The following is a 288,358-nucleotide window of genomic DNA, read 5'->3' as shown; positions in this document are numbered from 1 at the left end:
GGTCGAGATTCTAAGGGGGTTGGAGCAGCTTTCAACTGTCTATCTGAAGCTGGATCTACACGCTGAAGCTGTGAATTTGGGATTCTCCCTGGACAAAGCATCTCTCAAGATGCCTGCCTTAGATTAACATCAAGAAAAGGTTGAGAGGAAGTTCCCCATTCATTCTGGTGGACAGTGATTTTGGAAGAGAATTTCTCCCTTTCCTGGATCTTCTAAGGACTTTACAACTGGATGTCTACAGTCTGACCCCCAAGGATTCTGTGTGAGAATCTGGGCTCCCTGTTTGGACTTATCCTTAGTTAACTTTTAGTTTAGTTTAGACAGCTTAAGCTTAGTATAGGAACTTTTTGGGTTAAGTATCTGGGTGGGTGATAGTCAGATGGTCAACCTTCCCCTTTCCTTCCCCATCATTCCCTTCCTTTATTAATAAACTTATTTATATAATTGTGTGTTTTCCCTTTCCCACAACCTTTCTCCCCTTCCCTTAAATTCCCTATAACAACATTCATAAGTTATTCTTCAAATATTAAATATGTAGTTGTCTATAATGTTCTTTTGGTTCTACTCATTTCACTCTTCATTATCTCATATAGTTCTTTCTAGGTTTTTAAATAAAATTAAAAATCTAAACCTTTACCTTCTATTTTAGAATCAACATTGTATTTGGGTCAAGGCAGAAAAGTGGTAAGGATTAAGCAATGGGGATTAAGTGACTCGCCTAGGGTCACACAGCTAGGGAGTGTATAAAGCCACATTTGAATCCAAAACTTCCTGTTTGTAGGACTGGCTGTCAGTTCACTGAGCCACCTAGCTGCCCCCATTTCCAAGTTGTTTTTTTTTTAATCTGCTCATCATTTCCTACTGGTACATATTCCTTTACTTCTTAGAAGTTTGTGTGCTCATCCTTTAGTGTTGCACAGTAATATTTTATTTGTTTACCTTAATTTGTGTAGCATTTCCCAATCAGCAACATCTATTTTGTTTCCAGTTCTTTGCTACCACAGAAAGTTCTATTATGAATATTTTTATATAAATGGGAACTTTTTTTTCTTGACTTCAATGAAATATATGACTATCTGAGCAAAGATAGAGAGTTAAAAATATTTTAAAGCATAATTCCAGATTGTTGTACAGAATGGTTAGATGGGTTCAGATTTCCACCAATGATGTCTAGATATGCCTTTCTTGCCACAACTCTCCCAACATTATTATTTCAATTTTTGTCATTTTTGCTACTTTGTTTACCCTAAAGTGAAATCTTAATCTTTCATATGTAAATATTTGAAAATTTTCTATTGAGTACTGATTACTCATATTCATTTATACAATGGAGGATGGTTCATGTTCTTATATATTTCTCTTATGTAATTCTTTTGTATTTTAGATATCAGACCATACTCAGAGATATTTGGTACAGAATTTTTCAAATGATGTTTTCTATACTTAGTTATATTGATTTTTTTCCTTTGAAAGCTTTGCTTTCATTTCACTGAAGTAATATATTTTAATCCTTCATGATTTTTTTTTTATCTCTTGTGTGGCTAATAGTTGACTAGTCATAGTCATGAAAAATACCTGATCTTGATCTTTTGATTTTTTTTCTTGCAGTGTGAACTTTTTTTTTAAACAATATTTTATTTGGTCATTTCAAAACATTATTCATTGGAGACAAAGATCATTTTCTTTTCCTCCCATAGCCGACATGCGATTCCACTGGGTTTCACATGTTTTCTTGATTTGAACCCATTTCCATGTTGTTGGTATTTGCATTTGCAGTGTGAACTTTTAAATTCAGGTTGCACATCCATTTTGATAATATTATAATTATATAGCACAAGATGTTTGTTTAAATCTTATTTCTGCCAAATGGCTTTCTAATTTCCCTAGCATTTAATGTCACATAGGGAATTCTTCCCTAAATAATTTGTTTTCAGATTTATTTAAGACTGATAATTGAATTTGTTTCTGATTCTTAGATTGTTCAATCAATCTGCTTTTGATGACTACTCTTTTATAATATAGTTTTAGATCTGGAAGTATTATTTACCCTTCATTCCCACTTTAATTATTTCTTTTGGGAGTTTATATCTCTTATTTTCCCTAACACTACTACTACTACTACTAATAATAATAATAATAAATTTATTTGGAAGGATTTTTGGAATGATTCCAGCTTTCACTGCTACTAAGTCACCATCTTGGCTCCACCTTATTATTTATCTAGATCTATAAAGGTTTTTTTTTTGGAAATTTGACTAGCATAGCACTAAATGTGTCAATTAGTTTAGGTAAGCATCATCATTTTTATTATATTGGCATTGCCCAACAATAAGCAGTGAATATCTCTCCAATTATTATTGATTGACTGGTTTTCTAGTTATTGGGAGCAACAAGGGAGTGCTGGGTCTGGAGTCAGGAAGACTCATCTTTCTGAGGTCAAATCTGGCCTCAGAAGTTTATACCTGTGTGATCGTGGGCAAGTCACTTACCTTGTTTGAATCAGTTTTTTCATTTGTAAAATAAGCTGGAGATGGAAATAGCAAACTACTCTAGTACCTTTGCTAAGAAAGCCTGAAATAGGTTAATCATTTGTTTTTAAAAGAGTGCTCTTTAATTATAATTACATATTTTGAATGTATAAAGGCTTATTTTTTAAAACTAATATTCTGTAATTTTGTGTGGTTGGGAGTCATGAAATACTACATTCTTAGAAGAACTGAAGTTGAAAATCACCCAAATAACAACTGAGTTGTGCATTGTGGTTGTGAGAAAACTGAAACATTAAAAATGAGCATTTAAATGGGACAAGTGGCATGAAAGAGGTCTTAAGTATTGCTAGAATAAAAAAAAAAAAGATATACTAGTACTGGAGAATGAGGCACAACTATTAGACAACCCACAGCACTCTCCAAAGATATTTTCACATTGTCAGGAAAATATGAGACAGGATCCTATAATTTTGAGTGGCTTCTTATGGCACATACTCCACTATGGAGGTATGGTACAACATATGGACATGAGGCACATAAGATGTAGGCATGAATGGCTTTGATCTGTATCATTGGAGGGAATACACTCATTAGTGAGACCACAAATACGTTGGAGTATTGAAGTATTATTCAGTTTAGATATGGTCAGTACCTTAAAAATCATGATCATATCACCTTCCTCCCAATTTGTCATAAGCATTAAATTGTGCATAAAAACAAAACAAAGCATTCTTCTCAGGTGTCCAAAAGACACAAAGGTCAATCTAATGAGGAATCATAGCAGAAGTTTTTTAGACACAGCCCAATTTAAAAATTAAAAAATTAAAAAAATTGAATAGAGCCATAAGAAGCTGCAAATGATATTTGAAAGAGATTAAACAATATACCATATTCAAGATGCAAAATCAGCTTTAATTGTTATACTTATGATTGAGTTATACAGTTATTGAGTTTTATAAATAAATACAGATCTAGAGAAAGAAAAAGGAAAATAGGAAAATATTTACATTTGAAAATACAGTGAATTAATTTAATGTATAAGACCAATATCATAATTGTTACTTCTGACAGATGGTATTTTACATTTTGATTTTTTAAAAAAAGATATATTCTTAATGATATATGTCAAGGAAAAGCCACCATATGTTGTTAAACACTTCCAATTTATCATTTAATTTGAAAAGCTCACTAGGATAGCACCACTAAATTCTTCATTGCTATGACCCAAAGTATCCTTAATACAGGATAAATTGTGACCCTTTCAGGCTATTGTCCAAACTAAAAAACATCTGAGGCATTATCCGCCAAGAAAGAGTTTTCTCAGTATAGATCCAATGAAGAAGTAAATACAGAATATGCTCTGTCTAGACTGTTAATTAAATATATATATTTTTAATAAATTTTCTGATATTTAACTCATACTTCTTCTCCAAGAAATAATAGTAATGCACATTTATATAACTCCTTAAAGTTGGCAATGAACTTTGTACATATTGTCTCAATTAATCCACACAACAGCTCAGGAAGGTAGGGATTTTTATTGCCTCTCTTTTGCAGATGAGGACACTTTCTTGCTAAATGAGACTTTAGTTGATTTGCCCAGAGTCACACTGTTAGTAAATATCTGGGGCCTAATTTAACCCAAGTATTCCTGAATTTAAGTTCAGCACTCTGTCCATTTTTCTACCAGGTGTGGTTTGATGTAAGAGAAACCTAAATGTGCAAGTTTATGTTTAAATAAAAGTAAATTAGGAAATGATTTACATTACAAAAAAATTTGCCACTCTAAAAATATTCCTTTAAATAGAAAACTTTCAAGAGATATAATAAATAACAACATTCTTATAACATCTATATGGAGAGGGGGAGGACTAAGGAAAGTTGATAACAGATGACTATTAAAACATGTTTTTTTTTAAATGTCTTTAAAATTCTGCCAGTATGAAGAAGTTTATCTGTTTAGATTTCATTAGTGGGTGAAAGCTAAACTAGAAGAGGAAAGAAAGTGGTTGATAAATTCTTAAAAGATATATATTTTCAGATTAGAATGGCTTGATTTGAAATTTTAAGATATTATGTACAAGGGCAAAGTTAACCTACAACCCCTCCCTATTATTTTAAGAACATCTTGAAAACAAAAAGAATAAATAATTTAGATTATTATCCTGATGATTATAAAGAAGTCATTTTTATTCACAACCTGAAAAGATGAGGATAAATCTTCTGGCTATCTATTTCAGTCTCTAAAGATGGTAGAGAACTTATTTATGGTCTAGTTTAACCTCTGTTTTACAGATGAAGACACTGAGACCCAGAAAGATGAAATTCCTTATCTATTATCAGTCAGGTAATTAATTGATTCAATCTATAGTCCTCTGACTCCAGATGTTTTCAGTCAATTAGATTACAATCTTTACTTTGCCATCATTGTGGTTATTTAGTCAAGTCTAACCCTTTCTGACCCCATTTGGGGTTTTCTTGGCAAAGATACTGAAGAGGTTTGCCATTTCCCTCTTCCAGTTTATTTTGCAGGTGAGGAAACTGAGGTAAACAGGATTAAAAGACTTGCCCAGGGTCACATAGCAAGGAAGTGTCCCAGGTTGGATTTGAATTCAGGTCTTCCTGATTCTAGGTCCAGTACTCTTTTCATTGCACCCCCTAGCAATTAAGTAGTAATTGACATTTATTTGGGAAAAACAAGTCACATTGAACCAACTATTATTCCCTTTTGTGATAAAATGCTGATGGCTTTGATGCAATAAATGAAATAATTTTTATTGGTTTTTTATTCTACCTTACTTGGTATCATCCTCTAGAAACTGAGCAAAGATTGCTTAATAGACTTTTTAAGAGAATTCAGAATTGACTGGAGATTTACATCTGTTAATGTCGATCTTAAATACTGAGAAGAATCACCAGTCCTAGAGCTACTGCCAAAATTGAAAGTCTGCTTATTAGATTTGTTAATGATACCAGTTCAGCATTTTTTTTAAACACTGTGGACATTAACATCTCATTCAAAATGACTTTGTAATTTGAGAAATAATCCATCAAAAACATAATAGAATTTAATAGAAATAAATGTTGAGGTTATATTAGAGTTTAAGCTGCATCCCACACTTAGGAACCACAAAAAATTAGGGCCACTACTTTAGTTTTAATTTTTTTTAATTTTATAATATTTTATTTGATCATTTCCAAGCATTATTCGTTAAAGACAAAGACCATTTTCTTTTCCTCCCTCCCACCCCCCATAGCCGACACGTGATTCCACTGGGTATCACATGTGTTCTTGATTCGAACCCATTGCCATATTGTTAATATTTGCATTAGAGTTTCGTTTAGAGTCTCTCCTCTGTCATGTCCCCTCAACCGCTGTAGTCAGGCAGTTGCTTTTCCTCGGTGTTTCTACTCCCACAGTTTATCCTCTGCTTATGAATAGTGTTTTTTCTCCTAGATCCCTGCAGATTGTTCAGGGACATTACACTGCCCCTAATGGAGAAGTCCATTACGTTCGATTATACCACAGTGTATTGGTCTCTGTGTACAATGTTCTCCTGGTTCTGCTCCTCTCGCTCTGCATCACTTCCTGGAGGTTGTTCACTGGAACATGGAATTCCTCCACTTTATTATTCCTTTTAGCACAATAGTATTCCATCACCAACATATACCACAATTTGCTCAGCCATTCCACAATTGATGGGCATCCCCTCGTTTTCCAATTTTTGGCCACCACAAAGAGCGCAGCTATGAATATTTTTGTACAAGTCTTTTTGTCCATTATCTCTTTGGGGTACAAACCCAGCAGTCCTATGGCTGGATCAAAGGGTAGACATTCTTTTGTCGCCCTTTGGGCATAGTTCCAAATTGCCCTTCAGAATGGTTGGATCGGTTCACAACTCCACCAGCAATGAATTAATGTCTCTACTTTTCCACATCCCCTTCAGCATTCATTACTTTCCTTTGCTATCATGTTAGCCAATCTGCTAGGTGTGAGGTGGTACCTCAGAGTTGTTTTGATTTGCATCTCTCTGATTATAAGAGATTTAGAAGACTTCTTCATGTGATTATTAATAGTTTTGATTTCTTTATCTGAGAACTGCCTATCCATGTCCCTTGCCCATTTATCAATTGGGGAATGGCTTGATTTTTTGTACAATTGATTTAGCTCTTTATAAATTTGGGCAATTAAACCTTTGTCAGAGGTTTCTATGAAGATTTTTTCCCCAATTTGTTGTTTCCCTTCTGATTTTAGTTACATTGGTTTTGTTTGTACAAAAGCTTTTTAATTTGATGTAGTCAAAATTATTTATTTTACTTTTTGTGATTCTTTCTATGTCTTGCTTGGTTTTAAAGTCTTTCCCCTCCCAAAGGTCTGACATGTATACTATTCTGTGTTTACCCAATTTACTTATGGTTTCCTTCTTTATGTTTAAGTCATTCACCCATTTTGAATTTATCTTGGTGTAGGGTGTGAGGTGTTGCTCTATTCCTAATCTCTCCCACACTGTCTTCCAATTTTCCCAGCAGTTTTATCGAATAGTGGATTTTTGTCCCAAAAGCTGGGATCTTTGGGTTTATCGTATACTGTCTTGCTGAGGTCGCTTGCCCCAAGTCTATTCCGCTGATCTTCCTTTCTGTTTCTTAGCCAGTACCAAATTGTTTTGATAACTGCTACTTTCTAATATAGTTTAAGGTCTGGGACTGCAAGGCCCCCATCATATGTGTTTTTTTTTTCATTATTTCCCTGGATATCCTTGATCTTTTGTTATTCCAGATGAATTTTGTTATGGTTTTTTCTAAATCAGTGAAGAAGTATTTTGGTAGTTCAATGGGTATGGCACTAAATAGATAAATAAGTTTGGGTAGAATGGTCATTTTTATTATATTGGCTCGTCCTATCCATGAGCAGTTAATGTTTTTCCAATTGCTCAAGTCTAGTTTTAGTTGTGTGGAGAGTGTTTTGTAGGGGCCACTACTTTAAATGGGAAATGAAAAGAAACTAGTAAAAAGTATAATTAAAAAATTTTTTTTAATTATTTTTTTCCTTCACGTTTATTTTTTTATCCATGTAAGCTGATCAATGTCAAGTAGTTATTTATGGAACTTCAACCAAAAGGTCAGAATTATTTGTAATTAGCCTTTCAGTTAATTTAAAGAGATTATTATGAAGTGATTAAACACCTTGAGATAGATGAAGCATTTTCTTTGAAATCTTGTTTACATTTTTTGTAGGTAATGCAAAAATAAATATCAGCCTTATATTTGAATAGTTACAAGTTTTGAGTTAATGAGTTCTAAATTAATGAAATTCTGTTGCACATATAGTTGAATATTGATTATTTGCTAATAATGATAACTCCTATTTTTGTTATCTTTTAAGGTTTGCAGTGTACCTCCTCAGCATCAAACCTAGGAAGTAGATAATGTAGTTATTATAGTCATCATTTTATAGATGAGAAAACTGAGATTCTTAAGACGGTAAGTGATTTGCCATTTGTCAGCAAAAGTCCATTCAATACATTATTTACACATAATAAATGTACCCATACAATCATCCATTTGCAGTAATAAAAGAAAATAATGGCACAGACAATCCCAAGCACATAGTATATTGTGAAACATTACAAGAAAGGATTCTAGAACTCATTTAGTCTAATCCTTTTTACAGAAAAAACTGAGGCCTTCTTAAATTAAGCAACTGGTCCCACTAGTTAAATGCAGAGTTAGGCTTAGAGGAAATACAGTGTTTGTTTTACAGTGACACCTCTAGTCAATATTGTTTTTATTTTTTACTTTGGAGTACATTTATATTTGAATTGGCTTGCTTGTGGATGAATATGTTAATTGATTGTCTTCTTGATTATGACATAGACAAATATTAAAACTAAACATATGCTAGCTGATTAAGTAGATGGCCAGTAATTATAATGTTGAGGAAGTCAGCCTAGAAATATTTTTTCCTAATATTTCTTGGTGAGAGAAATATCTACCTTGTAGACTATGCTTAAAGGAGAGAGAAAGAAGATGCTCTTGAGATACAAATGAACTGAAGAACTAAGACTTGAGTCATTGATTTGGCTTCTTGGTCATCTAACAACATAAATTAAGAAGTATTTCTTTCTTCCCATTTATTGTGCTAGGTGCTGAAGATACAAAAACAAAGAATGCAAGTTACAGTGAGTTTATATATTAATGGAGAGAAGTACATGAATTAACATATGTAAGACTGCAAATCTCAAAAAACCATGTAACTGGTAGGTATTATTATTATTATTATAAATATACCTCAAAGCACTATGTAAATGCTAACTACTATTATTATATGCATATAAACACATGAGACAAAAGAAACATAAAATTGTAAATACAAACAAGCAATCATAAGAGACTAAAAAAGAAAAAAAAAGCTATTTTCATTTTTATATGGGTAGATCATACTTACAGGCTTCCCATCTTCCAGAGGTCATTGAGATAGTTTGATAAGACAGAGCCTGGTAATGGGTTTAAGTTTTTTTTTTTTTTAATTATCTCAAAAGAAAAAAGGAACTGGAGAAGAAAAGGAGTATACCAGAGAGAGGAAGAATATGGGAAATTATTTGATATAATTTGGGTGAATCAATAAAAGACTAATTGGGTGACCCTTAAACTTGAGTTTCATCTGAACTGGCAAAAGGAGGAGGGAAGACTATATACTTATTTGGGTCCAGAAATATAATTCAGGCAACAATGAAACAGGAAAAGAAGGGGGAAAGGGAAAGAGGAAAATAAGAGGGGTTGTAGATAAAGGGAGAGCTGGATTGTCCTACACAAAAATAAACTCTAACCACAAAAGTGGAAAGGAGGTTCAGAAGGAAACAAAGAAAAGAAGAACAGCAAAGAGAACAGGGTTAGGGTAGGAGAAGGAAAATGCATGAAACCTCCAACATATTTTTTTACCTCCTTCTTTATAAAGAAGGGTACAGAAAACTAATCATTGTAAATAATGAACAACCATGATTCCATAGGACTAAAAAATTTTGATATCTACTTCCCAGCACATAAGCTACGGGCTTGCGGTGTTGAGACAATTTTTTTTTGGATGTGTCAAATGTGGAAATTAGTTTTGACTGATTGCATAGGTGACAAAATGGATGATTTCAGAACAACCTTAGATTGCAAATTAAAATCATCAGAACCAGGAGAACAATTTACATAGTGACAACAACATTGTAAAGACAATCAAAGGCAGTGAGGTGATGTAGTAGAGAGAGCACAGGTCCTGGTCTGTAAGACTCATCTTCCTGACTTCAAATCTGGCCTCAGACATGTACTAGCTATGTGACTCTGACAAGTCACTTAATCCTGGTTGCCTTAGTTTCCTCATCAGGAAAATGAACTGGAGAAGGAAATGGAAAACCAGTATCTTTGCCAAGAAAATCTCAAATGGAGTCATGAAGAGTCAGATACAGCTTAAATATACAGAACAACAAAAAAGACAAATAATTAAAAAAAAAACCCTTACCTTCTGTCTTACAATCAATGTTGTGTATTGGTTCCAAATCAGAAGAGTACAGGATGAGGCAGTGGGGGCTAAGTAACTTGCTCAGGGTCACATAGCTAGTGTCAACATGGAATTTAGGAATCCCAAACTTGTGGTCTAGTGGGATATGATGAACCCCAAGTTTCAGGACAAGCTTGTAGATTGGAGACCCCAAAGCTTGTCCTTGTTCCCTGTTCCCATGAGAATCTACCCTGAAGGGAATCCCAGGTTAGCAATTTCAGATTTGAGTGGGAGACTCTAAGGGGATTGACAATCCTAGTTAGGCAAGATAAGCATATACTAAGGACCCTCTTTATTTTAGGTAGTCTCCCCTATTGTTTTAGAACCTTTATCAAGAAGATCCACACCTGAGCAGGAACCATCCTTTAATCTATGGCAAGCAGCCTCTCCTCTTGCACCCTAGCCTCTAGCTAGGAGTCCCTTTCCAAGCTTGATTGTATCTTGTCAGTGTAGTTTGAACACTCCCATTTTCTTTGTAACTATAGTGATGTCAATCATCTTTCCCTGCCCCTGGATTCCCCAAATGGTATATAGGATCCCCAAATTCTTTTGCTCCTCTGAGTCCATCCTGAGTCGGTGGCACTCCTAGGGGTCAGAGACCAGGGCGTCCAGACTCTGTGCAGTCTCGGGGAGCAGAGGCCTTTAGCACTGAACCCCTTTAGCCCTTGATTAAAGAGTGATTTTGACTATTTAATAGTTCTGTGTTTTTTCTAGTTGACATAATGGAGGCCCCAGTGAGATCCAAAGTCCCAGATGTCTGAGCCCTCCTGCTAATGAGGACCCCGAGACTTGAGGTACCTCACACAACCTGTTTGGGGTTGGGTCAGGAGTCCAGTAGCAAGGGCCAGGTAAGTGGCTCTTGGAGGTAGGACTTGCATCTCATGTTTGGGAGTGACTCGCTCTTTAATTAAGGGATTGTTGGTTGGGTGTCTGTGGGGTACACAGAGCCGCATCGTCCATGGGCGCTATTGGACATGGGTAACAGCTTGCCTGTTGTCCCAAGGGAAGGTGGGGGCAGCCAGCAACCTGAAGAATCACCTAGAAGTGCAGCTGCAAGTTACATGATTTCTAAGTGTGGACCTGGATGCAAGTTAATATTTCCAAGTTAACACTAGGAAGTGTCTGAGGCCAGAAGGACAGTTTTGAAAAGATTTATGAATACTGATCAATGTAGTGACCAAACACAATTCCAGAAGACTGATGATAAGACTACCTACTTTTTCACAAAGACAATGGACTCAAGATATAGAATGAGACAGTTTTTTTACATGGCCAATAAAATAATTTGTTTGGTTTGACTATGCATGTTTTTTACAAGAGTTTTTGGTTTTCAGTAGAGGAAAGGTGAGGTGATAAAATCTTGTAAACTGAAAAAAATGAAATAAAAAATAAATGAGCCAGAATATTAAGGGGTTCTTTGGGGAAAAAAATAAACCTAGGGGTAACTGGTCTTCTGCTTCCAGAATTTAAAATATATTTCAAAGTAGTTTTCAATAAAACCAATCAATAAATCAGGAAGTATTTACTATTGGCTACTATTTGCCAAGTACTTTTCTACTTGCTGAAGATACAAATACAAAGAAAGAAACAATTCCTTCTTGCAAGAAGCTTACATTCTACATATTTGATTCTGAGGGAAAATAGAGATATAGCTCAATGAAATAGGATAGATAGAACAGAGAATTTATATGTACATATAAAAAAGAAAAGTGTGTATAAACCTACTAAGAAATAAAATTAGAGAAAACATTAATTATTTTTTAAAATAAAATGTATAGTTATCACTTATTTTTATATATCTTAAATCCCTCTGTTTCTCCCTTCCTTCCTTCCTTTCTCCTCTGAGACTAATCCCATATAACAAAAAAAAGTTTTAGAAAAAAGAAAAGGAATAAGATTAAAAGATAGGCAAAATCAATTAATATATATATATATATATTTAAACCCTTACCTTCCGTCTTGGAGTCAATACTGTGTATTGGCTCCAAGGCAGAAGAGTGGTAAGGGCTAGGCAATGGGGGTCAAGTGACTTGCCCAGGGTCACACAGCTAGGAAGTGGCTGAGGCCAGATTTGAACCTAGGACCTCCCGTCTCTAGGTCTGGATCTCAATTCACTGAGCTACCCAGCTGCCCCCAATTAATATATTTTTTAAAAAATCTGAAAATATATTAATTAGTCCACATTCTATCTCCCATCTCTATAAAGAAGAAGGAGGAAAGTATCTTCTCATATCTTTTCTTTGGGACCATGATTATTTACTGTAATTGTGCAAGAGTCAATGTCAATATTCTATGACTGTTCTTCCCACTTACATTGTTCTAGCATCATGTATATTTTTTTTAACTCTGCTTACTTTACTCTGGATCAGTTCATGTAAGACCTTCCACATTTCTTTAAATTCATCATATCTAGGTTGTTTTGTAAGCAAAGTATTATTCTTTTATGTTCAGGTGCCACAATTTGTTTAGCTTTTCAGCAATTGATGGAGTATATGCTTAGTAGTCAATCAACATTTATTAAGCACCTCCTTTGTACTTTATACTATGCTAAGCTGAGGATACAAAAAGAGGAAAAAGACAGAATTTTTCCTCAAGGAAATCATAATAGAAAGAAAGCGACAACAAGGAAACATGAACAAATAAGCCATATATAGGACAAACTGGAGATAATCAATAAAGGGAAGGCATTAAATTTAAGAGGTGTTCAGAAAGGCTTCCTATAAAAGATGGAATTTTAGTTGGAACTTAAAGGAACCCAAGGAAGCCAGTAGATGGAGAAGAAAAGAAAGAGCATTAAATGAATGGAAACAGCCAAAGAAAATGCCCAGAGCTGAGAGATACAGGATCTTACTTATGGAACAGCAAGCAAGTCAGTCTCTTAATCAAGGAATACATGAAGCACTCTTATATCTTAGGTGTAAAAGTAAGTTAGTATTCTTAGTAGTAGGTAGAATGAGTGTAACTTATGAAGGGCTCTGACAACCAGAGGATTTTGTAATTGATCTTGGAGGTAAAGGTATTGGAGGTTGACTAGGAGGCTCATATGATTAGACCTCTGCTTTAGGACCGAATCAATTTGGTGGCTTCAAGGAGAATGCATTGTATTAGGGATAGACTTGAGGCAGGCCTACATGTCAGCAGTTAACTGCAATTGTCCCGGTGTGAGCGGAGGAGAGCCTGTTCCATAGTGGTGGCAGTATCAAACGAGAAAAGCAGTATAAGAAAATCATTAGAGAAATGTTACAGAAGTGAAATTGATGTGTGTTGGAAAAAGATTGAAAATGGGGGATGAGTGAGGAGTTGAGGGTGACACTTTGCTCTCAGCAGTGATAGAGAAATTAATAGTTGGAAAGGGTATAGGGGAAAATATAAAGAGTTTGGTTTTGAATATATTGAGTTTAATATGTCTACTAGATATCCATTTTGAGATGTCTGAAAGGCAACTGGAGATGCAAGACTGGAAGTCAGCAGAGAAGATGGGTAGGTAGATTTGAGAACAGGGATAGTTTTATCTCTTTGTGTAACTTCAGACGTTTAATTTCTTTTTCTTGTTTTATTGCTATTGTTGATATTTCTAAAACTATGTCAAATAATAGCACTTATATTGTAATAAATGTGCTTGGGAAAAAAGGTTGGTAACTTTCCTCTGTTGTAGAAATGTAAGGTGTAGTCTATATATACTACCAGATAAGGTTGTTTGGTCCAATAACTTTACTTAATTCTCCTTTTTACAAGGGAACATTCATTAAGGAAGAAGGAAATATCTCTGGATATGACTGTGATATTAAAAAAAATAAAAAAACAATTAAACTTTTTAAAATGAAGAAAATTAGTTGGCAATTTGGCAAAAATTGATTCATGCTCTGTACTTATACCATGGTAAACATAAATTCCAGCTGTCTGACAGATTTAAACTCTTTAAAATAAGCAATAAAAAAGATTGAAGTGGGAAAATGTGCTTATCTAGTTAGAAAGGGTAGAATTATTTTTTCTATTCAACAAATCTAAGAATTTTTTTTAGGGACAAAGTAGATTGCTTGGATACATTACATTTCTATACATCAAAAACAACATAATTAAAAAGAAAATAGGCTGGGGAAACTAGAGTAAATGTGATGGCTAAAAGAGACTTCAAACAATATACAAAGAATTGTTACAATGTTTTAAATGACCGAGGATATGAATGGATAATTTCCAGAAAAGAAAGTACAAATTGATAATAAATACTTGAAAGAAGTTCAACTTTACTAAGAATCAAAAAGATGCAAAAAACAACTATGAAGTTCTAAAAAACAGTATAAAGCATTGACCCTCAATGCTGGTGGAACTGTGGAGAAATTGGTATCAGAATTACAAACCTCTAAAGTATTTTTGGAGAATAATCTAACAGTAAATGCTATATCCTCTGACCCAGGATTTCCTATAAAAGACTGTACCTTGAATGTGTTATTGAAAGCAACCAAAAAAGAGGCATTTTTTCAAATACTTTTATAGCATTATTGGTAAATTGCAAAAACTGGAAACAATTTGTTTTCAACAATAAGGAAAAAACAAATAAATGGTGTATACTAATGTGATAGAATATTATGATGCAATTAATTAAGTAGATGAAATAAATGAGGAATATAAAGTAATTTGGAAAGACATGAAATAATATGGAATAAAAAAGCAAAACTAGAACAGAGTACCTGTTAACTATGATCATATTACAAATAATAATGAGTGTATACAATAATAGCAATATTGTTTAATGATTATTTGTGAAAACTTGGCTACTCTTAGCAATGCAGTGATTTGGGACAACCCTGAAAGACTTATGATAGGGAATGCCATCCACCTCCAGAGAAAGAACTGTTGGAATTGTCTTTCACATAAGTGTATTTATGGTTTTATTTGGGGGGTTTAGTTATGTATGAGTTTGCGCTTACATCAGTAACCAATATGGAAGTGTGTTTTGCATGACAATAAAAATTTAAAAATTGTTTAAATTTAAAATTAAATTTAAAAATTAAAAAAAGAACAATATTGAATAATAACAGATAGACAAAGAATACTGAGGCAGCTAGGTGGTACAGTAGAAAGACAATTGGGCCTTGAGTCAGAAAAACCTGAGTTCGTATGCAGCCTCTGGGAAAGTCACTTAACTTCTATCTGCCCTAGTTTTCTCAGCAGTAAAATGGGAATGGTTGGGTAGTTATATGGTGCAGTGGATATAGTGCTGGACTGGTAATCAGGAAGACTCATCTTCATGAGTTCAAATATGATGACATCAGACATTAACTGTGTGACTCTCACCAAATCATTCAACTCTCTTTGTCTCAGTTTTCACATCTAAAAAATGAGCTAGAGAAGGAAATGACAAATGACAAAAGGAAATGCCAAAAAAATTCAAATGAGGTCACCAAGGGTTGGATATGATTGAAACCAATGAATTACAACAACAGAATGGGAATAATAATAGTACCTCCTTCACAGGTTTGTTGTGAGATCAATTAGATATTTTTAAAGCATTTAACACAGTGGCTGGCATTTAGCAGGCACTTTATACATGTTTGCTTCCTTCTTAAAGGAGTAACATAAAAGTTATGATATTTTATGAATTTAAAGCAATTAATTTACATGTAGGTTATTATTAAAGAAATGTAAATCTGTTTATTAATCTAAAAATAATTTTTTATCAATTGATGTAATTTTAAAAAATCTCATATGATCTTGACTTATTCTGTGCATAGTTCTTCTAAAAGATTTCTCAAAACTGAATGCCCACTTTTCATTTCACATCTTAAGGATCTATTGCTTACTTTTCTTTATAGCCATAGTATTAGTCTTTTTAAAAATTTATTCATCTCCTAGCTTTCCTTTCCTCACCAGATTTAAGGCACTGACACTATTGTTCTCATGTTGATTCTCAAAGCCCTAGTTGAGATTCATAAGGAAAATGAGAGATCATCTAGTCCAACCCACTCATTTTATATGAGATAGATACAAGAAGTGACTTTCCTTTAGTCATAGAGCTGGTAAGTGACAAAGGCCAGGATTTAAATCCAAGTCCTTTGATTTCAAATAATGTAACATATTTATTGCTATTTTATCTGCCACAATTCCTAGGCACTGTAATGTTGCACTGTACATCAATTTAAAGAAATTTGCTACTTCAAAGCAATTTACTGAACTTGGAATGTCTAATTTCTTTTTGACTCATCGATCCTTTCTGATTATCTTAAGAAAACAATCCTACAATTTAATCCAAGTATTTATAGTCACTCACTATGGGCAAGGAACTGTACTAGAGATAGGGATAGAAAAATGAAATGAAAAATAGTGCCTCTCCCAAGGAATCTGGATTCTATTGAGAAGATACAGGTGCACAGACAAACATTGATATATATATACATATATAAATATATATATATGATTATTTAAGGAGGAAGAAAGCAATAACAACTAAAGGGAAGGTCAAGGGGTATTGCTAGTCATCAGTTGGGTTTCCTTTTCCAAATGTCAGTTGCTGAGAGGCTAACTCTACTGTGCATAATGTTTTTGAAGCCAAATGTTCTATAAATAAATTGCTTTGGGAAATTCTCAAGTATTGCATGAACCCTAATGGTTTGAAAATAAATATTTTCTCATCTTCTTTTCCTAGAGGGCTCAACAAGTTTATAGAAACAATGAGTATTCTTCATTATTTAACAAAAGAAATTAAATTTAATTTAATAAAAATGATTATAATAGCTCATATTTATATAGCACATTAAGGTTTGTAAAGCACTTTATATGCATTATCTAATTTGCTCTTCACAACAATCCTGTGAGAGAGGAGCTACTATTATTCCCATTTTATAGGGCAATAATGATAATTATTTTTAAAAAACTTAGCATTTATGTAACACTTTGAGGTTTGCAATATACTTTATAGATATCTCATTTTATCTTCACAACAATCCTGGGAGGTAGGTGCTATTATTATCCTCATTTTACAGATGAAGAAATCGAGGCAGACAGAGATTAAGTGACTTTGCCTAGGTTCATAGAACTGGTAAATTTATGAAGTGAGATTTGAACTCTGGTCTTCCTGATTTTGGATATAGACCTCTAAATACTGTGCCACCTGGATGCAAATAAAGATACAAATGAAGAAACTGTTTTAGAAAGGTGAAGTCACAAAACTAGGGTTTATCCAAGGTCAAATAGGTATTGATTTTAGTAAGTACCTAGCTGCCAGGCACTGTTGAATGCTAGGGATAAAAAAACAAAATAATCCCCTTTACATGTTGGTCCTATTTTCATTTCATATCATTTTCCTGGACTGTATCCAAAGCTTAGAATATATTTACATTCACTTTCCACTACCCCACCCATGAAACACACTTAGACTTCCTATCATACAAGTTCCAAGACAATATAGACAAAATAGAAGTTTTTTGTTATCTAGAAGAGTCAGAAAGTAATTTCCCCACTATATTTAGCCACTGGTTGTCTCTGCACTTTAAAAGAAAATAGTCAAAGTATTTAAAGCATGAAACTTATGACCTATTAAGAAAAATAAAGCCTAGAAGAACAGTGATTAACTTGGAGAAGAAATATGGGCTCCTTTATTTAATTATCCTTAAGTATTTTTAGTATTTTTAAGAATAATACAAAGGAATTATTGTTCATTTATAAATTAGAAGAAATGATGAAAATTGCCTCAAGAAAGATTTTGATTAGATGCAAATATAGAATTTACTGATTAAAAACATAAGCATAATACTCCTAGAAGAGGTTATAAAGAAGGCTGCATATCTTTAATTCCTAGAAATTTTTTTGTTGTTTAGTTTTAAATGATTTTCAAAAATTATTAACTAGATAAACATTGAAAAACCGTATTTTGATATGTAGAAAGAAATGAAAAGGCAACATACAATAGCAGATGAAATGCCACATCTTCAACTACATATTACTTGCATTTCTTTTCAAAATTAATAATAAATTCTATATTTATTTCAAAGCTATCTATTTCCTTTATACCTGATTTTTTAAAAAGCTATGACCAAACTAAACAGAAAAATTGACATCGAAATACAAAAACCAAGAGAAACATGAAAAGGTAAATAAGAAAGAGAGAGTTCTTATTTTTTTTCCCTTCTTCTTCTTTAAGGGCCTCAATAAGGTCAATTTTTTAATATTCTTATAAGGAAAAATATTATTTGTAACTATCAAAAATTATATTCACTGTTATAGTAGTTAGAAGAATTTCCCATAGGTAGAAATTGGGGTACTAAGTGGTTTAAAATAATATATTAAAAAATAAGAAGAAAGAAAGGGTGAGAGAAGATGGCACCAAGAGAAACTTGAAGGAATAAGAAAATTAGGATAATCTATACTGCACAAAAAGACACACGGGAGTTGAAAGGGAAGAATACAACTATAATAAGGAGAGGAAGAGAGTGCTAAAAGGTAATACTCAAATCTTACTCTCAGAGGAATCAATTCCGAGAGGGAAGAGCATCTAGATCCACTGGGGTATTGAAGTCTATCTTACCCTATAGGGAAGTTGAGAGGGGAAAACTAAGGGAGGGAGTGGGGCAGGGAGTTAAGAAAAAAGGGGGGAGGGAAAGAGAAGGAGAAGGGGATTCAATACAATCTAAAAAAATAAAAGGGCAATAAAAAGGGAGGGAGTAGAAAAAGAGGGTGGGGAAGGAAGCAATACAAGGTGGGGAGACTATGTGGGGTAGCTTGAAAAGATCCCAAAAGAAAAATAAGAGAGGAATAAGAATGGGGGGGTGGGGGGGAGAAAGGAAAGTAAAATAAGGGTGGGGATTAGGAGGACTGATTAAAAACAGAACACTGGTGTAGAAGGAAATAATGAAAGAGGAAAGGGCAAGACAAGGAGAGAAAATCTAAATGTTGAGGAACACACAGGTAGTAATCATAAGTCTGAATGTGAATGGGATGAACTCACCCATAAAATGGAATCAAATATGAGAGTGAATTAGAAAACAAAATCCTACCATATGTTGTCTACAAGAAACACACATGAGGAAGGTACACATAGGGTAAAGGTAAGTGGATGGAGCAAAATTTATTGGGTATCAACTGAGAAAAATAAGGCAGGAGTCACAATCATGATATCTGACAAAGCCAAATTAAAAATAAATCTAGTCAAAAAAGAGAGGGAAGGTATCCTGATAAAAGGCAGCATAGACAACAAGGAAATATCAGTATTCAACATGTATGTACCAAATGGCATAGCATCCAAATTTCTAAAGGAGAAACTAGAGGAGCTCAAGGATGAAATAGACAGAAAAACTATACTAGTGGGAGATCTGAACCTTCCTCTATCCGAACTAGATAAATCAAACCAAAAAATAAATAAGGAAGAGGTAAGAGAAGTGAATGAAATCTTAAAAAATTAGAATTAGTAGATACATGGAGAAAAATAAATAGGGACAAAAATGAATATATCTTCTTTTCAGCAGCATATGGTACATTCACAAAGATTGACAACATATTAGGGCATAAAAACATTGCAAACAAATACAAAAGAGCATAAATAATAAATGCAACCTTTTTAGATCACAATGCAATAAAAATAATTAGTAAGGGTACATGGAGAGGCAAATAAATTAATTGGAAATTAAATAATACAATTCTCCAAAAGTGGTTAAAGAACAAATCATAGAAGCAATTAATAATTTCATTGAAGGAAATGACAATGATGAGACATCCTTTAAAATCTATGGGATTCAGCCAAAGCAGTACTTAGAGGGAAATTTATATCCTTGAGTTCATATATTTACAAATTAGAGAGGGCCAAGATCAATGAATTGGGCATACAAATTAAAAACTTAGTAAGTGAACAAATTAAAAATCCCCAACTGAAAACTAAATTAAAGCTCCTAAACATTAAAGGAGAAAGTAATAAAATTGAAAGTAAAAGAACTATTGAATTAATAAACAAGACTAGAAGTGGGTACTTTGGAAAAAAAACAAATAAAATAGACAAAGCACTGGTGAATCTAATTAAAAAAAAGGAAAGAAGAAAACCAAATCAACAGTATCAGAGATGAAAAAGGAGACCTCACCTCTAATGAAGAGGAAATTAAGGCAATAATTAAAAATGATTATGCCCAATTATATGACAATAATATGGCAATCTAGGTGATATGGATGAATATTTACAAAAATATAAATTGCCTAGATTAATAGAAGGAGAAATTGAATACTTAAATAACCCCATATTGGAAAAAGAAATTGAACAAGCCATCAAAGAATTCCCTAAGAAAAAATTCCCAGGGCCTGATGGATGCACAAGTGAATTCTATCAAACATTCAAAGAACAACTAATCCCAATACTATACAAACTGTTTGAAATAATAAGCAAAGAAGGAGTTCTACCAAATTCCTTTTATGACACAAATATGGTACTGATTCCAAAGCCAGGTAGATAAAAAACAGAGAAATAAAACTGTAGACCAATCTCCTAAATGAACATAGATGCAAAAAAATCTTAAATAGAATACTAGGAAAAAGACTCCAGCAAGTGATCACAAGGATTATTCATTATGATCAGGTAGGATTTATACCAAGAATGCAAGGATGGTTCAATATTAGGAAAACTATTCACATAATTGACCATATCAACAGGCAAACCAACAAAAATCACATGTTTATCTCAACAGATGCAGAAAAAGCCTTTGACAAAATACAACACCCATTCCTATTGAAAACACTAGAAAGCATAGGAATAAATTGTCCTTTTCTAAAAATAATAAACAGTATATATTTAAAACTATCAGCAAGCATCATCTGCAATGGGGATAAATTAGAAGCATTCCCACTAAGATCAGGAGTGAAACAAGGATGCCTATTATCACCTTTATTATTTAACATTGTACTAGAAACACTAGCAGTAGCAATTAGAGAAGAAAAAGAAATTGAAGGTATTAAAATAGGTAATGAAGAGACTAAGCTATCACTCTTTGCAGATGATATGATGGTCTACTTAAAGAATCCTAGAGAATCAACTAAAAAGCTAGTTGAAATAATCAACAACTTTAGCAAAGTTGCAGGATACAAAATAAACCCACATAAATCATCAGCATTTCTATATACTTCTAACTCATCCCAGCAGCAAGATTTAGAAAGAGAAATTCCATTTAAAATCACCCTAGACTACATAAAATACTTAGGAATCTATCTGCCAAGACAAACACAGGAACTATATGAAGACAACTACAAAACACTCTCCACACAATTAAAACTAGATCTATATAATTGGAAAAACATTGATTCCTCATGGGTGGGACAAGCTAACATAATAAAAATGACAATCCTATCCAAACTAATTTACTTATTTAGTGCCATACCTATTGAACTACCAAAAAACTTTTTTTACTGAATTTGAAAAAACCATAACAAAGTTCATTTGGAAGAACAAAAGATCAAGAATATTGAGGGAAATGATGAAAAAAATGCAAATGAAGGTGGCCTAGTAGTACCAGATCTTAAACTGTACTATAAAGCAGTGGTCATCAAGACAATTTGGTACTGACTAAGACAGAAGGGAGGATCAGTGGAATAGACTTGGGGTAAGTGACCTCTGTAAAAAAGTCTATGATAAGCCCAAAGATCCCAGTTTTGGGGACCCAAATCCACTATTTGACAAAAACTGTTGGGCAAATTGGAAAACAGTATGGGAAAGATTAGGTTTAAATCAACATCTCACACCCTACACCAAGATTAACTCAGAATGGGTAAATGACTTGAACATAAAGAAGGAAAAAATAAGTAAATTAGGTGAACACAGAATAGTATATATGTTATATCTTTGAGAAAGGAAAGATTTTAAGACCAAGCAAGAGTTAGAAAAAATTACAAAATGCAAAATAAATAATTTTGATTATTATAAATTAAAAATGTTTTATAGAAACAAAACCAATGCAATCAAAATTAGAAGGGAAGCAACAAATTGGGAAACAATCTTTATAACAAAATCTCTGACAAAGGTCTAATCACTCAAATTTATAAGGAACTAAATCAATTGTACAAAAAATCAATCCCCAATTGATAAATGGGCAAGGAACATGAATAGGGAATTTTCAGATAAAGAAATCAAAACTATTAATAAGCACATGAAAAAATGTTCTAAATCTCTTATAATCAAAGAAATGCAAATCAAAACAACTCTGAGGTATCACCACACATCTAGCAGATTGTCTAACATGACAGCAAAGGAAAGTAATGAATGCTGGAGGGGATGTGGCAAAGTTGGGACATTAATGCATTTTTGGTGGAGTTGTGAATTGATCCAACCATTCTGGAGGGCAATTTGGAACTATGTTCAAAGGACACTAAAAGACTGCCTGCCCTTTGATCTAGCCATAGCACTGCTGAGTTTGTACCCCAAAGAGATAATAAGGAAAAAGAATTATACAAGAATATTCATAGCTGTGCTTTTTGTGGTGGCAAAAAATTTGAAAATTGAGTGGATGCCCTCCAATTGGGGAATGGCTGAACAAATTGTGGTATATGTTGGTGATGGAATACTATTGTGCTCAAAGGAATAATAAACTGGAGGAATTCCATATGAACTGGAACAATCTTTAGTATTTGTTGCGGAGTGAAAGGAGCAGAATCAGGAGAACATTGTACACAGAGATTGATACACTGTGGTAAAATAAAATGTAATGGATTTCTCTACTAGTAGCAATGCAATGATCCAGAATTATTCAGAGGGACATATGAGAAAGAAAGCTATCCACATCCAGAGGAAGAACTGCGGGAAAAGAAACACAAAAGAAAAACAACTGCTTGATCACATTTGTTGATGGGGCTATGACTGAGAAAGTAGACTCTAAATGATCACCCTAGTACAAATATTAATAATATGGAAATGTGTCTTGATCAGTGACAAATATTAAACCCAGCGGAATTGTGCATTGAATATGGGAAGGGGATGAGGGGAGGGGAGGGAAAGAAAATGAGTCTTGTAACCATGGAAAATTATTCTAAATCATCTAAATAAAATTAAAAAAAATTTTTTTAATGAAAAAGCTATGACCACCTTCTCATGTTTATTTTTGGCATAACTATCACCATTATTTCCTTTTCCTATTGCAAATACCACCACCATCACTGTACCTCTCTCTGCACTTCCCCTAAAAAAACATATTTAGAATAAATAAGCAGAGTTTTATTTTATTATTCATTCATTCATTCATTCATTCATTACAAATAAGCAGAGTTAAACAAAACCAGTCCACACATTGATTGGCTTTTCCTGAAAATGTATGATCTGGTCTTCTCTTGAGATTCTGATTTCTTTGCCCAGCATTGAAGAGTGCTTTGTTTTTGGTTGTATGCCATCATGCACTAATCAGAGTTCTTAAAACTTTCAAAATTGCTTTTCTTTAGTGTTATTATTATACAATTTATTTTATTAGTTCTGTTCAGTTTACTCCACATTAATTCAAATAAGTCTTTCCAGCCTTTTCTGACTCCTTTTCATCATTTCTTATGCCACAATAATATATTCAATTTTTTAATTAAAATAATTTTTTTCAATTAGTAAGCATTTATTTTCAGTTCTTCAACCTCTCATGTTTATTTGGTGAGAAACTCATCTATACATAGTTGTGGAGCATATCCCTCTAATTTTTACTCCTTTCTTCATTCAGTTCTTGCTCCATTGTTACTTCTCTAATTTTTTTGCATTGGTCATGTATACATTTAAAACTTATTTTAGTGTAGATTTTTTGGCCAAATTTATAGTAAATTCACTATGCTTAAACTTAGCACACTAAATTTAGTATTTTAAAATTTAGCTTAACTTTTAGTTGGGATATTAACTCAATCAAATTTCTTTCAGACTGAATTCCAGTTTTGTCAGCAATTTTTATAAAAAGGTGAATTCTTACCCTAGTAGCTGGGGTCTTGGGATTTATCAAACATTAGGGTACTATGTTTCTTTGCTCCTGATTTTTCTGTAAATAATCTTTTTCTGACTGTTCTATTTTAAAAATTAGAATCAACTGGTATTAATGATTACTACCTTTTGTATAATTCCAGATCATATAGTCCCCAGCTTCCTTCCTTTCCACATTAAAAAAAATATATATTTCCCTTTAGATTTTTTACCTTTTATACTTCCAGTTGAATTTCAAATTCATTTTTATAGCTCTATAGAAAAAATCCTTTGGCATGACACTGAATAAGTAAAATATTTTAGGCACCATTGTCACTTTTATTATATTGTTACAGCCCAATCATGAACAATTAATATATCTCCAATTTTTAAAGTCTAAATTTGCTTCCCTAAAGAGTGTTTTGTAAATTTATTCATATAATTCCTAAACACATCCTGGTAAGGGGGCTCCTGAATATTTTATACATTTTAAAATCTACTTTAATGGGATTTTCCTCTGTAATTCTTTCTGCTGGCTTCTGTTAGTAAAAGATTGAAAAGGTAATGATATATGTGAGTTTATTTTATTTTCAATTATTTTGTTGAAATTATTCACTATTTTAGTTAATTTTAGTTCATTATTTAGGATTCTCTAATTAGAACTTCATATCATCAACAAAAAGCCATAATTTTGTTTCCTTGTTTCTATGTATTCCCTCAGTTTCTTTTTCTTTTCTTCTGTTATCTAGCATTTCTTTTTCTTTTTAAACCCTTACCTTCCATCTTAGAATCAATACTGTGTATGGGTTCCAAGGCAGAAGAATGGTAATGACTAGGCAATAGGGGTCAAGTGACTTGATTAAGTGACTCAGGGTCACACAACTAGGAAGTGTCTAAGGCCAAATTTGAACCAAGGACCACACTCAGTTGCCCCATATATAAAATGGGGTAGTTGGACTCAGTGAATTTCTTGCTCTAAATCTGTGATCTTATATTCTCCAACTGCCTATTGAATATTTCAACCTGGATGTCCCATAGGCATCCCAAATTCAACATGTTTAAAAAAGCCAAATTCATTATCTTTCCCCCCAAACTCAAATCTTCTGTATTTCTGTCAAAAGCACCACTCTCCTTCTAGAAATGCAAGTCCACAATTACAATGTCCTTGAAGTCTCATTCTTTCTCATTGCATAAATACATCAGTTGCCAGATCTTGACATTTCTACTTCCCTAACGTCTCTCACTTGGGTCCTCTCTCCCTATTCACAAAGCTACTACACTAGTGCAGGCCCCTATCACTTCTTACTTGAACTATTATAATAGCCTCCTAATTGATCCCTTCCTCAAATAATGTTGCATTTATTTTGTAAATATTCATATATCTATACATATCTTCTCCAATAGAATATCAACTCTTTGATCATTAGTAGTGATCATTTTATTTTTGTGATTAAGATTGGGGTAGTTTTATACAAAACATGCAAGATAAATTTTCATACTTTACTTCCCAACAATTTGCTTAAAGGATATATTCTTTCCACATGATCCAGAGAGAGGTTCTATTGACAGTAGTTTTTCATTTAAATAAAAATATCAGATTAGTTGACTAATAGTTACATGGAACCTCTGAACTATCACCAAAAAAGTCTTGATCCATTTACAAAAGTGAGGGTGAAATCAAAATGTGTTAAGTATCAGGAATATGTTGCTCTAGCTAGATGTCAAAAGCTTTCTCAGCCTCTAATGAGATCGCTAAAACCAGATTATCTTTGTTGGATGATATTAATTAAGTCCTATTATTGGAGTATAAATTTATAATGAATTTTTTTGATTTGAGTTGATTAGTACAGTATGAATCTTTCCTAATATTTATGTTAGAATTTTTGTTAGTATTTTGTAATCTTTGTGAATTAAAGAAGTTAAACAACAATCTTAACACTTATTAAAATGTCAGAGTAATGTGAATTTCCAAATAATTTTGGACAAAATGAACTTGTGTGGGAAAGGAGTTAATATTCATTCATTAAATAGAAAGTGAATAAAATATAGAGCTAATTCAATTTTAAATAAATGCTAGATATCAGGATTGGAAACAGTCATTCAGAAACTACAAATAACTAGAGTAGTTATAAAATTAAGGTTGATTTTTTAACCAAGGGGCTATTTTTCTAATTGCATATATTTCAGAATATTAAAGTGTTTCATAGCTAACAAATGTCAATATTAACTATTTGAACAAGCTCCACAAAGATAATATATTCTCAGTTATCAAATATATGGATATATACATCTATATGTAAATACATGTATGCATATGTGTGTGTATTAGAAAAAAAAGTGTCATAGCAGTTTTTGAAAGGAATCAATCATGGATCCAATCCTGTAAGGGAGGCCACTTTTTATTGAGATTCTTTCTCTCCTTAAGGAACAAAATCCTCATGGATAAATTAAAAAAAAAGATTCATAATGAATTCTACTCTATAAAGATAAGCATTACAGAGAAAGAAGTATATTTTTAATTCATGAAAAAATGTAAAATTGGACATATACATTACATTTTAATTTGCATCATTCTCAGAATATGTAACAGAGAAAGAAGACTTGGATCTAAATTTCTCTAGACCTCAAAAATATTATTGTTATTCATATAACCAATATATTGAATAAGTGAATGAATAAATCACAAGTGATATAAAAACAAAACTTGCAATATTAAAAGACATATAATTGTCAAGAATTATTAATGTAGAAAATTTTTCAGTATGTCTAGTCAGTTAAAAAATATATTTTATTTCAATAACTAGCCCAAATTTTTCTAAAAGGGAACCATGATATTGTGGAAAGAGCCTGAATTGTGAGAGTTAAATACAGATTTTAGACCTGGATTTGCTTTTTACAAAATTACTTTTTAAAATTGGCAAAAATCTCTTTCTCCCTTCTGTTCACTATTGCCTCAATTGTAAATGAAAAAAAAAAACGCCATTTTACATCTACATATAATCTTACAAAACAAATTTCTGCATTATCCATGCCTAGAAAAAAAATCTCATTCTTCCTTTTCAGTTTTTCATCTCTCTATAAGGAGGGGGTCAGCATATTTCTTCATCAGTTGTTTGGAATTATTGTTGATCATTACTCTGATCAGAATCCCTAAGTCTTTCAAAGTTTTTTTGTCTTTACATTATTGTTGTCATTATATAAGTTGTTCTTCTGATTCTTTTTATTTTATTCTGCATTGTTTCATCAAAATCTTCCCAGGTTTCTCTGATATCATTATAATTTTGTATAGCACCATAGTGTTCCATTATACTTATATACTATAACCTGTTCATCCATTCACCCCTCTTTTTTTAAAAGTTTGTTTATTTAATTAATTAATTTTGAATGTTTCCATGGTAACATGATTCATGTTCTTTTATTCCCCTCCTTCCACTCCCTCTGGTAGCCAACAACCAATTCCACTGGGTTTTACGTGTCATTGATCAAGACCAATTTCTATCTTATTAATATTCACACTTGGGTGGCACCCCTCTTTTGCCACCACTAAAAAAACCAACTGTGAGTATTTTTCTACATCTTCTTTTATAATTTTTTTTATTTTTTAAATTATTATTTATTTGTTTTTAATATTTACTTTTTAAAAAAGTTTTCAGATTTTAATTCTCTCTCCTGCCTGACCCTCCCCTATCCACTGAGAAGGCAAGAAATGTGATATCAATTATATATGTGAAATCATGCAAACTATATTTTTATACTAGCCATGTTGGCATAAAGAAAGGAAGAAAATGAAAAAAAATTATGCTTAAATCTGCATTCAAACTTCATCAGTTCTTTTTCTGGCTGTGTATGTCTTTTATCATCATAAGTACTTCAAAATTATCTTGGATCATTATATTGATCAGACTAGCTCAGTCTTTCAAAGTTGGTCTTTGTTATAGTATTGCTACTAGTAGTAGCAGTAGTCTCTCGGTAACCGAGGATGACGATTGTCTTTGTGCGTTTTCATCTATGGTGCATAGATGAGTGTGCACAAAGACACTTGTGCATGAAGGAGATTTAAGTGGAAAAACCGATGCACAGAGACAGTCCCACTCTCTCGGCATTGGAAGCCTGGGTCCATTGGCACGAAAAGTCATTACACCTGGAGACTTCCTCAGCTGCATTGGATGGCCATGTTGTCTTTTGTGCTCCAACACGCCCTAAGCACTCCACAGTGCTCTGCTGTGTCGCCTTCTCAGCCGTTGAACCTTCTTATTGGTTTCTTCCATCTGTTCTGTCGAAGCAGTCTTCACATGCTGGGTGAGCAAAGCCCTGGTTCACCAGGGGTCGACGACACGATGGCTACCCTCACAAGGTTTAGCCAGCCTGTCGAAGCCCTTGCCCGGGGTGTGGCTGCTGCCGCATGCTAGCAGCTACTAGGAGCCACAAGTGAGAGCTGGGTGTCAGGTGAGGGTCAGAGGCTGGAGAGCTGCCCTAGGAGGGCACGACAAGCCCTCCATACCAGAGATACTACCCCTCCCTGAAAACCCCATACACCCCAGTATTGCTACTATTGTGTGTAATATTCTCTTAGTTAAGCTCATTCCACTTTGCATCAGTTTGTTTAAGCTTCCAGTGGTTTTTTTTTCCTTTTTTTTCTCCATTTTTTGTTGTCATACAAACCACACTTCCATATTGGTCACTGTGGTAAGAGCAAAGTCATATGTAATTAAAACCCTAAAATAAAACCAAAGATACACTGATGTGAAAGACAACTCCAACAGTTTTTTGGAGGTAGATGGCATTCCCCATCCTAAGACTTTCAGGATTGTCCCAGATATCATAGATAATCACTGTCCTATATTGCTTTATTATGTACATTGTTCCTCCAGTTCTGCTTATTTCACTCTGCATCAATTCCCACAGATCTTTCCAGGTTTTTCTGAAACTTTCCTACTCAGCATTATTTTTATGACACAATAGTATTTTGTTATAATTAGATACCAAAGCTTGCTCAGCTATTCTCCATTTGATGGGCATGCCCTTAATTTCAAATTTTTTAACCACCACAGAAAGAGAAGTTACTATAAATATTTTTGTAAATATAGACACTTTTCTTTTATTTCTTTGGGATAAAGACTTAATAGTAGTATTGCTGGGACAAAGAGTGTGCAGTTTTATAGCCCTTTGGCAGTTCCAAATTGTTCTACAGGGTGATTGGACCAGTTTTACAACTCTACCAACAGTGCTTTAGTGTTTTAAATTTTTTTATGACCCCTCCAGTATTTGCCATTTTCTTTTTCTCTCATGTTAGCCAGTCTGAAAGGTAGGAACTGGTACCTGAAATTGTTTTAACTTGTATTTCCCTAATCCATAGTGATTGAGAGTATTTTTTAGGTTCCTACTGGATAGTTTTGATTTCTTCATCTGGAAACTGGCTGTTTATATCCTTTGATGATTTGTCAATTGAGAAATAGCTCTTATTTTTATAAATTTGATTTAGTTTCCATTATATTTGAGAAATGAAGCCTTTATCAAAGAAACTTGCTAAATAAATTTCCCTCATTTCATACTAATTTACTTCAAATATTGGCAGCATTGACTTGTTTGTCCAAAAGCTTTATTGTTTAATGTAATCATAATTATTGATTTTACTTCTTGTGATCCTCTCTGTCTCTTATTTGATCATAAATTAATCTGTGGATCTAACAAGTAAAATTTTTCATGCTCTCTTAATTTGCTTATGATATCACACTTTCTTTCTAAATCATATACTCATTTTGACCTTATCTAGAAATGTGACGAGATAGTTTTCCCAGCAATTTTTTCTTAAATAGTGAGTACATTCCCCCAAATCTTAAGTCATTAGGTTTATATAAAATACTAGATTCTATGGTCATTTACTACTGTGTATTGTGGACATAATCTATTCCACTGATTCACCACTGAATTTCTTAGCTACTACCAGATTATTCATGTTTCCCACTTTTGTAATACAATTTTAGATATGGTATTGCTAAACCTCCTTCCTTCACATTTCTTTTAATTTGTTCTCTTGATATTCTTGACATTCTGTTGTTACAGATTTTTTTCCTAGCTCTATAAAATAAATCTTCTGTAGTTTGATTGGTAAGGCAATGATTAAAGACATTAATTTAGGTAGAATTATCATTTTTATTATACAGTTTCTAGGTTTTTGATGGCAGGTATACTCCCAAGTATTTTATGCTGTCTGTACTCATTTTAAATGGAATTTTGCTTTCTGTTTCTTCCTACTGGACTTTTTTGGTAATATATAGAAATGATAATAGTTTATGTGGGTTCATTTTACATCCTTCCATGTTGCCAAAGCTGTTAGTTTTTTTAGTTGATTTCCTTGGATTCTCTAAGTATTCCATCATAGTGCCTGCAAAAGAGTGATGGCTTTGTTTCCTAATGACCTATTCTAATTCTTCATTTTTTTTCTTGTTTTATTGCTATAGCTATCATTTTAGTACAGTGTTGAAAAATAGTGGTAATAACAGACATCCTTGTGTCATCCCTGATCTTATCAGGGAAGGCTTCTAGCTTATTCTCACTATAGATAATGTTTCCTGGTGGTTTTAGATAGATGATACTTATCATTTTAAGGAAACGTCTATTTATTCCTTTCCTTTCCAGTGTTTTTATTTTATTTTATTTTTTTTTTAAACCCTTACCTTCCATCTTGGAATCAATATTGTGTATTGGTTCCAAGGCAGAAGAGTGATAAGGGTCAGGCAATGGGGGTCAAGTGACTTGCCCAGGGTCACACAGCTGGGAAGTATCTGAGGCCACATTTGAACCTAGGACCTCCTGTCTCTAGGCTTGGCTCTCAATCCACTGAGCTTCCCAGCTGCCCCCTCCAGTGTTTTTAGTAGGAATGAGTGTTGTAATTTGTCAGAAGGTTTTTCTACATCTATTGAGATAATCACCTGATTTTTATTGATTTTGTTATGGATATGGTAAATAATGCGGTTAGTTTCCCTAATACTGAATGAGCCCTGCACTCCTTGTATAAATTTCATCTGATTATAGCATATGATCTTTGTGAAATTTTGCTATACTCTCCTTCCTAGTATTTTATTTAAAATTCTTTTTTTCACTATCCATTAAAGAAACTGGCCTATAGTTTTCTTTCTCTGTTTTTGATCTTTCAGGTATAAAGGAACCCCAAATTCTGTCCCTCTTCAGAGTTGGCATCTAGCATAGTGTCTTCTCCTGGGGGGGAGCTGGCATTTTAGCATGGTGTCTGGTCTCAGGGCTAAGTCCCCAGAGACACCGTGTGTATGCCCTGTGTGGTATTTTGGTGCTGGGCTCTATGAGGTGGCCAATATTGGACCTTATCCCTATTCCTGATCAAAGACTAGGTTTTTCTGACTACTTTGGTAGTTCTGGATTATTAACAAGTTAACAATAGTTATTCTTTATTTTAAGCCCTTCACAGTTCTCTGCTCATTGTTAATGAGGGCTAATACATCATGTGTGATCCTAACTGTGGCCCCTCTGCACCTTCCCCCCTCCCCCTCCGACTGCTAGAAGTATATTTATTTTGGCATGGAAGTTCTGGATTTGGATTATAATGCTCTGATGAGTTTTCATTTCATTTCTTTTGAGAGGTTACTGGTATAGTCTTTCCATTTCTATTTTGCCCTCTGGTTCTTAGAGATCTGACCAATTTTATTTTATGATTTCTTGAACTATGCCTAGACTCCTTCTTTGGTTATGACTTTCGAACAGTCTAATGGTTCTTAAATTTTCTCCCCTTGATCTGTTTTCTAGGTAGTTTGCAATAAGAAATTTATATTTTCTTCTCTTTTTTTCAATCTTCTGACTTTTGAAAAAAAAACATTTCTTATCTCATAGAATCAATTGTTTCTATTTTTATTTATTTATTCTAATTTTAGAGAGTTTATTACTTGGGCAGAAATAATCAACACATCCTTTATAGATCACAATACAAGAAGAATATAAATTTGCTCATGGACTACAAACAAAAAACTACAAAAACAAATGGAGATTCAGCAATGAAATCTTAAAATGATTGGGCATTTGGGCAAAGTTTGCATGTCTTCTGTCAAACTGTTAATTTCATTTCCTAATCTTGCTTCCATCTCTCTCATTTCTTCTCTATTTTCCCCTCAGTTGCTCTCATTTCAATTAGAAAAAATTTTAAACTTTAACTCTTGATTCATCTTTTAAAGTATTTCAGTTGAATAATGTTATAAATTGACTAAATAAATAAATTAAAAAAAAATAAAGTATTTCAGTTGAATTTATATCAAAGATACATTTTTCTTTAAAGTATTATTTGAAGATGTTTCATAGTCATTTTCTTCTTCTGGTTTTGTGCCTTTAGTTTTTTTGAAGCCTTACCTTCTTAGAATTTGATACTAGGTATGTATTCTAAAGCAAAAGGGTTATAATGGCTAGGCAGTTGGGTTTAAAAGACTTGTCCAGTATCATAAGTGCCTGAGGTCAAATTTGAACTCAAGTCCTACTGACACCAGACCTGGTGCTTTTAGCCATTGATACTACCCAGCCCTCTAGATTTGTCTTGAGTATCTCTGTCTTAAGTATCATCGTAGTTTTTTTAGAGAGTGAAATATTTTTCTTTTAGCCTGTTTTAGCCTATGTCCTTTTAGCCTGTTTCCTGGCTGTGAATTTGAAGTCAGGGCTGGGTTTTGCACACTTCTGGCAGAAATTTCTGGAATCAGCCTGCTGCCGCCATTGGGGGTATATTGACTGCTATATTATACCAAAATATCAGGAATAGCTCAGGATGCATACCCATAAGCTTTCACTCCTCTCAATCTAAGGAAAAGTCATTGTTATCACTGTAATCTGAATTTTCTCTTGAGGATTTCAGTCCAAACAAAAAACTATGGACTAGTATCATTTAGAGTTTCAATAGACTTGTGCTATATGTAGTTATGAATTATTTCTATGATTTGTTCTTTGGTCCACTATTTATTTAAAATTTCATTATTAAGTCACCATTTGGATCTGTACCTTTTGTTTGTGGTCCATGAACAAAATTTTATTCTTATTAAATTATGGTCCTTAAAGGATGTATTGATTCTTTCTGATTTTTTGCATTTGTTTGCAATATATCTATGCTCTAGTATATAGTCAATTTTTGGTAAAGGTTCCACATCATGCAGAGAAATATGTATATTCTTTTGATGTCCTATTTAGAAGACACTATAAATCTTTTAACTCTAGTTTCTCTAGAAATTTATTCAGTTACATATTTTTCCTTTTAAAAATCTTTATTTTGAGGCAGATTCAAGATGGTGGCATAGAGGCAGTAAAAGTTCAGACCTCTGAAAACCCTTCCTTACCAGTTACAAACTAAATGCTCCCAGGGGACTGAAAATCAAACCTAACAAGACAAAGCCAAGGAACCCTCCTGCTGGATTCAATTTAAAAAGTACACCCCCCCAGGCAGAATTCAAGAACACTTGGGTTTAAGGGGAAGGGATAAGAAAGGTACCAGGACCACACCCCCATTACCACCTAGAGTGCTAAGCCTCCAGTGGCAGCTGGAACCTCTTGGAGGGAAAAGGTGCTGGTCTTGAAGGAGTACCTTGCAGGCAGGGCTAAGCCAGGCTCAGGGTGTCAAACACAGGTGGTGGGGAAGGAGTTGGAGAGGGAGTGCAGAGTGAGAAGCCTGGTTTCAGCAGCGGAGACCCTCCATATTATTCCCCCCTTCCAGGAGGTTTTGGCCGCAGAGCATATCCAGTCCATCCAAGCAGGACTTAATCCCATCAACAGTCTTCAGAGGGCAGGGAAGCTCAAGCTCCAATGCCCCTCCCTCACAGATTGCTGGACATTAATCCAATCTAAGCCTCCAGAGCACAGGGAAGCAAAAGCTCCAATATCCCTCCCCTACAGACTGCACTGAGAGACTTATGGAAAAAACTCCAAGAGGGAAGACTGACAGAAAAGCCCAAACTCACAGATCCAACACATAATGATAGGAGCAAGAGTGCAGGCAACTACAGGGGGTAAAGAAGGGGCAAATATGAGCAAACAACAGAAAAAGAAGAAAGAAATTACAATCGACAGCTTCTCTACAGGCAATGAACAAAGAGAAAATGGAACAGAGCAGAGGAAACACCAAGCAATAAAACAGAAATCCCAGCGAATTGGACAGAGACTTTGGAAGAACTCAAAATAAAATTCAAAACATAATTAAGAGAGGCTGAAGACAATTGGGAAAAGAACTTAAAAACTAAGATAAGTCATCTGGAAACAGAGGCACAGGAACTAAAATGAGAAAATTGTGTCTTGAAAGCAAAAATCAACCAGCTTGAAAATGAGGCAAAGGAGATGAAAGATGAAGTAAAGAGGATTAAACATGTCCCCCAAAGAAAATCATACCAGAAGGAGAAGGATGACCTAAAAACCGGGGATGAAATCCAGTCTTTAAGAACCAGAATACAACAACTAGAATCAAGTGACTTCACAAGGTAGCAGAACACTATAAAACAAAACCAAAAGACTGAAAAAAATTGAGGAAAATATGAAGCATCTCATTCACAAAACAGAAGATTTAGAAAATCATTCCAGGAGAGACAACTGAAGAATCATTGACCTACCAGAAGACCATGACAAAAGGAAAATCCTGGACATAAAACTATAGGAAATTATCCAGGAAAACTGCCCTGATATTCTAGAACAAGAGGGAAAAGTGGAGATTGAAAGAATCCACAGATCACCTCCTGTACTTAATGCCCAATGGACAACACTCAGGAATGTTATAGCCAAATTCAAAAACTATCATGCTGAGGAAAAAATATTACAAGCTGCTAAGAAGTCATTCAGATACCATGGTACCGCAGTGAGGATAACACAAGATCTGGCTGCATCTACACTGAAGGACTGAAAGGCATGGAATATGATATTCCTGAAAGCAAGGGAACTAGGTCTACAACCAAGAATCAACTACCCAGCAAAACTGACTATATTCTTATAGGAGAAAGTATGGTCATTCAACAAAATAGAAGAATTCCAAGCATTCATAAAGAAAAGACCAGACCTGAACAGAAAATTTGATGCCCAAACACAGAAGTCAAGAGAATCTTCAAAAGGTAATTAACAAAGAGGGAAAAAAGAAAAACAAAACAAAACAAACAAAAAAAACCCAACTTTTTTTTAAGAGACCCAATAAGTTAAAATGATGTGTATCCCTATAAGAAAAGAAGTCATTGGTAACTCTTAAAAGTTGTTATAATCACCTGGGAAGATAGAAGAATCACACATAGAGGGAACAATGACAAACTGTATAGAATTAAATGACAAGATATAGATATGTATATATATATATATATATACATATATATATGTATATATATATATATATACAACTAGAGCTAAAAAAGAGGTTAATACTAAAAGAAATGGGAAAAGAATCAAAAGGGGGTAAATTTATATGTCACAAAGAAGCTCATGGCGGGAAGGGAGAGAACATCAATATAGTGGAAGGGTAAAGAGGTTGGAAATAGGAAATACTCAACTCTTACATGCATTGAAATTGACCCAAAGAGGGAAGAACAATCCAATCCATTGGGGTAGAGAATAGATTTTCGCCCCATAGGGAACTAGAAGGGTAACAAACAGACTGGTGGGGAAGAAAGCAGTACAAGGAAAGGAGGGGGGGTGCAGTTTAAAAAGACTGCAAAGAAAATAAGGGGGGAACAAAAACGGAGGAGTAGAAAGGGAAGTAAAATAAGGGTGGGAACTAGGTGAACTGATTAAAAACAAACATTGGTGTGGAAGGAAATAGTGAAAGAAGAAAAGGCAGGACTAGGAGTAAAATCAAAATTCTGGGAAATACACAGCTGGCAATCATAACTCTGAATGTGAATGGAATTAATTCACCCATAAAATTCAAGCAAATAGCAGAGTGGATTAGAATCCAAACCCTACCATATGCTGTCTACAAGAAACACTCATGAGGAAGGTAGATATTCATTGGGTGAAAGTAAGAGGATGGAGCCAAATCTATTGGGCATCAACTGATAAAAAGAAGTCAGGAGTCACAATCATGATATCTGACAAAGCCAAATTAAAAATAAATCTAGTTAAAAGAGATAGGGAAGGTAATTACATCCTGCTAAAAGGCAATATAGACAATGAGGAAATATCCATACTCAACACGTATGCACCAAATGGCATAGCATCCAAATTTCTAAAGGAGAAACTAGAGGAGCTCAAGGATGAAATAGATAGAAAAACTATACTAGTGGGAGACCAGAACCTTCTTCTATCTGAACTAGATGAATCAAACCAAAAAATAAATAAGAAAGAGGTAAAAGAAGTGAATGAAATCTTAGAAAAATTAGAATTAGTAGATACATGGAGAAAAATAAATAGGGACAAAAAAGGAAGACACCTTCTTTTCAGCAGCACATGGTACATTCACAAAAATTGACCATATATTAGGGCATAAAAACATTGCAAACAAGTGCAAAAGAACAGAAATAATAAATGCGACATTCTCAGATCACAATGCAATGAAAATAATAATTAGTAAGGGTACATGGAGAGGTAAATAAAAAATTAATTGGAAATTAAACAATATTATTCTCCAAAACTGGTTAAAGAACAAATTGTAGAAACAATTAATAATTTCATTGAAGAAAATGACAATGAAGAGGCATTCTTTCAAAACCTATGGGATTCAGCCAAAGCAGTACTCAGGGAAAAATTATATCATTGAGATCATATATTACCAAACTAGAGAGGGCAGAGGTCAATGAACTGGGCATGCAAATTAAAAAACTAGAAAGTGAACAAATTAAAAATCCTCAGATGAAGACTAAATTAGAGATACTAAAAAATCAAAGGAGAAATTAATAAAATTGAAAGTTAAAGAACTATTGATTTAATAAATAAGACTAGAAGCTGGTACTTTGAAAAAAGAAATAAAATAGACAAAGTACTGGTCAATCTAATTTAAAAAAGGAAAGAAGAAAACCAAATTGACAGTTCCAAGATGAAAAGGGAGATCTCACCTCTAATGAAGAGGAAAATAAGGCAATCATTAAGAATCATTATGCCCAATTATATGGCAATAATATGGCAATGTAAGTGATAAGGATGAATATTTACAAAAATATAAGTTGCCTAGGGTAACTGAGGAAGAAATATATTGCCTAAACAAACCCATATCAGAAAAAGAAATTATACAAGCCATCAAAGAACTCCTTAAGAAAAAATCCCCAGGTCTAGACTGATTCACAAATGAATTCTATCAAACATTCAAAGAACAACTAATCCCAATATTATACAAATGATTTGACAGAATAAGCAAAGAAGGAGTTCTACCAAATTCATTTTACAACACAAATATGGTTCTGATTCCAAAGCCAGGCAGGTCAAAAACAGAGAAAGAAAACTATAGACCAATCTCCTTAATGAATATAGATGCAAAAATCTTAAATAGGATATCAGCAAAAAGACTCCAGAAAGTGATCAGAAGGATCATTCACTATGACCATGTAGGATTCATACCAGGAAGGCAAGGATGGTTCAATATTAGGAAAACCATCCACATAATTGACCATATCAACAAGCAAACCAACAAAAATCACATGATTATCTCAATAGATGCAGAAAAAGCCTTTGACAAAATACAACACCCATTCCTATTGAAAACACTAGAAAGTATAGGAATAGAAAGGCCTTTCCTAAATATACTAAACAGTATATATCTAAAACCATCAGCAAACATCATCTGCAATGGGGATAAACTAGAAGCCTTCCCAATAAGATCAGGAGTTAAACAAGGATGCCCATTATCACCTCTATTGTTTAACATTGTACTAGAAACACTAGCTGTAGCAATTAGAGAAGAAAAAGAAATTGAAGGTATTAAAATAGGCAAGGAGGAGACCAAGCTATCACTTTTTGCAGATGATATTATGGTCTACTTAAAGAATCCCAGAGAATCAACTAAAAAGCTAGTGGAAATAATCAACAACTTTAGCAAAATTGCAGGATGCAAAATAAGTCATCACCATTTCTATGTATCTCCAACCCATTGCAGCAGGAAGAATTAGAAAGAGAAATTCCATTTAAAACCACCCTAGACAATATAAAATACTTAGGAATCTATCTGCCAAGACAAACACAGGAACTATATGAAGACAACCACAAAACACTCTCAACACAATTAAAACTAGATCTAAACAATTGGAAAAACATTGATTGCTCATGGGTAGGATGAGTTAACATAATAAAAATGATAATTCTACCCAAATTAATTTACTTATTTAGTGCCATACCCATCGAACTACCAAAAAAACTTTTTTTACTGAATTAAAAAAAACCATAACAAAGTTCATTTGGAAGAATAAAAGATTAAGGATACCAAGGGAAATCATGAACATAAAAAAATGCAAAGAAAGGAGTTCTTGCAGTCCCAGATCTGAAACTATACTATAAAGCAGTGGTCATCAAAACAATTTGGTACTGGCTAAGAGACACAAAAGAGGATCAGTGGAATAGACTTGGGGTAAGTGACCTCAGCAAGACAGTCCATGATAAGTCCAACGATTTCAGCTTTTGGAACCAAAATCCACTATTTGATAAAAATTGCTGGGAAAATTGGAAGACTGTATGGGAGACGTCTGGTTTGGATCAACATCTTACACCGTACACCAAGATAAACTCAGAATGGGTGAATGACCTGAATAGAAAGAAGGAAACTATAAGCAAATTAGGCAAACACAGCATAGTATATTTGTCAGATCTTTAGGAAAGGAAAGACTTTAAAACCAAGCAAGGGCTAGGAAAAAACCACAAAATGTAAAATCAATAATTTTGATTACATCAAATTAAAGTTACAAACAAAACTAATTGCATCCAAAACTGAAAAACTAAAAATGCATCCAAAATTAGAAAGGAAGTTACAAATTTTGAAATAATCTTCATTACAAAAACATCTGAAAAAGGTCTAATTACTCAAATTAAAAAGATCCAAACCAGTTGTACAAAAAATCAAGCCATTCTCCAATTGATAAATGGGCAAGGGACATGAATAGGCAATTTTCAGTTAAAGAAATAAAAAATATGAATAAGCATATGAAAAAGTGCTCTATATCTCTTATAATCAGAGAAATGCAAATCAAAACAACTCTGAGGTATTACCTCACACCTAGCAGATTGGCTAACATGACAGCAAAGGAAAGTAATGAATGCTGGAGGGGATGTGGCAAAGTCTGGACATTAATGCATTTCTGGTGGAGTTGTGAATTGATCCAAATTCTGGATGGCAATTTGGAGCTATGTCCAAAGGGCGCTAAAAGACTGTCTGCCCTTTCATCCAGCCTTAGTACTGCTAGGTTTGTACCCCAAAGAGAGAATAAGGAAAAAGACATGTACAAGAATATTCATAGCTGAGCTCTTTGTGGTGGCAAAAAATTGGAAAATGAGGGGATGCCCTTCGATTGGATAATGGTTGAACAAATTGTGGTATATGTTGGTGATGGAATACTATTGTGCTCAAAGGAATAATAAAGAGGAGGAATTCCATGGGAACTGGAACAACCTCCAGGAATTGATGCAGAGTGAGAGAAGCAGAAGCAGGAGAACATTGTACACAGAGACTGATACACTGTGGTACAATCAAGTGTAATGGACTGCTCCATTAGTGGCAATTCAGTGATCCTGAACAACTTGGAGGAATCTACTAGAAAAACCACTATCCACATTCAGAGGAAAAACTGGGAGTGAAACTCAGAAGAAAAACAACTGCTTGAATAACATGGGTCAAGGGGATGTGGTTGGGGATGTAGACTCTAAATGAACATCCTAGTGCAAACATCAACAGCATGTAAATAGGTTCTGATCAAAGACACGAGTAATACCCAATGAAATTGTGCATTGGCTGAGCTAAGGGTGGGTGCAGGGGAGAGAGCGAAATATTGTGATTATTGTAACCAAGGAATAATGTTCTAAATTGAGTAAATAAATTAATTTTTAAAATGTTGTTATTGCTGTTGAGTTGTTTTTCAGTAACATTCAGCCTGGCAATGATACTGAAGTGGTTTGTTCTTTCCTTCCCTAGCTCATTTTATAGATGAGGAAACTGAGGCCAATAGGTTTAAGTAATTCGCCTTTAGAGCTGTTTAAAACTGATAGGATATTGAAGTCTCCTGTCCCTACTATGCTAATTACCTATATCTTCTTGAAACTCAGATATTTAATGAATTTCAATGTTAAGGCATTTGGAAGATATAAATTTATTACTGATATTGGTTTGTTGTCTGTACTTCCTTTCAGCATAAGATGGTTTCCTTGTTTATTCTTTTTTTAAATGTTTGTTTTTGCATTGTGTGAAAGTATGATGGCAACTCCTTCTTTTTTGGATTTACTTGATGCATAGGAAATTTTTTTCTATCCCCTCAGTTTTATTTTGTGTATGTCTTTATTTTTTAAATGTGTTTCTTGTAACCAGATTGTAAGATTTTATTTTCCTATCAAATCTGTCACTCTTTCTTTTTATTGGCTTGTTTAATCCATTCATATTTAACATTTTGAGTTAGATTTCTATTTTCCTCCATCTAGCTCTAAAATCACGTTTTTATCTAGTTATGTTTTTCTCCTTCTTCTGCTATAAACACAGTACTATATGTTGTTAGTTACTTTAATGTCCTTTTTAAAGCTGTCAGTGTTCTCACTGGCTCTTTCTCTCACCTCCCTTTTTTGTTACCCTTTTCACTTTAGGGTTTTGTTTATCAATTATTCTTTCCTGCTTTTATCTATTTATACATTTTTACCCCTTTTCTTTTTTTCTTTCAGTCAGGTATATTCCTCCTTTCTTTCCTTCCTTATATCTAGTCCTGTTCGTTAGGGTTTTAAAATTTTCTTTTTGTTTGGTAACCTTTTGAAAAAAATTTTTTTACTCTCTTCATTATCCATATTTTATTTTTGGTAGTCTAGACCCTCATTCTCTGGTTCATGACCCTTATAATAATTTGTTCTTTCATTTTTTTCTTTATATTCTTCATACAATCAAAGCTTCCAAATTATCCATTTTATCACTACCTTGTAGGATTTACATTTTGGATTTCCTTTTTCCATTGTGCCTCACTTTTAGAATTATGTCAATGATTACAGGTGTCAAAAAGGACACTGGCCCTTGGTAGGGAGCCTCCCTCCCCATTGATCCATAATCTTTTTTGTTGACATTTCTCTCCCCCACTCCTCTGCATTTACTTGGTAATCTGCTTCATGTTTTCATGCTCTCACACTCCTCCAGGTGTCAATTGCCCCAGGAGTTCCAAATCCCAACCCTCCCATCCCCAGGATAGACTTTATAAAAACCATATCTCTCACATGTCACTCAATGTAAGGTCCTTATTTACCTTCCCTTATATAAGTATTCATCAGCATAACTTGTAATATTTATTGGGAAAGGAAATGGGATTGGAAACATGGGAATAAATGGGAGGTTTGTAGCAGGGTATGGAGGAGAGAGGGAATATTGCTTGGTGAGGTGAGGGAGGGAGATGCCCCCTGCTGAGAGGAAACAGCAGGGGTCCAATAAGGATGGTTTGTCCTGGAATGACTGACCTGAAGTTCAGCTCCCTCTATGACCAGAAAAGATAGTCCACTTATCTGACTGTGAATTCAAATAATATAAAGTTTAATAACCAGTTGGAATTGGAGTTTTTCCTTAGCTTCAGAGTATAGGGCCAGGCCCCAGAGGCTGGCAGAGGGTTTTCCCACTTCTGTCTACTCTATATCAGTCCAGTTTTGCCTAATTCAGAATCTTAGCAGAAGATAGAAAGCAAACAAGAACAGGTCTAACTTTCAGAAGCCTGTGTCTTCGGGCTGAACCAAGAAGAGCATGCCACTCCAGACTGGGCTGAACAAGCTCCTCTCTCCTCCAACCCCAGGAAGCAAGTCCCAACCCAGCAGGAAGGAAGTGCTAGTCACCAGACCCAATTGCCACTCCCAGTTTGCCCCTACCCCCACAATCTGTCAGTCTTATTTCCTTTCCACAAACTCCCCCCCCTTTCAAAAGTAAAGCCTCCTTTCTTCCCTTTTTCATTTTTTTCCCTCTCCCTTATCACTCAGTCCCTTATAGGTTCATTTTCTGATGCCACTAATATCACCTTCCATTGATTATTATCCCTTAAATTGACTCTGGTGCATCACTCACTCCTTTATATCTGCGTTTCTTCCCTCCCGTACCAAAATGGTTCCAAATTTTTCCTTCTTATTGAACATTCATCTTTTGCTCTGGATGGTTAGAGTTAGATTTTCAGTTTAGGTTATCCTGAGGTGCATTCTGAACTCTAGTGTTCTTCATAAACCATTATTCCATTCCTTTTCCATTTTCCCAGTAAGTATGGAATAGTCATATTATTCAAATGCCACTTTCTTTAATACAAAGAGTATTTAATAAAAAAAAGTATTTAAAGGTATTTCTCTGATGACTTACAGAACTCATTGTTTCTTAAATGAATTGTCAAATTTAATTACTATATGTCTTGGAGTTTGCAGCCTTGGGTTTTTTGTTCTTATTGTTGCTATTGTTTGTTTCTAGAATTGATCTGTGATTTGACATTGTTTCAATTCCTTTGCTGTGTCTTTTTACAAGGAGATTTATTATATGGTTACTGTAATTGTTTCTTGGATAGTTACTGTACTTATTTCTTGGAGATAGAATTCAGAAAATTATGCATTCATTTGCAATAACATTGTTTCTTTCTGTAACTATGGTTGGCCAGCAGAGACTTCGTATAAAAATTATATAGAGGCTTTTTTCTTATGGGTGCTAGTCTTTAAAGGCATATTTTTTTATTTCTGTGTTGTTGGCTATATTTCTTACTGGAACTATAGTATTTACTTCAGGGGTTCTTTCCTGTTATCATTAGGCTTTCATTCACAAGGACTGTTTTTGATTTCTTCTTCTTGGGCTACTTGTGTTGCTGCTTATGACTAGGACTTTTTTTCTTTTTTCTGATGTCATTTGTAGGTATCTGCATTGGTAACATAGTCATATTGTTGTGTCTGTTGAGGTATCTGAAAATATGAAGTAATATCTTCATGGTATACCCTCTCTCTCTTCCTTCCCCCGGTAGAGACAGTTTTAGGATGAAGGTTGAGAGATATGGATAACCTGTTTCAGTTGTCATCTATAACTTGCTGTTAAAGTCTTTGATAACAAATTCAACCAATGTAAATCCATGCTACCATAAGCATTCTAGAAGTTTGTGCCTGTCTTAGTTATGAAGATGGAATTTTATGCTCCAAGTTTAGAAGTATTCTTGTTGTTGAATTACTTGTTCTTTTTTTTTTTTTTGCTAGAATAACTTATTTTCAATGCTACCCCAAGACTAGTCTTCATTCTCGTAAGGTTTTTTGAGTAGTATGATGCCCTATGGAACTAAAACTAATCTTGGTTTCACTGTTACAGCATGAATGGTACTTGTCATGTTTTTGAAGTTATAGAAGTAAAATTGTGTATCTATCTCTCCTCCTCCAGTTTTCAATATGTTCCTTGATATGTTCCTTCCCATTCAAAATCTGTATCTGTATAAGCCATGTAATTCAACTTCTCTATAAAATCATCTTCATTATCAACTCCTAAGCTTGCATAATTTTTTTTCCAATGGTATGCAACTTGTTCTGTGCCCAAAGAATAATTCCTCTTCAGTGTAAGAGTTTGTTTGCACTGGTTCTAGGTATTCTATCTTCTCACTAGTGTCCCACACATCCCCTTCTTCATCTACCTCTTCATAAAGCTTATAAAATTGGTAAGACATTTGTTCTAAATCATCTTCATTTATTATAATCTTAGAATAAACCTTCTGTCATTCCTTCAGATTCAGTATCTGAATCACTAAATCTATGTTCTTTGGATTTTGCTCAATTCATGTAAACTATTGTCAGATGTTGGTAACTCTGGCTTTGCATTGTGATCTGAGCCTATGTCACCAACTTCTGTGTTTCTCAAATCAGTTTCATTTTGTTTTTCATTACTAAGCTTTAGATTTTTCATTGTGAATTGGTAAACTTGGTGGTATGGGGTTAGTTTCTTCTTGCAGATCTTCTATAATGTTCATAATCATAGATCCTACTCTACCACTAGTCTGCGGTGTATGTTTTTCTTCATTCTCATTTGATTCTTTAGAGATAGGAATCTTTCCCTCTATTTCAGTATTTTGTTCTGGGAATAAGGTTTGTACTTCTGCATTTCCCCCTGTGTCAGTAATAGGGTGTGTGTCTTCAATCTGTCTGCCACTACAACATATCTCTGTTTCTGGCTTAGTAGCTAAGGTGTTCATAACCGCTGACTCAGTGTCCATGTCCTTGCTACTCTCTGCCAGTTGCATATGTAACCCAGCTAATTCTTTTTGATTTGATTCATTCCGTATGAAGTCTCCATTTGAGGTTATATTCCCTACTACATAGGAACACAAACCTAAATCACAGCAGTTGCTTTGGCCTGATACTCCTGTGCCCCTTAGAATGTTGGCTTCAAGCCTCTTTTGAATCCATGGTAGTTTTTCCAGTTGGTAAGAATTCCATTCCATACCCCTCTTCAAATTTAACTGTCACTTCACCTCCATTACTTTGAATAGGATAATTATTTTCAAATGCAATTTCAGCTTCATTTTCAGTTAATTTTTCCTTAACTATATCACTCATTGTTGGATGGAAAGTATCAGCTAGTGGATTCAAATTAGATGTATTTTCTATGGGTACCTGTGCCATAAAGCTATTTACAGAAATAACTGAGTTTGGTGGGATTTCATGATACAAATCTGTGAATGGTTTCAAAGCCTTTATATTTTCTTCTTTAGCAACAGTAACCTTTAGGGAATTGAAATAATGTGTCCCTGTATCTGTCACAAACTTTTGCTTGAGTTCTTGTGACTCTTTCTTTCTTTTTCTTTTGCATAATTCAATCCCATTATCCACTCTACACTGGAAAAAGTTCTCTAAGAAAGATTTTATTTCCTTAAGACATCTTTCCTGTGTGGTTACTATGCAATTTTTATCAAAGTCTCTTATCTCATTTGCAATTTCTGAAATAATTTCTTTTATTTCTATTTCTGTCTCTCTAATCTGTCTCTGCCTTTCTCTTGCTTTAATGCATGTACTATCATTCACAGATTCACTTTCTTGCACTGAATTTTCACTATTTCCCAACTTTTGTTTTGATTTGCATTTCTCTAATTGTGAGAGATTTAGGACATTTTTTCATGTGTTTATTGGAGTCTTCACCTTGATTGACAGATCAGGTTCTTTACTTTGGTTTTCATGCTTGGCTTGGCTTGTAAATCCTCTCTTCCTTCATGCCTCTTCCACACCCTGTAGTTCTACTTTATGCCCATTCGATTTTCAAAGATGACAAAAAGAAGAAAAGGCAGTTAACAATTCTTGGAAGAACTGTGGGAAGACAGGCATACTAATGTTGGTGAAACTGTGAATTGGTCCAACTATTCTGGAAAGCAATTTGGAACTACTTCCTCAAAGGTCTATAAACCGTGCATACCCTTTCACCAGTAGTACCACTTCTAGGCATGTTTGTAACATTAAATAACTATCATTTTCAAATTATCATTCTCAAATCTCATGAGCAGATTTTTATAATGAGAAAAAAATTAAAGCACCAGTATAGTTTTTAAAAACAGTTATTATTTGTCCCTCCTTTTTTGTGGGGCATGATCAAATTATTTTTTAAAAAATAATTAATTAATTTAGAATATTTTCCATGATTACATGATTCATGTTCTTTTCCTTCTCTCTTTTCTCCCCTCTCCCAGAGCTGACAAGCAGTTGCACTGGGTTATATATGTATCATGGTTCAAAATCTATTTCCATATTATTCATATTTGCTATAGAGTGATCTTTTAAAACCAAAACCCTAATCGTTTTCCCATTGAACCATATGATTGATTATATGTTTTTATTCTGAGTTTCTACTCCCACAGTTCTTTCTCTGGATGTGGATAGCATTCATTCTCATAAGTACTTCTGGATTGTCCTGGATCATTGCATTGCTGCTAGTAGAAAAGTCTTACATTCGATTGTGCCATTTTTGTACAAGTGTTTTACTTATATCTTTAGGGTACAAACCCAGCAGTGGTATAGCTGGATCAAAGGGTAGGCAGTCTTTTAAAGCCCTTTGGGCATAGCACCAAATTGCCCTCCAGAATGATTGGATCAATTCAAAACTCCACCAGTAATGCATTAGTGTCCCAATTTTGCCACATCCCCTCCTACATTCATCATTTTCTTTTTCTGTCATATTGGCCAGTCTGCTAGGTGCGAGGTGGTACCTCAGAGTTGTTTTGATTTGCATTTCTCTAATTGTGAGAGATTTAGGACATTTTTTCATGTGTTTATTGATAGTTGGATTTCTTTATCTGAAAGCTGCCTATTCATGTCCCTTGACCATTTAAACATTGGGGAATAGCTTGATTTTTTGTACAATTGACTTAACTCCTTATAAATTTGAGAAATTAGACCTTTGTCAGAGGTTTTTGTTATAAAGATTTTTTCCCAATTTATTGTTTCTCTTCTAATTTTGTTTGCATTGGTTTTGTTTGTACAAACTGTAGTAAATAATAATAAGGGACTACATTTGATTGGTAATTGATAACTAAAGATCAGGCAGTTATCTTCTTTCTTCTGTCTAATCCCTCCTCCCTCTTCTTCCCTTCAGCTTTCCCTCCCCCCTTCCTTATTCTTCTATCTAAATCACTCAGGGGTGAGTTTATGATGTTTCACATGAAATACTCTTTCTTTTCTTTATCTTAAGTATGGGGTTTATTTGGGGAAGACAGGAAAGGATAAAGAGTGGAGGTAAGAGGGTTGAGTATTTCCCTAATATTAGATTGGAGGATTTTGAAATATTGTTCACATTGAGAGGAATGTCTGATAGGTCTGGAAGTTCAGTCACTATCATCAACAGAGTAAGTCAGAGAGATAGCTGAACTATTGTTCTTCTTTCTTCTGCCTTCAAAATCACCAGGCCACCTCCAGCTTGAGTTTCCAAGGTTAAAAGAGAAAAAAATTCCTTCTTCCTTCCCTAATACAAGGCAAGAGGTAACCAGGGTTCAGCCAGCAGTTGGCTTTGCCTCCAATTGTTTCTCCCAGTAACATTCCGAATAGAACATTTGTTTGACTGACAGGTCATCAGCCTCCACTGCTTCTGTGTTTTGCATGCTTTCCAAATTTCTCTCTTTCACAAATCCTCCCTTTTCATCTTAGAAAAAATGCAACGAGCATTTTTAATGATACCTTATATATATATATATATATATATATATATATTTCTAACTATCTAATTCTTAACCTTGTACTATATTAAATATTCCTTTACCCTCCCAAAACAACAAATCCTAATGTATCTTAGCTATTCTGTTTATCTAATTCTATGCTAAGTTTGGGTATAGGAAAATTGTTTAGGTAAGCAAGGAATTTACATGAAATATGGTTTCTGAGCATAATAACTCATGTAACAATTTTAAACAATTCCAACAATTTCAACAGTATTTTGAATATGTAATGGTTTTATCTCTTAATGTCTATAAATTCAACTAAGTAAAAATTTCTATTACTAACAATTGCTAACATAAAATCATAATGTAATCGAACTTCTATACTTAAGTAGTTTTATGTCTCTCCCTTCTTCCTTAGACCTTGAACAACTTTTCTAAACTGTCCCTATTGTTAGTCATTAGAATATTAATAAATTATTCTAATATAGTTAGTTTGTTAGTACATTAATATTCACATATGTACATAAGTTGTATCTATACAGATTTACATATGTACAAATATAATACATTGTTCTTGATTTCTGTGCAAACTCATGCAGATAAGAAATGTCTTTGTTTGAATTTTCCACAGAAATTTATATCATTGTCAATTATGTGTTTTGCAACTAGGCATGTGTTGTATACTTACCCATTCTATGAGATTTCTTCCTACGTTTTATTTATGTGTAGCATGTGTATGTATTTATGTGGTGTTAGTATGTATGTCACATCCTTACATAATCTCATGATCACAAGTCCAAAATTTCATAGTCCTTCTTTTAATGTTGATTGTAGAAAACTATGTGACTTGATCTCTTTTTTCATCTGTTCTGCCATTTTTCATCTGTTGTCGTTCTTGTTTGTAGTCCTGTGTTCTTTAATATTCAGGAACATACTGGAAGAGTCAGGAACATACTGGAACAATCGGGAACATGCATGCATATAAAGATTTTACATGTGCATGTATGTAAGATTGAAATTTTCCATTGTTCCTGGAAGTAAGATATGAGTTCTTCATGAGTGCCTGTCAGAATTCATTAGTTATTCTTCATATGTGGAAGTAAGCATTATATATGATCATCTTCATGAGTGGGTGTATGCATAATGTATAATGTATAAGTTCTTAAAATTTTGTTAAGAATATGAATTTGAAGTTTTCTTGTCCTTTTATGTTTGAATTTTTCACAAGGGGATTTATTGTTTGCTGTCTTTAGCTATGTCTTGGAGATATTATTTGGGTTTAATGTAGTTTGTTTGGTCATGGAGTTATGTTTTCAATTGAAATAACTTTGTTACTTTCTTTGCTATTACTATGGTTGGCAGAGACTTTATATAGATCATGTAGAGACTTTTCTTTGGAGCTAAATTTTAAATGCATGTTTTTCTTTGTCTGTTTTACTGACTATATTTCATTCCAGAGCTGTTTTATTTGCTTTTGCAGAGCTTTTCTGTTATCATTTGTGAATTTTAAAACTATTCTACCCTACTCAGACTGTTCTTTAGAAGATTTGATTTAGCTATTTCCTGATTGTAACAATGGAGATACTTGATCAGGAATGTCTTGGGAACTCTATATTGCTCCACCCTACTTAGTCTAACAAGGTCATGAATGTCTGTACCCATACTTAAGGATTAAGTATCTAGGAGGATGGCCTTTGATAGGCATGTGTAGAAACAGCTGACAGACCCCTGGGCTGTCCTAAGTCAAGCTAAGCTATTATTAGTATAGTTAAGACGCAGGAAAGTGACCTAAAACCATCTATATAGCATGTGTTACTTCCTCTCTTCACTCTCTTTCCCCAGAGAGGTGGATCTGGCTGATCACTTCCTGTGAACAGTTGGGCGCCAGTTCCATCCTGGAACTCAGCCTGGAGGAGCTCACTCAGACAGCTTCCTTGAGATGGTCTCATTGTGAGTGATAAGACTGACTTCTTTTTCCCTTGAGCTCAGGGAGGACCCTTTGGTCAAGGCCTTTAATTCCTTCCTGGCTCAGCCTGAGCCGGAGCATTTTAAATTAACTCTTTCCTCTCCCTCTCTCTTCTCCTTAATTATGTCTCTCTATAGTAATTAAAATCATCATAATTTCCAGCTGACTTGGGTATTTTATTATTTGGGATATCCCATGGCAACCAATTAATTTAGATTTTAAGTCACAATGCTAAAATTATCCTTTACACATTTTAACATGTGCAATGCTCTCTTGTCTGTATTTTCTGTTGATACATACTCTCATGTGTGCTTTCCTTTGTTTTCCATTCATAGGCCTTCATTCACAAGCACTATTATTGAATTTTTTCCTAGGGCTATTCATGCTGCTGCTGTGAAATTTAGATTACTCCACCCTACTTAGATCTTACTTTATGGAGAAGATGAAATTGTAATCTCCTGATTGAACAATGAAGGTACTTAATTCTTTATAGTGAAGTTAGAACTTTAAGCTAAGTCTATTTTTAGAGCTTAATACAAAAAGGTATTAAGTAACTTTATAATAAATTAATCACAAAAGATTAAGTAACTAACAAAAGGTAAACTTAACAAGAAGTGTTAAGTAACTCAAAAGATATAATCTAATCAAAGAAGATGAGAACTAAAGAATGGGCATTCCTGGAGAAAAGCCTCTGATGTGATTGGTAGACATGAAAATTGAGAGGAGGGGACACAAGAGTAAAAGGTCTATATATTTCACATCACTTCCTCTCTCCAAGACCTTTGGCGATGGAGAGGTGGCTGGTGGCAGCGTGCTGGGCCTTTCGGCATCTTGGCATGGCTACAGCTATTGTCTGGTTTGGTGGTGAGTTTCTGGCTGAGTTTTCCCTCCTTTACTTTCCAAACTTTATCCTCTTAGAAGCCTCTAATCTCCTTCAGAGACCTAGTGGCAGAGATCTAGAACTCCCCCTGGCACAGGCCAAGTGGGAGAAATCCTATGCCCTCTTCCCTCTTTCTCCTTAAAATCCTTCCCTCTATATTAATTAAAATTACCATAAATTTCCAGACTGACTTGGGTATTTTATTTGGGATTTTTTCCCTGGTGACCAATTAATTTAGATTTTAAGTCACAACCCTAAAATTATCTCCATACTGCTTATGACTAGGGCTTCTTTTTTTATTATCAGATGTCATTTGCATGTATCTTCATTGATGACATGACCACATTGTTGTTTCTTGTGAGATATCTGAAACTATGAGGTAATATCTTCATGGTATACCCTCCCTCTTTTCCTTTCTCTGGTAGAGATTGTTTTAGGATGAAGGTTGAGAGATATGGATAACCTGTTTCAGTTCTCATCTATAATTTGTGTTAAAGTTTTTGATAAGAAATTCATCCAATGTGAATAGATGCTTCAATAGCATTCTAGGTGTTTCACATGTTGCATTACTGTGATGTTTGTCATAGTTATGAAGTTGGAGTTTTCTGCTAGAAGCTTAGGAGTTTTTTTCTTGTTGTGATTGAATTATTTAGTTGTTCTTTTGTCAGAATATATCTCTTTTTCTACCTAAGACTAGTCTTCATTCTCATAAGGTTTTGTGTGGTATGTTACCCTATGGAATTCTAACTAATTTTGGTTTCACTCTTACTGCATGAATGATATTTGTCCTGTTTTGAAGTTAGAAAATAGATGTGAAATTGTATATCTATCTCTCCTCCTCCAGTTCTTTAATATGTTCCTTGATATCCTCCTTCCCATACAAAATCATCATCTGTATAAGCCCTGTAATTCTATTTCTCTATAAGATCATCTTTATTATCAACTCCTAATCTTGCAAAAAGTTCTTCCAATGGTATACAATTTGTTCTGTGCCCAAAGATCATCTCATCATCATCATATTGATAAGATTTTGATTGTTCTGGTTTCAGGAATTCAATTTTCTCATTTGTGTCCCATGCATCCCCTTCTTTGTCTACCTTCTCATAAAGCTTATAAAATTGATAAGGTATTTGTTTTAAATCACAATCTTGGTCCATTATTATTACACCATCTGGTATTCCTTTTGACTCAGTTTCTGATTCTGAGTCACTGAATTCTGTATCCTTATGTTATTCATTGGATTTTATTCAGTGCCATGTAAACTTGTGTCAGATGTTGTTAACTCTGGCGTTGCGTGTTGGTCTTACCCTATGTCACCAGCTCTTATATTTCCTAAATCTGTTTCTGGTTGTTTCTCATTGCTAAGCTTTAGATTTTTGTTTTGAGGTGGGATATTTGATGGTATGGGGTTAGTTTCTTCTCGCAGATATTCAATGCTATTGCTACAATTTATAGGTTCTACTCTATCATCAGCCTGAAGGTTTTGTTCATCTTCACACTCTTTTGACTGTGTAGAGATAGAAGCCTTTCCTTCTATGATGTTATCTTCTGGGAATAAGTTTAGCAAATTTGCATCTTCCCCTGCATCATTAGTATGTGTGTCTTCATTCTTTCCCACAGAAAATACATATGTTTCTGGCTATGTAGCAAAGGTGTATATTGTTACTGAGTCACTGTTCATTTCTTTGCTACCCTCTGCCAGCTGTATGTTTGAATCAGCTAAATCTTCTTGATTTAAATAATTTCCTATGAGATCTTTATTTGAGATTGATTATACTATATCCTCTATTTCATTGTACAATGAATTCTAATCAAATCTGTGGTTAAGGTCATATAATGTTACTTGGTCAGACTCCCCTCTGCCACTTAGAATGTTGGTTTAATTCTGCCATTTGAATCCTTGGTTGTTCTTTCAATTACTAAGTCTTTCATTCCATTCATCTGTTCAAATTTAACTGTTAATTCACCTCCATTACTTTGAATATGATTATTATTTTCAAATGTAATGTCAGCTTCATTTTCATTAAATTTTATATTGTCTTAATCAATCATTGCAGGATAGAAAATTTCAGCTTCGAGATTCAGATTAGATGTTTTTTCTAAGGAGATCTGTCCCATATAACTATTTGAAGAATTAACTGAGTTTTGTGGGATCTTGTGCCAATCAATGAATGTTTCCAAAGTATTTACATCTCTAGTAACAGTGACCTCATTAGTAACAGTAAATTTGTGCTTTGATTTTCTGTTACAGTCATTTTGCTGTGCGGAATTGAAATTTTGTTTCTCTGTATTTCTCACTATCTCCTGCTTGAGTTTATGTGACTTTTTCTGACTTTTTCTTTTACAAAATTCAATCCCTGTGCCCAATCTGCACTGAAAAAAGTTCTCCAAGAATGTTTGGCTTGATTTGTATTTTTTTAATGTGTGGTTACGATACAGTTTTTCTCTGTCTCCTATCTCAGTTGTTATTTGAGAAATGAGGTTTTTAACTTCTGCATCAAGCTGTTTAACTTGTCTCTGCCTATCATCTGATCTTTTGCTTGGTTTGCATTTCTCATCACTCACAGATTTACTTTCTTTCACTAACTTTTCACTGTTTCTTATCTTTTTCCCTTTAATATTAACAGCCGTCACTCTTTCACCATTTTCTCCATCTCTACATACCAAACTACATACATTATAAGACTGGATTCATAATCCTTTCCTAACCATGTCTGAATATTTGGGTTTAGCTCCTGATTTTATAGCATCTTTAATTCCTTGCAAGTCAATTGCATGTTGTGTGGATTTCAGTATTCAATGCTCACAGCACCTAGGGTTTTGCTTATTGTATTTTACTTTTGTGCTTTTGTTGTTACTAACTTCATATTTCTTTTTTAGAAAACAGTCTTTGTTCAGGTGTCCTATCTTATGGCAGAAAAAACATTGCCTAGTTTCTCTCTGCACTATTCTTGGATTAAAAACAGGTTTTGTGTATGTCCTAACAGAATTCAACTTTTTAATTTTTTTAATCTCCTTATCTTTAAAAATTTTCTGTGATTCCTCTAATTTTTCCTTTAAATCTTGCACCTGTTTACTTTGATCTGCATGATTGTTATGAATGTAAGTTGCCATATCCCGTAATTCCATTAAACTCACTGTGTCATATCTCCTTGCATGTGATATAGACTCTTCTGTGTTTGTTTCTAAACCCAAAATTATAGCTTCTGCTGTCTCTGAAAGGTGATCAATAAAGGAAGCTGGATGTTTTTTATTTTGAACCAATCTGTCAAAATTTCCCCATGCATTTGGTTTTGAGCAACACATCTTAATGGCTTGGAGCAAATCTTCCCTGAATTTCCTCAAGTAGGTCATGCTGATGGGATTAGGGAAATCAAAAGTCTTCTCTTTGCTCCTCTGTAGGCCAATTTGTCAGGTTGTTTTCTGACCTAGTCTTTTCAATGAATTGTTGATGCTCATGGGGGCTAAAAAGTTCTGCCAAAAGAAATTCCACATCCTGAAAATCAGGTTCAAAAATTCGGAAAGCATGTTTAAGTTCCTTTTGAGTTTTACAGGGCTTGTCAAGAAATTTTGGGACCCTTTTCTTCAGGGAATCTAACTCCTGGGTAGTAAATTGTCTATTAACCTTTGAAGGTAATAAACCAGCTATACTTGATATCTTGGTAACATCTTTGAGTGGAGAAATTTTCTCAGCTTCATTATTTTTCTTAGTGTCCTTGTCACTGTCATTGTCCTGTGCATTAGAATTTGCTTTCTTGGCCTTTCTGTCTTTCTTTTGGGGTTCACTATCTGCCTGACCATTTCCCTTGACCTTTATCTGATCTAGCCCTTTTGCCTTGAGGAATTCTTCAAACATGTTCTTAACAAGAGTCTCTAAGTTTGTATTCACTACCATGATCTGTGCTGTATGTCTGGGAATCACAAATCTTTAAATGTTCTTTTTTTTTAAATTAATTTATTTAGTCAATTTAGAGCATTATTACTTGGTTACAATAATCACAATATTTCCCTCCCTCCCCTCCACCCATCTTTTCCACAGCTGACGCACAATTTCTTTGGGTATTACTTGCATCCTTGATCAGAACCTATTTCCAAATTGTTGGTATTTGCATTAGGGTGTTCATTTAGAGTCTACTTCTCCAGCCATATCCCCTTGACCCATGTATTCAAGCAGTTGTTTTTCTTCTGTGTTTCTCCCACAGTTTTTCCTCTGAATGTGGATAGTTTTTTCTCATAGATTATTCCAAGTTGTTCAGGATCACTCCATTGCCACTAATGGAGAAGTCCATTACGTTCGATTATACCACAGTGTATCAGTCTCTGTGTACAATGTTCTCCTGGTTTTGCTCCTCTTGCTCTGCATCAATTCCTGGAGGTTGTTCCAGTTCCCATGGAATTCTCCTAGGAATTTGATCTATGGTCAGCAGCAATAGGCATGAAGCATTACTGGATCAATGGAAATATCTTTTTAAAATATTTATTTAAATAATTAATTTAGAATATTTTTCCAAGGTTACATGATTCATATTCTTTTCCTCCCTTCCTCCCTCCCCTCTTCTGTAGCCAGTGAGCAATTCAACTGGGTTTTACATGTATCCTGATCAAGATCTATTTCCATATCATTATTATTTGGAGTAGAGTGATCATTTGGAGTCCACATCCCCAATCATATCCTTGCTGAAAATATCTCGATGCTCTTTAAACCATTTAGCAGAACAGTGGTGAAAATCAACCCCATCAGCCATTTTTAGCAGCATCTTTTTACATTTTCATTATAAATTACCTATATACCTGGTAAGATGCATTGTGGGAAGATAGTAGAGTGGGGTATGAAGTTTATTTGCCCTCCTAACCACCCTCACCCCCAAACAATAAAAAAAAAATTCCATAACATCAACACTAAAAGTGACAAAAATAATAGTCAGGAGGGAATCTAAATAGCCAGTTACAAATAGGCAGGAAAGTTTCTGACTTCCTTGGCTTCAGTCCCATCACCTTTGACCCCGGGGGCAGGAAAAAGCAAACATAGGCAGTCTACAAAGCAGTCCCAAACATCAGGATTAGAAACCTCACCTTGTTTGCTGAGTGTAGGGAGTCTGCATCCCCAAGAATACCACTGGATGTCTGGGGAGGGATATGGTGGAAAGAAAGGAAGAGGGGGACAAACACTGAAGAGGAATGGAGCAGATGGAAATGCACTGCTAGTAACTATGACATTGAGTGTAAATGTAATGAACTCACTGATGGGAAGAAAATGGATGGCAGAAAGGATTAAAAACCTGGACCTGGCAATGTGTTATTTACAAGAAACATACTAAAAATGAGAGAGATATACAAAGAGTGAAGGTGAGGATCTAGAGCAGAATATACTATATCTCAGCTGATCCAGTGAAGGCAGTTTTAGTAGTCATGATTTCTAGCAGAGTTGGAACTAAAAGGGAATATAATTGGATGGAATGAACAAGGTAACTATATTATGTTAGATATGGTGGTGGTCAAGGTGGTACTATAGATAATGAAGTTGTATCAGTATTGGACCTGTATACACCAAGTGTAATAGTAAATAGATTTTTAAACGAAAACTAAATGGGATACAGATGGAAATAGATAACAAAATTATAATAGCAGGGGACTTTAATTTTCCCTTTTCAGAACTAGATAAGTCTAACCAAAAAATAAATTGGAAAAAAAATAAGGAGTTGAATACAATCTTAGACAAGTTAAATATAACAACTATTCAGAAAGCACCCACACATCTGCATCAGGTTACTAGTAGACCTAAGCTTGAGCATACACATAAGCCAAACAAAATTTCTAGAGGGACAACAATGGCATGGAAAGAATAAATATTTGCAAAAATCTTATTTTAACACTTATCAAACTATGGAGGTAATCCCGCATTTCTGAGAGATTGTGGCATTGGAACAAAAGTTCCACTGGCTATGATGAAGCTGGAAAGACTTGGTTTAGGAAAAAAAAAATATGGTCCTTACAATAGATTACGTCTGTTATCTAAGGATCAATTTAGCTAAATGTGGTGAAATATAAGAGTTAAATGTAGGATACTAGGCCTTAAGATTTCATAAAATTTATTAGAATTACTTGACTAGATAAAGATAGAGAGATAGAGAGAGAAGCCTCTGCTAGCTAGCCATATGGGTGCTCACAACGTGGGCTTCCTTAGCCACTTTCTTCTTGGCAGGTCACTGCAGAGAGAGACAGAGCACTTCCTTCTTTGAGTCTTTTTAACCTCTCCTTTCACCTCTGATTCAAATTCAGTCATGTCCATATCAGGTGTGTAGGACACAGGACACAGTCTTGTGACCCATGTTAGGTGGCATGAGTGGGTGCCTAGCCTAGGTAACATAAGTGACGTATCTCTAGAAGCACAGGGAAGCAGGTAGGGCCCCATGCGTGATCCTGGGAGAGGATTCCCTTCATATAGAACTGAGGAACAAATGGGCTAATTGATCAAATTAAATGCTGATAGCAACATGGAGAATCAAGTCTAATTAGAGCAGCTGTGAATTATTCTTTTAGAAAACAAGATGGAAATACACATTAAGAGTTTTAAACTGTTGACTGCTACTAATAGCAACGCAATGGTCAAGAACAATCCCAGGGAATTTATGAAAAAGAATGCTATCCACATCTAGAGAAAGAACTATGGGAGGGGAAATGTAGAAGAAAAACATATGATTTATCACTTGATTGTATGGCTATATGATTTTGGGTTTTGGTTTTTAAAAGATTATTACAGATATGAATAACATGGAAATGGGTTTTGAGTAATAAGACATATATAAAATGGTGGAATTGCTTGTTAGCTCCAGGAGCAGGGGGGAAGAGAGGAGGGAGAGAACATGAATCATGGAACTATGGAAAAATATTCTAAAAAAATAAGTAAAATATTATGGGGGTAAAAAAAGATTTTTAAGTTGTTCTGCTCAGTGACCTACAGACCCCATTACCAAGATTAGGCCCTAAGCACATTATTGAAAGGGTAGAGAATGTATGAAAATATTCATGGAAGGCTTTTTTTTTTTTTTGTGATGACAAAATAACTGGAACTAACACAAATGCACTGATTGGGAGAGCCTCCACATAGCTAAATAGATTGTGACATTTAATGAATTGTACTTTGTTTTTAAAAATGGCAAATATAAATATAAAGAAAATATAAATATATATATAATATAATATATAATATAAATATAAATATAAAGAAATATAAAGAAAGGAAGGAAAATATGTGAAAAGAGGAAAAGAGAATAAGAATAATACATACTATGATTACATTTAAACAGTCACAAAATAAGAGAAAAAAGTATCTAAGTTTAACAAATAAAAGTGTAACATATCCAAAGGGAATTCAAAAATAGAGTATGTCTATTTCAGTCCATATATAATTTACATGTTTTAAAACAAATTGTAAACAATGTGAATTTTTTTAAGCCCTTACCTTCCACAATAGAATCAATATTGTGTATTGGTTCCAAGAAGAGCGGTAAGGGCTAGGCAATGGGAGTTAAGTGACTTGCCCAGGGTCACACAGGTAGGAAGTGTCTGAGTCCACATTTGAACTTAGGACCTCTTGTCTTTAGGCCTGGCTCTCAATCCACTGAGCTACCCAGCTGCCCCCAGCACATAATTTTTTATGCATTTGTTTAATTTTTTTTTTTGCTGGTGGTAGTGATTAAGCATAAAATTTAAAAAATTAAATTCAATAAAATTTTTAAAAAAGTAATTACCTGTATCAGTAATTATGCATGTCACATCATATGAAAATGCAATTATCTTAAAAATACCATAATAATGGCCAAGTTAAGATGTTTAAAAAGTAGATAAATACTAAGCTATAAAAATACAAAAGCTAAAAACAGAACATAAGTTATCAAAGATTGTAAACCTGACAATGAAACAAAGTAATGAGAAAAGGTTAAAATAGTATAAATGTGTTTTGAAACAAAAAAAAATACACTAGATAAAATAAATTCTAGTTGAATATCCTATTTTAAAACAAAACTATATTCCTACATGTACACTTTTCTTCCCTTCTAAGAACAGAACCCAAGATATTTAATGTGCAATACTCTTCCACGTCTATTACTTTAGAAATTTGTTTTAACAAAAGTTATGTTCTACCTAAATGCTTGCTCAAGTACATATCAATAAAAAATATCCAATAAATACACAAAGCTATTATCTAATTTCAATGCCAAGAGCATGAAAGCTCTCAAAATTCTTTCCCCCCTATGGAAAAATAAGATTTTCCTAAGGGTCTAATAACAACATCTTTGGTAAGTCATACAAATGAATTCATCCACAAAATGCTTCTTTTAACAAAAGACTATGGTGGAGTGTCTGAATAGAGTAAGTGTTGTGTCAAATGAGTTGTCTATAACCTTGCTCAGCTGAACTGGATGTTTCAGGCACATAGACCACTTTTCTCAACTCTTCTTTCAAATCTCTTTTAATCTCTTGTGCAATTTGTTTGTATTTCAGCATACTCTTTATATGGTTTGATCCCATATTAAACAACAAATACAGGTAAAATGGGATGTCTCTTTGATGTAGCAGAAGATAGACCATACGTCATTCTTCTCCAAGACAACTAATTTAAACTCATTAAATAATAGATTTATATGTTGGTTTTATAAACTGTTGCAACCTCATAACAGGCAGATGACAAACCCATCTACTTATTTGTTTGATGAACTAAAGTCTTATACACATACATTTTATTATAGTAGTGTATTCTATATTCTATATTCTATAGAATTCTATATTATATAGAATATATTATATATAGAATATAGATCTATATATATTATATATAGAATATATACATATTATACTATATTCTATATTCCATATATAATATATTCTATAGAATATAGAATTCTATAGAATATAGAATGTTAATTCTATATTCTAGTATTAGCCTATTAGATAAATACTGATCACTCATCACCCAGAAATTTGCCACAAAAGAAAAAAAGAGAAATACATAATTATAGTAAGGGATTGATGCTTAGCTTGTATCAGTTTCAGATGGGGATCATATATTGCACAGCCAAACTTAGATTCAATGAGGTGGGAAAATTTTCCATTCAAAAGAAAATGTTATACTAGGGAAACTGACTCAGGAGAGTACTACCTCAGTCCATGCCAATAGTCGCTCTCCTAATTTTCCCTTGAGATAGAATTCTACCTGCAGTTCATGGATGCCACTCCCATTAAGTTGCTGTCATTGCTGATCGTTGACTCAATAGCATTTCATGAATAATACCAATGAAAATCTCATAAAATTTATCCTCAAATGGCAAATTTCACTAATTATGCTCGTTTGGATATAACTTATGCTCATGTTATTGTAACAATACCTATTTATCAATAATTAAGTATCAGGCCTTAATATTCTTTTCTTAGAGTCTAAACTCATCCTAGTGTTCATAACTAACAGCAGAAATTAGGAAAATGATTACATTCTAGAATTCCACATAGATAATGAACACATGACAGTTTACTAAAAAACTTGGCAAAGCAACATGGGTATTTGCTATAAACCTTCATATTAAGAGATATTCATCTATTTCAGAATCTCAGAGATTCAGGTTGAAGCACTTGCCAACATTGAAAGGGAAATTGCCCAAGTTAGGATACCAAGAAAATTGTTTCAGAGAAAGGGACCATGACAGTCCACCTAGGCTGAAGGGCTTTCTTGTGTAGGTTTCTTTTTTCTCATAGATCTAGTCTCCAGGTTCTAACTATAAGGTAGACTGCTTCAGAACTGGGTCCTTCAAAAATGACTGGGCTACAAAATGGTTGAGCACCAACAGTTTTGAGTGAGTCCTCTGCATTAGGAAAAGGGGACCCCTAGGAGAGAGACTTCATATTGCAGATAAACATTATGTACAGCTTGTCTCAACTTCCCCAACAATACTGACTGGCCAAACTAGGCAGTTTGTCAGGACTCCATTGTCTTATCACTCTCAAGCTGTTACAATGATTTAGCTAGTAAATCAAAAAACCACTTAAAAGATTTTGTATAAAATTCTTTAATAATAATAATAATTAATATACCATAACTCTGCCCAGGAAAATCAAACCTGAATTTACAAACTTTTAGGATATAGGATTATTTTCCAATTAAAGCTTATAGTTACAAACAAATGACTTTAAAGTGAGTAAAAATATTAAGCTATAATCACCTCTAATTATGAGCAACATTATCAAAAGAAAGGGACTTAAAAATCGAATAGATCATTTAAAAACACATAATCAGGGGGCAGTTGGGTAGTTCAGTGGATTGAAAGTCAGGCCTAGAGATAGGAAGTACTAGGTACAAATCTGGCCTCAGACACTTCCCAGCTGTGTGACCCTGGGCAAGTAAGTCACTTAACCCCCATTGCCTAGCCCTTAACATTCTTTTGCCTTGGAACCAATATTGGTTCCAAGACTGAAGGTAAGGGTTTATATTAAAAGAACAACAACAAAACAAAACACATAATTATCAGTGTTTCTTGAGGGAAGAGGGAAAGACCTGTCAGAGTGGACCTAAAATCATCTATGGGTGTTCTATAAATCCCTAGGTCACAGAGCCATGAATATAGACACAATTTCAGACATTTAAGAGTTCCTGTACCCAGGCTGACCTGCTGAGTTGAATCTGGACTGAAACACAAGGGTTCCTTGAAGGTACCAAGTATCCAAGCTCTGAGCAAAAGATTTCAAATCCCATTAGGGCCTCCAAAATATGAGAACCTAAATAAAACTAAATTACCAAAGTAGTAATGATATGGGGGCACAGACTTCCTCCTAGACACCCCAAACTCCAGAATTATTCCAGATCAAAAGGGAAGCAGGAAATTCCTTTCTGAAAACATTCTCCATGGACTCTCCCCTAGATCTTCAATTAATAAAAATATGGACCTCCCAATTCCACCCTGAGAGACACAGGGTGGTACCTAATACAAACATCCCTTCCCTTATACCCCATGATTTACCCTATCCCCCCACCCTTATCCTATAATCCCTCTTGCCAAAAGGGTATAAAAAACCTAAATCCCATCTCCTTAGGGAGGCAGTGTTCCACCTGTACACTGTTTCCCAGCCATTAAACATTACCCCCAAATTAATAAATTTCTCTTTTTTATTTTTAAGCCAAGTTTTGGAGACTTACATTCTTGCAAAGGGCAACACCTCCAAAAACCTAGGGTTTTACCTCAAAGCTCTCCCACAACAGAAATAATAAAAAGACTTTAATCAAGGCAAGAAGATTATAATGTGGGATCTCTCACAACATTGGAGTGCTAAGGTATCTATGAGGGATGTGAAGAGTAGGATTTAAGTACATTTGTGAGTCATAGCCTAGAGGAGTTATGCAAGTTGTTTTACATAACAACCAAAACATCCTCAGTCTGGGAGGGGATGGGGAGTGGTATAGTCTCCCCTCAGGCAATTCACGGTTCTATGCAGTCTGAAGTAAGATCAGCTGATGGTCAGCTGATAGTTATCTCCTACATTTGACACTTGAAAACTGAAAACATCTATAAGCAAAGACTTTAAAATGCAGACTAGACACAAGCCCAACCAGAATTCCTAGAAGAGTTAAAGAAAAAGATTATTTGCAAATTCAAAGAAAAGTGGTAGAGGAAAAATTGGGAAAAGATGTTTTATAAAAAAAATTTTGTGAAAATAGAATTAATGGCATGATAAAAGAAAAAAAATTAAAATTACTCCTTAAAATCAGCATTGTCTAAATGGTAAAAAGAGATATAAATATACTGATGAAAACAACTACTTGAGGATCAGAATTAGCTAAATGGTAAAAGAAATTCAAACCTTACTAAAGAAAATAACTCCTTTTAAAGCAGAATTTTTCTAGTGGAAACTAATAACTCCATGAAACATGAAGAAACATTAAATTGAAAAATTGAAAAAATAGAAAAATGTTAAATATCTTTTAGAAAATACATCTGACCTGAAAAACAGATTAAGGAAAGATGATTCAACCATAACTGCATGAAAAATAACAACCAAAAAAAAAAAGGCTTAGCCATCATTTTTTTATGAAAATCTGAAGGAAAACTACCCAGATATCTTAAAACCAGAGGGCAAAGTAGAAATGGAAAGAGTTCAATAATCAATTCATGAAAGAAATTCCAAAACAAAAACTCCCAGGAATATTATAGCCCAAATCCAGAATTCCCAAGTCAAGGAGAAAATACTGCAGACAGACAGAAAGAAATAATACAAATACCTTGAAGCTACTGTCAGAATCACAGAAAATTCAGCAATTACCACTATAAAAGTATGAAGATCTTAGAATATAATATTCTGGAAAGAAAAGGATTTAGGATTACAACCAGGAATAACTTATCTAATAAAACTGAATATGATCTTACTGGAGAGAGATATTATTTAATGAAATAGAGATCTTTCAAGCATTCTTGAAGAAAAGCCTAGAGCTGAATAGGAAAATTGACATCCAAATATAAGACTAAAGAGAAGCATAAAGGGGTAAACATGAGTGAGAAATCATAAGGGAATAAACAATGTTTAACTGTTTATATTTCTATATGGGTAAATTATGATACATGTAACTCCTAAGAACTTTATCACCACTTGAGCATTAAAGGGAATTTACTTCAACAGAAGGGATGGACATAAGTCTGTCCATCAAAAAAGTTTGTCCAAACAAAAACTTTGGAGAAGGGGGCAATGTAAAAAGGGTAAAGAATAAATATCATAAAATAGGATGGAAGGACATAAAAAGTTAGCAATCATAACTCTGAATGTGCATGGGATGAACTCACATACCAAAAAAAAAAAAGGATAATAGAATGTTAAAAAACCAGAATCCAACAATATGTTTACAAGAAACACACTCAAAAACAGAAAGATACACAAGAGTTAAACTAAGAACCTAGAATAGAATATACTCTGCTTTGGGTAAAGTGAAAAAGGCAGGTGTAGGAATCATGATCTCAGAGAAAGCAAAAGCAAAATTAACCCTAATTAAAAGAGATAATCAGAGCAGTTAGGTGGTTCAGTGGATTGAGAGCCATGCCTGCAGATGGAATGTCTTGGATTCAAATTGGCCTCAGAAACTTCCTAGCTGTGTGACCCTGGGCACAACATCAGTTGCCTAGGTATTACTGCTCTTCTGTCTTGGAACTGATACTTAGTATTGATTGTAAGACAGAAGGTAAGGATTATTTAAAAAATGAGAGAGAGAGGCAGAGATAAACAGGAAAATGATATGAATATCAATTCTATACATATATGTATATCTTCTCAGGGTCAGAGAGTGAAAATGACTTCTCTCTCTCTGACTCAGGCCAGTAGGCAATTACTCAGTATAAAAATTTCACAAACAAATGCAGGAAAACAGACATATTAAATGTACCTCTTCCTGATCACAATGTAAAAGAAATTATATGCATTAAAGGGCTTTTGAAGCATAGATAAAAATTACTTGGAAACAATAATTTAATCCTTAAGAATGAGGTCAAAGAACAAATCATAGAAACAGCAGTATAATGACAATAAAGAGATTACATACAAAAATGCCCAAAGCAGTACTTAGGGGTATTTTATATCTTTCATTGCTTACATTGCTAAAAGAGAGAAAGAACAAATCAGTAAATTGGCATACAACTAAAAAGCCAAGAAAAAACAAATTCAACATCTCTAGTTAAACACCTAAATAGAAATCCTAAAAATCAAAGGAGAGATTAATAAAATTAAAAATAAAACATATAACTAATAAATAAAATGAGGGTCCAGTTTTAGGAAAAAAATAGATAACGCATTTGTTAATTTGACTTAAAAAAAGAAAACTACCAGTGTCAGCAAGGAAAAAGATGAATGCACAAACCATGGAAAAAAAACAAATCTATTATTAGGAGCTATTTTGTCCAACTCTGTGTCAACAAAGCTGACAATCTAAATGAAATAAATGAATGTTTGCAAAAATATAAGTTGCCCATATGAACAGAAGAAATAGAATATAATATTACTTATTTTTTTAATTAATTTATTTCCATACCAACAAAACAACCAGAGAATTACTTTGTAGAGCTAGAGAAATAATAACAAAATTCAATTCTAGAGGAATGAAATGTCAAGAATATCAAGAAAAAAATTAGAAAATGAGGGAATGTCCCTTGGTTGGGGAATGGCTGAACAAATTGTGGCATATTATGGTGATAGAACACTATTGTGCTATAAGGAATGATGAACCAGATGATTTCTATAAGAATTGGAAAGACCTATATGAACTGATGTGGAGTGAAATAAGCAGAACCAGAACATTATACACAGTAACTTAAACATTGTGGGATGATCAAATGCAATAGACTTTGCTACTAATAGCAATGCAATGATCCAAGACAATTCTGAGAGACTTATGAGAATGCTATCCACAGGTAGAGAAAGAACTGTTGGAGTAGAAATGCAGAAGAAAATATATCACTTTTTTATATGAGTATATGATTTGGGGTTTTGGTTTTAAAAGATTACTCTATTAAAAAATGAATAATATGGAAATAGCTATCAAGTAATAATACATTTATAACCCAGTGGAATTGTTTGTCAACTCTGGGACAGGGGAGGGACACAACATGAATCATGTAACCAGGGGGAAAATTGTATTTAAAAATAAAAAATAATATCAAGGAAATTAATTTTTTAAAACCCTTACCTTCTATCTTGGAATTAACACTGTGTATTGATTCCAAGGAAGAGTGGTAAAGGGTAGATAATGGGGGTTAAGTGATTTTCCCTGGGCCACACAGCTAGAAAGTGTCTGAGGCCAGATTTGAACCCAGGGCCTCCTGACTAAGGAAATTAATTTAAAACAATGTGAAGGAACTAGCAATACCAGATCTCAATAAAAAAGAAATAAATAAAAATACAAATACTCAGGGTTACATGGAAAAGTCAGTAGACTATTTTACTGTTGGCAACTAGGTGGCTCAATGGATGGAGCAGTGGGAGTCCTTAGTTCAAATCTAGCTTCAGACAATTATTAGCTGTGTGACCCTTGGCAGGCATCTAAATCCTGTTAGTCACTTCAGAATCCTTGCCAAGAAAATCTCATGGACACTATTGGTATACTATGGTCCACAGAGTCAAAGAGTTGGACACAAATGAATAACAACAATTTTAACATTATTGGCCTATTGATGGAGCTGTGCAGTAGTCCAAGCATTCTGGAGAGCAATTTGGAACTGTGCTCTAAAAGTTTTAAAACTATGCAGACTCTTTGACCCAACAATACTACTATTAACGAGATCAAAGAATGAGAAATGGGACACACACACACAAAATATTTAAAGCAATTCTTTTTGTTGTGGCAAAAAAAGGAAAACTGAGGGGATATCAATCAATTGTGCAATGGTCAAGCAAGTTATGGTATGTAAATATTATGGAATATTTTATGCTTTAAGAAATTATGAAAGGGATGGTTTAAAAAACCCACAGAAGAGTTACATAAACTGTTTCAAACGAAAGTGAGTAAAACCAGAATGATTTACATAATAACAGAAATAAAAAATATAAACAACTATGAAAATTTAGTAACAATAAGCCATTACAATTCCAAAGGATTCATGATGATTGAAGCATTTTTTTCTTTTTCTGATTTTTCTTTTGGAATGTGGAAATGTGTTTTATATGATTTCATATTTATAATGGATATTGTATTTTTTGGTTTTTGGATGGGTAGGGGCTAGAGTGAGGACAGAATTTGAAACTGAAAATAAAAATCAAATTAAATTTAGCCAAATTTTAAAAATGAAAGAAAGAAAAGATCTTATGAAATGCCTCCTATGACACAAATATCGTGATACCTAACTATTGTAGTTTTCTCTGTCAAAACAGAGAGAGTAATATCAGATAAACTTTTATATATATCATGAACTATTGAACTATAAGTCTTCCTTGGACTAAAGTCAAACATAAATATCTCTAAAAATTAGTACTAAGTATATCTTAAGTTGGTGGTTTACATTTAGGGATTCATTGCTGGGAGCCATCAGGCCATGATGCCTTGACAAAGTCACTTGTGGTAGCTAACGAGGTCACAGAGTGACCCCTTGGCAAGATGTGATTGTCCACTCAGTCCCCCTTGTATACCTCTCTCATGAATAGCCCTTACTTATGGAATTGACATGATTGCTATTCCCCCTGACCTCAGAAGGAATAATACAAGAGCAAAACACCTGTACTCTATTTCTCCAAAACATCACCAAAGATCAGACCCTCAAACCCAATCCCAAAAGACTTCCATGGGTTATCTTTTACCTAGGTGCATAATTCCTGGTAAAACATAACTACAAGCCAAGCCCAGAGCTTTCACACTCACAGAATCTTATTCTCATGAAGCTAGCATACAAATCAAGCATAAAGGCCCATATGAAACGTGCAGCAGTACTTGATTTCACAAACCAGAAACTCACTGGTCAGAAACTCCCTGACAACCCCGAAAAATGATTTGCCCAACTATTAATCTGAATTGTATTCTCCTCTGATCCTTCAAGCTCAGTGCCATGATTGTTGAATTATCTTTAAGAGTTTCTGATTGATTATTTCTTTTTATTAAAAGTAATAAGTAAATTTCTTTGATTGTTTATAAGCTTAGACTCCTCACAGGTTAATGAGAAAATTAAGTCACCTGTGATGAAATCATTTATCTTGTGTAGAACCTTTGTAAGCTTTGTCAGATCAATAATTACAATATAAAAATATGGAATGATCTTAGAAAGTTAACCAAGTGATTTGTTAAAAGTTAATGTATCACTTTTCTAATTATCTCTACTTAGACGTGTGTTAGGTAATGTATCTGTGTGCCAAAAAATGGGTATAAAAATAAACACAAGGCCTGGGGATGGTGGAGAAGCTATCAGATGCAAAGCATGCTCATGGCCGAATGATATACAGCTGCCTTCCATTTTTTATTTTCTTGACTGACTGTTCGCCACCTGTTGGGAACCTCTGGAGTTGTGAGTGAGGCTGGACCTTGCCTGTAGCAATTCATGACAATGGTTTGTGCTAAAACTTTTTAATGGTGCCTACATGATAAATAATGGCTCACTTGTAGAACATACATATTTTATGTGACAACAAACATATGCATATTTGCATATATGCATATATACTACAGAAATTTTTTCTGTAGTAATTCAATACTATCATGAGCATGGTTACAATGATTTTAGTGTTCATGCAGCAGTTATATCAAACTCTGTTTCTGACTAATAGCAATATGTTTTGCAGTTTCTCAATATGTTATCAAATTGTTTTCAAACCGCCACAAGCATTCTACATTTGAGCACAAACTGATTCTCAGTGCATAATCAGATATAAGCATATATACTCATTTGCATTCTGTATACTGTGCCAGAAAAGCTCCCTTATAGTCTTCTGTTACCATCTAATTATATCTAATAAGCTATGTAATCATATAATTAAGATGTTAAAAATGTTGATATTCTTAAAGTGCAAATCTCAGGCTGTACAAAGACAATAATCATTGGGCATACTGCATTATAAGTAATCCTTGAAATCATCAGGGTCTAATACAAAAACAACCCTTCCTCTCACTTTAATATTGTTTTCCCATTTCAGCACATTCTCTGTTTATATTACTATTCTTAAATATGAGAAATTTTCAAGTGAACTGATTGGCAACACTGGCCAATCATTCAGAAGTTTCTGTGAAAATGTAGCCATTATGCCAGTGGTAGAAGAGAGAGGGGGGGGAAATTGATTTTGAAAACACTTTTTTTTCCTTAAAATATTATATAAACATTAAAAAATAAGCAATACATAAATTATATGTATACATATATAAATAGATGTATAATTGAACTTCAAGTACACTTGCCATTTAATACAGCCCAGTACATAAAAAAGTGAATATTTTATGTTGTAACTAGCTATATATTTTTCTGACTAATTAGATTGCAGAAAATGAAAGGTAATTAATTTCTATTTTTCAGTAAGAGAGATTATGAAATTTTCTTGACATTTTTCACTAAATATTTGTGAGCAAGCATTTTTATTTTATTCTTGTTGTAAATTAAAATGCAAAAATAAATCATGTAGAGCCATATTTAAGACTACTTGAGTCAAAATCATGAACCTTTGTTCAAATAAAAAGTTCAAAATAAAAATTATGTTTATATATATGACCACTGTTTTATATTAAACATCTTCCAAAGTTAGAATTTATATAATTAAAATGTTATTTATGTTAAACAACAATACTAGAAGAATAAAATATTACCCAAGAAACAAACTACCTGAAAATTTAAAAAGACCAAATAGAAGTTCATGACCCTATGAGACAAGAAAAATTAAAATAAAGACAAATTCCTAACAAACAAAAACAGAAGAAAATGTAAGGTAACTTATTTAAATGACAACTGACCTGTAAAACATATAAAGAAACATTAAAAAAAATTAAAAATACCTGAAAGAATCAAAATGAGATCCTGAATGACATATTTCAAGAAATGAAATAAAACGGTCCAGATCTATTAGAACAAAAGGTCAAAATGAAACTAGAAAGAATCCATTAGTTGCTTTATGAAAGAAATCTCCAAATGTAAACTCTCAGGAATGTCATAGCAAAAATAAAGGTCTTTCAGGTCAACAAGTTTTGTATGGTCACACATGTATAACCTACACCAAATTGTTTACTGTCCAATTAAGTTCCAATTAAATATCATGCAGAAATTATGAAACTCAAAGAAGAGATTAACAAAATTTATAATTAAGAAAAATAACCCCGAAACGCTGAATTAATAAACTATATTTTTCTTTTTTTGAGAAAAAAACCACAACAAAGTAGACAATGTAACAGCTATTTTTTAGAGAAAAAAAAACAAATTACAAGTATCAAAAAATAAAAATAATTTGCAGCAAATTAAGAAATAAAAGAAATTTGTTAAAACTCTTTTACTCAATTATATGCCAACAAAACTGATAGATGATGGATATTTTTAAAAATATAAAATACCTAAATTAATAGAAAAATAGAACATTTTGATAACCTAATCCCAGAAAAAGAAATTGAACAAATTACAAATGAAATCCCAAAGGAAAAATGTCCAATACCAAATAAATACAAGCAAATTCTCTCAAATATTCAAAGAACAATTCCAATAATACATAAACTGCAAAAAGAGCAAAAGATGGGATCTTACAAAATTCCTTCTATGATATAACCATGATATTGATACCTAAACCAGGGAAAGACAAAACAAATAAACCAATATCCCAAATAATTATGGACAAAAATCTTTTAAATTCAGTATTAGCAAAGAGGTCATAACAATACGTCAATTAGATCACATAGTATATGAGCAGAACCAAGAAAATATTGTATTCAGTAACACCAATAATATATGATGAACATTTATGAATGACTTAGCTATTCTTAGCAATATGTTTGAGCTAAGACAATCTTCAAGGGCTCATGATAAAAAAAAAAAAGCCATTTGCCTCCATTTCAAAAACTAATGAAGTACAAATGCACACTTTCACTTTATTTCTCCATTTTTCTTTTGTTTGAGTTCTTTTTGACAAAATGACTAATATGAAATTATGTTTTATACCCATGTAGGCATACCCATTGTTGCTCCAACACAGAGTTTGCCAGAGTTCATTACTAGAAAGTCAGAGGGATGTGGAGTTGGGCTGCTCCTCTCCCCCTATCCATGTGGTTTGCAGTTTGGGCACTCAATCTTTAAAAGGTTTGCCATCACTGTTTTATACTCTTACACATATCATATCACATATCTTATACATATCTATATCAGATTGCTTGCCATCTCAGGAAGGGACCAGGGAAGGAAGGGAGAGAGGGTAAGAATTTGGTTCAAACTTTAAAAAAAAATCAAGGTTAAAAAATTATTTTTTCATGTAATTGAGGGAAAAAAAATAATTTTTTTAAACCCTTACCTTCCGTCTTGGAGTCAATACTGTGTTTTGGCTCCAAGGCAGAAGAGTGGTAAGGGCTAGGCAATGGGGGTCAAGTGACTTGCCCAGGGTCACACAGCTGGGAAGTGGCTGAGGCCAGATTTGAACCTAGGACCTCCCGTCTCTAGGACTGGCTCTCAATCCACTGAGCTACCCAGCTGCCCCCCAAAAATTTTTAAAAGACTATCAAAGAACAAAAAAAAAGAGAAAAGAAATAAAATGTATATTGTATTTGGGAAAGCAGATGGTCAAACTGATAAGTATTTCAAGCATTTTACATATAAATATTTAGGTTGAATTTCTGCTTTTGGAAAATACATAAACCTGGGAAATTTCAGTAAAGATGTGAGTATGAACTGGGAAGAGATAATGATCAGATTCTAGCCTTTGTTCATTTTGTATCAATGCAGCAAAATCTAGTTCATGCTAAAAATTTTTAAGAACTTGTTAGGTTGAGCCTGAATTCTGAGAAATATTGACTTATGTCTTCATTTCATTAGGTATAGGCAGGGATTGAATTTCTTTTTTACTCACACAAACAGCTAATGCTAAGCAACATATATCTAAAATAAGAGCCAGCATTGCATATAATGGGAATAAACATGAGGTCTTTCCAATAAAAGTAGAAGTAAAGGAAAAATGTCCATTACCACTATTACTATTTGGTATAGTGATAGAAATGATAGCTAAAGCAATGAAGCAAGAAAAATGAATTAAGAGGAATGCATGAATTGCTTTTTGAATATGATATAATGGCTTGCTTAGAAAACTCTAGTCACCTAAAATATTAATTCAGATATTTAATCAGTTCAGCAAAGTTGCAGGATATAAAATACATCTAGTTAAGTTATTAACATTTCTATATATTACCAATAAGGCAGAAGGAAGAAACAGAAAAAGAAATTTCTCTTAAGTAGAATGTATAATATGTTTGCAAGTTTGCCTACCAAGACTCCTACAGGAACTATATGAATACAACTGCAAAATGCTTCTTATAGAAACCTAAATAATTGGAGAACAATTAATTTTTTGAGATAAAATAATATGATATATGATATGGCATAATATAACATAATATAATATGAAAGAGTAATACTTAAATTAACTTATTCAGTACCATATTAATTAAGTATAAAAACAATGTATATTTTATTCATATATTATTTTTAACTTGAAATTGTTTTCCAGAATGGTAGAATCACTTTGTAGCTCCTCCAACAGCATTTTAGAATCTGTCCTCACAAACTACAAAAAGACTCTTTTGTCACAATTGTTAATATAAAGGATGTGAAATAGAATCTCATAGATTTTTATTTGAATTTCTCTTACTATTAGTAATTTATAGGAGTCTTTCATATTATTGCTATTTTGAATTTCTTCCTTTGATAACTACTCATTCATATCCTCTTGTCACTTATGTATTGGAGCAGGGCTTTTGTTCTTATATAGTTGTATCAACTCCCTTTAGATCCTGGATATCAGACTTTAATCATAAAAACTGCAAAAATTTCCCCTTTCTCCCAGGTAATTATTTCTAACTATATTGATTTTATTTGTATGAAATATCTTAGTTCATCAAAACTGTTCTTTTTATTTTGTGTGATCATATAAATCTTTTATGTGGTCAAAAACTTTTCTCATACCCATAGTTGTCTTTGTCCTGGTTCCTCAAATCTATTTACTATATGACCTTTCATATGTAGGTCATATATATGACCTTAATGTTTAATATGGCATGATTGTTATGTAATGAGTCATTATCCTAGTAGTTATCTTCAAGTTTAATATTAGGTTAATTTGTTCATTTATTCCTGGATCTTGTTTACTTATTTATTTTGCTGGAAACTTTTCTACCATTTAATCATATCAAGCAATTTTTATTATCTCCACTTTGCAGCAATCGAGTGAGGTCTGGTCCCATTAGGCTCCCTTTTCACTTTTTCATGATTTTGCTCAGATCTTTGAACTTTTGTTTCTTCAGATTAATTTTGTTATTATTTTTTCTAGTTATACAAAACTCTTTGGTAGTTCAATTGGTATGGCACTAAAGTTATTCATTAACGTAGGTGGTATTCTCATTTTTATAATATTAGCATGACTCAATCACAAATAATATCTCTTCCATTATTAAGGGTTTTATTTCTTTAAAGAGTGTTTTGTAATTTTTTTTAGAATTCTTATGTATGTCTTGTTAGGTAGAATCCCAAATACTTTATACATCTTATAGTTACTTTGAATAGAATTTCTTTTTCTATCCCTTCCTGCCACATTTTGTTGGTAATATATAGAAAAGCTGATAATATTTATGGTTTTATTCTATATCTTGCTACTTTGTTAAGATTTTCATTTCAGTTAATTTTTGGTATAATCTTTAGGACATTACAAGTACACCATCATCTATAAAAGTGATAATTTTGTTTCTTTCTTTACTCTTTTCCATTTCCTTGGTTTAGTTATCTTTTCTTATAGCTTGCAGTTTTATAACTATCAAAGTGGTTTTATGTTGTATCCTGTTCAAACGTAACCAGTCATATCAAAGAAAAGCTTCTAAGCTTCATGAACTCATTAAATGCTCTTTCTGCCCACTTTGATTCATTCTTCTTTATCTTGTTCTGCCACTTCAGCCAAAACATTTCTTTTCCTATTTATATTACTAGAAGAGTAATACGATATAATTGTATACTACGTATACTATATATATAAAACATAACTGTAAGAGATTACTATAAGATTACTCTAAGAGATCTGTTCACTAATGCTGACTATAAATTCCTTTTTACTTTACCAGCTTTTTTGTGGTTGCTGTGGTAAAAACAAAAAACAAACCAATTGTTTGTTAATAATAATACTGATACCTAACATTTTATATAGTGCTTATTATGTTCTAAGCATTGTAGTAAGCACTATACAAATATGATCTTATTTGATCCCCACAACAACCTTGAGAGGTAGTGTGCTATTATTATTCTCCTTTTACAAAAGAGGAAATTGAGGCAGAGAAGAAAAAGTGATTTGCCCATGGTCACAGGGCTATTGCATAAATGTCTTGAGTTAAGATTTCAACTTGGGTCTTTCTGACTGCAAACCTGGCACTCTCTCTACTGCATCATCACTTATCTACCCTAACTGTCTAGTGACAAGTCTTCAAACTTAGAGATGTGGACAACAAACAAGAAGTTTCTGCTTGATGGGACTTACAGGAGCTTCAACTCCATTTGCATATCCATTAAGAACTCAAGTTCTAAATAGCAAAGAGATTTCTGAGTATGGAATTAGTGGTGCCGGGTTTACATGTCATACATTGGTCCCCATCTTACAATCTTTCCTTCATTCTATCGCACAGACTGTTTCATTCCTATGTCAATGATGTCCTCTATTCCTGGTTTAAAATCCTAGAAAGCTTCACCAAACTAATCACAACCCATTAGCCTGGGCCTTTATTCACCTACTACCACATTCAATTCCTGCTCACCTGCACTAATTAAGGAGGTCAAAGGTATGTACAACTTAGAATAGTAGGGATTTAAGAAGTCATTTTTATTCACTGTCAGGCAACTCTATAAGACCATACATCTTCCAAGGACTGTGATCTTCTTGTCTTCCCCATGAGAATAGAAGCTTCTTCAGGCAGGGACTATATTACTTTTGCCTTTGTATCTCTAGCCAATATCTGGCACATTGTAGATTCTAAATAAATATTGTTCATTAATTGACTGCTCTGGATTGGTGGAGGAAGTTTTCCCATCAAAGAAAGCAATAACATGTCTTTGACATATTGCTGTATACAAATGGATGTGCAAATCCACTTTCCAGTGACATTGTTTGAACATTATAAGAATTTAAGTCAAAATAACAAAACCATTCTCTGCAGACCTACATCAGAGGTAAGTAACTTTCTTATTTGAATTCTAATCAAATGAGTTGAATCAAACTGAATTAAGGTAATGAATACTACACGTTTTCCATTTAGGGAATATTTTGTTTACCTCTTTAGACTTAGGCTAGTCAGCAATACAAGCAGAGATTCCTTCATTGAACTTTCACTGGGGCCACTCAAATCAACGAGTTTTTAAATTAAGCACTAAGTTAGCCCCTAGCTGTATGACAAAAATGAAACAGGCCATGCCTCAGTGAATTTATATTCTACCTGGGGATTCAACCTGTACCCAGGTGAAGAAATACAATATAACTCAGGGAGTGGGAGAGTATTAAGGAATTGGGAAATCAGAAAAGGCTTCATTTGAGAAGAGGTGGCTGAATTTGAGATTGAAATGCACCTGTTCAATTTAAGAGAAAGAGTTCAATAAGGATTACATTAGGGACGTGGAGAGCAGTCTACACAAAGGTAGGGGGAGCTGGAGCTGGAATGGCAAGTTTGTGGAATAGTTAGCTAGAAGGTAGAGCACATTAACAAGATTTACATTCACTAAGTCTAGAAAGAGATGGGATACATATTATGAAGGGCTTGCCAAAGTGAACTATTTTTATCTTACCTAAGAAGCAAAAAAGGTAATAGTCAAAAAAGAGGTTGTCTAGTAAAACCCCCTTATTTTACAAATGAAAAAACTGAAAAAAGAGAAATTAAATTATTTGTTCCAAGTCATACAGGTGATAAATGGAAGAACTGAAGTCCAAACTCAAGTCTTCTGACTCTAAAATCCAACACTCCTTTCATTGTACCACTCTATGAGTAAGTGTTCAAATTTGAAAAGATTTGTCTACGGCAACATTTCTTCATTCAAAATAAAAGTTAAAGAGAGCATAAGTGTTGACAAGCAAATTGGGTGTTGCTAATAGGGTAAGATGTCAAAGAAGTAGGTAATATAATTAAATGGAATGTTCTGGTTGTTGCCAATAAACTTAAAAGATTTTTTCCAATAAACAGACTGAGAATAATTGAGATTTAATGGCACTGTCTGTTCTTTTGCACTTGTTAAAATTTTCCTTTGTAATTCTTCTTTTACCATTCCCTATGTCTCTTCTCAAATAAATTAGAACAGTGATGGCAAACCTTTTAGAGATGGAGTGCTGGGCCCTGTCCCCACCCCAACCCCCCAAACTGAATGCTATGCCACTGCCCCCAGACCATGTGCTGTGCCCCACCCACTTACCCTACCCTACACAGGAGAAGGAGGAAGCAGTCCCATTGGGCTGTTGGGCAGAGGCTTGAGTAATGTGAAAAAATGCCATCAGGAATGGTGGAGAGGGGAAAGGGAGCAGCTCTGCCTGCATGGAAGGGTGACCAAAGACCCACAGAGAGTGCTCTGCATGCCATTTTTGACACCCATTCTATAGGTGTACCATTACTAAGTTAGACTGTCTATTCATCCATAAACCCTATTCCATTGCACTTCCTGCATTAGATACTCAATAAATATTTGCTATTAGACCATCATAAACCTTTTTAGATAAATATTTGATTTAAAACTTCATTGATTATCAGTACAAATGACTAAATTTACTTAGTAATCAGTTATCTTTAAGTTAAATAATTTCAAATTATAAAGTATCATAACTTTTTATGGACTTTCTCAAAGTTGTAATCAGGATTCTTTGTCCTGATTAATTAAGATTTAATAAGATTAAAGAGCATAATTCTTATTAATATTTTTTCCAATATGGTCATACTTTTTGTATTATTTTATAAAGGGATTTTTTTTCTAGCTTGCTTTGTACTTTTAATATGTATTACTCTTTTTTTTTTAAACCATTACCTTCTGTCTTAGAATCAATATTGTATATTGGTTCCAAGGCAGAAGAGTGGTAAGGGCTAGGCAATGGGGGTTAAGTGACTTGCCCAGAGTCACATAGCTAGAAAGTGTCTGAGGTCAGATTTGAACCCAGGATCTCTCATCTGTAGGCCTGGCTCTCTATCCACTGAGCTACCCAGCTGCCCCCAATATGTATTACACTTAATTGCATCACAGTACTCCATAACATTAGTGTACTATGATTTATTTAATCTTTCCCAAATTACCCTAGACACTTGTTACTTCCACCTTGAAATAATACCTAACAATGCTTCAAAAGTCTTTAAACTGGTAACTCTTTTCTTGTTTGCTTTTGCTAAGACTTGCAGATTATGTTCCCAACAATGGAATTGTTGAATCAAAAGGCATGATTGTTTTTGTGATGCGTTCTTTTCACTATAATATTGTTTTCCAAAAGTATTTTACAAGTTGCAATTCCATAAGCAATAAATGAGTGTACTTGTTTCTCCACAAGTCCATCATCATCTTTTCATTGCTTTTAATTATGTTTGCCAATTTGATAGGAGAGGCTACATCCAAGTTGTTTTTCTTTGCTTCTCTTTGAGGCGTGGTAAAGTTGAATATTTTTTCAAGTGATTATTAACCAATTTTTATCCTCTTTTGAAAATTATTAATTTCCTTTGGCCATGTATCAATTATAGACAAGGAGTTATCACTTCAAATGTTTAATAGTTTTTTATGTATTTTAAATATCAAATTTTATATCTGTAATATTTGTTATAAATGTTTTCCCTATTGTTTTTCTTTTAATTTTTAATTAAATTTTTTTTGTTGTTGTACAGAAATTTTAAAAATTTTAATCTAGTTGAACACATTGTTTTGTTTTGTTTTTTAAACCCTTACCTTCCATATTAGAATCAATACTATGTAATGGTTCCAAGGAAGAAGAGTGGTAAGAGCTAGGCAATTGGGGTCAAGTGACTTGCCCAGGGTCACACAGCTAGGAAGTGTCTGAGGCCATATTTGAACCTAGGACCTCCCATCTCTAGGCCTGGCTCTCAATCCATTGAGATACCCAGCTGCCCCCTGTGCACACTGTTTTAATTTGATGAATTAAAAGAACTTTCCTTGTTGATTTAAATAAACACATTATTCCATTTTCTTCTACCTTTTTAAAAAGTCTAAAATATTTAGATCTTTTATTTAGTTGGAATTTCCTGGTTTCTATGATCTAAGATGTGAGTCTGATGATATAATTCTTGACTGAATCCATAGTTTTTTCTGAATTAGCAGGTTCTAGGGACTGAATAATTCAGTAAATTGTGATGACTATTAATGCCTCATTAATGTGTTGGTGAAGACTATTAACTAGAATGGAAAATGATCCTAAATTTAAAACAATTCCCCTTTAAAAAGATTACATAATACACATTTAATAATCTTTTGTCAGCATACAATATAAAGATAAACTTTTTATGATATTTGGGAATTTTCTAATTTATTTATCATCATTTAAAAGTATTTCTAATTTGTCCATTATTCTTATTATTTTCACCATTTTCAAATTCTTTTTCACCTTTACTCCTTTCAGTGTATTCTCTTTATTCTCTGAAATCATGGAAGTCATCTTTAGTTTTGCTCATGGGATTTGAAGTGCAATATTTCTTAAAGCCATAAGCATTAGTTTTTGTATTTATCCAATCCCAGGATGTTTTGTAAATGACAAAATAGTTCCTATAATTACTGTTTCTCACCACTAGATGCCACTCAAGAATGGACTGAATGAATCATTGTTCTTGAAGTTAAGCTACTTGAGGGGGAAAAAGAATCCACTTTATCTTTCACTTAGGTATGATAAGTGAATTTTCCTGATAAACGAATCTCATTTCTTTTAAGGTAAAAGGGACAAATGATATTCACAAATAATTTCCACACAAAATTTCAATATTTTGAACATCCTTATGGAGCCAATCTTTTTGAGCCTCTGACTCCAATGGAATGAATTTGTGATCTTTTTGATGACCCACCATTAATGCTCAAACCATGAATCTCTTGTCCATGTCTTCCTGTAAATTTATCTCTACCAGTTCACTCAAAATGTTGAGTGGCTCCCTTATATTCTCTTAACATTAAGTAAATACTTATGTAGTTGAATTGTCCACAGAGTAGTTATTTGTACCATATGTTCAGTCCATTTTTTTCCCCATTGCTTCATTCCTTTGATGGCATTCTTTCTAACACTTCTCCTTGCATAATTCCTTGTTTCTGATGTGTTGCAGCATGCTCAGATCTTCCATGTTTTCACCTCAATGGATTTCAAATAATCCTAAACTATGATTCTTCTGAAATTGTAGTGTTACATGACTTAAAGCCATATAACGTATCTTGAAGAATATTCATGTTAAAATATAGGCCTTTGTTTAAAATAAACTTGGGCATTTAAAAAATTTTTGCAACTTCCCTATGGCAACCCACCACTCTTTTCCTCCTTTCAATTCTGGTTTCAGCTCATTGTTCATTTGTTGTACTGGTCCGTGATAGATACGTTCTATAGTTTGTGCACCAAACTACATATTATAATCTGTTAGTGAACATTCTCATTCATTTCGTTTTTCCTGTGTTATAAAATCCAATGCTTTTGAGCATTATAGACCTCATTCGAAGGCTTATCAGTGTTTTGTGGCTTGACAATATGATGTCCTTCAAAACCAAGAACATCAGAAAGATCTCATTGTCTCACACAGAATTCCTTTTTTGACATGAATTCCATGCTAGATCTCTTCCATAATAATGAGCAATACCTTTAACAAGCACGTATCTCCCTCTTTTATGTCTTATTTTGTATTAACAATTGCATAAGACTATTTCTGCTATCTTTCAAATTATCTTGCATAATTTTGTCACAATTCATGGCATTTTGCTCTACCAATTTAAATGTTATCTTATTATCAATAAAGAAGTACTGTGGAGATTCTTATTTTCATCTTCCAGTTAATTATTCACTGGTTAACATCTCCATATTCTAAAGGGAAGTCACTAACAAAAGTAAGAATGGAATTTAATTTTACATTTCCTATCTTCCTCTGTGAACTTTTTGGTAATATTTTTTTAAGTACCTAAATACTCAAAAGACAAACAGAAGAAGTCTGGCTAGATAATCATAAATCACACAATCTTGGAGTTGGAAGGAACCTCAGGGGCCAGTTAGTTCAACTTTTACATGAACAAGAATTTCCTAATACCTCATACCAAAAAAGTAGTCAATCAACTTTTCTGGAAGGTCTCCAATGAGAGGAATTGACTACCTCACAAGGCAGCCTAATCTACTTCAGGAAAGCTCTAATTTTTAGGACTTTTTCCTCACTTCAAGCCTATATTTTCCTCTTTGAAACTTTTAACCACTCCCTCTTCCAGGACCAAACAAAGCAATTCTCCTCTCTTCCATATGACAGACCTTCAGATATTTGAAGAAAACTCTCACATTCCCCTTAATACTCTTTCCCCAAGTAAAATCCTCAATTCCTTCAACTAATCTTAATATGGTATGAATTTAAGGCCTTCCACAATCTTGGTTGGTCTTTTTTTGCCATTTTCATTGTTCTTCATGAATAATATATTCTACTCATTCAATGTTCTTCCTGAAACGTGACATACAGAACTAGACTCTATTCTTCACGTGTGATCTGACCAGGGAAGAACAGAGCATCAATATACTTTCTATATTATTAGCTGCTGTGTTCATATTAATGTCATCCAAGATCTCATTCTTAACTCTCATATGACACTATTTATTCATAATCAATTTACACTAAAGCTCCCAGAATTGCATTGGGATCTTTTGGCATTCTCATTTTTGAGATTGTTTTACATAAGTAAATTTCAATAAGGAATTATGATAATCTAGGTTCTTGTAGGCTTTCCCCATCTTTATTTGTTACCTTATTTCAAAGGATAGTCTGTTTGGGAAAATCAAGTTGGAGCAGAGTCCTAACTAGGAATGTTTGTATTTGGGGAACAAATCATGTCTAGGACAAGAGGGAAAAATGACCCTCAGTTGAAGGGGAGATGGGTAGAACACTGTGCGAGTATGGAGTAGAGAGGACTCTACTCCATATGGAATAATGATGTGAGGACATTCTATAGGGACAGGGGAGACAAAGGCGAGGAAGAAAATAACTAGTAACTAATTTGGTGGTTTTTTTACTGCTAAAAGACAACATACAAATATATCAGCCTCTAAATTTTGTGACCTGAGGCAATGCCATGGTCATCCCACTCTGCTTACAACTTTGGGTTAGAGATATTGTAAGTACATATAGTACCTTTTAACTTTATTCATTCTTCTAAACTGGTGCTGATTTTGATCTTTGCCTAATCATATATTGATCTGATTGGCTAATCTGAAACTGGATTCTAAAATGATCTTCATATTAGTAATTAGCTTTTTTTTTGGTAGAATTTTTCTACCTTTTGATGCTCTGTAACTGATGTTAGAGAGAAACTATAATTCTTATCATGGTAATCTTCCTGTTTAAAGGACTACGAAGTACAATGACCATGTATCCTATGAAATGGTATAAGGTATATTTCTTATTGGTATATAGGTATAATATGAAATAAATTCCATGAAATCTTCTATTTATTTTCCCCAAAAGAACCAATAAACCATCTCTATTTTGCTACAACTTCCTTGTCTGTCTTTTGGCTTCATTTATAGCAAAAATATTAATATCATCCTGGTCCAGTTCTTTCAATAGCATATGAATTGCTGCTGTTCCTGAATTGTTGTTGGAAAGGAATTTCACATTCAGAGTACCAAGATAGTTTAAAAATTGTAACTCTTACCTCCCTCCCCCCCTTTATTAGCCACCCCTTCTATCATCCATGAAGAAACAGAAAGAGACTGCATTTGACTAAGAGGCAGCTAGCACTTTCTTTGTTTTGTGGATGGCTGTGGCCAAAGAATTCATCACTGATAACCTACTGTTAATCAGCCTTTCCATGTTTTTCTAGAACAGTTCTAGCTAGAAATCAGCTAGCTTGATAGAACTAGCTGAAACCTATGTGCTGCTGGCATAGCCCCCAAGTATCTAGGATCAACTATATGATATAGTGAAGCAACAGAAATTTGTATGTCTGTTGAAAACAATTTCAATTAGGTTGATAAAAATTAAGATAATGATTAACATTTTTGACATAGACTCTTTTCCTTGGCATAATGTCTCTGTCTGGAAATAAACCTGGGTTCTCTCTACCTTCTAGTAATACTTTTTTGTGCCTTTTTTTTTCAGTGACCTTATTTTGAGTAGAATTAAAAGGTGAGAAAACTTCCAGATGATGCTGTACACTTTGCTTCTACTTTAATAACACAACATTAAGTATCACTATTCTCACTTTCCCAACCAATGTACTTTACCTGGCCCTCACACTTACATCATATCTTCATTAATAGTTTTCTGTTTGTCTGGTCTTTATTGGTCATTAGGTTTGAGTTATTATCTTCCAGGTGATGAATTTTCTTATTTACAAATTATTTCTAGATCATGTGTGGGCAGCATGATTGCTGATCCTAACTAACGAATATATTTTGCTTAATTTTTTGTTACTATTTTCTAATTTGAGGTGGGTAGTCCAAAACCAATTAATTCTCTGCCAGTTCTACAGTCCTTTGTTGCATTTTTCTTTTGTCACTACAGATGCTTATGACTCTTAATGTATGGCTTTAAATAACATCGATATTCAAGATGTTCTTATATAAAGCTATCTACTCCTCTTAGCTTCATCTTTTAGGTAAACTAGTGCTGCTAATTATGTTCAAAAATCTAGGTCAGACATTCACAATATGAATTCATTTATTTCAACAAAATTGCTAATACTCAAGCTGTCATTAGCCTAGAAGAAAAAATCCAAGAACCTTGAAAAACATTTTAAAAGAATAGTTTCAAGCAACTGTTAGGTAGATATACACATTTATTCCAGAAGGAAGTTGGTGTTTTTTTTTTTGTCACTGACATTTTGGAATGAAAACATATCAGAGCTGATCCTATGTTAAAAGTGATGGGTTTTCTTTAAAATATTAGTTTCTCTGGGGGTAATTGTGCGACTCAGTGGATTAAGAGTCAGGCCCCAAAATGGGAGGACTTGGGTTGTGTGACCCTGGCCAAGTCACTTAACCCCCACTGCCTAGCTCTTACCACTCTTCTGCCTTAGAACCAATACCCCGTATTGATTCTAAGATGGACGGAAAAGGTTTTAAAAAATTCATTTTCTGAGGGGATGTCCTCCAATTGGGAAATGGCTGAACAAATTGTGGTATATGTTGGTGATGGAATACTGTTGTGCTCAAAGGAATAATGAACTGGAGGAATTCCATGTGAACTGGAAAGACCTCCAGGAATTGATGCAGACTGAAAGGAGCAGAACTAGTAGAATATTATACAGAGAGACAGATACATTATGGTACAATCGAATGTAATGGGTTTCTCCATTAGTGGCAATACAGTGATCCAGAGCAACTCAGAGGGATTTATGAGAAAGAACACTATCCACTTTCAGAGGGAAAATGGTGGGAGTAGAAACACAGAAGAAAAACAACTGCCTGATTACATGGGTCGAGGGGGATATGATTGGGGATGTAGACTCTAAATGAACATCCAGTGCAAACATCAACAGCATGGAAATAGGTTTTGATCAAGGACACAAGTACTACCCAGTGGCTACAGGAAGGGTGGGAGGAGGGGAGGGAGGGAAAGAATATGATTCTTGTAATCAAGGAATAATTTTCTAAATTGACTAAATAAAATAAAAAAAATTCATTTTCTCTCTTCCACTGGACTCATCAAATAGAAAGTAATAGATGAATTAATAAATCAAACAAGCAACAAACATTTATTAAGCAACTACTATATTCCAGACACTGTGTTAAGAACTGGGGATATAAAGACAAAAAACAATTTCTTCTCCCTAGGAATTCATTTTCTTTGGGGATGATAACATGTACATAAATATATACAAAATGGTTGTAAAATCATTACAATTTAGTTACGGGGAAAGGCATTAGCAGTTAGGTGGGTCCTGGAGGAAAGCAGAAGATGGCACTTGAGTTGATCTTTGAAAGAAGCTAAAAATTTAAAGATAAAAATGAGGAAGTAGTAAATTCTAACAATCATGGAAAAGCCTAAGCAAAGCAGCAAGACCAGTTCGACTAGACCATAGAGTGTGTGAAGCATAGTTATACATTACAATCTGGGAAGAGAGAATGGAATGAGATAGACTCTTTGGATTCATAAAGATCAGCATTTGCTGAGAATATCATAAAACTCTAAAATTCCTCCAGAATTTCCTCAATCACAGTCTGTTTGTGACTGAGATTTTGGCATATGAGTAAATGAGTGGGAAGGTGAGTGAATGAACAGGTAAATATTTATATAAATTTATCATGACACAGCCGTAGCCTTAACTCTAGAAAAATGTAGTGTGTGTTAGGAAATCACTTTTTTCTCTCTCTTATCCATATCATATATTTTTAAAAACTTATGTTCACATAGATATCATATTGATTGCCATTAATCATCAATAGCCTAATCCCAAATTTAACAATAGATGGCTATGTGCCTGGTTAAAGAGTAGCTTATATTATTTTCATACACAACTATTGTATCAGAATTATAAAGTAAACAGCAAAATGTTCTCTGTTGTTTAGTCTGTGTGTGGCTTAATAAAAGTAAACTGAAGATCACTGAATATATTTAGGATTATAGTAAGTGTGCATATCTATTTGATTTGTTAGAATGATAGTAAAGATGGTTTGGTTTGCATGTGGCATAGATAGATATCTAATCTGAAATCTAGCCCACTCCTCTCCAATGGAGGCTGAAATTTCTGTCTTTGTGGAGGAGAGGAGAGGGGCTATGGCTGAATACTTTCTCTCTTTCTTTTCTTTTTTTAAAACTCTTACCTTTGTCTTAGAATCAATCCTATATATGATTCCAAGTTAGAAAAGCAACAAGGGGAGGCAAAGGGAATTAAGTGACTTGCTCAGGGTGACAGCTAGAACATATCCGAGGTCAGATTTGAACGCAGGACCTCTCATCTCTAGGCCTGGCCCTCAATCCATTGAGCCACCTAACTGCCCCCACTTTATCCTTTTCTTGCCTATCTCCCAGAGGGATATTGGGCTAGAATGATGTCTATCCACTACCTTTCAGATATTGGTAATTTAATGGTATAGTACCTTTGGGAGCCAAGATCAATGTCATTTTTACTGATTGTTCTTAAGAGAAGAATAATTCTTAGAAAACAACTGCTGCCTTAGCTTCTTTCCACCAAACACTACATATATATATATATATATATATATATATATATATATATATATATAAGCCCTATCATGAATAGCTAAATACCTCGTTATGAAATTCAAGAGCAAACAGAAATGACTGAATTATACAGATTAGAAAATTTACTCCCCCCTCCAATACACAAGAATAAAGGAACTCTCCAGCTGGGCATTAAAACAGCTCAGTTTAACCAAGAAAAGGGGGCCCAAACTCACTGAGGGGGGTCTCCTCTTAGCAATCCCTAGGATTGTAAGTATTGGAAGCCAAAGGACATGCTTGTGGGGCTAGCTCCTCATAGTGTGTGCTTCTGAGGGCATGTAGTAGCTCATCAAAAGATTATGCCAACCCTCTCAAAGTCCCTCAAACATCTCCAAAGAAGAAATTCCTTTTCAAGAGTAAGCAGCTATATTGTTCAATGTTCTCTTAGATAATGGGGAGTTATATTTCCCTCTTTTTAGGTAGCACAATGGTGAAAGGGCTGTCTCTCAGAAAAAAAAACAACCAACCAAAACATCTCTGGTTTGGATGGAAGTGAAGTACTATATAGAACACAACTATTTTTTATTTCAAGAGGTAGCATGGCTTAGTAAGGTTGAGAGCCAGCATTAGAGAAAAACCTCTGAATTCTGCCCTCTAGACTATCCAATAGTAGCTATATAGCATTAAATAAATCTTTAAGTTTCATTATATTTTTAAGGCAACCTCAGGACTGTAGGCAAATTCTTTAAGACTATAAGGTATGGATAGACTAATAATATGATCTGGTACAAGGAGTTTCCTAAATGGGAATGCTCCAGACTTATAACATCACAAGTTTGCATAAAAAAGATCTAAGTAGCTATCCTTAGGATTTTACCTACATAGGGAAGAGAGGTTAAACATTCTAATTCTATTTCTCTTTGAGAAACCAAAAATAGGATCAGTCTGCATCAAAATAGGGCTGTGACTAAGCCAAACCACACACTGTTGCATATCCTTAATCGCATGCATTTCAAGGTCTGTCTGATTTTTTTTTTTGGAATGCTATTAAAAATGGAAAAATAGATCTTATTGCATGATTTGGAGTTTAAATTTAAAACTTTCAGCTGTTTTCATAATAATTTACATTTAAGAAAGAATTATTTTTCTCTTGTTTTGATTTGATCTTTCATTTATAAAAATTATTCATGTAAATTAGTATATGTCTCTGTGCACAAAATCATATTGATTCATAGTATTATAGAGTGTGAGAACTGGACAGTGCCTTAGAGATTTTTAGTATAATTGCTTCAGTTTGAGGATGAGGAAACTGAAGCCTTAGGCAAACCAGATGAAATTTGATATCAGTGAGACAAATCTTTTCATAAAAACTTTGTATATTAGTTTCATGGTAATTTGTGTTTGAAATCATTTCAAGTGAGCAACTACCCATATACATTGGATAGGACAAATAGGTTTTTAGTTTTCCATTCCAATGTCAGCCCCTGGTCTCTCTCTACTAGTAACATATCACTGTCTTTTGGTGTCTTTTGGATCCCTTAGTTACAAATTTCAGATTACTCAGAGCACCTGCTAATGAGAATTACAGAAGCATAGTTGTAAATATAATTCTTCCAGTTTTCTATACTTCTATCTATCTATGATCCATGGTAGAGATCTTGTAATAAATACAAAAGGATACATCTGCGTATTTTGCAAAGACAAAAAATATGTCCTTTTGGGCAGAAAAGTAACTAGCATTTTTTTTGTACCTAGGGTAAATATAATAAAATGTACCATTAAACCCAGGTAAGGAGGCTGCCATGGCCATCTGGGTGGCACTCACCTAGGTTGCAGCTCCCTAATTATTCTCTTCATGTGCAAAGTTCAGTTGTTTCTATGATGTTGAGTTCTATAAATACTGTCAAGAGTTTTCTAAATCCAGTATCCTGGGATAATGCCCTAGTTACTTGGCCTCATTATGGTTCTGAGAAGAGGTAGCATTAGAAAGAGGTTACCCAAACAAATTTAGCAGAGTGGTTTCTCAAATATATTTTGAACTTCTCTGTTAAAACTGTGTATTGTATATGTATACCATACACATACATTTATATCTATGTAGAGAAAGAAAAATATTTATATGAAGAATCTAATGAAGAATCTCCTCAAGGATAATGGCTAAATCTACAGATTCCTATAGGGCATTAAGATAGACTTCTTTTTCATTTAAAAGATAGAATGTGGTCCACAAGATATGTCCTTACATTGAAGTCTTCTTATAAAAAGTCAAATTTATACATTATTTATCTTTCTGAACATGTCATCACAGCTATTGAAACTCCATAAGCATTAGTTCTTAAAATGCTTGTATAACATAAGGCCAACTCTACTCTTCTACTCTTCCCCCTGTAATATAGTTTTCAACTGCGTTTGAACTCATCTCAGGTGAAAATAAGATGATCTTTATCTGTCAGTGCTGATGTACAGGTAAGTTCCTTTACTATAATCTGTGAAAAGCACTCAAGCTGCCCTTGGTGGGATCTTACCAAGAACGAGATGATAAAGCAGCAAGATGGCAAAGTGTACTTAAGTTATGTAGCATCATGGAGTGATCAAATATGGTGGGTTTTAAACATACAAGGGAAACTGTGGGCCTGTTCCAAAGATAGGTGCCATGCTATGGCATTTTGGTGTAAATTACGCAATATTTCTTGTTATTTCTTTTCAGTTTAAAGTGACTGACAACACTTTTGAAATCACTTGCTCCTTTTTGATTGGCATTTCATTAAACAATCCCAGACTAAAACCCCACTTTTACTCCTTTATTAAGAACTATAGTCCATATCAAAACTGTTCTCAACTATGAGTTGTTTGTTTTTATGTCTTCAAATTAACTACTTTTCAATTGCATTGAGAAAATCACTTTGAGTTTTTTCAATTACTTCTTGGATTCTAAAAGAAACAGATGTCAAAAATAAGTTTATAGTGGTGACTGGTTGCTTCGGTAGGTGTAAAATCAATTTGTAACTTCTGTTTAAGAAAAGAGATCTGCCAAACTACCCACTGTTACTTTGGTTATTGATTTTTTCTAGCAATAGCATATCAACTTTCAAGGGGAAAAGTTTGTATCTTAAGCAAAAAAGAAACTCAATGAAACTTATAACGTCAAGCACATAGTGTGCCACATTTAATTTTTGAACTTGGATTTTTCCACGTTGGTAGAGCCATGGAACCATGGGACATGTGAACTGCCTGAAACATCCATCAATTACATTTGTAATGGCTTCCTCTGATATTTAGAATGGTTTAATAAACACTCTAAATAGAATAACAATTGATTTACATTGCTAGTATATCTACTTCAGAGTCAAAGTCTACAATGAAAGAGTAATTTATCGATGTCATTCAAGATAATAATAAATAATGGGGAATGAAAAGAAAGCAAGGGTCTATTTATTCAATAATTTCTTTGAAATTCAACTCATACTTTAAAATAAATTATTAAGTGGTTACAAATTACAGTAAAGTAGATAAATTCACTTTCTCACAGTGCTTTGATTAGTTGCTTTGTCTGTTGTATTTTTTTAAATGATGATGCCTAATTTGCAAATATTGAAACATGGCCATGTCAGGGTGGTTAAGTTCTTGTTTACATGTGTCAAACAATTTAATATGTTTGTCATGTAGAAGATTTTGTTAAAAAATAATGATAACTGGAAGAACATAGTTCTTGCAAACATGCAAAAAAATTAGTAAAACTAAAGGCAAAGTATTAACGGCCTGAATTTGAAAACAAAACTGTTATATTGAAGTGTAGCCAACTAAGTAAAAACAAATGGTTGGGGGGGTATCCTATTGAGTGGATAAGGTTATTTTGGATCTACCTGAAGAGGGGGGGAAGGCGAAAAGAGCCATTTGAGAGCAGTTCTGCTTTCTGCCTCTTTTGTTCTTGCCAGGGTGCCCATTTTTAAAGTATTCAAACAAAGAACCACAAACCGCCAGTCACACCATAATACCAGCTTGTGTTTACATTTTCAGCTCTCCAGATCGTGATCCTATTCAGTGCACACAGAGCGAGTGCTCGTGTACACGCGCCCATCCGCCATCAGGAGAACTGAAACTGTAAACACAAGCTGGTATTTTGGTGTGATCACACTAATATGGCGGGTTGTGAGGTCAAGGGGTGGAAGGTGAATTATGGATTCAGAATTTCCTTGCTTTTGTCAGTTTAAGTCAGGCTGCTTACACAGTAGCTGTTTTTCAAACTTGAATAACTCAGCTATTTTAAAGAATTATGGGCCCACTGCACTTAATTAAAGATGTTAGATTGGAGAATTGTCTTCTGAGGGAAGCGGTGGATGCTCTACCATGATGAAGTATGTAAAACAAAGGTAGAAAAAGTGCTCAAAGTCTCATGCAGAACCAAGTCATTGACCTTGAGTTGACCTAGGGGAAAAGTACTGGCTATAGTCATAGAATCCTTTTTCTTAAACTTTTACATCTAGAGACTAAATCACTTGTTTGATATCTTTTATTATTAAAAGCCATTTTAGTTAAGAAAATGAATCTTTTTTTAAGTTACCCAGGATGTCTAAGAGTCATCTACCTGCTGCAAAGAAAGATAAACTATGTTTCAGATTGAGCTTAGAATGGTTTTATCAGCTTGAAACTCAGTAGAACACTATGACGATATCAGTCATAAGTTTAAGCATAAATTACTCATGGAAAGAGCCAATACATTGTTAAATGAAATGAACTCGTTGGGCTCTTCAAGATTATGTCATCATTTTAGGTCTTGAAATGTTATCAAGATATCTCCACACTAGTAATCAGAAAAGGTAGACTCATTCAGTCTACAAAGATCAGGCCCAGATCATTAGCATCAAACTCACCAATGTTGTAAGATTCCTGTAGAAGCATGAGATCAAAAACAATAAGTCAAAGCCATTGGATGTTCCTTGATAGTCTACTTACTATACAGATCATATGTTTAAAAAATGATCTTACAGAATGCATTACATTTAGAAGAAGAAGGCTAGTATTCTCAGCAAGTAAGAAAGATCAATCTCATTATTGGCTCTTTGCATGAAGGCACTATGAAGCATTGGTTGTGTTTCTTGTAGAGCAATTGAAGCTACCTCCTTCTTCTGACAGCATAGAGATTGCTTTTAGTATGTGTTTTTTAAATTTTTGTGGAAAATGAATCTTCTAAAGTAAAAGTCAGTTACCAAACTGTGTATAGAAATGAAAACTGGAAGGAAAAATTTAATTTTTTTACTTAAAGCCTATTCATTAAAACTTATTTTGAAACTCAATTTATACAAATTTTAAATATATAACTTTTTTTCATCTTAAGGAAATCAAGCTGATAAAGAATGATGAAGAATACAATTCATTATTTGTACAAAGCCTAAGTTGTCCAAGAAGGCCTAGTTAATTAATGTATAATCATTTATTATCCAAGCACTTTCATGTACATATGTTCATATCCTGGTTCATATGATTGCTGAATTCACATTTGGCCACCTTGACTCTTTTATAAGATTACAAACTCTTGTTTGTCTCTTGAAGACAAGGACTATAACTAAATTTTGCAAAATCCCAAGGCACCTAACAAAATATCATGTTAGATAAAGGCTTGTTAATGATGAATGAATGGTGGTGGTTGTGGTGATAATAATGGTGTGGTGATAATGAATAGTGATAATAATGCCACCAATAATAATAGGTTTGAAGACCCTATAATGCTTGACCATGTCTTTCTAAGGGAGAATGAATAACTTCTTGGTAACTTTGCATAAATGACATTAGCAAGACAATGACTCTCCTTTTGTCTTGCATACATATTTTTTATTGATTAATCAGTATCACATTTAGAGATCTAAAACATCTACTGAAATAGACTTGCTCTCAGGGGAAAACAGATAATCAAAAGGAATAAAATTAATAATTCAGCTTGCTTTGCAATTAATTATTGTTTAATCCCATCCTCTAAGATATTTACTAGCCTATTTAAAATTTTTATCTTCTTGAAGTTTTACTGTATTTAGATAAGTTAATGAATTGAATTTTTTTCTCCTCATTCAACAAAAATTATTCATCACCCTAAGCAAATGTGTTTATTTTCACATCTCAATTTAATTTTTCTGCTAGTTCAGAAGGAATATCTATTAAATTTCTTCTCTTTTTTTGATAATCATGATAATTTCTGTTAGAAATAGTTATCCCTAAGTTGAATTAGCATTACTTGTAGGTTGATGATTCTGAAAGAGATCAATGAAATACTGTATGTTCTTGAATAGTCTTCTTGATTCTAAGATCTTCATACTTTCTTCTGGAGTGCTCATGGTATTTCAGTATTTGCAGTGTAAGGCAACTGGCTTTGGTTAGTATAATTTTTTCATTTTAGGGTGCTGCATTCCAACTTAAACTCTAAGCATTAAAAAGCATTATTTACTTTTTGTATGATTGTTTTCGGCTTCATTTTTACATGAATTCCATGAATCCACATATACTTTGCAATTATTTAGCACCATTTCTTGAAATATCTGTTTCTATGAATAGACATTTTATTTTTTTTGCCCCAAATAAAAAAGTGAGATCTTGGTTCTAATTTGATCATTTGACACTTTGTATTTGTGCCATTTGGTTTTGAAGGAGTTGACTGATACTAAACTATCAAACTTAAGCTTGAGTTTGATTCTAACTCATACAAAGGTACAAATTAAATTTTAATTACTTTTCAGTTTGCCACCTTTAGAAAAAATATATTTTCAAGAGTTTATATCTTTGGTAATTTTAAACAGATTTTAGTGTATAGCACTTGAGAAAAGAAGAAACATTTCTCAAGAAAAAAATGGCCTGTTCTACCATTTTAAAATAAAATGAATATATATATATATATATATATATATATATATTTCCCTAGTTAAAAAACTGTCCCCTTGTCAGTTTTACATTTAGCATGCATTAATTTACCTTATTTACATTTAATTATATTATCATCATTATTACCTTGCCATAAACAGATATTAAATCATACCTTACTGAGGCCTAAAGTTTATGCAACAAATAATTAATGATTCCAAGAAATTGAAGCCAAAGGAACTAATTCTATAGATATCTTCTGATTTAGAAGATTGACTTTGGTACTTTGGATAGATATCCCTAGGTTGTAAGACTTCCAGGTGATTAGACCATAAACTATGGTGAGTAAGAAGGGCAAAATGACCTATACTATAATTATTTTGAAATATTTTGATGTAACAACTCAAATGGACAATGTTCATAAAGTCTTGGGCTCTTGATTACGTAATTCTTTTCTCCTTGGAAGTGGCATAACATTGTTTTAGATTAAATAAATCTTCACAGAAGAATGTATTGAAAGGTATTGGTCTAGACTTTGAAAATTTTGTAGAACCCAAATGATTGAGAACAAAGAGTTAATAAGTATGACAATACTTATAAAATGTAAGTGGAGAATAATTGAAAAAATGGATTGATGAGGCTCTGGCTTCTGAATCAAAGCTATTTTGCTTCATGTCTGCACTTACTTTCCTAAGTTATCACTATTTAAGATATATGCAGGAAATTACATTTTTTTTTACCTTTTCATAAGTATATGGGGGTAAGAGAGGTGTACATAAGTATGTTTACAAATAGGAAAATAAATAGTAGAGGAAAAAACTAAAATTCTGTTTTAATTCAAAATCACTTCAAGAAAAACAATGACAAAAATACATAAAACCTTATGTTTCTTTTTAGATTTGGCTTACAAAAACACAGACAAAACTCTCAAGTTTTTATAATACCCTTTAAACAGTAATCAATTAATACATATTAAATAAGAAAGAGAGAAGATGCAGTCATCATCAATTAATATTTATTGAACACTTAGTAGACGCACAGCACAGTATAATGTTTGGGAAAAGGTATAAAGTAAATTTTAAAGACCTATTTTAAGATGAATAAATACAGAATTAGCATAAAAAGTGTCTTCATAGTCAGAATTATTAGAGAACTAGCCTAAAATCACCTTGAAATAGGAATTATCATCTGTAATAACAATTTTATCAGATTTGTCTGGTAGTCACCTTGCCATGTTAATGGGATGGGCAAAGACGTTGACCAATTAGATAGAAAATTGTGTTTCTGCTACTTAATTTAGAAATGGCCAAAGAAATTACATAGTATGTACATAACAATGTATTTTTAGAAATAGCATCAGACTCTAAAGTCTTTAAAAACTTTTATTTAAATGTTTCTTAAGTTGACTTCTATTTTTGATTTATTTTAGTAGCAATGGATGGCATGAGAGATGCAAAGAAAAGAGAATAGGAAGAATTGTAAAAATGGAAAGGCAGCAAGAATGATTGTAAATATTTTACAAGGTATTTGAAAATTGTTCAGCGAGTAAGTTTCTCTTTGTAAATCAATATTAAAATGTTGGTTAAATATTCAAAAAAGTTATGTAGAAGTTTTAAACACCAAACAGAATATTTTGAAGTTATTTTTAATAATGAGTAGTAACATCATACAGCAGAATACCTTATTCCCTAGAAGACCATTCATCAATACATATACACATATTGTTTGATCTTATTCTCAAGTATTCATCATTTACATATATTGCATCATTTGCAAATATGTACATGTGTGACTAATATTTGAAAAATTATTGTGCTATTAATTTTTCTTACCTTCTGAATTATAAAAATTCTGAACTTCACAAATACCCATAAAATGAACATTTCACATACAAAATAGAAGAGAAAAAAAATGTGAAGCTGAATTTCTTGCGACACTGTTGCTAGGTCCTTAACAGCCCATCTCCCTCTCTGCCCCCAAAACTAAAAATGTAATCCTTGTAACAAATAAGCCTAGGTAAGCAAAAGAAATCCACATTTTTCACCATTTCCTGAAATTTATGTCTGAATATATTCTGATTGAATCCCCCACCTCTCTGTCAGGCAGTAGACAATATGCTTCATCTCTGGTTTGCTGCGATTGTGGTTGATCATGACACTGATCCAAGTACTTATGCCTTTTTCATGGTGCTGTCAGTGTATAATTGTGTATGAGTTAATTTTGTCTGAGTTCCTACATGTCATCCCAAGTTTCTCCGAAATGATTCCTTTTTACAAATTAATTTTTTAAATGGAAATACTCTATTATTCCCCATGATTTTCCCTCTGTCTGTGACAGAATGATTTTTATGATGAGGAAATGGAATTCATTGCTTTCATTTATATTCTTCAAATGACTGGATCAGCTTTGTAGTGTTAGTATGAAAGTTTTTTTGAAGTTAACTAAAATGTCCACACTCAGATTTAAAATGTCTGTTAGCAGATATGACAAATATAACATTACCTCAATTTGGAATAAGTCCAGTGAATGAAATGGAGGCCACTAGAGAGTACCTAGGAAAAGTTATTAAGTTGGTAAAGAAGTCAATGAAAGATATCTGTTAATCTTGCTATCTGAGGTCAGTATCACTAATAGTATCAAGAAGTCCAAAATACCCTTCTAAATTTAGGTAGAATCATTTGACCAACTTTTAATTTTCTGACTATAAAGGATTAATTATTGTTATTGTTTTTTAGTCATTTTCAGTTATATCCAACTTTTCATGTCCCCTTTTGAGGTTTTTCTTGGCAAAGATCCTGGAGTGGTTTATCATTTCCTTTTCCAGCTCATTTTATTTTTATTTTTATTAATTTATTTTTTTATTTAGAATATTTTTTTCCATAGTTACATGATTCATGTTCTTTCCCTCCCCCTTCCCTGAGCTGACAAGCAATTCCACTGGGTATCTTTCCATGTATCTTTGTTCAAAACCTATTTCCATATTATTAATATTTGCAATAGAATGAGCATTTAAAGTCAAGATCCCCTATCGTATACCCATTGAACCATGCGATCGATCATATGTTTTTCTTCTGTGTTTCTACTCCCACAGTTCTTTCTCTGTAAGTGGATATCCAGCTCATTTTAAAGATGAGGAACTGAAACAAACAGGGTTAGGTAACTTGCCCAGGACTGCACAACCAGTAAGTGCCTGAGGCCAGATTTGAACTTGGGAAGATAAGTCTTCCTGATTTGAAGCCCAGCTCTCTATCCACTGCACCACTTAGCTGCCCTAAACAAGTTATTAGAGAATTAATAAAAGTAGTTTTGCTTTGCCTTAGTTCAAGGAAAATTTTTGTATGATTTTAATATATCTATGGGAGATAGATACCTGTCTGAGGGACAGATTTTAAGGCATTATTTTGATTCTCAAATCAATACCATTTTATAACCAACAAACAATAAAACACTACTAAAATCTTATGTTTTCAGTATCTTTTAATCAATTTTATTATTGCCATGATGTGGTCTGCTGTAAAATATCATTTGCAAAAGCTTGTTAGCTCCCTTCTAGCTTTATCAAGTATTTTGCTCAAAGTGTGTGTGTACTATTCTCATAAAAAAGATAAAAGATGGGAAAATAGGAATATGGATGATAATTACTAATATTCTATCACCCACCTTTTTTTAGTAATGTTGTCTATGATTTTATCTAAACATTTGGCATTTTACTTTTTATAGATATTTTGAGAATTGACTTCTCAATGGCCTCCTTATATATCTACATCTACATCACATATATATGCACTTACATATACACATTTGAGAAGTTATCATTTCCATAAAATAACAAAGTTTCTTTCCCCTTAGTTCTTCATTGCTCTAATGAAACTGATTTTATCAACATGCGAATTTCTCCCAGTGATCCAGATTACAACCTATTTGTTTTCTTTTTAGATAGAAGTTTTAGTAATAATTTTTGTTTTTATGTCAACTTGATTCGATCCTAAATCCTTTCTTCTCTAATCTCCCAGAGAGTTTACTCTATAAGTAAGATTTTTTTAAAAGAGGAAAAAGAGATAACAAATTCATATAAACATAAACTAACATAATTTGTAATGGTGTCCATTGGACCTCTGCTTACCTCCTTCCAAGCCTCTGCAAAGGAGTGGGGAAAAATAACTTCTCATATCTCTTCTTTGGAGCCAAGCCTTTTCTTTGAAATGTTGCAACATTCATATTCAAATGTTTTTGATTTGTTCTTTCCTGTTACACTGTAGTCATTGTGTATATTATTTTCTTGACTCTATTTCATTTTGTATCAGTTCGTGTACATCTTTTTATGCTTTTCCATATTATCAAATCATTTGTTTCCTATAGCATAGCAATATTCCATTCCAGGAATCTTACACAATTTATTTTGTCACCCTCTAATCAGTTTGTCCATCCTAAAAACTGTCATGAATGTCCTCTGTATGCATGCCATAGGGAATCTACCCAAAATGTTGAGTGCCTTCTTATTAAGCAATAAGTTTTATTTATACTTTACATTTGTCTAATATGTTTTCTATTTATAAAGAACTCTCAAATTTTCTCATTTAATCCTCACAAAAACCTTTCATGCTAAGGTAAATGTTATAATATGAATTCCTCAAATGAGGAAATTGAGGTTATGGGATTTTGACTGGTTTAAGGATTACAAAGCTAGTTAAGTGGCAGAGACCAGATTTTTATACCAGGTTTACTGCTCTTTTGACTACATGTATAACAGTCTGTTTCTAATTCAGTGTGATATGTGTGTACATATATAAAATCCATAATGCATATATTTATACATATAAAATATATAGGTTATGTTTAGATTATATAGACTATAATATCTCAACATATTCATAAAGCATATTCATATGTTATAGGGATGATACTTTGCAAAAATTAGTATTTGCTTATTTTAAAATATTATACAATTGTGGTTTTTTTTAATTCATTGAACTGTAAAGATATTGAAGGATACCTCAGACCAGGCATATCATATGATCTAGTATTCAAGCAGGTGGACATCCAAAGTATACAGAATGGATAGCTATCCCCAGTTACTGTAATATATTCCTTCCACATTTCTGCCCATTAAAATCCTTCTCTTTAAAAAAAGAATGGATGAATCAGTGGCATTGTTGATGCCAAATTCCCTTCATCACCTCAAAACAAATAGAACGGTGAACAAAAAATAACACTAAAAATATAAATGAGAAATGGGGGGGGAGGGGGAATCCTTTCTAAGAAAATCTCACTAAAAAGCCAACAGAGGAACTGAATAAATGAATAAACAAAAAAGAATTCCTCTTTTATGGAAATATTAAAGAATTAAATAAAGCAAGGACAAGTCTACAGAAGCAAGGAGTAATGACAACTTAGCCTCCAGATACAAAAATGAAATGCTCAGAAACACTGAGAAACTTTAAAAATATGGACCTGTGATTTCATCAGTCTAGAGAATTGTTGAAGTATAAAATCATTTCATAGATACATATACTTTTTCTGTAATCCCCCTTCCCTTCCCCCCTCTTTCTCTTTCTCTCTCTCTCTTACTCTCACTTTCTCTCTCTCTCTCTCCCTCAATCCCTCTGTCCCTCCTTTAAAGATTTGCTAAGTGACCTATCCATGGTTACACAGCAAGTAAGTGTCATAGGTCCAAGGCCATCCCTCTATCTTTTCTGCAATTTCACTTGTCAATGAAGGTTTCAAGAAGGGAAACTGGAGTTCTTAAAGGGGAATTTGAAAAGACAAACAAGAAAACTGACAACATAGAACAATAAGTATAAAAGTCTTATACAGCAGTGAATGCTCTGATCTGAAAAAGAAAATGGAAGATAGAATACAAAAGTGAAGAGATTCAGTAAGAAACATTAAGGCCAAGTTAAAATGCAATAAATTTGGAAGAACACATACAGTTTTTACAAACCAGAGCAACTAAGATGAGACTGATGGATAAGCAAGACAATACTAAAATTATTGATATTTCAGGAAAAAAAAATGAAACAAAAAGCATGAAATCCATATTTCAGGAAACTATGTAAAAAACTTTTCCTAAGGTAATGAAATTAGAAGATAAAGTTAAATAGAATCCATAGGACATTATCAGAGAAAGACCTCAAATTGAAATCTCCCAGGAATGTAGTTGCCAGGCCACAATGCTACTGGATAAAAGAATCATTCAAACTGCCAGGAGGAAAGAATTTACTTATTAAATAATGCCAGTTTCATTTGCCTAGGATAGTTCACTGATGATGAGAAATTTAAGAAAATTTAGAACTATACTATAGTTCTATATTTAGAACTATATACTATATTTATTTTTTATTTATATTTATATAGTATATATAATATATATATATTTATATATATTATATATATTTATATAGTATATATAATATACTATATTTAGAACTATACTATACTAAATAGTATAGGAAAATAGCTTATACCCAAGGATAATTCATCCTGCAAAGAAAAGCATATTTACATATGGAAAAAGAAAAAAAATGTAACAACTCTAATCTTGAAAGTGAGATTGGTAGATGGCTCAGTGGCTAGATTGCTAACTCTGGCATCAGGAAGATATGAATTAAAATCTGGCCTCTGACACTTACAAGCTGTGTGATTCTGGGCAAGTCACTTAACTTCTGTTTGCCTCAATGCATTGGAGGTGGAAATGACAAGCCACTCTAGTATCTTTGCTAAGAAAAACCCCTATGGTGTCACAACATATCAGACACAACTAAATGACTGGACAACAACTATCTTGAAATTAAATAATAGAATTCTGGCAATAAAAATCTATAATGATTTCCATGAATTTATAAGACTAAGAGTTATTTCCCAATAAACAAATGGTCAAAGATTTCAAAGAAAATAACCGTCAGCAATCACCTGACAAATTATTTGAAATAGTGAATAATCATAAAGTTGCAAAGTAAACAACTGACAAATTACCTTAAGCTGTTTAAATTTACCAAGAAGTAAAAATGGAGGAATTAAATGTTAGAAGATGTCTAGGAAGGCAGGACTGTTAGTTCAATTCTAGTGGAGCTTTGCTTTAGATTGGTTCAACAATTATGAAAATAACTTGAAAGCATGAAAGATAATTATTAAAGTGTTCATACTCTTTGACCACATTACTGGGTTTCTGTCTCAGGGAGACTACTGATATTAAGTAAAGATCTTTATGACTAAAAAATTCATAATAGTATTATTCATTATAAAAAAACAGCCAGAAACAAACCATATTCAATGACTGGGGAATGGCTGAACTATAATATATTAATGTAAAGTAATGTTACAGAAGTATATGAAACTAAATTTTGAGAAGCATGAGAAGACTTGTGGTAAGTGAAGTACAGACAGAGGAACAATATGCAGGGCAACTTCAGTGATATAAACAAAATATTGAAAGATAAGATATCTGGAGAAAAAGAACTAATAATATTGGTACCATATTTTCAAAGTGAAAAGCATATATCTTTCTGTACTGTTAACTATTAGTAAACCACAGAGGTGGAGAGTAAGTTGGGGTACATACAAGGAGGCAGCATGATAGAGAGAATAGAGAAGTCTGAAGTCAAAAGACCTGGGTTCAAATACTGCGTTTGATACTAATTACCTGTGTGATTTTGGGCAAGTCATTTAACCCCACTGCTTGTCAGTTTCCTCATCTGTAAAATGAGGAGGTTGGACTAGATGGTCTCTGGGATTTCTTCCACTATTAAATCTAGGATCTTAAGATCAGTCTCAGTTATGCCATGGGATGATCTTGCCTACCTGTTTTCAAGGGATTCCTTTTGTTGAGTTACAGGGAGGATTTTTGTTTTGGATATTCTGTCAAAACAAAATATATAAATTAAAATAAGGTGACTTTATTACATCTTATGACCTCATATAGTCCCTTCCCCTCCCACCTAAATATCTCCCCATCTTAATTTTTCTAATGGAAGTTCTGACTGGGTCTTTCTTTTGCTCTAATATCATTCTTCTCTATATTAGAATTAGAGCTAAAGTAGGACTTAGATATCACCTGGCAGTAGTAGTAGTCTCTTGGTAACCGAGGATGACTATTGTCTTTGTGTGTTTTTGTGCACAAAGACACTTGTGCATGAAGATTTAAGTGGAAAAGTCGATGCACAGAGTCAGTCCCACTTTCTCGGCGTTGGAAGCCTGGGTCCAGTGGCATAAAAAGTCGTTACATCTGGAGACTTCCTCAGCTGCATTGGATGGCCATGTTGTCTTTTGTGCTCCAACATGCCCTGAGCACTCCACAGTGCCTTGCTGTGTCGCCATCTCAGCCGTTGAACCTTCTTACTGGTTTCTTCCGTCTGTTTAGCCGAAGCAGTCTTCACATGCTAGGTGAGCAAAGCCCTAGTTCACCAGGGGTCTAAGACTCGATGGCTACCCTCACAAGGTTTAGCCAGCCTGTCGAAGCCATTGCCTGGGGTGTGGCCGCTGTTGCATGCTAGCAGCTTCTAGGTGCCACAAGTGAGAGCTGGGTGTCAGGTGAGGGTCAGAGGCTGGAGAGCTGCCCTAGGAGGGCATGACAAGCCCTCCATACCAAAGATATTACTCCTCCCTGAGCACCCTATACAAACCAATTATTTTGCAGATGAGAAAACTGAAACTCAGAGAAATGAATTGCCATACCCTGTGTTATATAGGTTACATATTTCATGGAATCATAAAGCTGAAATCATTTATTCCAATCTCCTCACTTTCTAAATCATGAAACTACACCTCAGAGAGGCTAAATGACTTGTTCTAGGTCAAAGAGCTAGAGATGTAATTAAAACCAGATGCTCCAATTTCAAATCCATTGTGCTTTCCATTCAGAGTAGATCTTTAGACTGTAAGATCATTGAGGGAAAGGACTATATCCTCTTTCATCTATGTTCCTCTAGATTTTAGATCATTTATTCTCATACCAATTTTATTACGCTGAATTCATGAAAGGTCCCAAGAATTAGATCTCCAACTGTCTTCTATATATCTCCTTCACTATTCACTATTCAATCATTCTATGTTTAAAAAGTTTGTGTGACTGCTTTTTTTTGTTTAATCTTATGATGATGTAGAGGACAAAACAAATACTTATAGAGGCACCAAATATTTCAAATAAATAATCACAATAAAAAACCCAAACATTTAATTTTTAAATATTATCATTTTTAATCACCTTCATTTCCAAATATTTTGATTACTTCTCTCTTTATGTTGATAGGTATATTCCTTGTAATAAATAGTATAGAAGAAAGGGATTAGGAGAAGCAGTTTGGCAAAATTAACTAACACATCAACCCAGGCTGATAATGTATATAATATTCCACACTTATGGGTATATTTTCTTATCTTCAGGACCAAAGCATGGTAATAATAAATACATCATTTATTTGTTGTTTGTTCTATTTTTGGTGTTGTAGTCATTGTGTATAGGTTTTTCTTGGTTCTGATTTCTTCACTTTATATCAGTTTGTGTAAAATTTTCCATGTTTCTCCAGATTCTTCACATTTGTTAATTCTTGTGCCAAAATTGTATTTCATTACATTCATATACAATAACATGTATAGTCCTTGATAATGGGTATATAATTTGTTTCCAATTCTTAATCTCAATTTTTTAACCTTTGCTTGGGGACAGATTTATCATACCTTCAGTCATTTTTTGTTCTCCTCTGCACTCTCATCAATTTCTACACATCTTTTAAAAAAGTATAATAAAGTTATTGTGCTTATAATACAATAAAATATGATTAATACTTCTTAATCTTTAGATCCTATACTTCTTCCAACAATATGCCCAAATCAACGGAATATGTATCATAATATTTCAGAAAATAGTCAAATTAAATTCCTCATACCTGACCTCAAGACCCTATTAGGTGCAAAAAGAAAGAAGCTATAGGATACTGACAAGGAAGGACTGTTAGATTGATCTATAATGTGTCTGCATTTCCTCCCCCTTTTTTGTTTGCAAAGCTATATCCTCCCTCCCAAATTCTTCAATACCGTTTTGTTTTCTGGTATGATCGTATTGAATATTGGTAGCATGATGTGGTAGATAGAGTGCTGAACTTTGAGTTAAGAACATCTGGGTTCAAATCCTTCTTCTGACTTCTTAACTGTATGCCCCCTTGGAAAGTCACATGACACTGAGACAAATAAAACTATAAAATTCTAGGTAAGTTGTACTCTGCCTCCATTGAGGGACACTCCCATCCTAACTAAATTTAGAGTTTCTTCAATGAGTAGATTGAAGGAGATATATAGAAGACATGTGGAAGGAATGACAATGTTTGGAAATGGATTGGATATAAAATGTGCATGAAAGTGTTGAGGATCACATTAAATCTTGGGTTTCTGGGAGAAATGATGGTGTCCTCAGTAGTAATAGGTAAATTGGAAAGAAGGGACAGTTGGGAGATGGAAATAATAAGTTCTGTTTTACATATGTTGAGTATGAAATACTTTTAAGACATCCAGCTCAAAATGTCAAAAAGGCAATTGATGATGCAGTACTGGAGTAGTGAAGAGAGACCAGGGTTGGATAAAAATATCTGGCTTTAATTTAGCAGGCATAAATATTACAACTGAACCATGAGAGCCTAAGATTACCAAGGGAGGTAATAAAGAGGGGAAAGAGAAGAGGGTCCAGGACAGAGCTTTGGGGACACCTAAGATTATAATGATGTGGATGATGATCCAGAAAAGGATCCCAAGTCAGACAAATAGAAGGCAAATCAATTGAGAGAAGTATCATGAAAATCTAAAAAAAGAGAGAATAACCTGGAAAAGGCGATCAACACTGAAATGTTTGTAGAGAGGTCAAGGATAACCATAGAGAAAAGATAATTAGATATGGCAATTAAGAAATACTGGTAACTGGAGAAGGCAATTTCAGTAGAATGATAAGGTTGGAAATCATATTGTGGAGAGCTAAGAAGAGTAAGAAGAAAGGAACTGAAATCAATGAATTTATAGAGTTTCTTCCAAGGAGTTTAGCCAAGAAGACATAAGACAATAACCAGCAAAAATGGCCAGTTGAAATGAGAATTTTTTAGGACAGGGAAGAAGATATGGGCATGTTTGTAGGCAGCACAGAATGAGCCAGTATCTTCTGGAGAAGTAGTGAGAGAAGGTGTCTGAGCAACGTGAGATTTTGAGGAGGGTAGGAAAGAGAATCCTAGGCAAATGCGTCCAATTTCTTGTCAGGAAAGGTGAAGGTGGTTGATGCCATGGGAAGCTTGAGGAAGAGATGTGAAGGTTTAGAAGAGCCACTATAGAGAATGAAACAGAGACTTAGGGAAGAATAGAATGATTCCCTTGCTGCATGTTCAAATGCTGTTCAAAGGAGCTGAAGAAAATCATGAAATTGGGCTGAGTCCACCAGATATTTATGTTAATTAACCTATCAGCTACCTACTTTTCTCACATTAATTAATTCCTTGTCAAACCTCAATACACACACCTATGTGCATGCTCGTGTGAATGTATATGTGTGCAATCATTTACTTTGTAAAGTAGGTAGATGATAGGAATTGGGTTGAGTTTTGACAAGGAATATTTAATGGTAAAGGAGGCAAGGGATCTAAGGACAGAGTGTAGTATAAAGTTGAACTGGTTTACCTATGCATCAAGATGTGAAAAGGAAGTTTAGGGTAGTCAGTGCAGAGGTGATGGCCTGAGAAAGAACTGACAGAGAAAATGAAAATAATAAGGATAAAGGGGAGGGTTAGAGGCATAAGACATAGGGAAAGATAAGTGATAAAAGATCAATCAGATAAAACAGCTTTGACATTCATGAACATAGAAGTGGAACATTTTTGACTGAATGCAAGATCAAAAATATGGCTCTTTGTGTAGCTCAGGTGGAATGGATGACTAGCTCATGGGAATTGAGTAGGCTGAGGAACTTGAATATATGTATGTGAGGGAACATCTATGACTTCCTTTTTATTATTAAACTCAGTTTAATTCACTAAATAGATAGATAGAATTATTTGGCTGCTTATTTGTTCACATTTTTAAAAAAATGACATTAGGAATGATTTTTCACCAAGTGGGTTTTTATTTTAATTTAATATCATCTAACAAAGTGAAGTAAACAGAACCAGAAGAACAATTTATACAGCAATGGAAATATTATAAAGACAATTAACTTTGAAAGATTGATCAACACAATGACCAATCACAATCCCAAAGGGCTCATGATAGTGAACTGAAGAATTTAGGATGAAGATTGAAGCATATTTTGGGTCTTTTTTTCTTTTTGGGGGGTTGGAGGGAAACATGGTTAATGAGGAATTTTTTTTGCATGACTCCATATATTTGTTGTGGATTTTCTTTTTTCTCTATGGATTGGGGAGGAGAGAAAGGGAATTTGGAACTTAAAACTGAATATTAAAAGTAGAATTAATATCTTCTAGACCAAAAACTATGTAAAAGTTATTTCCTCCCTTGATTTACATGAATAAATTACCTTCCTCTCAGTTTCTCAGCTACTTGTTTGACACTCTTATCTGTCCCCCATCTACTAAGTATGGATATCCCCCAGGTTCTTTCCTGGGATCTTTTCTCTTCCCTACACTCTCTTGGTGACTTCATTTGTGCTCAAAGAGGCAGTTATTTTCTCCAAATAAATGACTTGCAACTCCACATATCTAGTTCTAAAATCTCTTCACATATGCATATTACAACTTATTATATCTTCTTTCCTAAATCCAACACACTTCTAAACATTCTTATTTCTGTTGAGAGCACTACCATTCTTCTAGTCCCTTACGTTCTTAATCTCAGGGTCTTCCTTTCCTCACTCTACCCTATTTATAGTCAGTTGACATATCCTGTTTGTTTTATTTTCCACTAGATATCTATCTGTCTCCTATGCATGACTCCTGCTGCCCCTGCTACTCAAGGTCTTTATCAACTTTACCCTAATTTATTGCAATAGCCTTTTTAATTGGTTACCCTAATTCCAAATCTCTCCCCACCCCGTTCCAATCTACAGTTACTTTTTTTTTCTGAGCCAGTGATTTCATCTATCTAAGGAAATTCTGATGTAGAAAATTCCTCACCAATGTAGATCAGTGGTTTGTCCATACTTTATTGTCTTAAAGAGTTGCCTTAGATGTTAGGAGGTTAAGCGATTTTATTTCCATGCTTACTCAGTGACTACAGTATGTCAAAGACTTGAATTCCTGATTCCAAATCCATTCTTCCATTTATTATACCTCTCTGCCTCTCCACCACAAAATAATTGTTCCTAAAACATAATTTTGACTATAATGCTTCTTATATTAAAAACTCTTCAGTGGTTCCCTATTGCCTCTAGGATAAAACAAATTCTTCAGTGTGGCATTTAAATCCCTTTGTCACCTAACTCCTAATGACCTTTCCATTACCTATTACTTAAATTCAATATCTCATCTCCCTTGTTGTTCTCAGTACCTGTGTAAAATTTTCTTAAAACTCCATAAAATAAGCCCAGGTTGAATAGTACATTCCTGCCATATTGTTGACTATAGTGTCACTCAGACCATTATTGTCTACAGTAAATACTTCATACATGTTTGTTCATTCCCAAAGTCAGCCAAATACATTAATGTTTTAAAAATGTATTTCATGTTAAAAAATCTAGTTTGATATGTTTACTAATTGCTTTAGTACCTCTTAGATACAATCTTGGTCAAGCAACTCACTAAAAATTTTAGTTAAATCACTTGTCATTTGACTGAACTGACCTGCTACTTTACTTAAAATAATAACCCTACAGTAGTATAGCTAACATAATTAAAAGTTTATGCTTTGAATTAAAAAGAAAAAACCTTAATTTACTTGATAGGTCTTAAAAATTCCCAACTAAGCATATAACTAATGTTATATGGCTTTAAATCTTTCAAATGGGTCATTCATAAATAAATCTCTTTATTTGGAAGGTGGAGGGAGACTGTAGCATAAAACATTTTATAAAAGTTAAGATTCAGTAGTTGATCATTTTTCCTATGTGTTAATTTGAATAGCACCATACCTTTGCAGTAATACTTAATGGTTTTATGATCTCATCCATGTGAGCACTTTTTCCACTGGTACAGGTCCCATCCCAATCATACCATCTCATCCTGTGCTACTTTTATCAATTTCCTCCCATTAGTTCTTCATAGAGATTCATTCAACATTTTTAGACAACTTCCTCTGGATCTTTTCACATTTTATGAAAAACCTTACTCAAGCCATTCTATTATTCCTTACTCTCACTGTTATTCATCTTACTGATCTACCTCTTTTTTCTTATCAATTTTTATATTGTGTAGGTCATGTGTGCCATTCATTACACACAAATCTTCAATGTTTAGGCTGTAGTCTCCTTATAACTAATGCTGCTTTCCATTTCCTTGTGGATCTCTTGAAATTTAGAATCTTCAGAGATTGTTCCATGATTGACAGTAAAGTAGCATAGTATCAGAAAGTTATAAACAATTTCCCAGAAAAATAAAATTTTATTTGAGTTAGCTGAAAAATAACCAATGAGCCAAAAGAGATGACAGATAGGCAGACCGACATATACAAAACTTTGAGGGACAAAAAAATTCTAGTCAAATACAAAACTGGAAGGGAATGCATGGGCTATTTGTTAGCAACTACTGTACTTAAATAAGAAAGCCTCTAGAATATATCCAACAAGTTGTCATTCAACTTTTGTTGCCATCCTAAAATTCTCCTCTATTTTACTGGTAAACTCCTAGAAAGCTTTGTCTATAGTCACTGCCTTTATCCTCTCACTTCTCAATATTTTTCTGTCTAATTTCCAAGCTCACTATTCTCCCCCAATTTTACAATATTTCTAAGACTTATTGTTTTCTCATTCCCTTTACCTTTTTCCAGCTTTTGACACGATCAGTAATTCCCTTCTTTTAGTCAATCTCTTCTCCCAAGATTTCCATGATATAGCTCTCATCTGCTTCTTTCACTTTTCCTTCTAAGTTTCCCTTACTGGATCATCTGTTTTCTTCCCCCTACATGTGAATATTGAAAGTTCTTACTTGTGTTCTCCTCTTTTCTTAGTCTACCATCTCCCTCTGATTGATCACATCTGCTCCAATAGAGTCACTGGGCATCTTTAGCTTATAACACCTAAATAGTTATTATTTTTCTTTATCTCTCCCCTACACTCCAGTCCTATTCCTTTAATTTTCTGCTGTATATTCTATCAGAACCTCAAACAGCATATTTAAACATCTCCCAATAAACTGTTTCCAGTGACTTTACCCTTAAACTGCCTTCTCTTTGTTGAGCATACTGCCATCCTTGCACCCTAACTTCAAAGACAAAGAATATCCCTCCTTGGTATTGTTTTTCAGGGAGTGTCTATTCTGCCATAGTAAAATATATCTATTTGAAAATTTGAAAAAAAAGAAAGTAAATTATTTTAAATTTCAAAGTAGTATATACACATTTTGTAATTTTAAAACATAGATCCCAACTATATGACAATATGAAGTCATAAAAATATAGATGGAAGGATCAGAGGGTGATGGAGTAAATTATTTTACTGCTATTTTGTTAAGTTCTATAATCTCTTAAAAATAGAAAGAGTTTTCATCACAAGGTCTTGTTTGACATTGCCTTTAGTTGTTTTGCATAGTAATTAAGTTCATAACTTAAAGAACATTTTAAAGGTAGAAAAGGGAAGAAACAGAGCAATCTTGGAATTTTAAAGCTAATTAGACATTACCTTTCTTGAAGTGCAAAAACAGCTAATCATAATTAACCAATAATTCTCAAATATTCTTTGTCTTTCAATTTATCTACATATGAGCAGCTAGATCTTTTGCCATCTCTTAGGATTTTATTAACAAATCACTTTTACCTAGCTTCAAAGTGGCAAATATGGTAGGTGGATGGAGATTAGGGATCTAATTTTAGGCACTACTAATTTGGCTGTTACTGTGGTAAAAACAAACTGAGTTACAAACATGTAACACAGGATATGATGAATTCCAAGCACAGCCCGAGTTAAGAAGTGTAATGCATTTCATACAACTGAGATGCATTTTTGACATATCAGTGCATTCACCATCTAATATAAGGGAACGTTGCCAAAGGGAAAGATACTGCCCTCCAGTGGTCTTCACTTAAAAGGAAAACACTTTCAGGTACCATGACTTTTTTTGGATTTTGAGTGTTTGGCCAAACTCCGGGTGACATCTGGCAGTATTTTTGTGCCCAATGACTGGGTTCATTGATTACTTTTCTTGGTGCTATTGTTTAAGCTGACACTTAAACCTGCAGAATTACAAGTGTAGGTAGAGAAGAATTTCTATAGCAAATCCTAATTGGTAAGCAGGTATTCTAGTTTCACAGAAATATAGCAGCAGCGAGAGGGAATTCTTAATGTTCTCTGCCCTCTGCCAGAGGCCCTGACTATCAGAAGCAGATTTGTTAGGCACCTCATTGCCCAGAAGAAGGAGAGATTTCATCTTTATGTTTCCCTTGTTGGCCAATTTTTTAGCTAAAAGACATTTAAAATTGTACAGCAGGCAGAACCCCAGGGGACCGAATAGTGTTCCAACATCCTTAAAGGCTTCCATCACTTGAAAAATCAAATTCCTCCTCCTGTTTCTTAAACCAACTAAAGTAAGCAAAAGCAGTTTTAAAAAGTCTTTGTGTCTAGCATTGGAACTTTCTCATATTTCACACCATTATAGAAATGTCACTCTAACCTATATGTATCACAAATGCTACACTAAATTAGGGCCAAATTTGCAGCCCAGTTTAACTGGGTTTCCTCTTTTTTTTTATTGCAAATGCAGTTTTTGGGTCTGCATTTAGCAATGCAGATAAAACTGTCCATAAAAACTAACTATGTTTCAAGTGCTAAATTAGGGTATAGCAAGCATTTTGTCTTACCACTTTTTTTAAAGGAGGTCACAAAGAAATTTTAGCTTTATTTCAAACTGTGGCTAAAATTTAAGGAAGGCATTTTGTTCTTAACTTTCTATAGTGAATAGGCACTGAACTGTCTGAATTGTATTTATCCAGTTTCACAAATACTCTATTATTACAAAGGAAGAATTTGTGTTAAACTTTGATTATTTTTGCTCTCGGTTTTGCCTGAGAAGACTTTGGTGTCTGTAGGAGATTGAGTTTAATCGGTTCCACTTAAACACAGAATCCCATAGGTTTTCTGAAGTTTCAAGAGAAAAACAAAGGGGAGGGGGGATTTGTCTTCAATATATGATACATATACACACTACAGAACAAGATATCCTGAATATCATTATCATCTACTTATTGAATCTTTCTTACCCCTGCCCCTAGGGACTGTGTTTTTGCAAAAGCATCCCTGTTTCCAATCATCCACATCCTTCAATCTAACTCATGCTTCCAATTCGAAAGGGTCCTTAGCAATATTTTTAATCTATTGGATCATTCCAATTGCTCTTTTTAATTTGGGGAAGGGTCAAAAAAGTGATTGCATTTTAAAGAAGATGCCTTCTTATCTTTCTACATTCCTTTCCTAAGTAAACTTCATTTGTATTTTGGCAATACTTCTTCAATATGGACCAGCCAAATATCCTTGCACTTTGCCATCTCTTGTAGATGATGAGAAAATGTACTTAAAGTAGGGTCAATACTGACTTGGAATCTATTATTGTAGATGGCACCTATTCCATTTTATTCAGGATGCAAAGCTTTGAGGTGAATCCATTAAGAACTGGTACCTTTGGCTAAAATAAAATGCTCAGCATTTGTCCTGAATACATTACTGTAATGACTTCTCAAGGCATTGCTCTCATCACCCCATGGTAAGCAGTACCCCTTAGGATACTATATTTACTCCAGGGTTCATAAAATACACTCAGATTAAAAACTGTCAAACAAATACTATACTTATTTTTAGGTAAATATTGTGATATTTGTGTGTTTTGTAGTGAATAAGATAGTTAATGATGTTTAGGGTACAGATTTCCCCAACTTGAACAGTTCTGGTTATTTTATCTTATAATCCCTTAGAAAAAGGACTTTCTAGTAGACAATTATGCTTCCTTTTAAAAATAGTATTCCTCATAATAATACTTAGCATTTATAGGTAATACATTTATAGATAAAATTTTTGTAAAATGCTTTACGTTATCCAAGTTTATCCTCACAAAAACCTTGGGAAATAGGTGCTGTTATTTTCCCCACTTTAGAAATGAGGAAATTGAAGTAGAGTTTAGATGACTCTTCCAGGGTTAAGTGACTCAGGCTAGATTTGAACTCAAATATTCCTCACCCCAAGCCCAGGACATTATCTTCTCTGAAATTTTGCTGCTTAGAAGGATTTACTCTTCTTAGAATGTATACTCTACTGATATGTCCTTTGCCATTTTTTTTATAAGTAGTGGTGATGATTTTGCATTGTCATCCACATTCACATTTAATTTAGTCCTCCATGAATGCAGCTGCAGAATTTTTGAGATCAGTGGTCAGACTCAAAAATATACTCTAGAACCTGAGTTTGTCTCTGGGTCAGGTGGATTCAATTACTCTCTAATAATAATAATAACACTCTAATACATGATTTTGGCCATTTTGGTGCCATATTCTAATTAGCTAAGATAACTGCTCCAATTTAGAAGCCTATATAAATTGCAAAAAAAAAAATTCCTGTACTGATGGGGAAGAGAACAACAATCTCTTTTTTGATCATCTTACATTATATCCTATTAACAACACTTATGACAGACAACACACAGCATGTGATTAGCCAAACGCAACAATGTTTCCATAATGCATAAAGACTGTACTTTTAAGTAAAGGGATATATTGAAGGGGTGGCAGCGCAACAGTAATTTAATAAATATTCTGTACTTGTAAATCCATTAGACAACTTTAAGGTGATTCGCAAGCTAGAGATGAAGCAAAGCTTGTCCTCTAGAGATTTTTAGAGTGAACACCAAATGTATGATTGAGAAGGGACTAGATATTTTCAAGTATTACCTACATGCATACATATGGATGTATGTACAAGATAAACTCGATAGTGTAGGTATTACAGTTAATCTAAACCAACCTGGGATTATGAAAATTTAAATTTAGGAGCTTTTGAATTTTTGATTGTGCTGTAATTGGAAGTAAGAAAGAACGCCTTTTAGGCAGATAATTATACTATTGTAATTTTCTACCTAAGCAGTTAACAATTTTAGAAAATTAAGTATCATTCTTAGTTTGTGTACAAGGACATAACATAAACCTTGCTAGATAGTACAACTATATATTCATGTTGAAACCAAGATCCTCAGGACAGCTCAAACTAAGGGAACTGTCCTATTTCACCATTAAGGTAGACATGAAGTATGAAACTAATTTCTAACTTTTATTTCCTAAAGTTCATCCTCAAATGTTTTGTAATGATATTAATAGTTATTTTCCTATTTCTTTCTGTATATAACTTCAGACTTTTCAATTTTCTGATCTATCATCCATATAATTTTTTAGTATATATCTAATACATAATTAGCAGAATTAGAAACTAGGGGAGGAAGCCTAACAATGTATTCAAGTTGGATTGTAAGGTAAGAATAGCATTATTTTCATTGTAAATAAAACTTTAAATCTAGTAAGGGCTTGACATTTTTTCCCCCTTCCATACCTTTATAACCTTCAGGAAAACACAAGATGCTCCCATTAGAATCAGACCAAGATAATAAGATTTCAGCAATGAGAAAAGTATTTCTGGAGTCCCCCACCTCCTCCACTAAAATTTCATGAATCATAAATATTTAGAAAATGCAACCTGCTGTCCTAAAGTTAGGTATATAAAGGAAAGACCTTTTTCTTTCTTGGAATTAGGGTCTTTGAATTCTTTGCCAGGAAATAGAGACTGGATCATAAAGTAAACTTTTTAAAACAGTATTTTAAGGGACCATCATCACCAAGGTCCTTGTGTTTTTCAGAAAGCAAAAATGAATAGATTTGAGTTATTATCCTAATTCTGAGGAACCACTGGATTCCTTATTAGAGATATACAAGATTCTAAGCCCATTATATTATTGATGGTAAGATACCATTATCTTTCAATTGCAATGTTAACATAACAAAAATGTCTCATGCTATAAAAGAAGAGTACCTAGGTGTAGGATAAAGAAAGTTTTTCAACTAAAGATACAGTTAATTAGTAATAAAAGGGAATTTAGTAACTGGAAACACAGATAGCATAGTTGGGGGAGAGCAGAAATAGGGACTTAAACTGTAGACTGAAGGAACATATGCCATCATGCAATGAAAAATTTCACCAAGCTTCCAGGAAAATAAAGGAAAAGAAACATTTTCTTACCCCCTTGCCCTGTGGGGACTAAAGATTATGAGCTAAATTTCAGACTTTTAAGGGCTGGGATAATTAATACCTACAGGGGGGAAAAATAACAAGATTTCTGGAATCTGTCTGCTTTTCCACATCCCAGAAACATAAAATTATGACTATTAAGAATTCACTGATTATCTGCTATTTGCTAATCACCCCACCCCCGAGAGAGAGAAAGAACAAGAGGAGAGGAGAAGAGGAAAGGAGAGAAGAGGGGAGGAAGAGAGGGGAGGGAGGGAGGGAGGGAGGGAGAGAGAGAGAGAGAGACAGAGAGAGAGACAGAGAGACAGAGAGAGAGAGAGAGAGAGAGAGAGAGAGAGAGAGAGAGAGAGAGAGAGAGAGAGAGAGAGAGAGAGAGAGCGACGAATTGGGAAAGCCTGCTGAGAAAATAATAATGCTCTTTCCCGGGCCTTAAGCTTTCAAACTCATCCCAAATTACTATTGTATCACTGTTGCAGCAAGTGGGGTAGAGCGTATACACGTGTATGCTGAGAATAAAGGGGAGGAAGAGGATTTTTAAAGTATGTGGAATTTAACAAATTCCTCTGGTCCTTACCTCCACCCCCACCCCCCTTCCCACCCCCCACCCCCCCTCCCACCCCCCACCTCCCACCCCCTCCGAGAGGACTGTGTTTATACATGCTGAGCGACATAAACCTTGCTGGATTTCTGCAAACTGCTGCCTGAAACCCACAAACATCATCTACATCAATAGGAGGGAAGAGATAAGAGACACCAAGAGAAAGAGATAGCTATGGAGAGACACCCAGAGAAAGGCAGTAGCCCCTGGGAGGCTATGCATGGATGTAACGTGAGCAGCAAAGAAAAGACATCATTATATCTAGTACAAACTCTCATCTTTCCCCAAAGGCAGTGAAGCTTTTGCTTTATAAAGACAAAGTACAAACAGTGAAAACGACATGACCTTTCTCCCCACTCCACTCCACATCTCCCCACCTTTTTAGAAACAAAACAGGTTGTGTGTGTGTGTGTGCGTGCGCGCGCGCGCGCACGCGCGTGTGTTTTAAAAACTCCCGTAGATCCCATTGTTATGTTCTATTTAACAGACAAAACTCGGCAGGACAACAAAGACTTGATCTGTAGGAGGAGGGAAGGTAATAAAGAGAAAGTCCTCTCCAGAGGGTAATTAATCCTTAGTCATTCAGATGAGAAGTTCCCTGTTAACTGTTAAGGTTAACGTTCAGGTAGCTAATCTCTATTTTCCTTAAAAAAATTTTTTTTAAATTTAAAAAAACATTTTTTTTTTGCAGAATGTTATACTATTAATTGCCAATTTGCATATGTGTGCAGCTGCTGTTTTGGCTCCGAACTCAATCCGATAAGCTTGCTGGAGGTATCGCAGAGCACTTGGCAGCTTTCCTATTTGAAAAGAAAGCCTCTTCCTAACTACAGAACAGCTGATAGTCTATCAGCGATAGACCCTGATGGCGTGAATTACAATTACACTACTTTTCACACTAAATCTGGGTGATAGCTACTTGGAAAGAAGTTTCATCATTTTTTACCACAAACTGGAAAAAGAATTACATGGTCATGCTGTGCTTTTAAAGGCAGTTTGGTTCACTTTTGTCTATTTAACACCTAATTCCAAGAAGTCCATAGGCATCTAGAGATCTGAATGGCGCGTAATGAATTCACTGTTTAGATTGAAGATTTTTTAAATCTACCTCAAATTACATTTATTAACAAGGCGACCAGGAAGTGTTAAAGTTGTTAGACGCTTCATTTATTAAATAATTTGTGGGTATTTTCAGTTGTCATATCCAGAGTCATGGGGTTTGCTTATTTTTTTTTAATTAGCAATCCAAAACAATGCTACTGCAATTTAACAATTCATCACATAATCTTGGGCTCCTCAGTTCAGCTGTTAATGTTAGATAATTCAGATTGTTATTTTGATCTGTTTATAAATGATCTAGGCTGCATTGTGCTGGTAAGACAAGTGCCGCCTGCAATACTGAGCTGGGAAGGATCCTCTTCTCTTCTTTCTCCCTCCCTCATCCAGCTCGGGGAGTAGCAGCAGCTCCTTGTTTCATATATGTCTATACATATGCATAGATACACATAAATATGTATACATACTTTATATATACATATATAAAATATAGAGAAATGTATTGCATATCTGAGGCATATATATGTATATATATATATGCATATATATATATACGCATATATATATATATATATATATATATAATCACCTCTAGCTGAAGGAAAGAAGTCATGGGCTTTGGAAAGGGGGGAGTACCAGTAATTTTAAATGCTTAAACCTATTCTTCCCCCTTGTTATTAGTTTTTGCCTTTCCTGGTTGGAAACTTGGGAAACTATCTGAAAAAGAGCAGGAAAAAACCCTTAGTGCCAAAAAGAATCTAATTATGATCTTAAACTCCAGAAACATCTTGGGAGGTCAGCAAGCATTATATTTCCTCTTCATGCAAGAACCAAACAACAATTACAAACGTGGGATGTATATGTATAGGCTCAATCCACATAAAACTGTGGAAACCCCTTAAAACAACTTCACTCCAGTTTCCTCTAGTCTCCTGGCCTTTAGAGTCTCAAATTTAAATTTCATTTGGAAAAGCATTTACATTTACCCCCAAAGCAGAAGTGGAACACACTAATCCTGACGTAGTTAACCTAACAGAAAATAGATTTTGTTTTCCTTTTTTAGTCGCCTGCTTTATTAGACTTCTCACTCTCACAGATTATCCAAAGACTACCCATTGATTGATCGCCCGTAGAGCTGCATTTGGTGTAAAGAAAAACCTCACAGCTTTATTGGCTCCCAGGAGACAAAACAAACAGAACAAGATATTCATATTAATGCAAACAATGCAACAAATGAGGAGGAAAAATCGCCACATTGAAGTGAGCCAGTGGAAGAGGTCCGGAGACAAGTCCAGCTGGGTGTCTTGGAGCCCCAGTCACCCTCTGGGCCTCCCGCTTCCCTCCAAGAACTGTCCCTGGTCTGCAGCAGCTCCCACCATCCTGGAGGCCAGTCCTGAACCCTGGGGAAAGGTTAACGAGGAGGAAATGACCACTGGTTATTGGACCTGGGCCAGTACAGATGGGAGGGGTCAAGGACTCCCTTTCCAAGAAGTAACACACAAAGCTTCTCCTCGGCAATTCTCTAACGCCTTCAGTTTTCTTTGAAAGCTGGGATTTCCTCTTTCTCTCTAGATCCCTCAAAGAAGCCTCTCTAAATTGCCCTGGGTTAAGACCCCTCCATTTCCTGTCCTTTTCTCCCCGAAACAAAATGCCACAGTCTTTCTGGGCACCGGAATTGTTGGGATGTTTGGAGTCAAAAGAAAATCAATCTATGAAAAAGCATGAAATAGCCACTCCATGCCAGGCACTGGGTAAACTCCTGAGGTTACAATGACAAGAAAAAAAACCCCAAACCAATCCTTGCCCTCAAGGAGCTTTCATTATATGGAGGAGGGGGTAAGGGATGCTGGTGTGGAGGTGAGGGTGTTATGTGCAGGAAAAAAAATACACACACACACACACACACACACACACACACACATATATATACACTCGAAGTAAACACAAAGTATTTTCCCAAGGGGTGGAGGAAGGGAGGGCCCTCATAGATTAAGCCCAACATTTAGGGGATAATCTTTGCTATGGAAAGTTCAGAGGAACATCGTTGTTGGCTAGGAATGCAGAAGGAAGGTAGAAAACAATGGGAAGAAGGCATGGGGAAAAACATGTTGTATAAGACATCATGCCAGTGAGCCAAAAGGTTCTACGACATAACAAGACAACATAAGCACACTAAATTGGGACAAATAGAAAATTCGAATGGACCCTATCAAAAGTGAGGATATAGGTTGGACTTAAAGAGGATCATATAGCAGAAAGGATATTTTAAAGAAATGTCTTATAGGAAATATAGCTATAGGAAATAGGCAATTTGAGAATTTCTTGATAATTTTCAGGGGATGGTATATATCTCAAGGCATGGAATTTATACTTTTTTATTGGAAAATGGATCAACCTATGGAGAACCCTCTGATGGCATATTGGACCTTAGGAACAAAAAGAATCAAAGGATCATGTTTTTACTGTTTTTCCCCCAGCCCTCGACAGCAGTGTTACAACAACACATCAGCAAACAGGGTATCAGTTATAACAAGTATTTCCACATCAACATATTTGTTCTGAGTATTCACTATGAAATCACAAAATTAATTTATATTTATGCAAATAAATGAAATGTTTAAAAGCTCACTATTCTCCCTGAACTCTAGCTGTACAATGGCATAGAAACAGATTTTGTCTAGATCTAAATGATGCCAAAAAGAAGGACTTTCACAATGTCCCTAGTAAAGCCACAGGGGGGAAAATACCACCACAACGGGCTCTGGTGAGTGTGTGTGTGTGTGTGTGTGTGTGTGTGTGTGTGTGTGTGTGTGTGTGTGTGTAATGGAGTCACAAAGCTGTCATTTGAAAGAAACATGCTGTTTGGCCTTCTAGTGATGTGTTTTTTAAAAAATCCAAAACTTACTAAATAAGCTTTGTCATCCTTATTGATACTTTGGACTCCCAGTATGCTTGCTCTCTTTTAAGTCATTCTTGGAAGTTAGATGCACAAGATGCCCTTTATCCCTGGCAACTTAACTATAGAAGGAGAAACTGGTTTGTCTGGTATTTTTCCAGTTTGTCCAATTTTTACAAGATTTATTCACAACTAGGTTGGTGAGGAAAATAAATGACATATAGTGATTGATACAACATCCTGAGCTACAGGCCATGGGACTTCTTTAAGTCAATTACTTCAAACAAATGGACTGGTTCAGTGAATATTTTTTTCTGGTTCAATGGTGTTTAGGAATTATGTAGGTTCACTTCACATTGTTTCTGTTGTTTTATTATTTTCAACAATATTAGTTGAGTTTGAGGTTATTTTAAAATGCTTTTTTGATTTAGTTCAAGGATCAGCAAATTCACATGGTTTGTTCTGGATTTTGGTTAATTGTTTGGTTTGAGCTTTAGCCTTTTTTCCTACCCAAGTTCCTGTGTCATTCCAAGAAAAACCCACTCAGTCCAAGAAAATTTTTAATAAAAATATTCTCTGCTAAGTAACATGATGGAATGTAAAACTAAGTTTTATTCTTTGCCAGACACAATTTACTGTTGATGATTTTTTAAAAGGCAAATTGCAGGAGAGACATAAGTATCCTATAATTCTAGAGGTGGTTTATTGCTTCTTTATTTTCACTTCCAGCTCAAAGTATTAGCTATATCTCCCTATCTCTGGAATGGATTGCCTTTGTGCTTATCTAGTTCTCTTTTCTGTAGCCTTCTTATTATAGAGAATATGCCAGAAGTCTGCTGTACCCACTGTTGTGATAAATAATATCAGAGAGCTGCTGCATATAAATATATCTTTCTTATACTTAATATAAATGGTGAAAATGGCCCTAAGGTGCTCAAACACATTCATATGCATTATCTCTCATTTGCAAAGATAATTTGACCTGCCATTTCTGTATAGGTACATGAGACCTTTGTAAAACCCCACATTTCTAACTGGGAGGCATATAGAAAAACTAGATTTCTTCTTTATCCTCTGAAGCTCCATATCTTGCTAGATACTTGATATCATAATTTTAGCTCTCTGTGTGGGAAAGGAAAAAAGACATGCACACAAGATTCTAGGTAGACTTTTCTAAGCAAGCAATAGTTTTCCTTAACTTAAGGGATGGTTCTTTTTTTGTTTGTTTATTATTACCAAAAGACAATGAGGAAAAAAAATCTGGAATTTGAGACAAGGTGATTCTTCACAAATAGATTTCTCTTGTTATTGGTTGGATGTCAGAGAAGGCCCATAGCCAAATCAATATTCTAGCACTAGGTTTTAATTTTTTAAATTTTAACTTATATATAACCGAGCCATCTAGAATTCTGTTAACTTTGGGGGAAAGCACTGTTATATGGGCAAGAGATAAGAGTGTAACAATTCCGGGAATAATTTAAGTAATGTCTTGGCATTCTATTGGTAAGGAGTGAGGTCTACCTGACATCCCAGAATGGAATGAACTACCAAAAAAAAGAAAAGAAAAAAGAAAAGAAAAGATGGAGCTGGAAAAAGCCTAAGTGAACTTTTCCTCCCCCAATACACACAAACTCATCTGTAAATATGCCATTAAAACAGCCATGCAAATTAATAAAGTCCATAGGCCTGAAAGAAATTAGGTTAGGCCTCAATGCTGCACTGTATAGATTTGTGACAGAAACTGGGCCTGGAGGGGGCTGCCATGTTGGGTACCACTGGCTTTAGAAATGGAGAGAGCAAGAGATATTATTGCTTCTTGTTTCATCAAGAGCATCTTCTCAAAATGACCATTGGCAACTTATTTTGCTCTGAGGTCTCTCCTGGAGCTGTAGCTTTTTTTACTTGGGGTCTCTCAAGCCACAAGCTCCATAAAGATCCATTGCTAAACAGACTTCATTCACATTCTGAATCTGGTTTTTGTCTCACACATATTAAATTTTACAAAACAGAAAGAAACAATAGAGCTTATTAGGAAAAACTTGTTTTGAATAGTAAATTAAGCATAATGGAAATAGACACATATTTTAACAAGCTCCCCCCCCCCTCTACCATTTGAACATTTACATTTTTTTTTAAGTACTGCAATTTTCCCCTTAAGTCTTAAGCTGGCACTGCACACTTTCAGCAAATGAGACATACATCACTCTTTATATACGGAGAAAGAAATAATTGTAATTCAGTAAGTTCCAAATGCACAATCTTTTGCAAAAGAGCTTAGGCAGTCACTTCTAGAGTGAATTAACCAATTTGATTCAGTGTCTACAAAATCTAAAGGAAATAGCTGTTCATAGGTCAGTGTTAGCTAAGTCCCAATTCTGACTGATTTCAGTTCATGCCCTGTTTCCAGATTCGTGGAATATATATAAAGCCATAGGTACACTTGCGTTAGCATAATTTGTTATTAAGCGATATGCCCCAGGTGGAGCTATCTTCAAAGCCAAAATCCTTTCTTTATAAGTGGTGTCAAAGTGATGTATATATTAAAAAATCTTGGAATATTATCTCAGAAAGGAAGTAACAGCCCAATGAGCCATATGTTCAGGGAACCTAACAGGTTTCCACTAGGGACTAAATTTCACTTCACCTTTTTGTCCTTATGTGCAAATAAAAACTCATCTGTAAATATGCCATTAAAACAACCATGCAAATTAGTAAAGTCCATAGGCCTGAAAGAAATTAGGTTAGGCCCCAAAGAAACCAGGCTGTTGGAAGATTGAAATTTAAACAAATAATAGATGAACATTATACAACATTAGGATAGTATGAGGCTTTTTCAAATATAACGGTTCAGATATATTCAAATTTATATAATTGGTGAATAAAAGCCTGGTGAAAATTATTGAGCCACTAAATTCTGAGACTCATAGTTTCTGAGTCCCCCTCAGGGCCTGGTGCAAAGTTAAATTCTATGCTTTAGATATATTACTATTTTAGTACACTCAAGAACAAGAGGATTTGCCAAATATCTAACCTAGCACATGTATGAACATTCACACTCAAATACACTTAATATTTAACAGAGGAAAGGGGGCTAGGTCAATTAGTCTTCCTAAAATGCAATAACAAAAACTCTTCTTAGTATACACTTAGGTAAAAATAACTCCTTTGGCAACACCTCAGATTTAAAGACTTATTATATTCTATATTATTTTAGTGGAGTTCACATAATTTTGTAGCCTTCTACCAGTATTGCAATTCTTTTATTATATAAATGTGTAAAATGTATGGGTATACTTAAAATGTTAAGAACTGACTCTTATAGTAGGGTAGCTTTTCATATATTGATGATTTATTAATGTCAAATGCTTTTGAGGCCAAATTTTATAGACAGTGATTTTTTCTGCTGTTTCCATGTTCAATCTTGGCAATCTTGGGTTAAAGGACAGAGTTGGGAAAGGAGAAGGAAGGGAAGAAGATTGTTTTGTTAGGCTAATTTAGGCACCTGCTTACCTAAACACCATCTGACTGTTTGATCTAAAATTGATCTGTCCCGGAACTGGGAGCTACTGTGAAATGGATCTGAACAGGGAATTTGGAATGTCATTCTTTTATTTGCACACTGTAGGGCCTGAACTTGGTCTGCTACTTAATTCTTATAATCCATTTAGTCACAACAGATATTTCCCTAACATAAAAGGCAGTTTATGTAAATTCACAATAATAAACAATATTTAAACATTGGGGGGGGGGGAAGTGTATAGTAAGCAAAAGCTTTAGGGGCAATAATGGGATAATAACTGAGAAACATTTGACAGTAAACAGCCCAGAGCTCTGCTTCCTGCCTCACAAGAGGAACAAGTAATATTACAGAGGTGAAAGTTGGAGACTTCTTGGTGGAATCCACTTTTGAACGTCGGAGGATTGGAAGGTTTGAGACTCCAGTGTTTGACCTGCTTCTCCAGGGCTGGAGAAGGTAGAGAAGCTGCCTGGCAGGGGAGCTGTCCACATTCTTGAAGGTGTTCTCTTATGGCGCTCCGAAAAAGCTACTGAGGGACAGAAGGAACCAGGGAAGGGGAAGGGAGGGACAGATGCACTTCTTAAGTTCCTTTCTTTCACAATTAAGCTATCATTGTTTTTTTTTTCTGTCGCTCAGAAGGGTTGGGAGAGATTTGATCTTGAAAAGCAAAATCTGTCTAAGTCAACTCCCAGTAAAGGTCTGTGGAAGGGAGACCTCGAAATGGTTCTGCCTAGAGAGGATGGGTGTGGTAGTAGGAGGCTTTCTCAGGGTTATAGAGCTGGATAGATGGTGGGGAAGGGAGACCCTGGGCGTGCCTGGGGTCCTAGGAGGGAGGAATCTCTTATTCATCATTAAATTACTTACATTGTTGGCTGTCCTACGGCTATTTCTGAGGGCCAGCTAGGACATTACTGTCCGGTCTAAACGTTACACAGAACCCATATTACACACTCCTGGAGATTCACTAGGGCCGAAAAGGACTGTTGTCCCCATACCAAGAACAGAAGCCACCAAAGTCTGGGCGTTGTCAATAGGGTTGAATCCTTTTTCACATAGATTCTGAGGTGAGGCTAATTTTGGTCAGCAACGAGTCCAGGGACGATGCCCTCTCACTCCTGTGGAAAGGGCCCCTGGACCCAGGACAGTCCCCATCTCCCAGTGCTTGCGTGTCTTTTCCAAATTCTAGAATGAACCCATTCTGCCTAACGCGTCTTAAGAAAGTGTTTGTCCAACAGCAATGGAACAGAATGAGTTGGGGGGTGGCGTGGGGATGGAGAGGGGGGAGGCCCTCAGTTTGTTTTTTCAGCAGATTACATTTTGCTATCAGCATCCTCCACCTGATCCGTATCTCTTCTCCCCCACTCATCCTCCCTTCCAAATCCAAACTCAAAATGAAAACTAACGCAGGTTTTTTTAAGTAGCCACTGGGAAACAGTGAAGGGGCCCCCTTTTCAAACCCGCGGGGTCCGCTGGCGCCTTTCTCCTTCCAAGCTGCTTGTGAGCGGAACTCCGACTCTAGGTGGCTGAGAGGCGCAGCGGTGGTGCCAATATGTGGGGTGTGCTAGAAGTGTAACAGCGACCGTGTGTGTACGCGCGCGTGTATTTTGGCCGAGGAGATAGGGAGTAGTGGTGCTTGGGTTCGGCTTTGCCAGCGGCTGGAAGGAAGGATGGAGAAGGGGAGGAGAGATGGAGAAAGGAGAGGGTGGCTGTGGGGCGGACGCGGGAAAGGAGGGAGCACTGTCAGCGGAGAGGGAGGGAAGGCGCGGAGGTGGAGGGAGAGAGATGGGGGAGGGGAGAGAGAGAGAGAGAGAGAGAGAGAGAGAGAGAGAGAGAGAGAGAGAGAGAGAGAGAGAGAGAGAGAGAGAGACAGAGACAGAGACAGAGACAGAGACAGAGAGAGAGCGGCAGGCAGGCGGAGGGAGGGCTGATTAGCATGCAGCAGCGCTCGCAAGCCCGGCTCCATTGTTTTAACACCTCCCCTCTCCTCCGCGCCAATCTGTCACCGTTCAGCAGGCGAACGCTGCTGCCTCAAATGCTGCTCTTCTCAAATGAGACGGATAATTAGTTGCCCCGCACGAATGCCGCACTCTTCTCACCCCTGATTGCTATCACCTTCTTGCTCCTGGCAGTTTTGACACCTCGTAATCAGCCTGCTGCTTTTCTCTTTTCTTTCCCGACTTCTGCTTCCCTCCCCCCTTTTCTCCTTAGATGTTTTTTTATTATTTATTATTATTTTAAATGCAATATGAGCTCCCATTTGGTCGGAGCCTCCGCTGAGTTAACCTTCCTGTATATATTTGTATATCTGTGTATGTATGGATAATGCACAGAGGAAACAGAAAATGGGGCAAGGGGTGGGTAGTGCGTGCGGCGATGCTGGTGGTGATGCTGGTGATTGGGAGGGGCGAGGAGGGGGGGTAAGAGTTTGTTTTGCAAGAGAGAACTTCCCTCCTCTCCCGCCGAGGAGATTTTTTTTTGGGGGGGGGGAAGGAGGGGTAGGAGCAGGAGCGGAGAAGAACCGGGGAGAGACCTCAATTAATGCTTTAAAGATCTCTTAGAAATTAACAAACTGGGGAGTCTCGGAATCTGTCAGAGGCGTGTTTTCCCCTCTCTCCTCTAACGAGCATTGACAGTCTAATTACCGTAGCTACAAGCAGCTGTCGAGGCAGCAGCCAGGGAGAGAAGGCGCCACGGGCTGTGCCCGGCCCCGCCGCCAGCCCCCTGCACCCAGCGGAACGAGCTGCCAAAGGCTGCCCGACTGGCTGGACTTCGGGGTGGAGAGATGGAAGGGTCCAGACCCGGGGGGGTCAGGAAAGCTTCGGAGACCACCATGGCGGACCTGATAGGCAGCAGCAGCCAGGTTTATGATTTCATTTTTTAGAGAATTCTCACCTTGAAGGTTAAAAGACATGAAGAAAAAGGGAGGGGAGACGGGGGAGTGGGAAATTCTCTTGAGCCATCCCACTTCCCTACCCTCCTCCCCCCCCCCCCCCCCCCCGTGTTGGTAAAATAACCACCCAACCCGGGGCTGAGGGGGCGGGGTGAGCCAGGCTCAAGTGTAAGAAAGCAGATGTCCCCGCTGGCAGCAGCCTCAGCCTCCAGGGAAAGCTGCTGGGGGAGGGGGTGCCTCCCGAGGACATTCACCTCCTACTTCTCAGGCATCCCGCTCACAATTACCTCGCCTTGGCGGGGGTGGTTTTTTTAGACTCAGCGTTTGGCGAGTGCAGCTTTTTTACCTGGGAGCGGTTGTTACCCGGCCACGCTCAGCAGATGCCAAGATGCATCCCCTGCACGACTCAGTAAGGAAGGAAGAGATCTGGAACGTTACCCACTCCTCCCCTTCCTGCTACTGCGGCCGCCGCTGCTCCTGCCATCGCCACCTCTGCTCCCCAAACCCTGAAACTAACCTCTCTCCCGCCTGCCTCGGAAGTGTGGGTCTTCGTGGACTCTAGGTCCCCGCTTGCAGGGCCCCAGAACAAGTCAATTAAAAGTTGCCTCCCAGCCCCCTTCTCCCTACCCTCTCCCTGGAGAGATGGGACCCCAAGGGGTATCTGGGGATCAATGTAATGTGACCAAAATAAATGACTGAGATGAAAAAAAAAAGAAAATAGGAGTCTAATTAGGTTATACAAAACCTCTAAGACTTTGCTCCTCAGAGGAAAAGGCAGGTAGGTGTGTAGGGGGTCAGTTGTGTTTAAGGATAGCCATTCTTCCCCCTCCCTGCTGAAAGTCAGCTCAGGAAGCAGATCCGAATTTCAGATTACACATGCTGGAAAGAAAAGCTTGGAAAATGGGCAATGTCATAGAAAAGGGAGGAAATAGCTTGTACTAAGGAGGGCCAGGCATTTCCAATCATTTCCTTTGGCAACAAATAAAGATCTGAAGGCTTCAAAACCCTCCACAGTAAATACTGTAATAATCAACTTAAGTATATGGAGGTGAGGAAATGTCAATCCAGTGCCATTGGTGCCTCTCAGTAGTAAGGAGGCTCCCTCATTCTTTTACACAGATGAGGCTCTCTAGTTCTATTCACAGCGCCAGGCGGAGAGGATCCATGGCCAAAATCAAAGGATTAAAATATTGTCATTAGATGTCTAGCTTGAAGGTAGCTTTTCTTAGGTGATGCAAATCTATTTTTCACTTGATAAAATTGGAAATTAGCTGCTACCTAGCTCATAAAAGAAGAGAGATTTAAGTTTTAAAATGGCCAACATAAGAGGGAAGGCAAACTTAAGGGAAGCTTCATTTTAAAGTGCTGTATTGCATCCCCCTTAAAGTCTTAAAACCTTGTCCACTGGTGGAGAATCTGGTTGCCAGACCCATGCAGAGAGAATGCCTCAGCTAAGAAATGTAATATTCCCAACTAAAATAAGGAAAGCTGTGGCAGTCCTTTTGGAAAAAAAAAAAGCTAAATTAAAATAGTTCAAGTTCCTCTAGCATGAAAGTGACCTTAAAATGTAAGTAATAAATACTATAATAAAATGCAATGGATAGCATTGTTAATACTTTCCCTAGACTTTATCATTACTCCTTCAATTGGTTATTAGAAAGAAAACAGGCATTTAAAAAGGCACATTAAAAGTAAAATATTTCTTTCCAAGGAGTGTCCCCTATGGAAAGAGGATATACAATTTTTTTTGTTAATATGGGTCACAGCAAAAGTAACAAATTTGATATTTAATAGTACATTTCTATCAAATAGACATGTATATGTGCATCATAAAATTAAGCCTATACAGATTATCAAAATAAAGCCAATCAAGTCTTCTATTAAAAAAATCAAATAATTATACAGTTAGACCAAAGTAAAAATTTTCACCACCAGACAACAAATGTCTTAGACTTGACTTTTTACTCTAGATTTCAATGCCTATTTGTCTACTATAAGTCTATCTGAAAAGACCATTCCATACAGCATAAATATTGTAGCTACTTGAACAAAAAGATTCCTTTACAAATATTTGCCATTTTCAAATTGAAAATGTCTACTAGTCATCCAAGCAATATGCTTAGATATTTGAGGCTACATTTAATTATACTACTCTAAATTACACAGGTAAGATTGGCTTCCAGTAATGACACCATAACCAGGAATACACTAAATTACAGGTTTTTTTTTAATGAGGTGGTCTTTTAAATGATTATAAAATAAAAGTTTAAAAATGTTTAGAAAAACAATCTAAACACCTAGAGCAATAAGTCATATTATAAACATCCATTCTAAAAGCTTTACATGAATATTTAAATTTACAATCAAGTATTTATAGGATTATAAACCAAAAATCACTGCATAAAATTCCACATCCATGTCTGTCTTAAAAATGTCTTAAGACTCTCCATTAAAGTGTGAATTAAGATGTCGAAGGAAATCCCCTGTGGATGTAATTGATGGTGGGAAAACTGCTTGACAGAATTCACATACTTGAGGTATGTGCAGTTCTGAGTCTGTACTACTTAGTGCCAATAAGTCATTCTCTTGATTAGGGTAAGGCTTCCAGAGGGGCTGTAAAGAGAAGAAAAATAACCTTACTTTACTTGTTTTTTAAAAATTAATCTTAAATATTTTGGATTTTAAGATAGAAACCAATGTTAAAAGCAAATTATTCTTGGGTTAAAATGGGCATAAGAATTAAAGTGGTATTTACATTTTCTTAAAAAAAAATTCAACTAAACATTGACTAGGACATTTAAGAAATATATGCATATAATTTTAGCTTTAGATATTTAGAAATATTCCAGATTCAGTAAGTCCCTTTAAAACACACCCATAATCATAAATAATAACTGCATCAGTTTTTGACTAATGATTGCTAATTGTGATATTTTAGAATTTTCTAGAAATTTCACATTTCTGATTAATGAAAATTTAAGCTACAAGCCTTTTAGTACTATCTGAGTTAAGTGGACACGAGCACATATTTTTTTAGACCATTAAAGGCAATTGTAAATAGAATTTTGTTTTTAATAATCAAATAGGAAATTTACAAAAAGTCTAATTAAAAAAAATCCTATCTAACCTTTCTTTTCCTCTAAGTTAAAGGGGAAAAATCTCACTGGTCAATAGCTTTTCATTTTGTAAAACTTGAAACATTTAAATTAACCATTCCGCAAAGGCTAATATCCAACATATTAAAGCAGATTCCTGCCACTCTTGATTTTGTTAAATTTAGTCCGTCTCTATTTCCTTATTTAACAAGCACACTTGCTTTTTTACCCTTAGTTGGCCCAGAATAAAACTGAAAGTTTTCCTTTGATTAACGGTCTAATTGAAGAAATGGAACAACATTCTTAAAATGAACTAATTTGACTATAATCATACCCACAAATAACTACATGGATCCTTACTGTAGCAAAGAGGGCAAGAAATACCATATTGTGACTATTATTATAAAGGGTAACAACATTTTCTTTATTTTCCTGAAATCTATGTTGAAGGTACTATTATTCTCAAATTCATGTGCTTTGAGGAGAGAATTACATGTTATTTACCAAGTTGTTAGGGCAGTCAATTTAAACAGATCATTTATATGTTCCTTTTACCAATCTTTGTTTAGAGTGCTATAAGATCTTAACTGATTTACAATCATAGCCCTCCTACTCTGGTCAGCAATCTATCTACATAATTAAGTTATATGTTACTAATTTTTAGTTTTATGTATGACTGAATCATCCTTTACTAACAATTAGTGTAAATAAAGTCTAGGCAGTGAGACATTTTTAAAAATAAAACTTTTTTGTTAGAAAAGTTGTTATAATTATCAGGCACACAAGTGGAAAAACTTGGTTAATTTCATTTTACAAAACATTTTTGTTCTTTATTAAGTCTAATTGAAAATAGGAACTGGTCAAAACATTTAAAAGTTGACAGATTTAGGAGAAAAAGGTTTAGGCTTTAAAAATTTGTGTGTGCATTCAGATCTCTGAAAGAAATTATGAACTCAGAAACATCAACATTGTAGAATGGAAGCTCCTTGAAAATTATAACTATCTTACTTTTGTAGTTCTATTATTAGTACCTGGCAGTGTCTGGCACATAGTAGGCATTTAAATTATGGTTGATGGACTTGTTGAAACAAGCTTAGACCTCCACTTTGCTCCCAAAGTACCAATTTGTTCCTCGGCTCTAAACTAAGAAAGCTACAAGTTAGAGTCATTTTTCCATTACACTTAGTTGGGAAACTACATGTTTGACTCACTTTATATATAAAGAAAACATTCATATACTAAAACAATATGCATAAATATTTGATGTTCTGCTACAGATAGTACTCAGCCAATACAAATGCCTATTTTAAGTTACATTTTTGCTTAGTGTAAAATTAATTTCAGAAGATTTTAAACAAATTTCTCTCTCCTCGAATGCTATGTACCTATAATGGTACAACTTAAAACAGGCCAGTATTATTTATTTCCCTGTGTACAAATGTTAACAATTAATTATTTTAATGTTAAAAACAGAGATAAAATATTATTTTGCTCAAATATTCTAAAGGGGCCCTCAAAAGAAAATCATTTCCTTACTTTCCTGCCAAAATATCAATTATCTAACCTTATGCCCCATGTCTTGTGACAGCTCAACACCAATTCTCCTACATTTTTTAAGCTGCATACTTCCTCATCAACTTGTAATCACATACCAGCTGTTTCCCTTGCTGTAGTATAGAAAGCAAATGCACAATGCAGGGTGCCATCTACTGAAAAAATGAATGCACAGACTAACTAGTAAAAGAACAAGCAGAAGAGATAATGGAGAAAAAGGGAAAAGTAACAAGGATTAGAATGGATGTGCTTCACAGCTCCACAGGAAATCTACTAGTAATAAATGGAATTGTTTCATTTATTTCACTCAGTCACAACTATTACTGAGAATCTGATCTAAAATAGAGTACAAGTGGAGAACTAAAGTGAGTGTGTAATTAGTATCAGTCAGATAAAGTGCAATATACATCACAATCTACTGAATATGTGACATTGCCATACTCTAATTTATATACTAACACAAAAGCCCCATAAAGCCAGGGGTTTATTCATTAGCCAAGCATTTCTGAAAATAAATTTCTTAAGGCAGAAAACAGAAACTAGGTTCCATTTTACTAAACAAATGCTTGCATTCTAAAAGAGATTCACATCAATCTGTATTTTCATGAGCTTCTGTTTATTATTATTTTTGAAATTATAGATTGTCATAGCCTCCAGGCAGTTTTAGAATATTTTTTAAAAAAGAAACATTCTGTGACTGAACCTAAATTTGAAAGAGAGGGTGAAAAGGGGTTTAAGTAGTATGTATGTAGGCTTTTAAAAAGATTTAAATGAAACATGAGATTAAAATCTCAAACGTGCAGGGACTACTCAAAATGAATGGAAATACATAGTTAATGATAAATTCTGAGTGTAAAGGAATGAAGTTCCTTCCTCACTCCTTACTTCCTCCAATATCACAACATTACAATGCCTAGCACTGTGAATCTGAGAATCTGACTAATATATACAGATCTTTAATATTATGATAAATAAATATAACTACTTACTACAAAATACATTTTAATTAGTGAATGGAGTACATACACTGAATTTATTTTTTCTTAAAAATACGTTTTTAAAATGCCATGAACTTTAATAAAAAAACATAATCTAGAATTTTAGATTTGAACTCTCAAGACCATCTAGCTCAAGTCTCTCATTTTGCAAATGAGGAAGGTGAGGCTCAGAAGTACAGTGACATGTCCAAGGTCACACTTGTTAATGAAACACAACCTAATTTACAAACACCCGTATTAACTAATGAGGTAACAGGCACATTATGGGCTTTTGAGGTTAGAGCAAGAGATGGATTCTACAGAGATTAATATATATACAAATGTCAACATATGTGGGATATTTTAAAATATTAATTATGCCCCAAATTGTGGAAATAGTTGTGTTTTTTTGCACCAAAGTCTTATCTTTGGCTAATTACTGACTTAATATTAGAAAGGTATGCCAGGACAGGATTACTGTGTGTGTCACTACATAATGTAGTATCTCCTGGTGAAAAACAATTACCTGCTGTGGTCCTCGGACAGCTCTTCCTGGGGAATCTGGTGATGCGAACAGTACCTCTGAGGTGTCCTGAGCTTGGAGGAACGTATTTACATATATGATATCATGGTCTCCAACTGGCAAACATGCTGCTTTTTCCAGAGTTTTCTTCGTACATGTATCGGTGGGGTGTGAGGGTTTTGTCTTGTCAGAAGTTTTAATGTTTTGCATTGCTGAAGTTATGAGGTCAATTCTATTCATTTCAAATAATGTACCTTCTGGTTTAACAAAGGCCACTGAACTGTCCCTGAGTTCCCTGTCAAATTTATCCTGACCCACAGGCTCAGTTCTGGCTGGAACCATAACTTGGGGTTTCTCTGGAGTGCTATGCAAGAAAGTAGAGTCATTATCTGTAGGTGGAAACTTAACATTAAATTTAGAAAGTGATTCTAAAGAGTTGTCTTCCTCTTCTTGGCCCAGTCCTCTTGGTGTGATAGATGTGATGCATGATGATCCTCTATTTATAACATCCTTTACCTGAGGTTTCAAAGGTTCTTCTGTTTGTTGTTCATCAGTACATTGTATAGGCATAGAGAATTGTATTTCTGCAGGATGAAATCACACTATCATAACAGGGTCACATGCAAATTCAATTCAATTTTGGAAATTTGTTTAATTAAGCAGATCCTAAGTTTTCTCAGGGTTTAAGTCATTTTAAAGATGATTGGACATAACTACGACTTTAATGTGTATGGTTACTAATCATGTCATATTTAATCTAGGCATTTAACCCATTGCTAGAAAGTGAATTAAAAGGCAGCCTACTGGTTTCCATTGAACAATTTTATTATTCCTTGTATTTTGACCTAACATTCTTATGTTTATTCAACAAGCATTAATCAAACATCTACTATTTGTAGAACTTCAATCATAAAACACTTGTATCACATGTACTTAAATTTTTGTCAATATGCAAAGTAGCAAAAAAGAAAATCTTTTAAAGAGAAACACACAAAAGAGCACATAACAAGTCAAAGAACTATGCCTACTGGGTGTCCTGTCCCCAGGTGTTACTTAGTCACTTAAGCTTAGCATTAAGCATTTCGCTGACAGTCATTTCTCAATTATTCCTATTTACTGATGGGCACAGATACTCTAAAGATCCAAAATAAATGTTAATGCTTTAGGATTTTAAAACTTCTTTTTAAAAAGTTACATGTGAATATAGGTATGTTCCATTTTGTAATTTACATGAGAAAATAAGATATCCTACCCTGTAAAGATCTGACTTACGGAGATTTACTGTCCAAATTCCTTACCTCTCCTTAGAAAATGTCAGACAGCTTAAAATAAAACTGTCCTTATAAAAATTATATTTATGACAATTTCCCTGAATCAAAGGAGGTAAGAGAATCATTTTGCTTTAAAGGTCTACTGGGATACAGGTCCTTCAATGGAATAAAAGTAGAGGAGATACTGAATCATGTCAATATCCTACTATCAGTAATTGTTTAGGTTGACTGAATTGAAACTGAAATTAAGATTTAACATGGATTTAGCTTGTGATTACTGTGAATTATCTACATACTAAGTCATTAAAAGTCTATATTGTTGAGTATAAACCCCAAATCTATGATATTTCTAATAATATTCAGTGGAAAATATTGCCAACTATGTTTAGATAGTAATATTTCATCTAGAATACCATAGGGGAAAAGACTTCACAAATAATTTCAATTCAACAAACCTTTGTTAAGTACCCACTATGTGCAGAATTCTCTATTAGCAATGAGGGAAATACACATTTACACAGGGCACAGTTTGGGCCCTTACAGGTCTTTGAGCTTGCTAATAGAAGCTTCACTTACCCTTAGGTCATTTATTCCATTACCTCAACAGTCTTGAACTCAGTTGAGAGCCAAAAAAAGAGGCCATATGAGCCTCTGGACAGATGAAACAAGTGCTACACAGCCCAAAGACAAAATTCATATATCTAACCCAGGAAAGTCCTTCAGACTCAGATTTAGGGATCATTTTCTTTCCTTATTTTATGCAAAAGTTTGCTTTATCTAGTTTTTCAGGTTATCAACAATTAAAAACAGCAAATTATAGAAGAGACAGGCAGAGCTAGTAGAAGCAGAAATTCTGATAGCAGTAAGAACTGACAACTGCTTAAATACAGAAATTGTATTATAGAAATTATAGAAAATATAGAAAAACCATAAGAATCAGAAATAAGAACTCAGAAGTTCTATATTTGAAGTAATTCCACATAGGGTCAAACAGCCCTACATATTACAGTATATTTCTATGGGGATTACTTTATTATACCAAATGACATAGTAAATTCTATTCATGACACCTGTTTCTCCCCATGCTTCATTAAGAAAAAATTAAATTGTATTGGGTAGGCTTTAAAAGAGTAGAATACAACTTACATTAAATAAATTTCCATTAAAAATATAGATTTTTAAAATTTGACACTTCACAGAGTTTTGGTAACTTGAAATCCTATTAATGGAGAATCTTCATCCCCTGAAAATCTTTTTTTTAAATTAATTAATTAATTAATTTATTTATTTTTGGAAACCCTTACCTCCCTACTTGGAGTCAATACTGTATAGTGGTTCCAAGGCAGAAGAGCAGTAAGGGCTAGGCAATGGGGGTCAAGTGTCTTGCCCAGGGTCACACAGCTGGGAAGTGTTTGAGGCCAGATTTGAGCCTAGGACCTCCCATCTCTAGGCCTGGCTCTCAATCCGCTGAGCTATCCAGCTGCCCCTCCCTGAAAATCTTAAAAAATGAAGCTTTATGGTAATCTTGTTTCTCTAAGGTCACCACAAAGTACAGCTGTACTTTACAAGCCACAGTAATTCTGTTTATAGATGGCTAGAAGTACAATTGGAGATTAAATTTGAAAAGGAAGTAATTAATCTGCAATTCCTAGCTAATTTCAAAGTTCAGCAGTCATTTGCCACTTTCTACAGGAAGTCTTTCTTGATTCTGATTACTAGTACTCTTTCTCACTTCAGATTATCATCCATAAATTTATCTTTTGATATTTTGCATTTTCTTAGGAGAATATAAATTCACCAAAGGCATCTACATTGTTTTTTTCATGGTAAAGTGAGTAGCATAATACATCACATATATTGTTTAATATATGCTTGTTAGATTTGATTTGAATTAGTTTTATAATTTAAAGTATAAAAAAGACTTAGAAACTTCCTCAACTAGTCTATAGTCTTAATGGCAAGAATAATTTCTTCTCTTTTGTTAGTACTCTGCACAGAATAGATATCTTATGTATTTGGTAACAAAGCCACAAAATTTTAGCCACATACTAAATTTTTAAGCTTAACTTTTTAGAAATATAAAATTCTGAAAAGCCACTAACTCCCAAGCATGTCAAATTTTCTTCTGGCACTGGATGTATTGAAGGCAGGGCATTCTACGAATGGTTGTCTAATTGTCAACGAGAGAATAATTTAAGTTTAGATCCCTGCTCTTCCACTTAATATTCTTGTGATTGTAACAAGTCATTTAACCATGATGGAGCTTCAATTTCTTCACTGATCAAATAATGACCTCCAAGATCTTTTCTGATTTTAAATATATGAGCGCATAACCATCTGAAAAGATAACCAAGGTCTAATGAATCAGAAGGAAGAAAGTGCTGTCAAATGTCCTTTATAGAAACAGAGACAAGGTAGGGAGAAACCACTAACGATAAATGTGCTGATTTTCACATATGAAGTAAATTACAGGCCCATGTGATCATCAGGAAACATGCTTTGAGTTTCTCTAGTCACTATGGGACCACTCAAATTCTTTTGCCCAATACCTTATATGAACAATGGGAGGAGGAATTTGCCAAGTAATTCTAGGTTAGGAGAATGATAGTTTGTGGACTAAGTTTTCTTGCACAAAAGCTTAAATGATATACTATCATTAGTGTGGCTTGAATGATCTGGTTTAAGAAAGAAAATCATGTTTTCTAGAGTGGAATTTAAATTCAAGACAGCAGTGTGGACATCAGAATGTCAAGCTTGAGTAGAAAGATTAGGAGATAAGTTTGTTGCATCCTGTGATCTGGCTGTCCTAACACCAGATTGAGTTGCATTCTCAAGTTGGCAAAACTGCTCTTCTACACACTTAAAACTTACTTTGGAAAGCAAAGAGAGATACCATGAACAAATATTTTTTTTTGGAACAAACTTTGGGTATCAAGTGAAAGTTCAACTTATTTCTCATTTTAGTCTCAATGTATAGATAGCAGTGACCCTAGGCCTCTTCCCCTACTCTTACAAAACTGACTCCCACTTATTAAGATAGACAACTCACTTGGGGAAATGAAAAAATGAAGGAGACACAATAATGAAATGGGAGAAACTGTACAGTTTCAAGGAAAATTAGATAGTGATTACAATTTTTCAACTATGAATCTCTCAAAGACCACTAATTCTCAAGCATGTCATTTCTTCTTTTGGCAGTGGACATGAAAGTGGCAGGAAGCTCTGCAAACTGGTGGCCTCATTATAGTCTTGTAGTTGAAGATAACCTGGGGCTCAGGTTCTGCCTCTAGTATATACTTGTCTGATCATGGGCAAGTCACTTAACCTTTTAGTTCTCTGGGAACTTTCTAAACCTACTTCGCTATAGATAAGTTGGTGATTTGCATTGGGGGAGGTGTTTCCACACCTGGAATTTTCTACCTTAAAGAAATCATAGGAACAGAGACCAAAAATTTTAGCAATCAATAAATTGTTCCAATTCTGGAAAGCAACCTTGTTTGATTAAAAATAGCAAAATTTTAAAAGTTTATATATACATTATCCAAGAAGTACAGGTGAAATTTTCATGTGAAATGAATTCTTTTTGTGATTCTTTAGATAGAATTTTAAATATTTCCATTATAAGTTTATAGAATGTAATATGCATGATTAGAAGTCTTAACTATATAATTGCTATGCATCTGTCCCAAAATTTCTGGTAGATTTCTTTTCACATGATCCATTAGTGTCAGAAGCATAATATTCAATATTTCAGTGTGTTGCTTACACTACACAAATTCCCACTGTAGTCTGTAGCACAGCAGTTCACAAATATCTAAAAAAAATGTTGTTTGTTGCTTGTGGCACAGTTAGTACATTGCAAGAAAGTAACATTAAAAAGCAGTTTTGTGGGCAAAAATAAAGTTAAAACACTCAGTATTCTAGTTGACAGATGTACACTCAGATTTAGACCTGAGCAATTTTTAAATGGTCAAAGTATTAAGCCACTGATAATGGTGTAAGTTCTTTGTGTAACAAAAAAAAAATTACACCATTACAATGTTTTGATAGGATGCTGATGCTTGGGGAAAAAAGTCTATGGATTCTAGGTACCACATATTTACAGCTATTGGATGAGAAATTGAATATATTTCTAGTTCAGAAGAACTTAGCCTCATCAGTAAACACAAAAGGTTAACTCCAATAATATCTGATAAAAACTGATCTAAAGAAAATTATTTTTGGAAATACTACCAAGGTTTTTTTCTTTACTTAAAAAAAAAACAAAAAAAAACAGTTCTTACCTTGTGTCTTAGAATCAACACTAAGGATTGGTTCCAAAGTAAAAAAGAGGAAAGGGCTAGGCAATTGGGGTTAAGTGTTCTTACTCAGGGTCACACACTGAAGAAGTCTCTGAGGCCAGATTTGAACTCAGGATCTCCTGTCTCTAAGCCTGGCTCTCTATCCACTGAGCCTATCTAGCTGCCCCCAAGCTTCTTTTCTCATCAACACAGATAATTCACCTACAACTTTCTGGAAAATAAAATAATTAAAATTCTGAAATGAAGTCTTAGAATGAAATCATTTTAAATGGTCAGGATATATATACAGTTTATAATTAGCAAGTGATCATATCTTTTGGAATTATATTTTTAAATGTTCATATCATAGCATTTGACAGACAAATTATTATCAATTTACCTGTCTTTCCTCCCCTGTAATGCTTGAGTACTATCTTCTATTCCTAGGATTTTGCTATTGTTACTATAGTACTGAAGAGGCATGTTAGATTTAAGTGAGCCAATGCAGGAGGTTTGAGAATTGAATCTTCAGAAAGGGTGGGGCTTTTTGATTATATTGCAACAGATACATAAAATCGATGTTTTCTTTGGATTCTTTTATATGAAATCTATTCTTCTTTATCTAAGACCTTGACCAACTGCCTTTAGACTGAAGTCCCAAAATTAATGTACCTGTTATTTTCCCCAATTATTATTTGGTAGATGAAACTTCATTATAGTTAAGTGACCTACTGAGCTAGTGATTTATGTAATACCAATAAGAGCAAATTATAATTTAAGGCCAGCTTAAATTTATATTCCCTAGTGATTCAGTACATATTCAGTACATATACAGTATGTATATGAAAGGAGACCATCAAAAAAAAATAAACTATTCTTGTAATAGTAGTTTGCAAATTTGGATATTTAACCAAGAATCTGCTTTACAAAAAAAGAAGGTATATGACTGGAAGGGATTTAGGAGTATTCACATACAGTAAGAAAAAAAAAATTCCAAACTCTAAAACGTTAACATTATAGTAGAATAAATTGAATCTCACCAGGTATAGGTTCTTGAATGTTAAGTCTATTTAAGTGTTCTCTTTGTGCTCTTGCTAACATGCATATCCTATGGAATTCTTCTTTCATTTCATAGAAAGTCTTCTCTATTTCTTCCCTGAAAGTGCAATGTGTTGTAAAAAACTTATTATTCTGATCTTTTATCACACTACATTTCATAAAACATTTCTAATACACCATGTTTGCATATACTTCACAACTGACCAAAATCTATTTTTAAAAAGTTGTTTAAAGGAATAGTCCTAAGCAGGCAATTAGTTAAAAGTTCTCATTTAAAATTAGGTTTAGCTTTGTATTAGGACTGCACGACCAATCTCCCATTTACTCATATAGAACACTAAAGTTGTTAGTCCTGTTCTTAGTTTTGTATTAGGGGAGCCCAGTGCATATATACATATATATATATATATATATATATATATATATATATATATATATATATACCATATATATATATATATATACCATGTGCCACAAACTTTGCGCCTCAGTCTTTGGACTTCAAAGCCACATGAGGGTACATCAATAGATGATAATGCACAAAGACAATTGTCATTCTCGGTCACCGAGAGACTACCACTATATATATATACACACACACAACCCCCCCCCTAAAACTTATGCAAAAGGAGAAAAAAACCCAAGTCCTTAGTTCAACATATCAGCAAAATTGGCATTTTCATCTTCCATAGAATAACTCCACCATATTATCTGCAGTGGGAAGAGCTCAGGAGAAGAAACTATTTCTCTCACTTTTGCAATTAACCAGCCTTTTAACATTAAACAAACAACCAAATCCCACTCTGGGTCTCAGCTTCCTTTAAAAATAAAAGGCTAAATGATTGCTAAAGTTCTGTAATATTCTATTGCTTATTTTTCTACTTTGTAGCAACTGTAAATAATGGGGGGGGGGGATAAAATAATGCAGATGTACCTTTTATTGAATAAAGAAAAGTCAGGATTCCCTGGAAAATTTTCCTGTCTAGGTGAAGTCTCTGGTCTTTTTACCTTAAAGAAGACACAAGAAGATGGTGATTTCACTTTTAGTATACTTCTAATTTTCAATAAGAGAAGTCTAATAAAATACAATCTATGTTAACAACACTATTTTTTCTTTTCCCTGACTCTGATAATTCACAGAGTCATTAAGCTTGAAATATGACCCTTTACGGGTTGAGATTCTAATTCTGATTGCCCAACTTACTGAAATGAACCAGACATCTTGCCCGTGAATTTTTTTTTTCTATTTTAGTACTCACGAATGCTGCGTGAAACATGTAAATCAATCCCTTTGAGTATTAAGTTACGATTTCTTTGCTGAAGAATGCAGCTGTGTAAGGGAAGGGGGAAAAAATCCACAAGACTAAGCAGCTGATTCTTAGCATTTAACAAGCATTTTAAAGATTTGTAAAAATAGCCCCATTTTGTATTTAAATCACTTTCATACCAGTTCTTACCTTTCACTACCACCTTGTGGCTTATATTGGTATTACATAATCTTTGAACATGACTACCAAAAGTTGACTGTTCTAATGAATTATCATTTGAAAACTTTTTCTTTTTTTTGTGAGTAGTGCAATCAGAAGCTATAACTTTGAAACCTGGAGTAGACAATGCATATCTAATACTATTTAAATACAATTTAACATATGAAGTCAATAGTTCTAGAAATAAAAAAAATGTTTTCAAATATGTGGACAGTTTATTTTTTTAAAGATGTTATGCATACTATTCATCATTTAGGAACACTATAAGTGCTATTAAATAGGAAATTTTAATCTGTTACTTATATCCTTATTATGTATACACATAAGTCTATAATCTGCTTTTCTTTCAATCTGATTTTTATGAGCATTTCTTCCTAAAGGTAAGAATTGATTCAAGTTCCTTTTTCTTTAGATAACGCTCTTCAGTTTGTTTTAATTTACTGCTCCCATTTTCAAACTGTTCCTAAAATAACACATGAATTTTGGAACATTTCTAAATGAGGAGGAATATCATTATGCAGACACTGTGGATAGGTTGAATTAAATCTTGGCAACTGAAGTGATTTCGATTTTATACAGTATATTATCATCAGCTAGAGGTGAAATAAGAACCATTTGCTCTTCAGTGCTGTCTGCCTAACACACATTTATCTTAGTAAAACAAATTTATTGAGACTTATCTGCTTATAGACAATTAGTCAAAAGCTGTAGCTGAATTTTCTTTAAAAAAAATCTCACTGGAAAATATTTTCTCATTATCAGTTTGTTTCTAACAGTGGTAGACAAAGTTTTTCTTTAGTTATATGCAATGATTAACAAATGGATTTTAGAGAGAGGACTAAGAGAAAAAGTTTCTTGACCAAAACAGTGAAGTTTTCAAAAACTGCTAGTTGGGAAATCAATGAAAGCCAAATGATTGGGAGACTGGGAATTATATTTAAAAGTAAGCTACCCATTCAAAAAGTCATGAACACAAACAACAAATGGACTTTTATTGGAAATCCTAACAGAATTTCTTTGATTTCTAAATACCAAAAATGAGGGTCAGAAGAATGAATTGCTAAGAAAATATGAAATCATTTGGAAGTCTGGCACAATAAATAAAACAGAATTGTCATGATTTTTCCCTTTGCTTTAAAAAACAGAACTATGTGCTTATTTCATTGTTAGAAAAAATGCTATGAGAAAAAGAACCAAGAAGTGGTCTCTTAATTATTTTGAAGTAGTAGTCAAGGTGATCACAGGAAGAGGAAAAAAAATTATCAAAATTTTTAGTCTTGTTTTTGAGATACCCCTGGCAATCTCTACTTTTGAAGCTGAATAGACCTACACAATTTTGTCTAGTTTTTAACTAAACTAATGGGCATAGCAGTATTCCCCAGGAATCCATGAAATACATTTTATTATACTACAGGGAGTCCCAAAGTCTTCACGTAGAATACTGCATAAAGTCTTTGGGACACCCTATATTTTCCAACTCTTTTCATATTTGATACATATTCAACAGTCTATAAAAATGACCACTTTACATTATTATTTTGTTTGGGGGCAGCTAGTTTTATGTGTCTGTCAGTGGGTCAGGAGGGGAAAATATGCCTTTGAAAGACATATGTTTCATTAAGATAAATGAATGAATGACAAGAAGGAATTCAAGATGGTTCAGAAAATATAAGGGGAGAAAAGTAGAAATAAAGAAGAAAATTATGAAAGCCTACTCTATTCAGCTTTTTAGTGATTTTCAACTACTTTCCATTTAATTGGCTTTATAGCTTAATCATAGGGATCCCTTTGGATAGATATGGGCAGAAGAGAAATAAGGAAAAAGTTGTGCTATTAATTATATTAGAATTATTTTTTTGTAAAGGGCCAAACAAGAGTATCTCAGTTTTTTCTTTAATATACTAAGCTTGCTACTCTATCAACAACAGTCCTAATTTCCATTAATAAGAACATAGATTTATGAAATAGCAAGTAATAGACTCTCAGAGAACTCATATCTAAAATATATTGAAAATTTTGTCAAGTTTATAAGAATAGAAGCCAAGTGATAAACAAAAGATGTACAGATAGTTTTTAGATGAAGAAATCAGATGCTCCAAAATCATTACCGATTAGAGAAATGCAAATCAAAACAATTTTGAAATATCATCTCCCAACAATCGGGCTGGTTAAAGGACAAAAGGGCAAAATGACTAATGTTGGAAGGGATGTGGAAAATTCAGAACACTAATACATTGTTGGTAGAATGATGATGAACTGATACAACCATTTTGGAGAGCAATTTCAAATTATGCTCATAGAATTAAAAAACTGTGTATTCCCTAAGACCCAGCAATGCTGTTGTTCCTCTAGGAGATCAGAGAGAAAGGAAAAGAACCTATACAAAATATTTGTAGAGGCATTCTTTGTGTTGGTAAAGAACTAGAAACCGAGGGAATGTCCATCGATTGGGGAATGGCTAAATAAACTGTGGTATATAATTATGATTGGATAAGAAATGATGAGCAGATTAATCTTTTAAAAAACAGAATTATAGGAGATAATGAAGATAAGAAGAACCAAGAGAACATTATATACAACTACAGATTTAATATTTGAATAATAATTTGTGAATCTTCACCTCCAGAGAACTAAAAAATGGAAACATGAAAGACATAATCAATATATAGTATGTTTACTGATTATGGCTTCTATGGTGTGGAGAAGAGAGGGAGGGGCTGAGATAAATGGAAATAATTTCTATTAATAAAAATTTAAAAATAGCAAGCAATACATTGACTGTATAATTACAAGGTAATTTCAGTTGTAAGAGTGTACTAACAATGATGTCAGACAAGAAAAGCTTCCCATTGTAGATAAGCTTGAAGGTTCTAAAAGACTGAAATGAAAAGGGAATGATATAGACTCAAAGGCTTAGAGATGGGAGATGGCATGCTGAATTCAGGGAAGAGCCAAGTGCATAGAGAGAAGTCATTTGAGAAAAATAATGAAAGGGATGTATCACCTAGATAAAGAAGAAAACAAAAAAATTTTGTGCATCTGAAAATGGAATGTAAAGCATAGAAAATATCAGCTGTGGAATGGTTTATTTTGAATAACGCTGGGTAGGTGATGGGAAAATGGTCATGGGGTAAGACAAAATTAGGATATGGATTCATTTATCAGTTAGATTTTTGACACTTAAGAGAGAAAAGCAAGAAAAAAGAACCAAGGTTGAGACCAAAGACATTAAGGTGAAGCCAGAGAGAAAGCAAAGAAAGCACTGAAACACTTAAGAGGATAAAGTAGAAAGCACGACTGGAAAAATTACAGAGAGATCTGATAAGAGTAAACACAAAGACGAAGCAAAGCAAAAGAGTAAAGAACAGAAGGCTGAATAAAAAAGTTACTAGGAAGCTATATTTAATCTATAGGAATTTCAGACCATATACAATCTGTAGGTCTCATCACAGGCTCCTTGCTATTCCTGAAAATCTAGCAAAGCAAGAGGAACACAAATCACAGGAGCACTGCCTCAAAGCAGTGTGCTAGGCAAACCTACTGTCAGTGTGGGAACAACTCCAGGACAAAATGGGATACATCCCAGAGTTCTGAAGGAAGTGGCGAGAAAATAAACAATAAGGAAATAAAATTAAACACCCCAATTACTTCCAAGTTCTTTACAGAGGGCTGATTTGACTTTTTAAAAAGTCTTTATTAATGTAATACTGAGATTAAAAATTAAAGTTACAATTTTCTAAGCTTTCCATAGTTAAACAAATTACAGTGTTCATTACTTTCTAGTCTGTATGTGTAAGGCCATTAGTTTTTTTAGGATAATACTTTGTAGCAAGGAATCATTAGTGTGCATTTTCCTGAATTTCTCTCTTTCTTTCTTTTCCTTCCCTCCCCTCCCCCCACTCCAACCCTTACCTTCTGCTTAGAATCAATTCTAAAGATTGGTTTCAAGGTAGAAAAGCTTTAAGTGCTAGGTAATTGGGTTATGTGACTTAGCCAGAGTCACAAAGCTAGGAAGTGTCTTAGGGTAGATATGAACCTAGGACCTCCCGTCTCCAGGCCTGGTCTCTATCCACTGAGCCACTTAGCTTCCACTATAAGGCATTAATTGTCCTTTGAATTTAATTTTTTAAAATGCCTTTTTATACAAAGTGAAAACTCAGTAACTTATATGCCCAATTTAATAGTAATATTTTGCTGCTTGGAAACTATTTCAATAAAATCACTTGGAAATAGGATTTTTTTCCCCCTTCCTTTAAGGGAGTTTGTTTGGATACGATGTGAATAGAGAATGTGACAATAGTATATGGTCAATCTTAAGAGTCAGGAGTCTTCAAGTTCTATCTGACACATAATAGCTATGTGATCTGAGCAAATTACTTAATTACTCAATGACCTAGGAAACTCAAGACTACACATTGCAAAGAGAGGCTAATCTGCAATGGTAAAAGGGCATTTCTAAAATGGAAATACAATTCCTTACACTGGTGAAATTACAAGTTCCTCTCCTGCTAAAAAAAAACCCTCTCCCCTTCCCCAAATTAATAACACTGGGCAACAGCAGATTTGTGGAAATATGCATGTCACTCTGATGGGGAAGAAAGTCAAGAAGGGGTAAAATTTACAGATCATATCAATGTGCATTAACTTAAAATTTTTCAATGTCTAAAAATTTTCTGTCTACCACTGAACCTGAAAAAAATGGTTGTTTATGGATTAGAATTAGTGATCAATTTAAGGCTTGAGATTTATAGGTTCCTTATATATAGCTTTCCCCAACCTTTTCTTGTGGTCAACTTTAATGAAGCAGACAATTAAATTCCAAAACACCTTATCTATTCATATTCTGTCAAGTTAGGTCAATGTTGACACCACCTCATCTGAAATTCCATCCACAGGGCAATTTGGTCATTACTAATATGCCAACATTCAGAATTATGACCATTAAAAAATATTTGTGAACAAAAGGTTTATATTAGCTGTCTCCTATACCTACTGAAAATGTACACTAGTACACCAGTGACATAATCACCAAAACCTTGTGACCCTTTCTAAAGGCATCATTTTCCTTGACTTTTCCATGGCACCTGACAAAACCGCCAATCAATACCTCCTTGCAACTGTAAAAAGGAATTCTTTAATTTCTTTAATTTAATGGGGGACCTGGAGGTCCTCTTAACATACAGATGTGTAGGGATTAGCCAGCCCACAGTGACAAGAAGTAGGAACCAGAGAGCCCCCTACTGAGCCAGGGTCAGTTGCAGGCTGGAAGTTGCAGGGAAGTTAGCTGCTGGGCATGAGTTGGTCATTGGAGGTTGGTTGCTGGTATATAAAGGTGGGCCTGAGCTTACTGAGAGGGCTTTTGGCTTAAGCCTTCAGAGGTCTTTTTGCCTCTGGATCTTGAGGGAGTAGGAGTCTGTCTCTGAGGCAAGGGGGACTGGCAGTTAAACACTGGCAGTTGAAGTATAAACCTTATTTAAGGAGGTTGTGGGTGGTGGCTGTTTATGTATTAGTGTAGATAGGTAGTTAGTGAATCAATTTTAGGTAGAGTAGGTTAGATTAGGCCTGGTCTGGCCAGGCAGAAGAACCTGTCTTTGAAGACAGTAGAGTTTTTAGAAATTTTAGGTATTTTTTAGGTATAATTTAGATATATTTATAGGGTATAAGATAGAAGATCTTTCTTCTTTTCTATTATATATATATAAATAACAATTACCTATAGTTAACTGTTAACGCTGCTAGAAGTCCCCCGCCCTGACTTAAAGGGATAGTATTAATTTATAACTCTACAACATTCTCATTAAAACTTCAATTGTTAAAAGTTGTTCTCTTATTTTGTCAAAACCCCTATTTTAACCCATACACATTTCTTTTTTTTTGGTTCCAAGGCAGAAGAGTGGTAAGGGCTAGGCAATGGGGGGTCAAGTGACTTGCCCAGGGTCACACAGCTAGGAAGTGGCTGAGGACATATTTGAACCTAGGGCCTCCCATCTCTAGGCTTGGTTCTCAATCCACTGAGCAACCCAGCTGCCCCCCTTACACATTTCTTTCTGGGCACCTATGACATACAAAATTATTTTGCTCTTCTTCCTCCTCTCTGACCATGTCTCCTTCATCTGTTTTACTCGAGGGCAGAATGGTATAGTGAAGAGAGTAGGATTTGAAAATAGGAGAGACCTGTGTTTCAAATTCACTCCCAATATTAACTTTTTGTGTGCCTCCCATAACTTAATCTCTAAACTTCAGATTCCTTAGCTTTAAAACTAAGATAAAAATACCTGTTATAGTTATTGTGAAGATCAAATGTGGTACCCTAATTTGTTAATCTAAAATTGTTATATAAATGCCAGCTGTATTATCATTCTTACTCTTAAAACACAGGCATTGTTCAAAATTCAGCCCTTGTCCTATGTTATTTACTCTTTCTTCATAAAGTCTTCATCTGCAGGTGACTGACTTTATCATCATTTCAACTATGTGTAAATTTCACAAATCCATTATCACTAGCTATGACTTTTTTCTTGAACTTCAGATTTGGCACTTTTAACTATCTATTGGGCATTGTAATTTGATATGATTTTATTTCAAATGTAATATGCTAAAACCAGAAATCATCTTCCCAATCTTCTCCAAATTGGCTATTCTAATTAAATGTTAGTTAGTAATACCATCTTCCCATTTGCCTGGGCTTGAAACTTTAATCACCAATATTCTTTTTTCTCAATTCACTGTTGCTTCCTCCTAATACCATTCTAAGTCAGGCCTTCAACACTTTGCCTCTGTTCAACTACATCAGCCTCCAACTATTCTCTTTTAATCAGTATAGGCTATAATTCTACACACAGCCAGATTAACCTTCCTCAAACATGGTATTAAAAATATTAATATCTTCCACCAATTCATTCCTGTATCCCTACTGTCTAGGCCAACCCATCAAGAGCTTATTTAACTCTACTATGTGCCAAGCACTATACTAGCAGCTATCTAAAAGCTGTCTAAAAGTCTAACCCCAGCCTAGCATTAAGAGATTTTTTAGAACAGTGGTCTCCAAAACAGGCTTTGTGATCAACCAATCAGAGGTTAATAAGGCCACTCTCCTAGTGATATCCAACCGTGGGGCTAATCTTCCTTTCTCCCTATTTTAAACTGAAATTCTATTTAAAAAATTTGGCAATAATTTTCTCTCCCTCCCTCCTTTACCACCTCCAACTCAAAAAAAAAAAAAGAAACAAAACCTCTGTAATAAATAATATACTGTAAACCTTAAAATTCCTTAGACTTATAAATGTTGGAAATTTCACCATTGGGATATTTCATACTTGGAAAATTTCTTACTGATAGTCTATTGGAATGGGAACCCCATTGGCATGGGAGGTTCCTTCTCTTCCCTTCTTCAGATTACTTTAGGACAGAAACCTTTTGCTGAACAATGGAAAGGACTTTGACCTATGCTTAAGCATAGAACAGGAATTTCTTTGAGTCATGATTGATTTTAGAATTGATACAATGGAGATACTTGGAATCAATCTCTACCCTACTCAGGTTAACAGGATTTAGGAAGGGCTGTAGCAAAGGATCAAAAATTTAATTATTTGAAAATATGACCTTCAACAGACATGTGCAAAGCCAGAGACCTCTGGGTGGTCCTGGGTTAATCTAGAGCCTCCATTGGCACAGGGAAATTGATGGACAGTGATTGGTAGATGTGAGAACTGAGGGGAGGGAACCTGGATGGTTTCCTTAAAGATAGAGGGGTCTGAAGACTCAGGGGTGGTGGTTGAGGAGTTTGTCTGAGTGGTTGGAGTGTGCTCTGAGAAGCTTGCTCTGAAGGAAGCTGAAGATGGGGGCCTTTGAGACTGTTTCTCCATTTTGGTCACGTGAGTAATAGGGACTGATCTCTTTTCTTTGCCCCAGCTATCTAAGGGCTTGGGCCTTTTGGCCCAGCCTAAACAGAGGGGGTATTTAAGCCCTATTCCCTTCTCTCCTCTCTCTCTCTCTCTCTCTCTCTCTCTCTAATTCCTTTCTTCCTCCTGTTTGTAATTAAACTCTATAAAAGGCTGACGGCTGATTTGAGTTTTCATTTAGGAATTACATAGCTGAATTCCTTGGCGACCTTAAATTAATATATGTATCAGTCTTTTAAAGTGATTTCCTTGTCACAATACTCAAGCAAAACAAATTCTCATATTGGCCATGTCCAATAATGTGCCATTTTGATAATTAGAATATCACCTCTCTCCATCAGGGAGTAGGTAAATGTTTTGCACCATCAATATAGAAGCAGCCAGGTGATGCTATAGATATAACTTTACACCTGAGATCATGATGTAATCTTTAAATATGTGTGATGCTGGGCAAATTTCTTAACCTCTGTCTGTATCCATTTTCTTATCTGTAAAGTATTCCTCTTATTGAGCACACATCTCCCAGGCTTATAATGAAGGTCAAATGCAGTAACACTTGTAATGTACTCTGTAAGCTACAAAATCCTATATAAATATTGGTTATTATTACTGTTATTGCTACTACTACAACAATGCTGTTATTATTTTATAACATGTTCTCCTGGTTCTGTTTACTTCATTCTGCATCTGTTATACAAGTTTTCCCAAGTAGAGGGCTTATCTCTAATACAACTATACTTAATACAGTGTTCTAATACACTCTACTCCCTCCTTCTCTTGTGCATCTCCTCACTTCTGGACTAATCCACTTAAAATCTGTTATCCAAGCATCCCGGAAGTAGCTTCACAGGTACCATTGAAAAATTAGCCCTCACAAACACAGCATACCCATGCCCTGTCCTCCCCATCACCTGGTGGCTGCCCTTCAGCAGGAAGTCTCCAGGGCAGTGAATAAGAGTGGGTTAAAAGCCCTTCCTATCTCCCCATCCTTACTTTTCATTTTGTTTTAGGTAGGACTGAGTGAGCTCTCACTAGAAGGAGTAGACATAGATAAGATGTGACAAGATCTCACTTCATTTTCTTTCCCCCCCATACCCACCTTTCTTCTGGATTGCTCCATGTCTACTAAAGACATTACTATCCTTACAGTCACTCAGGTTCACAACCTTAATGTCATCTCTCAACCCATATATATGATCAAGTAACCAAACTGTCATTTCTACATACACAACATCTTACATCTATCCCAATCTCTTTCCTCACAAAATTACCATCTTAATTTAGGCACTCATCATTTCTCCCACATGCAATTACAAATAACTTTATTACAAATGTCCTCTTGCTTCAAGTATCTCTCCCCCATCCATTCTCCAAACAGCTGTCACAATGGTCCATGTCACAAAAGGTCCATGCCATCTTCCTACTCAACAGTATCCAGTTGCTCTCTATTAATTCTAGGATCAACATTTTTTTTTCTTATTTAATGCTTTTAAAAATTCTACTTTTAGTATAAATTTTATAATAATGATTAACATAGTATCTAGCATACATATAAGTCAATAAATATACATGGATGGATGCTTTTTTTTAATGACAGGAGTGTGAATTTTTAAAAGTTTGGAGATTAAAGCTCTGGAATCTTTCTTTGGATTCTCAGTGGTTAGCCTACCTTCAAGGATGGAATACTTACTAAATGCTTGTTGCCCATCAAACTGAAGTACATTAGTGTAGGTAGTTGATCAAAATAGTGGTTTCTGAAGTGAATATTCTAGAATGTAATAAATCAAGTGGATAAATCAAGGTGATTGAATAGTAATACACATAAGAGTTCTAAAAGAACTAAAGAGTTAAATTATAGTACTATATTTAAGGCTATTGGTAAATTGTCATATGAAGGATTCAAGAGGGAAATCTGAGAAATACTGCTTGGAATTCAGTTCCATATAGCTGGTAAAGCTGGTAAAATCTATGATAACGGGTAGAATAATTGAATACTTAATTGAACATATATGGAAAAAGGCCATATGGCTTCTATATGGACAAATTGTACTTTAATCTTACTTTTCTCTGAAAGTATAAAGTACTTGTGTGCATATTATTGATAGTATACAATTATCATATGGCATATTTTATAATCATTTCATTTCTTATACATTTTGTCTCCTCGAGAAAACTACAAACTCTTTGAATACAGCAATAACATCTTGTCTTTGTGTATCCCTCCTGAGAGGGACTGTCACAGAGTAACTGCTCAGTTTAGTTGATGTGGATACAAAGGAACCATTATATATAAATATGGTATATAAGTTGTATGTCACATATACAATTTAATCAATGATCTAGAAAGGTGAATACACAATGAAATATTTGAAGTTTTATATAACACTATGTTCTTATACCTAATGAAATATCAGATCTTCTACATGGAGGTGACTGGCCAGAAAAACTGCACCAATAGGGCCATTTTAAGATAAGTGAAAAGTAGCCCAAAATATCTATTGAGGATGATGGACCCAGAAAAGGGCTTTGGGAGTCAATGTAAAGTAAAGTGTGTCCAAAGGCAATGGGCAAATGTATTCTTGTAGCTAGAAAGGTCATCCAAATGTAGGATAGTATCAGGAAGAAAGCTGTAGAAAAATCAATCAATAAAATAAACATATAACAATTTTTTTTAAAAGTACCCAGGCCAACCTGTGGAAATTTCATGTATCCACACCTGGCATAATACATAAAGATTGCAAGAGAAAAAAGAAGTCTAAAGCATAAAACAGTAACTATACTCAAGAAGAGGCTATAATATGAGGATAAACTGAAAAGATTAGGATTCTAGTACAGAAAGTTCATGGCTTCCTTAGAGAAGTTATGAAATCCATCATATGAGAAATCAAATATTCATCAAATCCTAAAATATTAGACCCAAGGGTTAAATACTCCTTCCAAATCTGGTCACTGGCTGCTTCACCTTTTCTCTATGCACCAACCCCACTGCCAATTTCCATAAAGTTTAATATATAAGAAACCTTACAAAATTCCCCATAGATCTTCTCTAAAAGTACCTAATATACCATGTTAGCTTTTGGGAGAAAATGGAAGAAGATAAAAAAGATAGAGGATATGAGGAGAAGAAAAGAGAAAGGTGAAAGGAAAAGGTGGTAGGAGAATGTCAGTTTTTTCATCTTTAAAACTGCTTTCTTAAAAGACTAAGCTAAAACTCTAAGTAATTAGCTCCAATATTCAATGACTCTATAGGTATTCTGGAGTATACATAAAAGTGAAATCTGTGAGATTTTAAAAAGCACTATGTTCTTCATAAGAAGAAAGTGGTCTTAAGGTCACAAATTGGCATCACTCCATGATTTTCTCCCACCTCTAATACTGCTTACAGCAAAATTACAAGGCAAAAGATTAAAAATGATATTCTGGATTATACCAGAAGCAGACTCACAGAAGAAAAATCCTGCAAGTATAATAGTATTAATTGAAAAGCAAACAAAAAGTCATCAACAAAGTTTTCATTGTACATGTTAAAATACTTTGGGCATCATCCTCTTTCTCTAGTGGGGTTATTATATGTTAAATTTTATAGAGATGAAAACTTCTTATCTCCCCTGTAGGATTTAACAAATCTAGGTTTATTGTTGGCAACCAATAAATATGGATGGACTGAATGATTAGGAAGTTTTTTGACATTCTTTAAATGCATCCAGCTTCTACATTTAATTATAAATGCCAAGAACAGCATATCATATATATGTATACATATATACACATGTATGCATGTATGTATTAGCCCTACAGGCCTCCAGTGACTAATGGTTCAAATAATCCAATCCCTCCATTTACCAGGTGAGAAAATTCAGGCTTATGGATTCAAGTGACTTGGCAAAATCACAAAGTCTATTAGTAGAGACGAGGCTGTTGGCAAAAATGCCTATTCAATTCTTCTTGAAAGCAGGGTTGGAGTGGAACAGCTAGGTGGCCCAGTAGATAGAGAGCTAGGACAAGAGACAGGAGGTCCTGGGTTTAAATGTGACCTCAGAACCTTCCTATCTGTCTGACCCTGGGCAAGTACTTAAACCTAATTGCCTGGCCCTTACCTCTCTTCTGCTGAGTTACTATCAATTCTAAGCCAGAAAAAAAAATGGTAAAGGTTTAAAAAAAATGGGTTGGGGCACACTAAATCGTGAGTTATCTGTCAGTTCCCATGGGCAGAGTTATCCCTAGGAATTATGTATTCATTCAAAGACAAGGTGTCCTAATATTCTTAGTGCAGTTAAAAGCTAATGATGCTTAAAACTTCACTAAGTCTTTTGGGATACCCCCTATTGAGAGCTTGCTGTTTGCAGAGATTGAACTGGCATATGAAATTTAGATTATACAGTCTCTGCTCTCAGTTGAGTTTAAACTCTAAGATTTCAGGCATTTTGGGTAAAAGTAAACCAAGAAAGACCATTTAAGATACACCATTTTTTGGAGCCTTGGGCTACCACCCAGTTTGATAAAACTTTGACTGAGAGACTCTTGTTGTAAATTAGCCATTTATTTGCCTGGTTCCCTTAAAGTCCAAAGATACTCTTTTTTTTTTTTAAACCTTTCTGTGTATTGGTTCTAAGGCAGAAAAGCAGTAAGGGTTACGCAATGGGGGTTAAGTGACTTGTCCAGGATCAAACAACTAGGAAATGTCTGAGGCCAAATTTGAACCCAGGACCACCCTTCTCTATACCTGGCTCTCAATCCACTTAGCCACCTAGCTCCCCCACAAAATATTAATTTGAAAGAATTTTGGTAAAGGATAAGGTTCTATCTGTGATGTAATAGTTAACATTTATAAACTGTTTTCAGGTTTACAAAATGTTTTTACATATATTTTCTCTCATTTGATCCTCAAAACCACACTGGGAAGAAGCTATTATCACCCCCATTTTAGATAAGAGGAAATCAGGGATAGAAGTTAAGTGAATAGTCTTGTGTCTGTCCTAGTAACTGAAGGAGGATTTGAACTCAAATTTGAAGCCCAAATTCCACACTCTATCTACTGCACTACAGAATAAAGGGAACTGCTAGAATCAAAGCAACAAATTTAACCTAAGATATGGGGCAAGGTCAGAAGTAACAATAACAGATCCAACTCTAACAGGATGAAGCTCCAGGTGTCATGGTAGTGGGCTCTATTTCTGAGGTTTCTTACTGACAGTTCCACTTTTATTATAATACTGGGACATTTTATCTGGACCACATCTCTCAGAAAACTCTGTCCAGCCCTAGTGTCATGATGCCAATAGATGGAGGGTACTCTACAAAGCAGGAGATTTAAAGCAGGGCTTCTAGAACTGTAGGGGGGGACTTTGACTCCTAAAGACAAGAGCCAGAAAGGTGATCTGAGAAAGAAATAGAAGGGGAACATGGAATGGAGTTGTAGTTGCATCCTCTGACTCCAAGATCAAAGGAGGAAGTAGTTTTCATTGTTCTGCAGAGCTCTATCTAGCAAATGGCGTCCATTTATATTTGAGTATGGGGAATTATTTACCACTTGATTCCCTTTCCTTGTTTTGTGTCTTAATTAAATGTTTTTACTATTGGATTTATGTGCCCTTTTCATAGCAATAGAGAATGGATTAGAAAGGGAGTTGTTGGGTCACAAATCAGCTAGGTGGTAACAATGGAATCAGAAGGGAACAGGTTTAAATCCGGCCTCCAGCACTTTCTAGTGGTTTAACTCACCTAGGATTGTTGTGAGGATCAAATGAGACAATATTTGCAAAATTTGCAAAGCTTAAAATATCATTCTAGTTGTTACTGTATTCTTTTTTTTTTTAAACCCTTACCTTCTGTCTTATTGGTTCTAAAGCAGAAGAGTGGTAAGGGCTAGACAATGGGGGTTAAGTGACTTGCCCAGGGTCACACAGGTGGGAACTGTCTGAGGCCAGATTTGAACCAAGGACCTCCCATCTCTAGGTCTGGCTCTCAATCCACTGAGCTACTCAGCTGCTCCCTGTTGTTATTATGTTCTTTAAAAAAGCTTACTAAACCTAGGAGAGTAATACAATATATTATATAATCTGTAATACAATAAGATACAAATATATTTAGAAATATCCTCTATAAACATAAAACGGGACATATGAAGTTATAGATGACCATATATTTTAGTTAGCTCTAAACATATAAACCAGAGTTAGTATAAATGGCTGCATTTTACTATTACAGGGAATTGTTAGAATTCTTTTAATTAATTTTAATTAATCACTGTAGTTATTTATATGGGACAGGCAAAAAAAATTACTTTTTTAAAAAAGTGAATTCTACAATACAATTTTGGATATATATACATATTTTAAAGTATTACTGCAAAACTGCAAACATAATTACATCCACATCATAAATATGTCTACTTTATTTAACAGATACATCACTTAGATGAGATGAAATATGGGGGCACAATCTAGATCACTTTATCATTATTAATAATTATTTATTAAGTTCCTACATTCATTTTTTCTGATGACCGCTGACATTGCTCAGCTTTGACACATAAAGAGTTTACATTTCTAAAACTGTTTCTAAAATACTGATCATTTGGAAAGGAAATCCCACAAAAAGAGAGTAGATGATACTTCCCAGAGAGGATTTGTTTCTTCTCATCCAATAATCCTAACCTATATGAAAAGTAAACCAGTCATTCTTCCACTTTAGCCTTTTCACTAGTCTTAGCAAACCACCTCTTCCTCAAATCCTGTCTCCTCACAAAGACTTTCTAAAATTGCAGATTAATTAAGGAAAATATATCCAAACTTGAATGAGATAGTGAAAGCAATGTGTTTTAGACTATTGACTTTATCACTACTTCAGTAGGCTTAAGAGTAAGGTAAGTATCTCAAGGAGGGAGGGAGGGAGGCAGGAGGTTGAGAAGGGAGGGAATTTGGAACTCAAAACTTTAAAAGATGCTTAAAATTGTTTTTACCTGTGATAGGGAAAAATTTCAAATTTTATTTAAAAAGGTAAGGAATACCTTATTTCGTACTTGTTCATGGTATAGTTTATTATGGGAGCAGGTGGAATACATAGAAATCTTGGCTTTCCAAAGGAAACATTTCTGAAAGGAATTCTCATTGTTCAATGTTTTATTCTCTCCATTTCTTATTTTTTAGGATTTCTTCTCCAACCAATCTCAAGAATCCCTAGTCCATGATGGTTTTAGTCCTCACCTATTCCTTCTCCCCATAAGGGCAAAGTTATGAAGGCCAGTGTACTCCTTCCTCTAGCGGATCAAAATAATTCTTTTCACATGCTAATTGAACTCCAATTCTTTGATGGAAAGATCTCTCTCTCAAGTTAATCTAATACTTTGTTATGTACATGTCTTAAGATCCAGTTTACAGATGATCCAGCCAAATGGGACTGTTTCTTTTTCCACCTTGTCTTTTGGGTATTTAGTATCTCATTATTATTGGTGGAGGGTACAGGAGAAAGAGTGATAATATGAAATGTCTTGCTTTTTGTTAGTGGCTGATAAAAGGTTGGGTTGGGAAGGAGGTTTGAGCTACTAATACTTTACACAAAGATTACTTGGCATATCATGTATACCTTTTTCCAATTAATGAAGATGGCTGGGAATGTTGGATACATTGGGAAACCTGTGTCTTTTTCTAAGCTAAATACTATTTTCTTATTGATCACTCCTTATAGTTATAATTTATAGAATAATATTAATTTGGAAATATATTACCTATAATCTAATTATCCCTTACTTAGTGTTATGACAGAGTCTGACTCTGGAAACAGCTTTGTGGGTCATCAAACAGGCTTACAGAAGGGCCTGTGCCAACTAAGAACTATGCAGACAGCTTCTTAGAGTGGTGGCAAAGTTTATTGGGTTGGGGTCTACAATTTATGGGGTAAAGAGATTAGGTAATCTTCATACAGAAACAATGATAGGTTCACAAGATAAGAATAATGAACATAGGTTACATCAGTGATTTCAGATAGGAGTTTTCTATATGTAATGGATCAATATGTCAATGTGTGATTACCTGTGTTCAGTAATTCAGTAGGTGACTCCCTAGTTAGGTTCCTAATGAAATTCTTGTGCCAGTGTTTTCCTGGCAGGACATCTGATAACTTGGGAGAAAAATGGGTTGAGTTCATGCTAAGAGGAAAAGCTGCTTCTAAGTTAATGGCTACCCAGAGACCTTGCATTCTGGGGTGTTCTTGGCTTATTTCCAAAGCCCCTGACTTCCTATCTACCCAGAAGTTTTATGCCCTGGGGTGCTTTGGGTATGAAACCCTGGTCTTCTTGTACTGCTTCCACAGTGTTATTTTCAGTAGGCATGCTGGCATTAATCTTGTATACAAAGTTAAAAGAAAATATTGTTAAGCTAACATATAAAAAACAGTATTCAAGTGTATAGAACAGAAGACTTCTATAACAAATATGCATCCTTTTTAAATACTTACTCTTAGGGAAAAATAAACCACAAAATTTGCATTGATAACCTAAAAATTATGCAAACTTAAAAAAAAATAAAAACCCTTACCCTTCCGTCTTGGAATCAATACTGTATATTGGTTCCAAGGCAGAAGAGCAGTAAGGGCTAAGCAATGGGCGTCAAGTGACTTGCCCAGGGTCACACAGCTGGGAAGTATCTGAGACCAAATTTGAACCTAGGACCTCTTGTCTCTAGGCCTGGCTCTCTCTCAATCCACTGAGCTACCCAGCTGTCCCCATACAAACTTGTTTTTTTAAACTTAGTTGAACTAGTGAAGATAACATAGAACATTTATCCTAGCTTACTTGAATGAACTTTGATTCTAAGCCAGTTTCTTATTTTCTCAAATGCTCCTATACACCTCAAGCTGCCTGAAAATTTCCCCCTTACCTGAGGAGTTTCTATTATCTTCAAAGAGGTGCTACAACTAAAGAGGGAAAAAGAATTTTGCCTACTACTACTACTAAATAACAGCATTTATAATTATTCAAATAATACTGGAACAGTTTCGTGGTTGTTCAGTTATATGACTCTTTGTGACTCCATTTGGAGTTTCCTTGGCAAAGATACTAGAGTGATTTGACATTTCCTTCTTCTGAGGATTAAATCAAACAGAAGTTAAGTGTCTGGCCCAGGGCCACAAAGCTTAGTGAGTATCTGAGGCTAGATTTGAACTCAAGCCTTCCTGACTTCAGGCCTAGAGTTCTATTCATTGTACTACCTAGCTGTTACAGGGACAGCATTCTGTCTCTATATGTAATTACCCTCCTTCCCCCAATTATTTCCTCAGAGAATAAGTTTATAAAAATGCTATTCTATATGCATCATCATGGGCTTTATAATATATTAGGCAGTATGCCAGTCACAAAGAATTCCATTATGAAAGAATCAATGTTGTTGAATTCCCCTTTATGAAAAATGAATGAATAAAGAGCTGAAAGGTACTTCAGGACCTATGTAGTCCAACCCCCTGATTTTACAAATGAAACTGAGATATTGAAAAATTAGATTATATCCATGGTCACACAGAATTGGAACCCAAATCCTCTTGAGTGCAGAAGTAATAATATTCTTTTGTCTTCTCATCATTTTGCACTGCTTTGATTACTAGTATTTAATTACTTGCACTTTATTTACAGTAGTTAAATGGTACAGTGGATGGAGCACTGGGTCTAGAGTCAGGACCTAAATTTTGTTTCAGACACCTAAAAACTGTGTGTCTGTGAACAAGCCATTTAAACTCTGTTTCAGTTTCCTCATTTATAATATGGAAATAATAACATCTATCTTATAGAATTGTGGGAATCAAATGAAAGCATATATATAAAGTACTCTGCAAATCTTAAAGAGCTATATCACTATTAGTATTTATGGAAGGGTAGCTAGATGGAGCAGTGTATAGAGTGCTGTGGCTTAGTCAGGAAATCTTATCTTCCTGAGTTCAAATTTCACCTTGGACATTTACTAACTGTGTGACATAGGCAAGTCACTTAACCCTATTTTGCCTCAGTATCCTGATCTATAAATGATCTGAAAGGAAATAACAAACCACTCGAGAAATAACAGCCAAAGAAAACTCCAAATGGTGTCACAAAGAGCCAGGCAAGACTGAGAACACCTGAACAATAATTATTAATGGAAACTGTAGGGGGGTCAGGGTTTGCAGTGGATGCCTTATCAGGGGGGGGAAACTATAAAATTAAGCATACCAAGGAGTTCTTTCATCTTAAATTTTCTCTTATATAAAAGTTATAAATGTGTACAGAAAAATTTAAAGCTTCAAATTGGGTTTCTATAAGGTAATTAGTATTTATCACTAATCTGATAAAACCATTTTCAAATTAACACTTATGGATATAATTTACTTAGTTCACAGAAATGAAGACTACTGTATTCATGGTTCAAATTGAATAAATACAGGAATTGAGTTTTTAAAGATTACAAACTTTTGTAGTTTATTAAAACTTGAATTTGGGGGTCCATCTTTAAATGTCAATATCTCTTATGTAGAAGGCCTTGATCACAAAAGTATTATAGAATTAATGAAAAACTCAGTATTCAGTTATCTAAAACAACATTTATTCCTTAATGATTTCTTTCTATTTAGGCTCTGTTTTTACAGTTTAAAGTATTAAGTAAAAGGGTTCTTATAAATTCATAGAAATAAATTTTGTGATTGGGGAATGGTTGAACAAATTGTGGTATCTGTTGGTGATGGAATACTATTATGCTAAAAGGAAAAATGAACTGGAGGAATTCCATGTGAACTGGAAAGACCTCCAGGAATTGATGTAGAGTGAAAGAAGCAGAACCAGGAGAATTAGTGTACACATAGACTGATACATTGTGGCACAATTGAATGTAATGGACTTCTCTACTAACAGCAATGCAATAATCCAGGACAATTCTGAGGGACTTATGAGAACGAACACTATCCAAATCTATAGGAAGAACTGTGGGAGCAGAAACACAGAAGAAAAACAACTGCTTGATCACAGGGTCGATGGGGATATGATTGGGAGGTCTTGATCAATGACACATGTAAAACCCAGTGGAACTGCTTGTTAACCACAGAAGTGGGGTGGGAGCAGGGGAGGGAAAGAACATGAGTCGTGTAACCATGGAAAAATATTCTAAATCAATTAATTAAATAAAAATTTTCAAATAACAAAAGAAATAGATTTTGTAATTCTTCTAATAATTATTAGTCATAGTGTTCTTTCATCTCTCCAAATTCTCCCACTGTCTCTACTAAGTGAAAAAGGGGATTTAGACAAAAATTAAGGATAGTGCATTTACTTTCACTTCATTTAGAAGGGCAATAGCACAAAGATTCATGTCTAAAGTGATGGTATTGGTACTAATTCTTTTAGTTTGGATCACCTTCAGTTCATTTGATCCTTTTCTTATCTTCTGACCAAGCTTAAGGAAAGTTTCTCCCCAAACCTGTACAAGAAGATCTTTTGAACTGGATAGATAGAATCCAGTTCAATCGGTATTACCTTTCTACTCCCCTCGAAAAAAAAAAAAGCCTACTTTTGGCTCTATTAGAAGAAAATTGGAATATGGGATAATACTGTAATTATAATTAGCAACTAATTGAAAATGAAACCTTTAAAAATTGACTGTCAATTTTCAAATTGTTTAATATGGGGGACTTGAAAATATATTAAAAAAAAGGCCATTAAAGTTTGGGTTCTCTATGACTATAAATAATTTACCTCACTGAAATAAAATAACTAAAAATAAAAAAGTAAAAGCACTTGTAGGAAAAAAAAAAACAACTAGAACAATTTTTTTGGTTAATAGCCTAATAACCATTTGGAACATAGCAAACATTCTTGTGTCTGTTACTTACTACTAATATTGTTACTTAATATCATTCCTACCTTGATACCTTCTCTGATGTAGCTTTTAACATATTCCCCCTCCACCCCCCCAGAAATGAGTGAAGAGGACAGTTTGGAGGATATGAAATGCCAGCCTTAGCAATAATTTAATTTGAAAGCTTCAGGAAAACAGAATGTAGTCTACATAAAAACATACAAATAAGATGTAAATATATACATGGATCTTCTATTAAATATTCTTGGTGGTGGAACATGGAAAATACACTGATTTATACTTATACAGCTATACTTGAATTTTGGCTTTTGATAAAGTAATTTGAGACTGAAGGAAATTCTAAATCATGGCATAAGAGTTTTTTTGTTGTTAAATAATTTTTTTGTTTTTAACAGTGAACCACTCAGAAGACTCAAATTTGATTTTTCTTCTTATATTCCTATTAGGGCATAATCCTAGAATTCCACATGAAGTCAGGGAAGACTACCTTTGAATGTTTTTCTCTTGGTATTCCTGATTTCACTTTGTCATAGGGTTGATCAAAAGTTACATTAAGAGGCTTGTCAGTTTTCCTTTTTTCACTCTCTTCCAACATAGGTACATAGCCATGGAGATTATCTGAAAAACAAAAATAGCCTCTCAGGTGTTAGCATAAAACTATGATTTTACTACCCTATGAAAGTCTGAATGAAATCTAGAAACCAAAAAAATCAAAATAATTGTGACTAGAATAGATTCATGCTTTAAAATGACAAGAAATTATCTATAAAAATTATTTTTATAAGTTACATTGAAGCATTCTTATTTTTACAGAAAATGTTAAGAAAACAATTTAGCCACTCATAGACCCAAGTTAAATAGTCAATCCAATCCAACACGCATGTGTTTATCACCTTATTGTCTTCTATGTGTAAAATCTTATGCTAGGTGCTAGCAACACAAAGACAAAATAACATCTAGCCTATGCTCTCAAGAAACAAACTGTAGGGGAAGTGAAGAAAGTAGAGTAGTACAATATGTACACATACTAGTAAAGGCAAGATAATTTAATGAGAGAGACCACTAACTACAAGGAGGATGAGAAAAGGTTCCCCATGAGAAATGACTGCTGAGTTGAGTCTTGAATGAAGTTAAAGATTAGATAAGAAGAAGGTGAAGAGGGGATGATTTCTGGGTAAAATGGACTTCCTGGGCTAAAGCTGAGAGACAAGAGTTTGGGGAACAGCAAGAGGCCCATCTGTCTGGTATGATATGAAATAAATCTGATATTAGGCTGGGGTAAGATGTAAAAGACTTTAAATGCCAAGCTATATATACACATCTATATGCATACACACATTTAATATAGATTATATTTAATGTACATACATATGTATAAAATGTATATTAAAATTATACACATATGTTATGGATAACAATCTACTTTCACTTCATTTAGAAAGACAGTAGCAAAGATTTGTATCTTCATGCATATATATGTGTCTTTATATATATATTTATATATATGCACTCATATATCTATTTACATGTGCACATATGAATCTGTATAAACATATACATTATATATACATAGTATACAAACACACACACACTCTCACTCTCTCTCTCACACACACCCATTGGATTTGTTTGTATAGAGATGTGTAAGCTATGGAAGCTTATGATAACATCAAAAGGGTAGGTAGAGAAAGAAAAGGGCAACTATGGAACATGGATGATGATTAACCAAAGAAGCCTGGGAAAAGCAGTTAGACCAGTAAGAGGAGAACCAAGAAGAGATCAGAGTTTCAAAATATGAAAGAGACAGTGAATGTGGTATATATGTAGGTTTTGTTATTGATATGATCAATTATGCTGATAGTTTTCCTAATATTGAAAATATGATATATATGTATACCAGATTTAAATCTATATGTACACATTCATACAATGTATGTATGTATTTATATACATTTAAAATTCCAGAGTACTAAGAAAGCACAAAGGTAAAGTTACTCTTTAGAGAAGTCATATCCTCTCATCAGGGCTTCAAGGGCTCCTTTCTTAAATGTCAGTAATAAAAACATAAAGATTTTGTACCACAGTCAACAAAATATAAGAACTTTGTAGTAAACTGGGAGAAAGAATCAAAACTTCCACCTTTCTTTCCTCTATGGAGCTAAAGAAAGAAAAAAAACAATTAACACTGACATACCTCTGCTGGAATTCACAAGAAGTAACTGTGATTTTAGCTTGTCAATAATACTTTGTTGAAGTGACAGCTGTTCCTGTTGTTCACGTATTCTCTGTTCATAGTTTTCAGTCTGCTGACATAAAAAAAAAGTTAGCCTGATACTTACTGACAGCTAAATAAAACATATAATGGACTAGCTCCACTCAAATAATTTTAATTGGATATGGTCTACCTACTTGAATTTTTATTTTCTTAGAATTTTATTTAGTATATCTAGCTAGCACTTGGTCCCTGAGGTATATCTCTAAAATAATCACCCACAACTATGACTAATTTATTGTAAAGTCACCCACATTTAAAAGAATTAGAATATTTCAAATATAAGTTTAGTCAAGATGTGTTCAAAGTAATTTCCTTGCTTCTTTAAAGTTGGTATTGAACAGTTGGAAATACCTGGATTCATTCCTTAGTGATAGGATCCAAGTTTAATGTGGCAACAATCTTCACCAAATCATATTGCAACCCTTCTCTTCCTTAGTAGATACTTTTTGAGTTACTATGATCCACCCCTCAAAACCAAAATAAAACAAAACAATTTCATGGGATCAGGATCCTTGATTTAGATACCCTTGATTTAGATTTTCATTCATTTATTCTTCATTTATTCATTCACTCATCAAGTATTTCTCAAGCACCTTCTATTTGCCAGGCAGTGTGCCAGGCACTGTGGATGTGACAAAAATGATGTAGTCCTTGTTTTTCATAAAGCTTATGTTCTTTTGTGGGGTAACTATATATACACACACACACACACACACACACATATATATATATATAATGAAATATAAAATAGATACAAAGTAATTTGGAGAAAACAAGAGAATTATTCTACCAAAGGTTAGTAGAAAAGAGAAATGTTGGTTGATTGATTGCCAAATTTGGCTAATGGTTCTTAGAGAAGGGGCATAGAGTGAAGGAAAGAATGTGGGACCAGACTTGGCAATCAGATCTGCATTCACATCCTGCTTGGCAATTTGTGTGAGTTGAGTCAAGTCCTTTGTCTCTCTGGTCCTTAATCTGTAAAATTAAGAGATTTGGACTAGATAATCTCCAGTTTATCCCATCTAGTTCTAAATCTATTTTCCTTAATTTACATCATGAAGGGCCTTTGAGATCTTTTAGTCTAATCCCTTAAATTTGGAGGTGAGAAATGTAGAGTCCCAGAGAAGTTATGCTCCTTTAAGATTACAGAACCGGAATTTGAACTGTAGTCCTCTAACTTCAAATCCCACAAGCTTTCTAATAACTGTACCATGCTTTTACGTTCTCCTGGTCAGTCTATTGATAAACTAACTTCCCTTCTACATAAAGTCATGAGCTACCAAATTAGAAGTAATTTTTAAAAATTCTTATAGTGTTCCTTAATATAACAGTTAATTAAAAATAATATTTTAACAAAAGCACTGATAACTTTATTTACTTTTACAGAAAAGGAATAAAAATACTGAGCAAAGTTACAAAATAGAAGGGTCACAATTGAAGAGTTAAGAAAAAGCAATTTAACAAAGTAAAAATTGATTTCTAAACAGACATTTTCCTGAAGGAATTGAAGTTTTAATTTAAGGTAAAGTCATGAGTCATTGCTAGTCTCTACTTATTTTGTCATTCATGATAGTTTCATATTCTTCCCCTGTATTTTTACTTTAGTTAATCCTTTTAATGGCAATGGAATATTGAACAAAATGTAGTTATTGCTTTATGGCAAGGTAGGTACTGAAATCTTAACTCAATATTTGAAAATATTGAGTACTGCATCAGAGCTACTAATTTTGGACAAAAATCTGAGAATACAGGCAAACCCAAACTAACTATGTTGACTGGTGCTAAGAAAACACACTATTAGATGAAAATAATATAATTCTAGAAGAAGAAATCTTTTTTCTGTGAACATAAGTAAGATGGTGAAAGTGAACAAACTGATAGTGATGAGAATTAGTGATGTAGGGTTCAAGTGGTCACATGGGCTGTCAATGACTGCTTGGCTTCCATATTGAAGGCTGGCTGAACAGACAGGATACTGCAATCCTTTCTATGACACTATGAAGGAATTACTGCCACCCTTGTGAATATGAACTTTTGCCCAATATCAACTGAAACTTCTAATGAAGTTCTAACCTGAATGAAACTTTTAATAGTCTCAGAGATACACTAGCCTGAGATTATTTATACATGGCGATATAGTACTTTGGAATCTAATCCTAGATTGTGACATTTTCTTCAAAGGGCTTAGCACAGTGCCTTACACATAGAGGGCACTGAGTAAATATTTGCTAGATGCATAAAAGGGCAAGAAAACATTCAGTTTTCAGTCTGGTGAGTACTGGAATAAAACTCATGAGACCATTTGGTTTGTTCTTATAGCTTATATTTTCCAAGTCTAAATCTTAGAAATGACCTAGTCAAACTCATGGCCAAACTAATGATATCTGGATTCATATCACAGTGGATATCAGAACAGGGGTACATTCTGAAATTATGAAGTAGAGGAAGAAACCTGATGGTTACAAAGTTGTGAGTGCACTGGGGTTATGTGGGGACACTGCCATCTGGGAAATCAGTAGCTTGTATTCTCAACATCTATTGCTGCTTAAAGAATAGTAGGTTCCACATGGAATGACACTTTCTTAAAGGAGTTTGAAACTAAGCAGTTATCTTTTAAAAGGATAAGAAAATATGTACAATGACAAGATAAGCTATCAGTAAGGTTTAAAATAGAGAGGTTTCATTTTAAGAAAGAGAACCTGGATTAAAATCCTAGACCAGCTACTTACTACTATCAAGGTCTCAATTTCTTTGCTGAGGTAAAGAGACTAGTCTAAAGCACCCCCAGAGGCCTATATATATGACTCTAAATCCTTTCTTTTTTACTTTTAGAGAGTATGAATTATTTCATTCTTCGTATTTGTACCCCTAGCATCTTAATGTAGTTTCTGGCACACAGAAGTCACTTAATAAATGCTTTTTTTGTTGAATGATTCCTATTGTTTAGAGTGGTTGAGTAAACTGTTAAAAGATCTTTTGGTTCAGTTAATAATGAGGCCAGAACAAGAGTTAAAATTTTTCAAATCTTGGCCAAATATAAATCTACTACACTTTATTTAAACTTCCCTGCCAACATTAGTCTATGAAAATAGAAATGATCAACATTAACATTAATTTTCCTTCATTAATAAAACAGAAAATAGCATTTGTCAAATAATTTTTAGTTTTTTAGTCTTTGACATAAAACATGCTTAGGAATGATGCATTAATGAGGAATGCTAAAGGGATCAGTGACTACTACAAGTTGAAGAATTTTACTACTTTGTTTTGGTGGCCTGAATAATCATATATAAAATTTGGAATATTACCCCTCTTGCTACCTTTTTAAAATGTAAAGGTACTGGGACTATAACAGATAAAGCCTGAATATGCCAATGAAAGAGATTTTCAAAAGAGACTTGAGGAAAAAAGTAAAAAGTATTTTTTTTTTGTCCATTTACTAAGAGAAGGCAAAAAAAGGTCAGGTCACAAGGTGTTAAGTGAATGAAGATTAAGTCTGAGGAGAAAAGGACTGATGTATAAACAAGATTAAGTATTCCGAGGAAGAAGACAAAATGCTTATGCTGTCTACTAAAATAAACAGATTCCAAAGGAGGAGGAAGAGTCAGGAAAAAAAAAAGCAAGGTAATGATGACATAAATTTTAAATGGGGAGAGGCCAAAATATATATATATATATCTAAGTGGAAAATTATCTCTTGAATTTAGCTCTCCTCCTGCATTTGGAAACAATGAAACAGAAATGATCTATAGGAAAACAATAACAGTTGTCATTTATAGAGTATGTCTATAGAATGGATTTAAAAAAAATCTGGAAAATGTTACACAGGTCAAATAATTGTTGCACTGTCGGTACATATTTTTAAAAATGCATTCCCAGAGTAAGTATACTCCAGCAACTATCAAAGACCCCATGAAGCAGAAAAATCACTAAACCAAATTGAAAATGTACAACAGCAATGTCTTGTCAACACTTCTGTACAGAGCACAGACATGACAGCTAAAACAGACAGAAGAGAAGATGCTTTTGACAGCCAGGGTGTGTGAATGATTCTTTGAGTCAGATGGCAGCAACAAGTTACCAACTAGAAGATCTGCATGACAACTAACCATCCATCTGTATCAAACACCATCTGGCCAAGATGACTCCGGCTTCTGTGTATTTGACATGCCTCCCAATGCTGAAGACTAGCAAAACAAGTGGTCCACCCGCAGCTGAAGAAGTAAACAGGTATTACATAGTCCTAGTAGAAAATGGTTTTGGGTGGCTGAACAAACTGTGGCACAGCAGTGTGATGGAATATTACTGCACCATTCAAAGTGACAAGCTTGGAGAATATAAAGAAATATGGAAAGACATATGAAATTATGCAAAAAGGAAGAAAACAGAACTAGAAGAATAGAATATACATTTACTATGATTACAAAAAGCAGTAGCCTAAAAAACTATGTGCATAGAGATATAGAAGAGATCAAATCAATAAGCTACTATTAGTTTCTTAAGGTAGTTTAATAAGCCAATAATTCTTATACAGCCAATAATGAGTTTCCCTCTTGAATTCTGTTTATATTCTTTTAATATTTTCAATAAAAATTATTTTTTGAGAATAGATTTGCATGCTAAATAATGATGAATCCTATGTCAAATACCAAGTTCAGAGATAACTCTCAATGACCAAGGATACTGTTTAAATCTCAAATTCCATAGTCAAAGTATTTTATACATATGTTAAACTTCTCTAACTGGAACAAAAAACTTATCTTAATATTGGTTTCCAGGTCACATCATTAATCTCCAAGATTCTATGATAATATATTCCAAATTACCACATAATTTTGGACACAGATGTTTAAGCTTTGCTAAATACAAATAAAATTAAAATGAAAGAATATTCTACAAGTTGAAGTTTCCCTTTAACAGGGATACTGAAACAGCTTTTATTTTTTATATTCTCTAAAGCATAAACCTTAAAACTTATAATTTAAAATTTCCTATGTGAAAGAGACAATCTTTTTAACATTACAAATAATTCTCTCATCATTTATTCCTCTCCCTAAGCTGATTTTAAATTTCAGAATCCTTTAAATTAGTAGAAAATTAGTCACAAAGGGAGCTGAATCTTCATTATGAGATTTGCGTGGCTACTACAGAGACCTGCAATATGAAGCTCGATGGTTCATGAAGGAACATAATTAAATAGTAATTATCTTATTGCATAGTACGTTAGACATATCAACTAATTAACTAACTGTCTCATCTTGACACTTCAGTGAGCTAAGCATCATGTTCAATTTTACAGATGAGCAAACTGAAGAGAAGAAAAATAGTTAAGGGATCATCCAAACCAGGACTACTACTCTAGTGCTTCTGCCTATATAGGCCTAGTACTCAGACAATTATTTTCAACTTCTTATCCCACCCATTAATCAGTAAATCAATAAGCATTAATCAAGTGCCTTCTTTGTGACAGATGAGAGGCAGTGCTTTATGTTGGCTGAACTCAGAATTAAGAAGCCCTAGATTCAAGTCCTGCTTCTGACACTTATTGCATGTGTGACCCTGGGCAATTCATCTAACCTCTGTTGGTTTACCAGGCTTCAACTTTTCAAATACTAGACTGCAAAGGCTGATTTTCATTGTTAGAGATGACTTCCTCAGTAGGAGTTCCTTATACTGATTCAATCACAGGTCTGATTAAAGTGCCAAAAGGGGTGCTGGAAGGCTCAGTGGATTGAGTCCCAGGCCTAGGGAGGGGAGGTCCTAGGTTCAAATCTGGCCTCAAGACACTTCCTAGCTGTGTGACCTTGGGCAAGTAACTTAACCTCTCCATTGCCTAGCCCTTATAGGATGTGGATATAGTTTGTTCAGGGTGCCAAATTGTATTAGGGGATTATTTTAAGAGGAATATGATAATTTCAAGATCAGATTTTCCAATCTCCACCCTCCTTCCTCCTCCCCCCCCCCCCCCCCCCCGCCCCAAGTTGATTCTCCTGTTGGTAGCACTGAAGTCAGCTCAAAATGAGTATCTTGGTATATCAAACAAAGCACTCTCTCTTTTCTAAGTTTAAGTAAGAGATTTAAGAGATTTATTTGGGAGAAGGGGAAAGGTAAGAAGTTGAGGGGAGAGAGGGTTTGGGGTTTCCCTAATCTTAAAACAATTTCTAAGCTGGAGGATGGTGGAATAGAGTTCATATTTGGGGAAATGGCCAACAGGTTTGAAGATTCAGTCAGGGAGAAACCAGAGAGCAGGACTTTTCTGTCCTTCCTCCTTTCTGTGCCAAGGGTAAGAGACCAAGTTTTTCAGCTTGTCTGTTTCTTTTTAAAGGCCCTTCCTGGTCGCCATTCCAATTAGAATGTCCTCCTTGATTGACAGTTCAGCAGTCTTAGCTTCTCTAGCTCTGCTGCACTTTTCCCATTTTTTCTCCTCCACAACATTACACTGCTCTTCTGCCTTGGAAACAATACACAGTATTGATTCTAAGATGGAAGGTAAGGGTTTAAAAAAAAAGTGTCAAAATTGTGTTTAAAAGACTAAAAATACAAAAAATGAAATAATCTCTGCTGTAAAGAATTTATCAGGGGAGTGAACACCTATGTTTATATATACACATGCACATATATCTATACATACAATAAGCACAAGTGAATTTTTTTTTTTGGAGGAGAACTAAGGGGAGGCACAGCAGTTGGAGGAAATCAAGAAAGACTTCATTTAGAAAAGAGTTCTTGAACTCTGAAGGAAACTAGGGTTTGGAGAGGCAGAGAAAAGGCAATAAAGTAGTCTAGGTATGGGAGAGGGCAGCTATGAAAAGAAAAGGATGGGGATGGAAGATGGAATGGCATGCAGCAATATAGCAAGAAAGCTAGTTGGACTACAAAGCGTGTAAAGGAGAGCATTTATTACAAGGATGGAGCCAGCCTATGAAGAACTTTAAATGTCAAATAGAGAAGTCTATATTTCATTCTAATAGTAAACAGGAGCCATTGAAATTTTTTGAGCAGGGAAGTAACAAGACCAGCATTGTACCTTAGAAAAATCACTTTGGAAGCTGTATGGAACACAGGTTGAGAAATTACATTAGAAAATACCTGAAATTTTACCACAAACTACTTATTATTCCACCCTCTTCTGGATACTCTCTCCTATCTAGGGTTTCATGACAGTTCTCTTGGTTCTCTTCCTACCAGCCTAACCAATCACTCCTCTTTAGGTTTCTTTGCTATCTCTTCCTCCCACCCATATCCAATAACTGTAGGTGCCCCATGGCTACATCCTGGGCTCTCCTCTCTTCTTCCTCTGTACTCTCTCACTTGATGATCTCATCAACTCCCATAAGTTCAGTTGTCTTTGTAGAGATGATTCTCAGATCAATTTCTGTAGCTCTAACCTTTTTACCCAGTTATAAGCTTGCATTTCCAAATGATTTTCTCCAATGGTTTCTCAAGTTGGATGTGTCCAAAATTGAGTTTGTCATTGTTCCACCCCAAACCTGACTTTTTTATTATTACAGATAAACATCCTCCTTTCCAACCAGGCTACTAAAGAGAAGATGAAACTTGCCTGTCATCTAAGGTTGCCATAAATCAGGGCAAATACACTCTCCCATTGATGTGGGCTGTTCAGTCATATCTGATTCTTCATGACCACATGGTTCACACTATCCATGGGATTTTCTTGGAATAAACACTGGAGTGGTTTATCATTTCCTTCTTCAGTGGATTATGGCAAACAAAAGTCAGTGACTCGCTCAGGGTCACACAGCTAGTAAGTATCTGAGGCTATATTTGAACTCAGGTCTTCCTGACTCCAGGCCCAGAGCTCTATCCACTGAGATAGCTGTTCACTTTCATTAAAAGTGTATAAAGTAGATTCAGGACTGACTAAGTAGTGAGTCCAAAAGGATAGCCACTAATGGTTAAATGTCAACTTATAAGGGCTCTAGGGGAATGTCCCTGGGATTTACTCTTGTGCTAATTTAACTACCTTGTGCTAATTTAACATTTTTATTTGGAACCAGAATAAAGATATGGCTGGTATCTTTCTAAATTTAAATATGTCTCTAAGCATAAATTAATAACTAATATGCAGCATGATAGAATCAAAAATGGTCTTGAGAGACTAGAACCTAATAAGATACAATTGAATAAAGGATAAACATATAGTCTTACACAAATTCAATGAATTTATTTTTACAAACATAACCCTGATTAATTCAAGATGATGAAGACATAGCTGGATAGTTCATCTCCAAAAGATCTAAGGATTTTATTGGACTTCAATTGTATTAGGAGGTATGGGATCACAGTTCCAAGTTAGAAAGGCCCCTTGGAGGCCAATTATTCCAACTCCTATGCCTGCCAATGAGGAAACAAACCCAATGATATTAAGTGCCTTACTCAAAATTGCCCAGCTGGCAAGTGTCAGAGGGTGAAATCTGAACCCATTCCTGCCACACCAAGTAGCCATTAAGTACCTTCTCTGCTAGACACTATGCTGACTGAGAATGCAAAGAAAAATAAGAAATCAAGCAGGTCCTGCCCTCAAGAAAGTCACAGTCTAATGGGGAGGTGAACGGTGGACAACATGCAAACGACTATGCACAAAGAAATCATAAACAGGATAAACTGTAGATAATCTTCAAAGGAAGGCACTAGGATTGAGGACTGAGAGGACATTATTTGATTCTGGAGGTAAAAAGGAGTTTATTGAGTAAGGGGGTGACATAGTCACACCTGCGCTTATAGAAAGATCAATCTGAAAGTTGAATGGAAGATGAACTGGTGTGGGAAAGACTATTTCGATAGTGCAGGCATGAGGTAAAGAGGGATTGATCCAGGGTAGTAGTAGTGTCAGAAGAGAGAAGGAAGAACACATGAGATATGTTGAAAAGGTAGAAATGACAGGACTTAGCAACTCAATGGATATGGCAGGAGGTGTAGGGATCGGGGTAAGAGAGATGACTGGGAGGGTAGCAGAAGTAACAGGGAAGATGGGAAGGTTTGGATAAAAGATAATGAGTTCAGTATGAGATCTGAGGTCCAGTCTCTATCCAATAAACCTTGCCATGGAATGATAATGCAACCCAAAAAACCTAGTAGAATCTTAGGCTGCATTTTGAGGAGTATAGTATCCAGAATGATGGAAGCATTAGTTTTGCTGTACTTTACCCTGGCCAGACCACAGCTGGAGCACTGTGTCCAATTCTGGGTAATACATTTGAGGAAGGACATTGAAAAGCTGGAGAATATCCAGAGAAGAATGGCTAGTGAAAGATCTTATAAACATACCATAAGAAGACTAATTAAAGGAACAAGGGCTGGGGCAGCTCTGTGGATAGAATCAGGCCCAGAGATGGGAGGTCCTGGGTTCAAATCAGGCCTGAGATACTTCCTAGATGTGTGAAAACTGAGTAAGTCACTTAAATCCCACTGCCTAGCCCTTACCTTTCTTCTGCCTTGGAAGTGATACTTAGCATCAATTACAAAATAGAAAGGATTTTTCAAAATCAAAACTATTAATAAACACATAAAAACTGTTCCAAATCTTTTATAATCAGAGAGATACAAATCAAAACAACTCTGAGGTACCACCTCACACCTAGCAGATTGGCTAACATGACAACAAAGGAAAGTAATAAATGTTGGAGGGGATGTGGCAAAATTGGGACATTAATACATTGCTGGTGGAGTTGTGAATTGATACAACCATTCTGGATGGCAATTTGGAACTATGCCCAAAGGTGTAACTGCAAAAATGTGGGTTTTACAAGACGGAATTGCCAAACATGTAAAGGTTTCGGCCAAACTGTAAAGATAATTTTTAATGTCTTGATTTATATTAAAAATAAGTGGTCACCATGGGAAAATTCCCAAATATGAAAATACCCAAGTCAGCTGGGTTTTATGGAGATTTTAATTAATACAAATGAAGGAATTAAGGGAAGAGAGAGAGAGAGAGAAGAGAAAATTGTAGGAAGGGCCTAGGCCAAATGGCCTAGGTATGAGCCTTAAGGGAGACTAGTCAGTCTTTTATCACTCACCACAAGATCATCCTAAAGCAAAACTCCAGTCCTTCACTGAAATCCTCAATTCCTGAACTCAGTTCAGAGACCCAGCTCCTCCAAACTAACTCCAAACTCCAACTAAGTTCAGAGAGCCTCTTCTGAACTCCTGACCTCCTTTTAAAGAGAATTTTCTCTTATGTCACCTCCCCTAAATTTTCACATCTACCAATCACAGTAGACGCTTTTCCCCAGGACTGTCCATTCTTAGTTCACATCTTCTTTTGTTATCATCTTCTCTGATTAAATTATATCTTATGCATATTTCACGTCTCTTTGCTAAGCTTGCCCTTTGTAAGTTGCTTGACCTTTTAGTGATTAATTTAACCTTTATAGGTACTTATCACCTTTTTGTATTAGATCTAAAATAGACCACCTACCTAGCTTAGGGTTTTTGCTTCACTATAAGTATGAGTTGGGGACTTTTCATTGTTCAATCAGGAATTTTACAACTTTATCTTCCCCTAAGGCACTGTCTGAGCAGGGTGGAGTAATTTTAAAGTTCTCAATACATTCCTGACTAAGTACCTCCATTGTAGAAAATGGGGAATAGCTTAACTAAATCTTCTAAAGTAGAGTCTGAGCAGTTTTAAGATTCACAAAGGGCACTAAAAGACTGTCTGCCCTTTGATCCAGCCATAGCACTGCTGCGTTTATACCCCAAAGAGATAATAAGGAAAAAGACTTGTACCAAAATATTCATAGTTGTGCTCTTTGTGGTGGCAAAAAATTGGAAAATGAGGGGATGCCCTTCAATTGGAGAATGGCTGAACAAATTGTGGTATATGTTGGTGATGGAATACTATTGTGCTCAAAGGAATAATAAAGTGGAGGAATTCCATGGGAACTGGAACAACCTCCAGGAATTGATGCAGAGTGAGAGGAGCAGAACCAGGAAAACATTGTACACAGACACTAATAACACTGTGGTACAATTAAACATAATGGACTTCTTTACTAGCAGCAATGCAATGATCCAGGACAATTCTGAGAGATCTATGAGAAAGAACACTCTCCACATTTCAGAGGAAGAATTGTGGGAATAGAAACACAGAAGAAAAACAACTCCTTCATCACATGGGTTGAGGGGGATATGACTGGGGATATAGATTCTAAAAGATCACCCTAGTGCAAATATCAACAATATGGAAAAAGTTCTTGATCAATGACACATGCAATACCCAATGGAATTGTGTGTTAGCTATGGGAGGGAGGTGGGGGTAGGGGAGGGAAAGAACAGGAATTTTGTAACCATGGGAAAATATTTTAAATCTATTAATTAAATAAAAATTTCAAAAACAAAAAAAATATAAAATAATAAAAATAAGTAAAAAAAACAGCAAGGGCAGTTTATTCTAAAGATAAGAGGGGATATAAGATTACAGGATCATAGACTTAGAACTGATAGGCACCTCAGAGGCCACAAAATTCAATTCTCTCATTTTACAAATGAGGAAATTGAAGCCCTGAGATGTTAAGTGATTTTGTCTGCTAAAATGAATTCCTTTTAATCGTTGTTATCATTACAAAGAGTTCAGAGTCAGACCTTCCAGCAATTCCTCAGAGACCCTAAGCCTCTTCAGGTCTATAATAAACTTCATGATGTGATTCTAAACTCCAGGGATTGGTAGTATCAGTGGGGAGTACTGTACTAGCGATTATGTACTCCTCCTTTCCTTGACTCTTACTGTTAGCCATGAAACAAAAAACAGATTATTATTTATTAAGCTTCTTGATGGGCACATTTATTAAGCTCCCTGATGGACACTAGCCCATTCAATTGACCTTCTTTTCCCTCTTTGTGACTCTGCATAAGCTGTCCCCCTAGAATACACTTTACTCTTGACTCTTAAAATTTCCTACAGAAGTAGTCTCCTACAAATTTCAGCTTGGGTAGACTAAACTCCCTGTATCAGCTGCTAGTATGTCCTCTCTAAAATTACCTTGTATGTATTTTGTATATGCTTTATGTATTTATATATGTGAATCTGTCTAAACAGATTATAAATTCTTTGAGGGTAAAGATTATTTTATTTTATATTTGTAACTTCAGTTCCTACCATAGCGCTTGTTACATAAAAGGTGTTTAAATAAATGCTTGTTAACTGATTTAGTCCAAACATTTTATATAGCAGATGAAGAAAATGAGGTTCTCAGGTATGTCCAGTGGAGAGGACAACTTGTTGAGAATTCTTTTCAACAAAGTTGTACATAAATAATTAAGTGTACATTGATATTGTTCCTTAACATTTGCAAAGTGCTTTCTCTACCAGAACTAGGTGTGATTGATAGTATTAACCCCCCTTTTATAGATAAGGAAGCTTAAGCTCAGTTTCTGGGGTTGTTGCTATTAAATTTTGAAAGTGGGAAGATCTGAATTTGGGTATCCTGAATTAGTTTAGCACTTTACACTACTTGCTTTTTTATATACAAGATATTTCAATATCACCTTTGGCACAAGAAGCAAACCTCTGGCTCTATTATTACTGAGCAGTAACTGAGGTAGACATTAGCAACACTAGATTATGTATCATTAGAGCAAGGGTACTTAATTTGAACTCCATGGACCCCCAAATGGATCATACATAGATTTTGGTAGCTCGGTAAATATTTTTAATATATCAAAAACTGAATTTCAATATTATCTTCTGTGAAGATTAAATTTAACTCTCCCCTGATTGTGAAAATGAAAATAATTAACTCTCTCCTGATTGTGAAGATTAACCCCTGCCTATTTTTAGACTTAATCACCAAAAGTGTAAACACCCTACTTAAAAGTTGAGTAGGAAGTTCTGCCCATTTTTAGATTTAATCACCAAGAGTGTAGACATCCCAATTGAGTGGGAGGTCTGTGACCGACGTGTGCAGTGGTGGGTGACAAATCAGAATCAACTGACTGCCTCCTGGGCAGTCCTAAGAAAAGGCTTTAGACTATGATTTGTCCATATAAAAAGTGGAAGTAGACACAAGAGAAAGTAAAGTGTCTTTAAAAGGGAGTGACAACCTCCTGAGTGGAGTTCTTCTGCCAGTTCTTCATTCTAAAAATTGGAAGCTAGTGAAGAATGTGCTGACTGGACCTGAGACCCTGTTCCCAGTGAGGCTCTTCTACTGGTATGTGATGAGTGAAAAGAGCTGACTCTTTCCTAGATATTTTCTGAAGAGACTAGCCTCAGGAGAGATTTCCTCAGGTCCTCAGCTTTGCTGAGGCCAGCTAGGGGCAAACTCTCCATGCCAGGGTTAAGCTAAGGTCTGGGAGTAAATTACTTAGTGCTTAGGCTAGATTTCTTACCTTATCCTCTCTCTGATTTTCTTACTTCACTTCTATATTTTGTAAATACACTGTAAATAAATCTCTTTGGAATAAATTAAATTCCTGGTGACCACACTCTTAATAAATCAAGTCCAACCCTTTTAAAAATAACCCTTTTCCCCCCTTACACTTCTTTTATAATTCCATTATATGCTTTATTTAATGCATTTAAAAATATTATTCTGAAAAGGGATCCAAAGGCTTCAGCTAACTGCTGAAGAGTTTCAAGTCATAAAAAAAGGCCAAGAACCAATGCATTAAACTTGTGTATGCTACTACTTTTTTTCTTTGCTACTCAAACCTTAAGTAATAGAAATGCTTGACTTAAATAATATATTGTTATAAAATTTTTAAAAATTCACTCTGAGACAATAATAATTTTTCAAAGTAACAGTTCAAGCAAGAAAACATTATTTACCAGGTTGGAGAAAACAACATAATGGCCTCTGGATTTTTTTTTAACAATTTGCAATTTTTAAAATAAGAACCACCTTTAAAATAAAGTATATCTCAGAGAGCGATAAAAAGGATATCTTGTTCTATTGTGAATAGAGTATATCATTTCTCTCTAAGGAAATATCAAGCTCCCAAAGGCTGAAAAGTCTGTCATACTTTTTTTTGTGTGGTTCAAAGTAACAACCATAATACTTTATGTACTGTAAAAACTTAACTTATATGGAATAATTGACTACAAAAAGCATAGTCTGGTATATGGCACTATTTTTAATATAAAATAACTTTAAAATAGGTATTCTTATTTGTCACCAAACATAATTTAAGACAGAAGATGGAATGTTAAGATTTAAGAACCCTACAAATTTGAGCTATTTACACATTCTTCTCTATTCCAGACCCTTTATATATATATATATATATATATATATATATATATATATATATATTTCTAGCGAAAGAAGTATTGACTTTCTTTTTTCTTAGTCAGTGCTTTAGTTGTGTTCTAGAATCTGATAAGAGCTTGGTTATTAAAATTTGGTAATTTCAATTCTATCATAGCAATAATATATATATATGTATATATATATATATATATATATATATATATATAGATTAAAAATAGAACCTAAGAAGGTACAACAAAAAAAGGGACCATAAGAAGACTTTTCCTTTTACAACAAAACAAGAAGAAACTCTGAGAATGCCTAAAGGCTACATATGTGTGAACACATGAAAAGCAATGATGAAGTCTCATTCTTTCAAAAAATGGCCAAAAATTAATGTGGGCCAACTGTAGAATGGGAATAAAAATGTCTTTATCCAAGTGTATTAGCAGGTATTTTTAATGTTAGGGCTACAAGTAATAAAAAAATGAATAATATTAAATTTATTCATATCTTTCTTTATTACAGAGTTTTGAGTATTTAATATGGTAATAAATACTAGTTTTCAGAGGAAAAAAAATAAATTTTCCCACTTATTTTTATTCTCATCTCCCTTTTGAAATAGTATCTACTGGGAGCAGCTCATTTCTATACTTTGAGGTTTGTAAAACATTTACAACTGCTTACAACACTTTGAGGTACATAATAGAAATAACTATTTTACAGATGAGGAAACAAAATCCAAAGAGGTTAAATAATTTACTGTTGGTCACATAAGTCACTTGACTCAAAGTCCAGAACTTTTTAATTAACAATAAAGCATACTGTTGATGTTATCAGAGGCTAGTTTGGGGGCATAATAGGAGTTAAATTAAAGGAGCAGAATTGCTTACCATTATCTCTAATAGGGGGAAAAAATTCCCAACACTGACTACTGTATACTAAATCAACTTTACCTTCCTCTCTCTTACTCACACCTCACCGGGAACAAGACTATTTGATTTTTTAAAGTACACACAATTCTGTGCAAAGTCAAAAGTAGTATGTAGGAGCCCTTGTGTAGTATGTGTCAGAATGAGACACAGACAATAGATCTTATTGTAAATTATCTATCTTACTATAAACAGAAATTAATAATAAAATCAAGCTACATTCTACTTTAAGGTGATTTGTTCTGCCAGTCAAACAATGTAAACAAACAAAAAAGTTAAGGCACTGATATTTCTTGACTTTCTGTTTAAAAAAAAATCTTGTTTTACATTTCATCTATGTTGTATTTAGGATGAAAATACTAACATTTCCATTTCTATATTTAAAAGAGACCATATTTTGGGTCATTCATAAACACGAAACCCTTAATTAACCCACAAACATTCCACATGGTTCAATTTAACATACCATACAAAAAAATATGAGGTCAAATTTCATGCCTTGAAAAATGTGACTGATATTTCAAATTGTTCTTCCCAGTGATTTCCACTTGTACCAATAGTTTAGTAGTAAGCAGTATACCATGATTTTCAAGAGAAGTTTCCAAACTAATATTACATACCTTTTGTTGTAGTTCTTTTACAGCAGAATCTCTGTCCATGCATGCCTGACGGAAGGCTTCATAAGCTTTATTGAGCTGCTCTCCCATGTTTTTATCCATTCCTTTCTGTCTTGTAGCATCACTAAAAAGGATAGTGTCAATGACAAAGATCTGGAGGGGGAGAAATCAAGAGGAAACTGCATCATTATTAAATAAATACAATTTTATTGTGCACTTTACAGGTCTCTCTAATAATAGGTTTGCTGAGTATTCTGTAGCATGAAGTTATCTAGAAGTCTGGCCAACACAATCTGAGAAACCATGCATTTTCATGATTTCATAGCATTCTTCACAAATGGCCAAGAAAACAAGGAGCATCCTAATTCAAAAAAATATCACTTTTAAAGTGGTAATTGACCAGGCCACCTGAACTGACAGAAATGTGTTGGGTTATTTTATTCAATATGTCTATACACTGCTTTCCAAAAGAAGAAAAAAAAATAAAAGCACAACAATGGTAGCAATGTGGGGAGGGATATCTTTTACTAAACGGACAGTTACTTCTACTTACAAGGTGAATTCTTGCTACATTGAAATTGGAGCAAAATTAAATAGATAATAAATGTTTGTAGATGGAGTTCATACTGTTGTTATCTCAGAGCAATTAAAATGTGTGAAAATGCTCTTATTTTAGCACAAAACCTAGGGAGGGCTGTTGTCAGATAGTTACATTAAAAAAAAAAAATCACATCCCTTCAGTCCTTTCCCACACTAGCTCTCCAACCTCCCTGCTGCTTCTGAACTACAGGTTATATGGTTGGTAGAGGTAATTTAAGAATGCCCTTGTTTTGTAATATTAGTTTTGTATAACAGCTCCAGCTGCTTTCCTTCCTTGGTAGAGGCCCACCTAATGAGTCTGATTCTCCTTTCCAGTTAGGAAGGGCACAGCAAGGGAGAGGGAGTCCTCTGTTAGCCATTCCTGTCATTGGTGAAATCAAATTCTTTTCCCTCTGTGGAAACCTTCCATTCTCTCAGAGAATACAATATTTTCCATTTTATCCTAACATTGGTCCTCAACAAATATTTCCCCACAAGAAACATACCAATTCTAGGAGAAAAATGTTACCTTACTTCAGGATATCAAAAGTGCCAAATACTTAAGTGAACAACCAACCATTCCATAACAGCAATTAAGATTAAGACTTGTACATCCTTATTATGATTTAACCTTTGCCCAAGGAATTGAAAACTCCTTAACAACAAACTCATTCATCCTGTTTATCTTATGATTCATATTAGGTGAACTGAAACATCACAAGAATTACTATCTTTGGCAGGGTCAAGATGGTGGAAAGTGGCATTGAAAACTTACAACATTATCTATAGGCGGTTTGGTGGCATAATGAATAGTGTTGGGCCTTTCAGTTCCATTTTAATCCTACACTAGACATGGTATACCTTTGGAGAAGTTACTTAAACCCTATTTGCCTCAGTTTTCTCATCTGTAAGATGCAGATAATAAAAGCCGTTAAATCCCAGAGTTGTTCTGAGTATAAAATGAGATAATATTTGTAAAGCACTTTGCAAACCTAAAAGTGCTATGGGATGCTGGCTATTTTTATCTATATGAATGAGAATTCTTAGGTCTCTAGAGCAATATTTGTGATGATTACTTTAAAGAGCCCTGTAACATCTAACAACATCTCATATAATGTGAAAAACCAAAATGCAGAGTATGATCTAAATATTACTACATATCTGATGATACTGAATGAAATACATGTTTCAAAGTTATATATTGAACCGAAAAATGCCATTATTCCTTAAGTAAGGTTCATATTCACAATAAAATTCAAAGCACTGTACTAAAAACTGCCAGATTACCCACAAGAATATTCTAGGAAGCCTTGGGATAAATAGTCTTTTTGAACTGTATCATACAAATGCCACTTCAAGAAGAAAGCTATTAAACAATTTCCTCATGGATGCATCCCATTACCCTAAATGGGAGAAAATGCTGTAGAAACAATCTTCAGGTCAATGCAACTAAACAAATTTTATATTTAATTCTTATTTCACTCCAGAGAAAAGAATTGGGTGTTATATCAGTGACACTGACCATAGAAAAAAGGAAACTGTCTCCAGGATGCAGCTAATTAAATTGGACAGATTTCAAATATTAACACCCTGAACTTTAATGCCACATTCCTTCCATTTTGTTGGTTTTACATTTGCTAAGTGTAAAATTAATTTCACAATTTAAGAAATAAGACCTATTTCCACTGCATTTTAGTCAGCTTTTCCCACAATTTTGGAGGCTCAATTCAATTGGCTTTTCAATTCAGGGATGGAAGACCCTAAGGCCCAGGAAGAACTCTAGTTTCCTTTGCCTGTTGGATAAAAAGATGCTCTTTGAGTAGTCTGTCATAGGCCAGAATGTTGCTTATTCTTTCTTAAATCATTAAGTAGTTTTTTAAAACAGTTACGTGATGTTCACATTCATATATTCCCACTTAACAGGTTCTCCCACCTCCTCCCAGAAAGCAGTATTTTCAGAGGCTTTAATTAAGCCAGGGAACAGGACCTGCACAAAGAAGGCGAAACCAACTTCCAGCCAGGGCTTTCTAGCCTTCCGGGATGCCACTTTTATCAGTCCTCAGGCAGACAGGCACCAGACCTCACTTCCCATCCCAACTAGGAAATGCCAGCAGACTCTCCAAGCCTCTTTGCTGGTGGCTGCCCCTCTTCTTTGAGAGGGGATGGGGGTGCAGCAGCCTTCAGGGTAGCCTGTCAGGCTTCCCCAACCTCTAGCAGTGCTTTGAGGGCGGGCTAGTTAGAGGCTGTCCAGCCCCGGGGGAGAATGTGGCTGTCAGCTGGGTTTTCCCAACAGACACAGGTAAGCGGAGAAGGAAGACAAGGAAAGGCATGTTCCCTCCCCACCCCCAAGTCACCCATGTGCTTCCTCTTTCCCTGTGCCAGCTTTAAAACGAAACTGAACAAGGTAGAGGAGACGGGGAGGTGTCAGCGCCTCGAAATTTAGTATTCCAGAGAACTGAACAGAGGATAAGGATCTCCCTCTCCATCTAAGGTCTGGCCCTCCCATCAGCTTAGGAACCACTCCCAATATACTATATATCAGCTACACTAAAATAGGTTTGTCAACTCTTTGGGCCATCCTCTCCACTTCTCTTAATTAAACACACAGACACAGACATAGAACAAAAGCAGCCCCATCATGGTTAACACCTTTGAGAAACACTGCATTCAGGTTCCTGTCACTTGTCTATACAAGGCTCTCCTGACACAGGGAGAAGAGATGGTGCTCCTTCATCTCTAGTTTTATCTCTGAAGCAGAAATTCGGGGGGGGGGGGTGTTAAGAGAGCCTTCATCTAATTAATCATTTCAGATGGGAGCTTTTTTTTTTTTTATAAGAAGCATGGGCACCCCACAGCTGAGACTTGAGCAAAGACATCTGGGCTTCCTTTCTCTCAACTCAAAGATGAAGGGAGGTGGGTGGAAATTTGCCTTTGATGTCTCTAAGCTATTTTCTGGCCCTAAAGAGCAAGATGATCTGTGACATACAAAAAAAAAAAAAAACATGGGTATGAGGCCACAGATTTAGAGCTGGAAGGGACCTCAGAGATCACACTGTCCAATCCCTACATTTTATGGAAGAAGAGAAAAAAACCCCAAGGCTTAGGAAAGGGAGTGACTTGCCCAAAGTCACCTAAGTAATCACTGTTGGAGCCAAGATTTGAGTTAGGATATCCCAAGTCCAAATCCAGTGTGCCTTCCATTGATTGAACTACTCTGCCTCCTCCAAAAGTGAAGACTAAAGATTTTTAATACTAAATACAAAATGAAATTTTTTGCTGTTTATCTGGCAATTTATCATTGCAATCAAGTCATATTATGAAGGACAAGTAAAAAGTTGCTAGAAATAAAGGAAAACCTCCCCTTTGCCCCCTTGTCCAGAGCTTGTTAAGAAAATCTAGCCCAACCCCCTTCAAATTTCAGATGAAAAACTGGGGTCCAGGAAGGTAAAACTGCACAGTCCAATCTCAGAAAAGTCAACTGGAAAACCAACATAGATCATAATTTTCTTGCTCATCAAATTAGTTCTCTATTACGGGATCAAAAGGCAGGTTTATGTTAATCTATACAGGCCATTAAAAGTACATTTTTATAGAGACCCAACTGTCAGAGATTTTTGTATCAGTCACCAGTTCTGTGACCCTAGACCAATCATTTAAGGCTGCCTCTACTTCCTCATCTATTAAATTGAAATAATAACAGCATCTACCTTACAGAGTTTCTGTGAAGATGAAATCATTTTTATAAGAATCTTTACTTCACCTTAAAGCACTATATAAATGCCAGCTATTCTTGTTATTTTATCAGCTCCTATTATGGATAGCCATTATTGGCACCTTAATATCCTTAGAATTGTATTAAAGGAATGGGTCATAAAGGATCATTTTTTTATAAAAAATGACTCAAACCAGAGAGGTGAAGCAACTAGTTGAAATTTATATATCTCGCCAGTTGCGGAGTTTGGGAATCGAACCCAGGTCTCCTAATTCCTAGTATAACAGTATTCTCTCTTCACTATATCAGTCTACCCATAATTGTTTATGTAGAACACAATGAATTTCAAGTGCTGGCCTTTTATATCAAGAGCTGAATAGATAAAACCTAAAGAATGATTTCCTATCAGATAGTAACCATTTACTTTCTGAATAAATTTTAGAACATACTGGGGATAGGGGAGGGGACAGCTGGGTGGCTCAGTGGATTTAGAGCCAGGTCTAGAAATGGGAGGTCCTGGGTTAAAATCTGACCTCAGGTACTTTCTAGCAGTGTGACCCTGGGGAAGGCACTTAACTCCCACTGCCTAGCCAATGTATATAGAATTGCTTCTAAGAGCGTTAAAAAACAACAACAAAAAACAAACAAACCCCAAACTATAGAACTATAGAAAACTATAGACAAACTATAGAAAAAAATACATTTTGAAAGTGATATCAGAGCCAAGTAGTTTTCCGTCAAGGTGATCTCACACACTGGACAAAGCATAATATTGGATATGTGGTTTCTTTCCTGATATTATTGTTCATGACAAGCTAGCAATGTGAAAGTATTAACGTACAACAATTACGGTTGCTATAGAAATGATTAGATAATAAGACCAGTAGCTATGTTTGAAAACCAGCAGAAAAACAATCTAATAGGAATTTCCAAACAGAAACATAGGTTGCATTCTTGTTTTACAAATGTGGAAACACATCATTCTTCATAACAATCATAGGATGATTGAATAGTTCATTTTATTTCCTTTTAACTTGTTTTAGTTTCGTATTCAAAACTATCTTGTCTTTTCCCAGCTGAGAAAGAACACCAGAAGAGGGTCAGAGAAGGGGGTGGGAGGCGTCAATAAGAAAATCCTTAGAAACATGGGAGTATAGATTTAAAACTGGAAGGAGCCTTAGAGATTATCTAGTTCAACATCTCTCCTTTTACAGATGAGAAAACTGAGGCCTCAGTAGGTAAAGGTCCTGGGCTCCCTAAGGCCAGGAAGTAGCAAATGCTAAAGTCAATATCTGAATCTAGCTCCTCTGATTCTAAGTCTAGTATTTTGGCCCACATCACTCCTAGGTGTGACTGGAACCAAATTAAAATGCAATTAGGAAATATTTAACAAAATAAATGAAAATACAATAAAAACACATACTACACTTTAAAGCTAATTCAACATGTGGCCCCTAGGGATCCTCAGGTATAGATCAGTGGTCTGTTTCTCTTTGAATTGGACTCTATATGCTACCAATTCTCTCTTCCCAGGAAGTTCTAATACTGAAAGAGTCAAAGGCCACCATGAGATTTCTTGGACACTGTCTCTTTCTACTCTATAATTTCTACAACTGGGTTAAAGTCACAATGATCAAATATTTGAGGATCTGCTATAGCCAGTGTGCTATCAATCCTTGGTATATAAAGAGGCCTACGGTTCAGTCTCTGGTCTCCAGGAGCTTAAGGTCAAATTTGGAAGATTGCAGGGAGGGGAAAAGGGTGAAGAGAGGGTGGAGGAAGAAGGAGATAGAGGGAGAGGGAGAGAGAGGGAGAAGGAGAAGGAGAGGAAGAGAGAGATGAGGAGAGAATCTTTATTTGGCAAAATCCCCTCAAATCTTTCATCAATAAATGCAAAAACATGCTAAATAAAAAAGGAGATAATGGAGATTAAATACTTATTATCTTACCACTTACAGCCACAGGATGTCCCTCCCTTTTATTTTTTCAGATATCATAAACCACACAAAAAGCTAGGCCTACTTATTGTTTGGAAGATAGAAGAAAAGGGATGCTAGAAATGTTACAGGCATTTATCAAGAAAGGCCTTTTAAAAAAACATTCTGGGCTAAAAATATTATAAGCCCAAGAGTTAGGAGTATGACCTAATTCTCTGTTGAGCAAAAACCTTAACCTATTCCATAAATGCTTGCAACCTCATTGCTAGCTCTCAAGGTTGATAAGTGGAAAAGGCTTTGTAATAGTTAAAGTACTAGAGAAATGTGAATTATTCTCCCTAACAAGCTTTCCAAAGGCAGAGACCTGATCTTAATGTTCTTTGTAGGTTCTCTAGTGAATGTTAGATGTACTAAATTAAAATTAGGAAAATAATACAACCAGGTTGCTGGAGGCATTATTTGAGTTTTGTTTTATTTTATAGTTTTGTTTTTTCTTTCCAGAGATTAGATGCTAAATTGACTACGGTTAATAGACTTTTCCCAAGAGTGGATGTGTCAGCATCTGTTCTTGGATTAAGTATAAACTAGTAAGTACCTTTCCTGCTTGTTCTATTTAACTTTATCTCTACTATGTCACTGGAAAAAAAAAAACAACCCAACACTACAGTGACTTGGTAATAAGATTTGTGATAATTTTCAAATAGTAATGTAAAACTCTTAGCACAATGCCTAGCACATAGTAAGTGCTAAGTAAATGTTTTAGTTATTACCATCATTTCTATAATGCTTTAAGGGTTAGGAAGTACTTTCAAGTATCATTATTCCCCTTCCCCCCATTTTACAAATGATATTGTGGAGGTAGAATGGATAAAACATGGCCTTCTGGTATAGTGGAGAGATTATTGAATTCTGAGTCAGAAGACCCAGTGTTCAAATCCTGACTGCTGCCTGTGTGTAACTTCACAAGTCACAACCTCCTCTGAGTATATGATCTCAGTTTCTTTGTCAGTAAGATGAGAGTTGGACTACATGACCTTTAAGGTCTCCTCCAGCTCTTAGCTACTTGTGAAACCACGAGTTTGAAATAAAAGTAGTTGCAAATTCTGCTCTTTCACTTAGCTTGCTCTTACCCTTGGCATCTTAGCAAGCTTTTACTCCCCAGGGGCAATACAGACTAGAGGAAGAAAAGCTTGTGTATAAAGAGAGGCTGATGAGGGAGAGAGGAAGAGGAACAGAGTCAGAGAGATATCCACAGAAGGGCTTTAAGTTACAGTTTAAAATTGCTGAGCAGTCATTTAGCCTTGTGAATCTTTCCAGCTATAAATGGGAACCAGCAAAATCCTGCATAATTATGAAGATGTACTGAGGACTCTGATCCACTGGCACAGGACTGTGAAGTTGTTTCTTATAGTCCTGCTTTTAATTTCCCTGAGGACACCTATGGGTTGTTAGGCAAATGTTTGCAAGTTACAACTCGTTTCATTAAAAGTAATTGTGATGAGTCCAATGAGAGACTAAATGAGGTTTCCAAGATTTCCACAGCTCTATTTCCAGCAAAGATGTTTAATATTTAACTACAAATGTTGTTTTTAACAAAATTTGAAAAATCAGATATAATTTTACTGCTATGCCACATGAAGTTACTTATACTGTTAAACATTTGAAATAATATAGTAGACATTTCTCTCTAGGTAGCCAATTTCAGAGGCCACAATCACTCTCCAATTCATATCCATTATCATATCAACAGGCTACGAAAATTCAAGCTGGGCTAGTCACAGTTCTATTGTTCTTCTAACAAGCAGAAATTAACTTTTTAACTGTGGAGAAGAAAGAGTTTCTTAAACTTTGAGATACATCTCATTTTCTTCAGTCTCTGGAAAAGCAGGAAAACACATCAAACAGAAATTTGGTATCAAGAATTCCTTTTATATCTTTAACCTATCCCTGACCCAGAAGCTGGCATACCAATACTAGATGGCTCAGGAGACCTTAAGTCATAAAGTGGTCAATATGCATTTATTAAGTGCCTACTATGTGCCAGGCACTAGGCTAAAGCACTGGAATACAAGAAAAGGCAAAAAATAAAAAAAAACAACTACAAAAACAGCCCCTGTTCTCAAGGAAACAACAAGCAAAGGACTACATTACAAACAAGATATATAGAGGATAAACTGGAGATAGTCTTAGAAGAAAGGCACTCTGTTGCAGAAGGTCAGACACTTAAAGGAAGCCAGGTGGCAGAGAGGAAGAAGGAGAAAATTCCAGGAAGGGAGGACAGTCAGGGAAAATCTCTCAGGAGATGGATGGTTATGTATTAGAACAGCAAAGAGGTCAGTGTCACTACATCAATGAATGTGGAGTAAGAAGAATGGAAAAGGGAAGAGGCCAGATTATGAAGAGCTTTAAAAGTCAAACAGGATTTTATATTTGATCCTGGGGGAAATAGGGAGCCACTGGAATTTACTGCATGAGGGTGGTGGTGGTGACTAGCCACAGCTGCACTTTAGGTAAATCATTTTGAAAGTGAATGGTAGGGAATCCAATCAGCAAACTATTGCAATAGTCCAGGTGAGGAAGATGAGAAGGGCCTATACCAGGATGGCAGCAGGGTCAGAGGAAGAGGGTAGATATGAGATATGTTTTTAAGGTAGAAATGACAAGACTTGACAACTGATTGGATATGAAGGTAAGAAGACAATGAGGATCCGAGGGTGACACCCAATGTATGGAACCCAGGTGCCTGGGAGAATAGTGGTACCTCCAAACAGTAAGGGAACTTAGGAAGGCAGGCTGGGGGAAAGATAAGTTTAGCTTTGAATGTGCTAAGTTGAAGATATCTACCAGAAATGTCTAATATGCAGCTGGAGAGGGGAGGCTGAAGGTTAGGAAAAAGATTAGAGCTGTTCAGAAAAGCAGGAGGATCACCTGCACAGAGATAAGATTGGAATATTTATCTACCTCAGATAATTAGTAGCTATTGTGATCCAGGGAAAGTTCTTCATGCTTTTCAGTTTTCTTATCTATAAAATTATTATCCAATAGCAGCATCTACTTCACTAGTTGTGTTCACTAAGTGAAATAATATGTATAAAGTTATTTTAAACTATCAATCAATAATTATTAAAAGGTTACTATGTGCTAGGTCCTGTGCTACTTTACAAAACTTCAAGCACTCTGTATGTGTTAGCTATTACTTTTAGGGAAGTTCTTGCTACATCACTAACAATTCAAATTAACTAATATTTATTTAGCACCATCTGCAAGATTCCTAGGGAGATAGAAACTTTAGTTAAGATTGTCCCCACTGTCAAGAAACTTAATGTATATCCCATTATTTATGTAATACTTTAAGTATGCAAAGCACTTTACAAATATTATTTGATTTGAGACAGAATTTTATTGAAGTCTTTCTGACTGCCAAGTCCAAAGCTCTATCCACTGTACTACCTAGCCAATCACTAAACTTCCCAGGCCTTGGTTTCTTCATATGTAAAATGAAGGAGTTAATCTAAATGACCTCTATGATTTCTTCTTGATCTAAGACTACGATTTTATGAATTATAGTACAGCATAATAAGCCCAAATGAAGTGAAAGTGGCATTTATGGATGATTAAGAATTTTGAGGAGGGCAGTTCAGTTATAGAAAGTGGCAGCACCAAAGCCATAGAAGGATATGAAATGTGAACTTTATGGGACTGGGAAATGTACTACCATGAGAAGCTAAGCTGCCCTTAAACTACTTTTAACACCAGGGTACTATATAAAGAAGTGAAATCTTTCATTATTACTGAAGAAGCACACAGAAGTTAGAAACCATGATATACATTATATTACCTAGAAAAAAAAAATCACTAAAACAAAGCTATTTTCATATCCTAGTAGATGGCCCATAATAATTATATAATAATAATATATATTATAATATATAATAATTGTATGTCAACTAATTATATACAATTTATAATTTTGTACAATAAATACTTGTCCTCAGTTTGTCTCTGAATATCCTTATCCACTTCAAGAAAAATGTTCTGGTGTATGATGAGGAGTTAAACACAATTCACTTGCTCCTCAAAGAAGCAGCAATCCCCTCAAATCAATTTGGCATTTACTCCTGGGACTTCTCTACAATCAAAACCAAGGAACAAGAACTAAAAAGAGGACAGTGACCCAAAAGAACAACTTCCTTTAGAGATAAGAATCCAAAAAGGCCTCAGTGTTATCAGGAAGCCTCCACCCTAAATTATAACGGTCTCACACTTCCTCCTCATCTCTGTTGAAGAGGGGCCTTCCCTTTCTTCCAGACTTAGCTTGAGTATCATCTGCATGAAGGCTTTTTCTGAGCTCCCTAACTGCTGGTGCTGTCCTTATCAAACTACTCTTTTGCTTACCTAAGCTGTGGTAGGGAGCACTGGACCTGCAGTCAGGAAGACCAGAGTTCAAGTCAAGCCTCAGACCCTTATTAGCTGTGTGAACCTGTTTGTTAAATTTGACTCAGTTTTCCTCATCTGTAAAATGGGGATAACAATAGCACCTACCTCCTAAGGTTGTTGTGAGGATGAAATAAGATAATAACCATAAAGAGTGCACAGAGTTTGACATATAAATATAAGTACTATATAAGTATTAGCTATTATTATTTTGCATATATAGATAGTATATATTTTATATGTACTTCTAGTCCCCTCTAGTAGAATGTTACCTCCTTGAGTTGTTCCGGTAAAGATGGCAGCTTAGAGAAAGTTAAGTTCAGAGCTCCAGAAACCCTTCCTCACCGATCTCAAACTGAATACTCCTAGGGCACCGAAATTCAAAACAAACAACAGAATAGACCCCGGGAACACTCCTCCTGGACCTGGATCAAAAGGTACGGCCCCCCCAAAAGTCAGAACCCGAGATCACTCGGATCTAAGGGGTAGGCAAAGGGAAGGTCCCAGGACCCATCCCCCCCAACTGAGAGCTCTGAATCCGAGGCAGCAGCAGGAACCTCAGGGCAGGGAAAAGGGCCTCGGGAGCCGGCTATTCTGAAGGCCCCACCCTGAAAACAACCTGAGCCAGTCTCGGGGGCACCCAGACAGCAGGGAAACAGAGAGAGACGGGGGTAGGGGGGAGCCTGTAGCCCCCTTCCGAGTCTCACCAAAAGTCCCTGCCTCAGGGCATACTCAGTCTGAAGTTAATCCTATCACCAGCCCTCAGAGCTCCTGGAAGCCACCGGCTCTCCCCCTCAGAGTGCAGGGTCCTCTGAAACAACAGTAACCCTCAGGGCAGACAAAAGGGCCTCGGAGCTGAAGGCCACATCCTGAAAACAACCTGACCCAGTTGAGGGGCACCCAGACAGCAGGGAAACAGAGAGAGACAGGGGGAGCCTGTAGACCCCTGACCAGATCCTTCCATCTGAGTCTCACAGAAGGTCCCTGCCTCAGGGTATACTTAGTCTGAGGTTAATCCTATCACCAGTCCTTGGAGCTCCGGGAAGCCATGGCCCCTCCCCCTCAGAGTGCAGGGTCATCTGGCCAGCAAGGCATTGAAATACATCTGAGAGTGTCAAGCCAGGCTCAGAGCACAGAAGTAAGGCAACAGAGAAGCATCGGGAGGGAACTGAGGAGGGTAGTAACTCCGAAACGCCAGCAATTCCGAGCTTCCTGGGGAAGACAGACAATTTGCCTGGGGCTAAAGCCACTGAACACCAGTCATATAACAGAAGAGCCAGCCCCCCTCATTCAGATAGAGATGGCAAACAGCACAGAAGAAAAAAAGCCTCAAAACAAGAAAAACAAGAAGGGAGCAACTTTGGACACATTTTATGGAGCAAAAATACAAAATACAGAGGAGATACAAGAGGAAACACAAGCAAATGCTCCGAAACCTTCCAAAGGAAATGGAAACTCTCCACAAACTTTTGAAGAATTTGAATCGAAAATGATCAAAAAGATGGAAGCCTTCTGGCAGGAAAAGTGAGAATTAATGCGAAAGAATTTCATGCAACTACAAAACCGGTTTGACCAAACTGAAAAGGAAAACCAGGCTTTAAAGGTCAGAATTAGGCAACTGGAAGACAACGAGCAGGTAAAAGAGCAAGAATCAATAAAGCAAAGCCAAAAGATCAAGAAACTAGAAGAGAACATAAAATATCTCACTAACAAGGTAACAGACTTGGAAAATAGAGGAAGAAGAGATAATTTAAGAATAATTGGTCTACCAGAAAATCCAGAAATAAACAGCAAACTCGACATCGTAATACAAGATATAATCAAAGAAAATTGCCCAGAGATTCTAGAACAAGGGGGCAATACAGCCACTGAAAGAGCTCACAGAACACCCTCTACACTAAATACCCAAAAAACAACTCCCAGGAATGTAATTGCCAAATTCCAAAGCTTTCAAGCAAAAGAAAAAAAATCCTACAAGAAGCCAGAAAAAGACAATTTAGATATAAAGGAATGCCGATCAGGGTCACACAAGACCTTGCAAGTTCTACTCTGAATGATCGTAAGGCATGGAACATGATTTTCAGAAAGGCAAGAGAGCTGGGTCTTCAACCAAGAATCAGCTATCCAGCAAAACTGACTATGTACTTCCAAGGGAAAGTATGGGCATTCAACAAAATAGAAGATTTCCAACTTTTTGCAAAGAAAAGACCAGAGCTCTATGGAAAGTTCGATATCGAAAAACAAAGAGCATGGAACACCTGAAAAGGTAAATATGATGGAAAGGGAAAAGGAGAAAATTGTTATCTTTTCATTTATTCAAACTCTCTTCTATAAGGACTACATTTATATCAATCTATATATATTAACATATGGAAAATGTAATGCATAAATAGGGGGAAAAGAAAAATCAAATAGAATGATCTTTCTCACACAAAGATTCACACGGGAAGCGGACGGGAAGAAAACTCCTATAAGAAGGAGAGGAAGAGAGTTTTTACTTAAACCTTAATCTCAGGGAAATCAACTCTGAGAGGGAAAATCATCCAGATCCATTGGGATCTTGAATTCTAACTTACCCAAAAAGGGTAGGGAGAAGGGAAAACCAAGGGGGGGAAGGGGAGAGGGAAAACAAAAGGGGAAGGAAGGAGAGGGGGGAGGAGGAAGGAAAAAAAGGGAGGGGCTAGAAAGGGAAACATATCAAGGGAGGGGACAAGAGGGACTGATTTAAAGTAAATCACTGGATTAAAAGGTTAGAGCTAAAGAAGAAAGGTTAGAATTAGGGAAGGATATCAAAATGCCAGAGAATTCACAAGTCACAATCATAACTTTGAACGTGAATGGGATGAACTCACCCATAAAATGTAGATGAATTGCAGAATGGGTTAGAATCCAAAATCCTACCATATGTTGTCTTCAAGAAACACACATGAGGCGGGTAGACACCCACAAGGTCAGAATTAAAGGATGGAGTAAGACCTTCTGGGCCTCAACTGATAGAAAGAAGGCAGGAGTTGCAATCATGATATCTGATAAAGCCAATGCAAAAATAGACCTGATCAAAAGGGGTAGGGAAGGTAATTATATTTTGTTAAAAGGGACTTTAGATAATGAGGAAATATCACTAATCAACATAATGCACCAAATAATATAGCACCCAAATTTCTAATGGAGAAACTAGGAGAATTGAAGGAAGAAATAGACAGTAAAACAATATTAGTGGGAGATTTGAACCTACCATTATCAAATTTAGATAAATCAAATAAAAAAATAAATAAAGAGGTAAAAGATGTGAATGAAATCTTAGAGAAATTAGAGTTAATAGACATATGGAGAAAAATAAATGGAGACCAAAAGGAATACACCTTCTTCTCAGCACCACATGGCACATTCAAAAAGATTGACCATACACTAGGTCACAGAAACATGGCATACAAATGCAGAAAAGCAGAAATAATAAATGCAGCCTTTTCAGATCACAAGGCAATAAAAATAATGATCAGTAATGGTACGTGGAAAACCAAATAAAAAATTAATTGGAAATTAAACAATATGATACTCCAAAATCATTTAGTTAGAGAAGAAATCACAGAAACAATTAATAATTTCATCAAGGAAAATGACAATGGCGAGACATCCTTTCAAACCTTTTGGGATGCAGCCAAAGCGGTAATCAGAGGTAAATTCATATCCCTGAGTGCATATATTAACAAACTAGGGAGAGCAGAAATCAATCAATTGGAAATGCAAATAAAAAAACTCAAAAGCGATCAAATTAAAACCCCCCAGCAGAAAACCAAACTAGAAATCCTAAAAACTAAGGGAGAAATTAATAAAATAGAAAGTGATAGAACTATTGATTTAATAAATAAGGCTAGAAGCTGGTACTTTGAAAAAACAAACAAAATGGACAAAGTACTGGTCAATCTAATTAAAAAAAGGAAAGAAGAAAAGCAAATTAACAGCATCAAAGATGAAAAGGGGGACATCACCTCCAATGAAGAGGAAATCAAGGCAATCATTAAAAATTACTTTGCCCAATTGTATGGCAATAAATACAGCAATCTAGGCGATATGGATGAATATATACAAAAATACAAATTGCCTAGACTAACAGAAGAAGAAATAGAATTCTTAAATAATCCCATATCAGAAAATGAAATCCAACAGGCCATCAAAGAACTCCCTAAGAAAAAATACCCAGGGCCTGACAGATTCACAAGTGAATTCTATCAAACATTCAGAGAACAGTTAATCCCAATACTATACAAACTATTTGACATAATAAGCAAAGAGGGAATTCTACCAAACTCCTTTTATGACACAAACATGGTACTGATTCCAAAACCTAGGCAGATCAAAAACAGAGAAAGAAAATTATAGACCAATCTCCCTAATGAATATAGATGCAAAAATCTTAAATGGGATACTAGCAAAAAGACTCCAGCAAGTGATCAGAAAAATCATTTACCATGATCAAGTAGGATTTATACCAGGGATGCAGGGCTGACTCAATATTAGGAAAACCATCCACATAATCGACCATATCAACAAGCAAACCAACAAAAATCACGATTATTTCAATAGACACAGAAAAAGCCTTTGATAAAATACAACACCCATTCCTATTGAAAACACTAGAAAGCATAGGAATAGGAGGGTCTCTCCTAAAAATAATAAACAGTATATATCTAAAACCATCAGCCAATATCATCTGCATTGGGGATAAACTAAATGCATTCCCAATAAGATCAGGAGTGAAACAAGGATGCTCATTATCACCTCTATTATTTGACATTGTACTAGAAACACTAGCAGTAGCAATTAGAGAAGAAAAAGAAATTGAAGGCATCAAAATAGGCAAGGAGGAGACTAAGCTATTGCTCTTTGCAGATGACATGATGGTCTACTTAAAGAATCCCAGAGATTCAACCAAAAAGCTAATTGAAATAATCAACAACTTTAGCAAAGTTGCAGGGTACAAAATAAACCCGCATAAGTCATCAGCATTTCTATACATCTCCAACATAGTTCAGCAGCAAAAACTAGAAAGAGAAATCCCATTCAAAATCACCTTAGACAAAATAAAATACCTAGGAATCTATCTGCTGAGACAAAAACAGGAACTATATGAACACAACTACAAAACACTCTCCACACAACTAAAACTAGACTTGAGCAATTGGAAAAACATTAACTGCTCATGGGTAGGACAAGCCAATGTAGTAAAAATGACCATCCTACCCAAACTTATCTATCTATTTAGTGCCATACCCATTGAACTTCCAAAAAATTTCTTTACTGATTTAGAAAAAAACATAACAAAGTTCATTTGGAATAACAAAGGATCAAGGATATCCAGGGAAATAATGAAAAAAAAATACAAAGGAAGGTGGCCTTGCAGTCCCAGATCTCAAACTATATTATAAAGCAGCAGTCATCAAAACAATTTGGTACTGGCTAAGAGACAGAAAGGAGGATCAGTGGAATAGACTTGGGGCAAGTGACCTCAGCAAGACAATATATGATAAACCCAAAGATCCCAGCTTTGGGGACAAAAATCCACTATTCGATAAAAACTGCTGGGAAAACTGGAAGACAGTGTGGGAGAGATTAGGTTTGGATCAACACCTCACACCCTACACCAAGATAAATTCAAAATGGGTGAATGACCTGAATATAAAGAAGGAAACTATAAGTAAATTAGGTGAACACAGAATAGTATACATGTCAGACCTTTGGGAAGGGAAAGATTTTAAAACCAAGCAAGACATAGAAAGAATCACAAAATGTAAAATAAATAATTTTGATTACATCAAATTAAAAAGTTTTTGTACAAACAGTACCAATATAACTAAAATCAGAAGGGAATCAACAATTTGGGAAACAATCTTCATAAAAAACCTCTGACAAAGGTTTAATTACTCAAATTTACAAAGAGCTAAATCAATTGTACAAAAAATCAAGCCATTCTCCAATTGATAAATGGGCAAGGGACATGAATAGGCAGTTTTCAGATAAAGAAATCAAAACTATTAATAGGCACCTGAGAACGTGTTCTAAGTCTCTTATAATCAGAGAGATGCAAATCAAAACAACTCTGAGGTACCACCTCACACCTAGCAGATTGGCTAACATGACAGCTATGGAAAGTAATGAATGCTGGAGGGGATGCGGCAAAGTAGGGACATTAATTCACTACTGGTGGGGTTGTGAACTGATCCAACCATTCTGGAGGGCAATTTGGAACTATGCTGAAAGGGCGATAAAAGAGTGTCTGCCCTTTGATTCAGCCATATCACTGCTGGGTTTGTACCCCAAAGAGATAATAAGGAAAAAGACTTGCACAGGAATATTCATAGCTGCGCTCTTTGTGGTAGCCAATAATTGGAAAATGAGGGGATGCCCTTCAATTGGCTGAACAAATTGTGGTATATGTTGGTGATGGAATACTATTGTGCTAAAAGGAATAATAAAGTGGAGGAATTCCACGGAGACTGGAACAACCTCCAGGAAGTGATGCAGAACGAAAGGAACAGAACCAGGAAAACATTGTACACAGAGACTGATACACTGTGGTACAATTGAAGGTAATGGACTCCTCCACTAGGGACAATGCAATGTCCCTGAACAATCTGCAGGGATCTAAAAAACACTATCTATAAGGAGATGATAAACTGTGGGAGTAAAAACACCAAGGAAAAGCAACTGCTTGACTACAGGGGCTGAGAGGAAATGACTGAGGAGAGAATCTAAATGAACACTCTAGTGCAAATACCAACAACATGGAAATGGGTTCGAACCAAGATCACATGTGAAACCCAGTGGAATTGTGCGCCTGGCTATTGGAGAAGTGGTGGGAGGGGGCTGGGAGTAGGAAAAGATAATGATCATTGTTTCCAATGAATAATGTTTGTAAATAACCAAATAAAATAATGTTTAAAAAGTAAAAAAAAAATCAAAAAATTTAAAGAAAATCTTAATACTGGTGACATGTGCTTCAAATATAAAAAGGAGAGAAAAAAATAAAAAAAAAACTGAAATAGTATATTGCACATGTAAGAATATAATAATAAAAGAATTTTAAAAATTAAAAAAAGTTACCTCCTTATTAAAAAAAGTATTGTTTTTACTTACATAAGCTCAGTACTTGGCACACAGTAGGTAGTTTAAAATGCTTATTGACTGAATGCGAAAATTTTAATATTTTATATGACATTACAGTGACAAATTAGTTCTTCACCTCTCGGCTTTTGAGTCCTGAAAATTAGCTGGAGAAGAGAATTTGTCAGGGATGTGGCCCATCCCCTGCAGAATGAGGGATCTTATGAGGGGATGGGATGGGGTACACCTGGTCCAAATGACTAAAAAATATCTATCCCTAGAAGAGAAAGGGACAGTTCCAGCGTTAGTTTGCCAGAAGTATCCTTTGGGAAGAGTCAGCTCTCTTTACTCTAATTCTGTGCTCAGCATGCCACCTCTGGTTCCATTATCTGGTCTTAAGCAGACCTTTTCCCCAGGTTGGATTTGGCTGTGCAGACAGCCAGTTCAAGTGCTCAGGCCAAAAATAGCATCCATAATAAATTAACAAACTGGCATTCTTGTTTGTGAATCTCTAGTGAATTTGGTTAGTGTGAATATACCTCCAGAGTTTTATCACCTATGGTTGAACTTAAAAAAAGAAAAAGAAAGTTCTTCAAAACTGCAAAGCCAAGACTCTTAATTAGAATAGTGACTAAGTTCAGATATTTAGTGAGGTCCATTTTGAAAGTAAGCACTTACTTTTTTTACTATAAACTAAAAAATAAATAAAAATAAATTCAGGAGGATTTAGGACAAGGAGCAGACAAATATGGGCATTTGTACCAAAAGGGAGTCTGGCAATATTCTAGGTATTAGTCAATTGGCATTGGCAGCCCTCAGCAAAAGTGAAAGTAGGTAAAATCTGTCAGGAGTATACTCCTAACCCAGTCCTCTTTCTCATTACCTCTGGTTCTCTCCTCTTATTTCTGTTGTTATTGTTTGGTCATTTTTCAATCATGCCCATTTGTGAGCCCATTTGGGGTTGGTAGTGGTTTGTCATTTCCTTCTCAGTTGATTTTACAGATGAGGAAATTGAGGCAAATAGTGGTTAAGTAACTTGCCCAGGGTTACACAACTAATAATGTTGGAGGCTGGATATGAATTCAGAATTTTCCTCGCTCTAGGCTCCAAGCTCTATGTGAGCATCATGTAGCTGACAAGATGCTTATGATCACATCAAAGCTCCAAAATAAAGGCTTTAATGTATTAGCCTGAATATAATACAACCCTGAATATAGTGAGATCCCTAGTATTTTGAAGAGTAACTCAGAAAGAGGAAACACCCATTTTCCCACCTTTAAATAACAACTTTCTCTTAACTCTTGAATAATGCAGGCACTTTATATTCAAAGTTTTTTTCAAAGTCCTAAAAATAAGTCAAAGATGTTTTAATGCCAACACTTTTATTAAATATTGTTGGGATTGCATTTATGGTTGGACTTGTCAAGTGGAATCTAGATGCCCCTAAACCTGTAGCCTAGGAAGATTTAATGACCGCCAGTTTACTTACCTTAAAGGTGAAAGCTCCAGGTTGTACCTAGTCACTTTCCCCAGGGAAAGTTCAACTTTACTAGTCTCTGACTAACAATAGATCTTAAAGGAGTTTAAGTGGGGATGGCTAATCAGGTGTTAAGTATCTCTTTTGTCCCAATGGTTTCTCCCCTTAGGCCAAAGTCCTTTACCTAGGTGGCCCAGCTTTCCCTTTTGTGACCATTGTAAAGCATTAGCCCCTCACAGTTATTCCAGTCTGGGACTCCTCATTTTCCTTTGTTCCTCACATCCTCAGTCCCCAAGTTCACCAAGAAAAGTATTTAAGCCTCCCAAATTTAATGGCTCTTTGGAATTGTCCAATCTAGTGTGGTTGGCGTTCCCAAGGGTCAGTGACCAGAGCAAACAGAGTTCAATCCTGGGTCTCTGTGTAGGCATGTGGTGCACAACTCAGCACTGTACCCCTTTTCTTAGAGTGTTTTTTTTTCCTGACTAATAATTCTGGCTTTTTCTCAGTTTAACAGACTAAATATAAGAGAACTTAATACAGCTCAAGTAAAACTGACTTTTTAGCAGCTTTATTTACAAAAAGAGGGAAAGTAAAAGTAGAAAAATATAAAAGGAGGGTAAAGAAGATATCTAAGCTAACACTAAATATTTGCTGTGGCACCTGGCTCCACTCAGGCAAATCTAGTTAACCCTAGCCAGAAGGCCCAGTGATGAATTAAACAAAGATTTCACTCACAGGGCCTCCTCCGGAGAGAGGCTTCTCTGGTGCTAATCTCTCCAAAAGTCAGGAAAGGAGGGTCAGCTTTTTTGACTCACCCATTCCAAAGTCCAAAAGGAGAAGATCTAAGAGTAGTTTTACCAGAAGCAGTTCAAGTCACCAGCCCCAGGTCCTTCACGCTGAAGATTCAGGTCGAAGACCTTTCGGGCAGGAAATAAATCTTTTATAGTCCCTTTTTTATGTCACTTCCTGTCCCTTTCTCCACTTTATGGGGACCAATTGCAATCTTTACATTTGCTTAACACTAGGTATATCTCACTTTAGTAAGTGGTTTGAAAACCTCTCTTACTTAGTGTTAAGTAGGGGTGTCTTCACTTTTGGTTGATTAAATTTAAAAGTAGGCAAGGGGAGAATAAATCCCAGCTTCACAATATTACTACTTTTATAGATACTTGTTAGAAACTACCTTCCAATATTTAGTCATGTTCTCCTTTCTCTTCTATTTCTTCATTTCCTGAAGTAGAAACATCATTCGAGTCATTGCCAAGACCCTCTTCTTCCCACAAAATACCATTTTCACACTACTATCCATAATGTTTGATATACAAAATTTTAAAAATCCAAGCACAATGGAGTTGTTGGAAATTTTGTCTCAAGTGGTTTTGATTCAGTTGTGACAGTTTCTTTATTTTCCCCGATGGAGTAAATTCATAGTTTCCAGCCAATATCCACTCATTATACTTTCCTCAAATGATCTTTGAATGGCTTATTAATTACTACATCTAACACTTATAATTGCGCTATTGTTCCTCCTGGAATAACAACTAGATTCATGTGCATTTCAGCAATTCTCTTCTTCCTATTTTCAGTTGGGTAACCCTTAAATGCATTGAGTATGAGCATTACTCTCTGACACAGCAACACATAGGTACACCTACCCCAGACCACATTCAACCAATCTAACACAAGTTATTCATTCATCCATCCCTTTTCCTGCACACTAGAGATTACTCTTGATGGTAACTTTTCCTTAGGTAATGTTTTACACCTTAAAATTATGTAAGGAGTCATTTTTTGCCTGTCAGCTGTGACTGCAAGTATCATGGTCATTCTAGTTCTCTCATTTGTAGTAGTTTTAGTGCCTTTAGTATTACGGTGACACTTGATGGAATATCAAAACAAAAACAAACAGGCATTTGCTCGGCATTTCCCGTCTTCCCCAGGAGATAGCATGCTTTTTACATATGCTGAGGTGCACAATGCACAACTTATGGTTTCAAAGCTGGAAGTGCTTGAATATAGTGTGACTATGACTTTCAAAGGTACATATCATACTATATTCAAGCTAATAAGCAATCAGCATAATGATGATTTGAACCACAAAAGGTTCTTTAAAGCCAGAAAGTGGTTAGGTTTTAGGAGATGTCAATTGTACCAAGGGCCTCATTCTGGAAGTGGTTTAGTGAAAGGAGGGCATAAGCCTCCTTCCTCTACTTCAAAACAACCATCAGGTTCCCATTCTCAGACCTTTAAGGGAATTAAAATATAAAAGGTTGCCCTTTTTGAATCAGGAGCTTGGCCCCAACCTTTGTTTCCAGAGAACAGGAACTATTTTTACCTTTCTTGGTATTAGCCTCCTTCAGACTTTAGTTCTTCCATCTCTGGCTATACCTTTTCCCTGAGGGAAAAGGAAGAGGAAGCTTAGTAAAAAGGAGGCTTTCCATCTGATGAAATGAGGTTCAAATTCTATTTTCATTTTTTTGAGGAAAGATGAGTAAAATGAGCCTTGCCATCTGACTTCGGGTCACTTATCTAGCTCAAATTTTCTCTCCACAATTCCTGCCCTCCTACTAGTGACTTCAACATACATACTGACTCTTCCTCAAACATCCTAATCACTTACTTCTTCCACCTACTAACTTTCCATGATCTACTCTTCCACCCAACCTTAGGCACACACAGAGATGGTAAATGATCTTAACATCTACAAACACACCACACCTCTATATTCAAGAATTCCAAAATCTCCTTATCTGACCACAATATATTTGCTTTCTACTTTTCTTTCTTTTTCTTTTTTTGAAACATTATTTTATTTGGTCATTTCCGAGCATTATTCATTGGAGACAAAGATCATTATTCCCCCCCAACCCCCATCCCATAGCTGATGAGCTATTACACTGGGTATCACATGTGTTCTTGATTCGAACCCATTTCCGTGTTGTGGTTATTTGCATTAGAGTGTTCATTTAGAGTCTCAGACATGTCCCCTCAACCACTGTAGTCAAGCAGTTGCTTTTCCTCGGTGTTTTTACTCCCATATTTGTCCTCTGCTTGTGGATAGTGTTTTTTCTCCTAGATCCCTGCAGATTGTTCAGGGACACTGCACTGACACTAAAGGAGAAGTTCATTACGTTCGATTGTACCACAATGTATCAGTCTCTGTGTACAATGTTTTCCTGGTTCTGTTCCTTTCATTCTGCATCACTTCCTGGAGGTTGTTCCAGTCTCCGTGGAATTCCTCCACTTTATTATTCCTTTTAGCACAATAGTATTCCATCACCAACATATACCACAATTTGTTCAGCCAATTGAAGGGCATCCCCTCATTTTCCAATTATTGGCTACCACAAAGAGCGCAGCTATGAATATTCCTGTGCAAGTCTTTTTCCTTATTATCTCTTTGGGGTACAAACCCAGCAGTGATATGGCTGAATCAAAGGGCAGACACTCTTTTATCGCCCTTTCAGCATAGTTCCAAATTGCCCTCCAGAATGGTTGGATCAGTTCACAACCCCACCAGTAGTGAATTAATGTCCCTACTTTGCCGCATCCCCTCCAGCATTCATTACTTTCCATAGCTGTCATGTTAGCCAATCTGCTAGGTGTGAGGTGGTACCTCAGAGTTGTTTTGATTTGCATCTCTCTGATTATAAGAGACTTAGAACACGTTCTCAGGTGCCTATTAATAGTTTTGATTTCTTTATCTGAAAACTGCCTATTCATGTCCCTTGCCCATTTATCAATTGGAGAATGGCTTGATTTTTTGTACAATTGATTTAGCTCTTTGTAAATTTGAGTAATTAAACCTTTGTCAGAGGTTTTTTTATGAAGATTGTTTCCCAAATTGTTGATTCCCTTCTGATTTTAGTTATATTGGTACTGTTTGTACAAAAACTTTTTAATTTGATGTAATCAAAATTATTTATTTTACATTTTGTGATTCTTTCTATGTCTTGCTTGGTTTTAAAATCTTTCCCTTCCCAAAGGTCTGACATGTATACTATTCTGTGTTCACCTAATTTACTTATAGTTTCCTTCTTTATATTCAGGTCATTCACCCATTTTGAATTTATCTTGGTGTAGGGTGTGAGGTGTTGATCCAAACCTAATCTCTCCCACACTGTCTTCCAGTTTTCCCAGCAGTTTTTATCGAATAGTGGATTTTTGTCCCCAAAGCTGGGATCTTTGGGTTTATCATATACTGTCTTGCTGAGGTCACTTGCCCCAAGTCTATTCCACTGATCCTCCTTTCTGTCTCTTAGCCAGTACCAAATTGTTTTGATGACTGCTGCTTTATAATATAGTTTGAGATCTGGGACTGCAAGGCCACCTTCCTTTGTATTTTTTTTTCATTATTTCCCTGGATATCCTTGATCCTTTGTTATTCCAAATGAACTTTGTTATGTTTTTTTCTAAATCAGTAAAGAAATTTTTTGGAAGTTCAATGGGTATGGCACTAAATAGATAGATAAGTTTGGGTAGGATGGTCATTTTTACTACATTGGCTTGTCCTACCCATGAGCAGTTAATGTTTTTCCAATTGCTCAAGTCTAGTTTTAGTTGTGTGGAGAGTGTTTTGTAGTTGTGTTCATATAGTTCCTGTGTTTGTCTCAGCAGATAGATTCCTAGGTATTTTATTTTGTCTAAGGTGATTTTGAATGGGATTTCTCTTTCTAGTTTTTGCTGCTGAACTATGTTGGAGATGTATAGAAATGCTGATGACTTATGCGGGTTTATTTTGTACCCTGCAACTTTGCTAAAGTTGTTGATTATTTCAATTAGCTTTTTGGTTGAATCTCTAGGATTCTTTAAGTAGACCATCATGTCATCTGCAAAGAGCAATAGCTTAGTCTCCTCCTTGCCTATTTTGATGCCTTCAATTTCTTTTTCTTCTCTAATTGCTACTGCTAGTGTTTCTAGTACAATGTCAAATAATAGAGGTGATAATGGGCATCCTTGTTTCACTCCTGATCTTATTGGGAATGCATTTAATTTATCCCCAATGCAGATGATATTAGCTGATGGTTTTAGATATATACTGTTTATTATTTTTAGGAGAGACCCTCCTATTCCTATGCTTTCTAGTATTTTCAATAGGAATGGGTGTTGTATTTTATCAAAGGCTTTTTCTGTGTCTATTGAAATAATCATGTGATTTTTGTTGGTTTGCTTGTTGATATGGTCGATTATGTGGATGGTTTTCCTAATATTGAGTCAGCCCTGCATCCCTGGTATAAATCCTACTTGATCATGGTAAATGACTTTTCTGATCACTTGCTGGAGTTTTTTTGCTAGTATCCCATTTAAGATTTTTGCATCTATATTCATTAGGGAGATTGGTCTATAATTTTCTTTCTCTGTTTTTGATCTGCCTAGGTTTTGGAATCAGTACCATGTTTGTGTCATAAAAGGAGTGTGGTAGAACTCCCTCTTTGCTTATTATATCAAATAGTTTGTATAGTATTGGGATTAGCTGTTCTTTGAATGTTTGATAGAATTCACTTGTGAATCCATCAGGTTCTGGGTATTTTTTCTTAGGGAGTTCTTTTATGGCCTGTTGGATATCTTTTTCTGATATGGGATTATTTAAGAATTCTATTTCTTCTTCTGTTAGTCTAGGCAATTTATATTTTTGTAAATATTCATCCATATCACTTAGGTTGGTATATTTATTGCCATATAGTTGGGTAAAGTAGTTTTGAATGATTGCCTTAATTTCCTCTTCATTGGAGGTGAGATCCCCCTTTCCATCCTTGATGCTGTTAATTTGCCTTTCTTCTTTCCTTTTTTTAATTAGATTAACCAGTACTTTTTCTATTTTGTCTGTTTTTTTCAAAGTACCAGCTTCTAGTCTGGTTTATTAGCTCAATAGTTCTGTCACTTTCTATTTTATTAATTTCTCCCTTAATTTTTAGGATGTCTAGTTTGGTTTTCTTCTGGGGGTTTTTAATTTGTTAGCTTTCAAGTTTTCTGATTTGCATTTCCAATTCATTGATCTCTGTCCTTCCTAATTTGTTAATATATGCACTCAAGGATATGAATTTTCCTCTGAGTACTGCTTTGGCTGCATCCCATAAGGTTTGAAAGGATGTCTCACCATTGCCATTTTCCTCAATGAAATTATTGTTTCTATGATTTGTTCTCTAACTAACCAATTTTGGAGTATCATATTATTTAATTTCCAATTAATTTTTGATTTGGTTCTCCATATACACTTACTGATCATTATTTTTATTGCCTTATGATCTGAAAAGGTTGCATTTATTATTTCTGCTTTTCTGCATTTGTATGCCATGTTTCTGTGACCTAGTGTATGGTCTATCTTTGTGAATGTGCCATGTGGTGCTGAGGTATATTCCTTTTGGTCCCTATTTATTTTTCTCCATATAGCTATTAACTCTAATTTTTCTAAGATTTCATTCACATCTTTTACCTCTTTCTTATTTATTTTTTGGTTTGATTTATCTCAATTTGATAGTGGTTGGTTCAAGTCTCCCACTAATATGGTTTTACTGTCTATTTCCTCCTTCAATTCTCCTAGTTTCTCCTTTAGAAATTTGGGTGCTATAGTATTTGGTGCATACATGTTGATTAGAGATAATTCCTCATTGTCTATAATCCCTTTTAACAGAATATATTTACCTTCCCTATCCCTTTTGATCTGGTCTATTTTTGCTTTGGCTTTGTCAGATATGATTGCAACTCCTGCCTTCTTTCTATCAGCTGAGGCCCAGAAGGTCTTACTCCATCCTTTAATTCTAACCTTGTAAGTATCAACCCACCTCATATGTGTTTCTTGAAGACAACATATGGTAGGGTTTTGGGTTCTAATCCAATCTGCTATTTGTCTACGTTTTATGGGTGAGTTCCTCCCATTCACATTCAAAGTTATGATTGTGACTTGTGAATTCCCTGGCATTTTGATATCCTCACCTAATTCTGATCTTTCTTCTTTAGCTATAACCTTTTAAATCAATGATTTACTTTAGATCAATCCCCCTAGTCCTCTCCCTTGATATGCTTCCCTTTCTGGCCCCTCCCTTTTTTTGTTCCTTCCCCTCCCCCATCTTCTCCCCTCCCTTTTTATACTCCCTCCTCCCTCTTCCTCCTTAATTTCCCCTTCTCTCTTGCCCTGTTGGGTAAGATAGAATTCAGGATCCCAATGGATCTAGATGTTCTTCCCTTGCAGAGTTGATTTCACTGAGAGTAAGGTTTAAGTAATACCACTTCGTGCTCTCTTCCTCTCCTTCTCATTTGAGAATTCTTCCCCTCTCCTTCCCATGTGTATCTTTGTGTGGGAAAGATTACTCTATTTAGTTCCCCCCCCCTATTTCTTGAAGTAAATCTTAGTATCCTCAATGATTCCCCCCTCCCTTTTTCTTTCTTCCCCCCCTTTCACCAAATTGTCTTGATGTCCCAATCTTTCCCTGTTACTTCTAACTACTCTTATGATGCATTCAGTTTTTGAGAGTTATACATTACATTTTCCCCACATATTAATATATATAATTTGATATAAATGTAGTCCTTATAGAAGAGAGTTTGACTTAAAGAAAAAGATAAGATTTTTTCTCCTTTTCCCTTTCTTTCATATTTACCTTTTCATGTTTCTCTTGCTCTCTGTGATTGGATGTCGAGTTTTCCACTAAGTTTTGGTCTTTTCTCAGTAAATACCTGGAATTCTTCTATTTTTTTGAATGCCCATACTTTCCCCTGGAAGTATATAGTCAGTTTTGATGGGTAGTTGATTCTTGGTTGGAGACCCAGCTCTCGTCTTTCTAAATATTGTGTTCCATGCTTTGTGATCTCTTAGCGTGTTTGCTGCTAAGTCGTGTGTGATTCTTATGGGGTCCCCTCTATATCTGAAGCTCCTCTTCTTGGCTTCTTGTACGATTTTCTCCTTAGCTTGGGAGCTCTTGAATTTGGTGATTACATACCTGGGGTTGTCTTTTGGGGATTTAGTATAGAGGGTGTTCTATGAACCCTTTCTATTTCTATTTTGCCCCCTTGCTCAAGAACATTGGGGCAATTCTCTTCTATAATTTCCTGTAGTATAGCATCAAAGTTTTTGTTTATCTCTGGTTTTTCGGGCAGACCAATAATTCTGAGGTTGTCTCTTCTTCCTCTGTTTTCCAAGTCTGTGACCTTTTCAGTGAGATATTTCATGTTTTCTTCTAATTCATTAATTTTTTGGCTTTGCTTTATTGATTCTTGCTGTTTTGTAATCTCGCTGTCTTCCATTTGCTTAATTCTGGTCGTTAGGGACTGGTTTTGCTTTTCAGCTTTTTCTGCCCTTCTATTAGATGCTTCCAGCTCTTTCTCCAATTATGAAGTCTTGTCTATCAGACTGCTGATCTCTTTCTCCCATTTTTCTTTCCATAAGGTTTCCATCTTTTGGGCATGCTCACTGTCTTCCAGTTGCTTAATTCTGGTCGTTAGGGACTGGTTTTGCCTTTCAGCTTTGTCTGCCCTGTCTGTCTAAGGTTGTCTCTCCTTCCTCTGTTTTCTTGGTCTGTCACCTTGTCAATGAGATATTTTGTTTTCTTCTAATTCATTAATTTTTTGGCTTTGCTTTATTAATTCTTGCTGTTTTGCAAGATCGTTGTCTTCCAGTTGTTTAATTCTGGTCTTTAGGGACTGGTTTTGCTTTTCAGCTTGGTCTGCTCTTCTGTTAGATGCTTCCAGCTCTTTCTCCAATTGTGAGGTCTTGTCTATCTGGCTGCTGACCTCTTTCTGGGGTTTTCCCCATTTTTCTTGCCAGAAGGTTTCCATATTTTGGATAAGCTCCAATTTGAGTTCTTCCAGAGCTTGTGGATAATTTCCATTTTGGGGGGCATGTTTTGATTTTGTTTGAGTTTCATCCTCTTTCTCTTCTTTTCCTTGTGTATTCCCGCCATAAAAGTTTTCAATAGTCACTTTTTTCCCTTTCTTCTTGGAGGCTTGATTTTGAGCCTTGTGAACCATTACTTCAGTGGTTTTTTTTCCTCTTTCCTTTTTGGTCCGAGGTCTGGGTGATATGGGCAGGTTTTCTGTGGATTTAGGTTGCCTCAGACTAGTTCTTCCCAGCCTTTGTGGTTTGTTAGCGTGCCCGCCCCCGTGCTCTGTGGTCTCTTCTCACCAGTGCGCAGGAATTTCCTGTAAAACCACTCTGAGAGGTGGATCTCTGGTATTCCCTGTCAGTTTCCAGGGAGCCTGGAGTGTTCTCCCCTCACTACAGCGAGGGGCGACGCTTCAGCCTTAGGCAGTTTTTACAGATTCTTGAGACTCCATACTGTTTGCAGTTTGCAGGGGTCCCACAGTCTGCGAGTTCTGCAGGATGCAGGGTTCTCCCATGAAACCGCCCTGGGAGGTCATTCCCTAGCAGTCTTTAGATCCCAAGGACCCTGGTGTGCCCCCCAGACAGAGACGTTCCTCACTCACTCACTGTCCCAGTGAGCACTCTGATCCCCTACTCTGGTTCCGTGGGGGAGGGGGGGAGGAAGGGTGGCTCAGTTCATGTTTTTGTGCAAGCTTTTCCTGCTTCTTATAGTGTGGCAATGTTCAAACCCCATGTACCTTCATTTCTGTAGGGTACTGGAGAGTCCCTCCGTTCTTCCAAAGATGATTTTTATGCTCTTTTGAGGTAGTCTATTTCGTTTGGTGCTGGGGAGAGGAAGCAATTCACGTCTAGATTGCAGCCATGTTTACCCGGAAGTCTCTACTTTTCTTTCAACCAAACTCTACTCTTTATCCACAGGAGGTAATCCAGACCTCCAATCCTTCAACTTCTCAGTTCAGGCCATCACCCTTGCACAGCTACTCTTTTTTCTTTTCCCCATGCTGACTCCTTGATAAAACTAGTTCAACTCTATACTATCTTTTTTTCTTGATTTCCCCCCAGTTTTAAATCCCTCACAATTTCTGTCACTTTTGCTAGCAAGAAGGTGGAGAAAATCATGCAACCATTCTAATTGGACTTACTACAAATTTATGTTGCACAACCTCAACTGGGCCCTCATTGCTGCTAGGCAATCCCTCTCTACTTCCCTTATCAACTGTATCCCACTCTTCACAGTGGCTCTTCTAAACCTTTTTGTCCCTCTTAAACCCTCCAATGGTTCCCCCTCCTTTTCTTCAGAGCAAATTTTGGAAGCCTCCAAGAACACCTTGAGGTTCACCACTGTGATCACATGCCTTAGCCTTTATAGAATAATGCCATATGGTGCAAAGGGGCACAGTTACAAATTAGGCTCTATCATCGCTCTAATATAACATGCATTTTGTCACGCGAAAAAATATATTATATACTAATAAGTCACATACCCAAATAAACAGGTGATAAACCATATGTTTTCATCTGCGTTTCTAGTCCAACAGTTCTTTCTCTAGAAGTGAATAGCATTCTTTTTCATAAGTCACTCAGAATTGTCGTAGATCATTTTTTGTATTGCAAAGTCTATCACATTTTTTATTGTCCCACAATATTTCAGTTACTGTATATAATGTTCTCCTGATTCCACTTATTGACCTCTGCATCAGTTCACATAGGTCCTCAATTCTTTCTGAAATCATCCCGTTCATCATTACTTATAGCACAATAGTATTCCATCACCATCATATACCACAATTTGTTCAGTCATTCCCCAATTGAAGGACATCCCTTTAATTTCCAATTCAAATAAAAAATTTTAACACATTTCTCTAAAAAATATCTAATTTCCAAGTCTTGAAAACCAATTCAAATTTATGATAGCTAATAGCCATTTCCTAATTGATAAATGGTCCAAGGAGATGAACAGATAATTTTTTAAAGGAAGATGATGATTTATTTTAAAAACATGGTCACCATGGGAATTTGTTTTGATTATAAACATTTCTTTTTTCCCCCAGGGGAGGGGGAAGGAGAAAAAATATTTTTTTTGTTATTTGAAGAGAATTTTCTTTTACTTACTTTACTTATTGTAAAATGCTTTTGGCATTTGTCACTCAGTTGGGATGCTATGGCTCCAGAGAGGATTTTTAACCTCAGCTGGAAAATCCATAGCTAATGCTGAAATTATTAATGAAGTACTTTCTGCTCTTCAGCTGCCTGAAGCCCTAGCTGTAGTTCATTGCTCAGCCCATACAGGTGGAACCGACCCTGTCTCTAGGGGAAATGACCGAGCAGATGCTGCTGCAAAGCTAGCAGCCATAGAAGGGCCTGAATTACTTCTAACATTAACAACTACTGATGACTCAAATTTATCACTTTCCTATAATGAGAAGGAAGTGGAAAAATGGAAACAGAAATTCAAAGCAAAACAGATCAATAGAGTCTGGGTGTCATCTGAAGGAAAACCCCTGCTCCCTAGAAGTTTCTATCACCAAATTTGCCAATCTGTTCATAATAATGGCCACTTTGGTACCCAGGGCATCATGGACTCTGTTAAGAGAGTATGGATAGCCCCTGGTATAACTACCATAGCCTCTAAAGTGTGTTCATCCTGCCCTACCTGCCAGGCATATAACCAACATGCCTTTCGTGGCAAAGCCTTTGGTGGGCATCCTCTGGCTTATACACCTTTTGAGCACCTGCAGATAGATTTCATAACGATGCCAAAGGCTGGACAATATAAATTTTGTTTGGTCATAGTAGACCAACTGACCAGATGGCCGGAAGCATTTCCTACAGCTCAAGCCACAGCAGCTTTTGTTGCTAAGGTGCTTTTAAAAGAAATTATTCCTCGCTTTGGCCTACCAGCACGTATTAACTCTGATAGGGGGAGTCATTTTACTGATTCTGTTCTAAACCAGATATATTTTTGCTTGGGGATAACTCCCAAATTCCATGTTCCATATCATCCCCAGAGTTCAGGCCAAGTTGAGAGGATGAACAAAGAACTTAAAACTATGATTGGCAAATTATGCACTGAGACCCATTTAAAATGGCCTGAAATTCTCCCTCTGGCTCCATTTTATCTTAGAAGCAGGCCTAGAGGAGACTTACATATTTCACCATTCGAGATGCTTTTTGGACATCCGCCTATACAGGCTAAGCCTTTCTCCCTGGCTTATACATTGCTATTAGGGGGAGATACTACTATTGCTTCCTATATACAGGAATTACAGCACAAACTGCGTGAGCTACATGAATCCGGAGCTGCAGTACAAGCCGGACCACTAGACTTCTCACTTCACGACCTGAACCCAGGAGACAATGTGTATATAAAGAACTTCCAGCGTACAGGAGCAACCCAGCCTTCCTGGGAAGGACCATTCCAAATATTGTTAACTACTCCAACATCTATAAAGGTTGGAGAAAAGGACTCTTGGATTCACTGCTCACACGTAAAAAGAGCATCTTCTGTTGAGACTGATTGACTGTATCCTATACATGCATTGGAGATAAGTACCCATTGACAAGTGGGACTGTTTTATTCTGCTTTTGACACATTGAATTCCTAAATTTAATTTTTTTCTTTTTTCCTTTTTTCTCTTTTCCTTATTTTATTATTAACCTTTTTTACAATATTTTATTTTTTCCCTTTTTCTCACTTCTATGTACTTAAGGTACATATAATCAATATTAATTTTATTCTACAATATTAGTTTAAATATATATACTTCTTATTGTTATTAACATGCACCCAAACAGCTTTAGACTATGGGAACCTGCCATTTATTGATAATTGTTGTGGGACTGATTAATGTTTGTGTCTGATTCTAGGAACGGGATCAAAAAAGGAGCACAGAGATAACCTGGATAATGCCAAAAGAGCTCACAGGTCTAAAAATCAAAGACCAATCCAGGTAGGATTAATGCATTTCTAAGCCAATACTAAGGACTTGAACCTAGTGTGAGACTCGGGGTTGCGACACTTGACAGACATTAAGATGTAGGCCTTCCTTGTATCCACACTCTTCGTTTAAATACCTACAGACAAGTACCAAAGGTTGGCTACCATCCTGGCTCCCTCCATCCCCGAGAACGAAGGTAAAATCAGACGAGGGAATGACACTTCCCTAGATATAAAATAAAAATCTGGTCCTCTTTTTTCTCTCCTATAGTATGGCAACTTCCTGTAGCCTTGGCTGCAAATGGGGAAGTAAAATATGCTGCATTCTGTCCTACAGACTTGTGGGATTAGAAATTACTTAACTGGACCCTAATACAGGGGCCTGTGGAAAAAAAAAATTTATTCTTGCTTTCTCAAATTTTGTATACATAGATTTTTTTGATTTTTTGATATTGATTTTGAATTCTTTAATATAAATATATGCATATATAAAGGGTCTATATTTCCCCCTTTTTTTCTTTTGATTTTGTTTTTTATTTTATTTTCATTTTGTTTTGTTTTTCTTTTGGATTAACTCACACACACCCACAACTAAAACTTGAATCCTCAGCTGGAATCAGTGTTTTTTCAACACTTTCTTCAGGGGGGATTGTATTTCATCAAATCCAAGATTTAAATTTTGTTCAAGATAAATCTTCAGAGAAGAAGCTTGCTAACTAACTGAATCCAGAGAATGAACTGTTTGCAGAAAGATATCTAAACCTTTTTACTACAGGAAGATCCAGAATGAACCTTGGGGTGTGGTTGATTGAACATTTTTTGAATGTACACTCTTATGCCAAAGGGGACTGCCCCCTAATTGGCTTTTGTCAATGCGCCCAGCAAAACATTGGTTTGCTGTCTTTCTCTCTCCTCTATTTCCCCATATTTACAACTATTATAATTTTCCTCTTAGTGGGTAAAAATTTTTGTATACACTTACAGTTAGAAATTTTGGGGGTGCAGTATGCTTATGTTTAGTGATCAATTGGGGAGACTAGTCCCCCAATCATCATGGGGGGATTGTGAATTTTAAAAGTCTCCATCTTGGTATAGCACCCAAAAATTATGCACACCCACACTACACGGGCATGTGCTAGTCAATGACAAATCAGAAATAACTAACTGCCCACCTGGGCTGTCCTAAGCCAAGCTAGAGCCAACCATTGGCACTTGTGAGACACAGGAAGTGAGGTAGGGAACAGCCTCTGGAATTTGCTCTCTTCCTGTGGAGAGAGCTAGATGGGAGTTCGTGTTAGAAACTTGGACAGGGAGGACGCCCGCAGACAGCTTTCCTTCAGATCGGTCACGTGAGTTAAGGACTGATTCTTTCCACCTTGGCCCTTTGGGCCTAAAACTCCCTCTGCCTTGGTCAGAGGTTGAGTAGCCCCTTTCCCTTTTCTCTTCTCTCCTTCTCTCCCTCTCCTTTTCCCTACTCCCATTGTGATTAAACCTTCAGAAACTCCATTCTGACTTGAAGGTAGGGTGCCCAAACTTGGGCAGGGGGTTGTTGATTCAAAGCCTGCCAAATTTGCTAGATGACTAGCAAATTCTTCAATTTCTCTAAACCTCCATTTCCTCATCTGTAAAATGAGATGAATAATTGTAGCACCTACTTTACAGGGTTACTGTGCATGTCAAATAAAATAATTTATGCAAAGTTTTACAAACCTCAAAGTATTATAATATATATCTACATGTAAAGTGGTGGTGATATGCTTTTTAGGGAGGAGTGGAGTCATTTTTAAGAGTTCTGATCATCTTCTAGTTTTCAGAATTTAAAAAATTTTACTGATACTTTTTGAATTTTACACCACTCATTTCCTGACATATCTCTCCTCATACTGACATTGCAACTGACTGCAAAGGCAACAGACTGCACCTGTGTTCCTCTATCTCTTTACTAAGAGAACTTATTTCATTGTCTGTCCTTAAGTGTTCTATGACATAATCAACTCTAAAATGACAGCCAGTACTTCACTTTTAGGATGGTAGTGGAGGAAGGGAACAAACATTTATTAAGTGCCTATTTTGTGCCAGACACTTTGCTAAGCACTCTACAAATATTATCTCATTTAAGCCTCACAACAATCCTGCCTAGTAGGTTGTATTATCATCCTCATTTTATAGATGAAGAAATTGAAGCTGTTGACTGGGAAAAAACCACAGAACTATTAAATAGTCAGAAAAACCACTCTTTAATTAAAGAAAGGGGTACAGTGCTGAGTTAGGCCTCCCCGTAGAGGTGCACGCACAACATACCTCCACAGAGTTCCAGGATTGAACTCTGGTTGCTCTGATAACTGACCCCTGGGAACGCCAACCACAACAGATTGGACAATTCCAAAGAGCTATTAAAGTTGGGAAGCTTAAATACTTTTCTTGGGGAACATGGGGACTGAGGTTGAGAGGGATAGTAGTTGGACTTTACAATAGTAACAAAGGAAAAGTTCCAGACAGGAATTTCAGTGAGACTCAAAAGGCAAAGACCCAGCCAAAGGCTGGGCCACTTAGGTAAAGGACTTTGGCCTAAGGGGAGAAACCACTAGGACAAAAGAGATACTTAACACTTGATTAGCCATCCCCACTTAAACTCCTTTAAGGTCTACAGTTAGTAGCAGACTAGTGAAGTTGAAGTTGGACTTTCCCTGGGTCAAACTTGCAGTCTCCACTTTTAAGCTAAGTAAACTGGGGGGTTATTAAATCTTTCTAGACTACAAGTTTGGGGGCTTCTAGATTCCACATTGACAAAGCAAAGATTAAATGATTTGCCCAAGGTGGCAAAAGCCAATGTCTAAGGTCACAATTGAATTCAGGTCTCCCTTACTCTTAAGTTTTATCCACTGCTTCACCTAGCTGCCTCTTCAGCTTGAATGAAGGAACAGAGATCTATAGTCCCTGAATTCCTATTAAAAACAGATTAAAGAAATCTATTAAAGCAAAGCATTCAATAATCATGAAAAAGTGTTCTAAGTCCCTCTTGATTAGAGAAATGCAAATTAAAACAACTCTGAAGTACCACCTCATACCTAGAAGGGTAACTAATATGACAGTAAAGGAAAATGATAAATGATGGAGGAGATCTGGCAAAATTGGTACACTAGTGCATTGCGGGTGGAGTTACAAACTGGTCCAACCATTCTGGAGGGTAGTTTGGAATTATGCCCAAAAGGGCTATAAATAATGCCCTTTGATCTAGTAATACCACTGCTAGGTCTGTATCCCAAAGAGATTTTTAAAAATGGGAAAGGACTTGTTGAAACAAAAATATTTATAGATGTTCTTTTTGTGGTGGATATTTTTTGGCATCTGAGTTCAGGGTGGGTTGAGGACTGGAAGATGGGAAACCATTTAAGAGGTTATTCAATAACTGAAATCAGATGTAGATTAATAGTGAAAAGTTTATAATTGGGAATTTTTCTGATTGGAGTAAGTAGATTTTTAATATTTCCTTTTAGTGACAGCTTGGTTTACCTATGAAAATTATTTTAAGAAGAGAAAGGACTAAGCTATATTAGAGTGGAGTGCAAGTATTATTTTTCGGTAATTACTATGTAAAAAAATGTACCTTTTATTAATTTCTCCCAGGTATCTGTAAATAAGGAAAGAATATTATAATCTACATTATATATGCTCAAAATATATAGATATAGGTCATTCCCCACAGAGGAATCATGAATTTTTTTAACAAGTTCTAAATTATCTAAAATTAACATAATATTGTATGTTTTTAAGGTCAATGAAAGCTCATTTTAGTAGCTGCTTATTGTTTTGAGAAGAATCAGCATCTTGGCTTTTCTCTTATGTATTTGAAAACCAGACTAGTGGTCCAAGTAGAAAGGGGTTGCAGAAAACACCTGCTGTGTAGGTGGGGAGTCACTGTAAGCAGCAAGATCTAAATAACTGATGACAGTGTAGGGCCACATGAAGCTACTAATTCCACCTGCTCTCCTAAGAATCCTCTCCTCTTAAACATCACACCAAAGAATTTTGCCCAAAGCAGTTACTTTTTTCCCATTAAATATATTTGGAATTATATGCTGAAAATTACCAAACTTATGACCTTTGACCCAACTATATCACAGATGGATTCCTAAAGAACATCAAAGAAAAAAGGTCCTTTATATAAAAATAATTTATTTAATTTTAGTAGTTCTTTCTGTGGTGACAAAAAAAATCGTGGAGTTGCATGACAACTGACAAAATAAGTTGTGATTATATGAATATGATGTAACACTTTTATGCTGTAAAAAATGAGGAAGGATAATTTCAGAAAGATATGTAAAGAGTTCAATGAAGTGCTGCAGAATTAAGTGAGCAGAATCAGAAGATTATTTTATTTATTTGTTTATTATTATTATTTTTGGAAACCCTTACCTTCCACCTTGGTGTATTGGTTCCAAGACAGAAGAGTGGTAAGGGCTAGGCAATAGGGGTTACATGACTTGCCCAAGGTCACAGAGGTAGGAAGTTTCTGAGGTCAAATTTGAATGTAGGACTTCTTGTCTCTAGGCATGGCTCTCAGTCCACTGAGCAACCCAGCTGCCCCCCAGAAGATAATTTATACTGTAACTATGTTGGTAAACCTATAGCACACATGCCAGAGCATGCTGAAGGGGGGTGCTCCCTTTCCCCTCTCCCCCTTGCCTGGGGAAAATTCTCATATGACCTGTCCCTCTGCCCAGCAACCCAATGGGAGTGCTTCTTCCCCTCCCTTGACTGGGGTAAGGGTGGGACTCACACTTAGGCATGAGCATTACAGTTTGGGCAGTTAGTCTCTAAAAAGTTCGTCATCACTGTACTATAATAGCAATACTTTAAAAATGATTTATTTTGAGGTCTCTTATAAACTACTTAAGAATGAAATAAGAACTAGGAAAACAATTTATACAATAATAATGTAAAATTAAATAACTTTGAAAACAGCAAGAACAAGAGCAATACAATGGATATTCATGATTCCAGAGGGCCAATGATGAAATATATGCCATCTTTTATACAGATTTAGAATGTGGAATGAAACCTATGTGTCTTTGTATATAACCACTGTAGTAAGAATTTTTTTTTCTTTTTTCTTTTTAAGTGGGGTAGGAGTTTGGAGGGGGAAAAACAGATTTTTGTTAATATAGAAGGGGAGGGTGACAGAGATGTGAAATGTCAAATAAGGTTACAGTATCATTAGTTTTGCTTAACTGTCTTACTATGTTACAAGAGACTTCTCATGAAGTGAGCGTAATCTGTAAATGCATATAATACAAAAACAAAACATATCAATAAAGTTGGGGGGGGGGGGGGAAGGAAAGGTGTACAGTAGGGTTGCCAGGCTGAATCTGTGGAGATATCACTGAAGTCTCTGGCACAGTCAAATGGTTTAGCATTAGAAAATGAAATGATTTTATCTGTGGAAATGACATTAAAGAGGCATTATCATCTGCTTTGACACTGTACCCTAAGGATCATGGGACTTTTCCATCTGACATGCAGCTGAATCATCTATATATGTTATCTCCCCTATTAAATTATCAGTTTCTTGAGAGGAGGGCTTGTTTTACGTTTCTGTCTCCCCAGAACAATACTAAGTTTTGCACATAGTAATTGCTTAAAAAAATGATTTATTCATTCACAGTGCCAGACATAGTTAGGTGCTTAATAAATACCTGTTGACTTAAAACTACATTATGCTGTCCCCAAAACCTATTTCCCACTTCATAGAAGATCTCCCTAAATCAAATGGCTTCACCCCTTATCCTAGTGCCCACTGCTAGACAGGAAAAATGGTTACTACCTTTTATGGAACTAAGTATACAGAATCAAATGTAAGCCATCATCTCAACTTTTACCAAAAACACTTCCTTTATGAGAAGCAATTAATTTCAAATTTACCCTAGTTATAAAGTGAAAAACTGGATTTTTAAAACGAATACTCCAGACAACCACCTTCTATTCAAAAAGTTCTAGGCAAATAAAGGAGGGAGGATACTAAATTTAGTCAACAGAAACAACCAATCCAGGTAACAAAACCAACTCACTTTCATTTAGTGCTTTAACAAAAGACTTTCTTCACAATGGCCCTGTGAGGTGATATCTCAGTTTCCTCTCATCTGTAAAATAAATGACTTCTAAGACCCCTTCCAGCTCTGAGTCCTGCAAGTCTAAGTTAGGAAACAAAAGCAGAAATAAGTCATTCCCAATAAATCTACATGTCAGAATGGGAGCAAGTGAGAATTTTTAAATGTTAAGTTTAATTAATGAGTTTTCTACTCTGAATATCCATCTTTACATTTCATTGTGGTTAATGCATGTGATGAAAAGCAAAAAGCAAAATAAAAATAGGCTGCCAAGTGTTTCTTTTTTATAAGAGTATTGCCACAGTCATATCAGCAAAAGCATATGCATTATATTACTATACCATAAAGAAAACTGTCCAAATAGACTGCTAAGCCAACAGCCTGCTTCTTTTAGCTAATAATCATGTGAATAATGGCTCTTCACTTTCTGTAGTCAATACTTCCCTCTGATTTTATTATGATATGATACACTCTACAATTCATCTGAGATGTCAACTGTTGAATTACAGGTCTCATTTTCAAAGTGAGCAAATATTGTTGGATTAATCATTTGTGAAATTCAAAAAGAAGTTTCCTCACAAACTTTTCTTTTTCCCAGGATATATTTTCTAACGAGAGTTCCTTGAGGGCACGGGCTGTTTGTATTCCTAGCTCTCACCACAGTGTCTGGCTCTTTGCCTGATGAAATCATTAAGCAAAGATCCTAATAAGCTTCAACTCTGGGCTGGGAGGAGGGGATGTGGAGAAAAAAAGTAAGTAGTCCCTGCCCTTAAGGAGCTTTCATTCTCTTGAGTGAAGAAAAATTGCCTTAGTCAATTATTTCTTTTCTTCAACTTCCAGGCCTACTTTGATGTTTCAGAAAGTCATGTGTGCCATGGCAGATGTAAGATAATGCATTGCCTTAATAGGGTTTTCTCTACCACACATTTTGAAAATCTACTATGGTAATTTACTGCTACGATGGAAAGCCTTAGCAATGATCTCTGTTATAAAATTTCCCATGTAATATTATGAAACAAGTGACAGAAGAATGAAACTGATGCTTTTACTGGGAGTTTCATTCTTGGTTTCTTTTGGGTCATACTCTAGAGGAACTATTCTTGGCAGAAGCAATAACTTTAAAATGTTGCTAGAGAAGAAAAGAAAGCTATTTAGCCAAAAATGATCTCCTCTCTTAATATATTCAAGTCCTTCCCTTCCATGCTCAAGAAGATTGAAAATGACCCAGACCCCTCACATTTTTCTTCCTCTTAGTGCCATTACTGCTGCACCATGGGAATCACCTCCTCATTAATTTGGATTTACTCAAGAAAACTTGTCATTTTATAAATTATGCTCATTTTTGATGAATAATTTTGCTGCATTTTAAAGAGAATTCTTTCTTGGTTTTCCCCCTTGAAATCTCTGATCTGTGCTAAGAAGGAAAACCATCTTATTCTACCTCATTGTAAATTTTGTTTGGCACTTATTACATCTCCTTCCTCACATGTGACATGCTGTCAAAAGCTTCTATAAGATAAAGGAACTTTCAAGTAGCAATGTTTTTGTATTTTGGTAATTAAAATGCGACATTATGGGAGCAGTTAATTTTTCTTCAGCTTAATTATGTTCACAGATTTCTTTAACCTTTGATTAATACTGCTTTTACTCTGTTAAACTCTAGGCTAATGGGGAATTTTACAGGCCAAGCTGCCCAATATTATGGAACAGTTAACGCAAATGTATCAGGATTCTAGTAGGTTTCCTTTCAAAACTTGTCACTGATTCAACTGATCCAAACTTTCCCAAGTTTTCTCATTACTATATAAGTTCTGGTAACACTTCACAAGACCTGTGTAAAGTTAACATAGTTGCAAATATATTCACAATATTTTAATGCCTGTTAAGATTCAGAGTATATTAATTGAAAAATGTTAGCAAGGTGTAGCGAAGCAAGGAATTTGTGCCCAAGTCTCATCTTTGACAAATATTGGCTCTGTGATCATCTGTCACTTAACTTCTCCCATGCTCTAGACCAGTGGATTCAAACTGAAAAAAATAGGGGTCACTAATCCAGGGCATAAGGATCCCCCCCTGGGCTATGTATATTGATTTAAAAAACCATAATAGCATTATCTATGCTCTATTGTGTTATTTATTTGGTTAAATATTTCCCAGTTACATTTAATAAAGTTCCTACAGCACAAGGGAAGGTGGGGGGGCCAAGTGTTTGACACCTTTGCTTCTGGCACTTCTCTAGGCTGTCTAAAAGGTGCCAACCCTTCATCGTTGCAGAAAGTTCCTTGGAGGAGTAGTTTCCTACATCAGCAAAATCACAGATCTCTCTCCAATTGCTACTTGTGTACCAAAACACACAGAAAAACTTGTGTACTGATATTTAAAATCCTCTGTAACAATGATTTAACAAATGTAAAATCATATTTAATATTAAAGGAGTTGGGGATAAGTATTTATACAGTGACTACTATGCATTAGGTACTTTTTACAAATACTATCCCATCTAATTCTTACAACAATCCTATGAGATAGGTAGGCACTGTTGAATGAAAACAGACACCAAGAAACCACATCCCTATTTCAACTGACAAACAATACTTTGCTTTTCTTATGCCTCCATCGTCAAACACCTCCACAGCCAAGGGAAGTGACCTTATTGCTTACCATCAGTCATCGTTATGCCCATTGACTAGGTGGAGAAACTAACAAGAGAGTGACCTGCTTAAAGCTTCATTGAAAACCGCCTTCTCTCCTGCTTGTGTGTGTGAGAAACAGGGTCTCTGTGAGATAACGTGTGGGGGACTGCGTCAAGGATAATATGTGTGAGAGTATATGAGTATTTGTATGAGAGTTTATGAGAGTGAGAGAGTATAAGAACTGTGCGAGTGTGATAAAGTATTGTGAAAGAAGTGAATGAGTGTAAGGAATAGTGTGAGTGTGTTTCAGAGTGTCTGAAGAAGTGAGCACTAGCTCCTGAAGCTCGGGTGGTGCTTCGCTCTGCTCCTCCCCGCGGGGGCAGGGGCTACAGTCTAGACTTCGGGATCAACTCTCGGCTTCTTAAGGCCCCCGGCGCAGCAGCCCTGGCCCGCCCCGCCTCCCATGAGCTCAGACACCCCCCTCCCCAGCAACTCCACGGCCCGGACGGATTTGGCCGGACCCCGGACGCCAGCTGTGGGAGGAAGCAGGTTACTTACATTTCAGGAATTCAGAGCCCCTACTTTGTCAACTTAGAAGTACTCAAAGCTAGACTTTAACCGGAAGTTCCTTTCACTTCCAGGTCAGAGGGCAGCGCCTGAGAAGGGAAACATTAACCCTTTATTAGCACTTTACTTTCCATCGGTAGCCAACGAAAATGACGGCTGCTCCGGCCCCTGCTGGACCACAACCAGCGCAAACCTAAAGGTTCCTAAGGCCATAGATGTAGGACCAGAGGGACTTTGGTGAGGCCTAGCCCTTCGTTTTATAGATAAAGAAACTGAGGCCCTGTAAGATTCCCTACCCTGTGATTTGCCCTAAGTCACACAGCAAGTTGTAAATGGCAGCGCCAGCATTCAAACTGGGTGCCTTAGACATGCTTCGAAGTCTTTGTAGATTCGTTTAAAAATATCCCAGGTTAAGGCATTTTGACATTAGTTGGTTATCTTATTAATTTTATAGCTTAATACAAATAATAGACAGCCAAGCCCTTCATGACTGTGGCCAGATGGATTTTCATAAGCCGAATGTCCCTTACTCTGTGAAGTTGGCCTATAAGCTTTCCTCATCTCAGAAATGTGGATAAGAATATCTGTACTACTCATCTCACAAGGTGAGGAGAATGATCAAATGAGCAAATATATGAAAAACATTGTAAGCCACAAAGCATCAAACAAAGGTGAATTTTTTAAAATTACAGAGTTATGGGCTGAAGAGGATAACACTCCCTTAGGTCTTGTGCCTAACTCCAGGCTCTTTGAGCAACCGATATTGTACTCTATCCAGGTTGTTTCCAACAAGGCCTTTCCTAACCCTGTCCTGGATTTGCTTCAAGAAAGCAGAAAAATTCCTGGGTCATCTAGTGTTACAAAGGGCAACTACTCTTTTCTGGGTCTTTGTTGGTATGAGCTAATCTTATTAGACATATACCTCAAGCAGAAGTTGCTTACTGGAGAAGAGACCATTCTGTGCCTTCAAAGAGATTATGGAGAGCTAGCTGATTTGCAAACAGAAATATCTATGACCTGAAAAATCTGCTCTTTTTTGCTTATCCAGATCCTGAAAAATTCCATCTTCTCCACAAAGTTTTGATCCATTCAGCTTCACCGCCTCCCACTCTCTTCTCCAAATTCCTATTCCATTTATCTTTTACCCCTCACGGATGACAGTTCTTTGTCTTATGTGTAAGTACTTTATCTTTAAATGAAATTGTTGGAAGAGTGAGGTGAAAAGGAGAAATTCTACATTTTTCCCCTAAATTACCCAGCATAGTGTCTTGTGTGATATCCTAATATACACATTTATTAACAGATATCAAATAATTGTTAAACTATCCTCTCATAATGGTTTTATTTATTAGCCTGAGCAATAGAGCAGAAGATCATACAGAAAAACACCAGGAGAATAGAATCATTTCACTGTAAATTTGGAGGACAGGGAACTATGATCAAGATTTTTACTTCTTAAAAATAAGCAATTAAGTACTAAGTATCATGAGATAGATAGATAGATAGATAGATAGATAGATAGATAGATAGATAGATAGATAGATAGATAAAGCATTCATTAAGCCCCTACTATCTGCCAGGCACTGTTTGAAGCCCTGAGAATATGAAGCTTTTAAGAGTTTTAGAACACTGTACAAGCAAAAGGAGAGAGAGCCCTAGACCTAAAGAGGCTTATAATGGAAGGACTACCACACTTAAAGGGAAGGCTTTGGCAGGTAAGGGTGGTTCATGATGGAGAGAGATCATGAGAATACAGAGCAGAGCTGAGAGAGGACTTAAGGATTGGTTTCGGTACATCTTCAAATGGAGGTTACAGGTAGCCACTGTGATGGAATTTAATAATTTTACGAAAACCTTTATTCACAAGTTAGAGTAGAAACATTGGGACAGAAGGAGCAGGGAAAAGGACAAAAAGGGGGTATTTGGGAGGAGGCATAGAAAAGAATATAGTTCATAAAATTGTCTAGGAATTGCTTTGTAAAATGGATTCCAAGTGGGAGGGAAGCCTCTCCTTAAGAACTGCATCCCATTTTTTAAAAATTCCTGCTCTGGAGAAAGGCAGCATGGTATGATAGAAAGAGCAAAATGGAAAAAAAAATTTGGAATCAAGGACTGGAGCTTCATATTCTGTTTCTTGTCATTTGTCAGCTGTTGGGTATGACATTGGCTAAGATTCTCACCCTCTCTGATCCTCAGTCTCCTCAATTATAAAATGAGAGTTAGTTTTGATGACTATAGTGTCTTTTATATCATATATCCTATGATCTTGGAAATGGAGGGTAAAATATAAGATTATATGTAGAAGACTCTGGTGGACGTGATTTAATCACATTCACAGGATCATGGAATGTTAAGAGTTTCAAGAAACCTTAAAGCTCATAAATGCAGGGTCCATGATCTCCCTTTTTAAAAAAAGTATTTTTACAACTATATTTCAATAGAATTGGCATCTTTTATAATCTTACATATTTTATTTTATGTCTTAAAAATATCCTTCTGAGGTGATTTATGGAGCTTTACCAGACTGCCATAGGAATCCATGACATACTAAAATATTAAGATTGACCTAACCTAAATGACCTAAATTGACCAAGTGCCTCATTACAAATGATTCAACTGAGGCCCAGAGAAATCTTATGATCTATTTCCATAGCAAATTAGTGAGAGAGCTAGGACCAGAATCCAGCATTCTTGGCTCCCAGGCCACTCTTTCTGCTACATCAATTAGAAATTCTTCTAGGTTAGCAACTTCTAAAATAAGGTATTCTGAAAAGGTTAAGTTATTGTCCTGGCATAATTTAATAAAAAATAGTTTATTTATAAAATTGGATAGCTTAAAACTAGACTCCTAACAAAACAAGTTTGTGTGTGTTTATGTGTGTGTGTGTGTGTGTGTGTGTGTGTGTGTGTGTGTGTGTGTGTGTGTGTGTGTAAAAGGATGATGAAGTGATTTGGGAGTCTGAGAAGGGGAGGGCTAGGTTGAACGAATGGGGAGCAAAATTATGGGGAAGAGTCAAGAAATTGGTAGAGGAAATACATGGGAGACAGATTCATCTACTTTTCATTTTACCTAGTAGTAGAATGGTTTTTACACCTCTGAAAATTATCTTGGTGCCACCTTTTATTTCCCTTTCACAGTAGGAGAAATACCAATTGGGTTAAAAGTTACCTGATGTTTAAATTGATATAGTGGTCATGAGGTGCCAAGAAAAAAAATATACCATATACTTGTCTGTCTTTTTATCTATCTATATATGGGCATATAGATACACATGGATCAGTGTAACTGGAAACTCTGTAAGTGGGAGGGCCTGACTGAAAATGTCTTCTTTTCATTTGTTTACTTAATTGTTGGAGTTTACCTTTCTCAGGTTACAATCCAAAAATGAATTACTTCCTCCTACTCAGAGATCTGGGATCAGATCTTTCAACTATTTATAACTCCTGTGACATTCAGCAAACCCTTTAACCTCTCTGGGCTTCAGTGTCATCGCATGTAAAATGAGGCTTTTCTTTTCCAGGAAAATGTTCATTCATATTATACCCCAGTTTAGCTGGGCCTGAATACTTACTTCTTAAGCTGCTTGGTACATCAAGGCAGAAAGTCTTATTTAGACCTCAAATCTCCTACTTTTGCTGAAGCCCTAAGGCAGTGATAGCAAACGTTTTGGAACTTTTTGGGACCCTGTGCCATGCCCTACCCTACCCAGGACTATGTACCCATGCCCTACCCCCAACTATCTGTCCGTGGCTTTGTGCAGTACTCCATCCACCCCTGTGTTTGGGGGCAAGGGCAGGCTCCCAGTTGGCCAAGTCAGGGGCCTACACATGTCCACAGAGCAGTCTCTGTGTGCCATCTTTGGCATGTGTATCATAGATTTGCCACCACAGCCCTAAAGGCAATGTTTTGTTTATCTCTTTGGGCTAAAAAGCTCCTGCCCATCTTGTTTTATGACTTTTTGGTCCTTGGACCTTTCTCTGAAGTTCCTTTAATTTCAGAGATTCTGGGATTCTGATAAGGGGGCTGCCCTAGCTCTTCCATGATCATAAAATAAGGTTCCCTTATTTTAAGCAATGACTCTGAGAATACAAAAAAATTTTTTAAAGTTTCTCCCCTTACAGAATTTATATTCTTCTAGCAGAATGTAAATTAAACAAAAGATTTCTCATATCTCATGTTATTGACTGACCTATTTAAACAGAACTTCACTTCAATGGGTGACCCATGGACAAAGCAAAGTTCTTAGGCAGACGTATGCTGGAGCCAATTAGAATCAGCTCCCTAAGAGTTGACTGTTAATTTTTCAGTGAGCCTTTACTCCTTGGAAATCAGCAAAGGACTACAAACTGGGGCTTGATTCTGTGTTTTGTTGATAGGTTCTATACCTAAGAAAGTGTTAATAATGCAGATTAAATTTAGAAGCGTGTTAAACTGTGGTGCAATCGAACGTAATGGATTTCTCTACTAGCAGCAATGCAATAGGACAATTCTGAGGGACTTATGAGAAAGAACACCATCCACATTCAGAGGAAGAATTGTGGGAATAGAAACACAGAAGAAAATGAGTTGATGGGGATATGACTGGGGATATAGACTTTAATGATCATGCTAGTGCAAATATCAATAATATGGAAATAGTTCTTTTACACATGTAAAACCCAGTGGAATTGTGTGTTGGCTATGGGAGGTAGATGGGGGTAGGGGAGGAAAAAAACAGGAATCTTGTAACCATGGAAAAATATTCTAAATTAATTAATTAAATTAAAATTTCCAGAAAAAAATCTAAAAAATAAAAAAAAATATAACAACAAAAAAAGTGTGTTAAGCTACAGTTTCCCCTCCCCCCACCCAGGCAGGTTGTTGAACATTTACCAACATACTTATGTTGTTGGGTAATTATTGTCTTCGGTAATATAGAGTAGTGAAAATTATTCTCAAACAAAATTTTTCCTTCCTCCTCCATGATGATGCAATATGTAATACAGAAATTAAAAAAAGAAAAGTGATGCTTACAACCAACTCCTCCATAGTACAAAAATCCAAGTGTAAATGAATCTAATCAAACCCTTTAAAAGTTGTAGTTCAGCCCCTTCATGGGTCATTCATACATGTGTTCCTTAACTGTGGCTAGGAATTGTGTTACTGAAGCCATTGTCTGTGGGCCAATCTTTCAAAAGAATTACATTTTTAAAAAAAACCAAACATTTCCTCAGAAAAAGTTTGTAACAGATAAAATTCTACTTTATCATAATTGATGTTGTAACAGGATTGCATAATGTCTTTTCTTACCTAAAACATTTTGTACATTATTTTTTTCTTACTTTAAAAAAAAAATCCCTTACTTTTTGTCATAGAATTAATACTGTGTGTTGGCTCCAAGACAGAAGAGCAATAAAAGCTGGGCAATATGGGTTAAGTGATTTGCCCGGGGTCATACAGCTAGGAAGTGGCTGAGGTCATATTTGAAGGCAGGACCTTCCAATCTCTGGGCCAGTACAGATGTTCCTAATGACCTACATTTAGAAATATATCCACTCTTCACTGTTCTGTCTTACTTGTTAGTGAGTAGAATTGTTTTCCAGGAGATGACTGTAGACCTGTTAAAATAATATTTGGGTTGACAATTTCTAGAGAAATTATTCATTTACAAGACTAATTGATAATTTATTTTGTGATCTCAATGTGAGTTTGCAGGCAAGGAGAAATCAGTTCATAAACAGCTGCTGTAGTTGCAGAATGGAAAAGAATATGAATAAAGTATTCATTCTCACAGCCAAATTGCCATGTGTAAAATACCATTAACAATGTCATCATAAGGAACAATTTTATATCTGTACTCCTGAAAAATGGCGTTTGCCATTTTTTTGCAAGTGAAATAATATATTTGATCATGACTTTCACTATAATTTTAGCTGTTTTAGCCTTATTTTCATATTGCTCTTTAAAAAGCTGTGGCTTATAAGTTTTTCTGTCTCCTTCATTCTTCCTCCCCAATTCCCTTAAGTGGGACTGCTTTGTTCTTTGTTTGGGTATATATGTAGAGGCCTTTTGAAGACCTTAATGACCTATTTTGTGGTTGCTAGGGGTTTTTTGGGAGGAGGCAGGGGCTGTTTGTGTGTATACATGCTCATATATATATATATATATATATATGTACATATACATATACACACATGTAAATATATCTAGAGAGATACATATTTAATTATTGAGATAAGAGTAATGTTTTGATAAATATCCTAAAGTGAAGAATCCTCTTATTATATAAATAAGTACCATTTTCTCTTTTGTTATTGTTTTCTAAATTCAGATTTCTGTCTTTTTCATTAAAAAAAAGGACACCTGATCATTTATGTAATTTAAAATTTTCCTCATTATTCATTGTTGTGGAGTAAAGCATTACAAAATCAAATAGGACAGCAATGAATATATATATATGTATATATGTACACATATATACATATATATATATATTCAGTGAATACTTCTTTAGTAAATCATACAAAATCAAGCAATACACAACTGTGTATTGCTTATGACTAACTGTCAAAACTTCAGGTGAACATCCTGTAGCTGATGCAGGAGAAATAGGACTGTTATTTGAGTATTTTGCTTTTCTAAAGTTCCTTTGTGTCCTTATTCCCTACTCTTCATTAACCAACTTTGCCTTCTCATGATAAACATTGGACTATCCAGTTTTTTTTTTTTTATGTACTGCCAGAGCAAGCACACATCATACTCTCCAATGGTAGCTCTCTTTTCTTTGTTGAGCTATTATTTACCAATTTTATCTTTATATTGTCTTCTTCTAGGTAACAATATCATGTAATTTGTACAATTAATCCAGTTCCTACTAATCTTACCCAGGAATGTCTGGGGAAATTTAATTGTATAAGAGGAAAATAAGGCATCATTAACTAAGCCTTTTGGTAATTCATCATCTGCCAATCTATTCTGAGCTCTTAGTGGGTAATATGGCACTATATTTACTATAGTACTAAGTAATGAAATAAAAAAGCCATTCACACTTTGAAGCTATATATCACTCAGAAAAGATAACATCAGTAAGTCTGGTAATAATTACTCTGCTTTACATACATAGTCACTCGTATAAAATAATGAGACATACTTAAAAAAAGGGTAAATGTCTCAACCTCTTACTGTAGCCACATCTTCAAACACTAGGTGGCTTACATCTGATGCTTTAATCGTTTCCTGATCTATCAATTTTTCCTAGCATTCTTTTCTAGGTTCTAGTACAATCTTTAGCATTAACATTTGATTATGAAGATAAAAGGATGATCTTTACTAGAATCAAGCTAGAGTGCTACAGTAAAGGAAAGTAAAATAATCTAAGACAAGAAAAAGAATTTAACTATTGTATTATTACTTCAGAGTAAAACAAGATTCACATGACATATTTCCCATAAAATGGAAAATGCCAAACCCAAGCTCACAATAGAATGGTAATTCTTGATCAGTTTAGAATTAATCCATCAAATTTTAGCAAAAAGAAGTGCTGCAAACTATATTTGGTTTATTATCCCAAGAAGAAATAGCAACCCAATCAAGTAATGTACAATTCTTACATTGCACTTGGTCTTTTATTCTGAAACTCTTTTATGATAAACAGAAAAGGCCCATATTCCAAAGATGAGCTAAAGAGAAATAGTTTTAGATAGAATCATAGATTTTCATGGTTCTTACTAGAAAAGCTAGAATGAACAATTTAAAAATACAATAGCATTTCTTTATTTTCATTTCTTCTTGAATGCCTTACACTAGCCAAATTCCCTTCCATGGCAAGGAAAATGAGGGATTATAGGTTTAGGCCATACATTATACTTTTAACACAAGCTAAAGAGTAATTAAAATGGATATGCTATAATTTAACTTTATATGCTAATTTGTTAATTGACAATGAACAGGCACAAAAACTTTTGATTACCTTATTAGAAACTTCTTGATTACTCCTGAGGTATAGATTATTCTTCTTTAAATATTTAGGTAATTATGTAGTCTGGAAGCTTTGACACCAGGCTTTCGGGAAGGCAGTCCACAGTGAAACTGTCCTCACTCTAACAAGTATCTTCTCTGGGAACTTCCACTGAGAAATCCCCTAACTTGAAGACTTCCTTATTTGTAGCTACTAACAGCCAATCACTGCAAATTATTGAAATGAACAAAGTCTACCAGAAGATATTTTGCAAACCACCCTGCCTATAGCTCTCACTGACTTCCTTCTTTAATTCAAAAGACATTTATCTTGAATAAAACTTGTTCTTGTACAATTGGGACATTTTACTAAATATCAAAAAGGTCTTGAGTCTAAATAATATTAGATAAAATACTATTTTCAATTAATTCTAAATTTTGTTATTTCCAGAAATGCTTAATTTGAGAAGCAGTGAATTTAGGACAAGGCAGGACCAAAAATATTTAGCTAAGATACAAATCTTAGTAAAAATTGTTTTAGAATTTTGTTCCCCTCTCCTCAATAGAAAGTATATCTGGAAAGAGCCTCATAAAAACTGGTTTCCAAAGAGGCATTAAAAGATTTGTTTGATTAAAAAAAAAAGTTAGCTTCATCTCTCTTTTGGCATTGGACAAGCCTGCTTACCCAAGGAATAAATTTTCCCACTAATACTCTATTTGGGTTTTTGTTCTGACATTGGTGTCTCCTAGATAGGGGAGGGAGGAGGAACCTTATTCTTGTCCTACTAACTTTGATTTATTACCAGATTCAGAGAATCTGAGCTATCCCTTTGGACTCAACAAAATTGGGACACTAATGCATTGTTGGTGGAGTTATGAACTGATTCAACCACTCTGGAGGACAATTTAAATCTGTGCCCAAAGAACTATAAAACTGTGCATACCTTTTGATTTGGTAATACCACTATTTGGTGGGTATCCCAAAGAGATAATAAAAAAGGAGAAAGGGCCTACTTGCACAAAAATATTTATAGCAGCTCTTTTTCTAGTGGCAAAGAATTAGAAATTGAGGGGATGGCTGAAAAAATTATAGTATATATGTTGGTGATAGAATACTATTATCTTTTAAGAAATGATAAGCAAGACGATTTTAGAAAAAGCTGGAAAGATCTACAGGAACTGATGCAGTGTGAAATAAGCAGAACTGGGGGAACTCTATACACAATAACAGTAATATAGGATGATGATTATCTGGGGAAATTTGTCTGCTCTCAGCAATGCAATAATCTGGGACAATCCTGAAAGATTTATGGCAGGAAATGCTATCTACCTTCAGAGAAAGAACTGCTGGAATTGTCTTTCACAACATGTTTATGGCTTTTTGGGGGGGTGGGGGGGTGGTTATCTAAGAGTTTACACTTGCAACAATGACCAGTATGGAAGTGTGTTTTGCATTACAATAAAAATAAAATTTAATAAATACAGATTAAACTTTAAAGTGTGTTATGGAAACCTCTCCCCTTGTCTAGATAAAATCCTAGTGGGTGGCATTCAGATTTAAAGTATAAAGATTGGCAAATGATTAGAAAATACAGGTGACAGAGGAATAACTCATAGCTTTTGTTCATTAGGAATCCTTTTCTTTCTCTGTAAAGGTACATCTCTTGGGTGTAGCTCTGCTTTGCTCTCAGGCTCAGTGCCTTTCTATAATTCAGAGCTGGTACTTCTCTCTATCACAATGGATCACGATTATTGAAGCTGCCACTATTCTCTGGTGATGAGGTCATTCCATATGTTTCTGAAGGGGCTTCCTCTGGAATCAGTCACTATTGCTCTAGTGGATTCTTCTGCTGACTCTGGTCACAGATAGTATCTCTGATAGAACCTCTAAATGGAACTTCAGGACCTCTTGAACCTAGAAAGTTGCTGCCTGAATAATTTGATCTTGTGATAGTCATTTAAATAATCTCAGGCAAAACAAACAGAAGAAACAAAGGTTCTATAAATTCATGTACACATGGTAGTTAGATAAGAGATATGGCAGTCACCTTATCTCCCTTTACCTTCAACCTGGCAGCACACAGTAGGCTTGCCTCATTTGTCACAATGAAGAGTCAGAGATTATCAGGTTGTTCTTTCTATATGAGAAATTAGTTCCAGCTCAGCACCTCCTGAGTCATCCATCTTTCCAACTCCTCAGCTAATTAGAAGACTTCATTATTACACAGCTTCTCAGTTTCTGGAAATAGATTCTGCCTAGCTTTCCACATGGTTGCTTATACTGGAACTAGGCAGGAAAATGTCCACACAGGCCCTAGGGGCTGAAACTATGTCAAGAATATCTGTACATGCTTCGGGAATTGGGCTCTCATTGGCCAGGCTTCCTCTTACATGTATAATGTCTAATTCTCTATTCAAATGTCAGTTGCCTATGTATCAATATTATTTTCTTACCTGTGTATCAGTGCTAAGTACAATAGCTTTCCCATGGTAAGTGCTTAATAAATACTTGCCAATCAATTGTTTTGTTTGTTGTCTTTTATCTATTTTCATCCTTAAATGAACTTAGGATGGTTGTTTAGTTGGGTCTCTTGCTAAATTTGCTTCATACTGGTTTCCCTTTCCATTGATTTTCTCTTTTATGGGGCAATATCACTTATAAACTTCCATAATACTTTCCCCTAAAAACTTATGGGCAATTTTACCCTGCTACTCTTGGGAGTTATATTTCTCTGTTAGGCCAAGTAAGCTTATTGTTTACCAACCGAGGTCCTTCCTAGGTGTTTTTATTCTTTTATAGCAATTGATTTGCATTTAAACTTTTATATGAAATTGTCAGTATATTTCTACATCCCCATTACCTTCAATATACAATTTTCATTAATAATTTGTTTAACTTGGTCCGGATGGGGTTGTTTTATTTTGTGAACATGGAAATTACTCCACCTTACTCAGACAGTGCCTTAGGGGAAGATAAAGTTGTAAACTCCTGATTGAACAATGAAAGTCCCTAACTCATACCTTATAGTGAAGCTAGAACCTCAAGCTAGGTCTATTTTTAGATCTAATACAAAAAGATGGTAAGTACCTGTAAAGGTTAAATTAATCACAAAAAGGTAATGTAACTTACAAAAAGCAAGCTTAACAAAGAGGTGTGAAGTACTCAGAAGATTTAATCTAACCAGAGAAGGTGAAAACCAAAGAAGGTGAAAACTAAGAATGGGCAGTCCTGGAAAAAATTGTCTACTGTGATTGGTAGATGTGAAAATTTAGGGGAGGTGACATAAGAGAAAAATCTCTTTAAAAGGAGATGAAGGAACAGTTCAGGGACAATTGAATTCAGTTTGGAGAGTAATTTCAGTTTGGAGTAGAAGAATCCAGCTTGGAGACGGGCTTGTGGTGAGTGATAAAGACTGACTTGCTCTCCCTTAGGTTCAGGCCTAGGCCATTTTGGCTCAGCCTGAGCCAGAGCAGTTTAAATTAATTCTCTCTCTCTCTTTTTCTCTCTCTCCTTCCCTTAATTCCTTTTTTCTTTATTAATTAAAATCTCCATAAATCCCAGCTGACTTGGGTATTTTCATATTTGGGAATTTCCCATGGTGACCACTTACTTAGATTTTAAGTCAAAACACTAAAATGATCCTTACAGTTTTTCCGTTTACAATTTATGTGTCATATTTTTATTCTTCTGGTTTTGGAAGTTTGACCTCACTTGTACTATACAGTAAGAATGAAGGATCATTTCTAAAACCTTTAGTCTACATCTTGGGAACCATTCTTTCAACTCTGGAGAAATTGAAATAAATCATTAAGATACATGAATAAATGTGCTAATATCATAGAAAAATATAGCATGAAATTTGCATTCTGTTGCAAGTGTGAATTTTAGATTTTCTCCACCCTGATTAGTCTTTAAAATTCTAGCAACCAGGAATATATACACCTCTACTTAAGGATTAAGTGTTGAGGAGGATGGCCTATGATAGACATGTGCTAGCAAGTGACAAATAAGAAACAACTTACAGACCCCCTGGGCTGTCCCAAGTCAAGCTTAAGCTACCATTGGTACATGTGAGAAGCAGGAAGTGATGTAAACAACATCTATATATTTTGCATCACTTCCTCTCTCTGGCTTTCTCACCGAGACGTGGCTCTTGCTCTCACTCTTGCTCGCAGAAACTCTGTCTGCAGTGTGGGGAGCACTGGGCAGTGTTTGGCGTGCTTGCAGCTCTTGTAGGATTTTGGTGTTTTGTGACTTGCCGGTGAGGTGACTAGGAGAAGTTCTTAGCATGCTTGGTGAGTGGTTTAGGCTGATTCCTTTTTCTTTTACCTCCTAAAACGCTATCCTCCTAGGAGACCCCTTATCTCGGAGGAGGGCTTGTGGCTGGTAGCTGTGCTAGATTGAGAAGGCCCCTTGACCAAGGCCTCTGAACTCCTGCCTGGCTCAGCCCAGGCTGGAACAGTTTAAATTCTCTTTTCTCTCTCTCTTCATCTTAATTTCTTCCTTCTATTGTAATTAAAATCACCATAAAAATCCTAAACTGACTTTTACCTCTAACATAAGTGAGTTCAGAGAACCACACATTTTAAAATTAGATGTGAGGTAGTATATATGTATATGCAGATATACATATAAATTTCTTTTTATAGACTAATAGATCTAGAAAGAACCTCAGAGATCATCTCCAATAGCCCTCCAATTTCAAAGATAACACTGAGGTCTAGAAAGATAAAGTGACTTGATTATGGTCACATAGTTAATAGAACAAGAATTAGAATCTAGGATCCTCAATTCTGACCAAAATAATAGTCTTTCAGACTTTAAAGTCCCATGTGAATGTGAGTTATTACCAAGTATAGAGTTCCTTTTAGTGTACCAGATGGCCTTTTTTTATATGTTTTGCATATAGCATATTCTACATTATATGTATATATTCCACATTATATAGGATGAAACAGTTGCTGCTTTGTGACTTTGCCAATTACAAAGTGAAATAGTACATAAAACATAGTAAAATACTTAATTAATCTGTAGTAGAATATCTTTTTTTTCACCTGAAATACAGTCATATCTAACTTCAGGCCTCCTTCCAGATTGCTAATTTTATAAATATTTCTCATGAAAAATTAGGGTACAAAACATAATCTTTCTATATGGCATGGAAAATAAAACAAGTAGTAAAACAAAATTCTCTCCAAGCAATCAGGAAAAAAGTTATTTCTGTTTGGGCTTATATATTTTATAGAAGTGTTGTTTTTTTTTTAAGTCTTATTAGGTCCAAGGAAATGAAATAAATTTCATTATCCCTCTCTAAGACAAGATCATTAAGAAATTCATTGGTTATCAACATAGACAATGATTTTAATATTATATGTAATCATTTTTATACATTATTAGTTTATCCTTGCACATAAGTTTAAAATATGATTAGGTTTCTACCTCCTTTGCACATTTCTCTTTTGCTTATATAATTATATTAAGAAAAAGTCAAGCCATCTTTTCCTTCCCTCAAACAAAATCAAATTGTTTGAAGCAGACCCTGTAGGGCTTGGAACCTTCATCACCAGAATATTTCTAAAAACCATTGATTGGAGATGGGAGGAAAAGGAAGGGAAAGAACTCTCCCTTGCCAATTTTCTCTTGTAGGGCTTAGAATTTAAATTTATACAATTGCTTATGACTTCCTAGAGGATTTCCTTTCCCATAGTTGCTATCTTCAGTGTCCTCTACCTCCTTCCTCCCCAACATCAAAAAAATCTTTTCTAGGAGGGATTAGTCATTAATACTAGAATCTGAATTTAGGCCATAGCATTAACTCTCTCAGGTGTATTTGCATTTTAAACCTTGTCATTGATTGTGGAATGAAACACTTTTTTGACCCTGTTTAAAATAATTTCAGGTATCAGGGCACAAGGTGGGAGGGCAGATTTTTCAGGAGGCAGTCTAGTTTTCTTATTCCCTAAAACTACGCATTATCTAGGCTACTGCCAGCTTTGTCTGTGAGTTAGGCCTGTCACATGAATGATACTATGAATTTTCCTCCTAGGCAGAGAAGCCCATGAAAATTAAATATTACACAAAGGGAGAGAAAGTATACAAAATTTATTTTAGGCCAGCTGCCTCATTCTCTCTTGGCATCCGCTGATTTCCTTTTGATTCTGGGCAGGTGGACTAATGCTTGTTTTCTTAGCTTTGTTAGCAAAATTTCTCTTATAATCCAAAGTTTATCCTTAAAGCTAAAGATTTTTATTTTACTAAGGATAGGATAATTTATATTCTTGCTATTAGTTATGTGAACCTAGATTTAGTTTTCCTTGGCATCTTTCCTGAAAATTACAGCTCTACAAATTCTTTAGAAAATAACACTTCAGATATAAATACCTGAAGTACCCAGACTATGTGTGTATAAGAGACTTTTCGGGCTGATTCTTTTTGAGAAGGAAAATATCAACTAGAACTTTAGATTTTCTAAGGTTTTGGACCTATCATTGAAGAAATTTGTTCTGTAAAAGAAAAGAAAATATTCAGAAGAGAGATAAAAGGGGAGGGAGGCAATAAGGCAAGGAGTCTTCTTTCTTTCCACTTCTTTCTCGTCCCTATGATTCAATTGAACAAATTCTTGTTAATTGCCTACTATATGTCATTCACTAGGAACATGAAAGAAAAAAAAAACTGCCCTTACTCTCAAGAAGCTAACTTTTTATACAAACCAATTTTAAGAGGGAAAGAATATTAACTATTGCAGGAAAACAAACAACAAAAAAAGGCCTATATAGGAGGTAGCATATAAACTGTGTACTTCAATCTCTATGGAAATGTGTTGTTCATCCTTTTTTTGGAAGAATACAAATGACATCACAGATGTCATGATTCTCCAGTGAATTGGATTTAAGTGAGGCAAAGTTGCCCAAAAGTTATCAGCTTCATTCCCTCTCCTAAAGTCATTCAATTCCAGTGGCAAGACAAAAGTTAGGATAACTGGCAATGGTCCAGGATGCAATGGATGACTTGGCATCTTCTATCTCTTGTTTAGCCCATCTGCTAAGATGGTTTTACCAGTGTATGACTGCTGTGTATGCAACAGCTTCTTGGCACCAGAGGTGAGAGTTGGTAAACCTCAGTGCTAGATAAACAATTCTGAAAAGGGCTCAATCAAGCTCTTACACCTGAGGTGTTACTCCTCTCGGAACACCTCATACACTCCAAGTTTATGGAAGTACATACCAGAAATGAAGGACACTTGGCCAAGAGACAGAATGCCATCCAGTTGACCAGTTTCATTGGGACAGAGGGAGCAGGAAGAAGTAACATGAAATACTACCCAAAAGACAGATGGAAACTAGACTGTGATGGGATTTTAAAATATTTTTAAATGGCAGACTAAGGAGTTTTGTGTGTTATCCTAGAGGCACTAGGAAGCCACTACAGATCTCTTAATAATCAAAATAGCATGGTCAAGTCTGTGTTTTAGAAGTATCAGTTTGGCAGTTGTTTGGGGGCTAGATTGGACAAAAGGACAAAATGGAGGCAGGAAAATCAATTAAGGGATGATTGAAAAGTTCAAGGAAAGGTTATGAGGCCATGAACCAGGGCAGTGGCAATATGCCAAGGGGGAAAGGGGGGGGGGAGATAGACTACATATTATGAAGTTAGAATGGATTGGACTTGGCAACTGATGGAATATGGGGCCTTGAGGGAAAGGGAAGATTCAAAGATTACTCTTCCTCACCATTTACTATTCCATCCATTGCCCTTCTTCCTCTGTTGTGTCTTTTCTGGTCATACCCCAACCCCTAACCTTTGTGTCATGTTTTCCCTTTCCCTTGCTTGTGAGTGTTAAAGAGATGGGGTCAACTGTAAGGATAACAGAAGTGGAGAGGAAGAGAGAGAGAGGGGGGGGAGAGGGGGGGGGGGAGAGAGAGAGAGAGAGAGAGAGAGAGAGAGAGAGAGAGAGAGAGAGAGAGAGAGAGAGAGAGAGAGAGATCCTTTGTTGGGGAATGGAAGTAATAAAATTAGAAACAGAAGCACTACATATTTCCTCTTCTCTCTTAAGAACTGGTTGTGGGGGGACTGTATGGTCTTGTACCTTATTCTGTGATATTATTTAAAGAAGGATGACAGTGCACATTTTGTTTCCCACAGATTTAGTCATCTTTCAATTTTCCCTTTTTCTCTTTTGAAATGTATAGAATTGCAAGACTCATCAAATTGTCCATGGTATTTTTTTCAGGGGACAAGGTGAATCATCTAATTCCTCATAAAACCTTTCTAAGGTTAAAGAATTTCACCAGGGGATGGGTTCAATCTGCCATAGAAATGCTGCATTTCAGGCATTGTATATTCTACTTTCCTCTTTTGTGGTTAAGGTAGCAATACATTCAGTTTATTGCCAAATAACCCTCTCACTTTGATCTATGTACTGGAAATTCCTTTCTGTCTTAAGCTTAATGAGAGGCACTAACCAAAAGAATGAATGAGTCTGGAAGGCATATTCTTTATGAACTCTTGAGTTCCAACATAGAATTTTGGATCTTAGATGAGAGGAAATAGAAGTGAATTGGCTTCTCTCATGGTACTCCACAATTTTTATGTGGTTGCAAACAAATCTGCATTAGTTGGGAGATATTTATTTCAGCACAAAAAGTTCTTGAAACTCAAACTGCTGTGAGACACAGTCATTTCCTGTCTCTTTAGATAGAAAGAAAAAAACAGAACACAATTTAGTGCTGACACAGTTTCTAATACTAGCAGGATTAATAAAACAGGAATATAATTCTCTAGGGATGAAGGGATAAGAAACAAAGTTAGCTTTACCTCTCTCACCTTTGAGAGATGATGAAAGTGTGATAGTTTTGAGAGTAGAAAGAAACAGAGAGAGGGAGAGAAATGATTTGGAGAAACAGCTCCTTAATTCTTAATCTAAGCTTTTTGGGGTTGTTGAGAAGATCATTTAACCTTTCTACTATTTTTTTTTCTAATGACAACTGCTCAGCTTAACTCCAGGGGAGTTTTATGACAAACTTATTTATGCTTTTAAAAGAAAATTTTAAGGGTCACAGATATTCTATTTTCCAAAGGTTCAACAGTCAAGTCTTTAATTTGATCACTTTTCAGGAAATGGCAGAAAGGCCCAACTCAAAGATAAGATTTAGTAAATTCAAAGAATAGAACACTTGAGGAACTTCTTTTTGTCATAGGTCCCAAACTAAATCACAAATTGCTGTTTATGAGAATGAATAAATTCAGATAATTTTATTTTTTTTAATTTAAATTTTTTATTGATTAATTTAGAATATTTTTTCATGGTTACATGATTCATGTTCTTTCCCTCCTCTCCTGGAGCCAATGAGCAATTCCACTGGGTTTTACATGTATCATTGTTCACAACCTATTTCCATATCATTAATATTTGCAGTAGAATGATCATTCAAAGTCAACATCTCCAATCATATACATTGAACCGTGTGATCAATCATATGTTTTTCTAATGCATTTCTACTCCCACAGTTCTTTCCCAAATTCAGATAATTTTAGATGCGTATGTGTGCATGTTCAGGTCTTCTGCTGGAGCATAGGGAATGGTTAGGGTTTGGAAACTAGATGAATGCAATGGAAGAACTGTTTATGGTGACTATGGATGAGACAATGACTTTTGCTTTCTTTCTTTTTCCTTCCTTTTCATTGGGTGGGGATTTCATATCAAGTTCTGATGATGTGTAGAGCAGTGTATTGGATGCTCTCCCTGGCTAGGTAGTAATAATAATAATAATAACTAGCAATTATATAGTATTTTAAGATTTGCAAAACACTTTACAAATATTATCCCATTTTATCATCACATCAACCTGAGATGGGGGGAATAGGTACTATATTATCTCATTTTACAGGTGAGGAAACTGAGGCAGGCAGAGTTTAAAGTGATTTGTACAGTGTCACACAATTAAAAAGTGTCTGAGGCAGGACTCAAACTCAGATCTTCCTGACTCCAGGCCAGTACTTTATCCCCTGTGGTAAGAGCAGAATTTCTGGGGTCATTTCTCATGTATAGCCTTTATTTTCCCTGATGACACAGTCCTCCTGTGAGAGCAAAAGCAGTTTTTCCAAAGGGCATTGTCAGATTGCTTCTTCCTGGATTTCTTCCATTTATACTTTCCTCACGCACTGTTCAGGAGAGAGGCTATTCTAAAATAATCTTCCCCTAACATCAAAGTTCTGAAATCCTTTGGGTACTAAACTATCAGATACATTCTGCTCTGTCACTTAGTGTTCCGTTTTTTCTCTTACTGTGTAGTGACATTGGATGGGCTTTACTATAGGAAAAAGGAAAGAAGGAGGAGGAGGCGAATCATCTAAAAATTAGTCTCTAGATTTGAATCTGTAAGAATCTCTAATCTGTAGTGTGATATCAGTTATATTAGTCCATTAACTTTGTCTCAGACATCTGTGAGGAAAAATTAGGACATGGGTATCCATTTGAATTTCTCAGATAAGTGTTTTAGGGAAAATATGGAGACTAATTCTCCTCTTAGACTTATAGAATTTTACTTGAGAAGGACTTAAAAGATTATTACCTATCTAACTCCTGAGTTAAAACTTGAGGAAGGGCCTGAATTCAAATTCAGTCTCTACCATACCTGTGGTATTTTGTAGAAATCACTTTGAACTCTTCTGAGACTTTTTTATCCTTTGTAAAATAAGGGGTTTGGACTCAATATTTGAAGTCCCTTCAAATATCTAAATCTATGATCTTATGAATTCCTTATATCAGATATGTAGGAATTTCTTCTACAACATTTGACATTCTTTTTTGCACTAGAGCTGAAGGAAAGTCAGAATGGTAGTACATATATTTATTTGCTCAACAAATATTAATTACCTATTATGTATCGGTGCTCCAGAATGGAAAGAATGCTGAATTTTATAGTTAACGGGGTCTTAATTTGAAGGCCAGCTCTTCATTATGGACTCTCCATGAACCTTACCTTTTTCTTCATATGGTAAAAACCATGCATATGGAAGTTCATCCTGGTGACCTCTAATGGGGATATGCTTCTGGGCATCTGCTGCACTCCCCCCCCCCCCCCCCCAACTCCCTTTGCATACACACACTTTTGAAGATGGAAATTCCTTAAGTGTTTCAGATAATAGAAGTTGAAAGGGCACTAGGGCCTAGAGCCCCCAATTTTTCCTCCTGGTTTGAACAGTTACAATTGATATTCTGTGAGTGCCTATCTTTATAAAAATCTAAACTCCTGAGTAAATTGAAGTTTAGGAGTCCACAGCCTCTTTTTTTCTTTCTTTTTAAAATTTTTACATTTATTTATTTTTTAAATAATATTTTCCATGGTTACATGATTCACATTCTCTCCCTCCCTCTTCTTTCCCCTGTCCCCGAGCTGACAAGCAATTTCACTGGTTTATACATGTTTTATTATTCAAAACCTATTTCCATATTATTGACACAGCTCTCTTTCTAAAGTTGCAATTTTCTTCTGAGGTCCTATGTTGCTAACAGGCACTTAATACTTTTAGATTTAGAAAGAAGCTTCATAACCATCTACTTGAGTTCTTAATTTGAGGCCTACGACTACCAAGGAGTCTGTGGATATATGGGAAAATTTATATCATTTATTTCCCCTGAAATTTAACATTCTTCTAAATTATGAACGTAGGCAATAAATATTATTCTGAAAAGGGGCACATAAGTTTCACCAGTATGCTAAAAGGACCATGACACAAAAAAAGAGTTAAGAATCTTTTATTTAATCCGACCTCCTGATTCTTCTGAGAAGGAAACTGAGGCTCACATTTAAGGGACTTGACTAAGGTTACATAGTTAATAACTAAGATGTGAAACTAAGATTTATAGCTCAGTGTTTTTTCTATAATACTTTGTAGCTTATCTTAGCTTACATTCAAACCAGATTCATGAGTATTTTCTAAATATGACTTGTAATTTCCTGTCTCTAAGCACATTTTATGTTATAGCCTGGATATTGACAAATATTTCCTCAAAAAGGTCACCTACCAAGAAGCAAGAAAAAGGTTTCTTTCAGAAGAGGGAGTACCTTGTCTTTAGGCAAAATCATAACTTGATTTTTCCTCTCCCTGATGATCACCGAAAAACTTTCTTCTCATAGTAACTTCTGAGATAACCCTGGAAGTCTGAAGATAGGGGTGCCTACTCCCCAGGTTTCAATACTTGGTATTCCACAGAGTAGGGATGGGCCCCAAAACAAACATTATTTAAATTTTTAAAAAATTATTACAAATATTATAGTTTGATTTGGTAGATACAAATTGCTCATTGGCTACATCTGGCTTTCCCAGGTCTTGATAATTATTGCTATATGTGTATATAACTGTAACTCTCAAAAATTGTATATTGTCCACTAAAATACCTCTGACTTTTCATCACTCTGTCCATTCACTGCATAGTTTCCTGTTTTTATTTTTATTTATATATATTTCCTTTATCTTTTATTTCCCTACTATTTGGGCCAACTTCACACAGCTCTTCTACTTCTCTATAACAATGTCAACCTATGGTCAACTGCCTGAAAGTTATCTATCCTAATACCTGTATTATAGAAATCCATTGTACTTCTCAATAAAAACACTCAAGGCCTAGTTTGACATCTAATTCAACAAAAAGATTTCAGAGGAACTCAAAGCAACTTAACTTTTTATTTTTCCTATCACCTCTAACTGAATCCCTGTAAAGAAAGAGAGGTACTCTAGGAATTATTAATATTATCTTAGTTTCAGGAAAACAAGACAAAAGAAAAAATAAATCATTTGAACAAAGAGAACACAATGATCCATCATGATATTATCAATGTTTTATTATATTTTTATTGCATTATATGTTTTTCAATTACAATTTAATGTTGTCCTGCTGTACTTGGAAGAGTTAAACTCAAACCCAGATCTTCCTAGTTTCAAGGTCATCTCATTTTAAACTATGCTGTGATCCTAATGCTAATTAATTCTGAGCTATTTGATGCAAGGTATTTTCCCTACTTAAGTTTCTTATATACTAGGCACATTGATTTCATTTGAGTAAAAGCTTTCAAATTCTATGTAATCAAAGTTGTCCACATTATATTTTATAGTTACTTCAACCTCTTGCTTGGTTAATCATTTTTCCTTACAGTTTTGAAAGGGATCTTTTAAATTCTTTTTCATGACCTGACTTTCAATATTTAGGCTAACCTTCCATTTAGAACTTAATGTAGTATATAGAATAAGGTGCTAGTCTAAACTTAGTTTCTGCCAAATTTTCAGTCCAATTAAAAAATCATTTTGATCAGATCAAATAATTTGACATCATCCTTATGATTTGTAAATACAAGAACTGTATGTCCTTTTGATTGTCAAGTCTCAAACAATCTTTATGTTACAAATCAAATAAACTCTATGCCATGTGAGTAATAGACAAGGAATTGTTCGTCCACCCTTTGCCTTTATTCCCCTCTTCAAGTCAAACTCATTTGTTAAGTTAGATAACTAAAATATAAACCTTCATTGGACACATTAGCCTGTGAACAACTGTGTTGGAATTTGCTTGTTGATTATGGCTCCAGCAAATCTACTTTTGAATTTTTAGGTTCTTTGAGGTTTATTTGAAGCAGGTTCAAAATGAAAATCTGTTTCTCTAGAATTTGAGCAGTTACTCCTTTTTTCTGTCTCATTTGATTGCAACCAAGACATCAGGCTCATTGGCAATTGTTTATCTTGGCAGAAAGTCAATTTATCTCTTTAGTTCCTCTAAGTACTTTGGTTTCAGAAACTAATGTTTTGAAAAAAAAATTTCCTCAGGCTTTAGACTTTTTCCATGGGGAAACTAGCCCTTCTATGTGTAGTAGAAACTTCAAATATTTCTCTCTCCATTCTGCAAAGAAGTCCGGGAACTGTTTAGCTGCTTTTCTGAGTGGTCACCTTCTTTATTCTTTGTATACACCCTAGGTAATTTGAATAATCCCAACCAAACTGTCCCAGGGAAAATGCTACCCTATAGTAGATGCTTTCTCTTGGTTTAAGGGCCTCGGTATAATTCGGGGGACTTCTTTTTTTTTTGGCCATCATTGCTCTAAAAATCTGGAGACTGCCTGACTGATCTCTCCCATTGTATTGTTTCCACCTCCCCTTACAAGCATTTAGTTCAAAAGACTAAAAGAATGAATAATTTGTTCACAAGTTAAATTGTACTAAAAAAGGAATTATATCAGAGCATATAGGAAATTGTAATACCTGCAAGTTAGCAATTCTCCCTCAAAACTTTTGTAGTCATAGTCACTTATATTTACTATGGTAGGTAGGATACTAGCCTGTGTTAGGATACAGAAATACATTTCACCCAATAGAAGATAGGAGGAAAAGGGAAGAAGGAAGAAGAGTTAGAGGGAGAATAGATAAGGAAATGATCAATATAAGAGCAGGAAGGAGAGAAACACACAATTATCATTACCACAAATGTGAATGTGATGAACTCATAAAATTAAAGCTAATGAAATGGATTAGAAAGTAGAATCTAACAATACATTGCTTATAAGGAAAACTTGAAATATAAAGATTTACTCAGTTAAAAATGAAAGATGAACAAATTCTAGTATATTTTAGCTGAACTCAGAAATGCAGGGGGGCGTTGAATCATGTCAGGCAAGAAAATAGACAAAATGGACTTGATCAGAAAAGAAAAACAGGAAAATTGCATTATACAGAAAATAATGATAGACAATGAAATAATATAAATGTTTAATAGAAATGTACCAAGGCACATAACATCTAACTATGTAAAGAAAATATTAGATAAATCATAAAGAGAAAATAATAGTAAAACTTTAATATGGAGGGGTTCCTTTGTTCTTTCAAACAAACAAACAAAAAATCCAAGACAGTCATGGATCATCTTTCTAGGCCAAACTGGCAGAGAGAGACAGATAGGGAAGCTTGTGATACTGGGGATAGGTAGCACTCAGGGAGAGATTGTGCACCTGGGCAAGAAGAGATCCCAGACCCATACTAGGGTGCCCCGCACAGAGTGTGGTAATAGGTGTCAACTGGTAGCTCTGAGGATCACTGCCAGTTGTGGTTCACTGATCCATCACAGCTTGAAGAGAGGAGCTTATCCTCTGGTGGTGGAGCCTTTCAAAACCCACATTACCCTCCAAATGGAATAGGGATAGACCCAAATTCTCATTCTGGGTCTAACAAGAGGCCTGTTTAACTGAAATGTTGTATTTTGGTCACCATTTTCTTCTCAAATTTATTGATAAGTTTTGTCACAGTTAGTATTGAAAGTACCCCCCCCCCCTTTTTTTGTTGTTGCCAGGAACATGGCAGAAGCCTTGAGTGTTATTCCTAACTAGATACATGTTGATGTTAGTGAGAATAATTTAATTTATCTTTATGTAGTCAAAATTACTAATTTTGTTGACATAAGATGCAAAAAAGAGTGTACATGTATTTTTAGAATTTATGTGGCCAAGAGAGGATTTGCAAAGAGATAGTAAATAAAAACAACACGAAATGTCTACTAAACTTATTAAATTTTTATTCAATAAGGGATTGTGGTGGAAAGGGAACAATCATCTATTAAGTTTCTATTAAGGCACTGTGCTTGGCACTTTGCAAACATTTCCTTTGACCTACATAAAAACACTATGATGGAGTCTTCCATTTTAGAGGTGAAGAAAACTGAGACAAAGGTTAAGTGACTTCCTCAGGGCCACCCAACTATCAAGTGCCTGAAACTAAATTATTATTATGCATATATGTATATATGTATGTGTTAAATGATGATAATAATATATTGTACCACCTTCCAGAGTTGTGAGGATAAAATGAAATATTATTTGTAAAGCACTTAACACAGGTCCTGGCACGTAGTAGAAGTTATATAAATGCTTATATTCCCTTCCTTTTCACTTCTTGGGCTTCTGACTTCATACTTGTTACCTCTGCTATACTTCAGAACCTGATTTTTATTTTTCTAATCTCAATTTCATAATCTGATTACAATTCTTGATCAGACCCTTGCTTGATATTTGAGGATCAAGATGACTTAGTCATAGTGACTCTGCAGTAAGAACTGAGCCTGGTATATTTCTTCCCTTGAAATATTTTCTTCTTTCAAAGGATTTCCTAGAGCTCTTAGGCAATCAAGGTTTCAAGAGCCAATCAATGTACAACTTACTTCCCAAGGTCTTTCCTATGACTTTATCAGCATTGACAATACAGCCAATTTTAAAAGCATAGAGTAACCCATATTTTTGCACTCTGTCAAAAGTCAACAACATAGGTTCTTACAAATGATGGAAGAATGAAATTCTCTATAGAAACTTAAAAAAACCCTATATCTATTTTAGTTACTGAATAGTTTTATAAAGGCAATCTAAGCAATTTAAAACTGGATGTGCCAACCTAATGGGAAGCTACCTGTCCAAATGCTGGAATGACTAGTGCAATAGATTTAAAGTTCTATTTGTCTATAACCTAGCATTACTATAATAGACAGAAAAGGAGGTAATATACTTATGCAGGGATGGTAGAAAATGTATTTGAACTGCTTTTTTATGGTTTTAGGTTAGATTGATATATTTGTACAAGGTTAACCAAATCCAATCCAATTAAATTCAACAAGATTTAGAGAATAAAAAGATAAAATGAAAGGCACACCTTGTCCTTAAGGATCTTAGTTCTTTGGCATATACGATATGTATATGGATAAATGTACACACACACACACACACACACATACACACAGACAATTTGAGGCAGGAGACATCTAATAATGAACAGAATAAAGATTTGCCAGTGGTGGTGGCACATGAATTTAATTGTCCTATTCCTGTGCCATAATTTGTTCAGCCATTCCTAAATTAACATGCTTAGCATACTGTATAGCATATAGTAAGTGCTTCATAAATATTTACTGTTTGATTTACTGAAGGATACCCCTACACAAAAAATGTTCTTTGTTATAATTAAAAAATCTAAATGTTCTAAATCAGTATTGATTAGAGAAATGAAAATTAAAACAACTCCGAGGTACCACCTCATACTTATCAAATTGATTAATATGATAGAAAAGGAAAATGATAAATGTTGGTAAGGATACAGGAAAATTGAGACACAAATACATTGTTGGTAGAGTTGAGATATGATCCAACCATTATGTAGAAAAAAAACAACTCTTCTTTCTGTCTTAGAATTAATACTGTATATTGGTTCCAGGACAGAAGACTGGTAAGGTTTAGACAATGGGGATTAAGTGACTTGCTCAGGGTCACACATCTAGGACAAATCTGAGGCAGATTTGAATCCAGGACCTCCTATCTCTAAGTCTAGCTCTTAATCCACTTAGTCACCTAGCTGCCCCCTGGGCGTACCTTTTGACTAATTAATACCATTACCAGGTTTGTATCACAAACAGACTAAAAAAAATAAGGGAAAAGAACTTATTCATAGAAAAATATTTATTGCAATTTTTTATGGTAGCAAAGAATTGGGAATTGAGAAGTTGTCCATCAATTGGGGAATGGCTGAACAAGATGTATATAATTGTTATGGAATACTATTGTGCTATAAGAAATGACAAGCAGGATGATTTTATAACAATTTGGAAAGGTTTACATGAACTGATACAAAGTGAAGTGAGCAGAACCAAAAGAACATTGTACACAGTAATAACAATATTTCTTGATGAATAACTGTGAATGAACTTGTTATTCTCAGCAATACAGTGACCTAAGACAATTCCAGAGACTCAGGATTAAAAATGCCATATGCCCTCTGAGAAAGAATTGATAGAATATGAATGAAGACTAAAACAAAGTACATTTCATTTTCTTTATTCTTATTTGTTTTTATAAATTTTTAATAATTTTAATTTATTTATTTTAATATTTCATACATTTGACAGAGTGCAAAAATTGTTTTTTAAATAAATTTGAGATCTTTTACAAAATGACCAATACAGAAAAATATTTTACAAGATTACACATGTAAAATCTATATCAGAGGGTCAGAGAAGAGATAATTTGTAACTCGAAACTTTAAAAAAAGTCTGTTAAAATTGTTTTTTACACGTAATAGGGAAAAAATAAAATGTTATTGAAAGGAAAATGTCTGCTGCAAATATATTTTTGTAAATGGGTATTTCCCTTCTTTGTCTAGTAGTGGTATCACTGGGTCAAAGGATACACATACACACACTCACACACACACACACACACACACACACACACACACACACACACACACACACGAGTTCAGTGATTTTTTGTGGATATATTTCCAAATTACTTTCCAAAATAGTTTTATCAATTATCAGCTACAGCAATGATGCATTATTGTTTCTGTACTCTCAGCACCTCCAATAATCACATTTTTTCCTTTTTTGTCATCTTTGTCAACTTGATGGTTATTAAGTAAAATCCCAAAATTCTTTTATTTTTTATTTCTCTAGTTATTAGAGAGATGGAACATTTTTCCATTTGGTTTTTAATAGCGTGGGTTTTTTCTTTTTCTTTTTCAATATTTTCTTCAATTTATTAATTATGTATTTTTACCATTCTTTTGAATTTTTGAGTTCCAAATTCTCTACCTCTCTCCTATCCCCTTCCCTACCCACTGAGAAGGCAAGCAATAGTATCTCAATTATATGTGTGAAATCATGCAAAGCATATTTCCATATTAACCACATTTTTTTTAAAAAGCAAGAAAAAGTAAAAATTATACTTCAATTTATACTCAGAATTCATCAGTTCTCTCTCTAGAAATGGAGAGCGTTATTTCATCATGAGGTCTTTGGAATTGTCTTGAATCGTAGCATTGATCAGAGTAGTCAAATCTTTCAGAGTTAATCACTACAAGCTGCTGTTACTCAGCATGATCATCTCTCAGTTCTCACTTCACTTTGTATCAGTTCACATAGGTCTTGTGTTTTTCTGAAACTACCACCCCTGTCATTTCCCATGGCACAAGAGTATTCCATCAAATCATATGAAACAAGTTATTTAACCATGCTCCAACTCATGAGCATCTCCTTGATTTTCAAGTCTTTACCATCACAAAAAAAGTGGCTATAAATACTTTTCTATATATAAATCCTTTTTCTTTTCTTTGATCTTTTTGGGATACAGACCTACTAGTGATATTGCTAGGTCAAAGGATAAAAACAATTTTATAGCCCTGCTGGCCTAATTCCAAATTGTTTTCTGGAATGTGTGAATCTTAAAAATTATCAGGCCCTACTTCATAAGATTTGGTTAAGACCATTCCCCATTTTAAACAATGAAGGAACTTAGATCAGGAATGTGAGATCTCTATTCCACCCCTACTTAAGCCTGCTTTAGGGGAAGACACTCCTTGCTGAACAATGAAAAATACTTAAACCCATATTTATAGTAAGGCAAAGGTTCTTAAGCTGTGCCTATTTTTAGATCTAATACAAAAGGGTGTTAAGTACCTATAAAGGTCAGTCAACTTGTGAATTTACAAGGAGCAAAGAGGTGAGAACTTACTCAAAGGTTTTTCAGATGTGAACTTAATCAAAAGTTCAAGCCTTCTTAGGTGTGAATTAAGAATGGTCTGTCCTTTGGAAAACGTCTACTGTGATTGGTAGATGTGAGAACTTGGGGGGGGGGGGGAGTGACATAGGAGAAAATTCCCTTTAAAAGGAGATGAGAAGCTGAGAGCAAAGAGTCTCAGAGGAACTCTCTCTGGAGAAGGCAGCTGGCCAAAGCTGAACTGGTGTCTCTCTGAACACTAGAATCTTTGCTTGGACAACTCTTGTGGTGAGTGGATAAAAGACTGACTGATCTTTCTCTTAGGGCTTGGCCTGGGCTGGCCTGGGCCGGCCTATCTTTTTCTCATTATTTCCTTTTTTTCTCTCTCTCCCTTTCTTTAATTCCTCATTTGTATTAATTAAAATCTCTATAAAAACCCTACTGACTTGGGTATATTTAATAATTGGGAAATTTTCCCTGGTGATCACCTTATATTTGATTTAAAAACAAGACACTGTCTTGAAACCATATTTTTTTGCAGTCTCAATTTAAGGCTCCAACTCTTTTATCTGGCACAGTTTATGTCTTCCACTATTTTAATTATTACAAATGATTGGGCCAGTTTATTGTTCTACTAATAGTTTAGAAGTGTACTAATTTTTCCCACATCCCTTCCAGCATTGGTCATTTCTGATAGGTATAAGATGGTACCTGAGAGTTGTTTTAATTCACCTTTGTCTAATCAATAGTGATTTGGAGCATTTTTATATGATTATAAATCGCTTTGATTTCTTTTCTGAAAAATGATGGTTTATATCTTTTGATCATTTCTCAATTGAGAAATGATGTTTATTTTTATAAATTTGACTGACTCCTATACTCAATATATATTCAAGAAATAATGCATTAATCAGAGAAACTTGCTGTAGAAATATTTACTCTTACTTTGTTGCCTATGGTATCTTTTAGTAAAATGTAGTTTCTCTGATTATCCCTTTTTAATTAGCTCTATTTTTGTTTTTGTTTGTCTGAGATGATACTTGCTACCTTGGCCTTTTTTATGTTTAGCTCAAGTATATTAGAACCTGCTCCAGGCCTTTATTTTAACTATGTGTGTGCATGTGTATCTGTTCCAAGTGTGTCTCTTGTAAACAACATATTATTGGATTCTAGGTTCTGATCCATTCTGTTATCTGCTTCCATTTTATGAGTAAGCTCATCCATTCACATTTACAGTTATGATCACCAATTGTGCATTTCCCTCCATGGGGCAGCTATATGGTACAAAGGATGGAGCAGTGGGCATAGACTCATGAAGGCTTGAATTCAAATGTGGCCTGACACAATAACTGTTTGACCCCAGGTAAGCCACTTACCGTATTTATCTCTGTTTCTTCATCTGTAAAATGAGTTTGAAAAACAAATGGCAAACCACTTCTATATCTTTGCTAAGAAAACCCCATATAGGCACAAAGAGCTGGATGTGACTGATTAATAACAAATTACCCTCCATCCCATTTTCTTCTGTTCTTTCTTTTTCTTTTTGTCCTCTCTCCTCAAAAGTACATTTTGCTTCTAGCCCCTGATTTCCTTAATTTGTCCTCTCTTTTATCACCCTAACCCCTTTCTTTTGCCCCCTCCCTTTGCTGTTTCTCTTTTAAGTTACATTTTTATATATGACTGAGTGTGTAGAATGGGGTGTGTGGGGGGGAATGTCTTCACAAAGAAAAAGCATGCAAGGAAGAGCTTTTAAACCCGAAGGAAAATGAGAGTGGGGATAACAAACAATATTTGAATCTCAATCTCATTATAGTTGGTTCAAAGAGAAAAAAATAAACACAGATAGATTAAAACACACATACTCAGTTGCATATAAAAATGTAAAACAATGCTCTCTCTGTCTCTTGTTAACTCATAAATTACTTTCCTATCCATAAATCTGATAGGTAACATGCTCCTTGTTCTTCTAAAGTACTTGTATCTTCTTTTAGGTCCAAATCATGTATCCATTTTGGTTTTATTCTAGTGAATGGTGTAAGATATTGGTCTATACCTATTATTTTAACTACTTTCAAGTTGTCCCAGCAATTTTTATCAAATACTGATTTCTTATTCGCTAAACCTAGATCTATGTTTCTGTCAAATACAAGGTTATCTGATCCCTTACTGTCCAGTTTTTCCCAGACTGGTTTTTATATTTACCCATTTCATTTAAGCTCCCATTTTTGATGTCATATAATTGGTAAAATAGTTGCTAATAATTTCCTTTATTTTCTCCTCATTTATTATGGTTTCTCCTTTTTCACCTTATGTATTGATGCTTTGATTTTCTCTATTGAGTAATGGTTTGTCTATTATGTTAATTTAATATATTTTTTACCAATTGATAAATTTGATAAGTAGTTTCTATTCTCAGTCAGTAATCATGCGATTTGCAGTATTTAGCTCTTCTAAAATCTATTAATATTTTAAACATCTTTTTTTGGGTTATATTTGTCTAAATATGAAAGAAACATACTGGCACTCCAAAATATTATAGTTTGCTTATACTATTTCTTCTTATAATTAAATTAAAAATTTCCTTTATGATCTTAGATACTATACAACTTAGTACAAAATACTAAATATTGATATTATTTCATTTTTTATAGTACCTTGAAGTATAATATTCCTTCCTTGTTTGTTTTTGATAACATTTCTATTTTTATAGTACCCTTATCTGAGATGATGATTGCTACCCTTGTGTTTTTTAGTCCATCTGAAGGAGAATTAATTTTCAATATCCCTTGTTTTAATTCAATGTGAATCTTAATATTTTAGTCTGAGTCTTATAAACATTATAGATTTCTATTCTGCTTTCTAATTCATTCCACCACCTTCCTTATTTTTTAGTTTATTTCATTCATCTTCATGACTATCATTGTTAATTATGTATTCCCTTCTTTCTTATGCTCTTATATTTTTCTTATTTTGCTTCTATTTACAAAGGGGGTTGAGAAATAGAAAATTTGATTGCCAAAAATAATTTATAATGGAAGTGATCTGTTCCTATTCCTCTGTCTCTCCTTTCTTCACCAGCTCTAGACCCTAATTTCTTTCTTATAATTTCTTACTCTTTTTTAATTCCTCTCCTTTTAAGCCAAATGTTACTTTCTCTCTCTCTCTCTCTGTGTATATATGTGATTATTCTCTCCCTAACGCTAGCTATATATGTTAACTATAATTTTTAATGACTCAATTTAATAAACCCTTATTAGAAACCTACTATATTCAAGACAATGGCAAGAAAAGTGGGAGTGAGAAAAAAAGAAAAATAACTAATTTTTGCACTTGTGAAGATTGGATTTGGCTCTCCCCTGATTATAACAATGAAGGTACTTAGCTCTTCCTTTATTGTGAAGATTTGAATTGTAATCTCCCGCCTATTGACTCAGTATTTTCAGTAGATCTACTCATTTAAACTACAAAAAGGTGTTAACTAACAAAGAAAGGTATTAACTAACCAAAAAGGTGTTAACTAACCAAAAAAGGTGTGGACACACATTGAGTGGGCAGTCCTGGAGAGGAGCCTCTGCTGTGATTGGTAGATGTAAAATTTAGGGGAGGTGACACAAGAGAAAAAGGTCTTTAAATAGAGGAAACAGAGGCACACAAGGATGGATCGATAGAGATCAGTCACTCGGAGATGGATTGAAGATAGACTCAGTCACCTGGGCTTGGTGTGTAGAAGAGCCACTCGGAAGAGAGACTGGAAGAATTCCATCACTTGGAGTTGGCCTGGGAGAGTCACTTGGAGTTGGACTGGAAGGCAGACACTTGAGGAGAGCCTGAAAGACAGACACTCATACTTCGAGTGAAGACACCTGATTGTGGAACTGGACCCCTGGAGGAGCTCATTCAGAAGACCTCAGACTGCTTTCCTTTTAGATAGTCACTGTGGTGAGTTAAAAGCTGCTTAGTTTCCTTGCCTTTCTGGAGGTGTCAACCTCCAAGAAAGGTCCCTCATCTTGATACTCCTTTCTCATGATTGGTGCTTAGAATTTCTGCCTGGCTCAGAGGAAGCCAGAGCTTTCTCTCTTCCTTAATATCTCCCCTCTATTGTAAAAATAAACTACCTTAAATTCCATTTTACTTTAGTAATTTATTTTGGGATTTAGTAATCAAATCCCTGGCAACCACCAATTAAATCTATTCAGTCAAGCCATAAAAAAAAAATGTAACACACTCAAGGTGATTACAGTCTAGTAAAAGAGGTAAGACATAGACATAAATGAATATGATACTAGATAGAATGTAAGGAAAAGAGCAAAGGAAAGACTTGGATAAAATACTAGAAGAAAATCTGAGGCATAAAGGAATTAGGGAAGGCTTCAAGGCCCAAGTTCTTCCTTAAAGGAAAAGATGGATTTCAGCAGGTAGAGATGTAGAACATAGAATTTCCATGATCAACAGCATGAACTTGGGTAGGCATTCTACAGTTTTGTGATAATCATTGCAACCAAATTCTACTGAGCTGATTAAAAGCATAAGAGATGAGAGTAAGATGCCCAAATTATATCAGTGATGCAATCACAGTTTTCTAGGCAAATGACATGATTCAAGAACTGAAGCATTAGTAGCATTTTGTTCATTACAATTATAGATTAAGAAATAGAGGCCTTGAGCAATCATATGACTTGCCTTTATGATTCATATCACTAGTAATTTGTAAAAGCAGAAATGAACCCATCATCTGGGTTTCCATTACTGTTTCCCTATTACATCATCAACTATGTATTATTTGCAGGGAATTTAGAAACAATAGGTATGGGATGTTTGAGAAGATTTGTCATGTAATTACTTTGTAATTACCAGTTGAGTATCATATGATGTCAACAAGAAGAAATGCTTCCCGAACAATAAGGCTGAACAAAGCAATTGTATGTTAAAAAGTTTGATTTTTTTAAAACTAGGGATCATTTATTTAATTAGTTATCATAATGATCAGTCTTCAGGAATAATGCCTACCTGAAAGCTAAAGTCAACTGAACCTCTCAGCCACAGTTTTGTATCTTTAAAAGAAATATTACAGCACTTGTACTACCTGTTTCATAGAGTGGCTATGAGGATCAAATGGAAAAAAAATATGTAAAATGTCATATTAACCATAAAGCACGAGGTGAATATAAGCAATTATGATGATGATATCAAAGGAAAGCTGCCTTATTAGCACCTTATATCATGTTTGCTCGGTGATGAACAACGAACTAAAAAATATGTTCCTTACTAGGTCAGAGAGTTAATAAATGTTTGGAACTAATAACACTTGTAAATGGGAAATATATGCTTGTAAAAAGGGCTTACAGATTAGAAAGACACCCGTCCCAAGACAACTGTATAAAGATTTTAGGCATCTGACTGTCATAGGCTATGCATTCAATACTAAGCCTAAACAAGTGTAAGAGATTTGGGAAGTTGGCCAGTGGACAATATAACTAGTTTGAGACCTGCTTGGTTCATGACCTAGAAATTCCCTACCGCCAACTTTAGGTTTGAATCTTTCCTGCTAAGTGAGAAGGAGAGAGGAGCAGAGACAAAGAGAAAGTTAGTTTGCAGGGAAAGTTGATGATGCTTGGATAGTACCATATTATAACCTCCCTTTTCTCTACCCTGATAGCAGCTTTGTCAAATCTAAGGCCACTAGCATAATTTAAAAAAAAAAATAGCTATCCTGGAATTGTGCTTATAATCTGATTGTAGATTATTAGAGTGATGCAGGCTTAGTATAGAATTACCATAGGTAGAATGAGACTATAATATACATTATGTCTAAATGTCTTCATGTGTATGTTATATGTATGTCCATAAGGCCTATGCTGACACAATTAACAGAATCTATTCTAGCTCAAACATGGGCTTGCTTTCTTTATATTTGACAAGGTAAAAAAATCCAGATAAATTACAGAAATGTAGATACAGGTTGTTTAACAACAGTAATTGGATGGGACTATATGTGAAATCTATCATGTCAGAGACATTTTTGCTTCAATGGAATTCACTAGATAGACATGGGGTTGATAATGAAGCTTTATGTCAAAATTTGACGATATTCCTTCCTTCAGACATACATGTGTCTTAATTAGGAGAGGATTTCTCTCTTTTCTTCTTCAATTCTCTCTATAACAGTCTCAAGATTATAGAGCTAAGCTCTTGTGGGACACTGTGATTGTCTATTCACTGAAACGAGTAAATGTTTTTGTGAAGGCATTTTCTGGGACAAATCAAAGAGGTAAAATGATCCATTTTCTAGCAGATAAACTCAATATCTAACAAAAAGTATACAAAAGTAGCAAAATTAAAATGTTTGAAGAAAAATATTCCATATTGAAATGATTTTCCTGTATGTGAAGGTAGGTTTACATGTGACCAACTTTTAATTAATCTGATATTTAAGCAAGACCTCACTTTATTTTTGAAAATCTAAAAACTTGCCAACATCCAGACCATGATAGATGGACTAAATAGCTCAGTGTTTTTCCTCTGCCAAGACAGAAGGCTTACATAGAAGGGGTTGGATATAGCCAGCAAACCATCCATCTAAAGCCAATTATTACATTTTCAACTAGAGCATTTATACCTCAGAAATCCCTAAAAACAATAAAATGGCTAGAATTATTTATTTATTTTTTATTGTCTAGGCCTAAGGAAGTGATGAAGAACATGTTTGTTTGTTTTTTTTAAACCCTTACCTTCCGTTTTAGAATCAATACTGTGTATTGGTTCTAAGGCAGAAGAGCAGTAAGGCCTAGGCAATGGGGGTTAAGTGACTTGCCCAGGGTCACAGAGGTAGGAAGTGTCTGAGGCCAGATTTGAACCTAGGACCTCCTGTCTCTAGGTCTGGCTCTCAATTCACTGAGCCACCCAGATGCCCCCTGAAGAACACATTAATGATGCAGCTTAAATTAAAAGTGTGTTGTGCTACATTCCCTCCCACCCTTCCTCAAGACTTGGCTTTTAAACATTTATCACCATGCTACTGGTCTAAAGGCTACCAGAGAAGGAGAATTCAACTGAGTTTTTAATAGACCATAAGATCTAGATAGGGAACATAGAAGCTGTCAAAAAGTAGGTAACTATTAAACCTGATGTATTGCCTGAGGATTCTTATTGCTTAGACCTAGTAGTGAATAGCTGGAAATCAATTAAAATTCAAGTCAGAGAAATTCTAGGACAATAAGAGTGAATAATAAACACAACTTTAAAGGAACAAAACAAGAAAGGGAAAGTACACTTAAAATTGAATATCTCTTCCCAACAATACTTTTTTCTTAGGATGATAGAACTAGACCTGAAAGGGCCTTCAGAGCCCATCCAATTCAACTCTCTCATTTTTGTAAGAGACTGAAGTCTAAGGAAATTAAGCCCAAGGTCCCACTGATGATAAACATCAGAGGTGGTATTCTGACTCTAATATTCATTCCATTTCTCCTGTACCTTGCTATCTCCCAACAATTTTTGCTTTATAATATAGTGATTCCAATCAGTAGAAATATTCAGTCCTGGGGTCTGCTATAAATTCTGTATTTGATGTTAAAGAGGTATGCTGGTAAATGTTTCACAATTGATTCTCCAGAAAAAAAATTATATGAGGGAAGCCCTTTTGAGTCATTGTTAGCATCTCTTCCATCCTTTCCTTATGTTGACAATCAATAGTACAACGAATCAAGATGTAAATTATAGAATTATGCTGGTAGTAAGTAAAATAATTTTCTTTCAGTAGTGAGCAAACTCTTTCTTTCCCTTTGACTCTTTTTCTTAAGGGATAAAGGGGGTAAAGCAGGAAGCCAGGATCTGAGATCCCCTTCAACTAGACAGTAGCTCAAAACAAGCAGATCTTATTGAATTGCTTTAGAAATACAATTCAAAGACTGTGCCAAAAGTAAGTATAATTTTTAAAGTGACACAAACCACATTAAACAAGTCTAGGTATTTTGGAAGTTTAATAATCAAGTTCAATTTTTTACATTTGCATATTATTTTACAGTTACAACACAATTTACATTTATTATCTCATTTGGTTCTCACATCTCTGTGAGTTTGGCAGTATAAGTGTTATTATCCCCATTTTACTGATGAAACATCTTGCTTACAATCTATATATAAGCTCACTGGTTTTAGAGGCTTCTTTGCTTTATTCAAAATCACAATATTTCTCTATCTATTTATACCTTAGATATTTTGTAGGTCTCCTGATCCCTCCCCAAAGATACCAATAAATAAAGGCATAGTACACGTGGAAGTTTACCACTTAAAAAAACCAAACACATTTTAAAAGGACCTCTTACCTAAAAGTCCAAAGTGTTTTTCAAAATATTTCTTTCCCTTTAATTTTCAAACATCTCCAAGATGGAAAAAGAATAAGTATTTATAGAGTGCCTACTATGTACTAGGCACAGTACTAGGCACTGTGCTAAGTTAGAACTTTTATAAATATCTCATTTGATCCTCATAACAACCCTTGTTAATTCCATTTTTTTTTTTTACAAATGTAAAAACTGAGACAAACAGAAGTTAAATGAGTTGTCCAAGGTTTCATAGCTAGGAACTGCCTGAGGCTGAATTTGAACTCAGGTCTTCCCAACTTTAAGCCCAGTGCTCTAGCCACTGAGTCATCTGGCTGTTGAAATAAGTAGGCAGTATGTAAGTATTATTATATCTATTTTGTAAGCACAGGAAAGAATTCATAAAAAGCTATGTCATTTTTCTTTGGTCACATATCAGTTAACTGGTATCTACAACAAAGAATTTTTGTCTTTTTACTTGTCCCAGTCACCGCAGGGGAATGTGATATGTATTGTAATGTGTGAAGGAGAGATGGAAAAAAAGTCTGCAGCAAAGGCTGGAAAAGCAAGGACTCCAGAACCTGTCAGTCAAGATGAACATTCTATTTAGAATGGGGACCAGGAAGGACCATTGAAAAAGGAGGAAGCAAACTGAAAAACTGAGTCTCTGCTTTGGGACAGGAAAGAGGAAGGACAAAAGTCCTGCTCTCTTGTTTCTCTCTGCTATACTATAGTGAACTTGAATCTTCAAGACCCGTTGACCATTTTCCCATATCTGAACTATATTCCACCATCCTCCAACTTCAGGATTGTTTAGTATAAGGGAAACCCCAAACCCTCTCTCCCCTCAACTTCTTTTCCTTTCCCCTTCTTTTAAATAAACCCCTTACTTAAATCTTGGAGAAGAGAAAGAGTGATTTATCTGATCTACCAAAAGACTCACTCTGAACTGATTTCAGTGAGATCAACAGAAGACTCAAATAGGGAGGGGAAGGAAGGAGGGAGGAGGAACAAAGAGAGAGGAAAAGGGAGGGGAAGGAAGGAAGGAGGAGATTGGCAGATCTGATCTTGAAATCACCATCTCTCACTTAAATTATCCCCTAATCTAGTATCTACATAAGGAAGTAAAACAAAGAGTCTCTATTTGAGAGTTAAGCATGATGCCATTAATGATAATAAAGATCTAATAAACTTAGCAAAATGATTTTGCCTAAATTTAATTGACCTTTGTTAATTTTGTCTCATTCTCATTCTTTTTTGGTATTTTTGTTCTTTGATCTTCCCTTTATAGCAATCAAAAGGAGAAACACAGGAAACTGGATGGAATAATGGTGGAAGGAAAAGAAAAGAGAGGGAAGTAGAGGAATGAATGAGATTGGGCAAGATACTTGAATGGAAAGAAAGAAATCAGCTGATAGAGAGAAGGAAAATCCTAGGTTACTAGATTTCAGTATCCATGATGGCAGCAGAGTATAATGAAAAGAACACTGGTTTTATAGTTAATGGTCCCAGGTTTGAGTCATGGTCTTGATATTTGCTAGCTCTATGATCTCAAAAAAACTGACTTTTTTTTAAACATTACTTTATTTGGTCATTTTCATAGATTATTCATGGGAAACAGATAATTTTCTTTTCCTCCCCCCCCCCCACCCCTGCCTCCTGCTACCCCTCCCCTAGCCAACTCACGATTCGTCTGGGTATCACATGTGTCCTTGCTCTGAACCTATTTCCTTGTTGTTGGTATTTGCATTAGGGTGCTCATTTAGTGTCTCTCCTCCATCATGTCCCTTCAAGCTCTGTAGTCAAGCAGTTGCTTTTCCTCAGTGTTTTTACTCCCATAGTTTGTCCTCTGCTTGTGGATAGTGTTTTTTCTCCTAGATCCCTGCAGATTGTTCAGGGACATTGCACTGACTCTAATGGAGAAGCCCATTACGTTCGATTATACCACAGTGTATCAGTCTCTGTGTACAATGTTCTCCTCTTTCTGCTCCTCTCACTCTGCATCACTTCCTGGAGGTTGTTCCAGTCTCCATGGAATTCCTCCACTTTATTATTCCTTTGAGCACAATAGTATTCCATCACCAACATATACTAAATTTGTTCAGCCATTCCCCAACTGAAGGGCATCCCCTCATTTTCCAATTTTTGACCACCACAAAGAGCACAGCTATGAATATTCTTGTACAAGTCTTTTTCCTTATTATCTCTTTGGGGTACAAACCCAGCAGTGCTATGGCTGGATCATAGGGCAGACAGTCTTTTATCACCCTTTGGGCATAGTTCCAAATTGCCCTCCAGAATGGTTGGATCATTTCACAACTCCACCAGCAATGCATAAAACTGACTTTTCTGACCTTCATTTTCTTCATGTTTAAATTGGGACTAAAGACATTTGTCCTATCTACCTAGGGCAGCTAGATGGCTCAGCAGATAGAGCCCTGTTCTTGGAATTGGGAAGACTGATCTTCATGAGCTCACCTGGTCTTATACAGTAGTAGTATGGCCCTGGGTAAGTCACTTAACTCTCTTTGCCTCAGGATCCACATCTGTAAAATGAGCTAGAGAAGGAAATGGTAAACCACTCCAGCACCTTTGCCAAGAAAACCCCAACCGAGGTCCAGAAAAGTCTGATATGACTGAAAAAAAAAAGACTCAGCAACATCTACCTTATGAAGGTATTATGAATAAAAATGAGATTTATCAACTAGTCAACATGAATTTATTGTTTATTATGTAATGAAGTACAGTGTAATAGATACAGAAGGTTCTTGGTAAATTTTCATTGAATGAATAAAGTCAAGAGAAATAGGTGAGAAGGAAGAGGAAGACAGCTCTGGAGTCATGAGAACATGATAATGCAGCCAGGATAGTACACTTCAGGACTGGCATAACATAAACACTTATAAATATGGATAAAGAGGTTATAATTAGACCATATTCTTTGGGAGGCATTAATGCTAAGCACTAGAGATTAAAATACAAGTAAGCAAAACAGTCCCTGTCTTCCAGTTACTCACCTTCTAATGGGTTATATTATATATAAAAGGGAGATGGGAACTAGGGGTGGAAATATGAGCAAAGAGGCATATATATATATATATATATATATAATATATATATATATATATATATATATCCAGAGAGGAGGTCTAGTTAGCTGTCGGAGATATAGTGGTTCAAGAGGTGATGACATATCTGGGATTATCAATGCTTATTGACTCATGGGCATCTGTATATAGCAGATACTTCTTAAAGTGAGCTATGAGTTCTGGGGAATAACTGTTCTGTGGAATAACTCAGAGCAGACAGATTTAAAGATAGCTATTTAGTTATTTAGGGTAGATGGGCAAAAGAGAGGAAGTCAAAGACCTGAGAAGTTTCCTGCTTGGTCACTTAGGAGATGAATCTCTCTCACCTTTTTCTGCTGCTAAGATTTATTCTTGAAGTAATTCTCTGAGCCTCGTAGTGCAGGCCACAAGGACAAATTCAATAGCAAAAGACTTTCTCTTACAATGCCAAGTTCATACACCAATGAACTCTCACACCAAAGCAGACTACATCAATGACAATAAAACACTGGCAGTGTGTGGGGATTCCCTTGCATCCTCAACCCAGCAAGGAAAATATGGTCTGTCTTGACTCTCACTGCTGTCATGTTTAAATTGTCCTTCTAAGCATATATTTAAAACACATTGTCATAGCAATGTTACCAAACAGTGTGCAAATCAATGTATCTAAGACTATACAATGATTGACATTTTAAAAGTCAAACACAGAGACATGGAAGGAAGCTTCTTACTGCTGCTGCTGTTTCCCAGCTCCCAGTGCTGATACAGCTTCTGACAGTGTCGAGAGATGTGCAATGTTGGTTCACAACTAGAAGCTGCAAAGTCAGAAGGTAACCTCTCCTCTTGAAGACTGGGGCACCACTTAGCAGTCTGTGCCTCACTGAGTGGGAGAAGATTGATGGAGAGGCCAATGATATCACTAACATATTTTCAAACAGTTGCTCTTTTTTTCTTTTGCATTGGGGACTTTATTCATTGTCTCCCTTACAGTTTATTTGGATATGACAGAGCCTCTAATGACTGGGATACAGAAAGGCAGAGGACCCACCAGGCTGGCAATAAGGGGAACAGTTACTGAGACATACTGCCCTGCTGGGTCCCAAGATATGTAAGGGGAATTCGTTTTGATTTGCTTTGTCCCCTTTGATTCCTTTTGGAGTCTGGACTCTTGATTTGGGGAAAATGGAGTTCAACTTAATGTAATAAAATTGGATTTTCAGACAATATGCAAATACAAAGTAACCTTTGTATTTTAAAATTAAATAATAAATTAGATAATTAGATAATAATTAGATAAGAAAATTAGAGTATAAGCCTATGTAATAGATAACCTCCAACAACCCCTTCATTCAGTTTCTGGGTAATATTCTATGCCAAATATATCATAACATTTATAAAACAGAGTCTTTTCAACTCCTCTGTTCTCTTATATTGGTTTCACCTTGAAGTCCATGACACACAGCTATTCTATGATACTAAAACAAAATTTAAAGAGTAATTATTAATTCATGAAATTTTCACTTTTTCTCCTAATATTTTTTAAAATCAAGCTTCCCGTGGTTGACAAACCCTGAGAAAATGGCAAAGTTATCTTTTAAAGAGGGATTCTTGGTCCTTCACAAAAAAGCCTTGGTAATCTGCCTAAACTTCCCAAATGATATTACATAGATTTCATATTCTGTAGCAGGAGAAAGAAGAGAACAACGTGATCAATGAAATGAAGGCTTCTGCATAATTAGGGGAAAAAACACCACCCTTTGCCTGGCACAACTTCAATCTTCTTTTCACCAGCTGCTAAGTCATTTTCATATCCCTCGCTGCTTCCTCCAAGTGAAAACACACCTGTTCTCCCAGCTCTGTACCCATTTTCTGTTGGCTCCTTGTGAGTAAGAGATCCAAGTGTATTTTGACTTGTATTTGAGAGCTGAATAATCCTCTGATTATTCTGGGATGATAATGACATTTCTTGGGAGAAGTATTCAGGGAAACTACGGTCAACCTCAGAATTTCTTTCATTTGGCAGTGAGCATGGCCTCTTATCCAAACTATCTGTAAAGTTTTTCTTTTCTTATTATCTGGTGTGCCTATACATACATAAACCCATGATTTTATCCTTTTGTCTAGCCATGCATTATGTATGGCATAAATAATTCTTATTATCTGCCAGTCAATCTGGAAACAAGCACTTTGTTAGTTGAGAGAGGGATGATCTTGGTGTCCAGAGAGATCTGTATTCCAATCCATCTTTACTAGCTGCATGATCAAATAATTTGCATGATTGTGACTAATTTCTCTAATCCTCACTTTCCTCAGAAGTAAAATGGGTACAATAATTCCTAAAGGGTCTATCTTAATTGTCATGGCATTGATAACATCATTTTATAACCACAGCTTTAAAGCTGGAAGTGACCTCAAAGGTCATCTACTACCATCTCATTATTTTACAAGTGTGAATACTTGGACCCTGAAAGTTTAAGTGACACACCTAAAGACACACAAGTAGTAAATGACAGAGCAAGGATTTGTTTACTGAACTTCCTAATAATTTCTTAGTCTTATTGAATGGATTTTTATCAGTTATGAGCATTAATTTTTGTGTTCCCTAATGCTTTATTCTCATTGGGTCCCTTTTCTCCCTCCTTACTGTCTCAATTATTATATGATAATGATGCTCGGATCTATTTTTCAAGCTCAAACCACTTTTGTGAATTTCAGTTTTATGTTTTCAATTACCTTTTGGATGTTTCAAATTTGATAGTCTGTAGGCAATTCAAATTTGACATATTCAACAATGTCAAAAGATGTAGTGAGGTCAAGGGTGAGAACTGAGAAAAGGCCATTAGATTTGATAATTCAGAGATTGTGAGTGACTTTAGAGAGAGCAGTTTTCAATTTAATGATGAAATAAGAAACCAAATTACAGAGGACTTGGAATTGAGAAAGGAGAAATAGAGGCAATGAGTTTAGATAGTGTTCTCAGGGAAGCAGTAAGTAGATAGAGTAAGTGAAGATGAAGATGGGATAGGATCAAGGATGCATGTAACAGGTTTTGGCTTGGTAAGAGGTGGACTATCTCCTTTTCTTTCTCTTGTAAATTTCCCAAATATTGGTCATGGCACCACCATATTTCCAGGCATATAGGCTCATAATCTCATGATCTCAGTGTCACAGACTCTTCTCTTTCATTTACTCCATATACTTAGTTTATTGCCATCTTTTGTATATGCCCTCTTTTCTCCACTTATACAGGCAAAACTGATATAGACCCTCATAACTGTATGCTTATACTATTACAATAACCTTCTGGTTGTTTGCCTGCCTTGTTTTCCCTCTTTCCAGTCTGTCTTCCATTCAGCTGCCAAATTTGAATGCCCTAAAGTGGGTCTGACCACATAATCCTTTTACTTGATGATTTTCAATGGTTCCTTATTACATCTAAGATAATATATAAAAATCCTCTGTTTGAGGGACAGCTAGGAAGTATAGTGAATGGTGTTGAGAGGACTTGGATTCAAATATGGCCTCAGACCCTTTGTAGCTGTGTGATCCTGGGTGAGTCATTTAATTGAAAAAATTTATTTAACTAATTAACTTAGAATATTTTTCCATGAATGGTTACATGATTGATGTTCTGTCCCTCTCCTGGTAGCTGACACACAATTCCACTAGTCCTTGCTGCTCTTCTTTCTTTAAATCAATACTAAATCAATAAGGGTTTTAAAAAATTCTCTGTTTGGAATTCAAAACCCTTCACAATCAAGTTTCTTTCTACCTCTCTAGTCTTTTTGTACTTTAGTCCTCTCCAAGTCCTCTATGATTTAGTGACACTGGGGTTTTTGTTGTTCTTTGAGCATGACACTTTATCTCCTGACTGTTCCTTTTAATTGGCCTGTCCCTCATGCCTGGAATGTTCTCTTTTTCTATCTCTTCTTCTTGGCTTTCTTCAATTCTCAACTCAATTCCACCTTTTTCTGGAGACATTTCCAAATTTCTTCTTTATCTTTTTTCTCTCTGAGACTGGCCTCCATTTACCTGTATATATCTTGTATGTTCATAAATGTCTTCATGTTCCCCCATAGTCATTAAAACGAGAGTCCCTTGAAAGCAAGGACCATGTTTTTGCTTTCTCTTTTATTCCTAACACTTAGCACAGGGTTTGCATATAGTAAATTCTTGATAAATGCTTATTGATCAACTAACTGCCCAACTGTCCAAAGACCAATCTCATTAAATATGAAAAGACTTATCCCTGTTAGGCCAGCCAGTTGGTAATGGATTCTTTTGACCATTGCAACTTGTCAGAGATGGTAGAAAAACCAGTGGCTCCATTATAGCATCAAAACAGGTAGAAGAACCAATGTGGTACCAAATCCATCAACCCATATCACACAGATTTTAGCTTTTATCCTTCTTTAACTTGAGCCCTCTGGGGTTTGAATAGTTGATTGGAAGTTGCCACTTTTTTGGAAGTTGCTACTAAGTGCCAACTCATCTAATTTATAAAGGTTCCTAAGTTGATTTCCTTTGGAAAATTTCTCTCCATTGTCTTGAATGTGAAAAAGAGATGGAGGGAGAGAGAGAGAGAGAGAGAGAGAGAGAGAGAGAGAGAGAGAGAGAGAGAGAGAGAGAGAGAGAGAGAGAGAGAGAGAGAGAGAGAATTCTACTATGCATTCCTCCCATCTGGTTAGTCCCGCATGCTTCTTAATTAGTAAAATGCCATTCTGCCTGATTCCCTCTTGCCAGCAAGTCATTCAGCTACAAAATCACTTCTTCACCTCCATCATATATTTTAGCATTTTAAAACAGGGAAACTGTAACATAGCACATTCTTCTTTCTAACAGGAAAAAGTGAAATCAGCTACAGCAATGCTAATTAAGCAGAGTTTAACATTAGCTTTAATTTAAAGCATCTCTCATGAGACTTCCGAGCATGTACCCAGAGTGTCATAAAATATGAAACCACACTCTCTCTCAATTAGCATCCATTTATTTGGGAACAACAAAAAAGCAGCAACAAACAGGCACAACGTGTTCCAGGCTTTCTCTTGCATTCTGCCCAGCAACAGTGAGCTCCTCAGATATTTATTTGCTTTTCAAGCAGCATTTCCCTCTCAGGCCTAGGGAATACCAATTCAGGTAAAAGCGTCTTGACATTTCCCTCCCTCTAAATCTCAAGCTTTTTTCCCTTTAAATGTAAAGCTGCTCCAGCAAGGTGAATTGGATGACAAGGTATACTGACAGTGAAAAATGCAATTGTTTTGGCTAGGAGTGCATAACTTTTTTTGAGAAAGTTCAAGAAATATCCCTGGTTAGCAGCATAAAACCAGGAAATAGATACTGTTTGTTTTGACATTTTTGACAACAAAAATAGACATTTTTAATCTTCTCACTACATTTGTTGTTCTCTCTTCCAGTCTTCTTTCTACCTTTATAGCACTCTTCGGTTTTTCCAAGTGTCCAGGCCCCATTCCCAGGGAACAGCCCACTTTCTGAACTTTTCCTCACCCATAAGAACATATCCATCCTTTGTTTCATATGAAGATATTATTTAATGATAAACTCATTTATGATAAGGTGTTAACTTGGATAATGATAATTTTGTAGATTTCATGTTTCTAGATAGTTTTCATTTGGATGGAGTCACTGATTCCTTCATCTGAAGGATGGACGTAATATGATAGGCATTTCAGGAGTAGTTGCAGATTGGTGGGGTAAGGAGGTTGCTATAAGGTGCTTCTCAAAGTACATTACACAGGTGATTGTGTACTCTGTCCATGTGTAGCAGTGGCTCTCATCATGTTTTCAAAAGAATCCAGATTATAAAATCCGAGATGCCAGCATCAAATTGTCTCTTAGAAAAAAGCAGCCCAAGCACAGACGCCTTCTGGTGTGCTTGTTATGTAGGTTAGAGCTATAATTTTAATAAATAATAAACAAGAGAGGTGGGAGGAGGAAAAATTCAGGGAAATAACAATAATTCATGTGTGTTTTCTAGGCCCCATCTGTTGCTTAGTCCATCCTCTGAGAAACTGCATGAAGCCCTAATAATAGTACTTTGGATTTAAATAACACCTTTTCTTCACAGAGTTTTATCCTCTATTTGTCTTTACTTACAGCATCTTTCTGAGGAAGATATCTAGGGCTAATGTTTTTTACCCACAACTTATAATCAGAAAAATGGCAGAGAGGTTATAGATTTGCTCAAGGTAAGTAAATAGTGAAAGCAGAACTAGAGCTTTAAATACTGTCCACTAGCTGACTTCCCAATAGCCCTCCTCATCCTCATCAATAATAATAAAAATTGCCTACATTTATATAGCACTTATATCTGGATTAGGGAGGGTCAAGCAAGGTGACCTCAGAAGCTGCCCAGGGAAATTATGACTTGGCCACAGAAGTGGTAAATATCAAAGGCAAGATTTGAACCCACCATTCCAAAACTAGGACTCTCAGTTTATAAAATGCTTTACATAAATTATTTCATTCAATTCCTATGTAAGCCTAGGAAACTGGTAGTGAGATATTCTTATACTGAGTTTGGAGATGAGGAAGCTGAAGGATCAAAGTTAGGTGGCTTGCTCAGAATCACAGTTAGAAACCAACAGAAGCGGTGCTCAAACCCAGGTCTTCTGATTCCAACTCTGCTTCTTTCTCTTATGAACAGGAATTCTTAATCATGTATGTGTGTGTGTGTGCATGCGTGTGATGGCCTCAAGTATAGACTGATAAATATTTAATAAGTGGCTCTATAGAAAAAAACCTACACATGTGACACTTTAAAATTTATTCTGTATTATTAACATTTTCTACTCAATTTCTTAAGTCTACAAATCAATAAAACAAAAAAATCAAGCACTGATTTGTAGTATTTGCCAATTTCTTAGGTGTAAATGCTCATATTGAAAATTTTAAGAATTGGGCCCTTGCCAAGCCATTCCAGTTGACTCTAGCACACCCTTGTATGATCCTTTTGGCAGTCCAGGGAAGCCTACAGACTCCTCCAAATAATGTTTTTAAGTGAATAAAACATAATACACAGGATTATAAAGGAAAACAATTGTACTAAAAAAGTTATCAAAATAGAAATTAAATCATGGGCCCCTGGTAATAATTCCTGGCACTGAACAATATTGTTTTATCTAAAGTTGTCATAAATCCAGTTTAGATCATAAATTCTTTGTGGTGAAGGCCTTTATTTTTTACTTCTTTTGGAGGTCCCCCCACCCCCAGCATCCAGCATAATATAGAACACACAGAAATTCAACTCCTTCTTGAGGACTGATTTGATCAACCTTAAAGGCCACTTTGGAGTTTGAAAATTCTTCCTTTTATCAAATTGACTGTGTTCTGATATATAAAGTGGTCATGCATTCACAGCTGTCCTTTTAGATGGTATCCTTCTTTTTGATGTGCTGGTCAAATCTGAGTCCCTGAGCATGCCCATCAGGAAGAGATACTATTATTAGAATGTATTTGGGGGAAAAAAGCAGCAGTAAATCTGGTCAGTGATAAATATTTAACAAAGTGCTGCCAGCTTTATTAGACACAACTCCAGCAGGCTTTCTCCGTGTTTGGAATCATGTACCATCTTCCACAGAGAGAAAAATCCTGCTTTTAAGGCGATAATAGACACAGCCTTAGGCAATACCACAATGCTTATCAAGGATCATGCTTCATATAGGCATGCTAATGACCCCTTTAGTGTTAAAGCAAAGGTTTAGTATTTTAATGAATGAAATAGTCTATTTTGCCCTAGAATTTCCTTGTTTTAGTTACAAAGTTATCTGATTTCCCTGGAATGGACAACCCTTCCCTCCCTGTTGAACTGCCCTGGGCAAAATATGCCATCATCTTGGGGCCAGACATTTGGTGGTGAGTTCCTCCAAATTTAGGGAGGCTGCTATAGTTATGAAGAGTCTTTTCTAGCTATATTCAAAGCATTTCCATCTTGGTAAGGCCTGTCAGACATATTCCATTGCTTATCTTCTAAGAACCTTCTATGTTATGATGAAGCATCTGAGTGGGAACTTTAGTAGGTAGTCGTATGATCTACTGTTTTATTCATTTATTAGCCAGATTTTTTTGGATGTGTTCAGTTTTGAAGCCCACGGAAATACTTTTTTTTTGCATTTAATAAGGTAAAAACATAAAAGAAATCATAAGAAAACCATTGTCAGGATGTTTATTCTTTATATGAATTGCTGAATACCCATAGGATTCATAAACTCTGTAGGTAATAAGAAGTTTTGTCCTTTCTTTTTCTAGAAATAATTCCAGCCTTATTCTACAATTTAGTAGGTAGGGAGACAGGGGATATAATTTATCCATGTCCTATAATCTTGTTGACAAACCCATGGCACATCTGGGGAAGGGGCTGCTCCCCCCCCCTTCCTCTACATGCACCTGAGGACATTCCTTACATCACCCACCCTTCTGCCCAGCAACCCAATGTAAGTGCTTCATTCCTCCCCTATCTGGGATAAGTGGGGGGGAATCACATGTGAATGAGGGTTGCATTTTGGGCACTTGGTCTCTAAAAATTTCACCATCACTGGCCTATAGAAACCCAGGCTTCTTACTATGCTGTGATGAAACATCCAAGTAGCAACTTTGGTGGGAAATGGTACGATTTATTGTTTTACCTATTGATTGACTGGACTTCTTGGATGTACTCAGTTTCAAAGCCCATGGGAATACATTTACTTTTAATAAATTGAAAAAAAAAAGAAGAAAAATAAATACCCACGGGATTAAATAAACTCTAAAGGTAAATAGAAACTGTTCTACATTCATTTAGAATAATATCAGCCACATTAAAAACATGCATTTTAGTCCTGACACTAAAACTATTAATCTAGGGTTTTATTTATATTTTATTTATTTTTTTAAAGTACCAAGGGAAAAAGATGAGAAATAATATTTTTGGTGACAACTCACATTTATGTTGCATGTTAAGGTCTGTTTGCAAAGTATTCCTCCCACAACTGTAGCTCAAATGCCTCTAGTTTTAGAGATTAAAAAACAAAACAAAACAAAAACCTGATGATTTGAGGAGCTAAGTGATCTGGCCATGAATATATATCCAGTAATGGTCTGCACCTGGATTAGAACCTAAACCACTTGATTCTAGATCTAGAGTTCTATTCATTATATCAATCAATCAATCAATCAATCAATAAACATTTATTAAATGCCTACTATGTGCTGAGCATTGTGCTAGCACACTATTGCTAATGCATTCCACACTTGTGTTTATTTGCATATTCAGTATCATGTTAGATTTAAAATAGTTTTGAGTGTTAAATAGTTGTAGATAAGAGAGTGGGAGCCATAAACTGTGATAATTAAAATGTTTGGGAGCAAGGGAAATATATATATCAATTATGACTGCTGAAATATGTTTTCTACTGTGTCTTGGGATTATATAAATATAAGATGGTCGCCAGGGAATATATTCCCAATTTATGAATATGCTCAAGCCAACTGGGTTTTATAGAGAAATTTAATTTATAATACACTGATTAATCAATAGAAAAAGAGAGAAAGTAAGAAAGGAATAAGAATGAAAGGTCTCAAGCCAATAAGACCTAGACCTCAGTCCTAAGAGATAAATCAGTTAGTTGGTTTTATCACTCACCCAAGATCTCTCTAGGTAAGGCTTCTCATGCCAACCTCAGGCTCCACCTTCAAGAGAGCCTCCTTTCAAGAAATGTTTCCAGAGAATTCTCCTCCTGACTCCTCCTGAGTTCTCCTTCCACTGCCTCCTTCAAGACCTCTCCAGGAGCTCTCCAGGAGCTCTCCCTCTAGGACCTATCTCCTCTCAGACCTCCTTCAGAGCAAAAAGCCCTCTTCAGTCCTCCTTCAGAGCAACCTCCTTCTTTTCTCCTTCAGAGCAACCTCCTCCATCCTCCTTCAGAGCAACCTCCTCAGTCCTCCTTCAGAGCAAGCCTCCTCCAGAGCAAAACCTCCTCTGAGCCAAAACCTCCTCCCCCTTGTCCTCAGACCCTGCTCTCTTTTAGGAAACCATCCAAGTTCCCTCCCCTCAGTTCTCACATCTACCAATCACTGTCGATCTCTCCCCTGTGCCAATGGTGGCTCTAGCTTAACCCAGGACCGCCCAGAGGTCTGCCTGCACATGTCTGTTGAAGGTCATAGTCTCAAATAATTAAATCTTGATCTTTGCTGCAGCCCTTCCTAAATCCTGTTACTCTGAGTAGGGTGGAGATTGTAAGTTCCAAGACCTGGTTCTGTCATTCCAAATATCTCTATTGTATCAATTCTAAAATCAATCATGACTCAAAGAACTTCCTGTTCTATGCTTAAGCATAGGTCAAAGCCCTTTCCATTGTTTAGCAAAAGGTTTCTGTCCTAAAGTAGTCTTAAGTAGGAAGGAGAAGGATCCTCCTATGCCAAGGAGTTTCATATTCCAATAGAGTTCTTACTATCAGTAGGAAATTTTTTCAAGTATGAAATTTTCCAATGGGGAAATTTCCAACATTCATAAGTCTAAGAAATTTTAAGGTTTACAATCATAAGGTAACAAAACTTACCTTTGATGCAATCACAATAGAAAGAGTCCTGCTCTTTGGTCTTATAGTGAGGGGACACCCAAGTTAAATCCTTCCTCTCACCTTTCTGACCACGGAAATCTCCTTGAGTTCCAGTGTCCTCATCTATAATAAAATGAAGTTTCAAATAACTACTTTTCCTATTTCACAGATTTGTTGTGAAGGTCAAATGAGATAACTTATGCAAGGCAGGTAGGCAACTTAAAGTACTGTATAAATGTCTGCTTTTATTCCTGGCATGGATTATTTTTTCTCTGACTCCTTGGGGTGTGACTCTTAGCCTCTGAAGGTAACAGTGTGTCAGTGAGTTAAGAGCACCATTATACTTGATAAAATAATGGAATCTTTTTTGGACAATGTTATTTTGAAATTTAATTACAAATGGAAGAATCCTACAAGTCACTTATTTAAATTTTTCTTGTTTATTTTCTTAAATATCTTCCAGATACATGTAAGAAAAATTTTAACAATTATTATTTTTTTTAATTTTGAGTTCATATTCTCTCTCTCACCCCTCCTCTTCCTCATGAAGGCAAATAGCCTATGTTACAAAAGAAAACACAAACAAAATAAAACCAAAGTAGAGAGAGTTTAAAGAAAATTTTCTTCAATCAGTATTCAGCATTAATCAGTTCTCCCTCTAGAGGTTGATAGCATTTTACATCATGGCTACTTTGAATTGTCTTGGTTCATTGTTACTATGTCTTTAATAGTTGATCATGATACATATATGTATGTGTATGGGGTGCTCAGGGAGGAGTAGTATCTCTGGTATGGAGGGCTTGTCATGCCCTCTTAGGGCAGCTCTCCAGCCTCTGACCCTCACCTGACACCCAGCTCTCACTTGTAGCTCCCCGTAGCTACTAGCAACGGCTTTGACAGGCCAGCTAACCCTTGTGAACTAAGGCTTTGCTCACCCAGCATGTGAAGACTGCTTCGGCTGAACAGATGGAAGAAACCAATAAGAAGGTTCAATGGCTGAGATGGCGACGCAGCAAGGCACTGTGGAGTGCTGAGGATGTGTTGGAACACAAAGAACAACACGGCCATCCAATGCAGCTGAGGAAGTCTCCAGGTGTAATGATTTTTCGTGCCATTGGACCCAGGCTTCCAATGCCAAGAGAGTGGGACTGTCTCTGTGCATCGGCTTTTCCACTTAAATCTCCTTCACGTACAAGTGTTTTTGTGCACACTCATCTACATCACAGATGAAAGAGCACAAAGACAATCGTCATCCTCAGTTACTGAGTGACTACTACTACTATGATACAATATTACTGTTACTGTATACAGTATTCTCCTAGTTCTGCTCACTTTGCTTTGCATCCCAGGTTTTTCTGAAACTTTCCTGATCATTTCTTATGGCACAATACTATTTCATCACAATCATATATCACTTGTTTAGTCATCCAACCTTGTTCAGCCATTTTCTACTTGAGAGGTACTCCTCTCCATTTCTAATTCTTTGTACCACAAAAAAGAGCTGCTATAAATATCTTTGTACAAATAGATCTTTTCCCCTTTTCTTTGATCTCTTTGGGATGCAGATCTAGTAGGGGGATTGTTGAACCAAGGGTATGGACAGTTATATCACCCTCTGGACATAGTTCCAAACTGTTCTCCAGAAAGGTTGGACCTAGTTTACAATTTCACCAACACTGATGTCCTAATTTCTCCATATCCCCTCTAGCATTTATAATTTTCCTTTTATGTCATATTAGCCAGTCTGATAGATGTGAGGTGCTCCCTCAGAATGGTTATAATTTACATTTCTCTAATCAGTACTTATTAGAGCATTTTAATATAATTATTAAAAACATTGACTTCTCCTAAGAATTGCCCTCCAGATTACTAATATAAGAACACCATACTCTTCACAAAAATATTCCTGCAAAGTTGAGCCTAAATCAAATTTTTATCAGTTGAATGGAATCAGAAATATTCTAGAAGGATCTAGCTTTAAATACTTCTGCAAAGAAAGAATCTAGGGTGATAAATTGCCCACTAATCTATCTGTTTTATACTTTGGGATTTTATTATATTGAGTTTTCTCTTAAAGTGGGAACACATTGAAATCCAATTCATAAATAAATGTTAGTATATGAATATAGAAGAATTGGAGTAGATGTGCTTGTAGATCATTTTGATTCTAGCTTCACTATTTTCAAGCTGTACTTTACTTATTTAAGAATAGCATGGTTCAGAGGGAATAAAGAAAAGGCAATGAATGGTAAGAATACTACAAAGTTATCCCAATAAAATTGTCCTATAGGTCAAGGTGTATGCATGCAATCAGATAATTTATTTCTTAAAAAAACAAACCCTTATCTTCTGTCTTAGAATCAGTACCATGTATTGTTTCCAAGGCAGAAGAGCAGTAAGAAATAGTGATGGGAATTGGGATTTGCTCAGGGTCATACAGCTAGGAAATATCTGACCCCAGAATAGAACATAGGACCTCTTGTCCCTCAATCCACTGAGGCACCTAACTGCCCCCTAATTCAATAATTTTTAAACATAATTTCGATTTCACTGATTTTATTTCAGAAAGTGTCATTTCATGAGCTGCTTCCTTTTTTGCTCTTCTCTAAAGATTTGTTGCTAACTATGTTTATGAGATATTCCTTTATCTAGATCTCTATCATGGTTCTTTAAGATGTCTTCAATATGGAAGATGTAGATTATTTTTTACTACATTTCAGTTTTATAGCAGGAGGCTTATTTGGGTAGTAATAATTACAGTTAATATTTTTGTAGTATTATATAATTAACAAAGTGCTTTCTTTGATCTAGGGAATTTAAATATTGTTATTGTCATTTTACAGATCAAATTGAACCTCTGTGTCCTAAAGGAGGTCATAAAAAGAAAAGCAAACTTTACCTTCTGTATTAGGATAAATACAAATTGGTTTAAAGGCAGAAGAGCAGTAAGGGCCAGGCAACTGGGATTAAGTGATTTACCCAAGGTCACATTGTTAGGAAGTATCTGGGGCCAAATTTGAATCAGGATCTCCTGTCTCTAGGCTTGGTTTTTTATCCATTAGCCTACCTCACTGTCCCTAGGAAGTCTTTCTGTATCCTTGTCCATCTCCCACCCCACCATTAAATCTTCTCTCTTTCTGTGTATTTACTTGGCTTTTATTTACTTGTGGATATGTTTTGTTACAGGCATAGTAGACAGACTATTGGACTTGTAGTCAGGAAAACTTGAGTCTGCATCCTGTCTCAGGCAACAATTGACCATGTAACTGGACAAATTGCAACCTCTACTTCATTTTCCTTATCTGTAAGATAGGTATAATAATAGCATCTACCTTCCAGAGTTGTTGTGAAGATCAAATTAGATAACTTGTAAAACACTTCACAAACTATAAAAGCACTACAGATATATTGCCTATATTGTTATTATTATTATTATTTGCTTCCAATTGAATATAAGTTCCTTGAGTGCAGAGGCTATTTTTTATTTTTACTATTAGTGCTTTACACATACTAGGTGCTTATTAAATATTTGATTGTACTGAACTGTGGCTTAGAAAAGTAAGGGAGTTTGCTCAACTTCACATAGCAAATTAGTGGCAGAATCATCGTTGAACTTGATTCTAAATCCATTCTTCTTATCATTATCCTAGGTTTCTTTTCTTTAAAAGATGTCAAGGTATAAAGGGAAGATCAATGAATTTTAGTCAGAGGGTCTGGGTTCAAATTTTAACTTCTATTTATTACCAGTATGAACCTTGAGCAAGTCACTTAACCTTACAGGGCTTTAGTTTTTTCATCTGTAAAATGGAGAAGAGGAAGGTAGATGATATCTGATGTCTTGCATGTTAGTGACATTATTAGCTACTTAAAGGCATCATTATGCCTTTATTATGTAGACTGAGTTTACAAGGAGCAGGTCTGGAAAGCCCTTCAGATGTACCTTATACAGTCTTCACAAAGTCTTCTGCTTCATAATTGTCTAGTCTGTGTTTCCTTTGGCAATGGAAAAACATTTGGTTTATTCAATGCATCATTTGATAGCTAATTTTTAAGATTTTATTGGAAGAAATCTTAGGAGATATATTGACAGCAGACATTGATTGTGCTGAGTGGCAGGTTGCAAGCTACTCATTTTTACTCTCCTCCTCTATATTTCCTCAAGTTTATCTCCAAATGTAACAGAATCAAGGAATGGTTTTAGGTTGCTTACAAATATGATGAAAATATGAAATTTACTAGCATTTCAGAAACCATAAGGTCTATGAAACTTAATTTTTCCTTGGTTGTTAACATACGATATATGTAATAAAGAGGACACTGGTTAGGAAAGAGAGAAAATGAAACCTGGTCCAGGCTAAATTTAAATATAGATATCCCTCCCACCTTATGACATTCCCTACTGTGGTTTTCCTATATCTCAAGTTGGCATAGAAATCATTGGAAATTTTGGGGGAGTTTGCAGAAGCTTTAGATGACATACAAGGGCCAATAGATGACACAGAAAAAGTTGAGAAACTCAGAAATGCCTAAAATATATGTATAGCAACGATTAATACCTACACATTTTATGTTTTAGTACCATAAATATATACAATTCCTTTTTTAAATTTAAAATAAGTAAAAAGTTAAAGTTTGTGAAAAGAACAGGAAAGGCAGCAGATAATACACAAAGGCTAAAAAAATGTAAAGACATCTTAACATTGACTATCATATATCTTTAGGACCAAATATTTAACTCAAATTTCATGATAAGGTCCTGTAAATACCTCATAAAAGAAAAAAAAGAAAAAAATCAGACTTCTCTGGTACAAAACAAAGGCCAAAAATTATTAATAACAAATTTTTAAAATGGAGTTTCCAGATTGTGGGGCCACTGTGCCCTTAATCCCTTGGATGTGGAAGGGATATCTGTATATAATTCTGGGTAAGTCACAAAATCACTACATGTTCAAGCTTGAAGAAACTTCAGAAATATTGTGAATCCCAAGTTCTCTAAGTGTGGTTTAAAGTGTCCTAGGGTCTCTGGAACCCTTTCAGAGAGTCTGAAAGGCCAATACTATTTTCCTACTAATATTAAGACATTCTAATTTCTAATGTAATACTGATACAACCCAAATAAACAAAAATTTTGGGAGAGGCTTCAGTAATTTTGAAGAATGCAAATGAGTTCTGAGACCAAAAAGTTCAAGAACAATTGATTTAGGCCAAAACCAAACCCTTAATTTTATAGAAGAGAACATTTAGTTCCAGAAGGAAAAGGTTTTGCCTGATGTCACACAGAATATGTGGCAAAGCCACACATTAAATGTCATGGAACCACATAATCTCAAACCTGGAAGGAAACTTGAAAATCTGGATGAAGGAGCTCATTACTTGCTGAGACAGAGCATGTTTGAAAAGATCTTTTGATTTCAAGTCTGGTGCTCAAGTCATTCTTTGGACCCCATATTTCTTATCTGTTAAATGGGAATATTGTCTGACCACATGGTTGTTGTTAGGATCTGTTGAGACCATAGATCTTAGTTGCTCAATACTGGAAGAGACATCAGAGGCCATGGAAACCAATATTTTACCTAAATACAAATCCTCTTGTATGTATGTTGGGCTTAACTTTCAGGCTAGTTTCAAGGCTGGGGATGGAATGACAAACTTGCAAACTATCTTGCCATTAATAAAAGGAGATTTATTTATCTCTAGATTGCAAAGAATATCCAAAAATAATATAACATTTATTCATTTGAATGCAGCTTCCTTGCCTTTGTGATGGCCAAGCTCATGTGCTGATCAAACCTTAGGGTAGCTCTTGATTCTTCATGTACTGGTTTTCATACTTGGGACACCAAGAAGCTATGTCAGTGGATCAAGCCTTACCTGCTTGTGCCAATTTAGTTTATAGATGGTCTCAGTACCTCCCCCCCTCCCCCAAACCCTTAGCCTTCCTTCTTAGAATCAATATTGTGCATTTGGTTCCAGGACAAAGGATCAGGAAGAACTAGGCAAAAGGGGTTAAGGGACTGGTCCAGGGTCACACAGCTGGGAAGTGTCTGAGGTCCAGATTTGAACCCAGATATTCCCATCTCTAAGCCTGGCTCTCAATACACTGAGCCACCTCACTTCACCCTCAATGCCTTTTATGGAAAAATTAGTTCAGCTTCCATGGCAGGGAGTCTTGTAGATGTTGCTCATACTGCATTGTAACTTTGGTTGGCAAGGTTCTAAGGATCTTCTAGAAGATCATTTACTTATCCTTACTTATCCTTTACTTATCCTTAAGGCTATTTTTGGATGCTGATGAATTTGAAGATGTGAAAAGCCGACATAGGAAGTACAGGGGAAAGAAATGAAAAACTAAAACAAAATGGTGGCAAAACAAAACAATTAGAAAAAGCAATGTAATGGCCCCCTGACATATTCAAGGATTCAATTAAATTTATTAAGTACCTATTATATTCAAGGAATATAAATAAGAAAAAGGATAGTCTCTGCCTTCAGAGAATTTATAATCCAATGGGGGAAAGATGACACACAAAAGTACATTGGAAAAGGGGGTGTGGAGTCCAAGAACTATCACATTCCATGGAATCCAATCCAAGCAGAGCTGCTAATTGTTAAGTGGAGAATTATCTTGCAAATCCAATCCCAGCCTTCTATGAAAGAAAGCTTTGGGAAGAATTTAGTGCTTTACTCTCCAGTCCTTGAATTGGAAGGGAAAGGCTACTCAAGAGTTAAGGTGTTAAGCATCCAAAGTTGAGTTAATTGTTATGATGATGAGAATTAAGGGAATTGACTTATCCAGAATATAAGGTCTTATAAATATAGTAATAGAATGTGAAGAAAAATGAAGACCAGAAATCTCTGGCTCCCCTTCTCTCTTTTAGAATAACTGAGACTTGGATCTCATCTACCTCATGAGGTTGGTAAGAATGAATTTTTTAAATTTATAGTACATTCCCCAATATAAACTGGTGAAGATGACAAACAGAAGCAGCATCAGGAACAACTGATGATGACACTTCTGTCAAAGTCACAGATCTTCATTATGGGTTTAGGTCATTCATAGTACAGTAGCTTAGAGGCCTTTGTCTTATTGCATGCAATTACTCCCCCTTCCTTCCTTCCTTCCTTCCTTCGTTCCTTCCTTCCTTCCTTCGTTCCTTCCTTTGTTCCTTCCTTCCTTCCTTCCTTTGTTCCTTCCTTCCTTCCTTCCTTTGTTCCTTCCTTCCTTCCTTCCTTCCTTTGTTCCTTCCTTTGTTCCTTTGTTCCTTCCTTCGTTCCTTCGTTCCTTTGTTCCTTCGTTCCTTCGTTCCTTCGTTCCTTCGTTCCTTCCTTCGTTCCTTCCTTCGTTCCTTCCTTCCTTCCTTCCTTCCTTCCTTCCTTCCTTCCTTCCTTCCTTCCTTCCTTCCTTCCTTCCTTTTGTCTTTGCCTTGCTTTCATTCTTCCTCTTTCTCATTCAATTTAATTTAATTTTGAGCTCCCAGTTTTTTCCTTCCGACATCCCTCCCATACCCATTGGTAGAAAACAAAAAAATAGGAACCTATTACAAATATGAGGTCATTCAAAACAAAATTTTCCATTAGCCATATTCTGGGCAGGGTGAAAAAGAAAGGAAAAAAAAACTATGCTTCAATGTGCACTGTGAGTTCATTGTTTTGGTGGATAGCATTTTGGATCACTTGTCCTTGGAAGTCTGGTGGATCTTTGTGTTGATCAATTACTAAGTCTTTCTTCAATATATATTAAGAAAAAACTACCCTAACTACATGGGTAAGGGCATTGGGAAACATTAATTCTGCCTACATGGCAAGGATTCTACTATATCCCACTTTAACATTTTCTATATCTACTTTTTGTTCTAATTTTTAATATTAAAGGTATTATGTTAAGGCTCTTTGAAAAATAAAAAAAAATATGATATACATTTAAGGTATTATTTGATTTTTTGGTTTCATAATTACTAATTCTTCTATATGATTTATTTGATTAATTGAACTAGTCAATTTAGTAAAAATATAAATTAGCCATATATAAAGATTTATTCCCTTATTCTCCTAGATTTACCATTGTTTAAATATATTGGTAGTCTCTTGTAGATGTAGACAATGTTGTCTAGAAACTTTACATTGCTACTTAATAAAGTAGTTTCCTGTTTTTCCTGATCTGTCATCTCATCAATGGTACCTGTAGTGACTCATTTTTCTAGGCCAGATGTACTTCTCAATCAATTTATAATGTGTCACTTCTGTGCACTGACTTTCATTTGATCATTTTTTAAACAAAATCTGTTTCAGTCCATCATCACATAAGATATTGCAGGTAACAGCTGGAACACCTGAATAGGTAACTTTAGCTTTCACATGACCACAGTGATGGAATTTTTTTCCTCAATGCTGAGCCAGCAGAGAATGAAACATATGGCAGGAAGTTGAACAGAAGACACTAGTTTCCAAAACAACTCCTGTGGGCTGGGATGATAGTTCTGGCATATTTTGTTAAACTTCCTTTATACTATGAAGAAGATAATCCTTTTTCACCTCTAAGACTTAGCTTTAATATAGTATTACATTTTGCTTATTCATCTCAAACTGTTGTAGAAGTATCAGTCTTCCTTAAGAACAATTACCTAGTTTCTTGAATGTAAGGAGTGGTCATGGTTGCTATTTCCTCTTTGAGTGCTCTAATACAGTGACCCAACAATGTTATTTTACATGGAAGAGGCCTAGTATGACACCATCATATTGTTATAGGCCTCTTTTCTTTAACAAAACAGACAAAAGTTTTAATAACTAATAACAATAAAAAGTCTACATAGAAATGTTTGTTTTAATTATTTCCTATGGCATTCTTATGTTTTTATTGTCAAAGGGAAAATTAAATTTCTTCTATCTGCTATATAGTAGGCATTAAGTATACAAAGAAGAAACAGAATAGTCCTCTTTACCAATAATTTTCCTAATGCAGAAGTCTTGCCATTTGGAAATTTGTCTCTAATCCATCTGATTTCATGTTATTCCCCTTAATTCTCTCTAAATCAGTTATCTATCTCCCATATTAGGGAAATACTTCCTTTTTATCATGACATGTTGAAATATTTCAATCTGTATTCCCAGCTTCCTTCAAATGGTGAAATTAAGGTTGAGGAAAGTTGGGCAATTTGTCCATAAAATGAATTAAGAGCAGAGTTGAGACTAGAATCTGGGTTTCTTGCTCTCTCTACACCATCATGCTTTTTTCAGTTTTTGTTATTTTATTTATTTGTTTTTATTTAAAATTTATTGGGGGCAGAGCCAAGATAATGGAGAAGGTAAATAGACCTGCCTCTTCTCTACAAAATTACCCTACAAACTACTATGATATGCCTTAAAATGAATTCTGGAGTACCATAACTCACAAAAAAGATGAAGTGAAATAATTTTTCAGTCCATAGAAACTTAGAAGACAAGCACTACAGATCTATTGCACTGGGGTAGAAATGGAGCACAAAGCTGTGCACTAATGCAGGCCCCACCAGGGCAATAGGCCTTTGGGGTTGCTAAATCAGCTTGCAAAGGCTTCTTAAGCTCTGTAAAGATTAAAATTTAGGGGAGACGGGGAGACTGAGGCAGGTAGAAATTAGTTTCTCTCTGCAAGGAGTATTATATTTTTTTAGAGGTTTATTAAAGGTTAAAGATTAAAGAATATACAAGTAAGAAACATGTGCCTAGGCCAGAGGCCTAGACAAAATAACCTCACATCATGCAAGAGACCGCCTGCTCCAAAACGGAAGTCCAAAAAGAGCCAAGAGACCTCAAAAGCCTTTGAATCAGCTTAAATACCTTCTCGATCTCGGCCCAGGTGAGATTACAAGGCATTCTGGGGAAGTGGAGCAAAGGCTCGTGGGGATTGTAGACCTGTATTCGAGTCTATTTTTTACATTCTGCTGTGTGATCATTTTTGGAAAAATTAATTTTTCCCCAAAAGGATCATAAAAACATAATCAACTTAAAAGATTACAATAATGTGAGGATAAGAGAGAAAAAAAAAAGAATAAAACCAATAATTGCTGAACGCATTGACAAAAAACCCATTGGGGGCAGTCCCCTTTGGCATGAAAGTATATATACAAATAAATATTCAATCAACCACACCCAAAGTTCAATTTTGTGCAACTTGTGGTCTGGAGGCTTCTTCATGGTGGCTTCTCCAACAGTTCAGTTCTGGATTCAGAGAGGTAGCATCTTCTTTACCTAAAATTCTTCTCAAAAGGAATTTAAACTTTGCAATTTAAATAATGATATTTTTTTACATTCCCCTGTGTTGTGGGTGATTGGAAGATTCAGAATCAGTTAGGGATGCATGGCTGAGGTATGAGGTATATGAATCAATTGGCAAGAGATATTAAAAAGACATCAGAAAATCCAAAAGAAAAGAAAAATTTCTGGATGAAAATATAGACTATCAAAGTCTTATGTATAAAAATTCCAAGTAGAAGAAAAATAAATCTATAACAGGTCCTTCAATCAGGGCCCAATCAAAATGATCTAAGTAATGATGCATTTACCCAGTCATTGCCAGGACTACAGAAAGGTACCACACTATGAGAGGCAGAAAAGGAAGGGACCAGATTATAGAAGCCAAGGTTTCGGGGATACTCGTCTGTGAGTATCCTCAGGGTGAGTGTGGATACAAGGAAAGCCTATGTCTTAACACATGTTAAACATAGTAACCTGGAGTCTTCACACTAGGTTCAAGACCTTTGTATTGGCCTAGAAGTGCATCAATCCATCCTAGATTGGCTTTTCTTTGGCCCTATGAAATGGCTTTTGTGTGTATCTCCTGTCCTGGAATCAGACAGAATCATTAAGCAAAGTCCCATAATTTATTTAAATTAGTGGCATCATTTTTATAGTCACAAGCCTTTTAGGGCATGTATTAGCAAATGTATCTTAAACTTAAAAATCAAAAGGTTAAAGAAAATCTTAATGCTGGTGACATGTGCTTCAAATATAAAAAGGAGAGAAAAAATAATAAAAAAAACTGAAAAAGTATATTGCACATGCAAGAAAAATATAAAAGAGCTTTAAAAAATTCAAAAATATAGCTTACAATCATTGACACTCTGTGTCAGTTAAGAAAATATAAAATGCAAGGCTTTCTCACCAAAAAATGAGATCCATTTCCTCTTTGTATCTGGCCATGATCACTGTGAGTAGAAGGCAAATGAATTGAACAAGGTTAACAATTTTTTCATCTTTAAAAATACAGTAGTACAAATATGTAGAAATCAAAATCCCCCAAATTCTCAATAGCCCAATTAATTACAATAGCAAACAAACACACTTTCATATTTCACATAAGTTGCTGTATGACATTTTTAAAACCTATGAATTGATGGACATTTGTCACAATTTTTACAAACATAGCAATCCTACAACCTTGGTATTTAAACATATTTTTTTAAAACAAAGTAAAACTCATCTTGGGTTTAGAACATAATCAAGAAATCTATATATCATTCTGGTAGAAGTAAAATAGTGAGCTGAAGAGCATAAATAAAGGGGTGCTCCTTTTGGAGGCTTTTAGGGATACAAATGCCCTGAGATTAACTGCCCAACTTCCATTCACATGTGGGAAGGTTGGGGGTTTATAAAATACATTTCACTTCAGCTAATGGGCCTTACCTCGTGGTAGGGGCAGGCAAAAATAACCAGATTGTTAAAAAAAAATTCCAAAAATCATATTTAAAAAACCCTTAAAATAAAATCATTTGAGGCATTTAGCACATTAAAATTTCCAAGGTTGTTAATACAATTATAACCAGTTCTGAAGTCCATCTATCCTCAGCAAAATAGAAAAAAGCTGTTTTTTTTTCATATATGGGCTTATTCACAATAATATTTGTTCAACACAGTTATAGGGGGAAAACAACAGAATTTTAAAACTCAGTACATTCAAAATAAATTCAATCAACCTTCAGTTCACAGAATAATATTCAGTCCAGTAATATATGAACTTAAAATCACAAAGTTATATCTTAAACAAAACAATGCAATAGAATACAGAGATTTTTTAATAAACCACTGGAGTCTGAAATGCCTTAGAATATAGCCTTTAGTCTCTTCAAAGTTCCTTGGGTTTTTTTGTTTGTTTGTTTGTTTTTAATTATCCATTTAAATGTCTATTGTCCGAAGGTAGAGTAGTACAGGCTAGCCTATGGGGTTCAAGGGATCCGTCCAGGGCCCCACAGCTGGGAAGCATCGGAGGCCAGATTTTAACTAGAGACCTCCCGTCTCTGGGCCTGGCTTCCAGTTCGCTGGGCCACCCATTTTCCTCCCCAAAGTTAAAGTTGAATCTTTGGGCTGAGTCTGCTCCCTGACAGGCAGGTAAAATCAATGAAATTGTGAGAAGAGTCAAAAATCCTTTTAAACCCATTGCTTTTTAGGTTTCTGTTTGAAAAGATCTGTTTCTTCTCTCTAGTCTTTTCTCTCTTTCCCCAATCTGATACCCCTGTGGCCAGTACCCCCATCCACGTGGAGGCTTAGCCTAAGGGAAAATTATCCATTCTCCTTTCCCTCTCTTCTCTCCCCTCCACCCACGTGGCCAATACTGTTACCAGCTGGTGGCAATGAGTCCTGATCGATCTGCTCCAAGGATCTGGGTGATGAGCTGGCTGGGGTCACGCTCGTGGGTCTGGGGCACAGAAATAGGCAGGCAGCGGGCCGGTGAGAGGCCAGGAGCAGGAGCGGCTGCGGGCGTGGGCAAGGCCGGGACCAGGTACCAGGTGAGGAGGATCATGGCTGCAGGCTGCAGGCAGGAAGTGGCGGGGCCGAGCCAGGTGGGGTGGGCAGCAGGTCCGGAGCCTGTAGCAGCTTTGCGAGGGTAGAAAACCTCGGCCAGAGAGATATGGCTCAAAAAAAATTTTTTTTCTAGGTACTAGATATTAAAGATTAAATCAGAAGATTCAGAGTTTTTTCTCCCGAAGTGGTTACGCCAACTGTAAAGATTAAAATTTAGGGGAGACTGAGGCAGGTAGAAATTAGTTTCTCTATGCAAAGAGTATTATATATTTTTAGAGGTTTATTAAAGGTTAAAGATTAAAGAATATACAAGTAAGAAACATGTGCCTAGGCCAGAGGCCTAGACAAAATAACCTCACATCATGCAAGAGACCGCCTGCTCCAAAACGGAAGTCCAAAAAGAGCCAAGAGACCTCAAAAGCCTTTGAATCAGCTTAAATACCTTCTTGATCTCGGCCCAGGTGAGATTACAAGGCATTCTGGGGAAGTGGAGCAAAGGCTCGTGGGGATTGTAGTCCTGTATTCGAGTCTATTTTTTACAGCTCTTAGCCAAAGACAGTAAGGGGGTTGGGAGGATTGAACAACAGGGGTTCCTTTGCTATCTCTGGATAAAAAACTTTTGTCATATTGCTCATATATAGATCCAGGTTGCATTCCTGGATTGTGGTCTCAGGCTGAGGAGGAGCACTAGCACACACTGATGGCCATAGGGTAGCAGGGCACCCAGGTTATAATTCTAAGGCAGAAAAGAGTATTTATGGTTGCTCACAGACCAGAGCCCAAACTGGAGAGTATTAAACACACCTCTCCTTAGATCATACTACCTTGGAAGAATTGAAGCAGATAGATCCCAATAGCCAGCTCTGAAGGCAGCTGCACAAAGAATCTGAACTTTATAACATTGCTCCCTTACCACAATTTCAGGCCCATCTTTAATAATTCTTGATGTTCAAAGAGAAAAAAAAGTCCGGAAAATGAGAAAACAACAACAAAAAAGGAACTCAACATAGAAAATTATTTTGGTGACAGGGAATACCAAAATACAAACTCAGAAATCAGTATTTCTGGATCCAAAACCTTCAAAAAAATTAAAAATTCATCTCAAGTCAAAAAAGAATTAAGTTAAAAGTCAAAAAAGATCTTAAAAATCAAATAAGTGAAGTAAAAGAAAAACTGAGAAAAGAAACAAGAGTGATACAGGAAAATCATGAAAAAAAGAGTAAACAGCTTAGCAAAAGAGGCATACTGAAGAAATTAATATGTTAAAAACTAGAATAGGCCAATTGGTAAAAAGAGACACAAAAATCCACTGAAGAGAACTTCTTAAAAAAAGCAAAATTGACCAAATGGAAACAGAGGTGCAAAAATTCATAGAGGAAAAGAATTTTTTTGAAGTAGAATTGGTTAAATAGAAAAGGAGACACAAAAAAATCACTGAAATGATGCTTTAAAAATTAGAATTGAGCAAGTAGAAGCTTATGACTCCCAAGACATAAAAAATAATCAAACAAAATTAAAAGAATGAAAAAATAGAAGAAAATTTGAAATATTTCATGGAAAAAACTGAACTGGGAAATAAATCCAGGAGAGATTAAGAATTATTGGACTACTTGAAAGTTGTGATTAAAATGAAAAAAGAACTTAGACATCATCTTTCAAGAAATTATCAAGGAATACTGATATTCTAGATATTCTAGAACCAGAGGGTAAAATAGAAATTGAAAGAATTTTCTAATCCGTTCCTGAAAGAAATCCCAAAAGTATAACTCCCAGGAATATTATATTCAAATTCCAGAACTCCAAGGTCAAGGAGAAAATATTGCAAGCAGTCAAAAATAACCGATTCAAATATTAATTAGGCATGGTTAGAATACCACAAGATTTGGTAGCTTCTCTATTAAAGGATCAGAGGACCTGAAACATAATATTCCAGAGGACAAAGGAGTTAGGGCTTCAACCAAGAATCACTTTCACAGCAAAACTGAGCTCAATCCTTCCGGGTAAAATCACTATTAATTAGTTTGGCTATTATGACAGAAGTATTCAATGAAGTAGAGGGCATTCAAACATTCCTGATGAAAAGACTAGAGCTGAATGGAAAATTTGACTCTCAAATACAAGACTGAAGAGAAGCATAAAAAGGAAAACAAGAAAGAGAAATCAAAATACATTCAATAAGATTAAACTGTGTACATCCCTACATGGGGAGATGATTCCTATGCCTCCTAAAAACATTATCATTATTAGGGCAGTTGGAAGTAATATACATAGACAGAGGAAAGGAATTGAATATAATGGGATGAAATCTAAAAAAGGTAAAATTAATAAATGAGAAAGGAATGTATTGGGAGAAGGGGGAAGGCAGAAATAGAATAAAAGAGCATGAAAGAACTTTTTCAGTGGAGGGGAAGATAAGGGAGGAGGGGAATGCATTAACCTTATTCTCATCAGAATTGTCTCAATGAGGGAAGAGCATATGCAATCAATTGTATATAGAAATATCCCTCAGGAAAGTTGGATGGGAAGAGGATAGGAGAAGAGGATGAGGCTGATAGGAAGGAGGGAAAATTGGGGGGAATGCTGTGGTCAGAAGTTAAGCAGAGGTAAATAAGGTATAGAGAAGCATTGGCTGACTTTTTCTAGATCATGTGCCTAAACTTCACCTTCAAGCTTCCTGTGATCCTCCCTCACCCCACCCCCACCCCATATTATCCTAGTGAGCAGAAAGAGGAAGTGCTGGCATTGGACTGCTGGACAGAGGGGCAGGCGATGTGAAAAATGTCTTCAGGCAAGGTAGAGAGGGGAAATGGAGCAGTCCCCTCCATGCTATTAGAGCCCATGTGACATGCCTTTGCCAACAGAGATGTAGAGTAATACACAATAATCATAATGTTGGAAATAAAATTTTAAAATCTCTCTAGTAAAGGTCTAATTTCTCAAATATGTAGAGAAATGAGTCGAATGTATGAGAATATGTCATTTCCTAATTGATAAATGATAGAAAGGATATGAATAGGCAGTTCTCTGATAAAGTAATTGGAGCTCTACAGTCATGCAAAAATGCTCAAAATCACTATTAATTAGTTTGGATATTATGACAGAAAAGGAAAATGACAAAACATAGAGAGGATGTGGGAAAATTGAAGCACTAATTTGCTATTGGTGGAGTCATGAACATTTTTAATATCAATTTGTACCTATGTCCTATAAAACAGTACATTCTCTTTGACCCAGTAATACCGTTACTAGGTTTGTATCCCAAAGAGACAAAAATCAAAAAGAGGAAGGACCTATATGTACAAAAGCAACTTTCTGTGGAGGCAAAGAATTAGAAGACAGGGGGATATACATCAATTGTGGAATGGCTGAGTAAGTTATTGTATATGATTGTAATAGAAAACTTGTATAGATAGAAGGAGTTGAGAAAAACCTGAAAAGACTTACACAAAGTGAAGCAGAATGAAGAAAACAGAACCAGGACAACATTGTATATGGTGACAAGAATTCTGTATGATTAACAATTATGAATAATTTAGGTATTCTCAGCAATATAATGATTGAAAACAATCCCAAAGGACTCACTAAAAATGCTATCTGATTCTCAAGAAAGAACTCATGAATTCTGAATCCAGATCAAGCAAACATATTTCACTCTTAAATTTTTTTGTTTGAGTTTCCTTTTATGTTTTTTAAAATTAAAATTAAATTTTTTTTTATTAAAACCCTTACCTCCATCTTGGAATCAATATTGTGTATTGGTTCCAAGGCAGAAGAGTGGTAAGGGCTAGGCAATGGGGGTCAAGTGATTTGCCCAAGGTCACAGAGCTAGGAAGTATCTGAGGCCAGACTTGAACCTAGGACCTCCCGTCTGTAGCCTGGTTCTCAGTCCACTGAGCCACCCAATTGCTCCCTGAGTTTCCTTTCACAAAAAGATTAACTGTTTTACATGATGCAATCTATAAAATCTATATCATATCAATCTATATCAATCTATAACATTGGGGAGGGGGGAAGGAAAGAGGGAGGAAGAGAATTTCAAATTCAAAATTCTTTTTAAAATGTTGGAAAATGTTTTTATAGGTAATTGGAGGAAAATAAAATTCAAATAAAAATATAATAAAATTGGTACATTTTGGTGAATATCCATATAGACTTCCCTTCAAAGTATATTTCCTGAAAATACTTAATAGATTACTAACAGAAAAGAGATGTATATCCTGTAACTTTGATAAAATGGTATCAACACTGATCATTGAATTTCACCAGTTTTCCTTTCCATATTGACTTAATTTTGTTCTAGTCATTATTTATATCATTCTTTTAGCTCTTCTTTGTTTAAATGAATTTTTTCTCTGAATTCTTCTTATTTGTAATTTCTTATTGCTACTATAAAAATTCCACCATGATTGTTTTATTACATTTTTCTGGCCTTGATCTTCTTGGCATATATCCCCATTATTGAGATCATAGAGTGAAAGAGTATAAACATTGTATGTCTTTTCTTTATAGTTTCAAATTATTTTCAAGTATGGTTGGGTGAATTTACAGCTCTATTTTTAATGTATGATGTTCTTGTTTCACTGTTTCTCTAACCTAAACTATTTCTAATTTTTCTTATCACAGATAATTTGATTTATGAAATTAGAAAACTCAGACTTGATTTTAATTTCAATTATCAATGGTTTGGAACTTTTTAATGATTGCCAATCAATTTTGTTTCTTAATTTGAAAACTGTTCATTTTCCTGGAACTCTTTTCTATTGAGGAATGGCTCTTGATCTTATACATTTGTGTCAATTCCAAATATATTTTGGATATCGAACTTTTATTAGAGATATTTGATGCAAGATGCAAATATTTTTTTCCAATTAGGAGACTGGATTACCTTTACTTGTGAAAAGATTTTAAATTTTGTATAAAATTGTTTTATAATTTAATGTCATTACTATGCTTTATTTGAACATGAAGTCTTCCTCTAACTATAGATTTAAAAGGCACCTCATTCCATTTTCTTCTGGGTATTCTTGTGAACTTTCACTTAATATATTTAATTAAAAGCCAGATGGCAACTTAATGGAACTGCTGTAGAGGAAATTCTCATATAGATGCAGATTAGACTAGATGGCCTCTATCTAGTGATCTATCAAAGATCACTTTGTAATAATAATAATGTCGAGTTACAAAAAATGAATGGGAAAACTATGCCAATATAGGTTCAAACCTGTTCAGATACTTTTGAAAGATATAATCAAAAGTATCTTCAGTGATAAAGTGAAGTGAAGCTCAAATGTGAACTTCCCTTCAGGGCCAGGCACAAGGACACTAAAGAGACTTATTATAAAAAAATAAAATATTTATTGAAATATATAAGGATAACAAGGATTTCTAATTCTAAGGAGTTCTAAATCCACCCAAATAAACTCCTTGGTTCCTTAAGGAACTGTTTCTCCTGTATTTCACAGGCTACATGAATCCTCCCTGATCTGACTAACCTAAATTTTTACTATTCTAAATAAAACTACCACTATTGTCCTTATAATTCTTTTTTTTAAATTTGAATTAGTTTATTTAGTCAATTTAGAACAATATTCCTTGGTTAAAATAATCACATTATTTCCCTTCCTCTCCTTCACCCACCCTTCCCGCAGACAACATGTAATTTCACTGGGTATTACTTGTGTCCTTAATCAGAACCTATTTCCATGTTGTTGATGCTTGCACTAGGATGTTCATTTAGAGTCTATATCCCCAGCCATATCCATTCGATCCATGTATTCAAGTAGTTGTTTTCCTTCAGTGTTTCTACTCCCATAGTGTTTCCTCTGAATGTGGATAATGGTTTTTCCCGTAGATAACTCCAAGTTGTTCAGGGTCACTGCAATGCCACTAAGGGAGAAGTCTGTTACATTTGATTGTACCACAGTGTATCAGTCTCAGTGTACAATGTTTTCCTGGTTTTGCTCCTCTCACTCTGCATCAATTCCTGGATGTTGTTCCAGTTCCCATGGAATTCCTCCACTTTATTATTCCTTTGAGCACAATAGTATTCCATCATCAACATATACCACAATTTGTTCAGCCATTCCCCAACTGAAGGGCATCCCCTCATTTTCCATTTTTTTGCCACCACAAAGAGCGCAGCTATGAATATTTTTTGTACACGTCTATTTCCTTATTATCTCTTTGGGGTACAAACTCAGCAGTGCTACAGCTGGATCAAAGGGCAGACCGTCTTTTATCGCCCTTTCAGCATAGTTCCAAATTGCCCTCCAGAATGGTTGGATCAATTCACAACTGCACCAGCAATGCATTAATGTCCTGACTTTGCCACATCCCCTCCAGCATTCATTACTTTCCTTTCCTGTCATGTTAGCCAATCTGCTAGGTGTGAGGTGATACCTCAGAGTTGTCTTGATTTGCATTTCTCTGATTATAAGAGATTTAGAAGACTTTTTCATGTGCTTATTAATAGTTTTGATTTCTTTAACTGAAAATTACCTTTTCATGTCCCTTTCCCATTTATCAATTGGAGAATGGCTTGATTTTTTATACAATTGGTGTAGCTCTTTATAAATTTGAGTAAGTAGACCTTTGTCAGAGGTTTTTGTAATGAAGATTGTTTCCCAATTTGTTGCTTCCCTTCTACTTTTGGGTGCATTAGTTTTGTTTGTACAAAACCTTTTTAATTTGATGTAATCAAAATTATTGATTTTACATTTTGTGAATTTTTCTAGCTATTGCTTGATTTTAAAGTCTTTCCTTTCCCAAAGATCTGAGAAGTATACTATTCTGTGTTTGCTTAATTTGCTTATAGCTTCCTTCTTTATATTCAGGTCATTCACCCATTCTGAGTTTATCTTGGTTTAGGGTGTGAGATGTTGATCCAAGCCTAATCTCTCCCATACTGTCTTCCAATTTTCATCAAATAGTGGGTTTTGGTTCCCAAAATTGGAATCTTTGGGCTTATCATAGACTGTCTTGTTGAGGTCATTTACCTCACTGATCCTCCTTTCTATCTCTTAGTCAGTATTAAATTGTTTTGATAACCACTGTTTTATAGTATAGTTTGAGATCTGGGACTGCAAGTCCTCCTTCCCTTGCATTTTTTTCATTTTTTTCCCTGGATATCTTTGATCTTTTGTTCTTCCAAATGAACTTTGATATATTTTTTCCTAATTCAGTAAAAAGTTTTTTGGTAGTTCAATGGGTAAGGCACTAAATAAGTAAATTAATTTGGGTAGGATTGTCATTTTTATTATGTTAGCTTATCCCACCCATGAGCAATCAATGTTTTTCTAATTGTTTAGATCTAGTTTTAATTGTAAGGAGAGTGTTTTGTAGTTGTATTCATATAGTTCCTGTGTTTGTCTCAGCAGATAGATTCCTAAGTATTTTATATTGTCTAGGGTGATTTTAAATGGTATTTCTCTTTCTAATTCTTGCTGCTGAGATGTGTTGGAGATATATAGAAATGCTGATGATTTATGTGGGTTTATTTTATATCCTGCAACTTTGCTAAAGTTGTTGATTATTTTGACTAGCTTTTTGGTTGATTCTCTAGGATTTTTTAAGTAGACCATCATATTGATTGGGAAAGGAAATGTGGAGGATATGAAAAACGGGGATATAAAGGGAAGGTTTGTATGGGGGTATGTAGGAGTTGAAGGGAGAGAGGGAATATTGCTTGGTGAAGGAAAGGAGAGAGATGCCCCCTACTGAGAGGAAGCAGCAGGGGTCCGATAAGGACTGTTTGTCCTGGGATGACTGAACTGAAGTTCAGCCCCCTCTATGATCAGAAAAGATAGTCTACTTATCTGACTGTGAATTCAAATAATATAAAGTTTAATAACCAGTTTGGATTGGAGTTTTTTCCTTAACTTCAGAGTTGAGGCCAGCTCAGAGGCTGACAGAGGGTTTCTCCCACTCCTGTCTACTCTATATCAATCCTTGCTTTGTATAATTTTGAATCTTAGCAGTTGACAGAAAGCAAACAAGAACAGTTCTAACTGTCAGAAGCCTGTGTCTTCAGACTGAACCGAAAAGAACATGCCACTCCAGGCTGGGCTGAATGGGCTCCTCCCTCCTCCAACACCAGGAAGCAAGACCCACCCCCACAGGAAGGAAGTGCTAGTCACAAGACCCAGCTGCCACTCCTAGTTGCCCCTTCCCCCACCAACAGTCAGTCTAGTTTCCTTTCCACAATCGGCCCCTTTTTTTTGTTGTGACCTTCCCAAGGTCACTTATTTATATCATGGTTACCAATTTACTAAATCTACTCTAAGGATTCTTTGCAGGAAAGTTTGGGTAAGGGTAGTTTTGGGGTTTTATAATAAATTCAGTACAATAAATGTTGAATAAAACTATTACAAGAAATTTTAATCTTTGTGCTAATACTACTTACTCTACATTAACTAAAAGTAATACATTATTTACAGAAATTATTTACATATAATACAACAATATACATTGTTCCACATCATGATGTCAGTCAAATAGAAATATCTATTGATCTTTCTATTTGCTTAAGACCTTATGGAACTAACTATATACATATTTACATTTTGCATAAATGCAATTTCAGACACTTGTTTATATAAACAAGGTCTCTCAATATGTCAGTTTGTGATTTTGTGTTTTGTGTCTAATAGTGTTGTGTTGAATTAATACTTATCAAGTTTCTTCAGATTTCCACTTCTCATGTTGACTGATGGATCTCTTCTTTCTTCCATGTTATGTAGTGATGCATGCTATTTCCCCAATATGTGAAATTACTTTTGTTTTATTATTTCAACACACCCAGTCTTACATATAAGTCTCATTTTTGATCTGTCCTTTTCTTATATAAACAAATTTACAAAGTTCAAAGTCTTAGCTGTCCATTTCAGCTTTTCCTCTTTGTTTCTTGTCTCTAGCATCTTTTCTTGAGGCTTTTCCTCTGGGCTAGTTTAAAATCTTTTCCTCTGGGATGCTTTTCCTCTGGGTTGCTTTTCCTCTGGGAATCTTTTCCTCTGGGTTGCTTTTCCTCTGGGCTGGAAAGTTGTCTTGAACATTATGTATCACTATTATTTCTTTGTGGAGTATTTTTTATGTTAATCAGTTTTTGTTTTCATTTCTCAGCACTATCTGTTGTCTAATTATCTTTTATGTCTGTTACAGTGGTGTTGATTTTTTCTGGTTTTACATGGCAACAGTGAAACCATGAGTCTTTCCCTGCAACTTTTATAGGTGTTGGGGTAGTAAGCAATACTTCATGTGGTCCAGACAATTTATGTCTGTAGCCAATTTTCTATTGAAATTTTTTAAGTATACTATATCTCCTGGTTTGATGTTGTGCAAATTGTAATCCAGGATAACTGTTTGTTGTATCAAGCCCATTTCATACAACCCTGCTATTCTTGTTTGTAAAGCTTGTATATATTTTGTTAATTGACAGTCTAGTTTGTGAGAAGTTCTACATCAGAGAAAGGAAGATGTGATAGGATCATTACGTTGTTTGCTTCTTCTTCTCTTTGTTTTGGATGAGGTATATGATTTTGTTGTACTGCAAATTTAGTGTCTTTATCCACTTCCTCATACTTTTCACAAAGTTCTTGGTAATTCTTGACTCACAATGCTGCCAGCATTTCTTCTAATGAGATTGTGTAGTTTATTTCCTTAACTAACTCTTCTGACTGGATTGTTTGTTCTTGATTTGAATTGCTAATGAAATAGTCTGTCTCCTCCTCTTGTAAAGCTTTGTGATCTTGATCGTAAGGTTTGATATATTCATAAGGTTCTTGGTCTTCTTCTTTTTCTGAATGAAACATTATTGAATATAGTGATTCTGTGTGATTCATATCTTGCATTGACTCTTGCTTGGTGATTTTTATATTCCACAAGTCTTTTGCAAGCTCTTTAACTTGTACATAACTTGTGATTTGGCTGTCTTCAGGAGATGTTTTTAAAACAGATTTTAGTTGATCCTATATCGATAAGAGCTGGGTAGATCTCATTACCCACTTTTATCATGACCCTTGGTTCTGTGCTCTCATTTTGCTGGCACACTTGGACTATAGGCTCCTCTATTCCTATTTTGTTCAAATCCCAGTTTTGTTCTTCTGCTACAGGCTTTTCTTGTTGCTTTGAACATTCATTTTGCAATTCATCATCAGTTTGCAATGGAATTGCATTATCATGGAGACTTAAGGATGGCATAAGAATGTTTGTGTTTGCTTTTTCTTGTGCAGTTACTATTGGTTGGAATTCTTCTGCATTAGGATGTAAGGTTGACTTTTCTATTATGTCATTGGTATTTTCTTTTGGAATATCATCCTTGCTTTCTGTCTCATTGTCTCCAGGAGGTCTGCTAATTTGAACTTTTTCTGTAATTGCATTTTCATCCCCATTGGACCCTTCTGTTGTTAGCTCATGTGCTTCACTTAATTCATTTGAAGTTTGTGTATTACAGACTGTTGCCAATTCTGTTTCTTCCTCTTTCTTTGTAGCTTATACCATTGTTCCAAAAATTTTCTCTTTGATCTCGTTTACATCATTATCTAATTGGAGTTCTTCTTCTGTCTGTTCTTTGGTTTTATTTTGTGCTTTTGGAACCTCAAGTTCTATTTGCATGCAGTCTCTTTCCTTTTCATTTTTTCCATGTCCTTTCCCATTTTTCCTTTTTTGATGTTACTCCATGCACCTGGATTCATAAC

The 288,358-nt window shown here is 35.3% G+C and overlaps 1 protein-coding gene and 2 long non-coding RNA genes across 8 annotated transcripts; 2 read left to right on the top strand and 1 right to left on the bottom strand.

The window, feature by feature from the left end:
- Window positions 1–112,261: 112,261 nt before the first annotated feature.
- LOC103100839 (uncharacterized) lies at window positions 112,262–113,033 on the top strand. The gene is made up of 2 exons (XR_467549.3): window positions 112,262–112,365; window positions 112,522–113,033. It is a non-coding gene; the product is annotated as an uncharacterized LOC103100839 (long non-coding RNA).
- A 10,765-nt stretch (window positions 113,034–123,798) lies between these two features.
- Window positions 123,799–215,592, bottom strand: TANK (TRAF family member associated NFKB activator). 6 transcript variants are annotated; one of them, XM_016433665.2, is made up of 11 exons: window positions 215,495–215,571; window positions 212,265–212,387; window positions 174,205–174,354; window positions 158,362–158,473; window positions 156,655–156,785; window positions 146,027–146,104; window positions 135,883–135,956; window positions 134,930–135,045; window positions 128,342–128,922; window positions 126,316–126,427; window positions 124,666–124,802 (listed from the first exon to the last, which is right to left on the bottom strand). In XM_016433665.2, exons 2-10 carry the CDS (start codon window positions 212,268–212,270, stop codon window positions 126,344–126,346), a joined length of 1,332 nt encoding a protein of 443 aa, XP_016289151.1. In that variant the 5' UTR covers window positions 212,271–212,387; window positions 215,495–215,571; the 3' UTR covers window positions 124,666–124,802; window positions 126,316–126,343. The 6 variants fall into 6 exon arrangements, with proteins under 6 accessions (XP_007494316.1, XP_007494317.1, XP_007494318.1 ...); XM_007494254.3 differs by lacking the exon at window positions 126,316–126,427 and having other exon boundaries at window positions 123,799–124,802; XM_007494255.3 differs by lacking the exon at window positions 126,316–126,427 and having other exon boundaries at window positions 123,799–124,802; window positions 158,362–158,470.
- Window positions 215,593–215,595: 3 nt separating this feature from the next.
- On the top strand, window positions 215,596–252,740 carry LOC103100719 (uncharacterized). Its single transcript, XR_008911219.1, has 4 exons — window positions 215,596–215,740; window positions 216,552–216,679; window positions 250,754–250,872; window positions 251,763–252,740. It is a non-coding gene; the product is annotated as an uncharacterized LOC103100719 (long non-coding RNA).
- Window positions 252,741–288,358: the final 35,618 nt, after the last annotated feature.

This window comes from Monodelphis domestica, chromosome 4, assembly GCF_027887165.1.
Source record: "Monodelphis domestica isolate mMonDom1 chromosome 4, mMonDom1.pri, whole genome shotgun sequence".
NCBI classification, from domain to species: Eukaryota; Metazoa; Chordata; class Mammalia; order Didelphimorphia; family Didelphidae; genus Monodelphis; species Monodelphis domestica.
The sequence above is the reverse complement of the archived record's forward strand: the minus strand, read 5'-3'. Positions and strand labels throughout refer to the sequence as shown.

Coding starts and splice junctions, on each gene's coding strand:
- TANK (XM_007494254.3), bottom strand. Junction 158,474..174,204: donor TAAAAGAACTACAACAAAAG/GTATGTAATATT, acceptor TTTTTATGTCAG/CAGACTGAAAACTATGAACA. Junction 146,105..156,654: donor CAAGAGAAAAACATTCAAAG/GTAGTCTTCCCT, acceptor ATTACATTCTAG/AATATTCACTTCAGAAACCA.